Source organism: Lathamus discolor, chromosome 5 (assembly GCF_037157495.1).
Source record: "Lathamus discolor isolate bLatDis1 chromosome 5, bLatDis1.hap1, whole genome shotgun sequence".
NCBI classification, from domain to species: domain Eukaryota; kingdom Metazoa; phylum Chordata; class Aves; order Psittaciformes; family Psittacidae; genus Lathamus; species Lathamus discolor.
In genome coordinates this window covers 42,628,815-42,835,068 of record NC_088888.1, presented here as the reverse complement: position 1 = coordinate 42,835,068, position 206,254 = coordinate 42,628,815, and the positions used below count along the sequence as shown (strand labels likewise).

Sequence of the window (206,254 nt, the reverse complement as noted above, 5' to 3'; positions counted from 1 at the left end):
AGGGAAATAATGTGCTCTCGATCTCATGTGGTACGAACTGGGAATAATGAGCTTAAACTGAAGCAAAGTAGATTTTGATTAAACGTGATGAAAATATTACCAACAATAGGGATAGAGAAATGGCAAAATACATAGAGAAATGGTTAGGGAGGCTGTGGAATCCTCTGGAGATGTTTGTTTATTCCCAGCCCGAAGGCAAGGAGATGAACCAGGAGCCTCCCAGGACAAACCTGTCCCTCTATGCTCTCTAGCACTGGCAGCAGGCTCAAGCACTGGTACCAAACTACTAGCTAAACTACCAGTAACATACCCACTGGAGCTCAGCCCTGTACTGGTCACTGTCCTGGGGACCTAATCTCCAAAGATTCTGCCACTCCAAAAGACTCTAAAGACAGCCACTCTGGCTGTCACATTCAGGAGGGAAAGTATTCAACTACAACATGGTATTTGCGCTCAGGACGAAGGGAGAGGTCATGGCCCTGTTTCTTGTAAAGACATAGTCTAGAAGTGCCCTCCAGTCCTAATTTCTGTGGGTATTTCTGTACTAAGCTGTTTTTCAACAGGGAAATCCAAAAGCCCTCTCTAAACATGTGCAATTTAAATGAACAAGCTTTTATGTGTAGAACAGCCATCTAGCTCTGGGGCATTCATGCAGTTTTGCTGCACTTAGCAGCTTTGTCTAAATAACGTATGAAAAGAAATATTCCATGTGCAAGTATAAGATATTCATAAATACAAAATATTTATAATAATTCATTGCAATACTACTAAGATGAAAGTCCCATAATCTGAAGTACTTTTACAAGTTGTAGTAGGAGACACTCCCCCTCCCAAACTTTGTGCAGTATGGTTTGACACAACAGAGCAGAGGTTAAAAACACATCTTCATGTGTGTACAAAAATAACATTTTTTTTAAGTGTAAAAATGAGATTATCCATAGTGATTTTCAGTATAAGGCACAATTTAGCATCTCCTCCCCACTGAGGCTTAAGTCATTTTCCAGGAGGTTCAGCTCAGCAAGGTTTATACAGTGATAAGACTGCTGCAGAATTTAATTTGCTTGGACAAATGTGCATATTGGTTAATTTGTTGAATGCCTGGCTAGATTGCCTCCATTTAACAAGCTTCAAAGAAATGAATAGTTCACAGATGATTTAGGATCTTTTACCTACAGGTATTGTCCTATATTTAACTTTCTAATTGTAATGGGAGGTGAGCAGAGCACTGTCAAGTTCAATAAACACAGGCTACTCTTTAACTGCAGTCAGCTTTAAAGCTACTCTGCCATTCTGGCCTTGCTCATTTCACAGCACCACAGAGAGCCTGAGTATCAGCACTTTATAAAACTGTTTCCTAAAGTAAAATTCAGAGAAATGTTGCAAAATGGGGCCATAGGTTTCTTGCAATAGTGAAAATACCATCCACATCTGGGCTATTTTCTTTTCCTTTCAAACTACCATAAGGAAAACACCACAAGCATCAGCTAGTTAGTAACTTCTTAGTGCGCTGACCTGTTTGATGTTCATAGGAGGGTTAGTCAATATGTCAGCCTTAGATAGGGTACCATTAGTAATTTATCCATGAATTTTATTACATAGCTCAATCTTCATCTGCCCCACAGCCTGAAAATGCCCCTCCCTCACACATTACTATGTAAATGTGATATATTAATTAATAATTAATTTCATATTAATGAAAAGTTATTAATTCTATTATATATTTTGGCCCTATGCAATGTGCAAGGTGTGGCAATGAGGAATATTACTTGTAATACAAGTAATATTTTGCATTTAAAAAGTGGAAGTATGTTACTACTTTTAAATATGGCATCCTAGCTCATGTTAAATTAATCATTAATCATTTAGGGCATTTGTAATGATTCTTATTCCTAAGCCCCTCTGTATTGATTCTCAAAAACTCACCAAACTGACCTCAGAAAGAACCTTTGGCGTTAGAAGAAATGATGTGTAGCTATATGCTACCTTCTGTGGGTTAGTACATTAGTAATTAATCTTTAAAGAACAGACAATAAAAAGCCAAGGGTATGTTGTAAATGGGAGAAGATTGCAATCTGCCATGGATCATCCTGAGAATGGAAGAAGTAGCTTAATGAATCCAAGAAAAAACAGGCAGAAATTGAGTTTCATAAGATACACCTGCTAAATTACGTGCTTTCTGATGATGAGGCTGGATCTAAAGCAGCTGCTCTAGAAAACACAAGGTGACTGAAAAAATTTAGAGAGGCAGAGCATACGAAAAAGACTGCATCAATGTTTGGTGCTATGTGAAATGGCCCTTCAGCTCAGGTATGCTGTTGTTGAATTATCTATCCATGGATATCTTTTGATATATAAGTGCACTTCACATTCATATTTTTTCTAGCAACAGTGCATTTACATTCATCCATCTAAATTATCCCTGGAATGATACATAGTACAGCTCTGTAGCAGTAGGAAATGAGGCAATTATAGGTAGAGTTAATAAATCCACTTTGACTGCCCTCCCTTTTCAGAGCTGAATCCCAAGCCCATGGTTAGGCAGCTACATTTTCTATACAGTGCTGCCGGAGGCACCTCAGAAAAGCAGTCAAAAAAACCTTCCGCTTTTGCAGAAGATACCCAAATTGAATCCAAAGCAGCGAGTCTTGTTCAGCACTACCTTTCCTGACTCTGAACAAGAGCTAGAAGCAGTGTAGCAGTGTCATTGCAGCGCTTTATTTGGGTTTATATACCGGGCTTCTCACAGCATGCCTTCAGCAGAGGCTGGCAGTGCTGCACGGGCAGGCACTGGGGTGGCTAGACCAGTCTCCTTAGAGGAGGCATTCTTTTAAGAAGACTCTAAAGTATTCCTAGAATCAACCTCTCCAGCTTTCTGCTTGAGCCCTCTAAGGTTGCTATTTAGGCAGTGGAAAACAAACGTTCACTAATTACATACCCTTAGCAGCTGGTACAACCTATCACACCTTAAAACACTTCTAGCCAGCAATTGTCTTGGAAAATATTATTAAACAGCCTTTCTATGGTTTTTAAGTGAATAGAAGTATTGCAGTCTTCCTTGGCTGGAGCCAGTGTCTTCTGCCAGGCTTTCTCCATTCTCCTTCCTAATATTTTGGGCCATAGAATTTGGCTGCAGGATTTCTGTCTTATGGTCTGTTAGTGGAAAAAAAAGGTGCTTCCATGAAAAGATGCATGCCTGACTTTATCTCTAGTCTGACGGACATGCTAGCAGAAGCGTACACCTGCTTCATGAAAAAGAAGGCAGAACAGGGCTTGTCTGAGTCACATTTTTAGGAATCTCTTAAAAAAACAAAACAGATAAAAAGAAGTAGATAAAAAGAAGTATATAATAATGGCTGAAGGGAGGGAGAGAAATGAATTCTGAGTTTGCACCATGCCTGAATGAATATATTAGACTGTACAATATTATTATTATAAGAGATACAATATTAATGGTAGCAATGATTCTACCAGTAAGTACTTCAGCAATGATGAGCTGTTTGTCAACAGTGTTTTTACCCAGCTGATCTCCATCTTTCTTATATTAGCTACAGGACTTGTGAATCCCCTAGGTACATAGATTAGCATGACACAACATGTTCTTTTTTCTGTCAAAACATTTACAGCATATTCATCAAAATTAATAGACGGTCTTAAATAAGCCACTCTCCTCCTAGCGTGGCTAGGTTGTTTATTTCTAATTTTCTTGTGAGTACTGCCATTAAAGTTTGTTCCTCATACTGTAGTCTTCTATATTTTCAGTATAAGTCAGTTGATGTGTTTTTTCTCCTTTAGTATTCTCATTAGCCACAACAAATCTTTCTCCTGCTGCCTGTGCATGCGCTGACTGCCATTTCATCACTGACTCATGACTGAGAAGAGATTAAGACTTTGACTTGACAGGTTATAATCTTCTGCCTGCAACAGGAATGTCTGCTGCCTGCAGAGCAAAGAAGTGCTCTGCTATCTTACAACTGCCAGTCCCTGCCTAAGGAGGCATGATGGCCCCCTCTGACATAATTCAGCTTGTCCTGATTAGATAGGGGGGGAGAAATACACACGTATCTAATTGAAGCATGGAAATTATTTTATTGAATTACTAATGCACTTGGAAAATCTCTGGTAACATTATTGAATAAGAGTTTGTTCACATGTGTAACCTGGCTCATTTCATTATGCAGGATGAAGGCTGGAAACTGCATCCTGGGAAGTGGTCGGAGCTCATCTTGATTGCTGAAGAGGCAGCATTTTCTATGTTCTTTCCAAATCATCCTTATGATTCCCAATGATCTTCTTTCTCTTTTTGAAACTCTATGATATTGCTCAAATACTAAGAATGGCACCTGGTTTATAGAGCATTGCCAGGGCTTTAACATGTATTCCAGTATATTGCATACATTGAAAAAAAAAATACCTAAAATCAAATACAGCAACCTCAAAACACACCTCTTGCATTTTCTTTGCTTAGATTCCTACCATCTGCCCGTGGAGCAGCTTCCAGGATTTTGGCATTTCTACTGCAGACGCCGTGTTTCTTCACTGTTACAATGCCAAGCTTTAATTTGAAAATCAACATACACAGGTTATACACTAGATGACAAAGCTGAAGGAGTGTATTTGAAGAATAATGATTTCCACAGGAAACAGCTTAAAAATCCTGCGAATGGCTACGTCATATCAAGTTGGCAGACACTAATTCTCAACTTATATTTAACTGTCATTAATTGCCATGCTGAGGTAATATAACCATCCAGTTTAGAAGAACACCACAGAAGTCCTGAGGATCATTGTAAAAGCACAGTTTCCAGTGATACACTTTGGAGTGTGGGACTGTACACTGTGTTTTGCTTCCCAGAGGCCATAGCAGGGAGGAGGGAAAAAGCAGATGTACGGCTCTGATGCACCAAGAGGACCCTGCCTGGTGTCAGGGGGCTCCCTAAAGCCACTCCACAACCCAGCCCATGCTGCATACACGGCACGGGTCATGTTGTCTCTCAGCACAACGTCTATGGAGCTGCATCTCTGGTCCAGGTTGGTGTTATTTCAGTAAATACAGCAAAGCATTATTACCATTGTCATTATTATTGTTGTTATTTTCTAATTTTACCACCTAAGTGGGAAAAACACTGATTTCATCATTTCTGTGATTATTCCGAAGACTTCTTCCTCCCACACTCCTTTCCCCACACAGAGTTTTGTTTGTGTGTTTCTGAGCCTTTTGTAGTGATGAGCTGCTTCAGGCGACTACAGAGCTATCTTTATTTAGCTGGAGACTTTGAATTAGGCAATTAGACTGGGTTGCTGTGGTTTGCCTTGCAGATGGCTATTTTCTTTTGCTATTTTTTTTTGTTTGGCAGCCTTCATGTTGATTTTGTGCCTGAAGTTGTATAGTGTTCATCCAGGTCTGTGCTTGTCACCTGCCTTTGCATCTAACAGTACAATTCTGTGTCCTGCAAAGAAGACCTTACTACACAGCAGGGAAAGGCTGTATTATCACCTGCTTAACCTGGAAGTTGCCCCAGGCTGGGCCTGGGGAGAATAGGACAAAAAGTTGAGCTAAGCACAGATGGAAGATTTAAAAAAACCCCAAACCAACAGCCCAAAGCTAGGAATAGGCCCTGAAATTTGGGAAATAATCCAGGGCAGTTCAGTTCTTAACTCATTCCTGGCTTGCTTCTGCAGAGGTCCGAAAGGTCCTGCTCTCCCAGCACAGGCACAGGAAGTCTGACAGCAGAACCATGCTGGGACACTGTTTAGGATGAGGGGTGATTGTTTTAAACTAAAAGAGTTTCAGGCTGGATGTGTTGAAGAAATTTTTTACAGCGAGCGTGGTGAAACACTGGCACAGGTTGCCCAGTTGCCCAGAAAGGCGGTGGATGTGCCATCCCTGGAGACATCCACAGCCAGGCTGGATGTGGTTCTGAACAACCCAATCTAGTTGAAGATGTGCTGCTCATTGCAGGGCCTTTGAAGGTCCTTTCCAACACAAACTATGCTATGATTCTATGATTTTATGATTCTCTGTTGGTGCTCTCAGAAAAGCCACATCCCTCAGCTTCACCACTGCTGCTGGTGATGGTGTGAACACTCCTTCAGCTTTACGGTCATCTAGACCAGGGACCTGATCCACCAGAAAACATCCCTTCTTTGGGTGAGGTATGGAAGGGGAAGGACTCGATTCTCATACAGCTCATCTGGCTGTATGAATACCCAGGAGGCAGCAAGTAGAGATATTTGGGCAAGGGGCAGGAGAAGGTGAGATAGCCTATTCTAGAAGTAACTTGTGCGTAAGTCAATGTAAAATAATGGTTAAATCATGTACTTGGGTAGCCAATCTGTGTACCCATTGTGTTTTCAGAGGATAATGCTGGACCTCACCAAATGAGGTTATACATCCTGCTGTAATATATCATTAGTCAGCACAATATCAATTCCAGTACTTGTATACAGGATTCACTATGAAATTCCTAAGGGTAATGAAGCAGTCAAATTGACTGCCCCAAGGACATAGAGCATCTCCATTTGTGGCTATGTAAGAACAGCATGATCATGGACAAGGTTCCTCCCTTCTTCCCAAACCCCCTTTTCTGTGATTCTACAAAAACCCTGAACATCGCTAAAGTATTCTGAAACCATTTCAAAATCCAAATGCATTCAAACGTATCAGCACTTGTTCCATCTGAAGAAAGCATCAAAGCCATCAATATGCTCTTCAATAGTTGCAGCTTTGTCCCCATGATTCACCTAGGGATCCCACATGTTCAAGGCCTGGCCAGCAGTAAGCACCACATAGAGTCAAAGCAGGTACCTAGTCCAAGCACCAGCAAAATCATTGAAATCATTTCTCTCCTGAACACTTAACATTTACTGAAATCTATAACTGAGACCCCAGATCAAGGGCAACTTCAGGGTAGGTTCATCACAGCTACCCCATTTGTGGCAGTACGGTCCCTTTTGTTTTGCCTTGTGTGCCACAACCTCTGACAACCACTGGGAACAGATGTTTGGATTTCCATAACACTTGTCCGCTTAGCAGGTCCACTTCATTTGTTCATAATGGACCAGGTTTAATTTGAAGCAAATTTAGCCCTTGTAGCCAGCTAGGCTGAGGGAGAATCAGGTCTTTATTGATTGTCCTTTTGAGATGTTTTCCCCATTTATGTAGCTGGGAACCATTTCACATGTGCAGGGCTTTTCTTACATTTACTGGGCAACAGGAATCAATCAGAGTGCGGGAAACAAAAAAATCTCGATAATTCATCAATATTTCAGGCCCCATGAACCACGCATTCAATTTTATTCAGAAAGGGATTGGAAGTTTTGACCGGTTGGCGGCTTTGGAGCAGAGCCAGTGCCATTCAGCAAAACCCAAGCCTTGAGTAGGGGATAGTGCAGATGGTCCCACTGCCCCATGCTGCCACCCAACCCAGCATTCCCACGTATAACACCATCCCTGCAGCCACAGAGGGCTATAGAGCAACAGGGGTTATGTGTGATTTAATTGCTTTTCCCACACTCAGTGTGACAAAGGGCCCTGCCAGTGTGGAAGGACAGAGGAAACAGGTGATTTCAGCCTTTCTTAGAGACTTTGGGCCAAAGCTCTTGCTCTTCTGTCCTTACTCTGCTTACAGATGGCACTGACCATTGGGGGAGCGAAAATCCAGAGTCTTTACCGGGAATCCCTCCTTTCCTAAGGGCTGGATTTTATGTTGCTGGTGCATTTTTCACCTCAAAGACAACAAAACATTTTCCAGAAAAATGGACTTAATTTTCAGAAATGACAAAAGCAGCAATAAGTCAGGCATAACAGTCTCAAAGACATTTAGAAAGACATGAAAAGTTATTTCTTTGCAATAGTGCTGCAGCTTTCAGTTCCTTCTTTTTTTGTTTTTCTCTTTGCAAGATCATTGCAGCTTTATCTTTGCTTAATAAATGGTCAGCATTTCTGCGGCTTTGACTACAGCAGAATTTTGAGGGGCTCTAAGGCAGACCCCAAGAGGATTGCATCTTGTCCTTGTATTTGCTTCTCTTCAGAAGTGTGATTTTCTAAAACTAAGCTCCCGTGTTTCCCTCTGTATTTGCTGTGTGACTGTTTCACTTAAGGCTCAACAGTCTCCTACCTATTGAAAGCACACCAAATTGACTAATGGAACAAGCATCATGATTCTGGAAAAGTATTTCCAAAGCATGTATATTCTTGTTCAGCTCACAGTGTTTCTCTCAGTGGGAGAGTTACTATGCTTAGACAAACATGTTATGTACCAGTTAGTCAGGTACCCTGGTGATTACACGTAACTTTTTAAAGGAACATCATGCGTTTTGTGCAGTTTTGACTTGCCTTTATGTACTTTTTCAACAGCTTGCTCTTTCTGCTGTTTCCCCCAAATCACACCACTGTTTTCAAGAGTCTTAGAAAGTTAGATATGAATGTTTTGATGTTATTCTTCCTGTTCAATAAGTGCACTTCCCTCTCTATTTTTGCTTCCCTCCCTTTCCAATGTGATTAACGTACAGCAACACAAAAATAAATCTTGCAATTACTGAAAACGCAGTTCAGGGCTACAGTTTCCAGAGATCAAAAAAAAAGGAATAACCCACAAAGAAATGGGAGTTTGATTTTTACTTCCTGGCAGGCAAGACAACACAGAATCAAACATATAGTTAGGATATAGCCAAGATGGTAAGCCACAGCCTTCAAGAAGAGGGTGCGTGGACATGTACTGCCCAGCAAAACCCCAGGAAGGGATGCTTCCCAACATGACTGCAGGAAACCCCTGGGCTCTGCTGCGCTGTTAAAGGCAGGACACAACATATTGTTTCCCCACCATGACCATTTTACATGGGTGGGCAGGGGTGCACTCTGCTCCTCGCTTTCTACATGGCTGGTGTGACTTCCTCTGCCTGAAGCTGCCCTGGGTACCCCTCTGTCATGGGAGAAGGGCTTGGCAGCAGCCCCACACCACAGCTCCCACCATCTCTCCTGGCTTAGGCACAGCCTGGCCTCTGCCGCCTGGAAAGCCATGGATTTAATAAGGGCCTTTTGCACTTCTTTGCCCTCTTTGGGATAAACAGGGATCCTGAACTGCAGGCAGGAGGCCCAGAAAGGCAGGCAGGCTTAGAAAGGGACACTAGGGCTTTGTCTTTAACACTTCCTTCCACAAAAAGATGTTTTCTTTACCTTGGAGCAAATACTGGGGATGTGATAAATTTGCAGGAGAGACTGGGCATGGCAGTTTTACTGCAAGAAAAACTCAGTGAGGTAAAGCACTAAACTCAGAGTTTTCTGTCCAAAAACCTTTTCTGGCTAAACTAATTTATTTTGTACTAAAGCTGCTGGGTATTATACGCACATTGGTTTTGTGGGGTTTTTAACCTTGGGAAACTTCATTCATGTGAGGTATCCCAAGGTGTAAAATGCACCACTACTAAGGGAAAAGAAATATATTAAAAAAATAACCTTAAAATCCAAACACTGTCCAAGCACTGTGTCCAGATTACTCTTGTTTTCTATGAAGGCTGCATACTGAAAAGCATTCCTTCCCTCCTTTATATCATGAAAAACGGAGGAGTAAGTGGCAAACAGGATTTGGGAAGAACTAGCAGTTAGTCAGAAACACCACAGGGCAAGAGTAGCAGGAAGATGTTGAAGGAGATGCCAGATGTTGAAGGAGTGCCAGAGAAAAGCCTGGGGGTATGGAGAGGGCCAAACTTCTCCATCTGTGGTAGCCCTGGGGAGATCACGGGTGCATCAAGGCAATTGTAGGAGAGAAAAAGAGAAAGACTCACAAAGAAATGGTGAATATATTTTACGGTACATATGCACGTAGTTACACGGACTTTTGAGGGTTAACTCCACACCCTGAAATTCCCTCACAATAATAGTAAGTATCACATGCAGATGAAATCTGCTGTGCTACATCATTCTTTCCATGCCCCCCGGGGAGAGAGTATGAAAGCTGTCAAGGCTGGCATCCACACAATCCAAAGCCTAGTTCCCCCTTCCACATCCCCAGGCTCATCATGCACACACCTCCCTAATGGACTAGAATTGGCTTAATTTGATCTTGACAAAATAAAATTAAGTAAGTGCAAAACCACTGAAGTTATTATAGATAATGTCTTTCTGAATCATATTTAGCTTCATGCCATGCCAAGAGATAATCTCCAGCTAAATACAGCCTCAACTGAAAAGAAATATGGACCTATTTCAGCTCAGTGTACTGCAGATCTCACTGGCACAGCAACTACAACTACTAACCACTCTTTTAAGACCTCATTGTTTCCCAGACCATTTTAGAAAGCTAATCTGGATGATCACCCCCAAAACTGGTTTCAACTTCCAGGTGCAGCTGAGTTACTAAAGTCAAAAAATACCTTTTTCAGAGGTCTGTCATCTACCGTAGGTTTTGGTTGTCTAAACATGTCTATCCCACCATGTTTAGATGTTTAACTGCCTAGTCCACTGCTTTCCCAGTTTGTTCAAGCTGCTCATACAGAGATGGGAGACAGTTCTGACTTTATTGCAGAGCAACAAGATGTAAGGGTATTCACGTGACAGCAGTTGTGATTACATTGTCGTTAAAATAAATTCACATTCAGATGTGAGATCAAATCCTGAGTAAGCGTAAAATCATAACCCTGTTGAATTCGTTGAATTTCTGCCCACTTCCATCAGTTGAATGTCTGACTAGAGCTGGACGCTTCTGAGTAATCTTCATCTCTCTATTACTAACAAAATTACTAACCTGGTTTTCCAAACAATTTTCTCACAATGTTTCTATTCATTTGAGCTCCTCTTCAATGTTTCTTGTAGCTTGGACATGAAGCAGGGATCCTGCACCCATTCTGCTGATTCAGGGCTCAGCGCATATACTACCAATCACTTTCCTCACAAGGGTGCTTAAAATAGGAGCTTCAGCCCACCCTTGCTCACTGGGAAATCTGTCAGCAAATTTCATGTTTCTATTATTACAAGACCAATTTTAGAACCAGACAATCACAGCAGTGATAAAGCTCTAGGGCGTTTTAAAAGAATACAGGTGGAGATAGGTCAGCACTGCAAGTGCTTTCACAACAAAGTGCCGAAATTTCAGGGTGATCTCACTTTTAACATGTTCATATCATCTTGAATTAGCTTTCCACAAACATTTGGGTGATTAAAATGTTGATTGACAGCACTGTTTACACTTCATTTCTTACGAAGCTGCATATGCAAGTATTCATGGTTAATGAGCTTTGCAATAGCATTAGCAATTACTCTTGCTACAAATGCTCACGCTTTTCTGAGTTTAGGAGAGCAGGCAGGTATCTGCCTAGATCCATCCCTACTGCAAGCAGTATCGAAGTGCGTGCTTACATCCCAGAGTTCCTCTAGGAATAGTTCTAAATTCACCTATTGGCATGTGGGACCCAAGAACCGAAGCTGCAATGAGACTGGGAGAGGTGGAGACTAGGGGCCATACGACTTACTGACTAGTAAGCTTCAATAGCTAACACCTTGCTATCGCCCAGAAACTTTAATAAAACAGAAACATGAGTGGTTGAAAAATCTCTAGTAATACATCTTGATAGAAATCGCAAGAGCTTGTACATGTCCTATAGTTAAGGATCATCCATTATTCAGTCACTTTTGTCAAACATCACTTTAAAATCAGACCAGTCTAGCACTTGGGAGTTATCTTTTGTGTGATCAAGCCGTTATAGACAAGACTACAGGCACCCTGGTTAATAGCAGAAAATAAGGAGTTCTGATATTTTCCTAAAAGAGAAAAGTGGAGAAAATTCCTCTATGATCCCTATGTAGTAGTAAACAATTGGGCAACTCCAAACGCCTTGTCTAGTTGTGCTGAAGAGAAGGTCTGGTTTAGATGCACATACCCACCTCCTGGAATAGTTTTCTGGGCTCTATAGACCTGTTTCAAACACATTCTGAAAGGTATCTTAAAGTCTCTCCCACTGTAGCTCAACACTAACACTGAGATGGCCACAGGAGTGCTGCTGCACTGACTCGCTCTGGAGAGGGCAGCAGGAAACAAGCCACTATCTGAAGAAATCTTAAATAATGTGGAGAAGTGGCTGGTTTCAGTTGGGAACTGAAGTAAAAAATACAATTAAAGTCTAATAACTTGTTGCGCCTGTGAAATTTGAAGGCTGAACTATGCGTTGCGGATATGTCAGTATGAAATATGACTTCATGGTTTTTCATGGATGTCCCCCTCAGGGACAAAACACAGCTCTGCATAGATTGTTTCACATTTGGTTGACTTTGAACAAACCTATAAAATCTATTACTGTTGCCACAGTCAGTGTAAGAAGTACAGATCATGAAGAATGCATTTAAATCCTTATCCTCCTCTGTTTTTTTTTTTCCCTAGGTTATCAAGGAGGAAGATGGTAAAAGAGCAGGGTGGTTTTACATTTAAGGGCAGATTTTTTGTGTCCTTTTCTGTTTCAGTCCTAGGGATAGGCATCAGGACACAGATTTATACCTCATCATTTTGGAGTACTAATAATAAACTTGCATAAATTACGTTTAAAATGCAACAGTAATTAGGAACCTGAACACCGCATGCTGTTACAAAACAAACAGCCTCTCCTAGGCCAGAAAAAACTTCCCTTACCCATATGGTTTTTCAAAGAAAATGAAATTTAAGGTCTCTAGGTATTGCTTTGAAAAAACTAATGTCAACGAAGAAGAAAGACCTGAAGATAGGAGGGATTCAGAAAGAAAAAATAAGAAAAAAACCCAACCTAAGAATTCTGCCTGAAATCTGAATGTTCTGCTAATAAGCAAAAGAATTGCTAACTGGTGCTGCTGACTTGTGCTGCTCCCACTGCATCTGCCACCATATTACTATTATTTTGCCTCAAGCATTGCTGTGGAGCTCACTTCAGCTAATGATCATGCAACTACCAGTCTGTCAGCCTTAATATCTCCAGGAAACAAAATGGAATTTGTCTCTACACTATTAGCCATGCTTTCTAAACACACTTCCTTTGGCCATACGTATTGAACATTACATTTAATGGCTGCTCTACTATATGCCTACTGGATATGTGCAATAAAAACTAATATTATAGGGCAGTAGGTAGAAGTCTACATAAACTTCTTCGGCATACCCTTGAAGTACAAAACCATTTAGACTAGTGCTCAGCTTTTGGAGTAAATGAAAGAGTTGAGAATCAGTGGGTCAGTAGACCAGTGGCCAATAACAGTGTCAATTTATTGTAAGACTCATTTTTTGCCTGAGGTCATCTAATTACATGTGTTGTAACCACAATGAGATGTAACACAAGGACAATTAAAGCTTCCATTTTGAGGACGTAAAAAAGTCAAACTCGAACGTGACTCAAAAGGGAATACAGGCAGCTGGGGTAAAATCAGAACGGGTTCCTGATCTGTGAAACATTTAAACACAGGGAGGGATTAATCTCTTCAGCAGTAGCTACCCTAATTGCCGCTGCCCCCAAAGCGATGCGTACCGAGCTGTGCCAGGAGAAAAGCTGGCTGCCTGTTGGTGATGAGGAGAAGCTGGGAAGAGTCAGAAGCCCAAGTCCTCACCCTGCACTGCTGCATTTGCTACAGCGCTGCTGAGATGACCCATTTCTTATGGCAATGAACTAATCTGCAAACTGCCAGGAAAGCATGAGAGAAAGGAACTGGGGAAAGCAAGCAGTGGATTCCTTTCAGGCAAGCTATTGCTGCGTCAGAGTCTGTCCCTCTAGACTATGTTTCCCTGTTCCACAAATAGCTTTGCATTAAAGAAGTCAGGAAAAGTTAAATTACTATCTCTTGCTTTTACCACTGTTTTCCCTTTTCCGAACACCATTATCACTTTCTCACTGGTCACTTGTTTAATTGCTCAAATTTCACCCCCTTGGCTAAGAAAAGGGGAAGTACTTGAGATTTACCAGTTCATATTGAGTGTTCAGTGATACAGGCAGGGATCTGACCTCCTGACTTTGGCTCAGAAAAGCTTGAGTTAGGACCTCCTAGCATGCATACAACTGAAATGCAAGGAAGCATTTGAACCCATAGGGATCTCCACTTATTCTAAAATATGGCTCCAGGAGTAAATACTGCAAGGCAATGTAAGCCTTATTCTCTACACCTCAGCTCTGCTATTTTTCAGCAACCAAAACTGAGGTCCTGAGTATTTAGATACTTTCTCTTTGAAGAAACTGAAAATACAGCCAATGCACTGATATGTTTTAGTTTTGTTTACAATAAGACTAAAGGATTTAATTCTTCATGCTGCAGGGTGTAATCACCAGAAGTGCTCTGAAAGGGCTGAGTACTAAATAGGTAGGCACATTAATTCTGCAAGTCCTTTAATTAACTTCATTTCCGTTTCCTCATCAGATTCTACTTCCTTATTCCTGCCCCAGGTCTTACAAAAAGCATTGTAGCTATTCTCACATGCTGCCATATTTTGCTTGGTGCCAGCTTTCTGACAATGCCAGTTTGTACCTTTCAACTTTTCTATACACATCATCCATTCCCATACATCTCATCAGTTACAGACATTTTGTTTAAATAGATGTCAGTTGTGTAGCTATGCTCCCTTAATAAAAATCCTAAAACACCCTACAAAGAAGATTCTTTACTTTGCTGTCCTACATATGTTTTGTTGTGCATTCTATATCATGTTATGTAGGTATGTATTTCACCAATGTAGCTTCAGAGCTGAATACCTCAGGAATAAAGAGTCTCAAGGGGGCAGGGGTGGTGTATATAAGCACTCAGCTGGAGTTCTGTGTACAGCTGGGCATAACACATGCTTCAGGAAAGATGGAGATCACCTGGAGTAAGTCTAGGTAAGGCAAGAGAGGAGTTATGAGAAAAACAGGAAAATGGGGCTGTTTAGTCTAGAAAATGTGGAATATGAGGAGTCTTCCAATATTTAAACCATTATTGCAGAATAACCTGGGTGAATTAATCTCTGTGTGACTGAAGACAGTGAAAAAATTGAATGGATTTGTGCTACAGCATGAGAGATTTAAGTGGACCTTTCAGGAAATCTTTCTAATGGTTAATCGTAGTTAAACACTGGAGTATCCACTGGGGAGGGAGTGGAGTACTTAACTGAAGTAATAGGGGATAAATCCACTGCTTTCACAGTGGTCTTGACATAAGATTATTGACAGTTGAAATGTGTTTCTCTGGAACATCTATCTCTTGCCACTCAGAAAGGCAACTTCCTAGGGAGAAGTGGAGTATATCTTCATCACCGCAGAATGTTGCTACTGCAGTCTGCTTTGCTGCAGCGTACAAGGCTGTCTTTCCATTTACTGGTTGATAAAAATCCTGTGTTACAAAACTACAAACCCTTCACTCTTTCTCCTCAGTGGAAAAACAATCATTCCAGTATTCAGGTGGCAAAGTGACTTGTTCAGCTGATTAGCAAACACTGCTAATTATGCTGTGATTTTGGAGTCTTGAAACCATAAATTCTCACTGCTATGCTTGGGACGCCACAAGAAAGGCTTGTGGAAATTAAGACAAAATGAAAAGCAAGCTTTTGCTTTATAAATCACATGCAAAGTCATCAGAGCCCTTTGGGTTTTCAGAGGAGTTATCTCAAGTTAGGTCTTTATCTTGAAAAGTTTCATAAAAATTGAAATAAGAAAAAAAGTTTACTGTAATAAGCAATCTGGCAGAGCGCCCAAGAGTTATACTACTGAATGCTTTCCTTGGTCCCAAACCTCCTGTGTTAACTTCATGGAAGTCTGACACACCAGCTTTTTATTCATGAAAAGGCCCTTTAGTATAAGAAACGTATTAGGTTACAAGTGTCACCTGGAGATAAAAACATCCAGTATCTCTACACTAGAAATCTCAGAACAGCAAAAGGCGTAGGAGCCAAGCCTGCCACAGTGGAAACCGGGGCAGGGCATTTTGGTCAAGAAGTGAAGGTCCCAGAGAAAGTTCAATCGTGCACAAGCTTTATAAGGCATGGAAGGTGTTAATTTTAAACAGTAAATAGCAAACTAAAGACAGGATTAAATAGAGGATCTCATAAATAACTACCTTTGCAACTTTACATTATAAAAATAAAATTATTGCTAAATTGTGTCAATCTTTATTACTATACAAATTCAAGTGAACAATTTAATATTCTCACTAGTGGTTAGGTTCTACACACACTTTTATTGTAGCAAGAATGGCTGTTTTCATTTCCATCAATTGTTAGGATTATAAATGTTTGCACTTATTACATCTGCTTCTCTGGAGAATTAACTGGAATTTGCAGATACACACATTTCAACAATGAACAAAATCTGCTTAAGCTTAGCAAAGCGAATCTATTGTACAGGAAAGTATCCACATTTACATATTAGGACAAGATTAAAGTGGAAAAATCCATTTGCGTTTTATAGGAATGGATTTAGGATACAGGTGAAATTTGAGTCTGTCTAATAAAAACCTGCCCAATATTTTTGTCTTTATGGCAAGTGTGCTGTATGGGTAGTTTTTCTAAACATAAAACCCATCAGACTTATAGTGGAATTGGGAACTTAGAGCACAAAATAACATTAAGATCCTGCTATTTCATTAATATAAAGAAAAAAAAAAGGAAAAAAGAAGTTTAAGCCAGGAAGTTCCTATTTGCAGTTTCAAATTTAAAGCGAAAAGCACGTAAGAGTTAACAGAAGGTTCATATAGGAATATTGAATGCTGAATATTGAATATTTACGAATGCTGTAAATAAAAGTTAGATTTTTCTCCTGCTCAGAAGTAGGTATATTCTTTCTGACATTCTCTAGCTATCTCACTGGTCCCTGCAATGCTTTGACTTATAATCACCATAATTTATGGAACAATCAATATCTCCATTTTTATGACAAAGCGTATGTATCAGCATAGAGGCAATCAGATCGCTTGGTTGCTCTGTTACAAGAAGAGAACATAGCAGAGGCATAAAGAAGAATGGTCACACACAGGTGCAACCTGCTAGCCAGGGAATAGCCACCGTAACAAGCCTATGTGAAACACACACTGTTCAATTTTCTGCATCCAGGGACCCAGTTAGTTTAGTACACTTAGATGCTCAGCATCTCCACTTGTCAGTCAAGCTACCATCTGCTCCCACTCACTGTAACCCCTTCCAGGTTGCCTGTAGACTACCATGTATCTTCAAATCCCTTTTACTTCAAAGAGCTTGAGACGACCTCTGATCCTTTCCGTCCTGCTTTGGGCATGTCTCACATCATGCAGGCTGAGAAGTGCAGCCTGTTATAAGGTTATGTCTACATCATTATTTTGAAGACAGATGCAAGTTTGCTTCAAGCTGGTAGGAAGAGAGCCAATTCGGATGCAGAAGCCACGTGATTGCATTATCAGAACAATGCTGAGCTTGATGCAATAAGCCTAACAGAGAAACAGAATATATTAGCTGAGCTTCCACCAGTGCAGAGCACAGGCAAAGCAAGCTTACATCTGTCTGCAATCTGTCAGGCAGCTCCATATTGTGCCTGAATCGCATAATTCCCCTTCAGTCTTATTAGCCCACACACAAACTGAAGCAGGGACAGAATGCTATTCTGTTTGCTTTCTACAGAAGAATCTGCTGATACTGGGCTTCTGTCAGAGACAGCACACCTGCGGGATGGAGTGCAGCTCTGCTCTGCTGTGCCACCATTTCTATCACAGGTACTAGGTCTACATATGCCAGAAAGGCTTTCTATTCTGCATCTCTATTTACATTTGTTCAGTTTACCAGCAAGAGATCATTTTCTGCACTGCTACCGGTTTCCACCCACTGCGAATCAGTTTGCAGAGCCCTGAAACATTGATTACAAAAAATAATTTGTATTTGCCTTTCCACTTTTGGTCTGTTCAAAAGCGTGAGATTGGTGATAATGTAAGACTTGAGAAAACACTGCTTGCTTTCAGTGGTCTAGCATCACTTAGGATGAAACCCACGGTTAGCCATATTGAAGCATGTAAACATTATTAGACAGTAAAAAGACTTTGTTAACCCTTAGGGCTATATACCCCTGGGAGATTTTACAGGCAAACTTTCCCAAGGTCCATTTTCAGTGTTCCATCTATTGAACATAAAGGCTACACACTCCTTTTTGAGGCCAGCTGCCACATGCTCTGGCTCTGAAAGCCCTTCTTTAATAAAACTTTGAGGACCTCCAGCTTAGAGTTCTCTGACCACAGGTATTTTCTCCTCCTCACCCAAAGAATCCTTGATGCATTAAAACATTTTCCTTAAGGAGACACAAATGTGCTGCCTGCAGCACTGTGGATCAGCTCTCTGAAGTGGCTGCCTAATGCTTAGGCTGCAGCACTGATAACAGGACAGCCTTGCTCCCTGTTTGCATGTTCTCCAGCATGTCTTTAAATTCCTCTCTCAACTCACAGAATTCATGCTGGAAAGACTCACCATCCATGCTCTTTCTTCTATAGGAAGGGAGAGTGTTATTCAACAAAAAGTGTCTAGCGTTTTATGTGGCATCCAAATTCAATGAAATTAATGAGAAGATGCAATCAAGTTTCCAAGAACAAGTACCTGCTGCAAAATCTAACATACAGGTTTCTCCCATAACCGTGTTCCCAAAAACATCAGTGGCAGTTGGCTCAGGCTAGAGCAAACTGCAGGACCATCTCCAGGCTAAGAAAGAGTGCTACCAGCATGCCCATGGCTCAGCAGTACCTGCAAATCCTGACCTCGTTTATCCCTGCAACACAGGATTCATTCACCTCTCTTGCAGGCATGTGCATCTGGCTTCACTGAATTTCCACTGCATCAATCTGCTTCTCAGATCCTTTCAGCCAGCGATGAACACTGGCGATACTTGAGCAAAAATAGACAAAGCTGACAAAGAAGTGCTCAAGGCCATTTTGCAGTGGGAAATTGTTTCGTACTGTGTTTCTCTCAGACAGGTTTGACAAAAAGTCTACCTCAAGAAACTTCCCTGCCTGCTGTCTTACACAGCTTGCTAGCTAACCGAAGGGACACAAACACTTTCAAGTGCGAAATAATTGCAAATATTTTTGTTCAAGAGGTTTTATTCATCCTTAGATGAAAGACTTAAATATCTGAACACCTTTCTTTTTATCCACTGAAAGGTCTATAATATTTGGACTGAGGATAGCCAGCTGTTAGATAGCTCTTGAAGTACAGTCCTGTAACTGTACTCCAGCATCCTGCAGCAAGCTCCTCAGGCTGCAACACTGTGCCTCCACTTTTATTCTAGTTCCTAGCGCTAGGAGAGCTCTGTGGCTTTGCCTGCACGACATACGGATACCAGGGATGGCAGCTTATCCCTGCAGCTCTTGCAGAGTGAGATGGCACCTTGTGCACCCCCATGACTCCCCACAGACACCTACCAAACTTCTCAATCCTCGAGTCACCAGCACACACCAGACACGAGTTGTGGTGGGGGAGGGAGCAGGAAGGGCCCTCCTCAGGGGTGACAGGGAGATGAGACACACAGGTGCAACCATATGCTCTAATGCTGGCAGGAATAAACACAAGGGGGTTTCGCCTAGCACAAACCCTCTTCTACTTCCTCCTTGAGAAATGTGATACAGGCAATGAATCAGCATTGCCATGGTAGCAATGCCTAGGTGCTACAAAACTGGCCAGAGTGTGCTGTGACCAGAAGTGGATCCTGCTTCAGCAAACTCCGGGCCAGGAGCTTCCCACTAGGGTCCACCAGGACAGAGCCCATCCCTCCCCCAGCCAGGAGCCCGGAACACTGAGGCAGCCCTAGCTTCAGGCACTTCACTGGGGACAGGCCAGGCCTAGACGTTGGCCTGCTGGTGGGTCCAGCTTAGTGGGGCCCATGGCCAGGCAGGGCTGTGGGGAGCTGGAGACCTGCCCTGATGCATCGTCGCTGGGGCAGGGGCTGATGGCCTCAGGGGCTGATCTGGGGCTGTGGAGGAGCCCCAGGATGCCAGCCAGGGCTTGTAGTGCCCCAGGGCACTGGCACCAGCTCTTTTGTATCAGATCGCTGTTCCCAGAGACTTTTCTCTCATCCACACATGTTGATGGTCTTTTGTTGCGTGTCTCTCAGCACTCCCTGATGATGCTTGCTTGTACTTGCTCACTGTGGATCACACTCGACCACTGCTGGCACTAAAGCAGCCGCCTCTCCAAGACACAATATTTTGCTCCCCTATTGCACAGCTATCCAGCCCTGCTGTCGGAGAGGTGGGTGCTGCAGCGAGGAGGTGCGCTGCGTCACGCCTGCCTGCAGCTCCAATAATAGGAATTCCCCACCTTTCCCTCCCTGGGTTTCCAGCTTGCTCCTGACTACCTCCCTCGTCACCCGCAGACTCTCTGAATCAGAAAAGTCCCCATTTCCTGGGCTCAGAAGCAGTAGCCACTGCTCTGCCTCTCAGAGCTGCACGCAAGGGACCATCTATCCCCACAGTCCCAGCTACAAGATGCCCCTGAGCTACCATGCCCAGGGAGGCTATTTCACAGCCGTGCTGCAGCTCCCTGCCTCAGCACTGGCAGTGTCTCTGCTTTACAGCCCACTTTTCAGCCATCTGAAGCTTTCTTCTCCAGGTTACAGGCTTCTTGTCAGACACCCGCTCATTTACAAGTAATGGGCTAGCCTTCACCTGCCTTACTCACTGTTAACCCTCCCTGACTCACGCTGCAGTTCAGGGAGTTCACTCTTGTGCTCTGGTGATACTTTATTTCAAATGTGCCAATATTTTGAGTGGAGTGACCTACTTTTGAGTTAGATAAAAAGAGAGGTGGAACTAAGGTGCAAAAAGGCCAACTTTGATAAACCAAGGGAACAAGGATATGAAGCCCATTCAGCTGAGGATCTTGAAGAACTGAATGCTCACAATGCTCCATGTTTTTTAAAGATGAAAACATACATAACTTCTTTTTTCTCAAGAAAAGGGGGGAGGGGAAAAACCTGCTGGAAAAGGATAAGAGACTTTAGTGAATGAACAGGCATATTAAAAATTATATTAGGACTAGGCAGGGAGACACGGGAGACTGATGGGAATGATCACTAGAGAAAGCTGTTTTGCAACATCAGTAGCAGAGTTGAAAAGGCAGACCTGTCACCAGGCAAGCTGATGCAGCCCACGCTAAACCTGAGCTCTGACGAAATCGTCATTTCAGCAATATCTTGTAACAGTGAGTCCTATGTGACAGCTACACATTTACCCCTTCCTTTCACAATTCTAAATATTTTTAATATTTTTGTTGCTATTAGTTTGACCACCTCTAACATTAAATCACTGCTGCTCCAGCATTCAGGGCAGAACTGCGGTGTGAAATGTCTCACTCGGCAATTGCCTCCACTGCCCCTTCTTCCCAAGGCCATCGTTACTGTTTTCCTCCCAGGTCTGCAAATCTGCCAGCAGCTCCCACAGTTGTCTCTCAAGCACATGTTTCAGCGACCTCTTCTCTGCAGGCCACAGTCTGTCTCACACTTGACATCAACTCAGATCAACAAATCGACTCCCCAAAGCACAGCTAATTATATTCCTCTACTGCCTGGAAGTTCCAGCACATCCCAGTGAATCCCATGGGCATGCTCTTTGTTACTGTAGGTGTTTGTGTGCATTTTCAGTTTGGGTATGGACATCCTTAGGGCATGCTTGTGCAGCAGCAGGATCTCTCAGGCACCCTTGATCACTGGGAGAGATGGCAGTTTTTGAATTGTGAAGAAAATGAGTCAGTTTGCTCCCACCTCCATAGTGTCCCACTTGGCTGGGTTTGGATACAACCAATATTCGAGCGCCTCTCAAAGCCATTAAGCTACATTTTTAGCGGGACAAAGCCAGCCTGAAGCTAAAAAGGTCAAGCTGCAGTGGAATAAAAAGGAACTCTCATGAAGAAATAAATGGTTAAAAGATAGGACACAAAGGATAAAAGTCAGTGGAGGAAGATCACCAGTGGAGTCTCACAGGAGTACACTGACTGATCTAGTCCTAAGTGACCTGGAAAGTGGGACAAGATGAAGTAACAAAGTTTGCTGACAATACTAAGTTATTCAAAGAAGTAAATTTAAAGCCAACTGCTAAGAGCTGGAGATGGACATCATAAGAAAGAATGACTTGGAAATAAAAAGGCAGCTGAATTCAATATTGACAAATGTAAAGTAATACACATGGGAGAAAAAAGTCCAACTATACATATGCAGTGATATGCTCCAAAATAGCTGTTACCGCTGTAGAAAGCAATCTTGAGGTTATTATAAAAAGGTCTATGAAAATGTTAGCTCAGTGCTCAGTAGCATTTAAAAAAGCAAATCAAATGTGAGGAGAGAAATGGAAGACCACACCAGAAAATATCACGAGGTCACTGTACAGATTCACAGTGTAACTGCATTTGAATAATGCGTCCTGTTCTGTCCCCATCCTCCCAGCTCAAAAAAGAAGTGGGTAGGGAAAAAACAAAGATGCTCAAAGTCTGGAATCATTCTGATATGAGAAATGGTCAGTGAGAAGAGTAGCCTTTGTCTGGGAGAACAGAAAACCAGGGAGGGCACACGATAAAAGTGGCTAGAAGGATGCAAATAACTGTTTGTTGTCTTCAGTATAACATCAAACGAAATCAATAGTAATAGTTTCAAAGAAAACAAAAGAAGGCAATTCTTCAACCTACAGCTCAGCTGTGTAACTCATTGCCATAGGAGGCTGCGGGCACAAAAAGTCCTTATGGGCTTAGGAGATTCATGGAAAGGGAATCCATTTGAGACTTACTGGATACAAAAACTCAGGGTTTCCCAAAGATGCAGACCTTGAGAGCATGAGAGAGGAGTGTGGCAGCATGGCTGCGTCCTTGCTCTCTTTATTTCCATATCGCTTTTCCCACCTGGCATCCATTATTGCCCAGTGCTGAAGAGTTGTGGTGGGATCTGCTACAGAAGTTCTGGTGTTTGAAGGTTGTCCCCTTAGGGGATCAGAGTGAGCCCCAAAGCTCACCACTCCATGGAAGTGAGCAAGGCAAACTTAGCTCTGATGTCTATTTTATGCTGGAATAAAATATAGTTTGGTCTAAGTCAGAAGGAAGGTGTAAGCTGTGTGACTTGGATTAATTTGGCATTCAGTGGGTGTGCGAATGATGGCATACCCACCAATGGAACAGATGGTCTGGGCATCAGAAAAAATAACTAGATAGCTATGAAATAAAGCAAGCTCCCTCCAGGCAAGTTCTGATTTTCATTTGACTGGATAATCCTGAAACAATTTCATTGAAGGGACTGAGCTGTTTACCTCTTTCACTTGAGGTATATCTTAGGTCTTTGCCTAATTCAGACCCTTGCTGGAATTTACTTGCTGGATTTGGGTCTGAATGTTATTAAGTCTCTTGTCGAAGCTCTTATAGTGTCTATGGAGCAGCATTTAAACTGACTTCCAGAAAGGTGAAATCAGCCTCACACACACCTCTCCTCAGCCCTGTGCATCTTGGGGTTGGCAGCTGGGTGAAGAGGTCCCGAGGTTAATGGGGCAGGATTGCTCACCATGAGCAAGTAAAAACCCCTGAAACCTCTTACGCTTGAGCTAAATCAATCTGAAGTTGCTTAAAGACAGCTAAGGCATCAGTCCTTAAATAAAACCACAACCCGAGACTGCAGTAAAAATACACCCTTAACAGACGCATCCACCATCTCCTTCTCTTCTCTTGTCTTTTCCATGTACCCCACATTGTTCTTGATTCTATGGCTGCTTTGGTCAGAGGCAGTGACAGGGAGCACACAGGTAACACCCAGTATTGTACAAGGGACAATTTTACATACCTTAAAGTGATAGCAAGATAAATAAGGGAAATGTGATAAATAAAAGGACCCAGATTTTAAACATAATACTAAAATGGAGAGCCCAGTGACAGAGCGTTATCCTAGAACAGTATTTTTCACATTGTACAATGCAGTGTTCTCTATTTTTGTGCAATCTGATAAACACTGTTTCTGTTATCCTGAGCATGAATGTTTGTCAATATCAACTTTAAGTAATAAGAGGCTGATTTGGTTGCAGGAAAAAAAGAATGACTCATCAGGCTGCACATAAAACACTGCATTCTTGTAAATGTATCCTGTATATCTGTATACTTAAACAAGCCTAAAATATGATGATGCTATATTATTTCCAAGCAGAAACAGTATCCAGATCTCTGTGTGGGTGGGTAGGCAGGGGGTGGATATAATAAAAACCTCTATGATGTATTGTGCATATCCCTATGTTGTTTTCAAATATGGTTCTGAATTATTAATACCTAAAAATGGAATTGTCCAGTTCTGCCCTTATGCATGATTGTTTACTTCAATAAACCTAAATTTAGCAGGAAATGCTGAATATTTAATTGAGCACAGCATAAGTAAAGAAGACTCCATTCTGGAAAGTCTCCATTTCAGAGATGGCAACAGTCTCAGAGTGAAGTGCCTAATTTCATTTTTTATTGCTATGATCTGCTGCTAAAGTCTTCTGATTTGTGACTCAGACACTTGATATGCTGTGACGAGCTCCTCACTTTCACAAACCAGGGGGAAAAAACAAAGGGGTGTTTGACTTCATCCTTCATATCCAGGGCATTATTTATCAAGCAGATGTGAACAAATATGCATCTGCATCAGGCATCCTAATTTAACTTTGGTTTACCTTTTCCTTTAGGACCCACTAGCAGAAGATGCTGAGCCTTCTGTTCATTGTTTCCTTGGCTGGTTTTTGCAAACCAGGCCTCAGTGTCTGCCCTATCTGTGCTTTTCCCTTTCAGTGCTGCCTGGCAGGAAAGCCAGGTGTTTGTCCATGATGGAGGCCTGTGCGTTTCTGCTCTGCACCCGGATGGTGGAGGGAGGCACGGCTGACTATGCTGGGGAAGCACCCACAGAGCCAACCACAGAGTGCCTGAGGTGGCTTGTAGAGCAAGATCTGATGTCAGGGACTGACAGGGGATGCACCACAGAGGCGATGTTGATCTCCTACAGGTTTTGCCTGTAATCCTTGTGCAGGCTTTCTGCCCCTTTGTTTTGGAACTAGCATATGTCTAGTGCCCCTCCATCACTGCCTTTGATTTACACCCAAGTGTTCTGCAGTTACGAAAAGTCTGTGGTTAAGGCATAATTGGGCTGTTTCCTTACCCTGGATCTCCAGGAAGTCTGTGGCCTCTTCAAACATCCAAGTGGATGTATGGACTAGATAACTCAAGAAAAAAAATAATCATGGCCACCCATTTAAATAAAACAGGAAGCTGAAGAACAGCCTCAGACCCCAGCATGCTACTGCCCAGTCCGGAACACTAAGTAAAGTCTCTATTTTGTGGGTCTGAGGAGATTCATCTCTATGTATGAAAGGGCCCTTTATTCTGTATACACTCTCATCTACCTCACTGACTTTAGCCCTTCTTTATTCACTACCATATAACTTTTCTTCGCCAGAAATGGATAGGTGGAACCAGAGAAAATGGCACATTTTTTAGTCTATTTAAGAAGTTGCCTCCTATGTGTCACTGTAAGAGCCTGGCTGGCTCTGGCTGCAACCTCCCCTTCCCAAAACCTATCAGCCATGGGGCAGTGCACATTTTGGCAACATATCTGTGTGGGGTTGGTGAGCATAGCTTAGAGTTCTGGGGGGGTAGTGTCTGGAAAAGGATTCTACAGAAGGATAGATAACCAGATACAAAGGCACACTGCATGTTTCTCACACAGCAGATTGTATCTTAATTCCTGTCAAGACTTAGTATCTAGGCGATGGTGAAAATTCCCCAGTCTAGCAGAGCTTTCTGCATACCATTTCTCTCCAGAACTTCAGAGATGTATAAATGCCACCTTTTAATTTTCACTTGTCTAAAACACGGTATACAAAATGGCCTACCTAAAAGTATTTCTAAAACACATTTCATTAGCATAAAGGAAAAAAACCTATTGATTGTTTCTCATTACACTTACAGCCACTTTATATGTCCTTCCAGTGTAATGCAAATTATGCAACCTGTAATTTCACACTTCCATTTGTAGACAATGATATGCAATTTCAACATTGCAGTTAGTGCACACAGTCTGGGTCAGATCTGCAGCTTCACCTCCAGTGGAGATAAAAGTGTTGCATGTATGTATTGTATCAGAGAATCATACGCACACAATATAACTTCCAGAGGGAGCAGATTGAAAGCAGTGCCGAAGTCAGGAGTTATGAAAGGTCTTCAAGGGTGACTGCAAAGCTAGAGATTGACAGAGAAAAAAAATTAAAATGAATAGGGAACATTATTATTACCAGAAGATGTGTGGACTACCATACAATTTGGAAGGCATTTCCTAGGACATGTTCAATCTTTTTCTATAAAAAGAAGGGAGTGCTTGCTAACCTGGTAACAAGGCATATTATTGAGCTGAAGAAGTGTGAAGCAACAATGAATTAAACTTGTTTGAAATAATCTGTCAGAGTCCACCGAGGAATCAGCAGTCACAGAAGTAATACAGCTCTCCGCTTGTTTGTAATACATAGTTCTGGCCTCATACATGTTAATTGCAATGTCTGAGGGGAGATAGGAAACACTTCTTTTAAAATATTACAGCAATCTTTTCTCACACTCAGGTACCTCAAGCCTCAAATGCAAACCTGCCTTGTGTTTTAGGAACTCATTCAACCAAAACTGAAGTCAAAAGGCAGCCTACTGATGGAGCTAGCATGTAACTTTCTGACCACTGGCAGCATCGCAGCTGAATCATGCTTATCAAGGGCCTAGACTTTTTAACCGCAGTTCTGGGGTTTCTGTTGTTCTTTCAAAGCAGGTGGGACGGATAGCATAGTCTCTCGTGCACTTGTATAACGACAGAGGCTGCAGTTAACTGCTCCATTCCTGAGATAAAGTCACAATTTCCACCGTGAAAATAAAGCCCACCTGTTATTACAGTTTCCAGGAGCCTGAGGCTAAAGAATGAACTCTTTCAGCCACCAAGAACCACCTTAGACACCACACTTCCCCTTTTAAAAAAGACATCTTTCTTGAGCCTCAACTTCTCTGAAAAAAAAAGTCTATTTACACAGATTTATATATTCAAATATATGTATGTTTGGGATTTATATATATACATATATATAAAAAACAAACCCAGGACCTTATTAAAAGAAAACAAAACCCTATTAAAACAAAGCATTACTCCAAATGCCAATTTTCCCCAAGAGAGTGATGAGGCTGAGTTGTTAGTGGCAAATAGCAGATCCATCACTTCAGGCTTGTGCTTGGATATTACTATGAAGAAAGTAAAATGAAAAGACGCATCAAGCATAATGGAGCACTCACTGTCCATGTGCCAGAACCACCAACGGTGGAGGACATTGTTATAAGAATGAAGAGGTTGGCACAGCTCTGAGCTGGACTTCCAACTTACAAAATTAAATTACTAAGTCTGTATCCCATTATTTTAATGTAATCAAAGTTCAGAAGGATGCAAAAACTTGTCTTGGTTAAACAAGTAGTGCAACATCCATGGAACCTTGGTGGGGAAAGGAGGCAAAACATAACCTTTTCATGACCTTGGTAATATACTCCCTTACCTACCACTGTACTGTATATAATAAACATTTTACACCCAGAAACTCTCTCTCTTCATTTTGTATGACCAGAATAAATAAAATAAGGTTTTCAAACCAAAAAAATTAGAATTCAATCCAGATCACATTTAGCTGAGAGAAAGCTATGGGCTTGAAAGAGGGAGCAGAGGTGGAGGTGCACAAGCATGGTGGTCTGGTTGGGAGAGCTGGTCCCAGTGTGCAGAGGAAGGCAGAGGAAAAGGGGCACAAGAGTTCTGTCCTGCTTGGGAGAGGTACTGTGTGCTGTGGGAGACAACGGAAGGGAGGACAGGGTGAAAAGGGAATAAAATGGTGTGTGCTGCTTGGAAGAGGTGAAGTGTGATATCGCCCAAGGTAGGGAAGGAGACATGATGAGGAAGAGTTGTGTCCTGTTTAAGAGAGATAGGGTGTGCAGTTAGGGAGAGGGAAAAGAGGACAGTGATTATTCAATATGCAGACTTGGGGCGTGAGGAATGCAAAATTATTTCTAACATAAATTAAAGCTACATCTCGAAGCGCAGGGCCAGACTCTTCAAACTGATCAGGCTCCACTCACACAGTGCCCTCATCTGGAACTGGGATATCCTAGGGGAATAATTGTGGTGTTGCTTCAGGATATGAAAGGTACCCATGAATTCACCTACACAACAAGTCATGGCATCAAACTGTTGAATGTGTTTTAAGCAGATGCTTCCTTTATGCTTATTGCCTAGTAAGTACAAAATCCTGTAACTGAAAAAAGAAATATTAAAAAAGTCAGATGAATAAACAAAAAGCCAACATGCTACCTCTCAAATTCTAAAGCTGAAGGGTTGTGCAGGTATGTTCCCAATGTTTCTGGTTTTGGAAAGGCAACCTGGATTAACGTGGATGGATGGATGTTGAAAGGCCATGAGCTTGCTGGGGCATTGCAAGGTGGCAGTTGTGCAATCTGTTGCAGTGACCTGGAGGCTTTGCTGAAGGAGAAACTTGTCCTGCATGCATGCAGACTATTGCTAAACTGGTTAAAGCAATACACACAATAATAAATAACTGAAATAGCTTAAAGGAATAGGAGGATAAATTTATTGTAATTAAGTAACAAATGATGCAAAGTATGGCAGGACATCAAACTCTATTAAACATATGTGTGTGACTCTTGCCTGAATGCAATGCCAGCCTGTGGAGAGGTGTGTTACACTCACTGAACAGACTACAGATGTTTAAGCAATACTTAAACCTATACTACAGATGTTAAAGCAATGTTTAAACCTATAGTATGTCTGACATTCCCTTCTATGTCAGACCACTGGAGAGACAAAGGGCAAATATGCAGAATCTCATAGGCGGCCATAGAAGACCCAGATGTCACTGAGTTAAATACCAGACTTTAAAAAGTCTTTACCTCGAGATGATATTCCATTTCAGGACATACTGAACAGCAAGTAATACCAGGGAAATAATCCTCAGACTTGACATTTCAACAACAGCTCATGAAGACTGAGTAAGCAGAGCTGAAATGCCGTATTAATATCATGGCTGGTAAAACAACATTAGTCTTTCTCTCTTTGTCATACATACTGTAACTAAAACATGAACTGGCTAATGGCACCATTCTTGAAAAAAGACTGCAGTAGTACTTTCCAGGAGGATACCTACTCATAAGAATTATATTTCCACTAAGGAGAGGAGAGTTTTGCTGCAGGGGCTAAGAGAACTTTTTACAAAGTAAGGAAATAACTTTCATCTATTTTCTTTCTGAAAAGAGGAGCTGAGTAGAACGGTTGTGTAAATAAAATGTTATTATAGCATATTTAAATTGCTAACTCATATAAGCATTAAGTTAAGTGATTTTCCTGCCCCTTTTCTTGGAAGAAAGAGAGGGCAAACACATTCTTACCTCCTCTGGATTAAGAAAGTTGCTGGCAGAACTGGAAAAGCAAAGGAATGAGAGTGTGGTGGGGTTTTTTACAGCATTAAACAAAGCACATAAGCTTTACTAAGAGCTGCTCAAAGGTACCAGAAAACCCTATAGCACATACCATTATCACTTTAATCTACCCCTCAAGTAAACTGACAATCCCACACATGATCCAAACTCTCCATACCATCTGGCAGGAAGTATGCACAGAACCTGAGAAAATTTCTCTGATTCCAGTCTTGATGGACCTAACAGTGTGATTTCTGAGTTTGATCTAACTAAGCAACACATTTGGATACTTGTCCCACACATAGCCAAATTTCTTGGCCCTTGGAGAAGACAGTTGTTTTTCATTGAGAGAATGGAAAACAGAAAGTATGCATTTAAGTATTTCTTCAAGTATTAGGAACATGAACACTTGCAGACTATATCAGCAGAGAACAAGAGGTTCAAGTCTGGCCATACTGGAAGAGATCCAGCAAGATCTCTTCTACAAGACTTACTTACTTAGATTAGGAGAACAAATAAATTCAGTAGTTTTACTGAAATGAGATACTGCACTGCATACCTGCTGTATAATCAAGCAATACTAAGAATATTCTACAATCAAGTGGCTCTATAATACCCTATAGCAACACCACAGCAACTCTTCTGGATATGATCTGACTTCCAGGCAGAAATATGAGTTATCAGCAACACACATCTCACTCAGAGAGCTAATTTACTACACAGGTGATATGGTCTCAGGATTGATTAGTACTTTGGCTTTTCTGTAGCTTCTGGAGATGTAAAATAGGGCAGGCTTTCAATTCCAGAAGTGCCAATCACATGTGCACTACACAACAACGTGACTGTGCAGGGAAAGCCTTTCAAAATGGCTTCATGATACAAATCAAATACACCCTTATTGTGAATTGCACTCCTAATTGCAGCTTCAAAATTTCACATATAAATAACTTCTGTGCAACATTAGCAACAAGAAAACCACCTGAGTGAAAAGTATATTGCATAATGCATTTAAATTGCATTCATTCACAGCCCCTTACACTGATTGAAGCACTATCTGGTTAAGCAGGAATACAGTATCTTGGTCAAATATATATACAAAAAAAGTCAGTATTGCTCAAGTCCAAGTATTTTCTTTTTCTCTCTATAAAAGAAACGCAAGAAGGGACAAGCTGGTTTGGTCAAACCATCAACCTGCTGAATCTCCATCTCCTGCCAGAACTGAGCTTCAGGGGAGCTGCTTCTGAGGGTCTGAAATAAATGTTTTTTCTCTGCTAGTTTCCAGTTTAGCACAGAGAAGTACACAAACACCAAGAAAATGGTTGTTATCACAAGATTTCCAGGCCACATTTGAAGCAAAAAATCCCCACCACACTCATTTTAGAAGTATTTTTCAAGACTATTACCAGCCAGTCCTGGAAATTCATGATATGCAATAGCTCAGATGTGTATTCACACTCTAGGTATTTATTAAATAATAATGAAATCTGAAGTACTGGGGAAAATTGGAAATTTAAACTCCCTGAATCAAAGTCTATATCATATATAGGACATTTTTTGGTTATTGCAACCAGTGCATCTTCATTGCACAGTTACCCTGGGTAATCCATATCTGAGCCTAACCAAAATCCAGATATTCACCCATCACAATTTACATACTGTGACAATATTTAAATTATAGAGACTGAGACAAACTGACTGAGCTTTTTTATGCTGACACCCAATGAGGTATTTGCTCAGGCAAGTTTGTCACCCATAAGGAAACATACACATCCTCCAAGACATATATGGAAGAACACTGGGAAGAATATGGCAGGATTATCTGCATTCAAGTCAATTTTCCTCAAGCTTCACTACAAAATGTGTGATTTGCAGCTCAAATGAAAGAAAATCCCACTCTCTCATCCAAGTTAAATTAACAGCCCTCCTTCTTTGAAGTCCAGAAAGACTATTTTAATGAGGATATAAGTAAAATGCTTGGATAAAACCCATGTAAGAGCTCCAATTAAGAGGCCAACCACAACATCTAAACCACATTTCTCCGCTGTTAGCAAAGCAGAAGCACCACTAAACACCACCACTGATTTCTCCTGGAGAGATTTGTGTGTGTGACCTACAATGCAATAGTGGCTGCAGGCCTAGCATGGCAGCAGCCAGAAATGCAAGGGAACTGCTGGAATTGTACAGTCAGAGTGCTTCAAGAAAAAACGCACAAATGCAGCTATGGTAATCTAAAGCAAACACAGTCAGCTGATCATGCAAAAGAGGAATTGGATTGTTCTGAGTGAAAAATACCAGGCAAGAATATTTCTAATTGCAACATTTCATTATTCAATGCAATGACCTCCAAGTGTGTCATCATGAATTAATTTTTCTTTTGCAGCTCTCCTTTTGTAGACACTTAGTAATGTTTCCAGTTTGAAAATAAGAGACGCAAATCATGAATCTGACCCAAAAGCTACTAAAGCCAGCAGAAGTCTCTTGTCAGAGCTGAGTGGGCAAGTGACGTGATCAGCTCTGCAAGACAGAGGATCTACTGATCTTGTTCACATACCTTCAGACTAAGAAAAAATGTTGTGCTTCCAGCTATAATAGGTTCATTTTTTAAGCCTGTAACAGAAAAGTACATCAGGTCCTACTTCTCTGACAAAATAATAGCCAGGCAAACCAGAGTGGCCATAAGCTATCAGTTTCATTCTTATAAATTATGTGAAGACCTAAAATGGGTTTTGGCTATTTTTGAACATGGAGGTTCACAATTAAAACAATCCTTTATGTGGATTTTATTGTCTTTCCACCTAATCATGGTTGCATGCAGTTAGGGCAGTAGAAAAAAACATACGAAAGCAGCAGCTTGGGCTGATGAACTGAAGTGAACTGCACATTTTCCCCACAGTAGCTGATTCATTAAACCAGCCAATGCATACTCAGCATTAAAAGAAAAAGCTTTATCCAAGGAATCACTTCAGGAAAATCCCTGTGAGATCTAACAGCTGTAGCACAATGGGTTAAAATTATCTGTAATGGTTGCTACACTCATTTCTATTGCTTAACATCCCCAGGATAAAAAACAGAACAGAAGAATGGGAATAAAATGAACATAGATTTGAGTTTACATTGATTTTTGTATTTGGCAATGGAGGCTAAAACGAAGCTCTAAAAACAGTGAAGAAGACTGATTTCTTCCATCGCAAATCAAGCTGTCCCGTTGGTTCATAATTTCTGCTGTTGCCAGTAAGCTAAATATTGTCATCATTATATTTCTGTTTTTCTGTAAAATTAGTAAAGATGCAAAGGGTCTGTTGCCCTTGCAAACATTCCTGAAGCCCTGCATTTTCTGTAAAGTCTGGAAACTGCCAAAAAGAAAGACATGCCAAGAAATTCAAAACTATTCACTTAAGAGGAGTGTACTAAATTCAGAACATATAAATGAAGAATTCTATATAAAACTGCTTCTGGTGACCAAGTAATTGGCTTCTTTATGCCCTCTATATGAAAAATCATAAGTGATACTGACAGGAGCACTGGTGGCCACGACCAGTTTATTCGTTAATTCAATGGCATCTGCAGAGCCCACTATTATTTGTAACCTGTTACAAAATCTTGACATTATTGATCAACATGAAGGCTGCCACTAGCTTCCATTGACTCACTATTCATGAGCTTATTACCCAATTGATTAACATACTATACCGCAGAAGAACGCATGGATCAAATGGCAATGAGTAATTATTTTTAGCTAGATATTTTCCTTCTGGGGAGCAATCCTTTGTAGTTTCATGCATATCAAAGCTTTGTGTATTTCAGAAAAATCCAGAGCAAAAAGGATTTAGGCTGTCAGTTATGTACTTTCACCCAGGACATGAAATAGTTTTCTACATTTTCAATATGCAGTAGGGAATTTTTTCATTGACTGGTGGACACAGATTATACAAACCTTTGCTTAGCTAACACACCTTGAAGCACAAGTTGTTCTGCTCCAGTACAAATACAGGCAAAGTCAGTCCCTTCAGAGGCTGTAAGATGCTGACCATAAAAAAATGCATAGTATTGACCCATGTTCATTCTCTCAGCCATTCCCCTACTAGCGGTGCTGTTTATAAGCAAAACAACTTTTTCTACTCCTAGCTTAATCTGGGCTCTGGCTGTTAAATTAGGGTTTTACTGTTTGTAAATCAGTGGTAACTTATCTCTACAAAACCGGCTGAAATTCCAGTTACAAATCTACTGCTCTTATGTCACCCTTCCCAGAGAAGTAATTTAATACTTTTTAAATACAATCACAACTGTCCTTCACCTCTCAGAATGCAGTTTTGCATCTTTCATGGCCAAAGAAGCAGCTGCCAGTGCTATTGTATTGACCAGGATGTTGAAGGCACATTTGGTGGATTCCAATTTGAAAAGAAACGCGTTTTTCCAAGATCCAGCCAAGAAATGCATTGAGTGGTACTATTCTCTCAGCAGCATTAGGATTTCTTTGCTTAGCTTTACCCTACCTCTCTTTTTCCTGCTCACATCCATGCATGATTTTGATGAAACAGTCATTTCACCCTAGTAGTGCCTATACCCTGGCAGCAACGAGCACTATCATTATGTGACACTCTCACAGCAAATTACACTTAATACCAGGTAATAAACACAGTTAATAAATTCACTTTACAGAAGTGGCTCCCCCTTCTCACACCTACCTATCCTCCTTCTTTACAAGGAGATTTATCTCAGTACCAGAGCTTCAGTGCTTTTCCTGTCAGAGTATCTGTGCTCATACCACGTGGTGCCGGGCTAATGCCATGCAGTCAATTATGCAGTATCTGGGCAGAGAAGCAGCCACGGCACACATGAATGTAATGTTAAAGTAATTACCTGATGTCTCCTTCTGAGCCCAATCCTCACCACTGCTGCTAGCGGGAAAGGGCGTCTAAAAAAAAAATCTCATGCCTTTTTTTTTCATTCTCTGTCTCCTTCCCTGTTCTAGTAAAATAATTGTTTTGTGTTAGGCACAATAACAGCCAGGCATATAGAAGGAGGGGGAGGCTGCTAATAATATTCCACTTTATCAACTAGTAGAGCTCTCACTTTTTGAACACTGATATTTGATATAGCATTTGATATAAGCACAATTATACACACACACATTGCCAAGACAGGGCTTGGCTATTTTTCTCTTCTTAAAGAGAGCAAGGAAAGCTGTTTACAGTACTTGGACTGAAACCATCTCAAGCTGTAACTGGTCATACCTTTTTAACTTGCATCACCGTGGGATGTACATATAATCAATGAGATATGAAACATTTTCATGATTATGTTTTTCATTTAGGTGTTTGAAAAATTATTCCTCCTGCTGTTTTCATAACACCATGTCGTGGTTAAACCATGACACGCCAGTACCACAGTATTAAACAATTTTGCTTGGGAGGGAAAGGAAATACTAAAAAATGACAAAATACGAAGTCATATATCTGTAATTCCTCCACTCCCACTGTTAACATTTACCACCTTACCCTCTGTAATTTCTGCTGAATGTCTCGGCTTTCACTCTTACAGACAGAAACCTGAACCTTCAAGCTGCAAAGAAAAGGTTATCACTTCAACTCATTCGTGGGCAAATTGCTCAAACTCAGCTGTCAATCAACGGTCCACTCCAGCATCTGAGCCAATTTCTATTTATGATGGGTGTTTACTGAACAGATTTTCACAAGCAAGCTGGAGCAAAGAAAATGTGTTTAATGAGAGCATCATGCTGATGACACATTTTCTGCAGATAACGTTTGCATTGTGTGTTTACTGTTTGCAGAGCACCTGGAAGACATCACATGAAAAAGAAGAAATATTTCTTTTCCTGAAAATATTCTATTCCTGAAACGTATTCTAACCAAAAAAAAAAAAAAAAAAAAAGCAAACACAAGTCCACAGGAAAGCATTTCAGATGGGGAAGCCTGGATTTAACTTTGCCTGTTCTTCCTGCTCCCTTCCTACCTTCTCCATTTCTGTCCATCCTAGTCCTACTCCATTACCTTTCTGTCCCCCTGGTTTTTTTAATCCTTTTTTTTTTTTTTTTCTCCTAGTTTGGAAAAAAATATATCTAAAGGAAGAGAAAAGCAGTTGCACTCATGTCTTACTCTCCTAGTTTCAGTGATTTGTGAATTTTGAATTTGCATAGAAACTGATCAACAGATGGTTGGAAACATGAATATTCATGAATTCTGAATCCCTGTATTACTCTGCCAGGTATTGTTTAGATGGAAAGAACATACGTGTTGTCTAATCCCCGCTCTTGCTAAAGAAAGCTAGCAGTCTCTGTAACTGTCTCATGTCTTATGAAGTTTAGGACAATAAAATGTGGTACACGTGTATCCTTTGAAAAGGGAAAAAGGATTAAACCCTAACAAGTACCTTTATGAATCTCTAATGCCCTCTACTTGAAAATCAAAACATCCCAAAACTTCACTTTGATGACAGGCAAAAATAAAAAATCTTAAGCATAACTATAAATATAAATTTTGATTTGCAACTCCTCAAGCTAAAGAAAATCTAAGGCACTCACAACAATGAACCAGTAAAGAAATGTGAAATTAAGTACACTTACACTTAGGCAGACATTAACATCTAGCAGCAACCTAATTTATTTAAGTAATAAGCTGCTGCCACCTTCTGAGTAAAGCTCAGCATGACTACAAACGCATCCTCAAAAGGCCAAACACGAGATGATAACATAACACGGTAACATTCTGAGCCAAGAAAATTAGGAAACAAAACAAGTTCTCCTCCAGCATCAATAAGAAAAAATCTGCTGCTCTTACACGTTCTTGCTCAAGAAGCTAATCTGCAGGTGGCCTCAACACTTCCAAGCACAAATTTAAGTGTGTCATCCTTATCCCAACTCAGGAAAATGCTCTGACATGTATTAATCATTAAACAGGCAAAAGTGCCACTGAAGCAACCCAGCAGTTTGGGGTACAGTTACCTCCCTTAAGCCATACCCTTCTTTACCTCTTAAATGCTCACGTGCTCAAAGAGTCTGCTCTCTTTGGGGACACCTTCCAAACATGGTTTCTCATTATAAAGTGACAGAAAGAAACTCTCTGCTCAAACACAGGAGTACCAGATCTTTGGTGACTCTGAGGAAGTGATGACCTGGTGCATTTGCTCCCTCTTCCAACTTCAGCCTGCACAACAGCTGTATGAGCATATTTATGAACGCATATCTCACATTCTCTAAGTGTTTATTTGGCTCAGACCTAAGCTTATTTAGCTTAGACATCTGTTTATTAACACTTAGACCATAAAGCTCTACATATTTATTTATGGTTCGCATTCCAGTGGCACAAGAGAGCAGAGCAGTACCAAACCAGTATCACTGCTATCAAGTGAGTGCTTTACAGTCATTTACCTCTGTTATGAACAGATTGATCATCTCCCAAAAATTTTCATAAAAAATAAAATCATGGCATTGTAGCCTGATTTTCAAAGCAAATGAGGATTATATCATCTCACTGTCTAGCCGTTCCATCTTCCTATAACTTTTCAATGCATTGACCAGTTTCAACTGAAATTGATAGGAAATTGAAAGCCTTAATAATACAGTTTTAGAAATCTAGAGAACCCATAGAGCACATAGCTGGAGAAATACAATCTTTAACCGCACTGGTGACAGGCCAGCCTGCTTCAAAGAATCATTGAACTAGAGTCCTGTGATTTGGGGGAGGAAGAGGAAAAATCATAAGCCAAACTATGAGCTGCATGTGGATTTTTCTGGGCAACACCTAAGGGCCCACAGTGGTAGAATATTAAAGATGTGTTTTGGAGGCAATTCTGAGTTACACTGGGAGCATGTCCTGAAACAAGCCAAAAATATGAAGGGGTAAAAAAGGTGTTTGAAAGCCATTCCTAATACACTTTTTTTCCCTCCAGCTGTTCAAAATACCCTGCCCAAATAATAATTTTTTGATGCAGCTATAAAGACTTTTCCAGTGATTCAAGAGAAGTAGGGGTCTATGCTTAAAGATGCTTGCGAGAATGAAACAGATAATACAGAAACATAGAGCTGCCCCTTCACCTCTTGCAATACCCCTTTGTACACAGTGCAAAGCCCATTTCCACCTCCATACAGTTTAGTGCCATGTCTACGTTTCTCAGTGCTAGTAAATAGTTCTCAATGTGCCATCCCTGCTCTTTGAGGCTCCATCCACCTGATGAAAAAATAATGAGGCAGCTGTTTTGGGGGTTGCTGATTTTCAGGGAGGACACATTGTTATCAATCTGTGTCACAGAAACAGCCTTCATTTCGTGATCAAATTAAAATAAAAGCTGTGAAGGATGTAGGGCAACGCAGCTGGTGAAGGGTCTGGAGCACAAATCTCGTGAGGAAGGGCTGAGGGAACTGGGGTTGTTTAGCCTGGAGAAGAGAAGGCTCAGGGGAGACCTTATCACTCTCTACAGCTGCCTGAAAGGAGGATGGAGCCAAGAGGTGGCTGGTCTCTTCTCCCAAGTAACAAGTGATAGGACAAGAGGTAATGGCCTCAAGCTGCGTCAGGGGAGGGTTAGATTGGGTATCAGGAAATATTTCTTCACCAAAATGATGCTCAGGCATTGGAACAGGCTGCCCAGGGAAGTGATGGAATCACCATCCCTGGAAGCATTCAGACTCTATGTAGATGAGGCCCTCGGTGATGTGGTTTAGTGGTGGTCTTGGCAGTCCTGGGGTAGTGGTTAGACTTGATGATCTTATGGGCCTTTCCCAACCGAGTTGTTTCTATGAAAACTGGTAACTTTTTAACTGGAAGTATTTCTCCAAAACTTGTTCAGCCTTTACTTCAAAAGCTCACACGAGTTCTCCCCCAGCATCCTGTCTGAGATTTCTTTCCTAAACCTGAAGACCTCGCACCTTTGCTTGTTACCTTTGACTGCTGGGGGCTTTTTCTTAGTTTCTGACCAGAAATGCCACACCTGGGAGGAAGCCCCCCACAATTTGTTCCTGTGTTTGTTGCCCTGCACCAGCCGTTTCAGTGACCATCATTCAGCGACCCCAGGAGGTGCACCCTGACGCACCGAGTCCCTCCCAGATATTCGTGCCTGGTGGCTCGCGCAAGCCCGGCTTCCCTCACGCGTTGGGGGGACGCGTTTAAGGCGTTATTTTGGAAGAAAATGCCTTTTAAAGCCGCTGCACACGCCGGCTCGGACGCGCCCAAACCCAGGCCCGAACCGACGGGGAGCCCTGAGGGAGGGAGGAGGGGCGGGGCCAAGGCGGCCCCGCCCGCGGAGCTGTTCAGGGCGGCGGGTGCTGAGCGCCGCCGCTCGGCAGCCGGGCGGGGCAGGCGCGGCCCCGCGCCGCGCTCGCGGGTGCCGGCGGGGGGAGCATCTCCCGCCGCTCCCGCTGCCACCTGCGCGCCGCCGCCGCCGCCGGGGCCATGGCGGCGCTGGTGCTGGTGCTGCTGGCGGCGCTGGCCGGGCGGGCCGTGCTGCCAGGAGCGTGGTGCGCGGCGCCCCTGGCCGACCTGCGCTCGCAGATCTCGGGCGTGGAGTCGCTACTGGAGGAGTTTCGCCGGCAGCTGCAGCAGGAGGACCCGGGACCGCCAGCGGCGACGGCAGCAGGCGGCGGGGAGGTGTGCGGCGGCGGCAGCAGCTTCTCCGCCAGGCCCGACTCCATCATCCGCACCAAGGACTCCATCGCGGCCGGCGCCACCTTCCTGCGGGCCCCCGCCGGCGCGACGGGATGGCGGCAGTGCCTGGACGCCTGCTGCGCCGAGCCGCGCTGCACGCTGGCGGTGGTGCAGGAGCCCCCCCGGCCGCGGGGCACGGCGGCGGCGGCGGCGGAGCTGGGCTGCTACCTCTTCAACTGCACGCACCGAGGCCGCCCCGTCTGCCGCTTCGCCCCGCACCGCGGCTACAGCACCTATAGCCGCCGCCCCGCCGGCGTCGCCCCGCCGCCGGGTAAGCGATGGCTTCGCACCGGGGGGTGGCCGCGCCGGGCCCGGGAAGCGACGGCCTCACGGCCGGGGGGAGAAATGGCGGCCGGCAGCCCTCGGCACGGGGGGCGGGCAAGGCCGGCGGCAGGGCCCGCTTTCCGCCGTCGTTTGGTGCCCTGCGGAGTGGGAGAGGAGGGGACACCTCCCGCGGGAGGAGAGGACGGGGAGCGCCGGCGGGACCCCTCCCTGAGGCGTCCCGGCCATGCCTGGGAGTGCGAGTTGGGAAGAAGCCGGCCCTGCCACCGCTGACTCTCGGAACCGTGGTGCCGGCGGGCCTGCGGCTGGGAGCCGGCGGGTGGGACCGGCATGTCCACGGGCGCCGCACTGCGTGGTGGCGGCTGCGGGGTCCGGCCGGTGCTGGGCACCCTGGAAAGCGGGATGTGCTGAGGCCGGTTGCGCCAGCACCTGGAGCACAGCTTGAGGGCAAGCACAGGGCCGCCTTTTCGGGGGTGCTGTCCAAGTGTTGGCAGCTAGGCGGTTACTCGTTCGCTTAATTCAGATTTTTTCCTGCTTAAGAACTTGGGAGTTAGACTGAAGAAGACAAGGATGTATCTATACTTAAACTTATATATAAGTGTACGTATCTATACTTAAACAGGGGAGATTTAGGTTAGATATAAGGAAGAAGTTCTTTACTGTGAGGGTGGTGAGGAACTAGAACAGGTTGCCCAAGAAGTTGTGAATGCTCCATCCCTGGCAGTGTCCAAGGCCAGGCTGGACAGAGCCTTTGGCAACTGTCTTGTCTAGTGTGAGGTGTCCCTGCCCATGGCAGGGGGTTGGAACTACGTGGTCTTAAGGTCCTTTCCAACCCTAACTGCTCTGTGATTCTATGATTCTGTATTGCACCAGTAGTCCAAAGGCAGCATGGATACTGTATAACTGCATCTGGAATCTGGGCAACATCAAAAGCAGCAGTTTGTTCAACACTGAAGTGTGTTTGAGAACAGTGTAATCCAGAGCAGGCAGCTGTAGAGGAAAACAAGTCTGGGTTTCTAAATATGGAGTCTGATTCCTAGCATCTGCTCTAAAGAACTTACTCTCACTCTCGCAACTCCTGTTGTTAAACAGTTGCACCTTAATTCAGTTTGTCTTAATTTCGTTACCTTCTGTTGATGGTACTTCCCTAAATGTACTCTTACTGAAGTAAATTACTCACTGCATGAAGAAAACTTAGTGGTGGTGTGAATGGACACTGTGGCGCCTGCTGTTGCTGCTCCCTTGGCAGGAGAGACCTCCCCCTTAGCCCTTGAGTATTTTATGAGAACGCCAATGGGAATCTCTTGGAAATAAGAGAGAGCAGGAGTTCTCTTTCTACAGGAAGTTACAAAGCCTACATACTTTTTGGAAAGTTCACTGGGAGGTGAACTAGACAGCTATAGGAAGGAAATTGAGCAGTGAAGAGGAGGCAAGCTTAAGGTATCAGAAAACCCCAAGATATGATTTTGACATTTTCAACAGGCAAAGTATTAGTTCCACAACATTATTTATGTATCAAGTTTTGGGTAATTGTGTTTTGTAATCCTGTATGAACTTGTAAGACAGAAGGTTTAAGGCTAGATTTTAAATCAAAGTCACAGAGAATTAGGCTTCTTTGAAAACCTTTCAGAGTATCTTCAAGTGGCCTTCATCATTTTGAGCTACCTTAATTCCATTAAAACCTGGCCCTAATGTAGAGTGTAGTGTGGCACAATATAGATAATATTATTGTTGAAATGTTACTTGACCTATTAGAAATCTTGAATTTCTTTAATTTCTTGCATTTTTTAAATTCAGGAGTTCTTTAATGCCTTGCCTTTTTGGCAGCTTTTGTAACTTTCAGCACTGGGCTCACAAGACAGTTTCAGTTCCTAATCTGCAAATTGTTCTGTATCCTGTTGGGTTTATTTAAGAGTCTGCCTTGTGGGTGATGGTGGTATTGGAAACGGAATTATGACTTCTTAATGCGATTATACTGGAGCAGCCAAAGCAAAGCCATGAGGGAGAATGAACTTTTATTCAAACATCTGTCAGCCACAACATAGGCCAGGAGAGACAGAATTAAGATTGAATTATTTTGCTGTCTGATGTTATGTTACTGCTGCGTTCTTGAATTACATTGAAAAATTAATCTGGACAACAGTGCATCATCACAGGATGATGAAGGCACACCTCCCTTATGCCGCCCCATGACTGAATTTAGGAAATTCAGGGAAAGAGCTTTTAATTTCAGGATTTTCTTTCACAGGGGGATCACATTTTACCTGGGTTTGGTTTGGTTTGCTTTGCTTTGCTTTTTGTCCGAGTACTGTGGTGTTGAGCCTGCTGCTGTTTTCTTTTTGATAATACTAAACCAATCCATAAACGTGGTGTCCTCGTAATTCTGAAACACTTCTGAGCATTAGTGTACAGTGATCTCTAGGGTGTTGTGGTTTCATTTATGTTAAGGATCTCCAGTAAATGAAAAATGATTGTATATTTAATTAATAACAGATCTCTATTTGTCAGATCAAGTGTATATCTGTATACTTCCAGAGCAGGCAGTGGTGGGATCAGTTTGTGAGACTGAACATTTCAGTGTAAATCCAAGTCCTTCTCACCCAGTTTGTGCTGGTTTGGCTGCGGATTTACTTTGCAATTCCAGGCAGTTTGTGCTGCGTTAACAGTGAAACCCCATATGCCTATAGCGAAGGAAGAGGTAGTGGGTTTTGCCTTTGTTAGGCATATTTTTAAATTTTTGACATAGAAAGAAAGAGGACTTGAGTGCCTCACCAGAAATGTCTGCCTTCTGTGCTGCTCAGTAGTGGTGAGCAATGGGAGAGAGAGTTCAACAGTAAGGTGAACTAATACCAAAGACATTTAGGAATCAGCAGTGAAATAACCTTTATAACAAAGCCTTCATTCGGAAAACTAGCTGGCAGCTTCATTACTGGCAGGCAAAGCCTGCATCATGATGGAGGAAGCAGAGTAAGTTAAGTCATTGGCATTCCCCCCCCAAATTAAAAAGTGTTGTTCATAAAGTTGCAGCTCCTTTTCTAGAAAGCGGACAGCTCCAGCATCTAAGTCTTGATCTGGTATATCAGTTTCGTATCGCTTATTTACATTCAACCTAAACAAAAGTTTGAAACAGAAGTTACAACGTGCTTTTTGAGCTTGATTTTTCTGCTGTCCTGTGGCTGGTAGCCCTTTATTCCCATTAGCAGTGGTTGTAGGCGGCTCCTGAGTACACCTCCTTGCTTTTTTATGCTGACTTCTTAGCAGCATGTATTCCCCAGATTTGGAGGTGTTTTTTGCTCACTAAGGGTAATGTATTCCATTGCTTGAAACTTTGCTATGGAAAAAGTGTCTTCAGCTCAATAGGCTGTCTCCTCCCATGCCAGATGTCTCTCTCAGGCCAGTTTTTTCTCATCCATAGCAAAGAGCAGGCATAAGTTTCTGTGACCTGCCCAAAATATGAGGTGGCATTGCCATTGCAACTCAGACTATGGAGTATAAAGTTAGTTTGGGAAGAGAATATTTTCACTGCTTAGGGCCTAGGGGAAGTAGGATTGTCTCTCCCCCTGCTGGGCATTGATCGAGTCATTTAAACCAGACAGGGGACATGAAACTCCTTCCAAGGTAAATGGGCTGTGCTGCTGCTTCAGATCCAGGTCGGTCTCTTTTTGACAGTGATTGGTGAAGTAAATAATCATGTGAAGACTGTGTGTAACTCATACGTACCAAACAGAAGTTGCCCTGGCACCATAATGTTGGTGTTTATTAACAGTGAGTTTGGGGGGTTTTTGCACCTAAACTTTGCTTTTTAAATGAAGTCGGTTTTGAGAGCTGAGTGCATACGAATTAGGCAAAGCTTCCTGTGCCAGTTGGATGAGCAAGAACTGTTTCATACTTTCTATTATTAGCCCCTGTTTTCAGTTATTTGTATATTTTACTAACTTAAGGCATTTGTCTTGAAATTTTCTACATCTTTCCTACTACTGAGAAAAACAAGAAATAAAAAGTTTGCTGTTCAGTCACTGACAAAAAATTGCCCCACTGCTTTGTGCCTTCAAGCAAGTTCTTAATACTGGAGAGGAGCACGTGCAAGGGGGAATCCCTGTGCTGATGGGGAAGCACCTCTTCTTTCCTGGTGCAGCTCTGCCCACACTGAGTGAAGTTACAGCCTCATGTTCAATAGATTTTTTTCTGAGCTTCACATCAATATCCTTTACAGAATATCTTTTGAGAGGTAAAAGAGCAGAATGCACTCTGGCACTTCAGGGTGTCAGGAACTTCCCATGCCCAGAGAAGGAATGAAACCTGAGTAGGCAACTGCAGAAAGATACAGTCTTGTGGCTGAATTTGTCAAATGCTGACTTGTAGAATGGATTTTATCTCTCTCTCTTCCCTGCATTGCCTGATGGTTGCAGAGCAGATGTCTTAAACCACTTCTCACATGCCATATCACTTAATATATCACGGGGTTTGTTAGCCTGATCTGAAAACTTGTAGTCTTATTGGCAAAAGTACTTAGTACTCACAGTTTTAATCAATAAGAATTGTACTTTGAATATAGGAAGATACTACAAATCCTAAATAGTATGAAAATCAAGCTTTGAATGTCTTAAATTCGGCACTTAAAATCAGCAGTCATTTCTGATGTTTTATAATCAGTATGTACACTGCTTTGCCAGGATGTCAGCTTTTGTTAAATATGTCTTTCACTCCTGTAAACGTGTATTATAAACAGTAGCTAAAAGCCTATAAAGTTATGCAGGGTGCTGTAAAAGGTGTGCAGTAACTGCCATCTGAATATGTATGTAATTCATATTTCAATCCGTTTTCGTTAGTTCAGATTAAAAACTACACTGATGCTAACCATGCTGTGTGGTGTATTAGTGAAACACATGTACGCAGAGAGATTTTCTGTGCCATGTGCTTCTGATGTACAAGCTATTTCCTGAAGACATTGAATATGGAACACTTAAGTAAAATTTAAGTAGCTGTTACTTCGCTTATCAAAATATGCACTAATGAACATGTTCTGCCTTTCAGGAAGTTGCACCTTAACCAAGAAAAACTGTTTTAGATAAATAGTCACTCAGCTTACCCTGATAAATAACAGCGCTTCTCTTTTTTATTATAGAAGAATATGATGAGCCTCCGCGGTGCAAGGCAGGACAAGATATTGTGCTGCAGTCGCCTGTCGACTGGGTGCTTCTGGATGGCCGAGAAAGTTCAGATGACCATGGAATTGTGCAGTACGAGTGGACCCTGCTGCAAGGTGACTCATCAGTTGAAATGAAGGTACACGTGCAATCTTACCCATGGCCAGTTACTTGCAGATTGATATGTTCATACCGTTTTAAATGTAGAACTAAAAATATTACTGAAATGGATATGGCTACCAGGCACCAACATTAGGATGAATGTAAAGCTTGAGCATTTATTTCATAGAAGTATAGAGGAGGCCAGGTTGGAAGGGACCTCAAAAGATTATCTGGTCCAAGCTTTTGTGGGACAACAAGCCTAGATGGGATTATTTTACCTGTTCAAGAACATCTTAAAAAACTGCAGTGATGGGGACTATACCATGACCCTGGGGGGTTTGTTCCAGTGGGTATTTCTAGAGGTTTATACAGTTCATCTGTACGTAGGATGGCATGAGACAGGCAGCAGCTAACAAGTAGATGTTAATTACTGCATTTCAGCTCTGCTTTCACCATTGTTTGTGCTTACTGCAGTTGGTTTTCAGCTTCTGTGATCCAGTTTAGAGACATCTCAGTAATTCAGTTACTAAAAATAATAAGGTATTTTCACCAACAGTCTTTTGTTAGTGCTTATGGAGAAACTGAAAAAAATGTGTGATGTAAACCTTGTTATACTATTTTATTACATCCATACAATTTCTGCTTCAATTTGGCTTCAACTTAAAATTAATCATCAAGAGAGGGATTCTCCATCCCACCTTTCTTTGTGAATGTTCTAGGAGCAGTAGAAAAGGAAGGGAAAAATGTCTCAAACCCATAGAGTTTACTCACAGTCTGTTCACAACCCACAGTATTCAGGGCACACTGGGAACTTCACCTGGAGAGGGACATATAAAGAGGAGTAGGTGTGGACCACGGACTTTACTGTTCCTGAGATGCTGCCGGTGGATAGAAAGAGCTGTTCAAAAGTGTTAGTTAAGCCAGTGCTGAATGCTTTTGAAAGTTCTATATTCTACTGCAAGTTCCACATCTTTGAACAGGTGACTACAGTCAGCCAGTTCTGAGTGGCTTGAAGCTGCACTGCAGTTAGAAACTGTCTTGTCAGAGACCACTGTGAGTTTCTTTAGCTTCATTTATTATTTTATTGTCTTGAAAGTAAAAGGTCAAAAGCTTTGATAAGGAGTATGAACACAATAATACATAGAAAAGACTTGAACAAAGTCTTTTAAGTATAGTTATGAGATATTATCTAGATAAAATGAACAATTTATTATCAAGACTTGTTAGTCTGAGCCTTTGCCGCATTATTTTCTTTAAACAGCAATTAGATACTCTTTAATCTGTGATGTAGTAATATATCTAGAGTAAGACAAAAATTAGGAGTGTGATTTTATTTTTTTTTTCATACAGCCTTCATTTTCTGTCTTTAGTGCTTTAGTTGCTATGCTGATGTTACTGGATTTCATGTCATTTATTCTGAGCAAACAATACATGAATCCATAGCTACAAGGGAGAACAGTACTGTGTTTAAATAAGATAAAAGGCAGCTGTTGCGTTGCACTTACGTGCCAAAGAATAAATAGAAGGTAGAGGAGGAGGAAAGGACTGCTATAAAGAGATCTTATCACATTGTAGAGGAAGCCAGTGGAAATTGTTTTTCTATTGTGACTGATTATTTCTTCTTAGATAACTTGCTTCTGAGATTGCTACCCATATGCTGTAGCTGTGCAGCTCTGTGACACTTAGGGGCAATTATGGGGTGTTTGTTGTTTATTTTAATGCTGATTATCTGGAAATATACTGTCTAGTTTGAGTCAGAGTTTCTAAGAAGGCAGGTACCGCTGGGCATTCTTCAGGGCAGGGCAGAGATAAAAAGGAAAGCACAGAGCATGCCAGGAGGAGTGGCAGTGTATTCATAGGTCACTGGCATTTCTCTGGCTCTGCACTGAGAAGAGAGCTGGACTCCATGGCTCATGAGTTTTAAATACCATATTTGCTCTCCCAGCAGTCATGGTGAAGAGCAGCAAGTGCTTTTTAGAGCATATTAACAAAACCCAACCAACAACAAAAAAAAAAAAAAAAAAAAAAAAAAAAACAAAACCAAAAAACACTAAAGAATAAAATTCTAAGGGGTCCTGTACTCCATCAGGAGGTTATCAACAGCATGATCAGATAACTGAGTGCATTCGTGTAAATAGAAAATGAAATCAATTTCAGTTAGGAAATTCACTTACCAGAAGAGAAAAATGCATTTATCAATACACTCTGATATAAAGCTGTGTTTAGGACTGTTACCATATTTATTGAAAACTGTTCCATTTTAGGCATGAAACACAATTTTAAATAAGCAATCCAAAGTTCTTTATTGAATTTTCATTTTAATATTAGGTGGATATATAGCCGTGTGTGCTTCTTTCGTAAAAATGCACTACATGTGCAATAAACCTGAGTGTTTTCTGTAGTTACTGTATGTGTTACTGCATTCTCAGACAGCTGGAGTTATTTGTGACTGGTAATTGTCACAAGGTTAAAAAAGGTTCAGCATTTGCACTCATTTTATACAAACTTACTTCTAAATGACTGTTATACTGGTAATGCCAGTTTGGTATCTGTTCTAAATTATCATTGAAAAAGTTATTTTATTCATTTCTTCAAGATCTAATCCACTGTAAGTTGTTTCTGTATTTGTATCACATGACTTCCTGAAACCTAATGTTTAGGTCACTCGCTATAGGTGAACTTATTTCTGGTTCCGAGCAAAGCATGGACATCCAGTGCTGGGCATGGAAAAATTAGTTCAGCAGTTTGTAAAAGTTGTAAGTGACTACATCAAATGTCATACTGGACGAAGGTGGGCAGTCTGACTCATAAAGCAGTGCTATCAGTCACCATAAATCAATATATAGCAAAAGTAACTTCTTTGGATACATGTATACTGTCTACAGACTAATTTGACAGAGAACAATATAGTATTTTACTGCCTACCTTCTCAAATTGCATTCCCAGTTACTGAAAATTCAAGCTAAATCTGTGTTTCCATTTATCATCCAGTGCTCAGGGAACTGAGTGTGTGAAGGAAAGTGTTACATAAATGTTAGCGTGTTTATTTTTATACCTGGATGCAAAAAAAAAAGATCAAAACATCACATGTTGATACACATGCTTGAGTGGGCTGGCTAGACTTAAGAGAAGTATTGAATCTGCATGAAAAGCATTATACAGAAATGAGCTCCCTGTTCCTACAAATTTATGGATGGATCCTCTGTACCAGTGTGGGGTTTTTTGTTGTTCTGTTTCATCAGGTACCACAACCAGGAACACTGAAACTGTCTCACATTCAGGAAGGAGCATATATTTTCCAGCTAACTGTGACAGACACCGCAGGTCAGCGGAGCTCTGACAACATCTCTGTGACCGTTCTGCCCATGGTTCATTCTGCAGTAGGTGAGAAAATGACGGGAGCCATTGCCTGTGTGACACCCATGGTATGGTATTCAGAGCAAGGGTCTTGATGGGGGCAGAAATCTTAGTCTCCATTTCTAGTGTTTTATTTTGCCCTTATTCATTACATGATGACATCTCTTTCACCTTTGAATTGCTGTTTCAGAGTTAGGGAGCAAGCAAGCATCGCTTGTTTGTTAGAGCAATAATACTTTCAAGCATTTAAATGTTCATCCTTGTATTGCTAATAAGCATGCAGGGTTGGAAAAATGAAATACTGACATATGTATCAGGCACATCGTAACAGTTCATTATATAGTCAGATGGTGTGTGCAACATGACAGGGCTTGCGTTACAGGGAAGACCCAGTTAAGATCAGTTAATAGTATGTGTGAGGCACAGACTCGTGATAATATTGACTTGCATCTGTAGTCTAAAAGATGATATGGTTTCTTGTTTTCATGCATTTAAGCCTTTCTGTGTAATGGTTGTTACCAAAGCCTTATGTTACTGGGGAAACTGAAACTGGAATTGACCCATCAGTTTTAAACTCTGAGCTCAAGTTGTAAAAGGTAGAAAGTAAAAGATTTCAGTGACTGCCAATTCTGTAATAAGTTCTAATTATGTTGTAATTAGCAAATTGTTAATACAGATCTGCTGCTTTGGCACAAAGTAAAAGTTATACAGCATCATCAGTATGTACAGCTGAACCAGTCAGAACTGAGCTCTGCGCCAGTGCAATATCTCTATGTGAGAGAGTAGTCCCTATGGCAATAAATTTATATTACAAAAAAACAGCTACAGGTCTGCTTAATAATGCCTGTATTCCAGTAATGGATGATTGAGTTGTATTCATTAATGTTTAATTCAGTAAAGCAGCCAGAGAGGTTTTCTGGTTTATTTATTGGCTGCCTGCTGTGGTTGTCTGTGGTATCTTTTGCATGGAACACACAGAGAATTGGCTGCGGTTTTTCTTCTTCTCACTCCCTGAGTATGTTTGCAATACAAATGCTACTGCTGGAATTAAACCAGTGTCCAGTGCCTTACTGCATGCAAGAATTGTGTGATTATTAGTGCTGAAGATCAGGAGATGCATTTTCTAAGTGTGAATTTAGGAGTTTTAAACAGGTGCCTGTGTTCCTGCCATTCTTCCTTTAGCATTGCACATGTTGGTACGTAGCAGGTTAACAACCAAAAGCTGTGACTTCTTTATGCAAATCAATTTGCTATTACAACATTAACCAAACACTGAATTTGATAATACTTCACAAAGCAATGAACTACACTGCTGTTGGAAAGACAAAGGCACGAATGTAAACATTTGACAATTACAAGGTCAGAATGGGTTTCAGGAAAGCTATTTGTATGCAGATTGAAGTGTCCAGGGACCCTCTCCATTTCCAGGGGTATGTAAATATTAAAGCAGGCAGGACTCAGTTCTTTCTGATGAAGATCCCTTCTGAGACCTTGTGTTTCGTCCTATTCTGGCATGTGCTGCATTGAAGTCAGTGGATTGCTGATGTAAATAAAGGATGAGCATTCTTTTAGTATTTTAATTAGGCTGCAGAAAACATGCCATAAAAGATCCCCTATAATCTATATGTGTGCATGTAAAATAACATCTTGTCAGAAATACAGAATGGGTGTATAGTAGGAATTATGTGTCAGAGAGATGCAGTTACAGCCATAGAGATTTCATTTATTTATTTTCAGGACTGTCCTGTGTCTTTTAAGCCTAGGCAGATCTCCTTTTAGCTCTGTCCAGCAGAGTTTAAGGTGCTGTAGGGGTGCTGCACAAGGTCTAAGGTGCAACAGCCTCCAGGCTGAGTATTCCTGTAGTAAAGAGGTTGCCAGAGTAGTGATGAGGGTGCCAGCTATTAGCTGTATTAGCTTCTATGTCAATATAGCATCATATAGCTGGGCCTGGCCTTCGTTTAGCTTTCTGCCTTCTTCATGGTCCTTCTTGACATAGCATGGTTTTGCTTTTTCCTTGGTGCTGCAGATTTTACTCTTTGACTCAGTATTTACTGCTTGGATTAGTGCTCCATCCCTGCCAGTGTTCAAGGCCAGGTTGGAGAGCACCTTGAGCAACCTGGTCTAGTGGAAGGTTGGAACTAGATGATCTTAAGGTTCTTTTGACCCAGACCAGTCTATGATTCTACGGGTCTATGATTTCTGTTTTGGTAATTTGGTAATTGTTTCTCAACAGCCTGTGTAGGGGTTTGCTCTCGCTACCAGTTTATCTGCGATGATGGATGCTGCATTGACATCACATTTGCTTGCGATGGCGTGAGACAGTGCCCTGATGGATCAGATGAAACTTTCTGCCAGAACCGTAAGTGTGCCAGGCCACAGAAGATTGTGAAAGTAACTACAGCATGAATGACCAAAGGGCAGTGGTGCCCCTTTTGTGTCTTGTCTCCCTGTGAGCAATCAGCTTGCTCCCACCACAAAGCCTTTTGTCTGAAATAGCATATGGGATGGTTTAATGTGTGGATACAGCAGATGCTCAGAAATTAACTCCCTTTTCTTCAAAGCATACAAAAACTCTTAAAGGTCCCCAAATGTCAGATTTTGTGTTCTCATCATTGAAAAGATCAGTTCTGTACTTGCATAATGATCTTAGAAACAAAGACCCTGGTCTCGATCTGAAAGGGTGTCTCAATTATGTACCTTGCTAGAATCTGAAACACTGGAAATGCGAGCATGTAGGGGAACCAGTGTTCATGAGTCATCCTCAATACGTGCCTGTGCTCAGCTAACTGAACAGAAATCATCAGGGGTGAATTACCTCAATGAATAACCACTATTCCGTTGTTATTTCAGTGACTGGATTTCACTGTAGAGTTTATGGATATACTTTTGTGTAATAGCTGCCAGCAGGCAATTGGTAACTTGCTATGTCTCTAGAACTCACACTTCATCATATATCTGAACCTGAGGAGGTTGTTTATCCTGCCCCAAGGCCCATATCAGAAAGTCTTCATCAGAACACTCCCATCCCCTTCAGTTCTGTACAAAAAGTGCGATTTTTGTTTCTGTTCACATAGTCAGCCCAGGTCGGAAGACAGTGACACATGCAGCTCTTGGCACTACCCAGCAAAGGACTGTAGGACTGCCAGAAACCGCAGATGAAAACTCTGCAGAAACCACCCTGAAAGCCACTGCCAGAAATCAACCTCTTCTCTCAGTGGGTGCAGACATGACAAACCAATCGCTTTCTCAGGGACCAAAGAAACAAATCAGTGGATTTGTGCCAGGTAAGAGCAGAAACGAATCAGTTTCAGTAAACCGTTCTCTTTAAAGAAAGAAAACATCTTGCACCTTGAATTTATTTTGTCTTTTGGTGACTGGCTAAGAGTATAAATTTGCAAATGTCAAAAATACAGAAGCAGCTTGTAATACAAGTAGGTATTGCTTTATAATTGTCATGGTTCTTACCCAGTGCGAAAGGAAAGTTAAAATGTAGGAATGCTAGGAAAAGAATAGTCTAAGGAACAAAACGTGCGTTGAGCTATACACAAATTCTGCCACAGGCTCAGCTGTGTAAGCTCTTTAAAGCTGTGTAGGCTCTTTAAATCTGTAGGTGAGAGTAATTGCTTTTCTCCTGGTGCTAACTGAAGACTAATCTTTTTCTTTCTTCTTCTGAAGTCAGACCTTGACTATTATGGGCACTTTTTCCTGAAGTGTGTCTCCACACTTCTTCCAGGGCAGAAGAAATCTTTCATCACTATAGACAAGTGTTTGGTAAAAAGCAACTCCAAGTCTGCAGTACTCTCTGTAGTGTTTCTCGTCCATATTCTGTTGGGAGTCAGTGTGTAATGATTTAGCAAGGCAGTCACAACCCTTGCCTTGCTAAAGCTCCAGAAGCTGCAGTGGAATTGGTGTGTCTTTCAAGGTTTCTGCTAGGGAATTGAAATGAGCCGAAATGACAGCTGAATAAAACCATGTGCAATGAGCATAATATGAGTATGAGACCTCTCACTTTTATTTCTTCATGGTTTAGACTGATTCTTGCTCCCCAGGACACAGCTGTTTATGAACAGCTTTATTTTCTTGTTACAACAGAGCAGTGCTCAGTGCCCTCTGCTGCTGATTTATGTAAAGAGCACTGCCCTGGTTGGCAATGTGATGTTTCTTCAGATGCTTGTACTGCATCTGTGGAGACAGCAGAATGAAAACAACATTCTTAAAGAATTGGGCTGCCTCAGTGAATGTGTAGGAACTGACAGTGAAATTCTCTCCCAAATGTTTCCCCCTCTTCTGGCAGTGTAGATGACCTCTGTGCTCCTTATTGGAGTGATTTAAAATTCTGCTTCTTGCTCACATAGTCCCAAGTGACACCTAATACAGGGCCACCCAAACTAACATGAAATTGCCAAAGGGCATTGCAGGCTCCAATGGAAAGTCAACTACTAAGTAGGTCTCAAAAGCCACTGGGCTTGTGAATCCAGAAGTAGAACCAGAACTGAGGTCACCAACTTCTGCAACCTATAACCAGAAGTCATAACTGGAAGTGCACGTAAAAGCGTGGTACTTCCGCACAGTCCTTTTCTGTGTTTACCCGCCGCAGCAACTTACTTGCACCAGTCTTGCTCTCAAGGCTTGTGCACAGCAGTAGACAATAAAAGAAAAAACTATTATAAAACTAAAACGAATGTAACGGGGCCTCAGTGAACTGCCAGCAGCTGCTCTAACCTTTTTCCGTTTTAGACAGGCAGGATTTTCAGCTGATCATGTGTGGGGGTTTAATGCTTGGGGGTTTAATGTTGCTCTTTTGACAAGGCTTCTCTGGAATTTAGTTTCAGTTAAATGATACTTAAGGATTTCCTTGTAGAACAGAAGGACCCAAGAGCCCAATACATTTAACCAGAAAAGCAGCAAACAGCGCAGTAAGTTTCTAAGTTACCTACGGACCAGTTCCAAAGCGGGTGCATGTGGTGAGACATGAAGGGGTGCTAGGTAGCAGGGTCCAAAGCCCAGCTGCCAAAATCTGCTCTGCACTGCTGTCTTCTCGTGCAGACACTTAAGCTCCACAGGAGTCACAGGCTGTATGTGAATGATTCCCAGAGGTCCAAAGAAGTTCAAGTCCTGCTCCACTGGCAAGCATCACAGTCTTTATGGATTTGAGGAGACAGGCATCTAACCTTTTCCTAAAACCCCACCCAGATCTCTCCATCACTGCCATGTCAAGGAGGTTACAGACCAAATCTAATAATTAGGTGCTACAAAAATGAGAGACACAGAAACACTGGAACAGCATGAAGCCTGTCTGGAAAAGTGTTCAGGAGGGCAGTAACTGCTAGACGCATATTTTAGGAGAAGCAAACAGCAGTGAACAACCTGCTGCTGGTGCCAAGGCAGAGGCTGCACCTCCAGGTCACACTGTAAAGGTCTTTGTTGGACCAAGATGATAATCTTGCTTGTTGGCCTAGAGTTGACCTTGCAAGCATCCAGAGTGCTCTGATACCTTTCTCCAAGGAAGCTCTCAAGCCCTGCTGCATGTTCCAGCACTGCTGCACTTGTAAATGAATATAACAAAAATAACAGTTGCAGCAAAGCGCACTGGAGTGAGCAATGGGCTGGCTTTTAGCAGCAACAGCCAGTGTAGCAAACATGGTCAGTGCAGACAGGTTCAGTTCACAAGTGAGATTTGCACTCCCCAGCATAGCCAACTGAAGTGCATAAATCACTGTAACAGCTTAGCATTCCCCTGGCACAGGGTCTCTGCCTCTCCCCAGCTGCCCACGCCAGCTGATGTGCAGTGCCACTCGGGGCTGGAATTACAGCGTTTGACTGAGCGCCCAAGTCACCGTCACGGCTTTGCTGCAGAGGCATCAACAGCAGTAGCAATAACCTAGATCTCTGATTTAGGGTAGCTGGAAAAGGCTATAAATTGCAGTTTCCTAGGCATGGACTAGAAAATGAAGAGAAAGCGAAAATAAAATGAAACCCACGTAACATGTTTAATGTCAGGCTCCTAAACCTGTTTGGGGAAATCTGTCTTTGTTTTCTACTTGGTAATGGGTAAGATGTTGAGCAGTATTGACTCTGATAGCCCCTCCAGTCCTGTAAGAATAGCCACAAGTCACAACAAAACCCTTTAAGCTTCATTGAAAGGATTCTGTTATTCTTCAACCCTTCCACAATTTTCCTGCTAAACTTCTCTCCACATTCAGATACATTTGCCAAATGTCTTTACAAGCAGTTGACTTAAATATTCCCTTTACTCAAATAGCAAGGAACCAAGTTTATAAAACAGGCTATTAGATCTAGCTTAGGCCTACAGGGTGGAGCAGCTATAAGAGACAATGCCTTTCTGGTACTTTCATAATAAAGACAAATATTCATTTAACTTTATTTAGGGAGCAGAAAACAGCTGTTGATTTCGGTCTCAGTACATTGAGGTTATTTTGCACAGCTCTGATACCATAGAGGTACCTTAAATCCAGTACAATTTACACTTAACATTTCCTTAAGTCCCTTTTACATGGCAGAACAACGTAAAGAGCCAAATGAGAGGAGGGGCTGTGGCTTGTTTCAACAGTGTTTTCTCATAAGTGAAGTTAATGTTAATGCACCCTTAGCCATAATGGCAGGGCAGTGCAGGCAGAGCCTGGGAGGCTGCGTTGTGCCTTACAGTGGGGACATCTGCACTAACCTTGTGCCAATATAAGTGAAACAATGTAAGCTTTGAGTAAGTCATGTGTATTTGCTGCTGCCATTTGACAGGGGTGTGCCCTGTAGCCCTTTGGAGCTGGTGGTGGTGGAGCTGGGTGGGAGATGCCCGTGGTGCATGTTCCAAGCTAATTCACTTGAACACTTCTTTAACAGCCACCAGTAGGTGTAAACCCAATTACAACATTTCACATTCATAGTTTACAGATCCTGTAGCATAGTGTGTTTCCACTGGCACTGTCTCAGTTGCGAGGGCTGCCAGCAAATGCATCACAGCGCAAAGTGCCCTTCAAGGTTTATGTTATTAGTAAAAACCGAGTACAGTCATTACATTTAAAAACATGGGTGTAGTTCTGGTTTTTGTGAGGGTGTTGGTGGATTAAGCTGTTGGTCTTGCACAAAGCAACCCCGTAGCCATTGGTGTAGGACTTCAGTGGGAGGGCAGGAAGAGGGAGTCCCAGCTGAGTTACTCTTGTTTTTCTGAAGCAAAATTGCAGCCGCCTGCACTCCCAGCGTGAATGTTTCTTGGCAGCAAAGTAGGATTTGTCTCTTCCTGTGTAGTTACAGTGCTCTGCAGTATCTTCGTACCACACAAAGCTGAAGAGACTCCAAGCCATCCTCTTTGAAACGTTCGCTGCATGTATTCTGATGTCTTGCAAATACTAAAGTTGATTTGGTGATTAAGGTGATTTGTGTAACCAACCTATGCATTTCCTGCTTTACAAGTTTCAAGGGTGGAGGTCAGCATCATTTGAAATGGCCTCATTGTCAACCGTGTGTAACATCGTCAGTGATGTTTTAGCTCAAATTGGTCTATCCCCCATTATGGAATTTTGTAAAAGAGAATGCATAGCCACCTTTATTCCAGTGAAAAATGATCCCACAGTTTGCCGTGCAAAACTGAATTTACATTTTAGCTTCAGTTTCACATTATTTCAAAATTCAAGTTATGCAATCAATCAGAAGTTCTTCTACTACGGTGGTGGGGGGGGGGTATCCCCCCAAATTTAAGCAATTTCACATTATTCAATTCTAGTGTCCTGTGGATAAGACTTCCTGAGTCACTGAACTGCAATATTCATTTATCCTGCTTGACTTTGTGCAGATAACAGTTCCTCAGGGAGAAGAACAGATGATAAAAATGGGAATGGCGTATTGGTGCCAAAGAGAGACCAGCTTGGAGGTAGTCGTCTAGTCCCAGAAACAGGTAAGAATGACCATGTGAATTCGTATTGAATTATATTCGTTTCTCAGCCAGGTGCTGGAGATGCAGATACTATAGTCAAGAATTAAATAACATACCTCCATATTCTGAACTGTTCCTAACATACCAGATCAAACAGTTCAGTTTCACAGCAAGAGTTGCTCCAAGTATTAGCAGCTAAGTGATAGACTGGCTGTATTTTTAAAGGAAAAAAAAAAAGCATTTCTCTATCAATTTCTCACTGTATTAAGTAAAGTGTAATTTCTCGTCCTCCTTGTAGGTGCTGTGTTACCCTTAGCCTTAGGCTTGGCCATCACCGCTTTACTGCTGCTTATGGTTGCTTGCAGACTGCGTTTAGTGAGACAGAAGCTGAAAAAAGCTCGGCCCATTACATCTGAAGAGTCCGATTACCTCATTAATGGGATGTATCTGTAAACACTGGATTTAGGTCAGTTGTTCTCTCCCCTTTCTCCTCTGTCCATGAACCTCTGCCTCTATAAAAAAGGACCAAAACCTTTAGTTAAGTTTGAAGTATAGAAGAAGCCTGTGAGATGAGGAACATGTTACTCCCCTTCAGTGATAAATAAGAAACTGGGTAGGTGCCCATGCTCAGAAAAACAGAAGCTTTCAGGCTCCAGGAAATAGCCCCACTTGGCTCGAGTAGAAGACACTGCAAGCTGGGGACTCCCCAAAGGGGATGAAGGGTGCCCTTGCCTTGTCAGGGTCCTGGCCATGGCAGAGCAGGCCCCAGGGCTGGGGCACCAGCACAGCCCCGGCCCAGCAGCCCCAGCCATGCAGGCCAGGGCACAGAAGGAAGCCTGTGCCACCCTGCTCTGCCAGTGCTGCTGCCGCTGTGCTCCACCCTGAGGACCGGGACCCTCCAGACCAACATGTTATTCACTGTCCAGCAGAGACTGATTTGTGTACCTTCTGCCTGATGCACTGGCAGTATTGTCATTAAAGAATTCGTCTTGGTTTGTTCATTAAAAGCAATCGCTATTGAAGTACCAGCTTTTGTAATGGAATTTGGGATATAAGGAACAAAGCATCTTTTTTTTCATCAGTAGTTTAAACCTCTGTGCAGCTGACAGAGCCATGCTTACTAAATGCTAAAATGAAAAAACACAAGTCATTGGCAGATGAGCTTGGACTTACCAGTACCCGACAGCAGCTATGTGCAACCCCAGAGCTATGTCTCTCCCTGGAGCTCAGGGCTTGCTCAGCCTCTTCCACTCCTAGCTCGGCACCCTTCATGACGTGAGAGAACAGCACACAGCAGCTTTTACCTGTGACACCAGAGTGTAGGATTCCTCCTGGTTATCCTGTAACTCCTTGCAAAGCTTGGAAGCTTCGGCGACCTGCCCTCACCCCAGCAAAATTCTCATAGAATTAGGAGCAAGTAATTGATATATGTGAGTGAACTTCAGATGTGTTAACAGTAAAACGTGTACAGTACATGTTATATATACATTTATATATACACACCGTGCTGTCTATCTTGTTTGACTGTCCGAGGATGCCACATTCATCATGGGTCCCAATAAAACCAGAGTCAAATGAGGCATGCATCTTTTTGTATGTCGTCTTTTGTACTTCAGTCACTTCGAGTCAGCGAGAATATTGCCATGGTATACAGATAGTTCAAGTTGCTCGGTCTTGATTACTTCATGTAAAATAGCTCTAATAAACCTATTTTATTCTTATATTTCTTCCATTGCCTTTATTTTCAGCTACCAGCTAAATTTTGTGCTACAAGACCATAGCGTGAGAGCAGACAGAGGTACATCTCTTCTTTCTGTGAAACAGCATTAAAAGAAGCTGCAATGCATATGATGTTGCAGAGATATGTATGAGTTGTTGAGATGTTTTGTTTTAGGAAGACTGAGAACAGGGCATCTACCTTCATGACCTGTCTCTTGAGCAGTACCTGAGCTGAGTGACAGCAATGGTAGACCTGGTGTGCTAACCACCCAGGAAATCCAGCTGCAGTGCTCCTTGCTCAGAGCCCTTCTGCTGCATTAGGCAAAGTCTGGTTGTACTTCAGCATTACATCAGGTCCAGGAGACCTTCTGCGGATGCTGCCTGTTTCTAGCTTGCAGAGCATGGCCTCTCTTCCACCCTGGCCTACAGCAGGCATGGCAAATAGCACAAGATCCAAAAGATTACATTTTAAATACAGCCTTCTAGGAAACACGCACTGCCCAGCTGGTTGGGGTGTTGTTTCCCATCGTTGAAATTTGAGGTTTTAGTTAAATATCTAATTCTCCTTCATCATCTTATGATAGCAGCAAGAAAAGTAGCCTTTTCTCACTGTCCCTGTAGTGCTCCTATTACTGAAACCCCAGCTTGCAGCCAGCAGGAGAGTGAAAGGTTTGGTTGTGTTCTGGGCAGGATCACAGCAAGATACTACACGGAGCACAAGGCAGCCAGTATAGCCACGGTGCAAGAGGCTGCTCAGCTTTCCGGTCACTTTACCCAACAGCACACTGGCTGTGTTGTTATGCTGCTGCAAGGGGAATCAGCCTTTGTGGGTTTTGCATATGACACAGTTAAGGATAAATAGGTCCAAGCAGAGCTGGAGCCAGAGCAGCAGCCAAGCGTAGCACAGGAGTCCAGCTATGGCTACATTATAGTTGCCACAGTGTTCCCAGGGACTTTTTCCAGGAGGGGAGACGGTGACAGTTGCTGCTGTGCAGATCACAAACCTGAGGCCTGTGGCCTCCCATGTACCTGCACACACCACAGCTGGAGTGAAATGAAGAAGTATGCACCTTTCCAGAAAGCCTGGGCATCATCAGCTACATGAGGAGCAAGACAAAGGTAGCATAACAAGAGATAAGCTTAGCAGGCTCCTGCAATTCATACACAGTGGTCTCAATAACGTGGACTTTCAGTTCTGGGCCACTCATTACAGGAAAGACAATGAGGTGCTGGAGTGCATCCAGAGAAGGGCAACAAAGTTGGTGCAGGGCCGGGAGCACAAGTCTGATGAAGAAGGGCTGAGGGAACAGGGGTTGTTTGGTCTGGAGAAGAGAAGGCTCAGGTGGACCAAAACACTCACGTACCTACCCACAGATCAGGGAATAAGCTCATTTTTACTTATTTTTACTACCAACATGCTTTAGATAGATGAGCAGGGAATATTGATTGCTCTGGTAGCACATACCTGTGGATATTACTCCCCTGTGTATTAGGAGAGGCCATTACAGTTTGTTTTGTCAGTGTATTTCAATAGTGACCATGATCAAGATATATTTTGGTGAGATCACTTTTTGTATTTTTACTTGTTTTGCCCTTCAGACCAATTTACAGATATTTAAAGGTACAAATTATTTCAGAGCAACAAGCTGTGCTTACCTGAGTTTAATCCGTAATTGGAAGTCAGGTTTTTTCTGTAATGGGGGTTGCTTGCTGCCCACTTTTGCAGGGGATCCTAGCCTCAACATCCCTGCTGCAGTCTTCCCATAGAACTGCGGGATTATAGCAGGGACAGTTCCAAAAGCGCATTTGCAAAACAAAACGGCTGAAATAGGTCAGTGTGATGCTCCATTTGCTGTTTAAATCCTAGATAAAGCGCTAGAGTTTCAATCCCAAGCTCCACAGAGCGAGTCAGGGGCAGGAACCAAAGGCAACACAAACATGCCACCCCAAAACAAAGCGAGAGCCTCTCAGCTAAGCCCCAGCAGAATTTACTGCCACACATCACTGAGGTCTATGCTTGCTGCTGTCATGAGCATCAGGGATTGGGGGTTTTGGCTTCTAATGGCAAAAGCTAAAAGAGCAAAAGCAAAGGGAAAAGCTAGAAAAGATTCAGAGAGGTAATAAACATGTAGTAATTAGTGCGAAAGAGCCCATGAAACAATCAGCTCGACCAGAGTAAGGAAAGGGAAACATGCTGTAAACAGGGAATATCTGGGGGAGTGCAAAGTGCAGAACTAACTTTGCTATATATTTTTCAACTAACAGGTACTTAAATAAGTGAGAATGTAAGGGTCATCTGTACTACAACAGAAATGCTTGCTGAGCACTGTGCTCTGCGCTAGAGCTCTGAAACACAAGGAGAAGCTGAGAAGGACTGAATCAGCACAAGAAGCCAGCTCAGAAACACGTTTTTAAAGACACCTGCTGGAATGTCAATGTTTCATTTGTCAGGCATACCAAACTACTCATAAATCAAATATACTGCTCATATAAACTACTCATAAATCAATCGAAAGCACCTTTTGAGCAGGCTGAGAAGAAACAGACAAGGCAGAAAGGTTCGGTGCTGTGAAGGACTAAGAGTCACAGCTGACGCCACAATGGCATCAGTTGCTTGACCAGCACAAATGTTTAATCCTGTTTTTAAAGGGCAGAGCAACAGTTTGGCATAGTTCTTCACAACTACCAGGTCCTAATGCGCAAAACAGACGGATTTGAGATAATCTACGTCCAAAACAGGTAACTGGACAACATAGATATAGAGGGAGCCGGGAACTTGAATGGGTGCAGGACTGGAAAGGTCTTAAAAGTAGGCAGTCCCAAATTTCCACTGTGCTATGGGAAAGCATCTATGAAGTCTAATTCCACATACAACAGATGACTTTCCTGAGGCTGCCTCTATACCCAGAGGAGAGAAGCTTGTCCAGAGCTCTGGTCAGAGCCTTAGCCTAGGCAGATGCTCTCAATCACCTCTTTCCCTATCCAGAGGCCCTTGAAAGTGTCCTCCTAGTCTGTAAGGCACCTGAAATAGACGTTACTGATTAACCTCAGATGCTCCTTCTCCATTATAGTAAAAAGGGGATTTAACAGAACACGGTGAACAAGACACTTAACTGTTTGCAATAAAGACATGCAAGATGCAAACATAAGCCTAAACACAGCTGAAAAAAGGACTTCATTTTCTCAGTAGCACCAGGGAACTTCCTCAGTAGCTATCAGGTCAGTTCCTCAGAAGCATATGTTGAAAATGGCTGGACTACAAATAAACATTAGCAGATCAAAGTGAGATCGCAGAGAAACACCATCGCCAGGCCTCATGAGAATAGCATGCTGTTGCTCGAACAGTCTTGTTTAAAAGGCACAGGATTAAGCCATGCCATGTAGAGCCCTCCCGCTTCAGTGTCACTGCCTGCTTCGAACTCGCTGACTACAAAAGGTTTCAGGAATCACCGCGGTGGCCTCCATCAGCAGTGCTGATGCACAGCCTCTGCACGCCAGCTTCCCTCCAGGAAAAATATAACCATGTGATGGTCTCTGCCCTCAAGTTAGCTGACCAGCTCCAATGGGGATAGTAAACAAACAGGCAATTCCTGCTACATAAACAGCATCCATAGTGCACACCAAACTCTTCTCTGTGAGGCACCCACGACTGTTCATAGGTTTTCAAGATATGGGTTCCTGGTTCCTCAACTCAAGCTCTGCAGGTCTGCCACTGTTTGACCCCTAGGAACAACCGCATTGGTTGGTCACTGCTTCAGCCAGTCTGTTCTCCCAAGCTGTTCTGGTGTGGAGAGGAGCGAAACAACCCCATGAAACATTACTGCACCTCTTTTGAAAAGATAACCAACCTTTAATGCCTGCAAGTGGCAGATCCTGCACTCCTAGCTAGCGGGATTCAACCACAGAGGGCAGGCAGAACCCACACATGGCACACAGCCTGATCCCCAAAACACACAGATAGGAACTAACAGAAATTCCGAACAGCCAAGTAAAACTCCACTTACATTCTGTATGGTATTACTAGGCTTGGTAACCGCTGTGATATTAGTTACCTTGAAAACAGACAGGGTTCAGGTCATTTAGTAAACCAGTATTTTTATGCACGCTTGCTTTTTTTTTTTAGGGCATGTGAAATCCTCTGAAGGTTAACCAACCAACCAACCAACCAAGGCCACAAAACCAAGCAGACACCTGGATACAGCTTCCTCTCAGTTTGTTTTATTTGGCAAAATAGCAATTCAGACAGTTCACACAGCATTTATTCAAGCTTTTCAAATCTTCTGCATTTCAGTTTGTCCTCTTCTCCAAGTTTTTACTTCAGAACCATTGCTCCATCATGAAGGGGCTTTCATTCTCCAATTCCTAAATGTTACTCCTGGAAAATCCTTTTCTGTCCAAGTACCTTGACTATCAGCACCCCCTTCGGTGGAAGGGCCGCACTAATCAGAACAGCCTTGGTCCCTGAAGTGGTTCTCCCCCAAGAAGCTGTTGCCGGGTCTCAGCTGTATCACCTCTTCCAAGGGTAGGCTAGCTTATCACACTGCGCCCGGAGACAAGAATTTGGATACAGTTGAGCTCATATCTTTCATTGAACTGATTAAATTAGTGAGGAGATGTAAATAAAGCTGAACTCAAACCAAGTGATACAGTGACCAAAAGGCTGAACATTAGCATGCATCATTTAAGATATTTCACTTCAACACCAAGAACTAGATTCACAGTTGATCGTGGGTTAGTACAAATTTGTCAGACGCAAGTGGGGTTTTCTGAATTGAATTGTATTGTCTAGAATACACACTACATTAATTCCTTTGCAAGATTAACCTCGTGCACGTGCTCCCAGGCTGCCGTTGGGTCAGGAGGTGGTACATTAACTTCCCAACATCTAAATAAATTAAGCAATACATATCTTTTACACAGGAATAGGATGGGATCTGCCTTCAAAAGGAAGGTTATTTAAAATGTTCCTCTTTCATATTCAGAGGCCTTTGAATGTCAACCTTTATGCTTTCAGGGATTAATCCTGTCACAAAATCGTTGCTGTTCCACCATAAAAAGTCAATATATTTTTGCAGTGATCACTATGGGTTCTTCTCTGCAAGTTATTTTAGTCTATAATCCTTTCTACTATTAAAAAATAAAATAATCATAACATGCTGTTTACTGTAATTCCTGGTTGCTCAAATCTGAGATGACTCAAGACCCACTTCCCCCTTTCCCAAAGCAGCCCACCTTACGGTACTGCTTTGCCATTTGCTGCTGATACTTGCAGCACCGAAACAGAAAACTTGAGGCAGAAGAAGAAGGTTTATAGCCTTCCAAAAGTGAACAATTGCCTCTCTATCTGTACTTACGAGTCCAGGATTCATTGTTCCTCCTGCATGTATCATGGCTTCCTTGTATGGCAATTAAAATTCACCTTCTAAAAAGCCAGAATTTTTCCTGGGTGCCCACAGTTAGAAAAATGAGAACAGAGCAAATGGCTTTGCCAAAAGCAACTTTCTTTTAGAACCAAACTGGCGTTGGTTTGGTTTTTTAATAAAGAATCTAGCAATCCCTATCTCGGTATTCTGCTACATACTGATACTAGTCTTCCACACAAGCACACAACCCCCCTCTTGCTTTTAGCTTTATTTGGCAAAGCAGCATTGCGTAAACTGTTCAGTGATTGGGACACAGCTTACATCATATCTACAGTGTTAAGTCCATGTGTATCGCACCAGTAGTGAGCTATAAACCAACACAGAATTTCAAGACTCCACTGATTAATTTTAGAAGGATTACAACACACCTGTTGTGTCCGACTTCAACAGCCATGTTCGATAAGAGTGGCCACCCACCTCTGATGTTGTGAAGTTTAATATATACACAAATGCCTGATTTTAAGGTAATAAAGCAGCTGATTGTATCTACTACATGCTAGTCTATGACACCATGTCAAAAGCTTGAAAAGGAAGTTCATCTCCTTTTAGTAGCATCTAGCAGACATTGGAAGACAGAAAACCTGGTATTGCCTACGTAGTGTTGTAAGGTGCACAGAAGCAGTTTTATCAAGGGACACAGGAGCCAAGAAAAGTGAGTGTTCAAGTACCCCCTTCAGAATTAGAGTTCACAAGCTGTAGGTCTTGATCTGCAGTTTTGCAGAAATTCACTTTGAACAGATGAAAGTAAAATAAAGGCATGTTAAATAAAACAGTGCCCAGTAAAACTTTCTGCCATTTCTTTGTCAGATTTGCCTTGAGCAGCTAAAAAAATTAAACAAACACCACGCTTTTCCATGCTGATAACAGTAGAATGAAGTCCAAAACAAGCTGCAATGCTGTTGGTTTTCAAAAAGCTTTTAGAACTGGAGATGAGCAGTCCACTGTAACACTATGTTTGGGTCAAGATGATGTAGCTTTTACAATTCATCCCTGTAGAAAGAAAACACATGCAGTTATGTTTCTCCTCCCCTCGGAAATCATATCTGAAACATTTTGATATAGAATCAGGTCACATTTAAGTGCTCATGCACATCAGCAAAACTTCAGAAATCTCTTCAAGCATTCAAAAGAAAAAAGAAAACAAGAACAACTCAAAGCCCAAAGGAAAGGCAACAGCAATCCCATATCATCTCGTACTGTTACGTGACGTATCGTGAAATATGGGTCCCTTTATTTTACATTGAATGGATTCTTTGCTTTGATGAACGTTCCCCACACCACACAGCTATTTACACAGCTACCTGTCATCCACACTGTTGGCTCTGTGCTGACGAGAAACTGAGCCAACTTACTAGTCAGAGTATTGGCAAAAAACATTCTCTGCAGCTGCCAAAAAAAGAGAACTTTTGCTTCAGCTGCAGTCTCTCAAGAAAGCTAGGAACACAATCTCACATCAACATTGTGCAGTTTGTACCACCTACGTCATTTATTTCACAGAAGAGCTTGAATAGCTCCCAATGGAGCTATGCTAAATCAGGAGTAGGTTATGGAAAGGGTGGAGGCAGCAGGTGCATGTGTTAAAAGGAGACTCAGGTAGAGAAAGGATGCATCAAGAAGTCTCTCTAAATCATTATGAGGAATCTAGAAAATGCTGGGGCTTGTTCCTGCAGGACATGTAAAACACACTGAAATAGGAAACCCATATTCCAAAAGTGAAATTGTCATATATTTCTAAAGGATGGACTTTAATGCAAAATGTCCATCGAATCTGAAAGCTGGCCATTATGAATGTTGTCAAATTCAAATCAGAAGTGTTTGCTTCCCCACCACCACCCCCCCTTTTGCAAGGCACAAGTGATCTATAAACTCCCAATGAGTTTGCTGCGATTTTTCTTCTAGTAGGTACATCACCCTCATTAGCCAAAGCAGTGTCTGAATTAGGAAAAACTTCATTAATGTGATTGCTGGCTCAATACACCGTAGTATTTCCAGCTGTCATGCAAACTAACCCACAAGAATATAGTGCTACATGCACACAGGCAAAAGCTTTAAAGTTACAAAGGCATTATCCTGCAGGAATCATATAGCATGGAACGACAGCATGCAAAACATTTTAGAAGCAACTGAAAAGACTGTTGCAACTAGTGCCTAAATGACTAGCTCTCTATCCAATGCAGCTGGGAGGCAAACCTTGTGAGTTGTTAGTGATAAATATTTGCATTCTTTGCACTTTGCACTGCCTTCTAATAGGGAGGTACTATTCACACAGCTTCAGAGTGTTCCAGTAATTACAGAAAGCAGAGATAAAACAGAAGAGGGAAGAACATGCCTTGGCAGGGGTAAATAAAAGTCTGTTTATAACCAAAGGTTTGGAATCTCTCCATATCTGCCTATTTCACAGAATGGGTATTTGCTTACTTTAAACAGATAAAAATAAATTAACATCTGATACTCAGTTTAAAATGCATTGCCAGTGAAATGAGGACAAGCACTTCATTCATCCTTAATGCTTTCAGGAGCTGCACCATCAGTTAAATATTTACAACTTCAAAAAGCATACGTAAGTAATGACTGCTACTCCTGCTGGTTTAGTCTCAGACACCTAATTGCTGATGTGATTTGCATCCTGACTCCCATCATATACCCTCAGTTTTGTAAAAGCCTGACCTTTTACTGTGACAAATAATTCTTAAGCCTTTAAACCCAAGCTAGATCCTCGAGAAATTGTAAGCCAAAGAAAAATACCCTTTTTACTCTGAAACTATCAAACATGATAATTTTACCCATTCACAGGCACTGGTAAGGTTTTTGCATAATACTGCTAATGTACTTCACGACTTTGAAATGGTTTTTTTCTTTTACAAAATGGTGTTTGTATGTAGAATTCAAGTAAGTGATACCAACATGCCAATGTTTTAACTGTTGGTAGCTCGCACTGCTTTAAGCTATTCCTGACAACATAATAATGTTCCTGTAAGTTATGTATATCCTAGATACCACTTGCAAAACAGAGGTTTTCATATTCTCCTTATTAGAACATTTACTGTATTCAGGGCATCAGCTTCCCTCAAGAGATTTTTCACATGCTTTTCACTACTCATTAATCTAAAAACCGCACACCAGCCCAAAACAACCCAGGATGTAGGTGTTAAAATTACATAGCATTTATTTTCTACTGTTATGAGACACTGAGCTTATATCTGCACTACTGGAGTACATATATTAGAAAACACAGAAAAGTCTTGGATCATTGGGTAGGCAACATTTCTCAGCTTTCCACCTAATGTGAACAGCTTGCAGTCTTAAATACATATTGCAAAGCAGTTGATTTGAACTTCAGCTGTATGGATCAGAAGCTACCAAGCTATGAAACCTACCAGGTTACAATCACTGGTAAAAAATGGTACACTTGCCTCTCCTCCCAGCAGTAAAAGATCTGTCCTGACACAAAACTTAAAAGGAGATTCACAAGACAACTATTTCCCTGTCAAAAATATTCTGCGGTCCCCTACAGCCACAGCAAAGATAGACTAATGTGTACCTTTCCCCGGCCACAGCTCTTTGCTGTGATTCTTACACAGCTCAATTTCCTTCCACCTTCATATGTGTACTCCTTCCAATCTGCTTACTAGCTCCTGCTTGCTAAGCAATACATATACTCAGGTGTTAAGTCATCACAATAGAGCTTCTCAGGTCCCTGGAATTCTAACAAGAGAATCACTTATCTAATATTGTCAATTGAGGCATCAAAGCAATTTTATAAGCTCAAGTTAAAGCAAATTTCAGAAGTCATTCGCTCAAAATTACTGTTCTAAAAATAAATTTAAGAAACTTTGAAAAACATTGGCTTACTGATAGGGAAAACATACACACAAATATTCCACACTTCCCATTGGGAGTGTCCAACAATAAACTAAGAAGCATTCTCAGAAAAATCTAATAGGGAGAGTTTCAGAAAAATAAAACTCCCCACAAAACACAAAAGAATCACAATCCTTAGCAACAACAAAAAATAACGGAAGTTTGGGATACACATAAGTCATGGAGTTTTGTGATCCGTCTCTTCCACTTTGGTGGAGAGCATTCAAATTAAATATTCGAACAAGCATTTATAAATTTATCCGAAATCTGTAACTCATCACTCTTTTTTATCCACTTCAATTTTCTTGTCATTAGGCAGCATTTGACTTTCCCTTTTGGATACATCACTCATCTATGAAAAAAATATGCTGTCATTACTGATACTATATTTCTAATTCATATGAGGCTACACTCAGTTTCAGGAGTTAGTGTTTCAGCAGCTATTTTTTTCTCCCTTTGTAATTTTAAAGGTTACTAAATGCAATATTTAGACTTGTAGCATTTTAATCTGAAGAAGTGCTGTTATGAAGTATTTATTATTTGCTATGATCAATCATCAAATTGAGAGAGTAGGTTGAAATGACAAAAGAAAAGGAATCTTCTCTGCAACCTATTCTGTCAGTTATATCACATGCATTTGTACATTATACATAAATTCTAAATTTAACCCAAAATATTATTGTGCAGAGATTCTTTTTGCCAAAGTAAAATAAAAGCTTTAATCATAATCATTACTCTAAGGAATTTGAGGCAAATGATTCTTGCTAATTTTAATTGAAATTAAACAACTAGCTCATTAGGGATGTTCAAAACACTAAGTTTCTAAGCAGAAATGTATTAAAATATTTCTTAATAAATACTTTTTCCAAAAGGGTGCTTAATCATGTTGTAGGCACAGATAAGCGGGATACAGAAACAGCCCCAGTCTAGTCACTGCAGTTTTTGCTGAAGGGTTAATACTGTCATTATATTTTTTATTTTATCAGCAAATATGAATTTAGCATGACATTTACAAATAATTCCTACTAACGCAATATTCTAAGTTTAAAAAAGTAGTCTGATAACATTTTTAAACAGCTTTCTGTTTGAAACTATCATCAAGAATTGCAACACAGACTCATTGCTAAGTGTTCCTTATGCTATTACTCTCTTATTTCTCTTTGTATCAGAAATAGCATAGCCAGCAGGCCCAGGGCAGTGATCACTCCGCCTGTACTCAGCATTGGTGAGGCCACACCTCAAATCCTGCGTTCACTTCTGGGCCCCTCACTACAAGAAAGACATCGAGGTGCTGGAGCAGGTCCAGAAAAGGGCAATGAAGCTGAAGGGTCTGGAGCACAAGTCTGATGAGGAAGGGCTGAGGGAAGTGGGGTTGTTTGGTCTGGAGAGAAGGAAGCTCAGGGGAGAACTCATCACCCTCTACAACTACCTCAAAGGAGGTTGTAGTGAGGTGGGTGTTGGTCTCTTCACCCAAGTAGCAAGTGAGAAGAGGCAATCACCCTCAAGCTGTGCCAGGGGAGGTTTAGATTTGATATGATGAAAAATGTCTTCACTGAAAGGACTGTCAAGCATTGAACAGGCTGTCCAGGGAAGCAGTTGAGTGACCATCCCTAGAGGTACGTAAAAAAAGATGTGTAAATGTGGTGCTTAGGAACATGGTTTGGTGGTGGACCCATCCATGCTGGGTTAATGGTTGGAACTGATGATCTTGAAGGTCTTTTCCAATCTAAACAATTCTATGATTCTTTAAATCGTCTTTCCATATAAGTAGTAAGTGAGCTCTCTGAGAAGTAGAACCAGAGAGCTGCCAATTCACACAAGAGCTACCGATAAGGTAGCCAATAAGTTGTCTTCTCAACTGTGCAGCACAAAAGGTCTTATTTACTCTCTACTTACCAGCAAGGAAAAAAAAAATACTGGGAAGTTTAATGTGAAAATATAAACACATGTACCAGCATAATCACCTGATTAGGATCTACCTACTGCTGGATCTCTGGTATACTAATGCATTTAATTTTGTATCAGATAGGATTCCTTTGTATATTCTACTTCCAAATGTCCCATGAAGTCACATTTGAGAAGATTGCCACTAATATTTGGAGTTTAAAAATACTTCTGCAGCTGAACACAAGCTAGAAAGGCACTGGATTTCTTTTAGTCCACAATATTCACAAAATGAGATTCTTTATTTAACACCACATCAATTTATTGAAATCCAAGGAGTCTTTTCCTTCCAGCTAGTCCCAATTTTCTCTTACTCAAAGTTCCAGTTTTATACAGTGATGAATGACGCAAAACATCTGAAGGTAGGCTTGACCTCAAACACCACCTGGAGATCAAGTCACTGCTGCACTGGTTTGTAAAGAGCACCTTGCAGCCCAGTAAGGAAGGGTACCAACTTCTCCAACAGGTGAATGGCTAAGCAAAAATTTAAACACCTTCTTTCTTGCCAACTGGAAGGTCTGCTAGCCTAGGAAAATACTGCTGGCCTCTTGACTGTATTTTGTGAAGGGACACCAATATTTCATATCATGAAAGTTACCTGCATTAGGAAAATACGTCTTTCATCTTTGATGCTAGCATAGATAAGAACTGCTGACTTATGATTAGGACTTTCCTTAGCAACAGCTGGTTGACCATACACTTTGGACTCACCAATAGGGAAAAACAACAAAAAAGACAGATGTGAACACCTGTAAGGTCAGCAGTGAGGGCAGCTATTTTTGAGAAGGGAATGGGATTTTTGTCAGATCACAAAAAGAACAATTAAAGAACAAACAAACATTACAAGAAGTGTGGACTTCTGAGATTTCCTTTAACAGAGATTTCCAAGTCAGAACCAAATTTAAATGTACATAGGAAGAAACAGCCTCTGTGTCACTGCAGTGATCAAGGTCACCCTTCAGGCTAAGCACTTACCTCTTCTGATAACACCAGTGTATATTCTTAACATATAAATTAAAAACCTAGAAGCATTTCAGAAAACAAGAGAAACTGGTAAGAAAATCTGCGGAAAAGAACCCTATAATACTCCCGACTGAGGAAGGCTCAAAGATAACATATTACTTCTTCCTGAGCTGCAGAGAATAGATGCAAAGACCTTAGAATTCTAGTCCCTAATACACTACACCACCTTCAGCAGCAGCAAAGGATAACCACTGTCACTCCAGAAACTCTTCTTATAAATTGTGTTTATTGAACACACATTGCTGCTACAAAAAAAACCCTCAAACAACAAAACCAAAACAATTGCTATTACAATCAGATCAGGTGGAAATTCAGAAAAAAGATCTGTAAACCTCTCTGGACAAAGAAAGGCTTGAGAAGAACACTTCTCTTTTCTAGAATAAGTTGAGCACATGGACTCCAAACTTGAATAAAGTCCACTAAATTCGCAAGAGGAGGAAACTAACTACAAAGCAAAACTTCCAAAGCCTTACAAGAAGCAGGAAACCCCCGAGTACCACCCTGAGGGAACACTGTCAATATTCGAGGACAAAGTATTCACTGGAATGACAAATAAAAAACACCTGAATAATGAGCATGCTTCACAAGCTTTGAAACTAAGCAGGAACTCATTAAAGTCATTCTAAGAGTAGTTCGTACATGGTGGCTATACAGTAATCCAAGAAACCCTGAAATGTTGTTTCAGGAAGCAGCAGTAATGCAAACTGCTTTGTTTGTACTTTGAATGGACATTTGGATAGCTTAAACTCTGTGTTCACGTATCCGAACCAGAAGCTGTACTGCAGAATATCAAGTGGGGACCCCCCCCCCCAAAAAAAAAGAAACAAAACAAAAAAACAACCCACAACACAGAAACAAGCCAAAATCTAAATTTAGGAGTTATAAAGCTCAAGAGTTGTTTTCAGAACTCAGTACACATCTAGGCACTTCATTTACACAGATAATACATTCACAAGGTTTTTCTGACAGGAAGCAAAACAGGACTGCTGCTTTGTTCATTTGCATACTAGTGCCTAGTATGGTTTAAGCTGACAGCTGTGTTATGTTATTGGCCATTCAATTCAGCAAACTGGGAGGGTTACTACCCCTAGAAAGGCCTTTAGAGTTTGCTGTGTTGGCAAGCACAAATATATCCCCATCAGAGACAATTACAGACTTTTAATAACATGTCCAAGAAAAATTTCCAAACACTACTCAACTATATTTATACGCCAGGGGAAAAGGGTTTACTTTCTCCTCTTTCTGCTACTTGGGGCTGAGGGGAAAGTGCTTGCAAGACTATCTGTATTTCTCACAAAAGTCTTTACAAAGATTTTTCTTCATTTGTGACATTTCAGAAAAATAAAATAAAAAAAAAAAAAGGACACCCAATTACCACTAACTTACAGGAAAAACCAGTATGTATTCGGAAGTAGTATTTTACACTTTACCCTAATTACTGGGCAAGCTACTTATAAAAAGTTCATTAAAGGGAAGTTTAATTTAAAAAAAAAAAACCAAAAAACAACCCTCTGTTCAAAACAACAAATAAGAAACTTCAACACACCAAGGACTAAATAAAATATGTCTGAAAAAGACAAAGTGCAACACATGCAATATTTTTCTTCTGCTTTTAAATTAACTCAAACTTTGCATAACCTCCTTTTGGTGATGTAGTAATGCAGACTGAGTCACTTGTCATGGTATGGAGCAGAAAGCAATGACAGCAGCAAAGGCAGGCCTTGCAGTCTATCTGCTTAAAATTCACACCCTTTCACCTTGTGTGTGTGTGGAAGAAGTAAGTGGAACAGAAAATCACTTCCACCTGGACCACTGCTTCTCTTTATCTGTTAAAGGCACATATATCACTCCCATCAGAGGCTTCATTTTGACACTGCCATCTTCTAGTTTGTCATACTGTTCGAGCATCTGGTTTCCCCCTGCAGGGCCAACTGGCAATATCAATCTTCCGCCAGGTTTTAACTGATCTATAAGCTAGAACACAACACAGAAATTAGAATGTAACCAGCCACTTCAGAGAAGCTGAATTCAAAGTTTGTTACATTAAGTTAACAGCTTTCCACCATTCATCTATCTACTATTACGCAGGATATAATAACTTCAATTGGGAAAAATAAAACCATGCACTAGAAATGAGAGTATCTCAACAACATAATACAACAACTGGTATTATAGAAACACAATAATTTCATGTAATTACAGAAGAAGTTAAAATAGTATTTAGAATGAGTTGGTTGCAATTTTAGTTTCTATGTAAGAGGGGAAAAAAATATCTAAATCCTGAATTATTTCTACAATAGATTCAATTTCTTTAAACTGCTAGTTTTAACTGTTTGATATTTATTGTGCATCACTACAGGCCCACTGCCCAGCATTTCTGGGGTAACTGAACCTCAACTTGATCCTTGAAGCTTCAGAATAAGATTTGAGATTTGTGACTTGTTTTTAAATTTATCTTCCTAGAATAATCTTAAATTCTTTTACTCACTACCCAACAGCTCCTCTTTCATTCTGTGAATGGAAGAGATTTTACAAAACTAGTCTAAAATATATGAATATGAGTAAGACAAGTAACAAGTAAGAAAGTATGTGAGAAAAATGCTTGGATTAGATTTGCTTTCATAATTACATGAGGCAGCTGATCGCAGTAGTTTCAAGGAAAATTAAGTACTTCCCAGACACCATGGAAAAAAAATCTTAAGCCCTGTTACTAATAAAAGCTATAATTAAGAACTGTTTCATTCACTACTAAACTTCACATTACCTTTTTAATTGTCACCTGTCAACACTTTGCTGGGAACACCACACCTCCCACATACCCCAAAAGAAGAAAACCAAACCAACTGCCAGTGTCTGGAACTGTCTAACCTGTCTAGAGCACCTCAAACCTCCAGTCCTTCACTATCCCTTTAAAATTCAGATTTAAGAAAAACTTTACTGGTATCTAGCATATTATAATCATGGTACATACTCCCATTCACCTGATAAAAGAGGAAAAAAAGTCTGCAAGAATGGACTTCACGTATGCACACTCTACAGTCCCTAGTTACTCTGGTTTCTTTAGGAAGAACTGGCCTGTATCCACTCAGAAAGCTATGAACACATGGCATCGTCTGTATTTCCAGCTGAGCGTGTTACTCTTCCAACAGGCTCAATACCTTGGAACCCGGGAAACAAATACTTAAATTTTGTAATTCAGTGTTTGACAAAAACAAACTAATTTTTTAAATAAAATGGTCCAGTTCATTGTTGTAATAGAGGTGCACAAGTAATTTAAAAATCTTTATTTAGAGGAGAGTTATTAGAACACACAGCTTTTGCAAACCAACAGGAAGCCAAATTGTAACAGAAACAAAAACCCCCACACCATACAGTAATACCACACTGCCCACTGACACTCCCAGCAGTGTAAGTCTACCAAGTATTTTACATGTATATACACGTAAAATAGTCTTTACAGCTAAGAGAAACACAAAACATAAAAAGCTTACTGCTTGGGGCACAACTGGTGCTGCTGCTCCTACATGAATCGCATCATAGGGAGCTTCTTCTGCATATCCCATTCTTCCATCTCCCACTGCAAGAAAACAGTTTTTTAACATTTTCAAAAGGAGTGGAGAAAACAGCTAACCTCCCATACCTATAAAGGCAGATAAAATCTATGCTCAGATTCCAACTAAAATTCTGCTGAGCAGTAATAACAAGAAGTCAATTTAAAAACATTAACACAATTGCAAAATAGATGCAACAAAACACCCTCATACATACATACATACACACACTTATAAAATATATAAAATACTACGGAAATGCCTAAAATTAGAATGCAGAGATTTATAACAAAAGTTCTTGGAAATACGTGGTCCACCTAGAAAAGATAATCAAGCATTTATATGCCCTACCATTCCAATACAGGCAACTTTTCCCCTCATTTACCCTCTTGGAACATATGCTTTGCTTTGCCTTGCCTTCACACACAACATTCTTACATACAAGGCAAATCATAAACCTAAAGCATTAAACCTCAGCAGCACACATCAGAAGACTCCAAAGGTGAGGAAAAGACAAAGCAAGTATTCACATAGGCTATACACCTATAACTGCACTACCAGTTAGAATGAAAATCTACACCCACATTCATAAATTAATGCAGTACCACACTAATCCCCATGCATCCCCCTTTGTCAGCAGATGGGTCTCATTACCCTTCCTGGACAAACACGGATAACCATATCAGACACTCATCAGATCAAGCTCCAGGTGGCTGCTTGGAAGTTATTAGGAGTAATTAAGTTATTCAGAGGGTTACCGATGCTGCTTCAAGAAGTTCCCTGTTACATATGTCTCACATCATTGCAGTTATGCAGGATGAAAGGGGAAGAGATTGGGTTTCTCAAGCCACTGAAATGTAGCAAGCTAAACTAGACCCCAACTGAAGCTTTGAAAGATGATAATGTGAATGTGTCATTCACAGTATTTACAGGAAACCAACAGGAAATTCAGAGCATGTTAGGCAAGCCTCTGGAGTTGTTTAGGAACAAAAGAAGTGAGGGTAAACCATTCATAAATTCCTACTCAGTGAGCGCTGAAGTCCCAGTAATAAGCTAAGACAAAAAAGCAATGAAGCTAACAAAGTCCTCTTGCTCAGCACAAGTAGTTGTTCGGGGTTTCCTGTCTTCAGACTGAACTTTGACTTCCAAGCAGTCACTATTATCAGAGCATAATCAAAAGACTGAAGGAGTCAACAGAAGTTCTAAGACCCTGCCAGAGGCTGAAAATTTGCCAACTTCTTGCCTTCCAATAACTCAGAAGGCAGGAAAAATACATGGTGGCCATACCAGGTTTCATTTTTATCTCAGTGCTAGAGGGCCACCTGAACACTCACAGCACCCTCAAGTACCCAAGAGTGTACAGGAAGTTCTGGACAGCTCCTTTGAATAATCAGAATTGAGAAGTTTGCCACCTTTCATATCAGGTTCTGAAACAAGACCCTTCAAAGACCTCCTACACCCAAAGCTTAAGGATACAGCACGTTTTCTCAGTAGCTGAGAAGCCCCTTAAAAACTCAGTGACTCACTTCCTCACATCATCACTTCTGACCAGCACAAGTTTGGACAAAGGACCACAGGCAGAAGCTGCCAAGCAAGAACTACCAGTGTTTCAAGAGAACTCATGACTATTGATCACCAGTTCCACTAAGTCAGCTTTTATTACTGTTGACAGCAGTGAAAGTTCCAGTATTTGCAGGGCTTCATCTCTGACTCTGCCAAAGTGGATTCAACTGGAACAACCACCTTAATGCAGTCAAGTATATAATTTATATTTATTTATGTCTTAGTGGCACTGTTGCCCTGGTTTCAGCTGTAACAGCGCTAATTTTCTTCCCAGTAGCTGGTGCAGTGATGTGCTTTGGCTTTAGTCTGAGAACTATGCTGACAACACACCAATGTTTTAGTTGTTGCCAAGTAATGCTTACTCTGATCAAGGACTTTTCAGTCTCATGCTTTGCCAGTGAGGAGGGGCACAGGAAGCCGGGAAGGAGCAGAGACAGGACACCTGACCCAAACTAGCCAAATGGGTATTTGAAAAGGCTGGTGAGCAAGCAGCTGCATGGTACTTAGCTGCCAGCTGGGTTTAAACCAGGACAATTGTACACCTCCTCTAAAGAGGAAGAAGTGATTTGTTACTGTATCAACTGCTGTCCCATCAGAGAAGGCAATGGGAAAAGACTTCTTTAGCTCAAGGATACAGATACTGCTTTGAATTCTGTTAGTGACACAAGGAGACTGACCCTCACTCCCTAACCTGCATTAGAAGTAGCAATCTCCAGTAGGAATCTGTTGACAAGAGATGTTAAATTGTGAAAGGAACTGCTAAGCTGAAAAAGAACACTTGTATTCTGTGACTCAAACACACCTTATGTGCTGCCCAGGAAAGTCTCAATATGACTTGTGCACATCTTATTACTTTACTGACAGCGGTAAAAAGGACCCAAAACATTTAAACCCTTTACTCTTAGAATCAATAGTCCAAACCCTACCATCTTCAGAATCAGCACAAGTACCAACAACAACAAATTCATGCTTCTTTGTATGCACCATGCACAGCATGGCTCTTCACTTTTAACATGAACAAAAATTTCCTGACTATAGTAGTCAGGTAGATATCCACTCACAATGGGAACACATTTTTAGATACCCAGAAGATTTATTTTTAATTAAAAAAAAAAAAGTTGGCATTTATATATTCAATGTGATACAAATTATTATATTATTCAATGTCCAAAGGGAAACAGCAGCCCAAATTTTGAGCTTGTGCTTGCATCCTAAGTAACACCCTAAGTGTCCTACTTAGATCTCTAGTTATATGCCACCTGTTAATGAAGTAATCGTGGTGGTGGGTAGTGGGTGGTGATGAGGGGGGAAGTAATGTCAGGACAGGACTTTCTGACATAAAAGGGTTGTGTAGCTTGTTTTTGAACCTAGACCTGATCTTCTGATAGTGGTACTCAAGCCTTCGGTGTCTCTATGTGGACTTGTTTTGCATGGAGTTGTATCATGAGCACAGAAACAGAAGAAAACTACTTCACTGTAGTTATAATACCCTCATCCCCTCTGGCTATGTCTGCATCAGCAAACAGTACAATACAATAGAAGCAGATCTGTCCAGAAAAACAGCTTTTGCTGAGAACCTTATGTCCATGCAACATCGGCATTTCAGAATGACTGACTGCTCTGGTCTAGTTCTAGTCTTACTGGCTTAATACCCATTAATAAATCAAAGATATTTGGTTGCTTTTCAGAGCACATAATCCAGGCTAGTTTCATCCTAAAGAAATAAGAGTTTGTGCTCTCCAAGAGCACTTGTCTGTAAGTCAAAGTGTGTGAGTGAAAGCAGTTGAGATTCACCTCAAAGGCACCCTCCTCATTTTAAGAGGAAAAAAATCCAAAATGAAACAAAAACCACACACCAAAATCAGCAAAACACCCCACAAACCAATACAGATATACCCTAAGTTACTTATTCCAAGTTCTCAGTGCTATTCTATTACTGAGGCACCCCAAAATAATGTCATTGTTTCTGAAATGCAGTTACAGTATATGAGAGGTGTGACAAAGCAACGGAGAGTGCCTGAAGCATGCTTGTGGAAAGCCAGCAACTGACATACCTCCCATCACCAATTAACCCTGGGTTTTTAGGGTTTTTTCTGTGTGTTGGGGAAGGTAGTGTTGTTTTAAAAAACAGGATTCTAGCTCCACACCTAACTACTTCTAGAAATTTCACACAGCTGAAACATTACTTTTCATCTAACTTACAAGTGTGCTCTTGTCCATTTGAACTTTCTTAAAAGTACCTCACAGCAACACTATTCAGAAGTCTCTCAGTCACCCTGCTACAGTCAAACGTAATAGGGATGATGATGATGATGTTTACCTAGAATTCTAGTCTCCCAAAACAATCAAGGTTTGTGGTAGGTATGATCAGAAGCATAAGTCCAAATTTCTATTGTACAGCAACAATGAAAATTATCCCCCTATTTCCCCTCTCCAGCGCAACAGACTCAGGATAACTTCTTTCCCAAGAAAACTTAAGGCATAAAGTGTTCTTAGCGAGGGGCACGCTTTTGAGGTGGGCTGATTCCAACCTTATGAAGTTCAACCACGACAAGGGCAAGGTCCTACACCTGGGTCGGAGCAATCCCAGGCACAGCTACAGACTGGGCAAAGAAGAGATTCAGAGCAGCCCTGCAGAGAAGGACTTGGGGGTGCTGGTCGATGAGAAAATGAACATGAGCTGGCAGTGTGTGCTCGCAGCCCAGAAAGCCAACCGTATCCTGGGCTGCATCAAAAGGAGCGTGACCAGCTGGCTGAAGGAGGTGATCCTGCCCCTCTACTCTGCTCTTGTGAGACCTCACCTGGAGTATTGTGTGCAGTTCTGGGGTCCTCAACATAAAAAGGACATGGAACTGCTGGAACAAGTCCAGAGGAGGGCCACGAGGATGATCAGGGGACTGGAGCACCTCCTGTATGAAGACAGGCTGAGAAAGTTGGGGCTGTTCAGCCTGGAGAAGAGAAGGCTGCGTGGAGACCTCATAGCAGCCTTCCAGTATCTGAAGGGGGCCTATAGGGATGCTGGGGAGGGACTCTTCATCAGGGACTATAGTGATAGGACAAGGGGTAATGGGTTAAAACTCAAACAGGGGAAGCTTAGATTGGATAGAACGAGGAAGTTCTTTCCTGTGAGGGTGGGGAGGTACTGGAATCGGTTGCCCAGGGAGGTTGTGAGTGCTCTGTCCCTGGCAGTGTTCAAGGCCAGGTTGGATGAAGCCTTGGGTGACATGGTTTAGTGTGAGGTGTCCCTGCCCATGGCAGGGGGGTTGGAACTAGATGATCTTAAGGACCTTTCCAACCCTAACTATTCTATAATTCTATGATTTTTTTACATGTGTACAAGAACATGTGTAGACTGGCTTATTTTGAAAAAAAATTAAAAAAAAAAAAACCCAAAAAAAATCAGAAAAGTCCCTAATTTACAAAAAAAAAAAAAGTACCAAGAAGCAGAAGGTAATTAAGGTAAGAGCCAAACACCACAATCATTATTTTTCCAAACACTCCTGTAAGAAACCTTACAAATACTCCAGATCTTCAACTTTTTTAAATTTAATGAATAGAATGATGATGAAGGGAATGCTTTCCCCCTGCCAGCTTTCTATCTTTCTTTTCTTAAAGAAAAAAAGAAAACAAAATCCCACAAAACCATCCTGTTGTCAAAAGAAGTATTATTTAAAACAATTCACTGTATAATTTTAGAGTTACTGATAGGAAATAATGCTATTTGAATTACAGTAGTTTGGTATCATTTAATCACTTCCCTAACATGCAAATACCATGAATTATGAAAACAACTGAAAAACTTCAGTGACGCATACTGCCAATCTGGTACTTTTTCCACTCTGCACACAGCTTTCTCCATTACTCTATCAGAAGTACATGGGTTTTGTTAAACCAGGCAAATTTAGATGACAGTACATTTATTCAAGCAAAGTTGTGAACTCAAACCCAATTTTAAATAGCAAATTCACACGACAGACCTTCCACAGGTGAAGTGGAAAGCACTTCCCTGATAAGCTTCTCTAATAATTACATAATCTTTAAAATTACCAGAAGTCACGTTCTCAAAACTGTGTGAAGATTTTTCAGAGGTCTTAAGATGATTTCAATTTAAAAGATTCATTTGCTTTTCTTTCTTTGGCTTAACTTCTTCAATTGGAATTTTTAATCACCTCCAATTCTTGTCATTTTCAACCAGCTGCTAGAAAGAATATCAGTTTAATTAGTAAGTATATCAGTCTGATGCTCACCAATCAGTTTCACTCTTCCTGACGACAGCAATGTGGGATCATCTTTTTTGACATTATTTATTGAGTCATCTACTAGTTCTTTGATATGATCAATTCCTACAACTTGTCCTTTGGGACCCACCTGGAATAAAAATATACAGTTGAATAATTTCTGCTAGATTTATTTACAGAATGAGTATTTCTATCACCTGAGCCCGTTTCCCTAAAATAAAAACAAAACCAGTGAAGTGGTAAGTATATTTTCCCCAACGTTAGTGAAGCTGCTGCTTGAAATGACACACCCTGACTGCTAGAAGCAACCGGTAATTAGAATTTGCCAGTACAGTCTTATAAATGCTTGTTATAGTCATATTTTTTTGAGACATAATTCAATTAAGTTATATTATTACTGGAGATCTCTTCTTTGAATTTTTAAAAGTCAAATCTGATCATGAGTGTTTGCACTACCTGCCACAGAAAGTAACAGCTTCAAGGACAAAGACTAGAACTAATCTTCTTTCGTGGTGAATAAACATACTTTAAGTTTTTTTTAGAGAAGACCTTACTTCAAGGAAAATAGAAAGTCACACATCTTTTTCTAAGTTCTCAAGAGTCCTATTCTTTCAGGAGCAAACGCACTAATTAATAGTCTGGGACAAATTACCTTCCACCTACCACTGCATTCACTAATCTGCTTTGAGATTTACAGCTCTCTTCCAGAGGAAGAGTGCGACTTTTGAGAGCTCGTAACTCACAGAAGGTCATGAAAGATCTGTGTAGTCAGTCCGAGGGGAAAAAAAGGTCTACTAGCAAAACTTCTCCACTACAGGCATTTCTTTTGGAATTGTGTCTTCATGCTAGAAAAAAAAAATCCAATTTTGGGGAGAGGAGAAAGAATCCAAGTCTTAAAATCTGATCATTTTTAACAGGATACAGCTCAAACAACACAATGGCAGAGTATGTCCTAGCAGCCCATGCTGTCATATAAGACTTTGTCTTTGGTCACATTTGAACCTGCTGGTTACATTTCTGTGTCTTGTATTTGTATGTTGTCAAGACATGGAAAATTAATAATTGGTTATTGACACCATGGGGATTTTTCTGTTTCATTATGAAAAAGTGCTATGGTAGGGGGAAAAAAGAAATAATAAAAATGGGGAGAGAGAGCAGCGTTAGCTCTTCTTTTTCAAGTAGAAGCCCACCAGCCTAGCCTTTGAAACAGAGCAAGACACATGGCAAGTTTTTACCATGACATCTACAGGTTGCCATCTGGAGGAATGCCTGGCAGTCAGCTGTACCAGAAGCTGGCACAAGATCCAGTGTAGTCCAACAAAAGGTAACATCACAGAAGTTCCAATTTAGCAAGATAGTGACAGCACGAGAACCTCCTGCTGCATGTCAGAGTCCAGTAAGATATTTCTAAATCCTCAATTAGTTACCTCTGTCTATTGCCTGGAACCTTGAAATGTGTGCAGTTGAAACAACAGCAAAATGGCACAATTTTGGGGATCTCCATGGTTTGTTAAAATTAAATATATACCCCACTTTTCATAATTCCAGTACTTACAGGATGAAAACTACAATTACACTAATTTGCCAGCAACCTTTAAAATCATATAAACTTAAAATTGCATGCTATGTAGTTAAGTTTAACACAGCAGTTTAACATCAAAACACAAACAAAAAAATCTTAAAGATGCTTTACTAGCTTAAGTAAACATAAAGCTTTCCCAAGACTACCACCAATGAGATTATCATCACAAGAGCAAAGCTGTTATGACATCAATGTGCATTTAGGTACTTGTGCTACAAATGCAAGCTTTTCATTGAGATCTCAAGTAGACAGAGAAGCAACATCCACATGATCCAGTAAGCACATACCCAATTGAATTTCTGATAGAAAAACACTTTACCATCATTCCCTATAATATACATCTTTCAAACTTTTGTTACAGTTTAAAAGAACTTTACTGAAAAAGTCAGAGCAGTACATCTTGTCTTATCTATATTCATTCAAGTGGATGAAGCAAGACCCATATTGCATAGTACTGCTATCAAACAGAACAAAGGCATTTATCCAGTTTCACAAAACACATGCTCATAAGGCTTTCCACAGCATACCACCAAGAATTCAGAAGAGGAATGTGACATTCATATGGCAACAGAAGAATAGCATGATTAATGTCAGCAAAATTGGGAAGCAATTTCCTTTTTACAGTAATTCTGACTTCTTGCCATGTTTTCAGCTTTTCTTATGTAGCTGTTTTAAAAGAAGAAAGTGCCCACCACAACTTATCAGGTCTTACCAAAAATGGCTATTCCTCCATGAGTAACTGTAGCAAGAAATACACCTAACCAGACAAAAAGTTTTAACACTTGCAGGATTGGAGCTCCCATGCATACTACCCACACTTGATTGTGTACTACAAAGTTACAAGAAAAACGATACACACGGAGTTAAATAAGTGACATTAATGATTTCCTCTAAACTGCAGCTTGATTAACTTATTTCAATTACAATTTTTTTCCTTTATTTTTTTAGATTTTGCAGCTAGCACTTACAAAAACTAAATACTTTTGCTAGTTCATTGCCCAGTCCTACACATTTTTTACAAAAGAAACCAAACTCAACAGATCAGCTGCTTGAAAACAGAAAATTAAGTAGCAAAAAACCCCATATGTGAATTTATCATCTCATCACCATGTTCTAAATTAACTTTTCAGAAAGATAAAAAGAAAAAAATAAAAAATCTAGTTGGCAGTTTAATAAAGGTGTCTGCTAGTTATAAAGCAATGAGAGAGGCCTGGAATGGAGAAGGAAGAACTCACTATATTCTACTACATAAATCACTCTAACAGTACTGTAGTCATAGCCATCACAATGTTTTTCATCTCTTTTCCTGATGCAACATAGGGTGGAACCGCAGAGAATTCCATACATACAGGTTGAACAACCCAAAGATTAAGTTTCTTGGAGAAGATGTTAAAAAACAAAACAAAACAAAAACAAAACCAATGAAACAAATTAATATCTAACTTAGAACAAATTAAATGGATACTTATAGTGATGCTCACACAATATAGAAAGGAGAAAAAAAAAAAATCAGAGACAATTTATATGCATACAATATACTTTCCTGTAGAAATAGGATTAAGTCTCACTAAGCCCTCATCGTAGCAGGAAGACATGACAGTTGACCACAATGAGAACATTCATGGAACACAAGATAATGTAAAAATTGAGCTGGACAAGCGCAATATCATCTTCCTTTAAGATATAAAGCAATCATTACAATATAAGAAAGAAATAAACCCTTCCCCTCTAAGCAGTTTCTTCACCATCATATGATTTACCAGACCTTTAACTCAACCCTCTAGTATCAGCTAGGCTAAGAAATGGGTACTAATCACATCCAGAAGAGTAAATTATCTTCTGCATAACATGCATCAGCCCACTGTACAAAGGATGCTTTCTTCCCCTCCCCTTCAATTCAGAGTTATGCTGCAGTTCAAACAGTTCTGATGGTTCAGTGATAAAACTATCTCACCATTCGTGAGAAGCATGCTGTAAGGATTCCACTTCCAGATCCTACATCAAGTGCTTTGGCTCCTTCATGTAACTGATCAGACAGAAGTTCAAGAGCATATGCATGCTAAGAGAAGAAGAGACAGAAAATTTCAATATATTCCAAGTATCTATTTTACCCAACATATCATTTCTTCAGTGACTTTGACCAATGCACTGAGGATTCATGCAAGACATTTCAGAATTATTTTCTATCACAAAAAAAGGGGAGGGTGGCGGGAGTTAACTATATGATATAATCATTACTATTTCATTGATTTCAAAATGTGCATGTATGTATATTAAAACTACCTCTTGTATTACCTGCATACTTGCTGAATCAAACAGTAGGAAAAAGTTTTTTTTACAACAGCAGAGAGTCAGGCTCTTACATGAAATGCAGTAGTTTACAGACACACTTCATGAGTTTTGCTTTCCTACAGGGTAGACCCTACACAAACTAAGCTTAGGTCGCACACTCAAATACCAATTTGTTCTTTAGTGTTTCAGAGATAGCCATAATCACACTCTTACAGCTTAATCAATCACACCCAGAAAACAAGTAATTAGAACATTTATTGTCAGAACATTTATTGCCAACATTTGCTTAGAGGATACATTTCTTTTTTGCTCTAACACTTCATATACTACTAGTGCTAAGCAAAGGACAATTCAAAGGCTATGACTCAGATGAATTAAAATTCTGAAAACATAATTAATACTTATTTTATCCCTTTGCCACAATATCTTCTTTCTCTGTCTTTTCTCTACTAAAATCATAACATTTCTATACAAAACTCATGATTTTTTTTTTATACTGGTAACTAAGTAAATTCTAACCCAACTAGGTAATTTTCATCAAGAGAAGCAGACTTTTACTTTGTTTTGCCACTTTTCAAACATTGCGAGGACAAAATACATACCATAGAATCATAGAATGGTTTGGGTTGGAAGAGACCTTAAAGCTCATCTAGTTCCAACTCCCCTGCCATTTTTTTTTTCTCCTGTCTAAAGAATTAAAAGCATTACAGCAATACCAGACCATAGAAATCACTGTTATCCACTCTGAATTTTTATGCTTTTATAAATTACAGAGTAATTTAGGTTGGAAAGGACCTCTCGAAATCCCATGGTTCAACCCTCTTTCAACATACGGGCAATTTATATTAAAGTGCTTAGAGCCCTGTCCAGTCAGCTTCTTTGTGTAACACAAAATAGTTTTCACAATCTGTGAAACCTGTTCCAGTGCTTAACTACCCTCAATGGGAATTGTTTTTTACCCTAGAAACTAATCAGTGTCCCACGTTTTTGTTTTGTTTTGTTTGTCCACTACCCCTCGTCTTATCATTGTGCATCTCCAAGGAAAGTCTAGCTTGATCTTCTCTGTACCTTCCCAGTAGGCAGTCCGCAAGAACATCACTGCAGTCAACTGCTCATTAAATTTGCTAGGATAAATATTTTATTTCAGAAGCATTTTGATGTTTATAAAATCACCTATACTAATCAGGTTAGTTTAAAGCTTACCATATGTGGAGCACTGATTGTTGCTTGGAAACCTGTAGAGCAAGAGAATGAAAGAACATGTTGACCACTGTTCAGACCAACACAATCTTTATTACCTTGACTATAAAATGCAATATTTTAATTGTCACCCTCATTCAGGGCACTACACACACAAACCCCCAAACAGTTACACTGCTGCTCCAGAAGTAAGTTAAGGTACATTATCTCAAAGCTATGCCATGTCAACTGTGGACAGAAAAAAACAACGGTTCTGCCCTTGACCTTCTGGAGACAATAACCCCATCTATCTTTCACACGTCTGTGAGAACACATGGAAGAATACTCACCTATATTTTTTCTGTGAAGCACACATGAATACACACTCAAAAGCTTACGTGTCTTTAAAAGTTCTTGAATTTTCCTATACAACTATTAAAATCCTAATATAATTCACAGTTCTCACCACTCACCATTAGGGAAGGGTGTCAAAAAAAAAAAAAACATAACATATTCACTTAATTCATTCTGCTGGCTTGGAAAGATAAAACTGGGATCTGGATGGGAAACAACAACTGTCTCATCAAGAGATTGTCCCATTTAAAGCCTATGTTCATTTTAAAAATTAAGTCTCATGTAAAGGCTTAAGGAACTCTGCACTGATCTCAAATGAATCATTTATGTAAAGAGAAACTGTTTCTGACGTAAATGGGATACGAATGATTTTTAAGTAGTTAAAAATTATCTGCACCATCACAAATTGCTACGGTTTAAAAAGTACATATTTATACCTATTAATATTGACTATAAAACATTTATCCTGATGTATACAGGCAGGTTTTTAAAATAAAAAAAAAATAAAAAAACCAAACAAAACTTTATTCCATAACAAACTGAAACTTAGTTAAAAGGTATTGAATAAAGAACTACAGAAGCTTCCAAATTTAAAATATTATGTTCACATTCTTAACATATATATGACAAAGGCAGTCACAGTAACGCGAACTGGAACAATCTCAATCATTTTTACAAGATGCTCTTACCTATAGACTGTGGAGAATCCATATAAGGGTTGTATTTTGCATAGTGGCAACGGTCTGTAGCCAGCATCACTTCAAATACCTTGTCTGATTTGATTATCCCATTTTCTATAAAATAAAAATAAATAAAATTGAAGGCATTGCCTCTCTACTGCAATGCAAGAGTATGTGAAATACATTAATATATTCCTAATATCGTCAAAAATCATGCTACCTTCCTTACCCTCTCTAATACTCTAACCCTCATCATACTAGAATTTAAGCTCAAATAATGCTTAAGCCAGTGAACTTTGAACAAGACTGTCCCAGTGGTTACAGATGCTTTCTGAAACAGTAGAGACCATTTTCAAAGATTTATCTATCCCCTAGAAAAACTCAACTTCATGCACACCTTTGATATTCCTGAAAACATAAGTCAGTAAGAATCTGATACTACTCTACACACCAAACGAGATATCCTTCAGGTTTCTAAGCAGCTATATAAGTGAGTCATCACAACATATACAAAAGCAGGTTAGAAATGTGAAGATGCAGTATCATTGCTCAGTATTTTATTTGCAAGATCTTTTTCTCTTTTGAGTTAGTAGAAGAAAAGAATCCTTATATAAAGACTCTTACAGAATCAGAATTCTTATGCTGGAGCAGACTGAAGCCAAAGAGTTTTTATATCAAAATACTTTGAATCTTCTTTCACTTTTCAAAATAAAATGTAAATGTAGATGCATGTAAATGAGAGAAGCACTGTACAGTGCAGCCATTTTTCCTTCCTATTTTATTGAAGATTTTTAACTTTGATAATTCTTTTTTTAAAGTTCTGAAGAGACATTTATGAGTAACAAAAAACTTTAGAAAACAAATGGAAAAATTAATCACTTGCATTAAGAAGACAGTATAAACTACAAATAACTGACATTTCAACAATGGATTGCTTTGTTGACCTACTTACTTTAAACAAGGAAGATTTTATTTGGAAAATTGTACTTAAAAGGGAAAAAAAAAAAATAAAAATTGAGTACATTATAATCTAACCCAAAACACAGTAACAGAAAAATCAGATTAAGAAACTTTTGTAAGGTTGTCCTAACTGAAGTCACATCAATGTTTTTAAGCATTATCACTAATGAACCCGTGCCAAGGCCTGGGTTTCCTTCTGCAGAGGCTTCCCTGAGTGTTTATGGTGTGCTCCCAACTACCCTGAGCTGTCATGGGATTTTTTTTATTTTGGTTATCTTATATAGCATAAGCTTGACTTCAGAGAGCAAAATAACCCCTCAAATCATTTTGGTTTTTAGTCTGAAGACAAAAGTATCAACTGCAATAGGAACAGACTACCAAACTATTAAGGAAAAGAAAATTTCTGTTAAAAAAAAAAAAAAAATAAAAAATTCTTTTTCAGAATTCTCTCTGTATCTGAGAAGTCCCAGAAAAAGCACACACTCCCCTCAAAGATCATACATCCTGCACATTATACTGTATACTACAGTTCCAGTTAGAGGAAACTCCTCATTTCAGTGCAAGCTTTTTAATCTGAGACAGCAGTTGAGTGCAGCAGCTTATAAGTTTACTTACTGAGCAAAATTGTACCCCAAAATAAAACAAATCAATCCATTAACACTGGCACTGACAATAGAAGACGGTAAGGAAAATGAAAGCTTCCCCCTGACCACTTGGAATGAGTTGTGTATCAGTTCTGTGAACAAAGCGCAGAAACAAAACCAAACAAAAAAAATTTACCGTTAGATTCTCATGAGGTACCACCAAGAAACAGTAGCTCCAAAATAAATGTACTTAAAAACAATAAAAATAAATAGGCAGGAGCATAAGCAAAGCCAATGATAACAGGCATAAAGAGATCACTATTCTGGTGGGTGAAAAGGAGGTCAAAAAGCAGCAGCTAAGAAACACTCAGAAAAGATCTAAAATCGCAATTTATTCCTTGAGATTGTGTATTGTGTATGTAGATACCTACATTCTAGAAGCTACAAGTAGCCATCTGCTCTTTCCTTTTGTGTCTTCTGGAAGCATGCAGAGAATATGAAAATCAAGCTTCCAGCTTGAAAGAGCAACTGCAGGGCCCTATTGTAAGGCTGAGAACCTCCTCTAGTTTCCAGGACACCTTCTCTGTACTACTGTGACTGCAGGATTCTTCCAAACCTCTTCTTTCACACTATCCATTATCCACTTCCGCCTTTTGCAAAACTCTGTGCCTGCCACATCACCTCTCTCATCTACTCCTGTCATCTTCTGCTTAGAATATAAGTAAATTTATCTCTCAGCAATCAAAAACTTTGTTTTCTCTATTCTATTACTTTACTCATATTTTACTCATTCTTCCCCCAACTTGTTCAATCAGAGCTCTGACAGAGACTGTCTGTGGATATCTGTGCAAACCAAAGCACAAAACTTTGTTTCAGTCCATGTATAACTTCACCAAGTGTGATGCTTAGACAGATAAATTACAAAACAAACCCCCAAAACAAACCAAAATCAAAACAACCTGAAAACAGTAGGCACTATTATTCTAATATTCTACAAATTCTGAGCATTTCAGCTGCTCTCATTCAGCACTCAGATTTACTGACTGTTGGACTATCTTTAACGAGTGTCATCTTTTCCATTCCAATAAATAAGAAGTTAAGCAAGTAACCCATGCTCAGAGTCCCCTGCAGAACCAGTGGGAGAAGCTGGATCTCATGCCTCAGCTAGGTACTTCAACTATCAAATAACACTCCCTCTTCATAAAAGAATACACTCTCTCAGCTATGAATGTGGAATTACAGGGTATCACATTATTCCCCATAGATTAAGCCTGCTTTTCGAATTTGCTTATTATGTAACAGAGACAGCAACAAATTTTAGGGGGGAATTAAGAAAAGAACCCAAACCTTAAACAGTAAAGTCAATATTGATTTTATAGTGATTTCTTCTGTGTTGATAAGAAAAAGGATTTTTCTTGGTCTTATGGTTGAATATAGAGATATACTGAAACTGCAGGTTACTGAACTCCAGTGGAAGTCCTTTCCTTCCTGCAACAGTCAGTCCCAAGATGACCAACTGCCAGGATCTTAATTCTGTCTGGAACAAATATCTATCAGATTCTGAAGTCCAGAAAACAAGTATATGCCCTAAGAATCCAGTAATAGCAGTTTATATTGCAAAGACTACTTTCTAAGTTCATGCCATATCTAAGTGCTGAAAAAGTAAGACAATTGGCAGTAAATTATTTATTAACAAAATGTCAATACAAAACTTTTTCTAAATCTTGAAAGGAAGCTATATATTGCAGGAAAGTAATTCACAACCAAATGTATGTAGGTTGATTATCCTTTCCAACAATAACTCCCCTTGACGGGACTGGTGGGTTTTTTAAGATTCCAGTAATCAGTACTGCAAACAAATCAGATACTAAATTATTAAGTGTTTCTAGGCAAAGGCTAATACACAAACACACCAGCTTACAGCTTAAAATCAAACATAAACCCTCTGATTTACTAGAGTTATATCAGCAAAACTCCTAAACTTCGAAGGGTAAAGCTGAAAAGTAACCACTTAAAGAGTGGAGCCCGGCCTGCAGAGATCAAGAGTTACTCTGTGTAGAGGCTGCAGCAATGACAACTTGACATAATTGGAGCTTGTTTTGAAAACTCACTCTGGTCTGCTTCTTTTCCACAAAAACACCATGAAAACAGGAAAAAGAGCTCACAGAGCAGCCCTTGGATTTGAAAGTGGAAATATACCAGGGCTGAATGTAACCTGGGAAACTGGGCAGTGGGCTGTCAGAGAGCAAGGAAAAAAGGAGCTAACGTCTGAAAAGCCACCATGGACTCACAACAAGTAAACAACCTACCTTTTTCTTCAGCAGCAAACACATTACTGAACTGCTTATCTTTCGAAGAACTGCCTACATCACTGATGGTATCCTGACTGTTGATCAAACAAGTTTCCAACCAAACCATAAAATACAAGCAGTTTACATTTACACCAACACTGGCTTCCAGATCAGAAGGAGGGTGTCTCATTGCCACATGATAAGATCCAGCACACAAGCTTACTATACAAACTATAAACAGCTACTCAAACACCTCCTGTTGCTGGCTTTACATAAACAACACTCATGCAGATTCCAAAACCACTTACTGTAGGACTATTTTGGCATCCATATAGTTATGTTTCTCCCCAGATTACTTTCTCCATAACCACTCCAGAGAACTTTACTTACGAAGATGACTTTTGAGCAACAGTGGTATTTTTAAACCATACAGAGGTCTTAAAGCACGATGCAAAGCACAGAGCTCTATATTACTAAAGATGAAATCAAGTAGATTAATATTACTCAAGCAACAAATCAGAGTTTTTAGATGTCTCCATCTGACCCACATAAAACAGCTAGCAACTTTCAAGAGGAAAGTGGGCAGAACATAACCTCATCTTGATTTTTAAGCAACATGAAATTATCTGGTTTTAGGCAGCTGATCAACTGATGTCTTTAAGGTCTCTTTGTGTGGGGAAAGAAAAGAAAAAGATAAGAAAGAAAGCAATTCAGTTAATATAATTTTATTTAATGAGCACAGGAATATTTCACTGTAAATCATCAAGACAAAAAAGGCACTTTGAACAAGAAGTGATGGATCAGCATCCCAAAGTCCAATAAAGGACACTTGCCCCAAAACATACAAAGTTCTTTGTGCTAAAGAAACTGGAAGTAGGTATTTGCAAACAAGTGGGTTTTTTTAAACCACTGATACATACAAACCTTTTGTGCTTTGCTGCTAATTTTGGAGTATCTGCTTCAAACATTCAGCTGCACATCTGTTAGCACTATGATCTGGATTCACAACAATACATTTTTCAAACAGAACATTGCATACAGCTAACTGGAGGGAATTAGTTGAGAGCATGTCATTCTGAGACACAACAGAAAGACTGAGGAAAGTAAGGGCCCATCAGAACTAATTTTAGGGTCCAGAAATTAAACACAAAGATCAAACCCCACAAAAATCTCAACAAGGCAGAAATTAAAAATTAAATAAAAAATTAAAAATAGCATCCAAAACATGCAGAGGTAAAAACACATGGGAAAAACAACTAGGTTCAACACAACAAACAAGTGTGCAGCCTCAAGATTCAGTCACATGCAAACCTACCCTCCAAAATTTCACTTCTGCTTTATAGGAGTACCCCTTCCTTATTTAATAATGATCACCTTCAGAAACAGCTTGCCTATTTTGGTAGAACAGGTAAGAGTTCTGTATTAATTTTCATGGATCTGAAAGTCTGCAGATAACGAATTTAGACATATTTAATCACAGCTGTATTGCTCCCTCAGACTATAAGCCAGTGTTACAAAATTGGCATTAACCATTTTCTTCTCTGGGGGTGGAGAAAACCATGCTAGCTCTTGGCTCACAGTCTCCCAGTGCGTATCTTTATCACAAAGGCCATCCATAATGTACTCATATTTATCGCAATAGTTATGCTGATTTTGTCTAAATCTGTATCAGCAGCTGACTAAAAAACGTTTCGGGAGTACATGAAAGACGAATGTGACTTTAAGGTTGGGTTTAGCATGTAAGAACACAGCACTGCACTTACCAACAAACTTCTAACACCTGTGTGCAGATGAGAGAGACATTTCACCTCTGAGCACACCTTTATCCCTCTGATTTGAGAGGGCTGAACTTCACTTATAAATCACATGGAGCGTCAAAACTGAAGAGTGCAATACAAAGTGGCAACAACCATCAGCAGTAACTAAAAACTGTTGCAGATAAACTTAGCTGGATAGGACAGACAGGTAAGGAGTTCCCTTCACAGTAAGGCTTGAGGCAAAACTTCTTTTATAGCTTTAGCAGATCTTTAGTGGCAGATGCTGCACATCTTACACCACTTTGCTGATCTGTTTTCAGAGAAGCCAATATTGTCAAGACCAGCAGACAGACCACATGAAGAGCCTGTTTTTATGGAGGTGGTAACATTAAAACAAGTACTAGTATAATGCAAAAGCTGAGAAAGATCAAAAGATACAGGAAACATGACCCCATCTCTCCAGACAAAATGACACAAAGCTGTCATACTAACAGAAAGAAGGAAAAATTTCTAAAGTTACATTTGTCTGACCATCTCTTCCAGATTTTGACAGTACAAGCATTTAAAACTATTCTGTGCTCAACTCTAGTGTTGCAGTATTCAGGTTCTTAAGTCTTAAACCATAACTTGCAAGTTAACCAGGCCAGGAGAGACGTCATTACAAAAGTTTACTGGTCCCCAGCTCTGAAAGAGTTTACTCTGGTTTTGCCAAAATTTGGTAATTTAAAACAAAATTAAAAACACTAATAAAAAGAACCTCACCTTGTAACAGTGTTAAGAAAATATTTTACTTTAAAAAGTGTTATCATAATGCTAACAAACATGACTTTGATTAGATGCACACAAACGATCACTCAAAAGAACCAACTTTATGCATTTCTTTCCAAGTTTACTAACAGCTTTTAGTGAGCTTTTGATACTATATCAGGACGAAAGAAGCTGTAGCATTAAACGAAAAGCTTAGAGTCATATTGAAACTAAAACATACAAGATTCCATCTTTTTAACATGGCCACAAGCAATGGTAGTTATCTGTATAGGGCAGATTTGCATAATTATTTCCATTTACTAAGGATTATTAAGCAGCTTCAGACTACCAGAAAGAAAATATTATGCCCTTAAATCCAGAGACAATTAAAAAAAAAAAAAAAAATCTTCAATCAAGCAAAAGAACTAAACATCTTTAAATTAAAATGACTGATTATAAAGTGTTGGGATAGAAAGACGCCGCCAAAAACATGCTCTCTTTTTTTTCCCTGAATGACTGAGGACTTGGACTTTGTTGCATTGAATTTGGAGGTTGCTGTGAGAGAGAATGGGTATGTTTTTAACATTACATTGACAACTTGTCTAACCTCAAGGGGAAAAAAATATGCCAACAACAAAGAACAGGTTAACAACACAATCTTAATTGACATATATCTAAAATATGATCAATGGTTTTGAAGTTAACACTTCTTTTTTTCTGGCATATTAAGTTGTCTTAAAAAGATCACGCATCATTCTTCAGTCACTTGTTTCTAAGTATGCACTAAAAAACATGCAGCATTCCATGGCCTGCTTGGTTAGTTTGTCCCTTTTAAGACATGGAAGCAAGCATAAGGCTTGTAAAGAACAACCTGCCTAGATCTGCAAGCAAATACACAAAACCACTTACCACTGCTCTAAAACAATAACTGTTACAGTGAAATGAGCAATGAACGTATCTTTATATAGGTTCACTAACTCGGAGAACAGTATTGCCACAAAATAGAAGCACTGGTAACAGTCAACAACAACTTATAATGAAGAAAAATCTTCGGTCCTATTTTGAAGGAAAAGAGCATGCAGTCTACCAGTTTTCTACTGACATTTTTATGTGGAAGCAAAACCAGTTTAAGAAGTTCCCATTCTCCCCAATCACTTATACCTGTAACAACGTTCACTGCTTCTCTAACCACAATAGCACAGGGTTACAGACATTAAGGATTATAAATCCCAGTGTTTCACAAGAGGAGTAACGAGAAAGTGACCCAGTCTTACAACACTGCCTCCCTTACAAGCAGTTCTGTAAGAACAGTGAAGACTCATGGTGCAAAGGCAGGAGCAAGAACCTCTCAACCCAGGCTTTGCTGCAGAACACACACTGTGTCACTACAACCTGCGTTATTTCCTTTATTTTAACTTATGCAAATCACACACTAAATTACACATTCAGTTACTAAGTTACGAGATAAACACTTGGACAACTTCATCTGCCTTGCATTCTTGCCTCTAGCATAAAAATGCCAGAAATGCTATGCTACTTAGCTGGTTTTAGTGGAAAAGAGAAGTTGAAGACATTGAGGGATCTTCTACTACTCAGAAGGAATTCTCCAGAACATTTTAATCTTTCTGCAGCCAATGAGTTTTAAGTTTGTTAAAAAATGTATCTGAAAGAATAACTTTCTTCAAAAGTTGTTCCCAATTTTAGCAACGAGGTATAAGCTTACCTGGAGAACTCTTAAGTTACCATCTTAACGCTCCAACTGCTCTGGACTGATAAAACCCTATGCCTCAGCAGAGCCCCACTGAGATCAACACCACAATCCTGCTGCAAGATCAAATGGGTCTCAGCCCCCAAAACATTTTCTTTCCAATCTTCTCTTTAACACCCCCTCAAAATATTTGGCATACATATGCAAAACGGGAGGGGGGAAAAGGGTAAATTACAGACTGTAACTTTGCAGGCAACTACCATCACTGCATATTTTGAGACCACAATATTAAACATGCTAGTTTAATCTCCTGTTGTTGTGTACTGGTAGTGGTTTTTAGCTTTTTCATTATTATTATTTACAAAGCCCTAAACAATTTCCATGTGTTGAAAAACACTGTCATTGTTTTCTTCAACAAATAATTGGTTTTGCCCTCGGGTTCTCAGAGCCATTGACAATTCTGGCAATAACAACTTTTTGGATATATTTTTGGAGCTTGACATTCATTTTTAAGTCAGAAAATTTTTCCCTGCTGTGTAAGGAAATAGAATTTCACTGAAACAATATTTCTAGACCTTACAGTTGCAAAATGAAAGAAAGAAAAAAACAAAAAAAAATGCACTGTAACTCTGACAATTAGAGAAGCTATTATTTATTTGTTAGCTTTTACAGTGAAACTGAAAGTCACACTTCAGCATTTATTGCTCCACTGGATGGAAGCGTTCTCAGAAAAGCAGCAAAAGAAAATACTGGAAAATACAACATTATCTCACGGAAGCAGACTAGAGAAACCAACGAGAACGATTCTCCTCTGTCTCCAAAATAACGAAGAGGCCAAACAGGTGAATCTGTCTGTGGTCTTGCAGTATTACTAAAATAGGAGACAACTGTATAATAGAGGCTCCAAACCTACAACCTTTCATGTTTAGGACAGAGACTTGAAGAGAGGAAAAGAAAGACCGGGAGTAAAGACACTACAAGTGTATCTAATACAGATCACTCCGAGGCGAACACGAAAAAATGAGAAGCTCTGAATAGAGAAGGTGTTATCACCCTGCCCTCTCAGCCTGGATCACCGCTGGAGACCCAGCGAACTCCAGGATGCACTGAAGAACACCGGTGAAGCGCAGCATCCGCCTAACACCCTCCACGTTCAGCACGGGGACAGCACAAACCTACCAGGAAGGACAAGAAACGCCAAGTACCGGGCAGCCGCCGGAAAGTTCGGCGGCAGCAAGAGCGTGTAATATCGACCGCTCCGCTCTCCTATCCCACCTTTCCGAAAAGAGCACCGCGGGGCCGGGGCCGAAAGCGAGAACTTGCACCCGAGTGGACTGCTGCCGCTGCCGCTGCCACACGCCCCCTCCGCCCAACGCAAACAGCCCTGGCCTCTCCGGCGCGCTTCCCAGCCCCGGACAGCTCGCACTGCGTTTAGCGGGGGCCGGAAAAACCGACGGACGGTGCGTGCGCGCCTGCCGGCACCACGGCTCCGCTGCCCGCCCGGCGAGGGGCCCCAGGGCACCGTCCCCGCCACCCGGCGGCCGTGCTGAGCCGGCACAGGCGCCCGGAGCGAAGCCAGAGGGCCGCCGAGACCGCTGCGTGCGGAGGCTCACGGGCCCTCCAGAGCTGCCGCCGCGGCCCCGCCTGAGCTTGCACAAGAGCGTTACGGGCTAGACGGGGACGAAGCGGCGGGAACGGGGCCGCGGCGGGGGGGAGGCGGCCGCGGGCTGACAGCAGGCACGGCGGCCGCGTAGCGCTTCCCCTCCGGGACCGCCATCGACACCGCCCCTCCCGCCGCATCTCCTCCCGCAACAACGGCCCGGGCCCGCCCTGCAGCAGCGGCCGCCGCCCTCCGGCCGGCTGCGGACACCCAGACACACACCCCCCGCCCGGGCGCCGCCTTCGCCTCCTCCCCCCGCCGGCGCTGCTCCTTGACAGTTGGCGGCTGGGCGGGCGCCGCGGGAACGCCGAGTGTGCGCGGCCGAGCGGCCGGTAACGGTCACCCCGCGGCTGAGGCGAGCGGCGGGGCCGCCAGCCCGGGACTCACTGCGCAGATTGTGGATGAGCTCGGAGTGGCTGGCGCCTCCCGACTTCCAGGCCATCGCTAGACACGCTCTGCGGAGCAGGTACAGAGCCGCCTTCAGCACCGCGACTGCGCACAGCAGCTTCCCCAGGAAGGACACAACCTCCAGCGCCGACACAGGCACCGCCTCCTCGCCGCCGCCGCCGCCTCCTCCCCCTCCCGCCGCCGCTGTCGCTGCGCGCCCGCTGAGGGGAGGGGCCACGTGCCCACCGCCCCGCGCGCCCGACATTCTCCGGCCGCCGCCGTTCCCGTTACCGCGCCGGCCCCTGCCGGCCCCCGCGCATGCGCGCCCACCGCCCCCGGGAGCGCGCGTGGGGACATCCCCGCGCGCCGGACCCCTCCAGCTCCGACGGTGCCCGGGGGCTGCCAGCAGGCTCCCGGCCCGACCTACCCTCTTCCCCCCACCGCGGCACCACCGGGGGCACCCGGTAACGCACGAGCGCTCCCGCTGCCTCAGCACGCCGTGGCCACCGGCGCGGAAAGGCGGGGCGCACGGGCCGCTTAATCCCTGGTGCCGGTAGCGCCCTCCGGCCCTGGCCCGGAGCCCTCCCGTCCCCACAGCCGCCATCTGCGGCGCCTGTCGCGGTGGTAGGGCGCGGCTCTGGCGGCAGGGGCCGTGGGTCCTGTGCCTGCCTCAGAAGCGGCACGGCCACGGGGCTGCACGGGTCTGCGAACTCGGGAGCTGTGTTAATGAATGAGCTGGCGAAAAGCACGACAGTTCTCCCGCACCGCCGTGGCCCCTCCTGCCCGGCTCCGGCCGCTCCCGTGAACCGAGCTGGCACATGGCACATCCCGAGGAAACGGAGCGGCGGAACGGCGGTACCGACCCAGCTCGAGCCCCTCCGCCCTTGCGACAGAGCCAATTATCGCCGTCCCGCGGAGCGGTGCTGTGCATGGGGCGCGCCGATTGGTCGCGACCAGCCCGCGGGGGCCAGGCCTACGTGTTGTAGGCTGCCATTGGTCAGCTGCCGCGCCCTGCCCCGGCGGCGCGGGACTGTCCGCGGCGGGCGGGCGGCCGGGGCAAGGCCGTGCGGGTATGACCTGGAAAACCACACCGAAAATGGGGAAGGCAGGCGGGTCACGGGCGTTGGCGCCCGCGTCCGTAGCTAAGCGCTGCCAGGTGATCCACAGCAGCATCGTCTGGCGCGACGCTGAGGCAGGACGAGGTGAGAAATTAAAGTGCCTTTTAAGAGGTGTCTAGGCCACAGAATCCGGAACTCGGAATTTAGTAAATGCCAAAGCCCTGCTGCTGCTGTGGCCTTTACTCTGCCCCAGCGCAGGCACACGATGAAGTCGTAGTCGCAAGGGAAAAACGGCACTGTTGGGTCATCCCATTGTAATGCAGAAACCCGCAGAATTAACTTCCCACGGTCCTGAGGTATTCCTGGGTACTCCTGACCTCCTTCATCATTAGTTTTACCAGCTATATGCATTTGCCACCTGTTATTTATATGTGTTTCTACTGTTTTTAAGGGAAAGCAGATTCCAACAGCAAACAGCTTTGGGGAGCCTGCTGCTGCCAGTGCTGTGACTTTTGCCTTTGTGCCCCTTCTGGTCTCTGTGAACAAGCTGCCACACGCCCAGGACTGCAATTGTACAGTATTTCTTCTCTTACCCGGGGGCAACAGCACAGGTATGTCATTTGCGTGCTACCAGACAGCACGGGTTTCAGTTCTTTGCTTTTGAAAAGTGAGAATAGTGACACATAACTGTGAATAGGTAGGCCCTATCAATAGTGCATTGTATAAACATTAGAGAAAATAAGGTATCATCCAGCAGATATTTCAGATATTGTATTGTTTCCTAAAAGCATTCCTGATAACAAGGACACATAGCCTAACACTGTGGGAGACACAGGTACCGTCTTTGGTGCAACAACCCTCCCTAGGAGGGATGAGCCTGTTCCAGCTTCACACAACACATATTCTCCATCCCATTGTTGCTGGTTCATATGAAGGTGGGAACCTGATTTTCTGGCTAGCAGTTAGCCCGGGCAAATCTGGCAGTTGCCCAATGGGTACACCAGTACAGTCCCACCATGTACACCATGGTCCCTCCCACCTGTAGACTTCCAAGACCTTTCTCATATGGTTCTTTAACTCCTGGAGGGAGATCCACCGCTTTATTCAGTATTCTCCATCTAACTTCTCCTAAGCATGGCTTGGCAAATGCTTTACAGTCTGTGAAGGACTCCCAGCCTACCGCAGAATATAAAAGGTCTCCCTGTGCATCCAGTGGGCTGGGAGAGAAAGAAGCCATGGAGTTATAGGAATTCCTGAAGGGGAGCAAGTATAGAGAACAGACAGACATTGTAAAAATACACACACAAAAATACTTCATTGTTTTAAATGCAAAAAACATCTTCTGTTAGATGCAAGCAAACTGCATTGCTCTCACATAGAGAGGTTGTTGGCAAGAAACTAGCTGGCCCATGTTTAAAAGCATTCCAGGGATACTTACCCCCTCGGGAGACCAGAAACACAAGAGAAACCATTTATATACAAACTGACGCTGCTTACCCGTACAAGCTTGAATTAGGGTTAAGCTTGTCACAGGCCACAGGGAGAGAGCCCACCTTTATCTCCTAAGCACGCAGACCTGCCCAGGTGCTTTGGGACTGAATGTACCTGTTGGCCGTCTCTTGGATACGTTCTCAGCAAGACTATTCAGAGAACGACAACAACATAACTATGAGCCTTCCTAAGCGATTTCTGGGGTGTCTTGGATAGATACCAGGCATGTGTGAAGGAAACAGCATTTGGCTTGGCAGGTTTCCATGAGCTTTAAGACAAACCAAGTTGCCTCAAAGAGTCCTGAGAAACCAACATGTATCAATAGCAGCAGGATTCACCCATGTGTGCAGTAAACAAATGTGAGGGTCCTTAGCTCTTTCTGCACTATAATCCTAGGCCATGAGCGCACTTTTTAATCTTATTAAGAGCATATCCATTAAGATAAAACTAAAAGGAACACGGGCATTCCACACTAGAGTAAAAGAAAAGCAGAAATGCAAAAAAAAGGCAAAACAAACCAACCAACCCGTTTTCTGGACATTAGCATTCACGTGGAACCCCTCCATCTGCTCTGACACTCAGCATTCCTGTTATCCTCTTTGCCTCACTTGTCCAAACCAGTAAGAATGTAAACACCTTGCTCCCTGGATGCCCACTGTCAGTTGCAGGCACCTCCAGCTTCCACAGGTACAGCCATTTCCAGGGAGCTGGTTCATGGATAACCAACTGTTAGGGAAGAGCCATGGAAATGCCAGCAGCCAGTGTGAGCTGTCACTTGATTGTTCTGATGTGGAGATCCCACTAATTGTAAGTACATTGGATCTCTCTCCTTTTCTGCAAATTCACCCACATCTCAATCCCTTAGCTGTACTTACATACATTTATATAAAAACCCCTCCATGCTACTATTTCTGTTTCATCCCTTCCCTCCCACCTCATGAACCCATTATATTTTTCAAATTCTTTGAATTTAAAAAGCATATGAAAAGTTGATCATCACTGTCTGATCCCATCTGCTTCTGCATATACATACCACAAGCAGAAATTTCCTTCTGAAATGAAATGTTCCTGCTGAACATTTCCGCAGTTCTGTCCCAAACCCCACACTAATTGGCTTCCACACCTACACCCCTCTCCCTGCTTCCATTCTGTTTTTAACTTCATCACTCTCCTTCATTTCATCTTTTCCTGTAAACTCCAGCCAGTTTGGTGTGTACCTTCATTTTGTATTTCCCTGTCAGAAGTTTACAGTCTTTTGAACACAGCATCCTTCTTTTCCCAGTCCCGCACTCAGAAATGATGTGAGAAGGACACAGGCTTTCCTCATTAGGGCAGAGAAGGAGTGGGACCCCTCCATGAGTGAAGGGTGAGCCAGGAGCCAGGGATGAGAATACCACGCAGCAAAACACCATCCCAAGCAGAGCAGGGCTAGGGGTGGTAATGGTTTTGCCACCAAGCAAAAGATAAGTGACAAGTCAGGTCCCAAGTCAAGCCAGTCACCAAGTCAGGGACATGGCCGGGTGCAGGCCATCCTGCTCAGGCCAGGAGTGGGTGAGAGCCTCAGGTGAGGGCTTCTGAAAGCTTTCAGGGCTCTGGCACTCTGCTCTTGTATCTGCAGTACCCCGCACAGCGACAGCGCCTATTCAAGAGATTCAGCAGGGCACCACTCCAGGAGTTATGACCAGCCGTAAATATTATCCTGGTATCTGCAAATAACTTTCTTAAAATATTGTTGAATGATAATTGGAGGAAAGCAGATCACAAGCAAATAGAGCTCGGAATTAGCTTTGCCCTGCCCTAATACATCCACTGATATAGTAAGTGCCTTCATTCCCAGGCCCCCTAACCTCTGGCAAAGAGACAGGCATGCTTTCAGTTTTCCTGCTTTTCACTCACACTCCTAGCCTTAGCCACATTTAAGGTTGATCTGTAGATGCTCCTTAATGTCTCAGCTAATATGTTTGGACCCAATGCCCAAAGTCAGCTTAAGGTCCTTTTTGACTACCTCAGATATATTTGATGAGGCATATTTTCTCCTGGTGTTTGTTTCCTCCCTTTATTTATTTAAATCTGCTATTACACTGAAACAGCATACTAACACAGTATTCATCTCTTGTAGTTATCAAACACAGAGAATATATTTAAAGGTGTACAGAGCAGCCCTAAATCCATCACAGCTCCAATCTTCACCACGTAACATTCTGACATTTTTTAAAACAAAAATTTAAGGCCTGTAAGAAAAATTGTGATTCTTCTTTCCCTCTCAACGAGAATAAGCCTCTATGTCCAACCTACTCCCCCAAACCCTTTTGAACAAACAATCCTAAGCAAAGAAAGAAGCCATCCAAGAACAAGATTAAAAAAACCCCACGGAAATCACAAAGTAACCCACAAAGAATACTTGGCTAATAAAACATTTTGGTAATCCCAAAGTGTTCTCTCTTCCACTTTAAGGTATTTAGTCCATGGCTGTATCCTGATGATGCCTATCAACCTTTCTCCCAGGTGTTACGAGAATTAGCTGAAAATACTGCTGCAGTTGACAGTGACTTGCAAGATCGCTTTCAGCAGCTTAGTACAGGCTGTCAGAGGTATAGGCCACTCTTGAACAATAATGCTACTGTGGCATACAACAAAGCTGGTTTGAGGCTTGCAGTATGTTACGCTATTATAGCATCCAGCTTTGTGAATGTGTTCAGTGTTGGAATCTGATGTACATAATTATCAAAAAAATAAAGAAGTTCCTCAAAGTTGAAGTTCAAATGATGCATAAAGTATATATTACTGATTTGGTATCACATCTGAAAGATTACAAATGCGCATAGCAGACTTCATGAGGAACTCAAGAATGCTGGGTAGAGAAACTCCAACAGATGGCTTTAGCAGGTGAACTGCAGTAACACAGGTGAAAGTTTGACTGAGCAGCTGCTGCTAAATCTGGCAAGTCTGCCTGCGAGAAGAACCTCAGAGAGCTGGCAGGGGTAGCTTTGAAAGAATGCAGCAGAAAACCAGGTTGTGAAGTGGGAAGGTGCTCGTGAGAAAGTCCCCTACTACACTACTAGTAGCTGAGCTAAAATAACAGCATAGCTATGTCAGTCTTCAGCTTTTTTCACAGCTAACCACTTAAGTTTTTATTGCACAGTTGTTTAGGTCTCCAGTGAAATACAGTAAAAGAAGTACACGTGAGCTCTTGTTTAACGTGCTATTTGGGACAAAACATTATTGTTGGCATACAAGGATGCCAGAGAGGGACTTTTCATCAGGGGCTGTAGTGATAGGACAAGGGGTAATGGGATCAAACTTAAACAGGGGAAGTTTAGATTGGATATAAGGAAGAAGTTTTTTACTGTAAGGGTGGTGAGCCACTGGAATGGGTTGCCCAGGGAGGTTGTGAATGCTCCATCCCTGGCGGTGCTGAAGGCCAGACTGGACAGAGCCTTGGGTGGCATGGTTTAGTGTGAGGTGTCCCTGCCCATGGCAGGAGGGTTGGAACTGGATGATCTTAAGATCCTGTCCAACCCTAACTATTCTATGATTCTGTGATTTCTGTACAGGTAGGAATCTGATGGAGTGAGTGGAGTATCACTTGCAGATACATAAAAGCGAATCTAGACCAGAGACCATTAGTTGCTGTAAAAGCCACTGATTTCGAGAAAATAAAAGGTGGTGGCCTCGCTGAGACCATTCATGTGCGTAACTATCATTGTGGGGGCCGACACCCCAGCTGAGCAGTCAGTGAAGGGCACCGGCACACTCACGCCTTTATTTCTTCCCCTCCCGGACCCTATTCTGCACATACCCACCGGTTTGGCAGCTTGCTGTCTGCGCTGGCGAGGCCCCAGCGACCAGGGCAGGGCCCCCTTCACTCCCCGGCCCCTGCGGGGCGTCGCGCTGTTACCCCAACTTGTCCAGCTCGGTAAAGGCCGGCAGCTGGCGTCGGGCAGCTGCTACGTACGGCGATGCCGCCCCAACCCCTTCTCCACCACGGTCAGCCCCGGCCGGCTCGCTCGGTCGCGCTCACGCTCGCCGCCGTGCCCCAAGCATGTCCCTCCGCGCTTGCCGTCGCCCCGCAGCCAATGAGCAGCGGCGCGGCGCGGCGGGCGGGAGCCGGCGTGCGGCGGGGTCGGCCATGGAGGACGTGTGCGCCAAGTTCGTGTCGCAGAAGATCAGCAAGGCGCGCTGGCGGCCCCTGCCCGCCGCCGCCCTCCAGCCCCCGGACGCCTTCGCCACCGGCTCCTGGGACAACGAGGTAGCGAGCCCGTAGGCGCGGCGCGGCCTTCCCCCCCGGGGCGTGGGGCCGCCTCAGCCCCCGCCGCTTCGTGTCGAGGAGGAAATAGGTTCGGGTAAAACTGGTGGTGTTGTCTCCGTGCAGGATAACAGGATCTCCGTTTGGTCTGTTGGAGACCTTGGAAATGCGGGCCTCAGCGGGGAGTACCAAGGAGAACCTCAGCTGCTGTGTGACATCCGGCACAACGGTGATGTTATGGACATGCAGGTAAAACAGCTGTAGTGAAAAGAGCTGTGATTTTTAAGGGCTTGTCACTTAAGAAAAATAAAGGGATGGTAAGTTGTCAAAATGCTGAGACCGACAAAAAAATAATAAAAACGTACGAACTAAGGCAAAACCAACTGGTATTAGTTTGTGGGGTTGGGTTTTCTACTTGTACTGTATCAGTAATTCACGTTACCCTGAAATCATCATCGTGCTACTGACATCAACTAATAGCATGTTTATTATCTCTCTTTAGTTTTTGGATCAAGAAAGAATTGTGGTTGCTTCATCAACAGGAACTGTAACTGTATTCCGTCATCATCAAAATAACCAGGTAAGTTACTTGCACTGGCTGTAAGCTGCTATTCTGAGTAATGCAGTTTGCTTTGATCTTAACATAAGATTTTTCAAAAGGACTACAGCAAGAAACATCTGCATACCAAAACTTTATTTGAAGTCTGTTAGAAAAAACTTTGGCTCTATACATACAAGGAAAGGAAAAGCATTTTGCACACATTACATAAGTTAGATTCCAGAGCCAGCTAGACTGGGGTGGCTGCTTGTATGTATCTGTAACCAAACAGTCCATTCATTGAAAACATACTTCAAGAGTGTAGAGTGTTTTGGGGGAGTGGGTATTAATAGACTTGTACCTGCCTTATTAGAGTTTCTCTGCTCATGAACTTAATGATTTATGTTGAATTTCTCTCATGTCATGTGAGGAAAGATAGGTAAACTCTAGAGTCTTTTGCTTTGATTATAAATTACCGCAAATAAATAAGTAATAACTTTATAGACTCATAATGACACAATAAAGACTAATAAGGATGTACTACCTAAAATAAACTGAATTCCTTGCAGTCTGACTCTGACCATGTATTTTTTTAAAGGCCTTGGTTCTTTTCCCTTGTCCTGAGGAAAGACTGAAGGGATAAATCTAGTGAAACACCTTTCAGAGTTCATAAACCGTGTTCTTTCTAATTTCCAGCTTATGTGAAAAAGGGGGTTATAGAAGAAATAATCAGTGATTAATTGAAAATTTGGATGCTGAAGAGTTGAGGACAATTTAGATCTCTGATTCTTACTCATAGAAGAGTCTCATTCCTGTGAGGTAGTGTGGCTTTCCTGGGGCTTGCTTCTGGTTTCCTGAGTATTCTGGAAGCTTTGGTCTGTCAGGATTGCTATTTAACAGTAGAACTTCATGTCTGGTTACTACTTAGACTTTATCAGCCAACCAACGGTGGGAGAAAGCCCATTATCATGTGGATAAAGATACATCTTGTGGTGGAGCAGCATGTACCGGAGTTATCTGCAACAAACCAGAAATTGTCACTGTTGGAGAAGATGGTAGAATAAACCTCTTCAGAGCTGACCAAAAGGATGCAGTAAGGACTATAGGTATGTCAAGTAACTGTTCAAATTAGTGATTTGTTTGGGTCTTAGCTTCTCAAATGAAACAAAAAAGTCAGTTGTGAATTGCACTAAATATTCAAGCTGAACATGTTTGCTCCAGATTATTCCGGTGTTCTTCCAGCCTTCAGATACATTTGAAATATGTTTCAAGTATTTCTATATTAATTCGGGTATCTACAAGTAAATGTTTTAACTGATGAAGAAGTTTCAAGCCTGATATTCTCTGTAGCCTTCTGTTTCCTCTGGAATTGTTAAATGCTATGACAGTATACATGAAACCCGGTTAGATTTCAAGATGGTTTTTGTTCCAAGTTCTTCATAACTGGAGGTCAGTGAAGTGGTTATTTCAATTCACTGTCTGTACTAAGATTAACCCTTGTGATGTCCATATATATAAATATCTGTTTCACTGTGCCTAAAGGGAACACCAAGGACCAGACACCCCCATTAGTGCCGTGTTCTTCTGCCAGATATCATGGCTTACAGTGATTGTTTCTCGCCCAGTGAAAAAGCTCCATATTTCCTTGAGTAGTAGATTAAATGATGGAGTAAGATGTTTCTGAAATGTGTCAATACATGCTTACTCCCAGCTCTTCTGTCATGCTAGTCTCATGGAAATAGGATACAAGTCTGTAGCATCTGTTGGAAATGAAACTTAAAAGCAGAAATAATTTAAAGGCCAGTAACACCACGTTTGATAGTGGCATTATTAAACCAGGACCTTCTCCATGAAGCTTCAGTCTGATACACAGCACCTGTGTTTCTCCTCAAGCAATACCTTTCCTCCAGTGGGTGAAGGAATTCACACAGTGATAAGCCAATTAAGAGAGGAGGCTCTCTGGGATTTCTAGAGGGAATACTGGTGTATGCATGGCCATATATACACACATAAGATAAATCTTATTAACTGCATACAGTCCTTTACTGAAGCTCCTTGAAAAGCCTCTCTATGCTTTAAAAAAAAAAAAAATAGGCCATGAGGCAGATTTTATTAACACATGCACACAAAAGACAGTAACTTCCCCACTGAGGGGCGACAACATGAACTAGCTTAAAAGGATTACTTTGTAAAATTTTTGTTACATACAGATACTAACACAGGGTTTGCTACAACTTTGAGAGTAGAATGTTTTGCTGACTCACAGGAAGCAGATGTCCGCAAAAAAAATGTCTTTTTCTCTGGGCAATTGCTGAGATGCTTAGATACAGATTTGATAATGTGCAGGACGCAAGCTGTTCATTTCCATAGCGCTCACTTGATAGTACTGTGTAAAAATGCTTGCTTTGTAGTGGCAGCATCGCTCAGCTTTAGCTGCAGTAAGACTCTGCATTGAGATTTGCTGGAATTTAAGAAATCACGTGTGAATTAATTGAGAAATGTCCTTTTGGAAATGGGAAGGGAAATGTTAAAATAGGAATTAAAATAGGACCTGATAAGTGAAGCTTACCAGGGGTTATGTGGAAGGGCCTAGCATGAAATTGTTGACTACAGACTGACAGTAGGACTTGGAGAGGGAAGAGAAAACATCTTGGAAGATGCTTTCAGGTTCTTCAGGATGGAGCTCTATAGAGTAAGTAATCCTTTGTGCTGGTTCCCAATTCAGTGACATCTTGACATTTCCCAGGCCCTGAGCTGAACCCTCAACGTTTTACCATGAAGATAGAGCTCTTGTACCTCATGAAATATTTGTAAAGGAGTAACCTGCTATTTTTGTTGTTATTTAATGGATTTAATAATATAATACAAAATTGATGTGTTTATAGTCAATCGTGGCAGGAAAAAGTCTTCCAAGTTAGAGATGATGTAAAAATCTTTTGGAGCCATAAAGATGCATCACTGCTAAATCACTTTTTTTTTTTTTATTCTGTTACAAAATTCTAAAATCTTTTATAACGTCAGTGTTCAGTAATCTAACATTTCTTCTTAAAGGTGTTCTGGTGGTTTTCTTCCCCTTGGCTTTTATTTCAATAACAGGCAGAAAAGAAAACTCAGTTCAACTATCTGTAACCAGGCATCAGTGTGACTTGTCTGTCTCAGTATGGGAAAAGGTTTCCATCTTTTGAAGCCAAAAATTCACCTATGATTTCAGTATGGGCTTACACAAAGAATTTTAAAATACTGAAGGTGAAAGTAGACTTAACAGTGTTACCCATCATAATCCAGATGAAAAGTTTATGTAAAATAACAGAATGAAAATACAAGAAAAAGGTGTCTATGTTCTCTCCTAAAGCCTCTAATGTTTCACCTCAGGCTATAAAGTGTTTGACATCATAAATTACTGTGTCCAAAAGAAGCACTGGACTAACGGACCTGAAAAAAAAAGCTCTGCTATTTAGTTACTAACAAGCACAGCATAATTCTGGTTTGGCTTTAGGGACAGGGATGGATATCACATTGACAGTTCTTGGAAAAGGTCTAAAGAAAGCTAGTGAATACAAAAGCTTCTGTATGCAACTGCTTCATGTTCTTAGCCAGAGCTCCTGTTTCTTGCATTTAAAAGAACTGCATTCTGAAAAGCTCCGTAGCTTGCCTCCTGTCAGTAGGTGCAGAGCATATAAAGAAAACTTTTATGAAACCCATGTAAATTGACTGATCTTTTAGGAACTATAGAAAGAAATCTTACTGATTTAAAAAGTAGTTCTGTAACCACTGGAGCTAATTAAACATAGCTTCTTACAGATTTGTCTTCGTAGTATTTGATATGGCAAGCAAGAGCTCTGTTTTCACAGGGTACCCTTTACCTTTTAAGACTTAAAATTCACATGACACTAGTCTGTCTCTGTCCCTGAAAATGTAGAGAGGTTGTATCCATGTTTAAGAAGCTGTGCTCTGTTTTCTAAAAAGAGTTATTTGGTTGTAATTAAATGGAGACTAGCATTCCATAAGTTTACCTGGATGCTTTCCTCATCTCTCTTGCAGACAATGCAGACAGCAGTACACTCCATGCTGTGACTTTTCTCCGCACAACTGAGATCTTGACAGTAAATTCAATTGGACAGTTAAAAATATGGGACCTCAGACAGCAAAGAAATGAGCCATCTCAAATATTTTCTTTGTAAGACCTTCATTTACTATTTTTTTTTTTACATATTTACTGAGAAGCTTGTGCTACTTTATACAATGTGAGGTGCCTCTTTCCTGATACCTTCTTGACAACAGGCTGATAAATGATTGATATTTTTTAAACAAGGTTTTTAGCTTCTTTGGTATTTAAATAATCATAAGCAGACTCTGCTTAATGGCTGAATTACTGTGTGGCGGAGTACTGTATTTAGGTGGTCTGTTTTATGATTTAACTCTTAAAGGACTATTGCACCTGTACACTTATGGGGAAAAAACCCCAACACAAGCCAAAACTCTTTCCCTAATTAAATACACTTTGCTTCTGTTTTTCTCTGCAGGCCTAATGTAAATTTTCTGGCATTTGAAATGTATCTGAATGATAACTTTGCCTTATAAGGTATTGTGAGAAAACAAACTGATCTAGATTCAAATTGTGTTGTCTGTGGAATAATTGCCATTACTGTTAATAGGCAGTGGTTTAGGTAACTCGTTTTTTTTTTTTTTAGTGCCCACAGTAACTCTTGGTATATGTTGTGAAACTGCAAGCATAACATGAATTTCACAATGATCTTATTATTATTGTAGGTATACTTATTATCTGTATGCAAGGTTTTCCCACTTCCATATACTTGTCAGATGCCGTATAGCTGCTTGTATACCATGGGGCACAGAACCTGTTCTTGTCCAACTTCATGTTATTGCCATACCTCTAGTTTCCAGTAGATGTCATGTGGCTTCAGCCTGTAGTGACCAGATGCTGCAGGAATTGAAGCTGCAGTCAACTGTTACCTGCTTTGTAAACACTCCGAGGGATTAGGAAGGAGAACATAGAAGCTGAATAAAGAATTCGTGTTTGGGTTGATTTGGTTTTGTCTTTCTTGTCCTTTACAGGACAGGAGACAGAGTTCCACTGCACTGTGTGGACAGGCATCCTAACCAGCAGCATATTGTGGCCACAGGGGGCCAAGATGGGATGCTGAGTATATGGGACATCAGGCACGGTACCATGCCAGTGTCCCTGCTAAATGCTCATGAAGCAGAAAGTAAGTACCTGAAATGGAGGGAGGAGAAGGTGGCACTTTTGAAAAGTTTCTAATTTCTGTAAAAAATAAGGTAGTGTAGCTACAACAGAAAACAATCACATTGTTGCTACTTAATGGGTTTTCATCCAATTGCCTTCAGTTTGTTCTTTGTATGAGACTGTTTTTATCTAAACTAAAACTAGACATAATAAGTAGCTCTTTAATTTAGAATCAGATGCATTTGATCAGAATCGCTGTGTTTCTAGAAGGGTAGGTATGTAAGTAGTTATAGAAATTGATGCTGTGGTATGCAGGCATAGATAGTAAAGCAAGAATGCAGTTACTAAGAAACTTGAAAATGCAAGGAAGGAGGGGAAACTGAAGATGGTACAGCCCCATCTGGTGTCTCCACAGTGCTGAAATAGCTCACTGTCCTGATAACTTTATATGAACAAGATAGCAGTTCGTTTTGTGCTAAAAATTTCTTTACTTGCTGCCACAATTCTACTTAAGGAGTAAAAATATTTCTTGGTGTTAAGTTTTGCTGACTTAAATATCTTTTCCATAGTTGTGGTATTTAGAAACAAAATAATAATGTGTGAGCTGGGAAGGAATGCAATGCTGTGTACAGATTTAAACTTAGCAGTAGGGAAGACTTCAGAATGCCTGAATTCAGATAAGATTTTAACCTTTAACAGTTTTCACAGTACTGAAATGCAGCAAATAGTCTCTCTTGGTTGGTTGATTGGGTTTTTTATCTCCCAGGGGAAGGAGGGAAAACTGCTGTGAATAACTATGGATGGGGTTTTGGGTGTTACACCCACATATTTAAGAATGGAAGATGGTGGTGGGGACCTGGATTCCTGTAAGTGCATGTCCATGTCATACTAGCGAAAGTGAAGCACTTCATACTTGTTCTGAATTGATTTTGGTTTGATACTTCCAGTGTGGGAAGTTCACTTCCATCCCTCCAACCCTGACCACTTATTTACGTGCTCTGAAGATGGATCACTTTGGCACTGGGATACTTCCACAGACATATCTGAAAAACCATCTTTTCTTCATCAAGGTAAGGATGTTTGAAGTCAATCCACACTCAGCTTGTCAGCTGGCCACATCAATTTGATGTTCTCACATGACCCAATTGATAAAACAATCCTTATACTGAAAATTAAAAGCTGCTTTCTTTCCTTACAAAGAAAGCCCTGATAGGCACTTCAGGAAAGCTACCAGTAGGACTTGCAGTTGTGTGAGGTTTTTGTGGTCTGCTTTGGGGTTTTTTGTTTGTTTGTAGTTGGTTGTGTTTTTTTTTTTTTAATGTGCTATAATCTGTCCAGTGTGTGAAGGGGCATGTCTGGTATTTCAGAGATGGACTGTGTTCACTTAAAAATCATCTGTATATACAAAAGACAAGAAGAGAGCTTAAATGACACATTACTGTCTGAGGCTGAGGGAGGTACACCAATGTTATATATAATAACAAAATAATTGATAGGTTAATAGGATAGTGGAATTACTAGTTTACTATTCAAGGTCATAATTGGGATTTTGAAAGAATGAAACTGGATCCCTTTGTATAGTAGCAGGATTTTAATTAAAGATCTGATAGACTTAATAGAAACACTTATTTTCACATTCTAGTCACAAGAGTGCTTAATTGCTTGCCACTTCAGACTGTAAACAGCTGGGAAACTTTCAGATGTCATCTACTGCCTTTGGCCTCAAAGTTGCTATTCAAAACTCTGTTCTATATAGGGAAACAGTAGGATAACTGACTCAAGATGCACTCTGCATATTTTTAGGTATATTAAGTATAAACCCCTTTTAGCACTGCTTCAGCCACTTGCTGATTTTATGCTGAATGATAGTTCTCAAACTGGGAGACTTCAGTTTGAATGTAAAATATTATGTGGAAAAAATTCAGTCAAATTCAGGTGTATCACTTGCTGCAGAATAAGAAGGGAGAAGAGAGGGTAGGGAGTGTTAGTAAAGCAAAGCTGATGCCCCAGATACAGCAGAACACTGTAGAAACAGACTTTTGGTCCTGGGTCTGTTCTTGCTTTGGTCTCTGGCTAGAAAAACTCTTGGATACTTCCACTGTTTGTTCAGCGAGATGAGTTCATAGCTGTTCTGACCTGTTTGTCTTAACTGAGGACAGAGCTGGTAATAGGTTTCTGTACTCCAAGTACCTCATGGTTTTATTAAGCTGTTTTTTCTTAATTTACCAACATCTGTTAACTATTCTGAAAACTGGTTTAAATGCAAAATATTCCCATTATGTCTGTCCCATACCTACTATGTTTCTCCAAATTCTGAGAATGTATAAGCTGAATTGGAACTTACTTCCCTGTCTTTCCTCTTTCAGGAGGAAGAAGTACTGCCTATTTTTCCCACACTACCATTAACCAGTCTGTAGTAAGTGCCTGGCTGAGCAACGATCCTACCAAAGACCGCATGGAAATCACCAACTTAGTTCCAAATCAGACCTTGTCTGTGAACAGTTTAGATATTTTAGGACCATGCCTAGTATACGGTACTGATGCAGAGGCTATCTATGTGAACAGACAACTTTTTGCATGAAACAGCCGAAGTGCCCCTTTGAAGTCCTAATCCCCTGGAACTATTTGGAAATGCCAGGTTCATTCTTAATGATACTCATTAGTCTGTTAGCAGCGTGTGGGGGAGAGGCAGTCCTGGTACTGCACAAGAAATGTAAAGTACCTTGGATTCTGACAGCTCTCGCTCATTATTGATGCTCCAGGATGGGTAACTTATATGTAAACTTGTCATTTCTTCCCTGGTGCCTGTTTGATTTTGGAAAGCAGGAAAGTAATCACTAGGGCAAGATACTTGCTGTAAACCGATCTCCATTATACACATACGCATACAAAGCAAAGAAAAGGTAAACCCCTGATTTTTATTATAACTTTTTTTCCTGGTAAAGATATTTTTCAAATATTATTTCTACGGTCAGACTTTGGGGTTCTTTGAAATTCTTTTTATGTCACCTGAGATTTTTTAAGCTGAGTTTTTTATATATTTAGGGGAACATAACTTTTTATGTCAGTTCATGAGAATTGGAAAGCTGTTAAAGCTGTGGAATGTGAAAGGTTCTGTAGGAATCTTAGCATTTTAGTAATATTATTTTGGATTATTTACAGCTTCATCATGGATGCTGCATGTTAAAACTTGATCTTGATAACATGCCACTACATCCCTCAACAGTAATGTGTTTTTTATACCTAAGAGGTCATAATTGACAGATGTGTCAGCTGTGATTTTGAGAGTGAGAAGAACAGTTTCTAAACTTGAGACATGGTCTTCGTCAGGGTCAGTGTTTCACATCTGGTTTGTTGCAATGTCTGAGAAGTTCAATTTTATGATGAGCATGGCACCTGTTTTGTTGCAGAGAACCCTTTCTCTTTTTAATAAAAAGTTTTGCACAGGAATACTGGTCTGACTTACTGAACTGGGACAGATGTACTTACAGTCAGCAGGAGCGTAAGTAACCATCAGTTACTTGGGCTGATCCTGGGGATACAAGCAGAAGGATGGAAAGAAACCATCCCAACCAACCAACCACAGATTTGAGCAGCAGCTATGTTACAAGGTTTCCCATGACTTTTTCCATCAAAACTGCTTTAGAACATACTTTACTTCCACGTCAGCAAGAACAAGGCCGCCTTGATCTGTTGTGATAAGAGTGCCTTACCTGATCTGAACTTGCACGTCTGGCTGGAGGAGATGGATGGTGTGGTGGGGACGGGGCTCTCCGTCCCCTCGTACAGGGCTGTATGGAGGTGCCGCTGTGTTTGAAATGCCACGCTCAGCCTGAAAACAAACGGGCGAGGTGCATCCCAGAGGAATAAGTGGTGGGTAATCCTTCCTGGCGCATGTCGGTCCCTCACGAGTCCTTCATTGCGGCAATAACTGGCCCACGGAGACTCGGCAAAAGTGTTCCCCGATGGAAAATCCGTGTTTGTCCATCGAACATAGCTCTGCCACAGAAAAACAGAAGCAGCGGTGGGGGGGCTCTACCGTGGTCGCACCGCTGCCCGAGAGGACGCGCTGCCATTCCCGGTGCCGCTCCAGCCCCTGGGCTATCGTGGTCGGGGGCCGCCGGGCTCCATCCGGGTCGGGGTTGCGCGAGGGGGGGCGCCAGCCGCGCAAGGCAGGCCGGGATCTGCCCATATCCGGGAAGCCCTCCGCGGCGGAGACACCGACAAAATGGCGGTGCCGAACTGAGAGGCCCGTGGCGGCGGCGGCAGGCGCTGGCGGACGGATCGAGGCAGCCGCTGCCGGCATCGCGGAGGGCCGCGGCGGTCGTCGCCGCGCGGGCGGGGCTGAGCTTTGTGCGCCCACGCCCGGCCCCGGGGCGCTGCCGCCGCTGCCTTCTCGCCGCAGGTAGGTCCGTTGCGCCGTGGTGGCCAAGGAGGGGCGGCGGTGAGGCTGGGCAGAGGCCGCTGGTGGGGGGCGAGAGGCCGAGGAGCGGCCCAAGCTCGGGTACGAGCGAGCCCGTTCCGGCACAGTAGCCCAGGGAGAGCTGGGCCCTTCTTGCGCTGCCGGGAACGGGCGGGACGCGGCCGCGGGAGACGTTGCCGGCGCCGGTTCCGCTGCTGAGAGCTGGTGTTTCGGAAGGTGGCTTCTCGTTCGCTGGGAGTCAGCTCCTCGGGAGGGGCAGCGGGGCCCTTGCGCCGCCGCCGGGCGGGTGTTCCTCCGGCCTTGCGGTGGTGCTGGGCCCCGCCGGCCAGGGCGAGGAGGAGAGGGCCGGCGGTGTGGGGGGCCCAGCGCAGCTGCACCAGACCGCCCTCGGGTCACGGCCTGGGGCTGGCCGGGCGGCAAAGCGCGGTGTCCCGATGCGGTGGTATGGAGCCGGGATACTCGTGCATGTCGTATGCCCGGCGCTGCAGCACTGCAGGGCCAGGTGGCTCTTGACGCGCTGCTGTGTTGCGGGAGTCGCCTTGGTACCAGCCTGTGCCAGCTGCCAGCGCAGCGCACACTTTCGTCCTCGGTCGCTGTCCTGCTGTAGCCGTAAGGATCACTCTTGCATGCGCTAGAAATCTGCCGCGGCTACTGGGAATAACCGGGAATGTGTTTGTCCGTGAGGAGAGCTGTATCCTGTTCAGGGAGATAGCAGAATGTAAAAATGGAAACAAGCAGGGCAAACACACAGTGTTCCCAGTGTTCAGCTAGCCTCTGGTCATTTCCAGCTCAGTCTCCCCTGACTCTGTGTAGTTGTGTTCATTTACTTATTTCAGGGCCCACTTTTCTTCTCATCCGATGGAAACATTTAGCATTGGAAATTCATCCTGTGGCAAATCGCTTTACGGCTCAATGACCTGTTAACTGAAGAACAGCTTCCTTTTGTTGGTTTGAACCAAGCCCCTACAGACTTGATTTTACATCTCCCAAATTCTTTGTTGTTTCATCCCCCCCTACGAATAAAGCATTGTGATTATGTATAAAATAACTTATTGCAATAGTAGATGAGAGATGGAACCAAAATAGATTAATGTCTGGCATTCTATACTTAGTTGGAAATATGAGTGTTTAAAAGTATGTTAAAAACTTTTGTAGATGAGAGATGTTACAGATCCATTACAAGGTTTTGTATTATTTTCCGCAGAAGAACTTGGAAGACATTGACAGTTGCATGCAACCATTCTGAGTTTTCATTCAAATGCCAGTTTTTAAGTCCAGCCTTTCATTATTATACTGTAAAAATAAAAGTTTAGGGTCTTTTTTCTGGACAGTTTGACTTGTAGAGGAAATTACTTTATCCCATATTTTGAAAAGAACTGAAAAATTTTTTTAAATTACTTTAGGGAAGTGGAGAACTTCAGCAGTAGAAACGGCTGCATTAACAAACAGATCTATCACACTTAATGATACAAAACTGCAAGGGGGAAGAGATGTCAGTTCTCTTGGATACAGTTTCTGGTTGCTAGTTCAGAGGTACAGAATTGAGATGGATCTGAGATGGATTTCTTCCTGAGCAGTCAAAACTTTCTTGCTTTAGGAGGTATGTGAATATCTACAAGAGGAGGTGACTTCTGAATTTTGAGGCTTGCACACAAAGCAAGGTGAACTGTAGTAATACTTGCTTTTTTGTACTTCATTTAATGGGAGCGCCTATTCAGCTGGGTTTCTGAGCAATTAAGGCTGTAGTTTTGCATGTATATCAAACTGCTGTTACCCATCACTGATGCCAAAAGAAACAACCCACCAAGAAAAAGTTACTGGTTTTTATCTGGGTAAGCCCGTTAGCTTGATTCATTCTATGGCCTTACAAACACTTATGCTGGCAATGGTAAGTGGTGGGAGATAAGTGGACTGGCTGGGTTACACCGGTAAAGCCCCGCTTCTGCAAAAAAATTGTGAACGTGCAGCTTTATTTTCCAAGACTGCTTAGTCTTGGAAATATCCTGTTATGCTGCAATTGCCAGCAGAGTAATAGCTATCAAACGCTTGGAGCACCTCTGTCTTAAAGTTCACAAAGCACCTTAGAAAGAAATATGATTCTCTCAGCTTTGCATCTAAGGAAATGGGAGCACAAGCTGATTGTGCCCTCCCTCAGTGATAGACTCTGGGTCTCCTCATTTTTGGTTTAAGTGTCCTGTTTATTTAGCCTTGATTTCTCTCAGGGGTGTTGTATTTGTTTGTCTCAGCTACCTGTGGTGTAACCATAAAATGAGTATTGAAATGCCAGATGAAGTTATGGTGAAATACACAGGTGCAAAGCAACTGTTTTCTCCTGAATTCCAGGCCTTGGAACTTGTTGAAAGGAATAACTTGTGTAGGGATTTATTTTTTATTTTTTTTTTCCTCTCATTGGTATGTGTGTGGCACAAGATCAATACCAACTGTTTTATTTAGATTGATAATGGCGAGCTAGGCATTACTCCTAATTTTGATTGAATTTGAACAGGTAATCTAAATTACTAAGCCTTGTTGTCTTATGTTTTGGGATGAGTTTATGCTAGAGGTCTCACTCTTCTGGAGGTAGCAGTTCTTTTGTTATTAACGTAGATCCTCGCGCTTGGGTATCCAGCACGTGTTTTGAAGCAGGTCACTTGGAAAGAAAAGGAACATCTGTAGCAAAACTAGTAAAATGGTCTAAATGTAGTTACTTGGAAAAAGTGGTTTTGACCAAGTATTTTCATGCGGTCTTAAATATGGCCTGCTTTGAAAGTGGCCAAAATTAAATTACATTTTAATTGCTCTCATGCCATACTTTCTGCTGAATCCAGATTTCCTAATGCTTTGAGCAAAACTTCACTGTTTATTAATAAAATTCACTGATGTCTGTTGATTTTTCCTTAGTCAGTGAGCACTGAAGAATTGTATGTTATCAGACTGCAGGAAGAAACTTAAATGTACGTTGGTAGTTATATTAGTTTAAGGTTTCAAACCATCACAGGTCAAAAAAAGCACTTAAGATAGTTCCATTAGAGAAACTTATTTCTGAAGTGGATCTCCAAGGGGAATGGGACTAAGTGGGCTTTCCCCCCTTGTGTTTCTTTTCATAGTCCTTATTTATGTGTTACTTCAAGCTTTCAGGGTGTATTAGTTTATGGTAGTTCTGTTTCCCTTACCAAATGTCACAGCTATGCTCTCGCTGAATTTGATGCTTGAACTGTTAAACAGTTTTACAATGAAAAATTTTGATTAAATTTTGTTTTCTTTCTCCCTGCTCTCACCTTCCCTTCTGTAAAATAAATTAAAAAATAACTATTGATGAAGGCTGATTCGGGAAGACTTGAGCTAGGAGACTGTGAAAGCTTAGAAAACCCTAAACAGGTTTAAATGGCACATGGTACAAGAAGTCATAAAGTTGCATGAGATGAGCTAGGCAAGTGTTTACTTTTTACATACGTGACTGCTGCAGAATGGGTAAAATCATGGTGATTATATACTCTCACTGATGTACTTTGTTCTTCTCACTTCCATCTACTTGAGGAGCTTGATGTCAGGATTGTTGGAACAACTAGGGTATTAGGTCCACGTCCCAGTGAACTGGGTAGTAGAGTTGGTACCTTCAGCTATAGGAGTGTTGGTGGGGAGAATGTGGGTGATGTATAGAGACAGCACCCAGCAGAAAGGGAAGGCACACACAGCTGTTCATACCTGCTGTTGAAAGCTCTGTCCACCACACCGAGTTCCTCTTCCCTCTGTCCATGTCCTGTGCAATTCAGGACCGTTTGGACTTGAGGTGCCTAAACCATGTTTTATTAATGTACTGTTTGAAACCTGTCATGGTTTAACTGTAAAGGCAGTGCTGCATGTGAACATTTCCCTGCCACCAGTGCTACATTGTGAACTTTGTCACTGCTGTATGTGTAATGGGATTGTTTTGTTTTGTTAACAGGATAGCAGTTTGGGTTGTGATGAACTCCAGCACTACAGGAACCATGGTTTCACAGTGAAGAGCCACTGCTTTCCCCAGTTCTAAAACTACCAGCCGCCCTTCCTTGAGTTTTGGTGTGTGCGAGTCCTTGGTGGAGGCTGCATATATACATGTTTTCATGAAGAGAAGTGAGAAGCCAGAAGGTTATAGACAGATGAGGCCTAAGACTTTTCCTGCCAGTAACTATACTGGCAGCAGCCAGCAGATGCTACAGGAAATACGAGAGAGCCTCAGGAATTTACCTAAACCCTCAGATGCTGCTAAAGCTGATCATAGCATGGGTAAAATGTTATCTGAAGATCCAAGACATGGCAGAAATCCCCCCAAATTTGTAACATATCATAAAGTTTTGCAGGAGATCAGAAACTCACTTCTGCCTTTTGCAAATGAAACAACCTCAGCTGTCAAAGGAACGTCAGAGGTTAATCGACAAATGCTGCAAGACTTACAAGCTGCTGGCTTTGATGAGGTGAAATGTTTTATTTTCAAGATTTGGTGTGCTGCTAACTATAAACCATAAGTTCAGGTTGGAGGGGGTGTTGATCATGGAATGTTTGAACACCATATGATAAGCAAAATGGGGTCTTGAAAACCTGGTAGGTTTCTAATTAGGACGTGTAACTGGCAGTAGTAGGGGATGAAGGAGAGGAATAGAAGGATTTAGACAGGCCTGGCTTTTTTTTTTTTTTTTTCTTTTAAGCATCTTGTGCAGTTCTTATGTCTTAGGAGTTGGTTGTCTTAATTATTTACATAATTTTAGATGGAGAGAACTGGGTTCTCTAGAATGGATTTTGCCTCTGATACTGAATGGGATTTTGGCTCTGATACTGAATTGGGTTTTGGATTATGCTCAGTTAAAATATGTTGATAACATATGGCCATTCTGAATTGGAAGGCAGTACCATATATTTCAGAAGTTAATTTTAATGAGATTTTTACATCTGTGACTAACAGAAACTCAAACTTTGTGCAGAAAGAAATTTTGCTGTCCTTCCTTTACGCAATTTGTCCAACCAAGGTAAAATAACAAGGTACCCGACAAAGCTAGTTGTCTGGTGTCTTCTCCGTGGTATATTCTCAAGACAAAAATTCTCTTGAAAATCTTGGGCATAAGTAATTATTCTGCTGTTATTTTAATTATAATAACAGGGAACTAAATAATTTTTCAATATAGTTATTTAAATTATTGACTGAAATTGTTTCCATTCATTTTAATAAGTGAAAGGAGTCTGAAAAACGCTTTCCAGGAGTAAAAAATGAATATGCTTGTAGCTCCTGTGTTTTTACTGGGACTTGCACCTCAAAGTAAATTACATCTGCTTTCATGCCTTCTCTTTAAAACCTGAGTACAAAAGCAGGTTTATAAAAAAAACTAGCAAACCACTCATCTTTCCAAAGGATGAAGGCACAGTACCACAGCAGGGATTGCCTTTACAGAAATGGCACCACTTGCAGTAGTGACCACTCACAAGTTCTGCTGGCTATGATGCTATGGTATTTATAGAGGGATCCACCTCCTACCAAGAGTGACCTCCAAAACTATCAACTGGCATTTCCTCAAAAATGTCCTAGTGTCAGGTGCTGATGGTGGTTTTTCATGTTTCTTTTGCTTTCTCAGATACACAGTGCAGGCTGTGTTTTAGTAAAAGTAGAAGGATTTTTTTAATGATAAAGTATTTCAGAGTAATTTGCTCCTCAGTGGTTTGTGCTGAGGTTTTTTTTTCTTTCTTGAGTAGATCAGTTCTCAGATCCATTTTTACAGATAGAACCTTCAGTCAGCTTTGCAAACTAAATAATGCTATTTCGCTGGCTAATAAACTAGAAAGGTGGTTTTTGCTTGATCCTTTGTATCTTGAAGCCTTTTGCTTTGTTCTTGGTTACAACTGCAAATCCCCAGGACACTTGTGATTCTATGGACCCTGTTTCAGGCATAGTGCCAGTGTAAGCTGTCTCTGCCATGTGTTAACACAGAGTTGGGTTGCCACAATAGTCAGTATCGCACTGGCCTGTGTACACCACCAGAATGGATAGAGATGAAGCAGGAAAGCATTTTTCTTGGTGGGGGGTATTTGAGAAAGCAAGTAGCGTTGAAATGGGGATGTATTTTGAGTGGGGATTGTCTTATGGACTGGGGTGTCCTGCCTAGTTGTGAGCAGCTGGTCTGGGCTGTTTCTGACTTCCACTGGGCATGTTTGTGGTTCAGCAGCTCACACATAGAACGTCTTAATTTTCTGATGTCAGGTGCATTACCGGCTTTCTGTACACACTGACCTCCCCAGTATGTCTGTAGTGAAGGCCATGTGTAACTGCTAGGTACCACATCCATTTTTTTAATTTAATTTACTTCAATTTGGACCTGTTTGTATTAGCAGTGTTTCCTCATTTCAGCTTTTAATGAGATTTCATCAAGGTGTTGAAAATGGATTTAAAGTAAAAATGCAGGTTTGTCCCTTTGCCATTATTGTGGAGTCACTGCTTGGTGACTCAGTCACCATTTAAAGTTTTGAAAGGTAATCAATTTATTTTGTACCTTTTTTTTAATATATTGAATATCACAAATGTTCTAGTTATTCCCCCCACCCCTCAAGTAGTAGGAAGTATTCAGTATTAAAGCTGAACAGATAGATAGATGCCTGTCAGGATCAGGTATATACATATAGTGTGTCTATAGATAGTTATATATATGTGTGTATGTGTATAGTAATTATGTGAGAATGCAGTTCATTGGGTTTGGGGTTTTTTTTCTGTTTTTTTGTTTTGATTTTTGGTTTATTTGTTTGTTTTTGTTTCTAAAACCATCCTAAATAGCTTACAGGAAATCTTTCTCACTTATTAGGATTCAGATTCAGTCTTCGTATGTTCTGTGTAAGGTGATACTGTTAAAGACATCGAATACTTCATGTCACATAGGCGACCATGTGTTTTGTTCCTCAGCTGGAGAGGAGGGAGATTCTTTGGCTCTTAATCATGTTTTCTGGTTAGTGGAGAAGGAGCTAAATTTAATCTCTTCAAATAATGCTGGTTCTGTACTTTGAAATTCTGTCTGTTTTTACAGCTTGGTGATGTGAACTTGTAGATTTAGGTTTCTATATTGTAGGATTACTTGGCTAAAAAAAAGAAAAACAGTAAACTTGGGGTTGAAACTGATTGAGAATTCAAGTCAATAGGTAGGAATGAATGATGGGTCCCACAAAAGTACATTCAAATTGGAAATTAAATACTCTGAACACCTTAACCTTCTCTTTGCACAATGATCAAATAGCATACTGGTGCTGAAAATGTACTACTTTGCAATGGATCAGTCTTGCCTACGGTAGTTACAGTCATAACTATGTCGCGAAGGAGCTATAAGATCAAAAGTTTTACTTGCTTTTTCAGCAGTGTCATCTGGTCTGTAAAGATTGTGACAACCTTAATAGTTCTTGTTTTAATGTTAAAATCCTTAAGTTTCTGCTTTGTTCATTGAACTACTTGTTTCTAAGGGCTGTATGTAATTTTGTGATTTTTGTAGTGTTAAAAATGTTCACAGTCATGGTGAAAGTGTAAATGTGGGTTTGAATGTGAAATCAATACTGACTGAGCTTGCTTTGATGTCCCATTGATTTTAGTAGGAGGTGAATGCTGTCATATCTAGGTAACCTGTTGAAACGCAGAGTGAGCTGAAATGGTTGCTTCCATATGACAAAGTACATCCGTAACAAGTCACTAAGGACAGCGTACTTAATTATAAGAAGTCAAGGTGTAGATTTGTTTCAGACTTGAGTCAGTTGCAGGAATCCTGTTCAGTATACAGTGCCTGTCTTCTGACCATCTCTGGAATTCTGCTGCGTGACCTTGATCTCATTCAAGTCAGTGGAAAAACCACTGGCGCATAATACATTTTCCCTTGACAGAGATGGGATTGGCCATCAGATCAAAGCTTGTGTTTGGAGCTTTTAAGAGCACACAACCACAAAAATAACAGAATTTCTGCCAATAAGGCTGTCTTCATCAGGAAAAATTCTTAGGGAGAAACTAACAGATATTTGTTGACAGAAGTTAAGATGAGCAAAACCCAGTGTTCTGAATTTCACGTTAGGGTGTCTTTCATAGCATAGCTTAGGTTGGAAAAGACCTCTGGTCATCATGTAACTAGTTGATACCTGGGTAGTGTGTATGGGCAATAAATGCTGATACAAGCAAGCTGTACGAATGACAAGGTGGCAGGATTTACATCACACTGCAGCACTTCAACAAGTTAACTTTTTTCCCTGAAGATCCAGAGTTAGTGCTTTGGAGGATCTGTTTTGGAGAAAACATTTTAAAAGTATTTTTAAATTGATTGAGAGAAATCAGTTATGTACTTGTTAAAATTACTGGAGGATATTTGGCAGAATAACCATGATTTTTGGTATTTTTGCCATTTTCTTGTAAATTATTTTTTGCATATAATTTTGCCTTTAGGATATGGTTATACAAGCTCTTAGACAAACTAACAACCGTAGTATAGAAGCTGCCATCGAATTTATAAGTAAAATGAGCTACCAGGATCCTCGTCGGGAGCAGATGGTTGCAGCAGCAGCAAGGCCTGTGAATGCAGGGATGAAACCACCAGGTAGGTGTATCCATAGTAACTCACTGAGTGTATTTGTATAGGTAAAATGTATAAACCATCAAATTCCTCCTTCTTATGCTCACAGTGGAACAGGGGAGATTTAAAATACAGTTCTTTTGCTTTTAAAAATAGAATGTCATATACATAGTATAATTCTCCTGAAAGATAGGTACATTTGACATAAGTTTCTTAAACAATTCTTTTTATAACTAAGTGGGTTTAGTACTGTATGAAAATATTTTGTATCAGGAGTGGCATTCAGATCTCGTTTTAGTCATTTTTGTGCCTCACTGATGTGATGCCCATATTTTCTTCTCAGTGTCAGGTGCCATTTAGAAGTCAGTGGTGAGCACGGAATTCTTGTTTTAATTTTTTGCCTTTTCACACACACTGCCATGAAGCAGCACTGTGTATTTGTATTTTTGTGTCTATATATGTGCTTATGTATCGTATGGCTACAGTTTTGTATTATAGGATGTCCTGTTTCAAAATCCCCCCTTCTGCTTAATTTTCTGTTTGGCTCCAGGTTTTGTTTGTATGGTTTTTAAGGCAGACTTCATATTTTTATAGATGTTAGGGGACAGACTATAGCTATAGTAGCAACAGAGCCAAAATGTTACCACTTGCTATTATTGCTCTCTTAACACATGCAAGCACGTTTTAAATACATCTTGATGCTTTTCTTTTTTTAACAGACTTTAGTAGCATACACCTAAATAACTTTCAAATGCAGCGGAAATACTGAACTTCATTCAAATAAAAGTTGAGTGCTGAGCTGCCAGCACTGTAAAGTTACATTTTAAGTTGGCCGTGTAGGTATGAGGAAGAATTGGTATCAAGAGTAGCCAAGTACAGCATTATTTTCATTTAGGCTGTGAAGCGGACTTAGTTCTTACATGAAGCTTCTGGCTAAATGCCACCATTTAGCCATGAATTTCATTGTTACTTGCAAAGATAGTTATTAACATGTTCTTTAACTGAAGGCACAGTGACTTTGAGCAGTTACACTACTATATGTGTTTACAAGTGCTTCAGTAATAATGTAAAAAGCACAGTAAGTCTGCATGCACTATCAGTTCCTTGTGTATTATTTTGTTTGTATGATGCAAATAACACCTATGAAGTAAATATATTGTAGGGTTAAGGTTTGCTTTCATGCAGTTTGAATTCTTGCCTCTCTACAACACTTCTACTCATAAAACTGTAACTTTTAAAGTATCGAATTTCACATGAAAGGAATAAAAGAAGTTTGGATGAACTGTATGAATACAAGAGTGTAAGCAGGCTTTCTGATTGGACAACATTCAGTTCAATTTTAGTTTAAAAACTCTTAAATGTTTTTTAAGTGTTAAACTGGAAGGAATAGCGAGGTGACTGAATGTATCTTTTTTCCACACTACTGCTTTATTTTGTTAGTACTGTGCATCTCTTGAGAGTTACTTGTATGCATGATTAGTGTGCCTGATAAGACAGGCATACATAGAGTGCTGATATGTAGGCATACATGGTGTGCCTAATAATTGTGCACATTCCCATCTTTTTTCAATTAAAAATTGAGTGCATCTGCAATTGAAGCAAAATGCATCTTAAATAAAGTAATCACAAAAACCTCTGATACTAGTTTTATTGCATTCTTTGCTCTTACACTGTGTACTGAACATGTAACCATAGCTTATTGTGTACTGCTAGATAGAGATAATTTTTCGTGTGAAGTAGTGGATTATGCTATGTCGGAGAATTCCCATCCTATTTCTGCAGTAATTAATTCAAAAGAATAAAATATCCAAAGCAGTAAATGGAAATTACTTCTAATAATATAAATATGTCTTCTTTTTGTTGAAGGAGGGACTGTACAGCAATCTGTTAACCGCAAGCAGAGCTGGAAGGGTTCTAAGGAGTCCTTGGTTCCTCAGCGACATGGGCCTTCCCTGGGAGATGGTGTAGTTTATCGCTCAGAAAGCCCCAGCTCTCAGCCTGATGTGGGAAGGCCGCTATCTGGATCTGGCATTGCAGCATTTGCTCAGGCTCATCCTGGAAATGGACAGAGAGTGAACCCCCCACCTCTGCCACAGATAAGGAGTGTCACTCCTCCTCCTCCACCTCCTCGAGGACACACACCCCCTCCAAGGGGAACGACTCCTCCACCTCCTTCCTGGGAACCAAACTCTCAAACAAAGCGTTACTCTGGAAACATGGAGTATGTGATCTCTCGTATTTCTCCGGTGCCACCAGGAGCATGGCAGGATGGTTACCCACCTCCACCTATGAATCCTCCACCCATAAACTCTTCCACACAGGGTCAGAGAGGCATGAGCACTGTCCCCATTGGCAGGCAACCAATAATCATGCAGAGTTCTGCCAACAGCAAATTTAGTTTTCCCTCAGGAAGAGCTGGAATGCAAAATGGCAATTGTCAGGCAGAGTTCATAGTTCACCAGAATATGGTGTCTGGGAACTCAGTGAGTCGCCAGCCACCCCCATACCCCATGAATCCAACCAACAGACAAAGTCCCACAGCACTACAGATGCAGGCAGGGGGATCTGCTCCTCCTTCAGCATATACCAATGGAAGTCTTCCTCAGGCAATGATGGTGCCAAATAGAAATAGTCACAACATGGAACTTTACAATACAACTGTAGCTGGAATACCTGCGTCTTGGTCACAGCCTTCACCTATGCAGCCACAGTCATCGCCTGGCAACGGGCATGACATGCCTGCATGGCAACCCAATGTTCCTGTACGGTCAAATTCTTTCAACAACCATCATGGCAATAGGCAGAGTCACTCCAGCAACTCTCAGCCTTCAGCTACAACAGTAACAGCTATAACACCAGCTCCCATTCAGCCACCAGTAAAAAGTATGCGTGTGTTAAAACCTGAGCTACAGACTGCCCTAGCGCCCAGTCACCCTTCCTGGATGCCACAGCCAGTGCAATCTGTTCAGACCATTCCCTTCTCTGAGAGTCCTTCTACAAACATGGCAGTTATGGCCCCTGTTGGAGAGGCTCCAAATTACCAGGGTCCCCCACCACCCTACCCAAAACACTTGTTACACCAGAATCCCTCTGTCAATCTCTATGAGACAGGACCCAAGCTCAACAAGGAGGAGCCACCTATTTTATCCAAGGAGGATGAGAATGAAAAGAATTATGAATGTGTTGATTCAACAGATAAAGAAAAGAAACAAATTACAACATCACCTGTTCCTGTTAGAAAAAACAAGAAAGATGAAGAAAGAAGAGAGTCCCGCATTCAAAGCTATTCCCCTCAGGCCTTTAAATTCTTCATGGAGCAGCACGTGGAGAATATACTGAAGTCACATCAACAGCGTTTGCATCGGAAAAAACAACTAGAGAATGAAATGATGCGGGTAAACTCTTCATTCTTTTTAAACCTCTGACTAGAACTGTTCCTGTATTACTTTGAAGAAGTATGTCTTAATTGTAGGATGCTTAAATAGTGTAGATAAATAGGACATTGTGGTATATCATGCTATAAATATCTGTTGTTAGTGTGTTGGGTTTTTTTTTAAAGACAAACTGCAGGTACAAGCAAAGCAGGGACAAGTCATAGGCTAGTTAATGCATTTATGTAGTCATGCAAACAGTGATAACTTTTATGTTCTGCAGTTTGTTTCCAGTAGTGACAAGGGGGTTTTAAGTTTAAATTAAAAAAAAATGTGTATTTAAAAGTTAGATTTTTAGAATGAAAGAGACCTGGTACCTTTTGCCTCCAGCTCCAGACTGTAAGAGGATCTCTTTAAATGATGGGTAATTGAATGGGATAAGAAAACCCAGACATCAATAAAAACATGTAAAATCAGCTTCCTTGTCCCAATATGAAGTCTCAGTAGTCTATTTCCGGGATTTCAGTGTTCTACTAAACCAAATCCAAAGGGTAAAAGGTGGAGCTGATATATACGTGTCATTTCAGAAGAGGAAATAGTGAGAAGTAGTGCAGTTAAGATTTGCAGAAATGGAAGTTCAAGATGTGTTACTTACGTCTATTTCTTAACAATTGTAGCTGAAAATTTGACACATATGAGGTACCTTTTAATTTATTCTATAGAAGAATGCATTTGGCTTATGCCCTTTCTTTAAGTACTGTTTCTTAAATGTGTTCTCTTTTTGAAAATTTTTACTGTAAATTGCAATATTTAAGTGTTTGCTTAATCACCAATATGTAAATGTTAGCAAGATTTCTTCCTGGAACTCTTTCTAGATCTTTATTCTTAGTCTTCTCTCTTTCCTTTTCACTTCCACTAACAGCTGATTTAAACTGTTAAGGTGTTGGAAGCTTTCCTGAACTCTGTAGCCTCCATCCCTGTGTAGACAAGTAAGATTCTGGAGCAACAGTCTTTATTAAGAATAGCATGATCCCTTTTTAGAGGGCTTTGCATGCAATCCTGCATCAAAACTAAGCATGAATTTATTTTGACTATTTTTGAATATTTAAATGTAAGATTATAATTAATGTTGATTTGCAAACTTCACTTTCCCTTCTTACTGTCTTGTGTTTCATAGTATCTCAAGCATAAGTATTACTTATATAACAGCATTGATACAACTTTCCTTGATATTTTTGTTGTGCATTTGAAGCACTCTAGTAAATGTCTTATAAAATGCAGGTTTTGATATTTGTACTAGATTTACAGCTGGGATGTTTAATTACAGGCTGAAGGGTGGAAAATGGGGAAAATGGTGGAAAACGCTGCAGCAGAGCTCTCCTTTTTGACCGGAATATAGGAGAGGAATCCCAGAACAGTGGGATCCCACTAGAGAAATACCTACCCTCGCAGGATGCTGTATTTCTAGCATATGTGATATTTTTCTATGCTATCAGGTTTCCTAAAGAATAGAGTGCAGCTATCTCAAAAATATTTATCCATATTTAGATGTGTGAATTTGGCCAAGAATTATGCTAGGTGTCTTTGCTGCAAAGAGAAACTAAAGTAATGATTTAAGATACAGCAAGATGAGAAGGGAGAAGAACAATAGTCAATTGCGTGATGATACAGAGCAATTCAGAAAGTTCTTGTGTCAGGCATTGACTAGAAATAATGGGACATGTAAGTGCATGAGCATTTGTAAGCTGACAAATTTGGTTAATTCTTGGTAAATGCTCTAGCTGAGGAGAGTTGTAGGGGAAAATCGGCAATGCAGAGCGATCAGTTTGTGATTAATACTTGTTTTAGTGGATGGCATAGGAAAAAGTGCAGATGCCTGGTTCTAACTATCCTAACTGATTTCTGTTTGCTGACAAAAAACTTGTCTGAAATTTGAAACATTCTTCCCCATTTAAATCTTACTGTACTGATACTCCTTGTGAAGTTTGCTTGGGTAGACAAGTATTTCGTATGCATTTTTCCTAATTGCATCTCCTTTGGATCCATTTTTGTTATGATGCCTGTAAGAAATTTACTGTGTTCTAACCCCATTTTCTTTAATATGTGATATACAGTATTCCTAAAAGTATTTTTAAGACACTGAATGATACCTAGTTGATCTTTTACCTTGCTGTTTTTCTCAGTCACATCTATTATATTTTCCTTCAAATTATGTTCTAAGTTAGGCAAAGTATACATCATCTATTAACTTGAGGTTATACAGGCCAAGACTAGTGGTTACCTAATCCTGGTGACAGTCCTGAGTACTGTTATGCAGAAAACATCTTAAAACAGTTGAAGCTTTACGGAGATGGAAGCAGCAAGATTTGGTATTAAGTTGATAAGATGTGATGATAAGAAATTGAAAACTTCACAGTTGTGATGTTTGCAGGGGTTCAGTTTGGCCATGTTCAGTTTTATGATTAGAATGTCCAGGAAAAAATAAGGGAATATACTGTAGGTTGAACTTGGAAATCATTGCTGCAGGATGGTGATTTCAAGCCAGGTTGGCAGGTAGAGATGCTATGAAAAAGGGAGCATACAAGATTTTAAAAATGCTGACAGAAAACAAAAGGAAGAATGAGCATCAAGCTGTGGGGCGGGTAGCATCACAGAGAAAAGAATATAAAAACTGAAGAAAGATTCTGTTCACATTGAAACAAAAAAGAAGAGAGAATCAGATTCCAGGGCCTGAAATGTGCCAAGAAAAATGGCACTGGAGCCGAATGGCACTTTAAAGGAATTTAAACCAGCAAAAATACAGTAGGAAGAAGCCAGGCTGGAATACGAGGAGAATGCTCAGTGTGGTTCTTGTAGATAAGGGTTTCCATGCTGTAGGTTATGAGTTATGTATGGCCTGTGAGTGTTTCAGCTGTCAGAATGTTAGTGGTATTGGTCAGAACACAAGGGATGTTCATTCAAGACAGGGGTATATACACAGATAGGAGCCGAGAACAGATACCATGGAGAGGAGTGAGATGCTTCAGAGAAACTGCTCTGCCCAGCTAGTTGGTATGCAGAGTGGAGACAGAGACTGGGACTGAAGTCTTGTTAGAAAGAGGTGGGTTATGCAATAAGAGGAAAGGTCTAGGCTTGTGGCTGAGACACGTGCTTAGTGTGGGCCGGCAGTAGGAAATGTTGCCAGGTAGATCTGGTTGATGTAGCTACACAGGGAAGCATGAGAGGGAGAGAGCTGCATGCTTCCTCCTGCAACTGAAGTTCCACTGACAGCAGAAGTTTAGTGACTTCTGCTCTAGCTAGAGAGTGGAAGCCTTTCCCATAGCAGCTCTTGAAGTAGCCCTCAGCAACTGGCTGCTTCTAGGCTTATCTTGGCTTCCTTACCTCTGAAAAGAGAATCAGGGAGGCAGCTGAGGTACACTCTTATTCAGATAAGTATTATTTGCAGCAGTTTTATCAGTAGTTTGTAAATTACCCTTTCTCACCTTGAGAACATATTCCTTTCTCAAGAACCTTCTGGTGCATGGCACCTCGTGCATTTTGGTGTTGAAAGCGATCCTTTTATTTTACTTTTTTTTTTCATCACTCCTACATGTTTTCACAGAATCTTAATGTGTACATTAAACCAGAACAAAACCCTTTTAAGTATTATTTTCCATGCTGTATATAAGTATTTGGTTTGCTCTGCCTAAGCCTTGTAAATATAAGATCACCAAGAATTAAGAGTACCATTCACTCTTCAGATTTAATTCTGTTTGCTGCACAGGTTGGGTTGTCACCAGAAGCCCGAGATCAAATGAGGAAGATGTTGTGCCAGAAAGAGTCTAATTATATTCGACTAAGAAGAGCTAAAATGGACAAGTCAATGTTTGTAAAAATTAAAACCCTGGGAGTTGGTGCATTTGGAGAAGTTTGCTTAGCAAGAAAAGTGGATACTAATGCGTTGTATGCAACCAAAACACTGAGGAAAAAAGACGTCTTGCTTAGAAATCAAGTTGCTCATGTGAAAGCTGAGCGGGATATCCTTGCAGAAGCTGATAATGAATGGGTGGTTCGCCTGTACTATTCATTCCAAGATAAGGACAATCTGTACTTTGTAATGGACTACATTCCAGGAGGTGATATGATGAGTCTTCTAATTAGAATGGGTGTATTTCCAGAAAATCTGGCACGGTTCTACACAGCAGAACTGACCTGTGCAGTTGAAAGTGTTCATAAAATGGGCTTCATCCACAGAGATATTAAACCTGATAATATCTTGATAGACCGTGATGGTCATATTAAATTGACTGACTTTGGGCTCTGTACAGGTTTTCGATGGACCCACGATTCAAAATACTACCAGAGTGGTAAGAGAAATATAAAAGGCTTCTTTGTTCCTTTGTTGATGTGTCATTCTTTGCAAGGAATTAAATAATAAATGAGCAGCAAGAAGACTGTGCTGTTTAATTTCTGAATAATAATGCATCTAACAGTATGTCTGCACACCACTCGGATTGTAGAAAGCAACGTTTAGCATGGGAGAGTTTGTAAGTGTGAGCATTGATTCCTTAAGGAAGAAGGAATGATTTATGCTGTTGTAAATTTGTCCTGTTAGTGGTTTCTGAAACTTGAAAAGAGAAGATTGCAGCACTAGCAAGATAATTACATAGACAACAGTCCGTACTCCTGAAACTACATTTACATTATTACTATTACATTTAAAACTATCTTAAAGATAGGTTTAAAAAAAAAAAAACAAAACAAAACTTGCCCCAGGTTCTGAGTGTGTCATGAACTTTTAGTGTAACCCGTTGATTTCTGAGAAAGGTTTAAGTAGACTTATAGAAATCCTACTTGATTACTTAAAACATCAACTAAAAGAAAGAGCAAAAAACCTTCACAGTTCCAGGAGTGTTAAAATACAAATTTTGTAATAAGCTATTTTTAATTTCCAAAAATGAAGCTGTATCATCAAAACCAATTTTTAAATCACTTTTGACTTGTTTTTATAAAAATATCATGTATCTTAGGCCACACTTACACAGTCTCTGGAGAGAAGTTAAAGATTTAAAATCTGATTTTATTTTTGGATGCTTTAAATATTGGGGGGTTCTCTTTACGTAAGAGCAAGAACAGTATACATCCTGTACCCCCAATGTGATTATGTTAAGGAAAAAACAAGAAAAGATTAAACTTGACACTTTCTCAGAGTTATGTAAAAAAATAACTGGAAAAAAAACCCCACTGTTCTCAAAAGCTGGTAGTTTATATCATAAGCAAAAAGTCAAAATCTTGCTGTTGATGACCATTTCAACTCTCAGAGCTGATTTTGTCTTGTAACAAGAAATGTTACTAGATCAGGAAAATTTCATATTAGATAAGAACTAATCTTTGTCAATTTTGGCATCTTTCTCACTTGATTATAGGTGATCATGCACGTCAAGACAGTATGGATTTCAGCAGTGAATGGGGTGACCCAGCAAATTGCAGGTGTGGAGATCGGCTGAAGCCACTTGAACGCAGGGCTGCACGTCAGCATCAGCGCTGTCTGGCCCATTCCCTTGTTGGCACACCCAATTATATTGCACCAGAAGTGTTGTTGCGAACAGGTAATGCATTTCTGTATGGTAATCTCAGTGCAAAGTGACTGATTTTCAGGTAGCTTGCTTCACCTTCCTGACAGCACCCCTTTTGCCAAGTATATAATATTTTGACAAAAAGTAAATAGTTGTTAATATGGAAATCTTAAGTATTGAATTCTGTTGTGAACCCTTTTCATTCTTAGAAATACAAGACTAAAATTATACTAAGGCTTTGACTACTTTGTTTTGACTTCATTTCAGGTTACACACAGTTGTGTGACTGGTGGAGTGTTGGAGTAATTCTCTTTGAAATGCTAGTGGGGCAGCCTCCATTCCTGGCACAAACACCACTGGAAACACAAATGAAGGTATTTTAAAAGCCTGGTATTTAGCCTGAAAAGTAGGCTTGAAACTTAGATAGTCTTTCTAATTTGTAGTGTGATGAAAGGTGATTTTTAGAGTGCTGCTCTATCTGAGCATGCTATAAAATAACACAATTTTAAACTTCACATTACTATGGTGGGGCACTTAATTTGTAAAGGGACTTCAAGGATCACGTTCATGTCTTTTATCTGGTCATAAGTAAACATGCCAACTAAAAATCACATTTCAGATCTTGGCCATTCCCTCTCACTTCTTGAACCTGTTGCAGTTATCTCCACTTTTTTCTCCTCTTTCAGCATCTGAGTGTTCTTTTCCCACCACTTGTCTTCCATGCCTGCTTACCTGCAGATTTCCTTTGTATTGTGGTGTATCTGCAAATTGTGATGTATCTGCAAGTGCTCAGCATGCAGAGGTGGAGGAGCAGCAGATAACTGTGGCTGCTCAGGGTTATGGGCAGCTCGGAGCCACTGGCTCCTTCCTTCCTGAGCCCCAGCTGCTTCAGAGAAACCACCAGGGCAATCTTCTGCAGGTGCCATTTTTGCAAAAGTGCATTCAGCTTGCAAAATAGGAGTTGGCTCAGCTATAGTGCAGGGTTGGATTTTATTGTTTTAAGTCTGTTAATCTTTCCAGTGCATCAAATAAATCATCGTTCATTTCCCTCACCTTCTTTATAAGACTGTAAGCCATATGTCTGATACTGGGTTCCAGGTGCTGGATTTTGTTGTACTTTTGTTGGTTTATAGGGGCATTCCCTACTGTGCCAGACTCTAGATTTGGAATGTGAAAAAACTTTACCTGCATTTTGCCAGATTTCCAGGCAAAATACCCATTGCGTTTCTGAAGACGCAGCTTCATGTTTTCCCCTCTCACTTGTGAAAACACACATATTGAACAATACTTTGTGGCTATTTGAAGTATTTTTGTTTTGTTGTTTTAATTTTCACTGTTTTTTCCTTCTTGTGAAATCGTATATAGAGTAACACCTCTTTTTGCTTTAAAGGTTATCAACTGGCAAACTGCACTTCATATTCCACCTCAAGCTAAATTGACTCCAGAGGCCTCCGATCTTATTATTAAACTCTGCCGAGGGCCAGAAGATCGTTTAGGCAAAAATGGTGCAGATGAAATAAAAGCTCATCCATTTTTTAAAACAATTGATTTTTCAAGTGATCTACGGCGGCAGTCTGCTTTCTACATTCCCAAAATTGCTCATCCTACAGACACATCCAACTTTGATCCAGTTGATCCAGATAAATTGTGGAGTGATGATGATAAGGAAGGGAACAGAAATGATACACTCAATGGATGGTACAAAAATGGCAAACATCCTGAACATGCTTTCTATGAGTTCACTTTCCGAAGGTTTTTTGATGACAATGGCTACCCATACAACAATCCAAAGCCCATTGAGTATGAGTATGGTAGTTCCCAAAACTCAGCACAGCAGTCAGATGATGATGATGATGATGAACAGTCAGGTAGAGGAGTTCAGAACCGTGACCTGGTTTATGTTTAGTAGAGGAATAAAGATTAAAAACTAAATAAACTTGTTTTGCAGCTGAAGTTTTTGAGAAGTCTCTTAAGAGAATGGAGAAAAGATTGCTACAGTAAATACATGCACACTTCTTATTTTTTAAACACTAAGGAAATTGTGTCTTTCCCTCTCTGTACATTTTGTTTTCCCAGAATACGGGGAAATCCTTCTCAAGTATTAATTTATTCCAGCATTATTAATTGTTTAATTTAGGAAAGAGAGAGTTGATCTTAGGTAAAAAAAATCACTTAAATTTTATTATTGGTTCTCTGTACTCTAAGTACTCGAAATAGGAAATAGTGATCAAGGGGTTTGTTTTTTTTTTTTCCTGAAGATGATGCCTATTACTTATTTGTACATATGCTGAATAATTTTAGAAAACAAAATCTTTGCTTCAGAACTTTTAATGAGTCTTTCCTTGCATTGACCAAATATAAAACCTACTTTATGCTTAATAGAGCTTTCTGATACATTTCCGAAGAGAAAAAAGAAAAAAAAGGCTGCTGTACCTTCACTTCTCACTGTATTTAGCTTGATAATTCACAGTATTGGAAAAACTGAGCCGTCTATCTGGTGAAATGTTTCCAGCTGCTGTGGTAGTGGTATAGTTCTCAGCTTTGGAACAAGAAAGTATCAGTCTTTGCTACAGTGTGATTGTAAAGTCATAAAGAATTAGAACTAGTATTTTATTAAATAGTAATTGAATTTAACAGTAGTAATGCTGTAGCATGTGCCTGGTACTCCTAAAGCAGAAGGACTGCTCTCTCAGGAGCAACTCGATTGTATCCTGTCATCAGTTCTATCATTATGAGAGGAAAAGAAACTTTAGGAAAAACACTTTTTGAAATGTAGTTTAGTTTCCTGACTAAATCCAAACTGTAAAAAGTGTGTACAGTTCTGCTTTAGTTGAGATTTTTAGTGTGAAAAATAAATTCTAGAATAATTTCTTTATTAAAGGTTTGAGATAGTAATGGAGAAAGATGATAAATTATGGCATTTGAGACTGTTGTGGAGACCAGTTTCACTGGCTTTAATAGTTTTCATCCTAGTTATGCAGACAGTGAGGAGAAATGTCATGCTCCATCTGAGCCATCACTACAGTTTCAGTGGTCCATCTTTCACAGTCCCATTCATAACCAAATTAGGAACTGAACAGCTGTGTCTGCTGCCTTCTGCATTACTGTTTTCACAGTTTCACTCAGCAGGTGAGCAGACATCCCCTTGGGTCTCATGGTGGGAGGGTCCTAAGCATGATGAAGTTGCTGGGACCAAGGAGGGGGGCAGCCCTCTGTGCAGCTTCCCTGGGACAAGATCAGGAGCTACAGGTGAGAGGCAGGAAGAAATACAGGGTTTACCTCTCTTTCTCTCTCCCCTGCTTTCTCCTGAAGTTAACACAGTGGTAAAGAAAATGCATTATTTTTAGTAAATTTCATGTCTTTTTTAACATTGCCTCCTCCTTGGAACTGAATTCCAAAGGATAATCTAATACTGTGCCTGTAAGCATTACTGCTTTCCTGAACTATTTGTGCCACTGCACTGGCATTGTGACTGTCTAAAAATCATGAAATTGGTGTTCATAACTGTTCTTGCAGCAAACGCCAGGTACTAGTTTACTTTTCTCACCAAGCTGGTTCAAGAAATTCTGGTGCGCTTCAGGCCATTTGTTCCCTTTCTGTGTGTGTCTCTGTGCCAGTGCAACTGTCTGCAGTTCTAAGCTAAATACTAGATCAGTGAAAAAACCCCTTGATGTTTACAAGATACGTCTGAATGCTAAAGGTGTTCACCTGAGTGATCCAGTTTCCAGTGTGGTCCAAAAACTGATTTATATTGGCATAACTGAGGAAGGAGTAAACTGCAGAAAAGGCAGTTTGGCAGCCTTTTCTGCCAAAGAAAGCAGGGGGAAACGTCTTAGACTTGGTCAAGGAGAAAACATTTGTGGAAGTTCATTCCTCTACTGTGAAGTCGTTATCATGGTTAGAAGATGGTTTTCTTTTCCCAAGCAGGTAGTTAGTTGCTTCCTGTAATGCAAATGAGTTTGTATCTTAACAAAATTCATGTTCTGTCTGCTTGTTCCACAGTTGTTGAAATAGAATAGCTTTTAAGATTCATTTAATTTAGCCTAAATATTATAAAGTGGCTGCAGTGTATAACTACTCCATTTTATATATTATGTAAAAAAGATTGTTTTCCATGTAAATAAACTTTAAAGTTATGCTCCTTCGTACTAAGTATCCCAGTAAAACTGGTCTATTTGTCTTGGAGTAAAGTATAATATATTACTGGTTAAAGGTGATTTAATCAAGCCTGCTTTACCATTTGTGAAGTGTGCAGAGAAAACAATGTCAATTCTTCATTAAATTGACTGTTAAAATTTCATTTTTTATCTGAGTATATTTCTCCTCTGCCTGCATTGTATTATGGTTTAACACTATAACTGGTCTTTAGCCAGTGTGTTGGAAAAAAAAAAAAGGGGGTCCTGTAAAGGCATCAGTGCAGTTCCATAAAAGCAAAACTGTTTGCTTAGTTTAAGGACATGTGCAAGTACTGAAATATTAAATATTCTGCCATTTTTAAAGAAACATAGGGAGAGCTCATACCTGTAGAATGTGGTAGATGCTTCTGGCATTTTCTGTTACCTTGTGTTAGAAGTTGTAGTCTACCTTGTTTGAATTTTGCCACCTACATGCTGCAGTATTGTATATTTTCTTGCAGAAAGGCAGTGTGTTACAGTCCAAGTTCTCTGAGAAAGTTAGTTTTACATAAATGTCGTCACAGCTGTCCATGCTGTGCCTGACCCATGTTTTGAAACTTCTTGTTTCATACGTAGATTTGGAGTCTGTTGAGATTCTTCATAGCTGCTGCTTAAAACATGGGTGTTTCACTGGTGACCTATGATGGGGATTGGTTTGTACAGACAGGTGAGCAGAGAGGCTCTTAACCAGCAGCTGTGGAATTCTGCCATAAGTTTTAGTTCAGGTTACTTTAACTTTGTATAGCATGAAAGCAAATTTCTCTTTTATGTTCTCTTGTATACATATTAACTGTATTTATAAAATGTTCTATAATCCTGTAACTGTACTGTAAATACTATTTGATACTCAGTGGCATTCTATCCTAGGGCAGGCCCTCTTGCTGTGTCTTTTCTATCCTCTATTTGTAATAGAATCTATAGGATATATGGCTAGAAAGTTTCTTTGAGACTGAAGTATCTTCTGCTGTTGCAAAGCTGTGAGTGGAAATGATTTATTTAGACTCCCTTTAATATTATTCAGCTAACAGGCAGTGCAGTAGGTGGGTTCTTAGATGATGCTACTGCCAGCCAAGATACTATTAGGCTTTGGTTTCAGATGACTTTGGTGTTTCAGATCAGACCCTAAAATCTGTTTGCTTTAATTCAGCCAAAGCAAAAAGATTGTAAATTGGGTCAATGTTGTAGTAAAATGTTTGAATGCCTTAAGATGCTCCTGGTGAAAGCACTATTCAAGTTTACTGATTTATATATATCTATATAGATATATATAGATATATTCCATATGTGTATATGTATATATAATGTCTTTGTATTATAAATATCCTTCTGATTGTCAGTTCTTTTGGATCTTCCAATTAAATATGTAGACCACAGCACTACTCTGCTTAAGCAAATTCATTTATTACATGCCCAGTTAGTAAACTTAACATTCTGTTGCATTATCTCACACCTATAGCAAGTTACTCACCAATCTTTTGAGTATTCTATACTTGTCTCTGTCATGACATGGGCATCCCCCTTTTGCCAGGTCTCTGCATACCTGTGTGGTATGTTATCTCTGAATGCTCCCTGGTATGTCTGGGTTTCATGGGGTTAATTAGTGGTGGTGGCTGGGACCAACATCTTTAGGCCCCCTGATATTCCTATGAAAAGAATATGCACCTTTTATGCTGACTTTTCCAGTAGGTACCCAGAGCGCCCGTCCCCTTCGTACAGGAGAACCAGACTTCTCTGTCTGCACCCAGCACAGGCAGCTTCCTTGCCTATGCTGACTGAACTGTTAGCACAGCATGTGTATTTGACCAAGGGCATATGCATGAGTGGATGGTTGACGCTTCCTTAAAAAGTTGCTTCAGAACAAGAGAGAAAATTCCAGCACTTGTGACCAGCCTGACTGAATTATCAGCTGCTGGTAATCGGTCACATTCCTGAGTTTTAGAAACCTGTTTGTTTTCTCAAAATCAGTTTCTGTAGCATAACACCTGCTGGGGTAATAAAAAATTACAATTGATCTTTATAAGAAATGAAAATCAAATCCTTGGTTTTGCTAATCAGATACCAAATGTAAACAGAACTTGCCCAAGTGTGTTTATTTTTCTTCACATCCCTCTCCCCAAGTCCCTTTTACCCTCCAACAGTTCTATTGGTTAACAAAAAAAGTGCATGTTTAATAGCAGAAATGTCCTTGTACTTGGCTGTCATCTCACATCTGTAATCTGTTCTCAAAAGAATACATTCTGATGTTGAAGAATTCAATTTATTAGTGCTCTTTCCCAGTCCTCTGCTGCCTCTTTCATCAAAATAATTAAATCTTAGTTATTTATTATGCATGTATCATATAGCTGTTCCTTTTCTTGAGAAATATGCAACATATAACAACTTTCATGTTATTAGGAGGGAGAATAGTCTTTGAGAAAGTCCACTTCTTTAAGTGCACATGTCAAACTGCTGACGCAGAAACCAGCATCTTATTGCAGAGACTGTCTTATATCCTAATTCTTATACCTTTGGTTTGAGGGGAGTGAGTGGAAGTATGGCATCGTTTTCCATTCATTAGCCACCTAGAAATGGAAAGAGGGTAATCTCTCTAGCTCTCATTAACCAAGTGATGTGATACAGTAACGTTTTGAAATGACAAAACTTATCAACAGCTTTATCTTATAGCTAAAGTAATGTAGGAAGGGTTGTTTTAAATCCAGGCACTCCTTAAAGGGATAGACTACAAATGCCAATCTAACAATGTCAGGTAAAAACAGAAAAGTGGAAGGGGAGGAATGGATGTGATAAAGACTGCATAATACTGCAGGTCTTCTGAGTTCACTGTAGTGGATTGTCATAAACCTCCTGCATTGTGTCCAGCCTTTAGATCCTATTTGTTGCTAAGCAGCTGAGTCTGTTTAAGATGGGTGACGGGTTAACTGCTCCAAGAGGGGCACGTACCCAAGGATGGTGCCTCAGCATATGGTTTTCCTAGGGCCAGTAGCACATGATGTGGTTTTCTTTCCAAGAACACCACCCTTTTTAACAGCTTGAAGAGGTAGAGACAGTCACAAAGCAAGGAGTGTGTGGCTAGAAATCAATAAATGCTATTCAGTAGACAAACCGCATCATTGTGGATTATGGAAGGTAAATAGCTGAAGGAAGCCCCTCTTTACAGGTTGATCCTACTTCTGCTCAGCCTGCTGTTGGGGCAGGCCCAGTCTCCTGGTTCCTCACCACACTGTGTCTTTCCTCCTCAGAGGTATGAACTTGGTTTATAGCTTATCTGTGCTCTCAGGCCTCTCATGTGCTGCTGTCAGGTTACACCTGTAGCAATACATACCAACTTTGACCACAGTCTTATGTTAAAATACATTTATAATTCAAACACTACTTCACAGCAGCGTTTTTCATATAACCGACATGCCTAAGGTGGCTAAGGTATTTTTCCACTATTAAACACCTACCTTTGAGTTTAGACACAAACGCGGCTGACCGCCCTCAACCGCCGCCATGGGTGCTCTAACGGATGCAGTGGGGCAGTCCCAAACCTCCACCAGTTACTACGGCGCAGGCGCACTACACTCCTATCACCTTCGACGGACGGAGGCGGAACAGAGTCCCTATGTAAGCATTGGTGGTTCAGTGGTAGAATTCTCGCCTGCCACGCGGGAGGCCCGGGTTCGATTCCCGGCCAATGCAACTGTGCTTTTTTGTTCCCTTTGGTCTTTTTCCTCCTTAAAATTTAAACAAGCCGAGAAAGGTTACGGGTGCCAGTCGTACTGCTAGAACACACGCCAGCCTGTCGCCGGCGTGCTTGGGTGGACCTCTTCTTTCCATCACCCCACACACGCTCTGCCCCAACCGTCCGCCCGGGCTGGAAGTGACGCAGCCGGATTTGCCTTCAAACTGCCGGCGGCGGCAGGAGGAGGCGGTCAGGCCGGGGGTGGAGTTAGTGCTGCTGCAGCGGCAGTGGGAGGAGGAAGGAGTGAGGAGCGGAGGGGTTGTGGCTGCTGGGAGCTGCTGCTGCGGTGGGGCCGAGCTCTGCAGAGGAGTAAGTGAGCGATGAAACGCTGTGGTATCTTCCCTCCGCATGGCAGCTGCGCTGTCCTCCGTACCACTTGCGACCGTCGGGGGGGGGTCCAGCCCCTTTCCCGTCCGCCGGTCTGAGGCGAGGAGCGACGCCCACGCTCCGGGCGGCATGGGGAGCCCTGAGGGGAAGCTCCCCCCGGGAGGAGGGTTCCGGCTCCCTCGTCCTGCGACTCAGGGGCCGGGAGTGGGGAGTGAGTCGCCACGGTCATTGTTGTCGCGACACCCGTGACTATTAACACCGGCCTCGTCGGTCTTAAGTCTGTTCTGGAGCTCGCGCGTGCTCGGAGCCTCACGGGATGTCGCCGCGGACTCCCCGAAGCTCATGGAGGCTCGCGTGGTTGCAGGTGCATGGCCGCTCAGCTCCCTGCCCGGCTGAGGGGCTGCGCTGCCATTGCACCGCGGGCCGCGGCTCGGACGCTGGGCTGCGGTTCGTGGTTCTCCTTTCACCCTCCGCCTCTTTATTTTCCTTTAAGGGAGTAAACTTTTGGCAGATAGTCAAGTTTTCTCTCCGAACAGAGAGAAGCAGTGTAGACATCAGTTCTAGGTCCCCATTCTGCTGCAGACCCTTCTAAACTTCCTGAGAAACTTGTTAATCTAACACTGACTTTTTGAGAGAATTCCAGCCCTTGTGAAATGAGGAGTAAGTAATATACTTTTTTTTCTTTTTTTTTTTTTTTTTTAAGTCTTTTGGCTTAAAATCTGCCAGCAGATTTTATGTTTTCAAGGCCATGTTGTGCTAATATAATAGTGTATCTATCTTGGGGTTTTTTTCATTATTTTTTTTTCTTCAATAAGCAGCTAGGTATGCTTGTATCTGTTGTTCCTGGTGTTTGTTTTTTTGCTACTGTTAAATACGAGTGGATGAGAACCAGTTTGTTTCATACCCAGTCAGTCTGGCAGCTCTTCTATTTCCCAAGTAATTAACACAATTCCTTGTTGACTCCAAATGTTGCTAGGAGTGGATGTTATGAAGAAGGCTGTTAAAGGTGGAAGGGAGCTCGGAAGTGATGCCAAGCCACAGTGTCACCAGCACAAACTGATTCCTGAAAAATATTACTTGGGTGCGTTTTTTATGTTGTTTTTTCACTTCTGGTTTGCTGAGAGAACTTTCTGAATTTCACATGGTGTCAGAGCCTGTACATCAGCCTGAAATAATAGAAACATGCACTCTGCCAAAAATCAGGCTCTGGCTTAGTCCGAACATTAAGGTTGGACTGAAGAACTCTTTAGAGGTGTTTTCCTTGTATGGCTGGTGCTGTTCTCTGAGTCAGAACGGTAGCTGCTGGGTACCCTGTAGTAACTGCTGGACCCCAACTTAAGTCTTCCCTCCCAACATCAATCTCTTTTCTTTTTTTTGAAGTTGCAGGGGATTTGTTTGTGAAACAGGCTTGGCGCTGTGTTCAGTTACACCTTCCCACATTCTAATGTATGAATATAAGCAGAAATTACCTACAGTTGTTCCTTATGATCACTCCTTAGAGTCATTGTGGATCACATGATGTATCTCCAGTGTTTTCCTGATGATGGTCAGGCTGTTATCTTTAAAATACAAAAATAAGTTCTAAACACTCATTCTGAAAAGTTTTAGGTATCTTGAACTTTTGTTAGGTTTCAGGCCCCACTACTTTGAGCTGCTCCAAACTCCAGAAGTATTTTAGGTGCTTGCAGCGAATGAGGAAATGTATTCTGTTACTAGAGGTGGGTTAATTTGATGGGTTTCTGCTGTGTTAGTTTCAGGGAACCGCATATACTGACAGCTAGTGTAGAAAGTATTCTTACTGTGAAGCATGTGTGTTTGTACACAGTGTAGAATTAAACTTGCAAGACAAAAGTGCTTAGGTTATTTTCCTTATATCCTGCGCACTGTAAACTTTATGAGCTCATTACTATTTCAGTTGCTGTGGAACAGAGATAACTTCACTGGGCATGATTCATGGAAGGGTCATGGCTGATACGTGCAGGCTTGCTGCTTTGACATCCTGTTATGTGATAATGGTAGCTATTTGTAAATACTTAGGTGTAGGATTAGTTGTGTATTGCTTTGAGTTTTTGTTTTTTTTCAGTTGCTTCAGGTCTGGTTTAACTTTGGATCTGTGCATACTCAAGTCTGTCCCATGTGTGTCTTTCCACCCTGAGTTGTCACAGTGTGACTTTCTGCTGCAAACTTTAATCTGGGTTCAGATTAGTACTCTTAACTCCATTTTTCCCCCATCTTAAAACTGCTTCAGCATCTTCAGTTACAGGTGCAGTAAGGCTACAGGCATGCATTACTGCATCAGCTCTGACACTGCCAGTATTCAAGTGGCAGCAGCAGTGGCATGTCCGGACATAAGCAAAGTCAGCAGCTTTTTCTGCCCTGCTTGTACACAGGAGCCTTGTATTCAGAAGCCACTTCAACATCTTCTGCTCTTATGACTCAACATGAAGCAACAAATTAAATTTGTTTTCTGGTTTACACTAAATTCTCTTGCATTTTCAGTACCACAGATTAAACTGGTAAATTCCTTTGGAGATTCCATTGGAACTACTGCTTTTGGTTATGTTGGAAGCATTATAAACTTAAGTGATCGCCTTCTCCCCCTGCCCCGTGTGAGATATTAGCTCATTCTTCTTATATGTCTGTTTCTCCTTTCTGTCCTTCCTCTCTCTGTCTTCTGTCTGTTGCTTTATTATTGCTATTTTCACATTTCCAGATGAAAAGTACTCTTCTAAGCTTCTTCCCCCACATCCCAGAATTTAAACAGAATTGCTGTTCTGCTTGGATTGTACTACATTCAGTGTGGGGGGTGAAAAGAATAGTTACCTATAACTTCTCTCTGTGTTTGACAGTCTAGTTTGGCTTTAGTAACTTGCTGTTACTTAATTTTTAAAAGGTTTATTGGCATCTTGCTCAACTTGTGATTTCAGCAATGTTAGTCATCGGTTTGAATTCTCAGGACAGGCAAACAGGTGTATCTGGTAGGATGAGCAAGAGTGGAAAAGCTTGCTCCTAAATATAGCAGGGAAAACTTTGGTTAATATCTGTGTGATGATCCATACAGCAGCTGACAAACACCTTCAGGCTTTTTTCTCCCAAGGTAAAAACCAACAAGGATCCAAAGTCAAACTGTGCCTCCAAAGCCTAATTGGCCTGTGTTATGTCAGTCTTTGTAGTTTCTGGTCACATTAACTGTATCAGTTTGTAGCCATCGCAGCCAGCTCAGTCAGCCTCTGGCTAGGGTGAGATTATAGTGTATGTTCTTAGGGTAGCAGGTTTCAAAGACTCAACCCCACAGGTCCCTTCTCTGCACATGGGTGTGGGCTGTCAGAGGCGTATCTTCAGATCCTTTGCTGCTAGAGTTTTGCTGTTCGGGGTGAAACTTCACAGCAGCTATCTGCTCCAGGGGAAATAGGAGAAAAAAGAGAAAAGAAGCAGAAAGAAGAGAACGTTGGCTCAGGATTGGATCAGCTGTATGTCCATGCATAAAGCTACTTGGGAAGGGCATAGAAAAAGCAGTGGAAGGTATAAAATGTTTGACTTGTGCTTAGCAGCCCCTCTTTACAACAGTAGCTTGTCTGGTGTGTGCAAGGTATAGCTTCTGAAACCTCCAGTACTTCGTTTGAATTTGACCCTGACCTGGTCTTGAAATGTGTTGAGTCTTCAGTCTCTTTATTGCGCATGTGAGTTTAGTACCTCTTACATTCTTTAAATAGTTGATCTGTGTCAAGTATGCTTCATCCCAGGGCTTAGCTGTAATTGCTTTTCTGCAATTGCTTGTTACTGGTAGTAGGTACAGGTACCAGAATGAGAGCAAGATGGCTCTCTTGCAGGCATGTTTTCTGTGCTTATTTTAATGTTTTATGTGCTTGGATCTAGGAGGAGAGTGGGGAAACTCTGGGTGTGCAAGAGACAGGAAGAGTGGACACAGTGCAGGTATCTTAGAGAAGGAAGGGGGTGGGATGTGTAAGTAACGAATAAGAGCATAGGCTGATTGCTGTATGGGCAGTGGTGACTGGCAGTTGTGTATACAAATAATACTGCATTTGTATAAATAATAATTCTGAGCTATTCTAGTTGAAAGGTTCTGATTCTGCTAATTCTGCAGAATGGAAGTGGTTGCAGTTCATGATGCTTGCTCCATTAAAAAAAAAAACCAAAAAACTAACCAAAGCCAACTAAACCACTGGTAGGGAAAAGTACCATGGTTTGAACACTATGTTAAAGTGGTACCTACACACTCAGTGTTCAGTTGTAGCCTTTTCTTACTTTTCAGTGATAACTTAGCAGCCTCAGTGTTATTCAGGAGTTTCTTTTTAAATGTAAAAATGAAGGTAATAGGAAGATTCAAGCTGGGCATGGAAGGTGGGTATTTCTTTCAAAGCAAAATAAAGCTGAAGAATTGTAAAATCAAACAAATGGAAAAATAGTGCTCACAAGGCAAAATCAGGCTGTTAAACTTCTATGCATGGAGTGTTAAGGCAAAAAAAAACCCACCCAAAACTTAATTCATATTGGAGATGGGCTTTGGGTTATTGTTTGTTGGATTGTTAGTTTTTTAAAACTGCAGTCCACTATGGTATGGACAGTGGAGTGCTAACAGTAAAATAGCCATCTCTTAGAATAGAATAAAGAGGGAAGGAGAGTATGCAGTTGTGGCTTGCAATGGTACATTTAAATCTGCATTCTTATCTATGCTTTTCAACAGGATCTTCATTGTCTGAAACAGTTTTAGGAAGTGAAGAGTTGAATTTCTAGTAACAGAGAAACAATTATCTTTTCATATGAATTGCATTCATTCTAGGACATTTTTCTAAGCATTATCTTTCCTGCTTCTATATTTTGATAATGCCAAATGAGGTAATAGTTGAAAAAATGTGTCCTGATCCTGGGATTATTAATTTTTTCCTTAATATTTCCTGTTTTTTCAGCTTCATGTTGAACATGAGCATTGTTATGATCAGTGAGAATGTAAAGCTGGCCCGTGAATATGCCTTACTGGGAAATTACGACTCTGCAATGGTGTACTACCAGGGAGTTCTTGACCAAATGAATAAGTATCTCTACTCTGTCAGAGATACATATCTGCAACAGAAATGGCAACAGGTAAACAGGTATTTTTCTGGAATATTTTGAGGGAAAAGCATTAGAGTAGGAAAAATTGCCTGTCATGGTAAAGTATAAAAATACTCACACTCTTCTCTGAAAAACTGTAGTGCTGTTATATGTAGGCCTTTTTCCTTGTTATTCTATAGACTTACTTAAGTAATCTTTATGACTTCTTGCTCTGACGATGACAAAACGGGCGATGGAACACAGCCCTGGCGATCCAGTGCACTGCCGGGCTTGTCAGCTTCCTGCTGATGAGTGCCCTTGTTATGCTGAAGTTCTGTAGGCTGGTATCATTTTGAATAGTCTTATTTCCTTCTCAGTGTTTCAGTAGTGTGACTTACATCCTTAATAGGAACTGAGTTGTGGCCACCATGTTAAGTTAACACAAACCACCATTTTTTTTCATCAACACTGATTCTACAAGGTTGTGTTCTCTTCTGTCATACTTGTTTAATATGCAGAATTTGTCAAAAGTCTCTTGGGTGTTAAATCCAAAATCCAAATTTGTTTATTCTTTAAATGTACTGAGGAAAACAGAAAAAAGTTCTTGATATCTGATGTGTCTTATTCTTGTCTACTAAAGTAGGATCAGGTAGCTTGTGAAACTTTATGGAATCCACCCAGGCATTACATGGGCTTGAAATCAAGACTCGTAAACTTACTTGCAATGTGCTTAATCCACTTTGTTGGGTTGTGTTTTTTTTTTCTAATCAGGTTTGGCAAGAGATAAGTGTGGAAGCTAAGCATGTTAAAGATATAATGAAAACACTAGAGAGTTTTAAACTAGACAGTACACCACTGAAAGCTTCACAACAAGAATTACCAGCTCATGAGGCAGAAGTCTGGTCTTTGCCAGTACCTGCTGAACGTAGGTAAGAAGAAACTTGAAGACCTAAATTAACATTTATCAGGGCAAAGCGAGCATTGACTTTGGCCTGTTCTTGTGTGATTTTTTTTTTTTTTGTTCTAAAACTTAGATGTGTAACACACCAGCAGCTTGCCACCATTTGTGGTCAAGGAGATGTCATTTTGAGGCAGCCTGCTTCTTAACATTCTGGGGCTTTTATCTTGTATATGCTCGAGTAATGTCAAGTTCGGTGCTTGTTTTTTGTTGGGTTTTTTTTTTTGGGGGGTAGAGGCATTTTGGTTTGGGAAAGGGATTTTGTTTGGTTACTTCTTTGCTCTTTCCCCCTTTTTTTTTGGGAGGGGGGAGGGGGGAGAGGTGGTTGTTTTGTTTTTCCCTGACTTAAGATGAACTTGTCATTCTGTGGCAGCTCAACTCCGTTCTTGTATTAATCTTCTTACCAACTTAAAAATGATTCTGCATGTAGCTGATACGAAAAGGATGAAGACATGTTATCAGAATAGCATAAAATCTAGAAGTGTCCAAGTTCAGTTCCTTTGTGTAGCAACGTGGCTCCCTGATCTCCTTCATGAACTGGTCAGTTAGGCTAGCATAAGCTCAAGGGGAGGGCTAGGAACAAGCAGCTTCAGGCAAGCCTGCTTATTTCAGAATTATGCTGGGTTAGTATCCGTGAAACCAAGGCCTTGTGGTGTGGTTTGACAATGCAGCTGCTGCTGAAGGGTAGTCCTACCCTCCATAGTTGCCTGAGGTGTTGTGGATTTTTTTGGTTTTTGTTTTGGTGTGGTTTTTTTTTTTTGCTTTCATCTTTGTGGGTGTTGATTAGCTGTTTCAGAATGCTAAACTAGCAAAAAAAAAAACATTGTTTTGTGGGGCTAGTGTTTGTTTCCCACACCCTCACTTCCCTGAGATTAACTATCTGAACTGGTTAATTGCAGGTTCTAACATATGCCTGTAGTAGCTTGAAGGAGGGAACAGGAGTGCATGCAGAGCAGACACGAACTGTGCATTTTGACAGCAAGTGACCATTAGATGAGCATAGCTGTTCTTTGAGGCTTTGAACTTAAGAGCTATTTCTCATAGATCTGTAACTTCAGTCTTTATGGGTACATTTTTACATTTCTTTTTTTAATTAATTTAAGTCTGACTTCTGAAAGAAATGGATCTTGCGTGATCACACTGTTCCTGTCGGTCTCATTTAATAACTAGGAACACTGTTACCCAATTTCATTCAAACCTTCTGGAAGAACGGAGTCTGAGAGGTAGAACCCTCCCAATGTTTTGAAGCATTCTAGAGAAGAGAGACACAAACTTGTGTTTCTAAAATGGGAAAGACTTGAGAGAACTGTTTCTGTTCCATTTAAGTTGCCATCTGGTGAAGTACTGAGTTGTGATAATACAAAAAAGCCATGGTGAAAACTTGGGCCATGTTACATTGGAATAACCACAGTAAATTCGTATACTGAGATAGCAGGACTGAAATTTAGGTGGAAATTAGATGTGTAATCACACTGTTCCTTTATTTTGACCTTTGTGGTGGAATTCAGAGATGCCTGGGTGTTCATAAGTAAAAATATAGGTTGGTAGATACTCCATTTGGAGAGTGAAAAGACCTTAACACGTATGATCTTATCCATTAGCGTATTCATGTTGGCTAATATGCATTTCACGCTGAAGAGAGATGTACAGTTGTGACAAACTTGCTGCTGTGACTCAGTTAAAGACAGCTTTTATGAACCTACGGGATCCTGATATATCTTGAGTGATCCATAATACTAGGATTACTTTTATTTAGGAAATATACAAAGCAAGGAGCTTGTTTTAAGCAAACAAGCCCAGAGCTTGTGAGAAAGGAAAAGTGGATTTTCAGTGACTATCCGGAAATGTCTGTCTTGTTTCTGACATACAGATTTTTATTTTGAGCAAAATGGCTTTTCAGTTTGTAGCCTTGATTTGGTTATGTAGTGCTCACCAGTGACTTTACACTGAGGCTTTTTTTCATACGTTACACCTAATTAGACCTTCACCAGGACCTAGAAAACGTCAGTCTGTTCCGTGCAGTGATTGCAGAGGTCACAATAATCGTGTGAGTGCAGCTGTCAGAGGCCCTCACCGTCCATCCTCTCGAAATCCCAATGATAAAGGGAAGGCAGTTCGCGGCCGGGAAAAAAAGGATCAGCAAAATAAAGGAAAAGAGGAAAAGGTAAACTTGCAAATAACTTCATGAAGTTGAGAAACTCAGTCTTGTTTTCTTAATATTGAGTGTATTATAAAATTAGATGCCTATAAATGTTTCTTCTGGTCAATCAGCATGCTGATTTGAATTGCACTTTGTAAGGTATCTTCGCTTTATGGACAGTCTTAGTTACAAATTGAGTAAAGACAAACAAACCCCCAAAAAACCCAACCAATCAAACAATACCCCCCCCCACAAAAAAAAAAAAAAAACAACAACAAAAAAACAACAATTCCCAAACAACCAAACCCAGAAAAAAACAAAACTCAACCTCCTTCTGGAGGAAGTGATCTGGTAAATGTGGGCTTGTTTACTGCAACTTGGGTATAGTATACATCTGAATTACTGAAACCGAACCTGATAGAGCTTGTTCAAATGGGATGTCCTTGCTTTCATATATTTTAGACTGACACTGACTTGCCTTTTCCAAAGTATTTCGAGATCTATTAAATTATAAAAGGGATGCCTTTTCTTATTTTTTGGTTGATATCTGCTATTAGCTCCAGCCTCTTCAGTTTAAAACAAGCTGAATCCCAACATACTTCATGAGAGGGAATGATCTATGCAGTCAGAGTGCTTTAAGTTTTGCTTGTGCTCTGGTCTCCATAAATTTAGCTGATGAGAGTAACAGGTCATACTGAAGACACTAAACTCATAGCTTTCCAGAGTCTGGATAAATCAAATATCCATGTAACAATTTGATAGCTTCATCCACCTTATGTTGTGGCAAGATGTCGTGGCCTGTGGAAGTAGTATAAACTACAAGGGTGGAATTATTTAGTGATGTAAGCTACTATTTTTTATCAGGAGCTAAATTGCATTGTCTTTAAGTGGTAATCCTCTCTCAGTATGGATAAAACCACACAGAGGCAGGATAGGTCTTTTTTTCTTTTTTACAGTTTTTCTGTCAACACAACTGCTTGCTGTTAAATGTATAAAAAAATGGGGTACGTCTATAGCATTTTATTTCTTTTTCAGTTGCATGGTCTCTGCTGTTTGAGCCGTTTCAACTGTGTAGCTTCTTCTGTATCAGTTAATAAGCTGTATCAGTTAATTAGCTCTTTTTTTACTTCTGTGGTCTTCCTACAGATCACCTTTTCTTATCCTGCATGTGGAAGTCCTGCTTAGTTTTTTTGCTTCCATATACATGGCATATTTATGACACTTACACGATTTGAGATACTCTAGCTTAGTATGACACTTTCTGATCTAGCTTTATGTGTAGTTCCACCTACCCAGCTACTGTCTCAAAGTTTCTGATTACTCTGGAAGAAACGCTGTTATATTGTGATAGGTGTATGCAGTTTTGATTATCTACTAAAGCAAAGGAACTGCATCAGTAGAATATGCTAGCATTTCCTTCCTGGAGAAGGAAATGGGATGAGGGCGGTACAGAGGTCTGGGAGAACCACATAGATCCTGCAGTGCACCAGGAATATGGATGCTTCATAATTTTCATGCTGGTTTATGTTGCTGCCTTCTGGAAGTATGATGCTATTGTGGACTTATATAAAAATCCATTAGTAGCATAACCATTGTTACGTGTGTTATATCTTTTATATGTAGAACAAATCTGCATCAGAGGTTTCAGAGGCTGAGCCAAAGAAATTTGATAGTACTGGATATGATAAAGATTTAGTAGAAGCTTTGGAAAGAGATATAATTTCTCAGAATCCCAACATTCGATGGTAAGTTTGAATGCTGCTGCCAGTTTTTCTGAGTTGTTGTTTCTTTTTCGTCTTATGTAATATGACAAGACTAAAGTTTTTTAGCATATGCTTACGCGTAAAAAGTACCTACGGGTTTTCTTTACTGATTAAATAGGTGACTAAACTTCTTGTGTAGCTGAATATTTTTAGAACACTTATTTTTCCACCCGTAGATTCACAGAATAGTTTGGGTTGGAAGGGGCCTTTGAAGAGCAGCTGGTTCAACCTTATGCCATGGCCAAGGACATCTTTCTCTAGATCAGGTTGCTCAAAGCCCAGCCTGAGCACACGAAGCTTCTCAAACTTTTCTAAGAGTCCTAAAATAGATTTTTTTAGATAGTCTTTGCAATGTAGAAGATTCTAGTATCTGCAGTGTCTCTTTTTTTAAAAACCTGTTTTGCTACCCAGGAGCATACCAAGATAGTAAACCAATTAACAAAGAAGTTATGTCAATATAGGAACCCTTTGAAATCTTGTTGGACATGCTGTGACTGCCGGAATAAAATATAATCATGTGCCAGTACCTTTACATAAATGTGTTAAATATTAAACCTTATACAAAGGTTGGTTTGTGTTCCAAATGTTTCCGAGCTTAGGTGATTTTTGTGAGGATTAAATGATCAAAGATCCTCTGGAAAATAAAATAGGCTTAAAAAAAACCCAGCCTTGAACAATCCCACAAACAACTTGTTAATGCATGCAGCTGACATGTATTTCACTTTAACATGTAAATACATGTTTCAGTTTTCATGTTGAATCTTAAATTGCAACTTTAGATTTGAAACTAATTCTTCATATAGATATGTGTTGAAATCAAAATATTACTTGGGCAAATGCTGATAAGTGAAATGCCCTAAGAGTTACCCTCAGGAAAATCAGACCAGCTTATAAGGTATCTAAGAATTAATAATTTTGTAACACTGAAAAAGAATTCTAAACATTCTTTTTAATTCAACTCTGTTTTCCAGTCTTCAGTAAATTGTTCTCATACCAATGAAAGCTGGCATTCAGGTCTCATGGGCAGCCAACCTCTCGGCAAAAGAAGAAAGTATCATCTGTAACTAGCATAAGTTTAAACAACTTGCCTTATCCTGCTTATTCTTTCCGTGAATAAGATCAACGATGCCCTCATGAAAGAGTTGTGTCTCATTGCTTTTCTGTCTAGCTGCAGTCTACTAGTCAGATGTCAGCTGTTTTGCTGTGGGATTTTATCTATTTCTGTAGGCTTTTGACACTAGAGCATAAATAAATCCAACGCTTTTCCTGAATTATGGAAGAGCTGTTACATAATAAGTTTAACTGCATATTGTTTTGAGTTCTGGACTGATTCTTTTGCAGCCTGTCTGAATCTGTCAAACAACTTCCTCTTTCTTGCCAGGGATGACATTGCTGATTTAGTAGAAGCCAAAAAGCTGCTTAAGGAAGCTGTAGTTTTACCCATGTGGATGCCGGAGTTTTTTAAGGGAATTAGAAGACCATGGAAGGTATGAAAAAATCTGATCCTGTAATCTTAAGTACGATTCTGAGATTGGATCTTGGCGGAACAAGAAATTTCAGGTGTTTTGTAGTTTATGTAAATTCTTTCCACTTTTCAGTAACAAAGTTTATGGTAAATATTACTAACAAAAAAAAGATGTCGGCTGGATAAATACACTTTCTTCAGCTATATTGTATTATTGTAATAGCAATTAATTACTTACCTTTGAATAACTCTTCATGGGAAAGTTTGCATCTAGCATTTTAATATTACACTGCTAAACTGTGAAATTGTCTGTGTTTTGATTCTTGTCCTGAAAGTGGTTCTTTTTATTCTAATAGGGTGTTCTGATGGTTGGTCCTCCTGGTACTGGAAAGACCCTCCTGGCAAAAGCTGTAGCGACTGAATGCAAGACTACTTTTTTCAATGTTTCTTCTTCCACACTTACCTCAAAATACAGAGGAGAATCTGAGAAACTTGTTCGTCTGCTGTTTGAAATGGTGATTGAAGTTCCTGAACATGAATAGTGAGATAATGAAGTAGAATTACCTGTGGAATAGTGAAACTTAGCTAAGGTGTAGAAGTCGTAACATAAACAGCTCTCAAAGCTTCAAACATTTTAGAACCTTCTGATTTGGCCATGCACATTCAAGATCTGGTTATTCGTAAATAGCTTTATAAAAATGGAAAAAATAGGTCATCTTTATTTTCAGGGTTAGCTTTTTATATTAGAGGTAGCTAACTATAAGCTGATAAGCACTGTAGAACATACTTGAATGTGAATGTGAAGCTGGAATCTAATTGCTTTCTGGGTGAGAGCCCTGCTTAGGCTGTGCATGTTTTGTTGTTGTGGGTGGTTTTTTTTTTGTTCTTAAAATAAGTGGAATTCCAAACTGTAGTTGTCTTCAGAGCATGTAACACTTGAAATTGGCTCAGAACATGTAGTCTTTTATGTTTTCCCATGTGTTAACAGGTCTGCATGCAGTGTTTGCTATGGTGCCCGGTACTGAAGGGGGCAGCAGAGCCTCAGTTACAGTAGTCAGAAAACTCAGGAAATACAAGATCATAGTTTGATAGGCATGATATCAACTCATTTAATATGATCAATCAAAAATGCATATACGTAATGGACAGCATCTCAACTGCTGTAGGACAACAGCTTTTATTTTCCCAGATCCTTGTCTTTAACTTCCTTGTTTTTGGAAAGACTATTTTGCAGTTAACCTGTTTTTTGGACAGGTTCCATATTATGATGTCCTAGCTTTAACTTGAGTTGTTATTCCTGCTTGAATAACAGATGAGTTTCACAGTTAGAAGTCTTACTGTGTTATTATGATGTCTGTAAAACTGCCTTTAGCTTATTAAACATTGTTTATAGCCCTAACAATTACAGGACTTTGCCAAAAAACATGCTGCTCAAATGGTATTAATGAATACACAGCTGCTCTGTAGTTGTGTGCAGTGGTCAGAGAGGGAAGGTTAGGTATTGTCTGATACTCATTCAGTTTTGAATGTGCTACTGTTTCTTAAATGTGAGTAGACTGCTGTTTCAGCTTCTGCTTTATCTTTTGCTTTCTTTAGGCTCGATTTTATGCCCCAACAACTATATTTATTGATGAGATAGACTCTATCTGTAGTCGCAGGGGAACTTCAGAGGAACATGAAGCTAGCCGACGTGTGAAGGCAGAGCTGCTAGTTCAGATGGATGGTAAATAACCTGATCACTGGGAAGTGCTGGACTGGAGGAAACCTGAGGGAGGAAAAATAGTCAATTGAAACTTTGTTCTTCAGAAGTGATTTCTTTGAAAGCCTTACATAAAATTGGGGTAAAAAGATGAAACTGCACTGTTCCAGCTGTCAGTGTGGAAGGAAAAAAATATACCAGTTATTTAACAGTCTTTTAGCATCTGAGCAGCAACCTTATATTGCTGACCCAGAATAACAAAGATTTCAAAACTACAGAAGAAAAAAAGTATTAACTGCTTCTCTCGGTCTTTACCTAGCATATCACTTCTCCAAAACCAAGGAAAAGGTGGCTCAAAAGAACTGTCATGTGTTCCAATTTAGACTTAAAAAGCAATAATTGCACTTAGCTTATTTTGGATATCCCCCCCCCCCCTTTTTTTTCCCACTTAAATATATAAATAAAAAGGCAATTTTTTATAGAAGTGGTTGGGAGTGTTTTCTTTTTAAAACACAGATTATTACAGCTATTTGGTTAATGTTTCACAAATCGAAGTTTAAAAGCAGGTAACACTGCAGAGTTTCTATAGAGGCATCCTTTTTATACTCTGCTAAGCAAGGAGAAAGGAGAAGGGCAGCTGAAAAGTGCTGGTCTATGGAGTAATTTGTGGTACAATTACATGAGTCAGAAGATTTGTATATTTGGTTCTCTGATGCTGATATTCTTTTATGTTTGACCTTAAGTAGCAGCAGATCTGTAATACTCATAACTCAAGTATGTACATAACCTAATTTTATTAGTAACAACTATTAGAAGGCCTTTTGCTTGAGCACTCATAAATGATGTTTTGTCTGCAGATTTTCAGGCAGACTAGGCTATTCCACAGCCCAGTCCTATAAGCAAAAACAGTAAATGCAGAGAGTAGCAGGTTTAATGAAACTGACTTCTGTATATAGCAGCAGTTTCACGGTACTTTCAACACAGAGGTGTTCTCTCTGAGAAGTTGTTATTCAGTCCACCAAATAAGCATTCACTTCAGCAGTTTGTAAGAATCCACCTGTGTATGTGAAGTGTTTGGCCTAAAATTAAAAGTGAAAAAATTTTGTAGGGGAGTAATGCTACTTCTGTGTGGCTGTTAATGAACACCGTGGGGGGAAGCATCTGGGTTTTGGTGTGGGGTTGGATGTGGGGGGGCTATTTTGTTTTTCCTCACATGCTGTTACTGGACGTTGATGTGAAAAATCAAATACCATAATGGCAGAAATACAACCAGCTCTGCTATAAAACTGTTCCTGCCATGATAGGGAGGACCTTGCTGATCTGAGTGGTGGTCTATGCCTCTGCTCCTAATTAAACCAAGTTTCCATTTTTTCTTGCAGGCTGTCATACAGATGAAAAACTGAACTCTTGCCCTTAGTGATTCTGTTGTGCTTAGATTCACTAAAGGGCATTATGGTAGCTGCTTTAATATTACAGAATTGTGGATATTGTTATCTCTACATGAAATGCTATGAAACATGTACATTTTGCTTTCTTTTTTCTCCAATGCAGGTGTTGGAGGGGCTACTGAAAATGATGATCCTTCCAAGATGGTCATGGTACTTGCTGCTACTAATTTTCCTTGGGATATTGATGAAGCCCTAAGACGGAGACTAGAAAAGAGAATTTATATTCCTTTACCATCAGGTAGGAAGACTTGGGGAGAGGAGTGGTTGGAAAGACTAAAACCAAAACTTTATCAATGGTCCTTTAAATTTGATCACCTGGTTTAAAGATTTTACACATGTATGAAATTAATTTATTAATTCAGAACAAGTTTAAATCTAAACATTGAACATTTACCTTTGTAGCAAGTACAGTGTTCTTGTTCTCATTCTCGTTCTTATAATTTTGCAGTTCATTATTTATCTTCAGAAAGCAAATCGTACAGACTCAATTTTCTGTTCTTTGATTAGCAAAAGGTAGAGAGGAACTCCTAAGAATAAATCTACAAGAGCTGGAATTGGCTGATGATGTTGACCTTGCAAATATAGCTGAGAAAATGGAGGGTTACTCGGGTGCAGACATTACCAACGTATGCAGGTATGTTAACATTGCATCATTTGTGCTACTACTGCTACAAGCTCTCTTAAGAAAACTGTAAAGTAATTTACGTGATTAAAATTGTTGGACAAAAACAGACTGTAACTTATCTTCTATGTATGGCTAAAAGGTAAAATACTATATTAATTAATTAGATTTCCATTTGATATTTTCATATAATAATGATGGAGAGCAGTTGCAACATAGAAAACTAAATGAACTATGATTTAGGTAAAATTCCATGTTCTTTCATGTACACTAAATTCTTTGCATGAGGAACAGCCACAGAATGATAGACTTTTAAGTTTTGCAGAGTTGCAGTCATTCTGCTTAGGTTACACTAGTTCAGCAGAACATCGATGTGTAAGAGGCAATAGTGGCATAGGCCACAATAACTAAAGTAAAAACATGGAGTGTTCTTGCTTCATGACACAGAAAAGGTACACTACATTGTATGACAGGATGAGCTGTGTACTCAGCATGTTGTCTTTAGAGATGAGTGGTTTAAGTTTTCTTCTGCTCCTTCCCCTCAGTCGTGTTTGCATGCAGTCATTTGTGGGCCTGTTCTATAGCCTAAATTACTGAAAATACCTTCTAACCCTTCCCCCAATCTTTGCTTTCAAAAATTGAAAGCGAACGGAAAGGACTGTCTCCTTGAGAGACTTGGTATCAGTCATTTGGTTTATATCTGAAGATTTGCACTGGCACAGTTGGAGCAATGGCAAATTATGGAAACAGCAGTAATGAATAAAGAACTGAAACTTCTGAAGATGCTGTTGTCATCTAATAAGCACCTGTGTAACTGTACTTTGTAACATGTAACTTGTACATGTGACTGAAATGTGGCAGTGCAAGGCTTGAGCTCTTAGTTGTGCTAGTGCCAACTGTTGTGGGGCTGTACTTTGAACAGGATTAAGAGGAATGTTCTGTATTAAAACCACCTCCTCATTGCTTTCCTGAAACACAGATCCATTTCTTGCCTTGACTCCTAATACAGCTCTGCAAACACTTGTCAGCACAGCTGAAAGGACAGTATGCAGGGATGAGTGCGAGTAGCCTGCATGCAAAACTGCCACCAAAGGCTCTATCAGCAGGGTCGCTTCAGGCTGAACTAAGAGTTTGGAGCCTCAGTACTATTTCCTCAACAAACCTTACACAGTGTCTGGGAAAAGAACGGTATGTTAGTTGTTCTGAACCAGTGTTGGGCAGATTTGTTTCATTTGTAGGTCTGTGAGATGAATTTGTGGTGGTATTTTGCTTGGTCTTGCTGTTGGTTGTGCTTTGAAAGGAGTTTATGCTAATAGGCTTGTGTTATGTGAAAAAGAACTTGTTTGGCCTACTGTTCAGTAAATTTTGGCTGCAGTTTATGTCCTCTGGTCTGTTCAGTGTTTGATTTTTGTCATTCATTTCATACCGGATAGAAATACAATTGTTTAAAAGTCAGCATACTTGTAATGTTTTTCAGTGAATTTCATGTATATATATATATATATATATATATTTATACACACTGTTGCTTTTTTTTTTTTTGAATCAGAACTTAAAAGCCCAACCAAACAAAAAAACCCCCAACAAAACAAAAGCAAGCAAACACAGAGAAACCCACAAAGAAAAATCTGAGTCTTTCATTTGTGGCAGTCTCCTTAGAGATGACTGACATGGCAGCAACCAGAAATCCAGACAAACTGTGGTTTGGAGGTGCACGAATTGAAGTTAGTAAGAAAGTGCTTGTATTAGCCTGTTAACTGTGTCAGGAAAACAGATGTTGGACATAATTGTCTCATTTAGAGACAAAAAGACGTATCGCTTATTTAAAACTACTTTTGCGTAGTTGAAACTCGTAGTATATAGGCAAAGTCCAAACTTATAGGCTAGTGTCCTCACTCGTGAAACGAGCAAAACTTAAGAAAGAGAGAACCAAGAACTCTGATTTTCTCAAATTATTCTCCTACCTTAAAGAACTGGAGGTGAAACCCAAAGTTTTCTGAGCTGGAGTGAAAACCAGTCAGAGATAACAGTGCAGTTCCAAACAGTCAGTATGTAACCATGGAAAATGTAGGTGAAACTTTATTATAATAAGACATTCAGGAAATCTCTAAATTGCATAGTAGATGTGATTATGAACTTATCTTGGATTGTTGTTCCGAGTGTACTGTGAAGATTTAAAGGCCTTTGGGATGTTCCCTCCAGGTCTATTACTGGCTTTTTGTTCACAAATGATAATAACAGCAAATTGTGGTGATACTGGACTGAGATGGAGTTAACAAGGCAACTTTTTGGGGTTGTTCTGAAATTCTCATTACTGCATTCTAATTGCTGACAATTATTTAGTAAACAAACCTCCCCTATGAATTCAGGCTGAGAGATTTGGGGTGATTCAGCATGGAGAAGAGAGGGCTCCAGGAAGACCTTAGTGCAGTCTTCCAGTACCTAAAGGGGGGCTGCAAGAAAACTGGAGAGGGATTTTTTACAAGAGCATGTAGTGACAGGACAAGGGACAATGGCTTTAATCTGATGGAGGGGAGATTGACATCAGATATTGGGAAGAAGTTCTTTACTATGAGGCTTGTGAGACACTGGCAGAGGCTGCCCAGAGCAGCTGTGGCAGTGTCCAAGGCCGGGTTGAATAGGACTTTGAGCAAACCGATCTAGTGGAAGATGTTCCTGCCCATGGCAGGGGGGTTGAAACTAGAGGATCTTTAATGTCCCTTCCAACCCTAACCATTCCATGATTCTGTGAAATTCATGAAGTCTGTCAGTTATGGTTTCCTTTAGGAGGAAGAGGTGGAGCTGGAACAGAATATGCTGAAACCATCATTCTAAATCCTCCTAGAAGACAATGTATAAGGTTTCTGTCTTTGGCTTCTCACTCACTAATACAATATGATACACTATTGTGATATTTCCAGGATTACCCTTACATCTTTTTTACTTAAGAAGAAAATGCTACTTATTTTATTATGAGCTATATAACAATGAATTAGCAGGATCTTTGGTCTTTTAGTGTTAGATATTAATTACCTCAGCAGCTCATCAGCTGCTGCTACGGATGTTACTGTTGGAAATCCAAATGCCATCAAACTTAATGCATCAAGAAAATGACACTTGTAAAGCCACTTAATGCTTATTGCGGCTAGAAGTTTGAGGAGCTACAGGCTGAACAGATTCTGTAGTTAAACATTTAGCTGTGAACCTGTAGGTTGGAGGAAGATACTGTTGACCCCTTTTTCTTTCAAGTGGGATTCCTATTTGGACCAGGAAATGTTTAAAACATTCCAGTTACTCCTTCTGTATGTAGGAGGAGTGAAAGTATTACTTTGTCTTGTTCCTGTCTGAAGATGCTGTAAGCAGCAGCTATGTCGTAGACATGCAGTGGCATTAGATAAACCAGTTAGTCCTCGACTGTGAAGAGTTGCTGTTCAGAGATCCAGTGAGGGTAAATCCATGATTGAAAAATACTGATAGCATGGTATTGTAGGTTGTACAAGCACTCAAAGATCCTGTAAAACTTTACAGTTCTTTACCTATTTGAAAGCAACAGTTTGACTGGAATGCTGTGCTGAGCCTCTCAAACAACTGAGCCACCATCCTGTATTGAGTAACCTTTTTTTTTCTTGCATCCTTACTAGAGATGCATCCCTGATGGCTATGAGAAGGCGCATTGAAGGCTTGACACCAGAAGAAATAAGAAATCTTTCCCGAGATGATATGCACATGCCAACAACTATGGAAGACTTTGAAATAGCTTTGAAGAAGGTTTCTAAATCTGTATCTGCTGCGGACATTGAGAAATATGAGAAATGGATAGTTGAATTTGGATCATGCTGAATTGTCTTATCTTGAAGAAGCCACTTTACATCTTCAAACAGCTTTAGAAGTAACAAATAGTGTGTCGGTGCACTGCCTGCTCTTTTTAACTTTTGTAATTTAAGAGCAACAGATGTCTAAATAAATTTTTTTTTTTTTTTTTTTTTAATGCAAATTCTGCCCGGCTCTCTTTGAACCACATCCAAAGTTACCCATTGGTCTCAAATGCACAAGATACTGATGGGATCTGCTTTGATCTTCAAGAGTTTAGAATTCCTTAAATTTAATACTAGAACTCTTGCATCAGAGGGTTTATTCTTGAAAAACAGCCATTACACGAAGAAAAACCAAACTAGCCCTGCTAAATGAGTAAGGGACGCTGAGAACTGGAAAGTGGGATGAGCAAGATGCAGTCATATAGATGGTTTTGCTAGCTGATCTTGGAGAATTCTACCCTGTCTGTAAGATATTAGTAAAGAACCTATCCAAAGGTTGAGATTTAGAACAGCAACCCATGCACTACTAACAGTGAGTTGATTCAACTGAAGTTTAAGCCAGGGGGTAGCTTCATCACTGGTTTACAGTATCTATTAACTAATACTACAGTACATCCAGCCAGGGTAAACAAATTCCATGATGCCAGGTCACAGGCGTAGTCTCCTGGTAAGTCTGAAGGAAAACAAACATTTTCTGGCACTAATTCTGAAATATGTTTTTCTTTCTCGGTTGTGTGGTACTGTAAACTTCAGAACTCCAGACTGGTCAGATGGGTCCTGATTTACACTACACAGTCACTTTGGTAAGGTTGTTCTGATAAGGCAGCCTGTGTGTTAGGTTTGTGCTCAGTTGGTGTCTGTTCATAGTCCTGATTTCACGATTGATGCACAGTCTAAATTCTCTTCTTACATTACTTGACAAGTGGAATGTAGGAGCTGTTCTCTGGTTCTTTGGTGACCATTTAGGTCATCATTTTAGATTTTGCTCAACAGTGGTCATTGTAACTAACCCAGCTATAATTTCTGCGCATTTTTTATTTTGAAAACACTTCTTCCTGCTAGTTCATCTCGGAGCAGCCGGCTCTAGTTCTGCTTACAGCTGAACTTCAAGCTGTTTCATGAATCAAATGTGTCAAGACTTGTTTTAGCTGGTAGAGAAGCACTGTAGGAAACTAGCTGTGGGATTCCTCCTCCTGTGTCTTTTCAGGTGCTGCAAGGCAGATGGAAAGAACAGATGATAATGACAAGTTGCAGTCTGAGCAGAAGGCAAATGCATCGCAAGTGCACAGTTGTGTAAATGATGTTATTGTTAACATTGTGTTGACATACTAAAAATTCATGTACTTAAAGTTCATCACTGTCTTGCAAATGACAGCTGGACACTCCGAGAAGGGGCTTTGAGCAGTTCTTGTGATGAGACACTCTGATAAGACACTGCAAGGCAGATGTTGTTGGGAGCTCCTGCTAAATCCCTGGGTGGACCAGCTGTGATGAACCCAAAATGCAGATGTTCAGGTGAGTCTACTTGTGAGTGCATTTACAGACTGCCACCTCCAAGACGGAAAAGAAGTTTACCTCTTCCTTTCAAAAGGGATAGCCTTATGTGTCAGACTTAAACAGATGCAGTATTTTGAAGAAGTGGGTTCTCTTAATGCTTTCTTTTCTGTGTTAGGATCAGTGTATAGCTGTCAGCTGTATTGCAGGAAAAGATTTCTTCTCCTAAATCACTTCACTGCAAGGAAACCAAAATACTCAATCTGTCATCAGAGTAAGAAGGGAAAGTAGGTAAGCTTTAGTCCTTGGAAGCAGTCCAGTAAGGGGCTACTTGGACTGAAAGCATGATGCATTCTGAGAACTTCTAAAGTAAACCTCATTTTAAAAGGAAACTTTAGTCCTCAACCAGCCCTGTTCACTCTAAATGAGCAAAATGAACAACTGCATAATATGTGGCGGTGGTGGGGAAAGCTGTAGATGCCGAATTCGTAGCTCAGAGATTCATCTTGTTTTGAAACACAGAACATGATGATACCAATATCTTCCAGGGGAGTTCCTGTATGGAGGGAAGGGCCAGTGCTGCATTATACCATGTGTTTAAAAGGTAAAGAGACATTCTGAGGATGAGGCAGAACTAGAAGGGCTGTAGCAAGAGCTGCCATTCATGGGGAGATAAGAGGTGTTGCCTTTCCTAAAAGCCTGCTGCCATCCTAACAGAGTTGGTTTTTTTGGGTAGTTGTTAGGTTTTGGGGGTAAGGGGAGTCACTTGTCATGTGTGTTATATCTCCCCCTCCTCCTTTTCCATAGCTGGTACCTTGGATCTTGGATCCTTGTCAGCTCCTGTGCTGGGAAAGCAAGACCTACCATGACTGGCATGCAGGACAGTTGTCCTTTCTTAACTCTTAGTTGCAGTAAAGAGTTTTTAAACCGGCTCATTACAAAATGTTTCAGTGTGGTCCCAGCTCCAAGCAGCACTCCTGAAAGGCATGAGGTTTGCATGACTCAGGAAAACCACGTGCATGCTAAAGCAGAAGACTAGTGCTGTATGAGTTGATAGCTCCACCTCCGTAGCATAGCAGTGCAGTGTTATAGTATAGCAGTGTTGTCTGGCAATTACTGTGTTAAAGATCTGCACTGGTCTTTAATTTTGTTAACCCTGATGGTAGCGTTTCTTTCCTTGTGCTCTGTGGAACACCATACAGAAGAGGAGGATGACAGCTTATGGAAATCAGCCAAGTTGTGAAGCACTACCAGCACTTTTTCAGGCTTAACCACTTGTTTATGTTGCAGCTGTTTAGCATAGAGTGAAATCTCCTTGTTGCTGTGCAGGTGCTTGGTTTACAGTTTCATAAGTGGGGATGCAAAGAACAGAGCCTGCAACAGCTGCTGCATTCTGATCTGCAGTTCAATTAACACTGTGCTTGTGCTGTAAGGAAGAACTGTTGTGTTTTGTGTCCACCCTGGCTCCCTCCTCCCCCAAGAAGCTAAACTTCAGCCTTATACATTGCTTCTATTTTGAACTCTGTTAATGAGGGGCCCAGGGCTATGTGCATTATGTGGAAAGAACATTAATTTCCACATATAGAGGACCTTGCAACTGTTTGAAGACTTGCTCTTGTCTGTGCAGTCACCATGCCTCTGCTAGTCTTAGCTATTTCCTGTTTAGCCATGGATGATAACAGACCCTCTGTCACGTACATTCTTTAACTGTCATGTATGTTCTTTAACTGAACTGCATTCTTTATTCAGATGCCTCTGTGGCTCTGCCATCATCTCTGACTTGTGTGGTTACTTTACCATGATGGTAGGTAGCTCTCTGGTGATAAGCCTTGGAAAGCCCTGCTTGGGGCTCTGGGGATGTTGGCCATTGCTACTCATGCCTGATCACCAGAGCAGCTGCCCTGCTCCAGAGTTTTATGGCTCCAGAGCACTCAGCCAGTTATGACACATCCCCCAATTCTATCGTCATCACTCAGCTAAACCTGGCTGATGTTGGGGATCCTGCACTCCCCAACCTCATTGAGCTTGAGGAAGTAAATGTAAATACAAACCACATGGTGCTACATCAAAAAATAATCTATTTTTTTAGGGAAGGAAGTTTGAGCAGTGTCCCTGTTACCTCAGGCTGACATATACCATGCTGCACTGCTGGGTGGTGGAGTTGGTTTGGTTGTTAGCAAGGTCAGTCAGCATTAGAAATGTTTCTGAGACAATTCAAATTGTTCCTGTCACACACCAACTGTAAGGACAAAAAAACAACTTGGAGAACTCGTTACACATTGGATAACCTTTCATTAAGGGGGGAGATGTATGTGTGTATTCCTAGCTTTTCTCCCTCACTGTAACAGCTTTAGCTAAAAATGGGTAATTTCCATCACTCAAATGATAACTCTGCTCAGTCTTATACCAGGTAGTTGATGTTCTTTTGAATGACTCCCCTAGTCATTCTTTTGACAAAGTGTCGTGTAAGCAAGAATAATGAAAAGTTAAAAACCAAATAGTGCCCACATCTAATGCATGCGGCAAACCACTGGGTTGCACAGATAAACAGAGCTGCACGCATAAACACAGTCTGATAAACAATTTAAGTGTTTATTTGAAAAACGATAGCAGTACAAATGGGCAGGGGCAGACTGGGCCTGCACAGCAGTGGTAAGCCAGTACTGTTGTAGGAGCTTGTAGGATTTCCTTTTCTCTCTTGAGACTTTGCAAAGTACTGCTGTCACAGGTACAAAAAGCACATTCTTCACAAGTGCCAACAGTTTCTGTAAGTGGAAGGGGCCATAAAAGTGTAAAGTGCTTAAATCTACCTTTGAATTTTGGTTTGCATATTTAAAACGTAAAACTACTTAAGTAACACAAGGGCTTTGTAGTGATGTTTTCCTCGCAAGGCACACTCAACCCTAAGAGACTTGACACCAGGTTGGGCAGCTTTGTTTAGGCTTGCAGGCACAGCTGATGTTTGCGATACTCCTTCGTCCTTTTCTGAGGAATGCTGTCGGGAGACTTCAGGACACCCTGAATTACACCACCTCGATACTCAGGATAGCTGCCCTAGTTTATCAATGGGCATGAAGGCAGCCAGCATCCTGTCTGAGGTGAGGAAAAGTGACTTCACAGAAGTTAAAACCAATGGTAGCCCTCAGGGTGCAAAGCTGCTTTATTTTGACGCTTCTGAAAAAGCTGCGTTTTAGCGGAGAGGCACAAGGAAGTCAGCTTTGGGCCTCAGCCTGAGTGTCCCTTTGCCAATTTATCAACTGACCAAGTTTTCTTAGTAGGAAACAAACACAGTATTAAGATCAAGTGCCAAATTGCAGGTCAACTAAAAATCGGCTTTTAAAAAACAGTAACTCCAAAGCAAACACAGCATTAGGTACATGTTTTCTCATCTAAATTATTTTTCCTGTCTGGAAGATCTGAAGGCAAGCTGATGGTAATCACCGGTACAAAGCTGACTTGATCCAGGAGAAGGGTGCCTCTGAAAGGTAAGATTAGCTGGCATTAGAAAACTATCTACAAAGCAATTCTGCGTTCTGAAAATTAGGTTTATTCTTAGCTCATCAACATACTTTAAATCAATACATCAATTATTACTCTCATGATACCTCTTTTATAAAAGTAGAATGAAAACTTGATACAAAACTGGCTCCAAAATGAAATAGCTGTGGTTTCAGTGGGGTCCCTTCACCCAGTTTCCACATCTGAAATACCAGCAGTGTGGGCTCCATAGGCTCAATTTCACAGCAGCCTCATAGCTGTCTGATGTCAGAAGCTACTTCATCAGGCTCTTGCACCTCATTCTCTAGCTAAAGCTTCCAGTTTTATCAGTGCACTGTAGAATGGCATCACAGACTTGGGACAAGGTCCTGATACGCATCTGCAACTGTGTCATTCACCAAGTGAGACTGATTCTTGCTGATTTACAGTCATGAATTAAACCGCTACCACATTTTACAGGACCGCTTTATAGAGTTAGCAAGAAAATGAGAGTGTGGTTTTGGGTGGGGTTGGTTCGTTGTTTTGTTTGTTTGTTTGGGTTTTTACCAAGGACCCACCATCTTTCCAGTGTAGCAGTATCCTGAAATGCTCTGACAAGCCATGCACAAGCCCCATGTTCCAACTGGAAATTACTGCAGGCTGGTTCCTCTGCTCTGTATTCACCTCTGCCATGGACACTTTGCTGAACTGTTTATGTGGATTAGATTTCATTTTTTCCCCTAATTCTACTTAGTTCAAAGTTTCACACATGGCAGTATTAAGCTACTTACTGCTGGGGGGGTACAAAGTGTTTCTTGACTCTTCCTGCTCTAACAAGTTAGAAGAAATACTCAAACCCGACAGCATGCTTTGTGAAGTGTCGGGAGAAACATGGTCTCTTCTGTCGCTGCAGTTTCTAACTTTCCTGATCTTCCAGCTCTCCATTTTTCTAGCTCTGTCAGACAGACTAAAGCCACTCCTATCCCTGGGGTGATACGTAAATTAACTGCACTCAGAGCCATTCAGACCCACAGCTGGTCAGCTGCATTCAAAGATAACAGCTGTGCTTGTGGGGCCTGAAGAGAATATATGGTTCCAAGGGTTTGGTCTTCCAGAATTGACTTGGTTTGCCTTAGAATGTACACACTTGCCCATTCCAGCACTAAATCTATACTGATTTCTTATCTGCAGTTACTAATTCATCTTTCCTCCCCTTGTTTGGAGAGCTTGCTTCTCTGAAAAATACTCCTATTGCTGGTAACAAACCAACTGAGTGAATAAAGCCATCTGCAGTCAATAAGCTTTACTTATGACCTTTTGCCACCAACTGAAATGGCCTGTAAGCTGCCTGCATAGGTAGCTCCTCCTTGGAGAATTCCCATACAAATTTGCAAAGTCAAATTTGAGGCCTCCCATAACAACTCTAACAACTCCAACACAGTGGGAATATGAAAAGATGTAGAGTTGTTGGAATTGTTTAGCTTCTCCCCTCCTCTCCCAGCAATATGATTGTGTGTTAATGGTGTCTCACAACATAGTCCTTAGAAGACCTGATGAAAATCTGGCAGTCTGACATCCAAGCTGAAGCATTTCCAATGAAAGATTTTCCCATGTTCCTCTGAAATGCCTGTGTGTCAACAGGGCACTTGGAATGGGAAGTTACCAGCAGCCTTTTCACTGAATTGTTGACACCTTCATACAGAACAGGGCTGCTGCTTTAAAGAGTTTTACTTTTTTAGTTAGTGTTTTGACTTCATCAGAGAAGCAAACAGCAAAAATGACTTACTTGTTTTCACAGGAAGGGAGGATCACCTTTAGAACTTTGAGAATAAGAGCTGCTCCAACAACTCCAACTAGAATGACTTCCATCAAACTGAAGAAGATGGGTAAAGATCGCAGCCAGAATCTGCACAACACTGTCCTCAGATCTTCCACCCATTGGCACATCACCTACAACCAAACAGGTAAAAATAAAAAGACAGGTTGCAAAATACAGCAAGTGCGGGTTTTGTAGATACTGGTGAATTCCATTGTGTGGTGATAGTTTTACTGGAATTTATGTATGCTTAAACATACATATAAGCAGGATGAAACTGACTGGTGACTCACAGCTCTTCTATGAGGTTTGGAAGAGGCAAAGGTTTAATTCTCTGCTCATCCTAGCAGAGTTCTCTGAGAGGAAAGGCCACTTTAGAAAATAAAGGACATCTGAACAGAGCAGGTGAAGGGTAAAAGCAATGTGGAGAAGCTGTGATACCATGGCAGCGTACAGAAGCGAAAGCATTACTGGCAGCCTGGGAGAGGGGTAGCACCTTCTCCAGCCTATCTGTAACTTTCAGCCTACTGTTCTGGCCCTCCTGTCTCAGCAGCAGGTTATAAAGTGGTTTTTTTTCAGCCACAGAGAAGGCCATGATGCCTCTCCTTACCTCACTTGGAACTGAAACTTCTCAAGCTGTTGCTGTGTTTCTTACAATGGGAGAGAGCAATGGCCCATCTTCCAGAGGGCTAAAACTGACTTAAAGCTAAATGATACTTGGAATTGTATAAGCGCTTTGCTTGGTATAAATATAGCAACTCTCATGTCATGAATATCTCTGAGGTCAGAACACTGCAGGATTCTGAAGTAAAAACATCCAGTTCCTCCCTGCTAAGGGGTAATTTAGGAAGTGTTTTGTTTGTTGATTTTTCAGTTTTGTTTTGGGTGATTTTGTTGTGTTTTTTAAAGCTTACTGGAGTGTCTGTAAAAGCCTGTTCTTAGTGGCTGGCTATGGGGATTTCTTAGTGTTCTGTGGAAGTCAGTTACTGCCATATACTTCACACAATAGAAAATCCTGGTCTTTAATAAACATAAAGCAGTAAAACAGTACTCTGAGAAGTCAAACACCAGGTTAAGCAGGGATGGCAATTCCAGAAAAGAGCCATTACATATTATGCTGGGGTTTGGGTTGTTGGTTGTTTGGTTTTGGTTTTTTTCCAAATTAAAAATAAAGGACCAAAGACAAAGGCCTAGCAAAGTTATACACCTTCTTAACATCTTCAAATGGATGTTGTATTTGGTCTTCATATGAGGAAGATCTACCATCTAAATCCTAACAATGCTGGGTTTGTTTATTTTGTTCTGTAAACATCCACAAAGGAGGAAAGCATAATATTTGTATATGGTGCTGTAAAGAAAATTGAAAATGGGGAAGTTCATTCCCTCGAACTGTAGTACTGGATAACATTCAGCTTTATCCGCAGCATGTTACTACAACTTTTCCTCCTAGAAATGTCACCAAGCTGTATGTGTTTCATCCTTTGGGAAACAAGATGAAAAAATGAGGGAGGGGAAAAAACCTGCTTTTCCTTTTTAAACCATTCTTTAAAGGTTTATACTAATAATTCAAACAAACAACAGAACTACCTTGTAAGAAGAGGGAGGTTCTATCCTAAGAGGGGTCTCTGGTAACTTGCCAGGTAATGCCTCTTCATCTACTGTAGTTTCCACTTGCCGGATGAGATACTGACTGGTAGTTTGCAGTGGGTCTTGAGTATCTGAAGAAGAAAAGCTAGAGTTCAGTGGGCGGCTTGCTTTCTATTTGACTCGCTGTTCAGGAAGACAAAGACATGCTGCATTTCTGTGCTTACAGTACATTTCTCACACATTTACAGCAAGAACATAGAAGGCTGACTTTTTTTGTTCACTTGAGTAGTGAACTTGCTAAGCAGCAGTGTTAGAGTGCAGCCTTAGCTGTGCCCTTAAATTCAGCTTAAATTTCAGCTGCCGCCAGATTGAAAAGTGAAGAACTAGATAAAAGTATTTCATCTCCTATGAGATCCCTGAGAGTTTTTAATTAAATAGAACTGAAACATGATTAAGGCATCAAATAACTACTCTTGCTTTTAAGATACTCAAGTTTAATAACATATAATTATTCTCTGGTTTGGAAGTGACCCAGACAGGTATTTCCTCTCCAGTTTTTCTTTCATTCTCAGGAAAAAGGGGGAGCTTTAGAGAAACTTCCATCATAGCTCTGAGAGAGAAATTTATTCCTGTGAGATGTCTGGGTTGCAGACTGACAAGTACCAAGTGCTTCAGAGGAGAACAGATTTGAAAACAAACAAACAAACTACCTAAATGTAGAAGAGTTGAATTCAGATGTTTAACAAAAACAAAACCAAACTATATTAAAGAAAACATTTCCATGCCAATGAAGAAACTATTCCACTATGTAAAACACAGGAATAATGATGTTCTTTTGCCCTTGTAAAGGAATACATCAACCATGGATAAAAAAAAAATCTTATGTAACAGCTAAGAGAGATACCTTTTCCTGAGAGGCTGGGAAGTGTAAATAACATGTCGTTGTCCCTTGGGATGGAATACAGCATGCTCTCTTTCAAAGGGACAGTGTAGTTTGAATGTCTAAGTACTCTCAGGTCCTTTACTAAAATATCTATTTCTGTTACTTCTTCCTGCTGAACCTAAAAGAGACGCAAATCTGTCAATACTGCAGAGTTTAGAGTAAGAGTGAAGTAGGCTGGCAAAGAAAACCAATGCATCACATAAAACTCCAGGCCATTAAGATTTAGACATAGGGATGTTAAAAAGATGCAAAAGCATGAGGTAGTTGCTCCATGGGCTTTTACCCAAGTCTTATATAGCCTTTTATGATCCTCTTTCGGGGAGGCATTTTAGGGCATGGAAAACTCAAGTATGTAGTGAAAGAGCACTTGCAAACATTGAAAGTGTTGCTGAGGCAAGTCTGACAATTCTGCTTTTGTAGTAGTGTTGCTTTTTTCCAACAACCAAAAGAGTATGTGTTTTCCTCCTTTTCCAGTGATGCACTGGACCCATTTCACTTAATCACTGCAAGCATCACTTAATTTAGAACACATTCAGCATAACTCACTACATTCAATAACTGCATTGAGGCCAAGAACTGACAGAAATCCAGAGTGTTTATGATCATAATTCTAACTGTTACACAGAAATGTAACTAACAGACAAGGAATGGAGCATGTGATAGTTTCACTCATGCTTTCAGAACAGTAGGCCAACCAACAATCTCCTTTTGCTTCAGACATACGGAGAACAATGTGAAGAAGCAGATGATCATTACTGTCAGCTGAAAACTAATGAGAAAGATGGAAAACTTTTAATTTAAACAATTAAGGAAACCATATTAGCTTTCAGGTTGTTCTTGCCAGGTCCCTGTGAAAGTAGGAAATGCATTGTGATGCCTAGTTTGAGATCTGCCTCTAATTTGGGATTGCGTAACTACTGAATCAAACCAAGGATAAATTACCCTCCTAGAAGTGGAATAAACACTTCATTAGAAAAGCTTCAAACCTCTCAGTGGGATTTTTCATTAACAGAGTAAAAATTTGATGTGATGCAGATCCCTGTAAAAAACAGGATGCTGAGCATGCAATTTATGAAGGACCAGTGGCATTATCATAATTCTCCTGTTACAAAAAAAGGCAGCAGAACATAAGCCAGTTTCTAAAGAGCCTGGCCACATGCAAGATGCAGACATATACTGAACCAAAAACACAACATTTTTGCTGGCTTCAGCAGCTGTCTCTTCTCTTCAGAACCTCTCTGGTTGGAAAAATAACTATATTGGTGATTTTGAGAACTCAGTTCTGCACATTTCAGTCTTGGCTAGAACTGTAACCCCTCACGTTCACTGGTACTTGTGCAAATACTGTCAGAATGTAGGAGGTTTTTTCCCGTTAATCTCAAAATCCATTTCATTATTAAGATTTTTATCCAAATGAATTGATTATTTTACATGCAAAACATCCCAAGGCTAAGCTTTCAGATATTGTGGGGCTTTCACAACAAGCCCACCTGCCATAAGAGTTTGCTGCTATAAGCTGTTCCCCACGCTACATGCCTGAAACCCTTTACTAGCTTGGGATAAACAACAGGGAAAACCTCAGGACTAATAACAAGCCCATGCCCCTTTTATTTATTTTTTACATTATTTGTAAATGAAATATTGCTTGTGAATCTGACTTTGCATATGTGCACGTTTTGAAACAGCATGTGACACAGTGATGTTCTAACAATTACTACATTATAAATAAATTATTAAATACAAACAGAAGCATTGAAACTTGAGGACTCCTCATGAATCATCTTTGCTACTACATGAGTAAATTAGGTTGGTATTATCTCCCTCATTACTGTGCTAGCCAGCATTAGCTTCTGTAGTACTTTGTGCTCTAATCACCAACCAGATGCATGTAAACCTTTGAATCCTTAGTAATGACTTGCCTCTCATAAATTAAAAACAAGCAGAATGTTAGGGGTTTTTTTTACCTGTTTTCCATCAATTTCTGTCACTTCCTCCTGAATGACAATCAGCTGCAAATCGGAACTGGATGCCAAAGGCCACTTGTGAACCATAATGCGAACACTGACGGTTCCCAGGCGCTGCTGATCTGGTAAGTTATCCAGGTTTCTGTTCTCCACTGTTAACACACAATGTCACAGTTTTCAAAGAGAAACCATCCCAACCAGAAAGCAGTACACAACCAAGGGGCAAACAGTTGCAGCTCTGACCTAAATGTAAAGGCACATGTAGCATTTGCATGAAAAAGTCATTACAACTACAGAGGACCACTAGCACTCAACCAGAGATGCCTGAACAGTTGTACAGAAGTCTGTACTATACTGATGTCCTTAACACTTCCAATAAACTGCTGTTATAAGCTGTAGTAATCTGGGCAACAGGTAAAACAGATGCCATGATTTTTTACCAAATCAGACTTGGAGCAGGTCTCATGATACAACACAGCAGACAACAGCAGCACTGGACGATCCCCAGACTGAGGAAGCTTGCAAACAATGTCGCATCCCTGCCTTTGAGGTTTGCATTTAAGCACTCTAAGCACCACTCTTTGGCTTTGCTATTGATGCATTCCTATTTGAGTTGTCCAAACAAGTTCACAAGAGTAATGCCACAGCCCAGTCAGCCACCTGTGTAAACATCTTGATTGGCAAAACATTTCCCTTCCTCTCAATACAGAAACAAACACGCTGTTTTCCACACACACCTAATATACTACTCAAGGCAAGTTCCCTCATACGTGTTTTTTCTATGCCTCCCCATTTTCATATGTGACTGATGACACCTCAAGCTCTCTTCCTACCCAAAACCTTTCAGCTATCTCAACAACCCAATATTCCACAAGTACAGAGAACTGCCTTTCAACCCTTGCTGTTTCTGCGTAGACTTGGTACCCTTCTACTAGCTGCCATGCCTCTACAGCGGGTGAGAGCACAGTAGAACTGCAGTGCTGCATAAGTGTAGGAGTGGAGGTGACAGATCTCAAAGAGCATGAATATTTAACTCAAGTTTATTTCTATACACGTTCAGGGCTATTCTTCCTCTCTGTTAACAAGTAACAAGTATCTCAATATTCCCTTAGCATTTTACAAACATTATCTGAATCTATTGTTAAGGATTTAATAGGCAAACAGAATAAACATAACAGAGGCTACTGTGCTGAGGACTCAGACCCAAACATGGAGATAGACAGTTCCAGGTTCCTACCTCCCAGGTGAAATACGTATTTTTCTCTCTGTTTCAGATTCATGTTCATACCCGTAGTCATTGCAAGCTATACAACTATGATTTGGGAAATTACCAGGAACTACAGTAGAGTGCTCAGTAGCTCTCAGAATTAGTCAATAAAATCATATCTATTTTTCTGGACTCAGTCATCTTGCAGGTAGATGACATTTTGTCTTGTTTTTTTAGTATAGAAAAAACAGAAGCAATGGAAACATAAATATCTCAGAAAAAGAGAAATTAATTACTGCTCTCCCACTCCAGAATAGCGTCAAATTAATAATTAAATATGCTTGGGAATTCGGGTTCAAGAAAAAAGGTCATGGCTCAGAGAGCCAATTTAGAAAAAGCATTAGTATTCTGTAAGTACATGTCTGATTGTAAGGAGAGGATGACCTCAGAAACAAAGCTAGAGACTAGCTGCACCTGATCCATCAAGAGATCATTCTGAATACAACAGAAACTTAAATGAGCATAATGGCACTTGTTTAATTAATTATACAGTATGCTCTGTGCAACCCAAAAAAAATCACGGTACTTTCTTTGACAAAACGTGTAGCACTGAATCAGTGGCAAAAATAGCAGTGTCAAGATAATTCCAAGTCATTAACCACTGCAGGACACTAGCAAAACTGCAGTGTTTGTGCTGTAATAGCCTACCCAGCAGAAACTTTTTTGTCCAGTGTACACAGAAATGAGATGATTAAAAGATCTTCCTAATAATAATTCATACTTTTGTTATTGAATCTCCTTTTGGATATATGCCAGCCAACCTAGGGACACAGCTATTAGCAGGGTGGAGCTGCATCCTTCTGTTTACATTGTCTAGCTTGTAGTGCAAAACGTTCTTTTGAAAAGATAGGCAGAGCCTGGATTTCAGATTAGACCATTTACATATCAGAATGTGAATGTGGCTTGAGAACAAGGCAGTAAGGTTTTTTCCACCCATTTTAGTAGTAAAATTAGCCTACCTTGTGAAATGACTTGCTTCTATGATGCTCAGGTTTGCAGAGTATGAGAACATGTAGTCACTGTAAGCTTTGGTTACTAGATAACAGGGAAGCCAAATACCCCGGGGGATAGGAAATACAAAAACAAAAAGGGAATACTCACATATTACTGTTTGACATGTTACGTGGGCAACCCTGCTTTTCATAGGGAAATCATTTAGGTATACCTGTCCGTTAGCAAAGGTGATATTAAAAACAACCTGAAAGACAGACAGACAGAATGAGTGTATGGTTCCTGGCACAATGCTACAGTTCTGTTCTCAGAAGAACACACCATACTGACTGACATCAGGGAAAACAATGCATTTACATCCACACACAGACTATTTCACTGCACATTAATTCACTGAATAAATAGAAAAACTGGACAAACCTGTGCTTTGTGAAATTCCCCATTGCTTTTCAACATCATAACATTGACTCTGATCGTTTCCTGGAAAACAAGGGGGAGAAGAGACTTAAGTTTCTGAGGAAACACATCAGCCACTGCAGGCCACAGGCAACTTTCACGCACTGTCCTGACAGAATGATAGCATAAAATCCCCAGAGCACATTCCCAGTCTTTCCATCCAGCCGACAGAAGAAAGAGGGATATGCTTACTTGCTCCATGTAAGGATTGGTTTGGGGTTTTCCCCCTCTTTTTAATAAAGAGCATTGATAAGAAAGAATGACAGCTGTACCCCTTATGTATAGGGTTTTTTTTAAATAAAGATAGAATAATAGTAATCAAGCTAAATTCTCAGGAGAACTTGTTTCACATGGATATAATGGAAAAGAAGCCTCTTGTATTAGCTGAAAAATAATACAAAATACTAGGTAAAAATCAGATTTTCTATAAATGTTTTTTAAGCACTCCACTTGGTCTTCAAGATGGAGTACAATTTAATACACTTTAGCCTATACTAAAGAACACTCAGTTTTGTCAATGTCAGCAATAATACTATTTCTTTTCTTTGGTTATCATTCCCAAATTATACCACATGGAACACCTCCACACTTGGAGGTAATGGGGATTTGCTTCTTTCTTTCAAACTCTATCAATTGCTGTAATTTATTGACTGACTCATTCTATCCTCTCATTTTGCCCCTGTAATGTCAGGGGCTGTTTTACAGATGGAACCTTAAATCCCCTGGGCTGCCCCTGACAAAACCTACACACAAAAGCCAGATCTCTCTTGGATATTGCCAAAAGTGATCATTGTCACACCGTTTTCCTGAGTCATCTCTTCAAAAATAACATTAAGCTCCATATTTGCCTTTTGGGAGTCTTAAATGATTCTAATTGTGTTTCATTTTCTTCTGGAAAACCTTTCCATATCCTCAGCATCTTCTTCAGCTCTGTGTTTGAGTCATTGTTTCATAACTAATAGCTATAAAGCAAGTCATGTCTCAATAAAAAGTTTAACTCAGATTTAAAATAAATAAAACCTGAAACATCTAAAATGGGGTTTTGTTTGGGATTTTTATAAAACACTAGATTTTCAACCAGGAAATACTTGAAATATACAGTACCTAGCATGATATAGTCCCAGTTCATGAACTATGTTGTGTTAACAGGGCGAATGCTGTGCATCACCCATTCCCCCCAGTGGGTGAAAGTGGGTGAGCTGGGATGATGCTCTGCTTTCCTGTGAGCTTCTCGCAATAGAATCAGAGAATCAACCAGGCTGGAAGAGACCTTTAAAATCATCAAGTGCAACCATTACCCCAGGACTGCCAAGACCATCACTAAAGTGTATCACTGGGGGCCTCATCTACACAGTTTTTGAACACTTCCAGGGATGGTGATTCCACCCCCCGAGCAGCCTGTTCTAATGCCTGAGCACCCTCTCTATCAAGAAATCTTTCCTAATATCCAGCCTAAACCTCCCCTGGCACAGCTTGAGGCTGTTACCTCTTGTCCCATCACTTGTTCCTTGGGAAAAGAGGCCAACACCCACCTCACTACAACCTCCTTTCTGGTAGTTGTAGAGAATGATAAGGTCCTCCCTGAGCCTTCTCTTCTCCAGACTAAACAACCCCAGTTCCCTCAGCCATTCCTCCACTTTACCTGAGTTATCCTCTCTGGCCTTTCATTGTGTTTGGCATGTATCTTGTGGGTCCTGCCTCGTGTAGATTTTGGTATGGGGTGAGTAGGGTCAGAACATTGGCCACAGCAGGAGCCGCTGAGTTTTGCGTGAGGCACTGCAGGAAAGACCAGTGGGAAGCCAGGGGAAAAAAGCAGTGAGGAATTTGCCTCCAAGGAAGGATTAAGCACGCTGAGACCATTAGGATAAAACCAGGTTGAGTTGGAGGACTGTTATTTTCCATGGGAAGATACTATGAAGAGCAATGAACAACCTGATCATGAATTGCAGCAAGGAAGTGTCAGGTGAGACATTAAGAAAACTTTAAATGTTAAAAGTAGCTGAGTACTAGAGTAAATAGTAAATAGTTGGGGAGAGCGTAAAAGTTTTGGACATGACTGGAGCGCTTTAAGAATAAGTCTATCAAGAATGACATCAATATAGTTGATTCCGACTCTGGAAAAATTGGTCTTCCTCTGATCCTTGAGATGTTTCTGTATCAGTTCAGGAACATTTAAAGCAAGGACAATTGCAAACTGATTATTTTTTAGCAGCATAACTTGTAGATGTGTTTGAAATGTTTCTTAGCAAGACTGGCATCAAGTCTTGTGAGAAGGCTTAGTGAAGAGGCAAAACAAGAACATAGATGACCCAGGAGAATGGATGTACAAAATATGGGATGTTACACCAGTAGAATTTGTTGGATCTGGATGTGAACAGACTGGTCACAGGAATGACAAGAATATGAGTTCTTCCTTGCTTATAAACACAAAATTGCAAGGGTCATGGTGTAGCTGCTGTACTGGAGTATTAATCATTGCTCTAAGTTATTGAGTAGCTTTATGAACCCACACCATTCTGGAAATTCACCACCATCTCCTGGGATGATGGTGAGAGAAGGCATGTCCTAAAGAGATGCTGCAAGGACAGGCAGCCCATGCAGGAGAGCCAATCCAACAGCCTTTGTCCGTCAGAACAAGGAGCCAGGCTCCCTCCTCCCAGCTGCGTTCTTGCTTCTGTTGTGCTTGTGCAGCTCTTCCTTGCTTGTTCAACTGACAGAAAAATAGTCTGGCAAAAAAAAGGGAAAGTTTTCCTGCCAATTTAATGAGCTAAACTGGCTCACTGGCTTTGCGTAAATGAGAGGGAAGGATGATGTGTGGGAGAGAGCTATGCTCTTTCAGTGGCAGAGGCAGCAAGAGTTAAGCTGTCTTACTTGTCTGCACGCTCTGATCTATTTTTTGTAACTCTGACGGCACGGAAGTGATCCATTGACATATTTTCATCTCTTAAACATGTAATATGCTCTTCAAGTGCAAATTTTAAGTATCTACCAGAATTCACTACGGGCTTTACGAGGAACGTAAGGGCGATGAAGAGAGACTACAGGGCCCTGGGACGGCTGGTTAAAGGGTCTGGAGCACAAGTGGTATTTGCCTCCATACCTGTTGCAAGCGAGGGTGAAGGGATATATAAGAAGACTCTGCAGGTTAATGTATGGCTACGTGACTGGTGCCAAAGGCAGGGGTTTGGGTTTTTCAGTCACGGGCTGCTGTATGGGACACCTGGTTTGCTGGTGACAGGCGGGATACACCAGTCCCAGAGAAGAAAAAGGGTTTTGGGGCAGGAGTTAGCAGGGCTTATTGACAGGGCTTTAAACTAGTTAGGAAGGGGGGAGGGGATTTAACTGGGCCTGTTGGGGACAAGCCCAAGAGGAACATGCTAGGGATTGAAGGATGGCGGGCTAAGGAGGACTATCAATCTCTTGTTTCACTTGTGGGAAAGGATAGCTCTTTAGACCCTGTCCCGCAGGGGAAAAAGAGTACTAGGACTGGCTCCCTGAAATGCCTGTACACCAATGCACGCAGCATGGGGAATAAACAGGAGGAGTTAGAAGTCTGTGTGCGGGCTAAAGGTTATGATCTAGTGGCGATTACAGAGACATGGTGGGACAGTTCACATGACTGGAATGTGGTCATGGATGGCTATGTCCTTTTTAGGAAAGATAGGTCAGCGAAGCGAGGTGGTGGAGTTGCTCTTTACGTGAGAGAGCAACTAGAATGTATTGAGTTCTGTCCGGGGTCGGATGAGGAGCAAGTGGAATGTCTGTGGGTACGAATCAAGGGGCTGACTGGCACAGGTGATGCAGTTGTGGGGGTCTATTACAGACCTCCTGATCAGGACGAAGGAGTTGATGAGGCTTTCTACAGGCAACTGGAAGTAGCCTCGCGACTACATGCCTTAGTCGTCGTGGGGGACTTTAATTACCCCGATATTTGCTGGAAGACTCACACAGCCAGTCATTCACAGTCTAGGAGGTTCCTCGAGTGCATTGATGATAATTTCTTAATGCAAATGGTGGACGTACCAACTAGGGGAGCAGCGCTGCTAGATTTAGTACTCGCCAACAAGGAGGGTTTGGTCGAAGTAGTGACGGTCAATGGCAGCCTTGGCTGCAGTGACCATGAGATGGTGGAGTTTAGGATCCTGTGTGGGAGGAATAGAATACCTAGCAAAGCCACAGTTCTGGATTTCCGAAGGGCCAACTTTGGCCTCTTCAGTCAACTGCTAAGGGAAGTCTCATGGGAAAGTGTACTGGGCGGTAAAGGGGCTCAAGATAGTTGGTTAGCATTCAAGGACCGCTTCTTCCAAGCTCAGGATCGGAGCGTCCCAATGAGTAGGAAGTCAAGTAAGGGATCTAGGAGACCGGCGTGGTTAAACAAGGAGCTGCTGGGCAAACTCAAGTGGAAAAGGAGAATCTATGGATTATGGAAGGAGGGGCTGGCCACTTGGGAGGAATATAGGACAGTTGTTAGAGGATGTAGGGAGGCAATTAGGACAGCTAAGGCCTCCTTGGAACTCAATCTTGCTAGTCGGGTTAAAGACAATAGAAAGGGCTTCTTCAAATACATAGCAAATAAAACTAAAACAAGAGGCAATATAGGCCCACTGCTGAACGAAGTGGGTACCCTGGAGACAGAGGATATAAAGAAGGCAGAGGTGCTGAATGCCTTCTTTGCCTCTGTCTTTACTCCTGCAGACTCTCCCCGAGGGCCCCGGATTTCTATAGCCCCAGAAGGAGTCAGGACAAAGGAGGAGTTTGCTTTGGTAGATGAGGATTGGGTTAGGGATCAGCTATGCAAACTGGACATCTGTAAATCGATGGGTCCGGATGGAATGCACCCACGGGTGCTGAGGGAGCTGGCAGAGGTCATTGCTAGGCCACTTTCCATCATCTTTGGTAAGTCGTGGGAAACGGGCAAGGTGCCTGAGGATTGGCGGATGGCAAAGGTCACACCAATCTATAAGAAGGGCAAGAAGGAGGACCCGGGTAATTATAGACCGGTCAGCCTTACCTCCATCCCTGGAAAGATGATGGAACAACTTATTCTTGACTCCATCACTAGGCATATCAAGGATGAGGGGGTCATTAAGAACAGCCAACATGGTTTTATGAGGGGGAAGTCATGTATGACCAACCTTATAGCCTTCTATGAGGAAGTGACTAGGTGGAGGGATGATGGTAGAGCGGTAGATGTAGTTTTTCTTGATTTCAGTAAGGCATTTGATACTGTCTCCCACAGCATCCTCATAGATAAGCTAAGGAAGTGTGGGCTTGACGATCAAGTAGTGAGGTGGATCGAGAACTGGTTGAAAGGAAGAAGGCAGAGAGTTGTGGTCAATGGCGCAGAATCTAGCTGGAGGTCTGTGACTAGTGGAGTTCCTCAGGGGTCGGTGCTGGGACCGGTGCTGTTTAATATTTTCATCAATGACCTGGATGAGGGAACTGAGTGCACCCTCAGCAAGTTTGCTGATGACACAAAACTGGGAGGAGTGGCTGACACACCAGAGGACTGTGCTGCCATTCAGCGAGACCTGGACAGGCTGGAGAGTTGGGCGGGGAGAAACTTGATGAAATTTAACAAGGGCAAGTGTAGAGTCTTGCATCTGGGGAAGAACAACCCCATGTACCAGTACAGGTTGGGGGTTGACCTGCTGGAAAGTAGTGAAGGGGAAAGGGACCTGGGGGTCCTGGTGGATAGGAGGATGACCATGAGCCAGCAATGTGCTCTTGTGGCCAAGAAGGCAAATGGCATCTTAGGGTGCATTAGAAAGGGAGTGGTTAGTAGGTCAAGAGAGGTTCTCCTCCCCCTCTACTCAGCCTTGGTGAGGCCGCATCTGGAATATTGCGTCCAGTTCTGGGCCCCTCTGTTCAAGAAGGACAGGGAATTGCTTGAAGGAGTCCAGCGCAGAGCCACAAAGATGATTAAGGGAGTGGAACATCTCCCTTATGAGGAGAGGCTGAGGGAGCTGGGTCTCTTTAGCTTGGAGAAGAGGAGACTGAGGGGTGACCTCATCAATGTTTACAAATATGTAAAGGGTAGGTGTCAGGATGATGGAGCTAGGCTTTTTTCAGTGATATCCAGTGATAGGACAAGGGGCAATGGGTGTAAACTGGAACATAGGAAGTTCCACGTTAACATCAGGAAGAACTTCTTTACTGTAAGAGTGACAGAGCACTGGAACAGGTTGCCCAGGGGGGTTGTGGAGTCTCCTACACTGGAGATATTCAAGGCCCGCCTGGACAAGTTCCTGTGTGATGTACTGTAGGTTACCCTGCTCTTGCAGGGGGGTTGGATTAGATGATCTTTTTAGGTCCCTTCCAACCCTTGGGATTCTGTGATTCTGTGATTCTGTGATACCGCATCAACAGAATTGACAGCTGTTTTGAAGAAAAATAATCACTGCTTATATAGCTCACTTTTTGTACATTTAATGCTTAGTTGTTGAGCATATCTATCTTGGCCTATGCCTTTCATTTTCAAATCATTTGCTAAATAATAAAGTAGGGTGAATTTTCCTTTTTTTCAGCAGTGACAGGCTATCAGTCATTTCCTTTTTCTTGTAATCTCAAGTGAGTCACTCTGGAGATGTTGAAAAAAGATTACAAAACACTTTCTGTGTAAAAGAACTCAAATTGCATTTGAGGTTTAAAAAACGAACAACTATTAAGACTGCCCGGAAAATCCATCCTTTGTGCCCTTTGAATTCCCAGAAAACAGAAAAACCTAGTAAGTAATGATACAAGGTTTTGATAATCTGTTTGACAGTATAGAAGACGTACAGCTCTGAGTGCTACAGCTGAGAGCTGAAAGGTCAGAGGATATTTTTTTGCTGTTGTTGGTAATGTACAGAATTCTTAAAACATAAGAAGAAAACAAGGTTTGAGGAAATCACAGGATGACAGAACAGATTACATCCTGGTTTATATTGTTACTTTGGTTCATATTTTCAGTTACGGTCTTCCAGTTCTCTAAGTAACTTGGTAATTTACATTTAACTTGAACAGCGAGGATTGAAGTTCTCAAGGAAAGTCAGTATGAACACCTGCTTCCTAGAAGGGGCACTGAGAAAGAGATTGCTCTCAGTGGGCAGAGTTTTCCTGCTGATCCGACAAATGCATCTGAAGCACCAATGACAGGTCATTTCCAACCAAACGGTTATCTGTCCTAGACTTTAAGCCATGGGTCTTGTGATGCCAGATTTCTGATGAATCAGACTGGGATGTTTTCCAGTTACTGGCATTCCTGCCTGCCTGCATACACTAGTTAACACCTGTTGGTTTAAGGATTTTTTTACATTATAGTGTCACTTCAGAAGCTGTATGTTCATGATATAGTAAGCCAATCCTGTAGTAACAAAGCCATTGACAACAGGACAAGCATCCTCTGCAGTAATCCATAATATTGCACTATCAAGTTCTGCAGAAGCTGGAAATGTGTGTAAAAACTGCCTGTACAACTTACAATACACATTTCAGTATTAACACCACCAAAGTTTACATAAATTTCAGACAGTCCTGTAATTCATTGGAGTATTTGAGAAAGCTGCACTTTGAGAGAGTGAAAATCAAAGGTCAGCCCCAAGAAGCAGTTCAGGTCCTTAGGCATCAGGCTCTGCTTTCAGCTTACCACTGACATGATTCTATCATTCACAGCACTTTATCCCTTTCTCTGCTGGCGAATACCTTCACACAAAACACCCCACACCGAAAATGGCCCTATCATTCTTAATGCTGTCACAGGATGTAGATCCCTCTCCTGAGTTTTCCTATGATTTCTCATCACTGTTTTAGTGCTCCAGCAGTGATATTTACAGCAGTAATGACCACAGAACCTGTAAAGAGGACAGCACTTCCACCACAAATGTGTATCATTCTGCTCTAGGACAGCTAGGCAACAGCAGTAACAGGGACACACATTACAGTGAACTCCTGATTTTCTGTTAACTTGAATAGACAGAGATAAGCAGGCAGTGACCATTTTCTAATCATTTCCCTTTTACCATGTGCTGCAATGGAACCCAGAAGCGTTAACTGGGGCAGTATAATCCCAGTAGCTGCAGAAGAGCAAGATGGGGAAAAGATGGCAGCAAAGAATATAAAGCATTTGGCATAATGTAAATGGAATATTAACTGATTCTTCCAGACTCCCATGGCAATGGCACACAAATCTACAGAGAACACTTCACCTAATCACAGCCTTTTATGAAAAACGCTGCACAAGACAAAGCTGTTGGTTCTGATCATGCAGGAACTTCTAATGACAGAACCACAGAAAATCTTCCAAGGGCAGTGGGTGCCTGATGGGGTGCACCGCACAGTTTCTCCCAGTACAGGGTAATGGTTAAGCCCTACACCACTGCATTAGTCACATAAACCCTGTCTAGATTCTGGCACTTGCAGCCAGCCCACTTAAAGCACAGCTGTTCTTTATGGAGGCTCTCCAAACAAGGCTCTTTCTGCACTAGGAGGCCTGTGGGAAGTGGAGTGGGCAGCACTGGGAACAGATGGCATAGTGCTTTGCAAGATGGCCAGCTGTACAGAGACTTGAAAGACAGACAATCCCCTCGCAGTGATTACAGAAGCACTACTGCTATACACAGTTTGTGACAGGAAAATGTAAAGTCCAATGAAGGCTGCCAAGCAGATAAGAAATAGACAAATGAATAACTTGTTTCTGAACTTGGAAAGAGATTATGGGGAAAAAAAGTGTTTGAACAGACAAACAAAACTACCACCCAAATTCACACCACTTGACACTAACACAGGCAACTGGTTCCATTCTCTGCTTCTCATAATTCTTTCGTCAGACTCAAACCAGAGGTATGCTGTAGGATGCTGTCAGACAGTTATGTCTGACAGCATCCTACAGCATACCTCTGGTTTGAATAACTGAGTTCAGAAATAACCATGGTACAAGTCTGACATGACAGGTCTGACCTGACAAGTTTGCAAGTCCCTCACATTTTACACAATTTTAGTACAAAATCTTCTCCAGTAAGGTCTGGCATTTTTAAGCTGCATGACAATATTTAGGGTAAGATAATGAAATCCAGTATCTGCTTAAGTAACTAAAGCTGAACTATCTTTAGTTCAGCTTATATAAATATCTCTATCTTAACATAAAAATCTAACATGGTGCTTTTGCTTTAATTTTCTGAACACACTTATATTCCTTCCTTGCCTTATGATGAGTCTTAGTATAACATTGCTTATCCTTTCCTCTGCCATACATATGTTGCTAGAATCAATCACCTTTGCTTACTCTCTATTAAATCAATTCATACTATGAATATTTTAGCAGGAGTCTTAAAAGGTGAATACTTAGTCCCACATCACCAGGACATGACTGCATCATGCTGCTTTAATTTAATCAAATATACAGAGAAAGATTATGTCAGATCTTTAAGGCATAAAGTTTAGAACGTATGCCAGGTGGTTAATAGAGAAACTGGCACACAGCAGTGAAAGGAACATTTCAGCATGGCACTATTGACAAGTTTCTTCTTTGATTAAAGTACATTACTGCACGCATACTCAAATGGTTGATGAAGATCACTTTTTTCTGTTGTGACATAATCTATCTGCACAGAGGTTTCTTGCAGCCAACAAATAATGTTTTTCAGGCAACTAAACTAAAAACCAAACCCATCTGGTAGGCAAGTACACCACTTGGAACACTGCTAAACCTGAATTATCAAGAACAAACAGAGTAAGTAAACAACAAAGCATTAGCATTTGGCCCACTGTGCTTTTAGCTAGTTCCTATCAGTACATTAAAATAATACGCTGAAACACAAAACCTAATTCCTGACCTTGCACTAGAATAACATGGTCAGTTGTATTCCTGCATCATTCCCCACCTTTTTTTATTACAAAAACCCCACTTTGTCTACTATCAATCAATCTGTATCTCAGTTTTGCTTATCCAAATTTCAGGAGAGAGAAGAAACTGAAAGCGCACATGCTGATGTTCAAAATAAAAGTCTAGATTTCAAAACATCTTAAGAGATGACAAGTATTGCACAAGAACCCAGACATTCACATTCCAGAGCTGAACAAAAGCATTTCAGCCTTACAAAACATTATTCCAATGTCTCAGACTTTTTCCTCAGTCCTTCCACTATGGTTTCTGTAACATCATGGTCACCATCTTGGAAGTAATACCATGTACAAGAACTACAAAACGTGCAGCGATCAGTAGTGTGCTGCCAGTGGGCTCACAGAATAGTAAAGGACACAGTCGTGGTACTCAGACAAAGAAAAGGTGTCCTGTTGATGCAGCCTGCTCCCAACCAGCCTGCAGTCCCAGGCCATGCTGAGGAAAGACCACAATTATTCTGACCCCAGTGCTCATTGTCTTAAGTGTGTCGCTTCTGAAGCCAACCTCACAGTATGGCATTTTTGCTCTGCCTACTCCCACTGTAGGAACAGACAGTTCTGTTCCTACCAGGCCACCATAAACCATCTCATGCTCAAAACCCAGCAATAATAATTCCACTCAAAACTTTTCCAAGATGCACTGTGCCTTCTACATCAAAATTATCCTGTTTGTACAAAATAAACAGTGCATGAGGAAACACAAGTGCTCACTTTTTTAAGCTTGAGATTTAAAAAAACACCAGAGTAAAAATGTATGTGTTGCCTTTTTGACTATTACAAGAGCTGTTCTGCATATACTTGTGCCACCGCACCAATATAAAGCTAAAAAAGCGCAGATAGTTGCAACCATCAAAAACTGAGTTGACAGATCACCTAAGCAGTATGGCACAAATGGACAAGCGCACCCGACAAACAGCACAGCTATGCCCATAAGGCATTACACCCCAGTTACCAAGTCAAGCCCTATCAGCACTCTAAACCATACCTATTCTATTTCTGCCCCCAAGCTGGCTTCCACAGGACTGCTCTGGTGCTGCCCTGCTGTGCTCACTCGCGCTTTCAGATCCAAAGATAGCACTCACAGATGTGCCTCCACTTCTTGTACAACTGCCAGCTCTGACAAACAACTTTAATGGTATTCAGTGGAAGACAGTCTCTGGGTAGACGGCAAGCAAGAGAACAGGTCTATATGCCCCATTGTCACTTCATGTGTCTTGGCACATTCGAGCTAGCACTCCCCTGCTCCGACGGATAAGCAGAATACCCAAGGACTAAGCTGTGTCTGCTCTTTTCAGTGCACCTGACTCCAAGCACTTAGGAGCTTTTATAGGTGTCTGAAGATCTAAATCCCCATTCTGAAAACAGATCTAAGCAAATCTCTCTTCAAATGTTCCTACAGAGAGGCAGAAACCAGGAAGTAAGCCCAGGAATCCCACTTCGCAACACAGGGTGTGCCAGTGCAGGGCCTCTGTCAGGCTTTCTTGGAAACATTTTACTTAAAACAGAGCAACCAACCAAACAACATCAGCAACAACAAAACCCAAAACCATAGCAAATTTAATCACGACAGCAACTTCACATTGGTTAGACAAGTGACTACAAATGCAAAACAGCTCTTCCCTCTTTGCGACCTCACACTTTGGGAGTTCACTATTACAACAATTAGAGGATGTATTCAGTCATGATTCAAGTACAGACCTAAGCATTCAGTTCTCTTCGGTAATTCTAGAGGTTAAAGATCACCAGTACCACAGCACATTTTTTTATTCCCACTGAGACTATCTCCCAAGCAGTACTCAAGAAATGCCTTCCACTTTTTAAAAAGCCACCAAATTTAATTCAAAACTAATCTTACCAAGATACAGCATAGATACTGGAGCAAAAAACCAGAGCATGATGTCCCATAATATACCGATGCATCGTAACCCTTTGCTTGGTTCAATCTGAGTACAGAAATCACTAAAAGCAAGCATGAACCTAAGGCACGGCACACTTCAATAGCGCCGAAAGTCCAAACATGGGTAGACAAGCGTTAGAATACAGTGTAAATACAGCTACGTTGCATAGAAGTAACAATCTTCCCCCACCACCACCGCCCCCAGCAAACAGTCGAATATTATTTAGCATATTAAATCCTATATAAGCCATTAAAGAGGTGGGGAAACATTAACTGAGTTTGTGGGAGATGCATAATCCTGTCCTTTCGTGCCATTTTGCCACACTCGGACCGGAGCGCACTCGAGCAGCAGCTCAGCGCTCTAAGCAGGGGTAACACACCTCAGCCTGCCGAGCGCTACACCCGGAAAACCGCCTCGTTCCCAGCGCACCGCCCTGCGGTGCCATCAGCTGTGCCCGCTCCTCCAGCGCCGGCTATGCCACCCGCCCGGCCGTGCCAGCCAGCGGCCAAGCCGCCCACGGCCGCCCCAGAGCCGCCCGCTCTCCGGCACGGTCCGGCTCGCCCCTCGGAGGGACAAGGAGAGGGACAGGGAGAGGGAGAGGGCCCGGCCCCGCCGCGCCCCGGCCCCATCGGTACCTGGCCCAGCGGAGGCGGCACGGCGGGGCCCAGCAGCGCGGCAGCCAGCGGCAGCAGCAGCAGCGGTGGCAGCAGCAGCTCTCGCCGTCCCAGCGCCGCCTCCATCTTGCGACCCGGGAATTAAAACAAAGTGAAACATCAACAAGCGGCGGCAGGGGCGGGGCGGGACCGGGAGGAAGAGGGGGAGGCGGTGCCTGGCCCCTTGCCGCCGTCGCCTCCCTCCCGGGCGGCCTGACATAAAGCTCATGCAGTTCCAGTCCCCTGCCATGGGCAGGGACACCTCACGCTAAACCATCTCACCCAAGGCTTCGTCCAGCCTGGCCCTGAACACTGCCAGGGATGGGGCAGCCACAGCTTCTCTGAGCACCCTGTGCCAGCGCCCCACCACTCCGGGCATGTGTGGAGATGGGCCTGCTCCCACAAATGTTCATTACCGTTAATAGGTGATTACAGCCTTTGAAAGCACTTTGTATAATAATTACCCATATAGCTAATGTGAATAATTCTCTGTATGAAATGGCCAATGTATGCTTATCAAACTGACCTACTTCCTTCACTCCCCGAAGATACCAGCAGTTGTCCACCAGCAGCAGGGGTTATATGGCCAGAGTGATGCCAGGCTGAGCTCTGAGCACCGCATGTCCAGCAAGGTTTCTTGAAAGCAAAAGGGCTCAGTGTGCCCCAGGGCACACTCTCAGAGAGAGTCATCTGAAAGGAAGAAAGCAGTAGATGAAGTTTTAAAGACCTGGACGTCTTCAGCCTAGAGAACACAGGCAAGTTTAACAGTGGCGTCAAAACCATGGAAGTCCCAGGCCTAAGAGGAAAGGAAACAACCTGTCTCTCCAAGTCCTCAGTGGATAGGAAGATTAAAAGTGCCTTAAGAAGGATTGCCATTGTCTGTTAGCAGACTTGCTAATGGCAAACATCTTCACAACTTGTCTGGGGAGGTTTTACTATAGCCAGAGCAGAGCTGTCTTGTTACAGCAGTCTGCAGCCTGATTTAATATCGCTCTATGACTCCCACGTGGTTGACAGTGAACATAAATCCTAAGACCCACAGAAACTTAGTATTTCATATGCAGTTTCATTCATGAGACAGCAGTGCAAACATCTGGCACAAGATAGAAGGCATTAGAAAATGAGGCCTAAGAGAGTCGTATGTATCTATATCAATATCTATATATATGGTAAGTCAGCTCCCCAACAAGACATTTTGCTGAATCTCAAATGGGGTGCACAAGAATTTTCAGGGATACGATGGCAGCTATAATGATGCAGCTCTTGTTGGTACTTGCAGTCATTTGCATGTGCTGGTGGGAGGCAGTTATATTACCTAAATTCCTAATTGTGAGTTGCACTCCATGTGTAAATCAGAATGGGGGTTACTTCTAACAGGATTGGTGAATCCTAGATGAGCAAAGGCAAGCTGAAATACTACAGTGCTTTGTGTATGAGATTCATGATTCAAAGATTTACAAAAGGCACCAGAGGCATCATGATTAATGGTATTGGTGTACATAAAAATCCCAGGAAGCAAGGACTGCTGAACTGCAGAATTTATAGATGCAGCAAAGTTCAGGCTGGGTTCTCAGCTGACCTCAAGGAATTCAGTATCTCACTGAAATGGTGAACGACATAAATGTCTGTTCCTTTTTGTCTGTCTCCTTTTACAAGTTTCCTGGAAAACCATCTATCAGGTAATGCTTTCTTTCTGGTTTTGTTTCCATCATCCTTCCCCTTTTCTCCCAGTCTTTTGGATACCCTTTTCTTCAATCCTCTTTCTTCCTTCATTTTTATTCTCCTGGAACTTAATTAAAACTGCAGAAATTATGCACTAAAACTGCTTTCAACGTACTGCTGTTTTCCCCAAAATTCAAAGCTTTCATTAGTTGCACAGCACAAGAGATGCTACTTAACATAAATGGTAAAATTCCTCACAATAACTAAATAACCTGTGACCAGTTTCACAAGGGTTCTGTCCTTGTGTGGCTGAATAACCTACTCAGTGCCAGGACAGGCTGGGAGCATAAGGCTTCCCTTTCAGCTCAGACACACACCTCCTCTAGTCTGCTGGCGAACGTGTCCTGACATTTATAACTATTAAAATATGTAACATTTCAAAGTATTTTGAACTGAGAATGGCTACTGCTTGAGCTGCAGAGGGTGCCAGAAGTGTTGTATTTCAGTGTTGGTGTATTTAAGTTGGAAGTGATGTTTCTTTTTAAAGTGATCACAAGAAGCCATTTTTCCTGTGAACCTTCACTATAGGTGTGGGTTATTAGAAGGCAAAAGCCAGTATAAGGAATAATGAAATTATGATTTCTTTTATGCCTAAAAAGAGTGGTAAAAACCTGGACTAAATTAGTAATACGTTTTCTTACTGACGTGCAAAGTAAGAGTTCTTAGAGTAGCAAGTAAATAGTTAAACTTCAGTCAGCACAGGCTTGCAGAAAACTGATGCACATTCTTCTTAAAGTTTCAGAGTAAGAAATGTAATGTGTGCTATAGTGCTTTCTTCCATGAATAACTGTTGTACAGTATAGCTTAAAACAAGCCTTGAATCAATTTAGGATTGATGTACAGAGTCACAAAACCAATACAGCACTCTAAAACACATGATAGCACAAACAGCTTTGAAAACTAGTATGCTATAGAAGCAGAACACAACTTTTCTGCAGTGCACATCTTGGTCCCAGGATCAGCTCACCATGTCTCCAGGACCATAACGCAGCAGGATAGTGATGAAAAGTGGGCAAATTCCCTACTTGGCTACTTATAAAGGTGCTGTAATAGAAGGCGATGATCTGATATTACTATTATTGCTACTTAAAGGGGAGGTCCTGCCCTTACCAACCATACATGCACCTTTGCTCCCACCTGTGCATCCCTGTTCTCCCCCTTCCCTGGTTCCCTTGTATTGTATGGTGCAAGTTCAGGTCACTAATTTGTCACAAATTAAATTCAGCAATAAGAAATAAATTGTTTTCCAACAGATTAGTGACTTGAATTGACTCATGGTGTGACAAGTACCAGAGCGCAATCCACAAAGAGGCAAAGAGAGCACAGCCTCAAGTGGAAGCTCTCTGCCTGGCAGCAGGACCCCTCGTTTTGAAGGTTAAGAGCCTTTACATTAGTTCAGCTGTAACACATATGCCCAACAACACTCTGTAGCGGGTTGACACCCTGGAGTGTCAACTGGAAAGGAATAAATTCAGTTTGCTTGTCTGTTCTTTCTGTCACCCACAGTAAGCTCTACAGGTTGTGTTCTGACCGCGTACTCAACGCAAATATTTGGCCTGTTAATCACTTTATAGCCTTCTATTAATAACTGTGAGGTAAACCCGGTTTTCTTTGACTATATAGTATAAGCACACACACCCCTCGCTGGTGAGCATCACTCTCAAAACCTGCATGATCGGCCTCAAAACGCGTACCCTGACAGAGCAGGTTGCTCCTGGGGAGAGTCACGCTCTATACCCCCTTCCCCTTCAGGGAGCAGGGCTCCGCGGCAGCCTGCCCCGCTGTCCCCCGCCCTGATCCCGCTAGAGGGAAGAGGCATGCAGCCTCCCCGGCAGCCGCGGTGAAGGCCGCAGCCGCCAGAGCTTGGTCGGCCCCGAGGCCGAAGCGCTTGTGGGTGTCCCCAGCACCGCGGAAGGGGAGGTGCTTGCAGCAGGGAGCCTCCGCGCCGGCAGGGGGCGGCCTAGCGAGGGCGGGTTGAGCCGCCGTGCCGTGCGGAAGCGGGTGAGCATCATGGCGGTGCTGCTGGAGACTACCGTGGGAGATCTGGTCATCGACCTGTACACGGAGGAGCGGCCCCGCGGTAGGAGCCGAAGGGGGGTGGCACACACAGCTTTTACCGCTGCCATCCGTGCCTGCATGGCGCCTGAGCGGCGGGGAAATACCGGGAAATACGGTTAAAAAAACGTAGGGCCTTGCGTTTCGTCGCCGCTTGCTCCCCTGCGGCCGCTGCGAAGCTTCCCCCGGCTTTCCGCTGTGCAGGGAAGGAGAAAGGGGCGCTGGGCTCTTTGCTGGCGTTCTGGCCGCTGGAGGTTGGGGTTGCCGGCACGACCTCCACAGAGAGGGGGCTTCAAGCGGGTGGTTTCTGTCAGCGGCGCATCTTTCCTGTCTCCCACCCTGGAGTTTAGCACTTCCCGTCGGGCCCCAGTCCTGGGATTAGATTCCAGCGAGTGCGGAGTCTGCAGTGGCTGTGAGCGGTCCCCCTGCGCAGCTTGTATGTACGTGCTTGAAACATTCCAACAGTTGCTGTGGAGAAGCTTGGATTTTTTAAGTTGCGCCTTTACTATAAATGTAATGTATAGTAATAAAAAAAAGGCAAATATATTCTGAATTGGGAAGGAACTGTGGTCTTTCTTCGGTGTTTGGAAAGAAAGTGCAGAGGAAAAAACGTGTTTCTGTATAAACAGCTGTATTTAGGGTTCTTTGAATCACTAGAGATTGGCTTTAAGAAGGGAGGAAATGTTACCTCTCCTTAGAGCATTTCTCACAGCATTTATAGGTTGTGCGCTGCTAAGTCTTAATAAAGACTGCTCCAAAAATACTTTTCCACATGTTGAACTGGCTATCTGTTATATCTGTGCTTATGATATCTGGGGTTTACTGTAGTAAATGTAGGTGTAATTTCTTACAGCTTGTCTGAATTTTCTGAAGCTCTGCAAAGTCAAGTACTACAACTATTGTCTTATTCATAATGTTCAGGTGAGTAGTCTCAATTCCTTTTTTTTTTTTTTTTTTCCATTTTGTTGGTTTAAATTGACAGTCACGAGATCAATATCTTGTGTGTTCTTCTTGGTGACAGAGAGATTTTATTATACAAACTGGAGACCCCATGGGAACTGGCCGTGGAGGGGAATCCATATTTTGGTAAGTGAAACTTCTGTGTTACTTAATTGGCAGAGAAGTTGTATGGGGAAATAGGGCTTCCAGTTAAATTGTCTTCAGCTCTCTTGGGGTTGAGTTACTGACAGGAGATAAAAATGTTGATGTATAAGCTTCTTTGGTCGTCATACCTAAATACCTTTTTTAATTACTGTGCTGCCTTTTGCCATTCAGATTGCTTTTTTCTGGACAGTGTTCTATCTCTGACCTTAAAAGCAAAGTTACAGCTAAGAAGTTGTACATGAATTTCTGATTATTTAAAAGCTAAAGCAAATAACTACAGTTTTGGTTTAGTAAGAGAAGTATTGTAACGAAGTGCTCTGCAGAAAGCGAAAGCATTAGCAGTTTCTGTAACATTTTTATTTTTGTAACTTTTGTAACATTTAATTGAGCAGGATGGGAATATAAAGGCTATATATGATGTCCTCTGTGTACTTCAAAGCAAAGTAATCTTGCTGATCCAAAAATTTACTTGAGTTGATTTTAGCCATATTGTACATGTGTAAGGAAATCACTTTTCTTTCCTGTTTAAGATGTTAGTTGTCACGCATATTGAAGTAGAAGAAATCATTCAAACAGCCTGGATGGAAGCTAGCAAAGTGCATATGTTCTATATGATTCCTTTGAAAGTGTTATTAGAAGGAGAATTAGAATTGCAGAGCAGAACTAAACTTGGAGTGCTGGCGAGCACATTATGCAGAGATAAATAGCTCGGTTTGGACAGAGGCAGCGTTACTAGACCAGCATTGACCTTTGTCAGGCTGGTCTGTCAGAGCCTCTTAATACAAAACTTTGAACACAAGGATCTGTGGATCACCACTCTGGTGATCCTAGAAGCGTTATATTGCGTTAAGCAGAGCAAGTCTAGGTAGGTAAATTTAGCAGATCTGAGCTGTCTCTGCACATGGGTAGATCAAGTTTATTTTGACATTCTGCTCTTTTATAGGGATTTCTCTTCTGAGACTCATTGGTATGGCAGATAGGGAGGTATAGTGTGATGAGAGAGTGGCAGATTCTGTTTTGTTGCTAGCATGGAGAATGGCAGTTTGTCTTTTCTACCCGTTCATTGCTGCTGAAGTCCGTTAAATTGGAGTTTCTGTTCTTGCTACTCAGAAAACTGATGCAGGCAAAGTTTAATTTGAATCCTGTCTTCACAGAGGCTTACACATGCTTAGGAAAATGAGTTCAAACACAACACTGTCCTTAAATTTGAGCAAATGTGTGTCGTGACCATGCCTCTGTCAGTTATGGAGTGAGACAAAATGAGTGATTATCAGGGTTAGAATTAAAAAATTAAAAAAGAATTTAACAGTTTGCCTGATCCTGTGTTTGTCAAGTTACTGTATACAGTCCTGTCTATATGCTGAACTAGGTTTACACATAGATTTAGTGGCTTTCCACTTACTTTGGAAGAGAAATTTTTGACATTATTTATTAAACTTTCCAAGCATGGATTAACTTATTTTTACAGAATTTACTTACTAAAATTGGTATTTGCTTTATGCGTTAGAAAAATATTATATACTGCATTTAAAAACACACAAATACACAGCCCCCCCCAAACAAAAAAATCCCCAGGCGAGCAAAATCAAATCTCAGTGAGATGCCACAGAGACAAATCTGTTGTTCCCTGTAATAAGAAGTGAATTATGTAAGTGCGCAGGTCCAGAAAAACGTGCATAGTCACAATGTAAATTCTGGTTCTACTCGAATGCCAATATAAAAATATACAAGGTGATTTCTTTACTGTTTTACGGCATTTGTTTATCTCACTTTTTAGAATCCCTTTGTCTTGTAAAATATTTGTTGTATATGTTTCAGCCAACTGTATGGTGATCAAGCTAGATTTTTTGAGGCGGAGAAAGTGCCGAGAATCAAGCACAAAAAGAAGGGAACTGTGTCAATGGTGAACAATGGCAGTGGTCAGCATGGATCACAGGTCAGCATACAGTGTTGGAAAGCCCTAGTACACATCTGAGTAACTAAAATGAAAGTTCCTTGATATGGTTATATAAATGTACATTAATAACACAATATAAGTTTGTAGTCTTATCCCAGTACTGGTATAAAACAGTTTTTGAGTACTGGTATAAAACAGGTTTTGAAAGTCTTTTGTTCCTTTTACTATTCCCTATTCATGTGCACAGATCTTTTGCTGTAGGTATATTTAAAGCTCTAATCTGTTAGAATATTATTTCTAAGTTATTATTTTAGATGCGTTGTCACTTTGATACATAAAAAAATGCCTCACTTGTAATATCCATATGTTTTATTTTTAAAAAGGGGGGGTTTATTAATTGAAGAGCAATTAAAAAGCCTATGGGTTTATTCCAGCTAGAGCTTGTAATGCATGGAGTTTCTTTTGCTGCTTCCCTGTATTGTATGTATAAAATTGTTTGGGTGGGGAGTTTAGGAGAAAGGAGATGACAATTGTATTTATATGTAAGAATGCAGCCTGCTAGCATATGCACAGTCATATATGAATGAATGTAGTTCCCAGAAACATTATTGCAGCTGCTTCTTTGGGAAAGAATAATTCCAGTAAAAAATTATGTGGAGTTGGCTCACAAATACAATGTAGCTTAAAGTAGCCTATAACAAATACTACTGTGTTGCAGAGAATGGGGAGTGAGATGTTACCAGTCAGATTGTAAAGCATGGATGTAGTGGTTATGTTCTTTGTGCATATCTGCTTCTTCCTCCTTTGTTCATTACCAAGTATCCTCCATCTTTAATTTGTTACCAAGTGTTCAGTTTGTATCAATTTTCATAGTTTCAGTTTTGCCCTAAAGCAAAATACCTGATTTGTGTTAGGACGCATTTCAGTGCCAGTTCGGACTGATCTAAGTCAATGCTCCTGTATGTTCCAGTTCTCCTCTCAATGCTACTGCATCCTGGTTTGGGGGAAGAGATGGATTGTGATACAAGGGAAGGAACAAAAAAGTCTGGATACAGTTAGGTGAAGGTAGAACTGTGGAAGCTTTACTAAAACTGTGAAAATGTACCTGCTGAATGCAGTTTGATATACATGTGATTTGAGCTCAGCTCACTGCTGCCCAGAGGGTAGCATTGTTCTTCATTCTCTCACAGCATCAGCTGTGATGCCTGTTACAAGCTTTCCTGATCCTGCTCAACAAATCTACCTGGCAGATAGGTACCTGCTCTTCCTCTGCTGGTCTGGTTTTCTGCCAGGTTACTGAATCAAACCAATTCAGGGTCCTATAAGCTGAAGACTGGAGCTCTTGTGGAAGGAGACTTGTCTGAGAGAGCCGTTCTTCCTCAGGCTGTGCCTGCAAGCTGTAGGTTTTCTTCCAGCAGCTCATGTTCTCAGAGCTAATGGAAGAAGACTAATCTTCTGCAAAGATCAGGAAGAAGGGTTTTTTTTCCCCACTGATTTCATTGGCAGTTGTACCTCTCCTAAGGTAAAACTCAAACACTGATTTTTTGTTACTTGTTTTATATCTTCTTTTGTAGTTTCTTATTACTACAGGGGAAAACCTGGATTACCTGGATGGTGTGCATACAGTGTTTGGAGAAGTGACAGAAGGCATGGATGTATTGAAGACAATTAATGAAACCTTTGTAGATAAGGATTTTATCCCATATCAAGATATCAGGTGTGACTGCTTGTAATGTCCCTTTTTGAGGAATACATTATCATTACACAATCTTTTTTGGAAACAAAATTAGTATATAGTGATGTCAGGTGACCTGTACATGGTATCTTAAGTACTATTTTATTGCAGTATTATTGGTAAAATAAGCATGTACTAAATTAAACAATTATGTAAGAAAATGTGCAACTGTGTTGCCTTTATAAAAGCATCAGTACTGGTATTAACAAGCATACAGTATGTTTGGCTGTTGGGAATATAACTGAAAATCAGGGGGACCAGTTTGTTCTTACTTGGGTAAAGAGAGTTTTATTTGCATATGACTGATGCTGGTCTTGATTTTGTTTTCCATAAGGATAAACCATACAGTAATTTTAGATGATCCATTTGAAGATCCGCCTGGCTTGTCTGTTCCTGATCGCTCACCAGAACCTACTAAAGAACAGCTGGATGTGAGTGTTTATGATAGCTTCTTGGGGGAAAGTCAGGTGTTAAATATGAAATGGGAGTATAAAAGAGTGTAGAGTATCTAACTGAATATGATTGGGCCTGAAAGTTCATGCGAAGTACATAGTGCCTGAAACACAACAATAACATCATCTCTCTTTTCTTAATCTAAGTGTCAAAACCAGAATGAGAGCCCAGTTCCGCAGAGATGCGTGCTTAAGCATTTTTCATATGTTGGGGGTGAGGGAGAAGGTCATCCAAGTAACATTTGGAAAGTAAGAAAGAATTTTTGGCCATGGCTTGGTATTATATAGCTTTTTCCTTCATTTTGCAGAGTGGCAGAATAGGAGCAGATGAAGAAATTGATGACATGAAAGGACGGTCTGCGGAGGAAATAGAAGAATTTCAGGCAGAAAAAGAAGCAAAAACTCGTGCCATTCTTCTGGAAATGGTGAACAACATCTTTCTGCTTTTACCTTTTAAGTGTTATTCCTGTGTGTGGGCATGTTATATGAAGACTAGGAGAATGTGTACTGTTTATCTTGAAATTGCTTATCTGGTTATGATGTCATGGCTCAGAATCTGTGCTGTTAAGTGTCTGTGGTACAGTGAAAAGGATTAAGCATGAGCACTGAAGGTGGTTTTCTGATAAAGTGGGTGATACTCTGTTTTCAAAGACAGGATTAAATGTGGACTAGTTGAGGCTTTATGAAAACTTGCTAGAAATGCATCCAATTAAAAAACCCATAACATACATAGTATGCTGCTGAATATCTGTAATCCTGAAAAAGTTTTAGCATGTGTGAAAGAGAGCTGAACTCATAAGTGATAATCTCTTCCCAGTACATAGAGTGGCATAGCGATTGCGTTGTTAGTGTGACAGCAGTCTTCCTTCCATGGGATTACTTGAATTTAACATTGATTAACTTTATGTTCTTCCTTAAAAATGATGTTTAGTAACTGCTCGTAGTTGTAAACTCCATATAGTAACAAACTGTTGTGGTTTAAACCCTGTTGTCAGGTTAGCCACGCAGTCCACTCCTCCCCAGTCCTTTCTTCTCCCCAGTCCCCCCACTCCCGGAGGGACTGGGAGGAGAATGGAAAGAATGTAACTCCCACGGGCTGAGAAAAGAACAGCCCAGAAACTAAGGTATAACACAAACCACTACTACTACTACCAATAATAGTAATGATAAGGGAAATAACAAGGGAAGAGAATACTATACCGCCTGTCGAAAACCAGCCCAACTGAGCAGTGAGCCAGCCCTTCCGGGTAACTCCCAGTTACATCCCGGGCATGACGTGCTGTGGTATGGAATACCTCTTTGGCTAGTTTGGGTCAGGTGTCCTGTCTCTGCTTCCTCCCAGCTTCCCCTTCTCCCTGGCAGAGCGTGAGACTCACGAAGTCCTTGGTCAGACTAAACATTTGAGCAGTAACTAAAAACATCGGTGTTATCAGCGCTGTTCCCAGGCCAAAAGTCAAAACCACAGCACTGCGCCAGCTACTAAGAAGGAGAAAAAATGACTGCTACTGCTGAACCCAGGACACATGTGGAGAGGCTTTGAAGTCTGTCTTTTTTTTTTAAAGAAAAAAAGCACAGATGCTGTTGAAGGATGGGTGAACCCCTCACACTTCTTTACAACTACCAGATACAAATTTAGGGTGAACAGTTTGTAGCAGAGGCTAATATCAAAGTCAGTCCAGATGTGGCCACAGTGTTGCAGAAGATCTGCTCTTGTTCTGCAGCAGCAGCAGTGGGGCTGATAACCTGTTCTGCAGATAATATTTCATTTTGTGACAGGAATGTGTCTTGAAATCATACGAAAAGATACGTTGCCACTGCACTTGTGGCACTAAAATGTAAAGCTTTAGGCAGAAGTGATGAAATTCTTTTTCTGTATGGCGCAGGTGGGAGACTTACCAGATGCAGAGATCAAGCCACCAGAAAATGTGCTGTTTGTCTGTAAACTGAATCCTGTGACCACAGATGAAGACTTAGAGATAATATTTTCACGATTTGGTCCCATTAAAAGGTAATTATTGTAGAAGAAAAAAGAAAACCTTCTGTGTGGAAGCTGAAGTTGATTTCTACCAATATGTTTAGGTTTGGCTGTTAAGTAATGCTCTGCTGTCTCTGGAGACTTATGCTGTGACTGCATGTATTTGAATAGAGACCAGAACAACAGCAATACAAAGTCAGATCTAGTAAGATGAATATCCTGTCCTAGCAGTGGTTTTAAGTGAGAGCCTAGGGAAGTGTAGGAGCAAGGGAAGCATATGATACTCTCCCCATCCCCAATCCTCTCCCTCCTTTCAGCAGTTTTTATCTCAGGTGCTACATGAGGTAGGTACAGTCTCTGGATTTTTTTTTCCATTGGAGTATGTATGGTTTGCCATAAAGCAGGAAACATTTCTAGCATCTGATACACTTCTTGTTAAGATGTTCCTCATGCCTGCTGCCTTTTTCAGTTTTGAGTTTCACTTGTAGTAGTTTCAGTTGATTCCCCCTAGTACTGGTATCAGAAGACATGATGAGCAGTGAAACTTGCTTTCCTACACCTCTCTATTCTATATGCTGAAGTAATCTTTTTTTCTTGCTTAGAGTACTAGCCTAAATACTCATGCTTTGTACAAGCGTTTTCCTGATCTTGTTTTCCTTTTCGCAGCTTTTTTCTGTTCTTTTGTTTTCGTCTCAGGATGAGAGACCAGAATTGTTAAAGAAATTGCAGCTTGTTGCATTTATCTGTGTTGAACACTGTTTGCCATCTTGTTCTTCAGTTGGTCTCCTAGGAACTTGCTGCAGTTTTTTCAGTCTTTCCCACCTTTAACAATTTAGTATCATCAGCAAACTCCACTGGTGACCTCTTTACTTTCTCAGTGAGAGATAACTGTTTACTCTTACCTGGGCTTTCACATGTTTACCAATGCAATGATGTTTCTTCCACCATTGCTGCTTAGTTTTCCCAAAAGCCCTTGGTGCAGGAGTTTATTAGAATTTCCAGAGGTATTTCCAAAGACTGCCTCAAATAGATCATCATCGCACATAAGCATATTGACTCTTTCAGAGACATTCATTTAGATTTATTCAGATGGTCCTTAGTAGGTCCTGTTTATTCAAGTGCATGCTAACTCTGTTCTGCATTGAGCTTCTACCAGTTTGTGCGCTACAGGCATATAGGCCTGTATTTTTTTGTTCCCATTTTGCATCTACTGATGCAATACTTCACACTTATTATTTTTGCCCAGTTAACTGTCTGGTAAGAAGATGGCAACTAAAGAGGTGCTTGTTAAGAAGAGAAAGTTTGTCACATGATACCTGTTCAAACTTTCCTTAAAATGATTGAGAAAAGAGAATGTGAAATTTCTTGTCATGCATTAATACAAAATTAATGCCAAAAAAATTAATGAACAGTAATGGTGGAAGATAGGTTTTGTTTCATTAATCAGAAATTCATCCTTAGTTCAATACCTCATGTTAACCACTTGTGAGGTAAGTGTAATTATTACTCAAGTGATGTCACATGGATTTTTTTCTGTGTAGATACCCCCACATCAGTAGGGGCTCAGAATCCAGTGTTCTAATACCTTCAAGGGGTTTCGTGGTTGGTTTGGGTTTGTGTTAGGGTTTTTTGTGGATTTTTTTTTTTTTTGTGGCAGTTTGGTTTTGGTTTTTGTTTTGTTTGCTACTCTCCCTTTTAAGCAGTGCTTGCCTGTCCTATGTGTTTTGCTCCAACAGCATTGACATTTTAATTTCTTATCCATTTTTCAGCTGTGAAGTGATTAGAGACTGGAAAACTGGCGAATCTCTCTGTTACGCTTTCATTGAGTTTGAAAAGGTATGTTTTTTCAGGTATGCTATCTGTAGATTCTGCTTATAAAAGTTCAGTTTCGGTCAAGTGTGGGGTAGCTACTATTTTCTCATGCTGATCTAGTTAAAGAAGTCGTAGGTCCTAAATGAGGCAAATATGTGGGTCTTTCTCTATTCAAGTGAGCAATACAAATGTGTTGTTCTCAGGTTGTCTTGAAACCAGTAGGAGGGGAGCAGGTCCCTTTTTTCCCCAGAGCATATTGGGACTTTGAAGAGTTAAAGAAGGGAATGCTAGGAGAAAAAGAATGCTTCCTGCATAAAGAGAGGAGGGTGTATGGAAGAAGGTAGATCAGCTTGTACAATAGTGTCCTGTATTGTGCTTGTAAATGCTGCTTGCTTTTACCAATATGCTGCTCTTACAGTGAGATTGATAATGAAAGTTCTTTTGGTGTTGCATAGCTTCTTGTTTTTATCTGCTATCTCTGTGAGGAATACTAGAAAACACTGGAAAAGCGTTTTCACTTTTCTTTAGCCTACTTATGTACTTAAAGTGGACCTTTTACTAGTTGTTCTCTTCCTTAGTTTTCTGACTGTATTGCATGTGCCAAACTGGATTGGCAAATTTTTAAAAAAGTGAGCTGAACTGAAGAATTGGAATTTGAAATGACATTTGGACAAAGCATAACTGTTTCTGTATGTATGCCATTGAGCAGTTGGATTTGTGCTTAAGCTCTTCAGTAAGTATGCCTGTGAAATAATCATGACTCAAAGTTTTCTGGACACATTAATATCAGGAGGAAGACTGTGAGAAAGCCTACTTCAAAATGGACAATGTGCTGATAGATGACAGACGAATACATGTGGATTTTAGCCAGTCTGTTGCAAAGATTAAGTGGAAGGGAAAAGGTAGGTGCACTTGGGATTCTTTGGCCCTCATAAACTTGCTACGCTATGACTTCTAAACTCTTAAGTATTATACAAAAGTGAAGCAATTGTTACAAGTTTAAATCATGTCATCTTCAGGAATATAAATTTTCGTGGTACTGTAATAAAGAGAGCAACAGTGTTGCTCACTCTTCGCTTGTTCCATAAGAAAGTGTAGAAGGGTTTACTACTGTTACATTAACATTGCATTGCCATGGATTACCTTTTTATTGGATGTATTTTTGCCACCAAGTCATTTGTTCCTCTCAAGCTTTTAAAGGGATGTGTTTCTATATTACTTCCTAGCAAAATAATATGGCAGTATATTGTTACTTTCTAGTTTCTTTATTCACTGTATGACGCTTGGGTGTATACAAGAAAAAGGTCAGTATTCAGGTCAGGGATTTCCCCTGTAGGTCAAGTGTATTGCATAGCGGGCTGTATGTTATAAAAACCTAATTTCAGGTATTCGAGGATGTTCTGGGAGGAAAAAGATGGTGGGAGAGGTGGATACAATGGTTACTTGGCTCTTGGGAAGTGAGGAAAACACTGTTCTTGGAGAGATTGACTGTGCACTGCAGTGGTGAAGTTGTTGTGTGTCTTTGCCTAAAAATGGAGTCAACCCTCAGTTGTTTGCATATGATTTGTCCAGCTTGGGGACTGGTCATGGGCACTGAGGTACTGGAACTTCTCTTGCACAGAGCTAAGATGACTTTGTAATCTATACCATGTTCTACAATGTGTCCTGTACTAACTGACTACATGGAAAACTTTTCTACATCTGGTAACATGGGTCTAAAATGCCCTAAATATTGGGAAACTAACTATATTGTCATCTTGCTGTGCCTATATGGTACTCCAAAAATTACCTAGGTGGAAGCATTGTCCGTCCACCTGCAATAGCTATTTCTGACCTAGCCAGATAATATTGCAGTTTTAAGTATGACCGTGAGATGGCAGTACGTTGCTGTAGAATAGTTCATTAATCTGTGCCTGAGCTGGCCCTTTTGAAGTGAAGGGATAGAAAACAAAACCTGTTACGCCCCCTTGTAAATCAAGACATGACATTTTATTGTTTCCCGTTTGAATTCTTATGCTGTAAGCCATCTTGGAGGTTTCCCTTTTTGTGCAGCCCAGAGCAAAAAGTCATTTAATAGTGAGAACAGTCTGTGGGCTTTCATGGTAATGGAATTTTAAGCAGTGTGACATCAAAATGGGACTAAACCAGTTTCTGAGTCCTGCTTTGTGATCATGTTCATATGTTGTCTCCACTGGTCATGAGTGAGAAGAAAACGTGTTGTTTCATGGGATCTGCAAGCAAGAGAAGGACAGAAAATAACAATGCCTCCTACTCTCTTCTACTCTGTTACCCAGATGGCAGTGTTGTTTCTGGAACTGTATGGTTATGAAGAGCCTTTAATTTGTATGCAGAAACTAATGATAGGTATGGGTCTTGATTGTTTTTTTAGTTGGAATGAATTGAATATATTTTCCTGTGGACAGGTGGGCAGTATACCAAGGATGATTTCAGAGAGTATGAAAAGGAATGTGACAAACCTTCAAAACCTTCAAACCTTGCTCTGAAAGAGAAGGTAAAACCAAAGCAGGAGTATCCTTTTCTGGCCAAAGGTGTTTTTTAAACTAAGTAGTTTATGAAAACAGCCTGGAAAAGACTTCTTACTCTTAAAGCTTGCCAATTTGGTGTTTGAGGTGGAATTAAGCATTTTGCATTTTTCATTTGATGACTCTGATGAATTCAGTTAAATCAGAATGTGCTGTTTCATTTCTGTGTTCATGCAGGTAAATCATGTCCCCAGTCTATAGCCTTTGGAATGACGTAGGCATAACAGAGTTCTAAGAAAGCAGCATCCAAAACAATACCACATGCACTGACATAATTCGGTTGTGGTAAGCATGAGAGAAAAAAAGACAGTAGCTTGTTCAGATATCCACAGGCAGAAGAGAATTGGGATCTGACTGTACTATTTGACAGGACAGAATTCAGTCATTTTAGCACGCCTGTATTTTTTGTTAGTGGGTACAGTCATGTTCTGACTGAAATACGTGGCAAGTCTTGGTAAAACCTGATCTGATAAACAAGGATTTGCTTGCTTCACAAGCTTTTATGTTCTGCTATTTATTGATGTTAAGTAACAGATTTGTGCTTAACCAGCACCGTCAGTGCCAAGTATGACCTTGTGCTGGATGAGGACATAGAAGAGTCTCAAACAAGTCAGTCACACTCAGCTAAAAAACAAAAGAAGAAAAAGCACCACTACTCTGAAGATGAAGAGGAGGACAGGAGGACCAAAAAATCTAAGGTACTTACCTCTTCATGCATTAACTTTATATCTGTTGTATATTGTTCTCTTAATAAGAGAAGCCAGTAAAAAAGTGTGATATTGAGCTGAGCACATGGTGTGCAAAGTCCCAAAAATATACCAATTGTAAGCATACAGAAGGCTGATGTTAGTGTCTGATTATGAAAGAGTCTTTACAGATCTTCCTGGACTTTTGAAGCTTTGGCATGTCTGAAGGCTTTTTGCCAAAACATCCTGAAGAGGCAGTGTAGCCTCTCATAAAGTAGGAGCTCTATAGCACTTTGAACCTGTTTGCATATTCGCAGTAGTTAATCATCTTTCACAAACGCGAACTATTCCTCATTTTCTTGCCAGACCAGTTTTTTTGCTTTTTCCCACATGGAATCAGAAACACAATCTCTTTGCATTATCTTTTTTTATTTTTCCTTAACTGTTTTGGAAGCATTTGTGTAAAATCAGTATGAGGGTTTGCTCACATCTGTACTGTGTGAACATGTGGTGCTATGGGACTAGGGCTGTGGAGGAGATCATCAGAAGACGGTAGTTTTGTCATTCACTGGTTCCGCTGCAGCCTGTCAGGTCAGCATTCTCACATTTCCTGTGAACTCAGGATAGTCAAGATGTTGATGTTTTGTAGAAACGATGTCTGCAATGATGAAGTGAAGGGTTAACCCCCACTGAAGAGTGAGCATTAGGGAGAACTGAGCTAAACTGAAAACCAAACCAAACCCCGGTATTTTAACAATGCAAGCTTTATGAGTGAGAGCAAAGCTGTCTTCTAGCAACTTTGCAGAAAGTGATAAGGTTCCAGCCACAGTAAATAAAGCCATTGTCTTGGCATGAGTTTTGAATGCTGCTTTAATTTCTGCGTACAGAGAGCATACATGGTTCTGTTGTCCCATTGCATCACTTCTTGCTGTGATGCTAAAAATAACTTTTCTCATGAACATTAGCAATTACATTTTTTCAGTGCCACCAGTGAGCCCTATTGCTCATTCATGGTACCAGTCTTTTTGTCACTGTTTGCATACCAATTCTGTTGGGATTCTTTGGGTTTAGGAGAGGGACCTGTTCAGATAATTAAAGTCTCCATTGGAGCATACACATAGGATATGTCTGGGCTAATGCTGGTTTAGACTTCCTCCCATTGTTTTGGCCAATAGGCACTGTGGTTTTAACATTCTTGAAACAGGTATTTCTGGAAGTGATCTTTGTCCTTGATGGTTCAGAAATTACATGCCTGGAAATGGCTGGTACCAGCAGAGAACCTTTAAAAGTCATTGAGGTGTCTCCACCCCTGCAGGTGGTACAGCAGGCACTGGCAGCAGTAGGCTGTTAACCTTCGCTGTAATTATTACAAGGGGACTGGGAGGCACATTAGCAGTGGATTTCATAGCACGGAAATACAAAGACAAGAGGGATTCCTGGTGCTACTTCCAGGTTCTAGAAGAGAGTATTTTCTAGTGCTTCACTCTGTGATCTCTTCAGTGTCTCTGTATATCTTTTTGTGATGTAGTCATCTGCTCCTGTTGTGGCTTGTTCCTGGGTCTGCTGCTGCTGTATTCTGGTATTGTCTTCTTTCCTACTTCTTTCCTCTCTGTTGCTTATCTTTACCCATTTTGGTGTAGATAGCTGAGCCTTCTTACACCCAAAATCACAGGTGAATGCTTACTTCTATTCTCTGTTGGCAAGCAACATAGTTCTCTTGTGGAGCTGTGAATATTATATATATATATATATATATATATATATATATATATATATATAATATATATAATACTGAGCAGTATGTACTCAGTCTCATTTAGAGATTCAGTAAGTACTTTTGGCTTGACCCTCTCCGGATTAAATCTGCAGGCAGCTTAGCTGACAAATCCTGTTTAGCATATATGAAATGTAAATTTTATTTTTTTTAATTTTACTTCTAATTTGAGCATAATCTGGGGAACTGGTACAAGACCATGGGGAGGAAGCATGTTCTTGAGGCAGAGTATGTTCGGTGTGAATAACTGAGGCCAGCACAAAGTATAACGGTGTAGAAGGTTCTTTGAATGGCAGCATTTTTATATTGGCAAACAAGGCATTTTACCATAACCCTATTTTAGGCATATTAGAATATATTTGAGGTAAGAATTTTAAAACGAAACAACAGCAGACCTTCTGCAATTGGTTGGCCAGAAACCACAGTAGTTGTGCTTTCATATAGAAACTTCCACCTTAAGCCCCTTCTGTGGCAGAGATTATAATTAACAGAGAACAAGGTCTTACAACGAGAAGTTCTGGCAGCTGAAAGTGGAATTCATGCTACCGGCCCCAGCTATGACTTGAAGGGGATTTATTTTCTGAATAGTTTCCATGATGTTGAGTGGTTTTTCTGTTCTCTTGCTGTTTTGTTTTGCCTTTTCTTTTTTTATTTAGTATATTTTGACTCATCTTTTTTTTTTAGTCTGCCAACTGCTTCCTGAATCTTCAGTCTCTGTGTTGATGTTTTAAGAATATATTTTTGAATCTTGTGCTGTTTGACTTGATTCCAGAGGGTAGACGAGGCAGGATGTTGTGGCTTCCTTCTGGTAGGTAACAGGCTGTGGGTCTGGAGTAGGAGGCTGGACTACCTGTAGGTTTGTGAATAGGATTTGGTAGAGGTTTTTGAATACAGGGCATGCTTCTCCTTGAGATCTATATTATGACTTTGTTCCCTTTCCAGTTTTCTCTGTGTTTTTTTGGCTCCTTGGATCTTTTTATTTTTTGGATAACTGGATCTGTGGAGTATAGCACAATCCAGTAAATTTTTCAGGTTTCTGTAGTGCATGGTGTTGCCAGAGATAGGGATTTTTCTGGTTTCAGTTCCCGGCTCTTACTGCTTATTGGACACTCTTTCTATTTAGTGTCAAGTTTATCAAAATCTCCCTCCTGAAAAGGCTGTCTCTATTTGTTTGCTTCTTTTAATCTTTAAACTAGTGTGTTTAATGTATGTAGAGGTGGCATATTTATTCTGCTGTTGTGGTCATGGCATTTCTAGCTGGTTTACCTGCAGGTACTGTTTGACAAGTTACTGCTTTTGGCCAAGTAGTTATGAACTTCCAGAAAAGTATCTTTCCCTCTTTTGATATTTCCTTCCTTGTATGTGTTCACCAGCCCAGTGCTGGGTTAAGGTTTGGAGTGATCATAACTTACTCATTGACTGATAAGAGGCTGTGATCTTGGGTTGAGAAATCTGAACTTCAGCAGGAAGAGAGCGCCTGTTTTTAAGTAGGAATCTTTTTCTTCCTCTGCCAGTGGCAAAACAGCGTATTCCTGACTTGGATAGGGTATAAAGGATTTGATATAAAATACTGTTATTTTTAGTAGCTTAAACTGTTGGTCTTTTTCTGTGCCAAAGACTCCAAAGGGTAAAATCGTATTTAAGGGGAAAGGTAACCGATCGGGGCAGGGACTAAGATGCAATTAATTCTACTAATTCAAACTACTACATCCTTTTAATTTACACTGTGGACATATTAGCTACTGTGTTGACCTTGTGGCACTTTCAGACTTGCCCCGGACATCTGTACCTTAGATGTTTCTGTGAAGGTCATTGGGTTTAGCTGGCCCCATGCTCCTATGACTTCTTTTAAACCTTTCAGCAAGTTGCCCTTTTGTATGGCATTCAACATGGGCTATTTGTCTTTACTTTCAAGTCTTCACTAACCTGTTGCCTGCCCTGACTTGGCCAGTAACATGTCTGCAGGGTTGACTTGCTAGGTTTTCCAGCTGAGAGTCCTGTTACACTTTTCTCCTGTTTCTCCCATGTGCTGGGAGGAAGCTTCAGCAACAAACTATCGAAGGCAGCAGTGCAGCAAGCCCAGTGCAAGCAGTGCCCAGCAGCAGTAGAAATTCTTGGTTGTGTTGATAAGGATGAAATCTGTGATTAGTGATGTGTGTGTTGATCCAGGTGGGTTATGTTGCTCCTTGTAACTGTGGTATTCCAGCATTATCTATGCAGTTCTAAGAGGTAGTGTTTGCTCTGGGAACCATCCTGGTCTCTGTCTTCCTGGATAAAAGCTCTGCTTGGAGTTGAGTTTTTTGCTATTCTTCTAAATAAATCAAGTCAGCTTGTCTGTACATGCAATACAGGTTTTAGCCATACAGTTGTGAATGCTGCTGTCAAGAGCGCATATTCACAAAAATGAAAGTTGTATCTGACATGAAGAAACAAATATTGTATAATTTAGTGCAGACATTTTTCATAGTTCATACCAATCTGTGTTTAACACTGGTGTAATTAAAATCCATCAAACAGTATCTGCCCTGATACAGTCACCCGATACCAAACTTCCAGGTGATTGTGCCTTCAAAACAGAAGTACCTGCCACTTTCTTAATAGCAAGTTGTATACGTATTTTTCCTCAGGATTCTGAAGCTCCCTCCTTTATCTGAATAATAAAAACAAGCTAGTTTTCAGTAGCGCTTGAAATGTTAGTTCACATGTCAGAACTCAGCGTTGTGTATTAAGAAGTTCTTTAGAGTTCCTTGAAATGAAATGGCAACTTTGTAAGTGGTTTTAATCATTTTACTTTTAAAACTGCTGTGATACTGTGACTTGTAGAGGTGTTGGTGTCTCCACACAGTCATTTTAGCATATTGCCATAATCTTGTTAGTGTGACATTTCACAATCTGAGTAATGGGACGATCGTTCCTTCATTCACTAGTACACTGGTTTCATACTGTCTGCCTAGGACAATACGAAAAGCAGGTGACCTACTGACAGCCATTCCCCCTTTGTTAAATAAGCTTCGTTTCTCTCTGGAGCAAATACATTCTGTGCACTGAGCCACCCAGTCAACATTCTTGGTGACAACATGCAGAAAGCCAGGGAAATTCAGAATTTCCTCAGTTTTGGCTACCTGAACTCGCAGCATTTTTTTTTTTTCTCATGAATTTTTGTGTGTGTGCTCAAACTCCATTACCATTTGTGGTACATACTGTTTGTCTCTCCTTCTTAGGCCATTTAAATTAGAGAGACTTGAACCCCTTAGAATTTACTTTATCTGTGTATGAGTGTATTCCCATGTGTTTTCTGTATGGGTCTTTCCCAGCAGCCTGCAAAATAACAACGGATTTTTTTCATTAATTTGTTATTTCCATTTCAACTCCTACACCTTGTGTTATTGTTTCACAGTACATTTAAAAGGATTGGATTTACCATGCTGAATTTCTTGTGGACTTCTAGCTTCAGGGAAGTGATTTGCGTATATGGGGTTTCTGTAATGATGTTCGTTTTTCTGAGGCCTAGAATTTAGGCCATTAAGGATTATTACGGGCTGTCTTAGAAAGTGTTCTGCATCTTCATAGTACTGGGATGCCTGTGAGGCTTGAACCAAAACCTATGATCGAAATACTTGCATTGCTTAAATAAGAAGTCACAATTCAAATCTAGCTTAGAAGCTCGTGTGATGCTTATGAAGAGTTTGGCAATATCCGTCTGAGCTGAATCTCTGGTATAACCACTTTTCACTAAAGCTCCTTAGGAAATACGAGTAGTAGTATGCCTAGCAGCCATGCTTTTTTCCATAAATGCTGGCAAAAACTTTAGACCTGTCTTCTTCATATAGTTACAGTGGGGTTTTTTATGTGTTACGTTTTCACATCATGGATGTGAATGTATTCCAGAAAGTACCAGCCTTAGCTAAGGAGCCAACCTTGCCTGACTTCTAGTTCTCTTCATGCCTTTCTGTATTTACCCCTTTTGTCTGTAACTTGCATATCTATCCAATTCCTTTTTACAGGATTCTGAGCGAAGGCATGAAGGAGAACGCTGTAGAGAGAAGATGAAGAGCGAGAGGAAAGACAGGCATCGGAGTCGCAGCCGATCTCAAGAGAGAGACTATTCTTACAGCAAACCAAAAGACAAATACAGGGATGACTTCCGAGTAAGAGACTGGGACAAAAAAGCAGACAAAAACAGAAGTCCTAAGAAATCAAAAGACAAAGAGAGGTCCAAGTACAGATGAAGGATAAGGAAAAGAGAGAGGGAACTAAAATGTGCTTCTTTCCAGCATTCCCAACATTCTCTTAGATGGATGTGCACTTACTGGATAAAAGCAGTTGCCTTCTGTTGGCAGCTTGGCCTTACAGTTCTGTGTCGGAATAAGCCTTGATGCCAAAAAGGTGGTTTCAATAAAGTATTTCATGTTAGTGGAATGGTTTGAGTCTCCGATAAAGAATGTTGTCTAAAGCTATTGGGAAACATAAGCATGCACTAACAAGTGAATTGCCCTTCTCCACTGTGAAGAGATGTGCAGGACATACCTTCTTTCTACAAGGAGGTTGTATTTACCTTTCAGCACTTTCAGATGCTATGGTAGTGAGTGTGATAGAAGACCTGAGGAGACAGAAATGTGCTGTGCACCCTCCTTCCAAAAGGTGGGCAGGTACCATTTGTACTCAAGAGTCTTTATCCTTCCTTTAAAAGTATGTGCTTCTGGATGGTTTAGTCCCATCAGCAATGTTTGCTGACACCACTGTGTAACAGTGGTTAAAGGCACTGAAGTACTGCCATGCTGATTGCAGGGGCCATGGAATTGCTGTGCCACGCTAAGGCAATTGCACTTACTTGCTCACGTGTTTGCAGGTCACTTGGCTGTATGGCGTTGCTGGAGGATGCCTCTTATAACTGAGATTCACTTGATACTTGTCCATCTGTAGTCACTGTTAAAGATCTGGACTCTGCAATGTCAGGGGGATCCAGCTGCTATGACGTCAGGCAGGTTAGGGGGAGGAAGGTAAGAAAGAAAATAGTCATTAGCAGAGTTAGCAGAAAAGCAGAAAGTGTAACTTGCATTGTATTTGCCAAACCTAGATAGGATTAATTTTCAGGTTTTGTGGCAGAGGTAAGTCAGTTAATAACTCTTAATCTACAGAGGAA

At 41.2% G+C, this 206,254-nt stretch overlaps 7 protein-coding genes, 1 long non-coding RNA gene and 1 other non-coding gene across 16 annotated transcripts; 6 read left to right on the top strand and 3 right to left on the bottom strand.

Moving 5' to 3' along the window:
* Window positions 1–38,720: 38,720 nt before the first annotated feature.
* On the top strand, window positions 38,721–57,558 carry LRP11 (LDL receptor related protein 11). 2 transcript variants are annotated; one of them, XM_065679086.1, is made up of 7 exons: window positions 38,721–39,332; window positions 44,469–44,629; window positions 47,835–47,976; window positions 50,183–50,308; window positions 51,024–51,233; window positions 55,757–55,858; window positions 56,136–57,558. In XM_065679086.1, the coding sequence occupies exons 1-7, from the start codon at window positions 38,810–38,812 to the stop codon at window positions 56,288–56,290; spliced, it is 1,419 nt and encodes a 472-aa protein (XP_065535158.1). In that variant the 5' UTR covers window positions 38,721–38,809; the 3' UTR covers window positions 56,291–57,558. The 2 variants fall into 2 exon arrangements, with proteins under 2 accessions (XP_065535158.1, XP_065535157.1); XM_065679085.1 differs by lacking the exons at window positions 55,757–55,858; window positions 56,136–57,558 and adding an exon at window positions 51,625–51,927 and having other exon boundaries at window positions 38,789–39,332.
* A 4,194-nt stretch (window positions 57,559–61,752) lies between these two features.
* PCMT1 (protein-L-isoaspartate (D-aspartate) O-methyltransferase) lies at window positions 61,753–95,605 on the bottom strand. 3 transcript variants are annotated; one of them, XM_065680560.1, is made up of 8 exons: window positions 95,341–95,605; window positions 85,256–85,360; window positions 84,237–84,268; window positions 82,696–82,800; window positions 79,169–79,289; window positions 73,299–73,384; window positions 71,565–71,781; window positions 61,753–63,969 (listed from the first exon to the last, which is right to left on the bottom strand). In XM_065680560.1, the coding sequence occupies exons 1-7, from the start codon at window positions 95,603–95,605 to the stop codon at window positions 71,602–71,604; spliced, it is 894 nt and encodes a 297-aa protein (XP_065536632.1). In that variant the 3' UTR covers window positions 61,753–63,969; window positions 71,565–71,601. The 3 variants fall into 3 exon arrangements, with proteins under 3 accessions (XP_065536632.1, XP_065536631.1, XP_065536633.1); XM_065680559.1 differs by having other exon boundaries at window positions 71,612–71,781; XM_065680561.1 differs by lacking the exon at window positions 95,341–95,605 and adding an exon at window positions 89,100–89,237 and having other exon boundaries at window positions 71,612–71,781.
* A 6,055-nt stretch (window positions 95,606–101,660) lies between these two features.
* NUP43 (nucleoporin 43) lies at window positions 101,661–111,329 on the top strand. The gene is made up of 8 exons (XM_065680557.1): window positions 101,661–102,138; window positions 102,262–102,384; window positions 102,638–102,715; window positions 103,602–103,779; window positions 106,715–106,850; window positions 107,750–107,901; window positions 108,827–108,949; window positions 110,246–111,329. The coding sequence occupies exons 1-8, from the start codon at window positions 101,932–101,934 to the stop codon at window positions 110,458–110,460; spliced, it is 1,212 nt and encodes a 403-aa protein (XP_065536629.1). The 5' UTR covers window positions 101,661–101,931; the 3' UTR covers window positions 110,461–111,329.
* On the bottom strand, window positions 102,815–112,276 carry LOC136015112 (uncharacterized). The gene is made up of 2 exons (XR_010613078.1): window positions 111,593–112,276; window positions 102,815–103,690 (listed from the first exon to the last, which is right to left on the bottom strand). It is a non-coding gene; the product is annotated as an uncharacterized LOC136015112 (long non-coding RNA).
* On the top strand, window positions 112,086–135,331 carry LATS1 (large tumor suppressor kinase 1). Its single transcript, XM_065680556.1, has 8 exons — window positions 112,086–112,284; window positions 116,249–116,756; window positions 120,731–120,881; window positions 122,724–124,252; window positions 127,992–128,574; window positions 129,634–129,816; window positions 130,051–130,157; window positions 131,174–135,331. Exons 2-8 carry the CDS (start codon window positions 116,406–116,408, stop codon window positions 131,687–131,689), a joined length of 3,420 nt encoding a protein of 1,139 aa, XP_065536628.1. The 5' UTR covers window positions 112,086–112,284; window positions 116,249–116,405; the 3' UTR covers window positions 131,690–135,331.
* A 2,237-nt stretch (window positions 135,332–137,568) lies between these two features.
* TRNAG-GCC (transfer RNA glycine (anticodon GCC)) lies at window positions 137,569–137,639 on the top strand. Its single transcript has one exon. It is a non-coding gene; the product is annotated as a tRNA-Gly (tRNA).
* Window positions 137,640–137,884: 245 nt separating this feature from the next.
* KATNA1 (katanin catalytic subunit A1) lies at window positions 137,885–157,144 on the top strand. 5 transcript variants are annotated; one of them, XR_010613077.1, is made up of 13 exons: window positions 137,885–137,991; window positions 138,986–139,090; window positions 142,938–143,112; window positions 143,833–143,990; window positions 146,000–146,183; window positions 147,783–147,904; window positions 149,304–149,409; window positions 149,744–149,902; window positions 150,984–151,110; window positions 152,638–152,772; window positions 153,042–153,168; window positions 154,136–154,344; window positions 156,798–156,885. XR_010613077.1 is itself a non-coding variant. In XM_065680548.1 (12 exons), the coding sequence occupies exons 3-12, from the start codon at window positions 142,942–142,944 to the stop codon at window positions 156,994–156,996; spliced, it is 1,488 nt and encodes a 495-aa protein (XP_065536620.1). In that variant the 5' UTR covers window positions 137,885–137,991; window positions 138,986–139,090; window positions 142,938–142,941; the 3' UTR covers window positions 156,997–157,144. The 5 variants fall into 5 exon arrangements, 4 of the variants coding, with proteins under 4 accessions (XP_065536620.1, XP_065536623.1, XP_065536624.1 ...); XM_065680548.1 differs by lacking the exon at window positions 154,136–154,344 and having other exon boundaries at window positions 156,798–157,144; XM_065680550.1 differs by lacking the exons at window positions 137,885–137,991; window positions 154,136–154,344 and adding an exon at window positions 138,374–138,669 and having other exon boundaries at window positions 156,798–157,144.
* Window positions 157,145–161,038: 3,894 nt separating this feature from the next.
* Window positions 161,039–183,491, bottom strand: GINM1 (glycosylated integral membrane protein 1). Its single transcript, XM_065680547.1, has 8 exons — window positions 183,339–183,491; window positions 170,891–170,950; window positions 170,621–170,717; window positions 168,253–168,404; window positions 166,250–166,406; window positions 165,346–165,476; window positions 163,729–163,892; window positions 161,039–161,943 (listed from the first exon to the last, which is right to left on the bottom strand). The coding sequence occupies exons 1-8, from the start codon at window positions 183,441–183,443 to the stop codon at window positions 161,835–161,837; spliced, it is 975 nt and encodes a 324-aa protein (XP_065536619.1). The 5' UTR covers window positions 183,444–183,491; the 3' UTR covers window positions 161,039–161,834.
* Window positions 183,492–187,024: 3,533 nt separating this feature from the next.
* Window positions 187,025–205,530, top strand: PPIL4 (peptidylprolyl isomerase like 4). The gene is made up of 13 exons (XM_065680546.1): window positions 187,025–187,158; window positions 187,987–188,054; window positions 188,155–188,219; window positions 190,056–190,173; window positions 191,709–191,851; window positions 192,204–192,300; window positions 192,630–192,746; window positions 194,205–194,329; window positions 196,066–196,132; window positions 196,899–197,010; window positions 198,532–198,637; window positions 199,211–199,349; window positions 205,116–205,530. Exons 1-13 carry the CDS (start codon window positions 187,089–187,091, stop codon window positions 205,338–205,340), a joined length of 1,452 nt encoding a protein of 483 aa, XP_065536618.1. The 5' UTR covers window positions 187,025–187,088; the 3' UTR covers window positions 205,341–205,530.
* Window positions 205,531–206,254: the final 724 nt, after the last annotated feature.

What these genes read in the sequence shown, in the direction of transcription:
- NUP43 (XM_065680557.1), top strand. Translation starts at nt 101,932, where the DNA reads ATGTCCCTCCGCGCTTGCCGTCGCCCCGCAGCCAATGAGCAGCGGCGC. An exon ending in CCGGCTCCTGGGACAACGAG is followed by an intron (nt 102,139 to 102,261) that starts GTAGCGAGCCCG and finishes GTCTCCGTGCAG; the next exon opens with GATAACAGGATCTCCGTTTG. An exon ending in ACCATCTTTTCTTCATCAAG is followed by an intron (nt 108,950 to 110,245) that starts GTAAGGATGTTT and finishes TTCCTCTTTCAG; the next exon opens with GAGGAAGAAGTACTGCCTAT.
- GINM1 (XM_065680547.1), bottom strand. Translation starts at nt 183,443, where the DNA reads ATGGAGGCGGCGCTGGGACGGCGAGAGCTGCTGCTGCCACCGCTGCTG. An exon ending in AACATGTCAAACAGTAATAT is followed by an intron (nt 168,405 to 170,620) that starts GTGAGTATTCCC and finishes GTGTGTTAACAG; the next exon opens with TGGAGAACAGAAACCTGGAT. An exon ending in CAGAAATTGATGGAAAACAG is followed by an intron (nt 166,407 to 168,252) that starts GTAAAAAAAACC and finishes CGTCTCTTTTAG; the next exon opens with GTTCAGCAGGAAGAAGTAAC.
- LRP11 (XM_065679086.1), top strand. Translation starts at nt 38,810, where the DNA reads ATGGCGGCGCTGGTGCTGGTGCTGCTGGCGGCGCTGGCCGGGCGGGCC. An exon ending in ACTCATCAGTTGAAATGAAG is followed by an intron (nt 44,630 to 47,834) that starts GTACACGTGCAA and finishes CTGTTTCATCAG; the next exon opens with GTACCACAACCAGGAACACT. An exon ending in TCGTCTAGTCCCAGAAACAG is followed by an intron (nt 55,859 to 56,135) that starts GTAAGAATGACC and finishes TCCTCCTTGTAG; the next exon opens with GTGCTGTGTTACCCTTAGCC.
- PCMT1 (XM_065680559.1), bottom strand. Translation starts at nt 95,605, where the DNA reads ATGTCGGGCGCGCGGGGCGGTGGGCACGTGGCCCCTCCCCTCAGCGGG. An exon ending in CAGCATGCTTCTCACGAATG is followed by an intron (nt 79,290 to 82,695) that starts GTGAGATAGTTT and finishes TTTTTATTCCAG; the next exon opens with GTGGGTCCCAAAGGACAAGT. An exon ending in AGGAAGAGTGAAACTGATTG is followed by an intron (nt 73,385 to 79,168) that starts GTGAGCATCAGA and finishes GTTTTCTTGCAG; the next exon opens with TGGGAGATGGAAGAATGGGA.
- PPIL4 (XM_065680546.1), top strand. Translation starts at nt 187,089, where the DNA reads ATGGCGGTGCTGCTGGAGACTACCGTGGGAGATCTGGTCATCGACCTG. An exon ending in GTGCCATTCTTCTGGAAATG is followed by an intron (nt 192,747 to 194,204) that starts GTGAACAACATC and finishes TGTATGGCGCAG; the next exon opens with GTGGGAGACTTACCAGATGC. An exon ending in GATTAAGTGGAAGGGAAAAG is followed by an intron (nt 197,011 to 198,531) that starts GTAGGTGCACTT and finishes TCCTGTGGACAG; the next exon opens with GTGGGCAGTATACCAAGGAT.
- KATNA1 (XM_065680548.1), top strand. Translation starts at nt 142,942, where the DNA reads ATGTTGAACATGAGCATTGTTATGATCAGTGAGAATGTAAAGCTGGCC. An exon ending in CCAGTACCTGCTGAACGTAG is followed by an intron (nt 143,991 to 145,999) that starts GTAAGAAGAAAC and finishes ACACCTAATTAG; the next exon opens with ACCTTCACCAGGACCTAGAA. An exon ending in GCTGCTAGTTCAGATGGATG is followed by an intron (nt 151,111 to 152,637) that starts GTAAATAACCTG and finishes TCTCCAATGCAG; the next exon opens with GTGTTGGAGGGGCTACTGAA.
- LATS1 (XM_065680556.1), top strand. Translation starts at nt 116,406, where the DNA reads ATGAAGAGAAGTGAGAAGCCAGAAGGTTATAGACAGATGAGGCCTAAG. An exon ending in TGCAGGGATGAAACCACCAG is followed by an intron (nt 120,882 to 122,723) that starts GTAGGTGTATCC and finishes TTTTTGTTGAAG; the next exon opens with GAGGGACTGTACAGCAATCT. An exon ending in AGAAGTGTTGTTGCGAACAG is followed by an intron (nt 129,817 to 130,050) that starts GTAATGCATTTC and finishes ACTTCATTTCAG; the next exon opens with GTTACACACAGTTGTGTGAC.